The sequence below is a fragment of the Bos mutus genome, chromosome 3 (assembly GCF_027580195.1).
Source record: "Bos mutus isolate GX-2022 chromosome 3, NWIPB_WYAK_1.1, whole genome shotgun sequence".
NCBI lineage: Eukaryota > Metazoa > Chordata > Mammalia > Artiodactyla > Bovidae > Bos > Bos mutus.
In genome coordinates, this window is record NC_091619.1 from 11,736,793 (window position 1) to 11,958,575 (window position 221,783).

Below are 221,783 nucleotides of genomic sequence, written 5' to 3' on the forward strand. Positions count from 1 at the left end.
CTCTCTCCATCCAGAGGTCAAGGGTGAGCAGGGAGAATGCCCTCCTTGGTATTTTTATGTCTCTTGCCTCCTCAAGAGTTGAGGAGGAAGCCTGCAGTTATTTTCCTCTCTGCTTTATTTCCTTTGTGATTTCTTGGCCATTGTGATATAACAAGAAACATGTATTTGGTCTCTGGCCCTGATTCCATTCCCAAGTGGCACTAGTGGTAAAGAACCCACCTGCCAATAGAGGAGACATAAGAGACACAGGTTCGATCCCTGGGTCAGGAAGATCCCCTGCAGGAGGAAATGGCAACCCACTCCAATATTCTTGCCTGGAGAATCCCAAGGACAGAGGAGCCTGGTGGGCTACAGTCCATGGTGTCCCACAGAGTTGGACATAACTGAAATGACTTTTGGTATGTACAGAGTTGGACATAACCGAAGTGACTTTTAGCATATACATACCTGGTTGCTGGCATAGAGCTTCCAAAACCTTTGTAACTTACTAGGTGAAAGGAGCATCTTTTGTTATAGTATTTGATTTAATCCCTGACTCGTCTACCTTGATCTCTGGGATGGGAAAGAGGCTGGAGACTGAACTAACTAATCACCAATGACCAATGATTTAATCAATCATGCCTATAGAATGAAGTCTCCATAAAACCCTAAACAATGAAGTTGGTTTGAGGTTCCCACATTCCACAAGGACAGAAGCTCCTGTGCTCCAGACCTCGTTCTTGACCTACATACCTCCTCACCTGGGTGTTCATCTCTGTCCTCTATTATACCACTAACAATGAACTGGTAAACAGAAGTAAGTGTTCTCCTGAGTTCTGTGAGCTGCTCTAGCAAGGTATCACACTTGAGGGAGTCACGGAAACCTCCCATTTGTAGCCAAGTTGGACAGAAGTGTCGGTTACCTGGGGGTCCACTATTGCATTTGGCATCTAAAGAGGTGGGCAGTCTTATGGGACTGAGCCCCTAACCTCTGGGGTCTGAGCAAGCTCTGAGTGATTGGTGTCAGAATTGAAGGACAGAATTGAATTGTAGGATTCTCATTTGGTGCCAGCAGTTGATGTGGGAAACCCATACACACACTTTTGATGTCAGAAGTGTGGTGAGTAGAAGAAAGTTTTTCTTTAGCCACTGACAATAATTTAAGGAATTTTTTTCTGAGGATTATTTACAATAAATAAAAAGTCAGAATTATTTTTTATTGAAAGTAAAAACAAACGTGCTGAAGGAGGCTAAAGTCTTTGGCCATGTTCTCAAGGTCTGATGGGGAGGCCAAGGCAGCCTCTTCCCCTGCCAGTGCTCCTCTGGCCAGGCATCTGTGGGGAGCAGCTCCCACTAACAAGCCTGCTCTAACTCTCAGTAAATCCTCTTAGGACTTCATTGGGTAAGCATGGGTAAATATTTTTAAAAGCTGAAATGTCACAAAAAATTTAAGAGTTCAGTTTCTTGAGTTTCTGGCAGGTGCTGTGGATGACATCATCAAGTCAAAATGTCAGATTCCATCCAGGCTGAGACATGCATAAGTCACACTTCCTTAATGGCCTCCTTTTAGAGAGCTCTCTTAGCAACACCAGCTCCATTTTTATTTTCCTTTCATACTAAAAAAATCTGGTCTTCTCATGTTCATCGTACCTAAGCTTATTTACGACTCAAAATTCCACTTGTATTTCAGGAAATGTAATTTTATTTGACAGGAGGCAAATACATGACATGTGGAGGTAAATTAACCCCCTTCCGTGGGGCTGGCTCCAATGCCCAGGAGGGGCTGTGAGTTGTGGAATAACTGCTAGGAAGGCAGAGGGATGCCTGGGGACAAAGGACACATGCAGAGCTGGCGCCCAGCCACAGCCCAGGAGAAACATTCCTGACTTCCTGCAACATAACAGAACTGCAGGGACTCATTTCAATGCTTCATGTGCTGGATCTGTCTTAATAAGATGTTGATATCTCTTGAAGAAATCAACTTCAATTATGATTTTTTAAATGTTAACCAATGGCATCCTCAAAGAAAGTCACCCATAATGGAGGTCTATACTATTTTTTTTAATCTTAGCATCTCTGTCAACTTAGTGGGACTACTTTTCCCTTTAATATTTAAATTAAAATAATTCACTTGCTGGGCTGGGAAACTCAGCATTTCCTCACAGAATAACTGAGTATTCTCAGGGGATTGTATTACTCATAACAGTTTTGTGCTAAGTTTTTGATGTAGCTTGAAACTTTTTCTTCCTTTTGTCCTAAATTTACCCAAAAAACACTTTCTCTTAATCTTCCACTCCATTACAAACTCTACTTAACCCAAAGTGTAGCAGGTTTTTGTTGAAGATTTGGGGGTGAAGTTACATTGCTATGTACCACAGCTGCTGCTGCTAAGTCACTTCAGTCGTGTCTGACTCTGTGCGACCCCATAGATGGCAGCCCACCAGGCTCCCCCATCCCTGGGATTCTCCAGGCAAGAACACTGGAGTGGGTTGCCATTTCCTTCTCCAATGCATGCAAGTGAAAAGTAAAAGTGAAGTCGCTGAGTCGTGTCTGACCCTCAGCCACGCCATGGACTGCAGCCTTCCAGGCTTCTCTGTTCATGGGATTTTCCAGGCAAGAGTACTGGAGTGGGTTGCCATTGCCTTCTCCAATGTACCACAGCAGATTATATTAAATTAAATATTTGAACCTCTTTTCTAGAAAGTTTCCCAGGCTGCTTCAAGAAACTTTAATTTTTTTTCTCTTTAATATGAACAGTAATTTAGTTTGAGGTTCAGCCACCCTGCTGTGGGGCTATTTTCCCATAACCAAATTGGCTTTTTAATCATTATGTTAAATAAAATACACTATTTTTTCTAAAGAAATTCTGGGGCCCATTTTTAAACTAGTAGGTTTTTTTCCCCTTCCCTCCAAATTCATAAAACTGCAAAGGAGAACTCTCTCACACAATGTATGCGAGGCCAATAAATGTAAGCTTTTTGATTGAAGTCATCTTATTCCTTCATATCTAAAAGATAGGGAGGAACATTTAAGTGGGCCAAGGCGTATCATGTACGCTTCTGTAGTATACATTATGCTGTCCACTCACGGTCGCAGTCTGTCTGCAGTATCTCAGGGAGAACTACAGTTTCTGACCAATTTGGGGTTAGTGGGGTTATCTGACTAGTTCTGGCCAAGGGGCTCAAAGTGGAAATGATGTGTATCATTTTCATACTGGTGTAAGACTCTCTTTCCTTCTACCTAGGCAGCTGATAGCATTCCAGATTGTGGCTGCTCAATCCACCTGGACATTGTAGGGCAGATCCCTGCTATCGCACGGTCATCGTCAGTGAACACAGTGAGTATGTATTATGATTGGGAAATAACAATGAACCTTTATTGTTTGAAGCCACAGCATAACAGCCTATTTTGACTGATATATTGTTTAATTTTAATTCTTGAGAAAACCCTTTGGAGTAGGTATTATTATCTCCATTTTATTGATGTGATTTCTCAGGTCACAGAGAAAATTAGTAGAATCTGTTTTCAAACCCGTATCTATAGATCCTGTATTTATAGATCCATTTATTAAACTTTACTTTCTGATGCATATCCTTACAAACTGATTCATAGCTTTTATAAATTTCAAATTCTTCTGTACAGTGATACCAATAAAATAGCACCATATAATTTTTACTGTGTACAGTTGCATTTGATCCTTGCAACAACTCTGTAGCAGATTCTTCTTAGCCTCATTTGTAGATGATCCAAATGAAGCCCAGAGCCATTAAGGGACTTGTCTTAAGGAAGGTAGATATTACAAGACAGAGCCACGTCTTGAACCTAAATTTTCTGACTGGAGGTGCAGTGCCCTTTCTAATTCAGGGTATCTTTCAAACCAACTACTTTGCCTTCACTGTAGAATGAGGTCAGTGAAGCAAGCAATGATGATTCCATTTATTCTTTCATTCATTCCACACATGCTTATTGAGGAGCTTCTACCTAAGCACTTCTTAAATCAAATCTGATGATAAATTCTGGAAGTAAATTAGGAGAAAAAGATAACCAAAAAAAAAAAGATGACCAGTTTCCAGGAAGACATTTAAAGTTAGAAAGAGGGATGTTGGTGTTTGAGCCAGTTTGTACCAACCACTTAGAGCTGACTCTGCACATCTCTTATCTCTGAATTCAGTGACCTTGCAGCAGCTTGAAATTGGATGTGGTAGAAGTATTTACACCATGGAAATTGGCACATGCTATAAATCATGGTTTGTTTGTTTGTTTTTTTCCCCCAGAGAAAACTTATTATAAATCATCTCTCCATTAATGGGGATTTTTAATGAATAGTGGCCTTTTCCCTAGCACTTGGGAATGGGAAACAATGCAGGAGACCTGGGTTTGATCCCTGGATCAGGAAGATTCCCTGGAGAAGTAAATGGCAACCTGTTGGGGCCCAGAGTGAGGCTCTCCGCCCGTGGCAAAGGTCATGAGAAAGGAGGCTCGACGTACGCAAAGGCGGGATCGAACCTCAGGAGTCCCCCTGGAAATCCTCGAGCATCTACCCCCATAACCAGAGCCTGCCTACTTTACTACTTTGTGCTCTCACCTACACCTCTGACTTTACGGGGGGCTGTCCCCCACCACCTCTTTCGGAGAGGGAGTTAACTTAGAGCTCCAGTTAATAATAATTCCTGGGCATGACAGGAGTGTTTCAACTTACAAACTCCTCTGAAGGTTCTCTAGCCTGCCTGACAGGCTTGTCCGGCCACATGTGATTGCTCACAGCCTCCCAACTGTGAGAGGCATGAGATGCTTTAAACCTTCTAAAAACATGTTCTTTAGAAAAGTTAGAAAATTATTAGTATAAGTATAGTGGGCTGATTAGAAATTGTATTGGTGAAGGGTTTTTCATTTGTTGAGCCAATGTTTGTTGCTAAGTCTCCACATCCCCTGCCCTTACACACATTAATGAATATATAGAAGAAATAAGTATTAACCTTTGATATAAATCACATTAGACCTTAAGCCAAGTAAATTCTTTCCTTAACTAAAACCCACTACACCCTCACCCTATAGGAATGTAACTTTATTTGAGTGACGTCTGTTTTAAGAATAATCACCCTTGGAGAAAAAAGTGGTCTGGTTGACTGATCACTGTCACAAGGAGAGGGTCATAAATTGTCAGCAGGCCCCCCTGGCCAGAAGATGATGTAATACCCCTAAGACCTCTGTATACATTTGTGTGAAGCACCTGACTTTAATAAAAGTCAGGACTGCTGTCCCCGCGTGACTTTTATATAACATCTCAGTGTATAAAAACAGACTCTGGAAAAAAAGAATTGTGATCAGTTCCTTGAAAGACTGATCTCCCCATGTCACTCTCTCTCACTCTGGCTGAGTCTCCATCTGGAGCGCGGAACACACCATGCTTACTAATTATGCCTGGGCTTCTAAGATCCGACAGGGGAGGCCTCAGTGTCTCCTTTCCTTTGGGAGAACGGAAGGATGCCTGCAGCCTACGTAAATGGTGCAAGCTTCTTGTCTTGAAGTTTTATTGGTCTCCCGCGTAAACCAAGCTACTCAGCCTCTTTTCTCCACTGAATTTTCCTACTGAGCTATCCTCATTCTATTACTCTTTATATCTTTGATGAATATTTAAATAGTCGCCGAAGCCATCTCCCCTTCGAATACCCTGGATCAGCCGGGGCTGGACCCTGGCAGCAACCAGAGAATTCTTGCCTAGAGAATCCCAGGGACAGAGGAGCCTAGAAGGCTACAGTCCACGGGGGTGTCACAAGAGTCGGACATGATTTAGCAATGAAACCACAATCATACCATATGCCACGTGGAAAATAAGGCTAATGTGTTTCCTGGTCAATTGCACCCTTGGACCACAGACAAAAATGCCCATAGCTTCCATGTCCAATATAGGAAGTGTCTGCTATCTTTTAAGAAGAGGGAGGGTCATAAGGAAAGTCATCCAGGAAGAAATGAGGAATGATGAGTGGAAAATCTTCCTAGCAACTCAATCCTACTGTCATTAAATCTGCTTTCTCCAGACATGAAAACTGGAACCTAAGATGAAAGTCAGTATCAAGAAGCAACATCAGTAGCTGAGGTAGCATAAAGGAAGTACACATTTTGTTATCACAGGCAAAATCTTCAGCAGCTGTGCTACATAGGTGGAGAAGGAAATGACAACCCACTCCAGTGTTCTTGCCTGAAGAATCCCAGGGATGGGGGAGCCTGTCTGGCTGCCGTCTATGGGGTCGCACAGAGTCGGACACGACTGACGCGACTTAGCAGCAGCAGCAGTGCTACATAGGGACTGCATCACACAGACTCTTTAGGCAGCATTGGCGGGACTCCGTACCAAGATAATTCCGGAGAATAGAATCCAGAACAACCCTGCGGTGAACTGGAAGTCAAGAGAGTAAAGATGTCAAATTCTTACTCCCCAAATTAGTGATTCTGATTTTATCCCCACCCTTCCATGGAAAGGTTGACAGTTACTACCATGCTGCTAAATCTGGTAGACACATCACTTCTCAGAAGCATTCAAGACAACTGACCACTTCATTCTTCTCAAAGCAGTGTCTCCATTTGACCCCCTGTTTTTGCTCTCCTTGGCTTTTCACAATTTTTTGACACATCTTGGTCTCTTCTGCCTACTCCTCCTTTTCTGTTTAACCTTATATTTGAAGTTCCTTCAGGCTCTGTTGTAAGCTTTCTGTCCTTCTCATTCTAGACTCTGGCCCTTTGCAGTCTCATCCTCTCCTACAGCTTCATTAGGAGGGCAAAAACTCTCAACCCTGTATTTCCAGCTTCCTAATTAGTAACTGCCCTTGGATGTCTCACAGACCTCTCAACTTTAAGTCTAAAAAATAAACTCACCACCCAATCTGTCTTTGCTCCTATTTGGTAAGTCAGTAAGATGGTGCCCTGTTAGCATGTCACCCTGAGAACTCAAGTTGTCTCTGACTGCTCCTTCATCTATCGCTTTGTCATGTTGGTTCTTCCTCTCAAGTTGTCTCTCTATCCCATTCTTTGCACAAGAGTTAAGGTGGTGCCAACCATCATTTGGATGATTGCAGTTGCCACTAAATATCTCTACTCTTCCAGCCTCCATTGCCAACAATCTATTTCCTAAAAAAAAAGCAGCAATCTATATAAGTACAAGGAATTGGGGTATTTGCCTGCTTTAAAACCCTTTTGTTATTTACCATTGCCTATGGACTAATTTTTTTCTTAATTGAGGTGAAATTTGTAACATAAAATTAACCATTTAAACCGAACAATTCAGTGGCATTTAGTAAATTCACCATGTTGTCAGGCACTGCATCTATCTGATTCTTAGATGATTTAATTGCCCCCAAATAGAATCCTGTACTTGTTAAACTTTGGTTCCCCATTCCCTCTTCTCCCTGGCAACTCTCAATCTGTTTTGTTTCAGTGAATTTCCATATTCTGAATATTGTATATAAATCCAATGAGCTAGGACCTTTTGTGACTGCTTGTTTCACTTAGCAGAAGTGTTTCCAGGGTCCGTCCATATGGTAGCACACATCAGTGCTTCATTCTTTTTTAGGGCTGAATAATATTCCTCTGTGTGTCTATATGTGTGAAGTGAAGTGAAAGTCTCTCAGTCATGTCCGACTCTTTGCAACCCCATGGACTAATGGTCCATGGAGTTCTCTGGGCCAGAACACTGGAGTGGGTAGCCTTTCCCTTCTCCAGGGGATCTTCCCAACCCAGGGATCAAACCCAGGTTTCCCGCATTGCAGGTGGATTCTTTACCAGCTGAGCCACAAGGGAAGCTTGTGTATATGTGTATATGACTACAATTCATTTATCCATTCATCTGTTAATGAACATTTGAGTTGATTCCATCTTTAAACTATTGTGAATAATGCTGCTATGAAGATTCTTGTACAAGGATTTGAGTACCTGTTTTCAGTTCTTTTGGGTGTATACCTAGGAGTGGAATTTCTGGGCCATATAAAGGTGGCCCAGTGATAAACAATCTGCCTGCCAATGCAGAAGATGCAAGAGACATGGGTTCAATCCCTGGGTCAGGAAGATCCCTGAGAGTACAAAATGGCAAACCCACTCTAGTATTCTTGTCTGGAAAATTCCATGGACAGAGGAGCATGGTGGGCTAAAGCCCATGGGGTCACAAAGAGCTGGACACACTGAGCACATGAACACAGGCATGGAAATTCCATGTTTAACTTTTTGAGGCATCCCAGACAGTGTCACCATTTTATAACAGCTTCACCATTTACATTCCCCATGACGTAGGTGAGTTTCAACTTCTCTGCATCCTTACTAACACTTGTTGTTTTCCATATTTTGGATTATTGTCATCCTGATGGGTATGAAATACTATCTCACTGAAGTTTTCATCTGCATTTCTCTGATGGCTAATTATGCTGAGCAACTCTTAATGTGATTTCTGGTCTTTTGCATGTCATTTTTGGAGAAATATCTGACCAAGTCCTTTGTACATTTTTAAAAGTTGGCATGTAAGAGTTCTTTATATATTCTGGATACCTGACCCTTATCCACCTTAACGGATCACAGACTTATTATGGCAAAGGGACTTGCATAACTCAATGAAGCTATGAGCCATGCCATGTAGGGCTACCCAAGATGGAGGGGTAATGGTGAAGAGTCTGACAAAATGTGGTCCACTGGAAGAAGGAATGGTAAACCACTCCACTATTCTTGCCGCAAGTAACCCATGAGTAGTATGAAAAGGCAGAAAGATACAACACTAGAAGATAAGCCCCTCAGATCCAAAGGTGTCCAGTATGCTACTGGGGAAGAGCGGAGGGTCATTACTAATGGCTACAGAAAGAATGAAGTGGCTGGGTCAAAGCAGAAACGATGGTCTGGTGGTGAAAGTAAAGTCTAGTGCTGTAAAGAACAAGAATGCATAAGAATCTGGAATGTTAGGTCCATGAGTCAAGCTAAATTGGACATGGTTAAGCAGCAGATGGCAAGAGTGAACATTGGCATCTTAGGCATCAGTGAACTAAAATAGACAGGAGAGGGCAAATTTAATTCAGATGCCCATTATATCTATTGCTGTGGGCAAGAATCCCTTAGAAGATATGGAGTAGCCCTCGGAGTCAACAAGAGTCAAAAATGCATTACTTGGGTGCAGTCTCAAAAATGACAGAAAGGTCTCAGTTCATTTCTGAGGCAAACCACAAATCACAGTAATCCAAGTCTATGCCCTGACCACTGATGCCGAAGAAGCTGAAGTTGAACGGTTCTATGAAGACCTATAATGCCTTCTAGAACTAACACCAAAAAAAGATGCCCTTTCATCATAGGGATTGGAATGCCAAAGTAGGAATTCAAGAGATACCTGGAGTAACTGGCAAGTTTGGCCTTGGAGTACAAAATGAAGCAGGTCAAAGGCTAACAGAGTTTTGTCAAGAGAACACATGCATCATAGCAACTACTGTTTTCCAGCAACACAAGAGATGGCTCTACACGTGGACATCACCAGATGGTCAATACTGAAATCAGATTGATTATATTTTTTTAGGCAAAAGATGGAAACGCTCTATATAGTCAGCAAAAACAAGACCTGGAGCTGACTATGGCTCAGATCATAAGCTCCTTATTGCAAAATTCAGGCTTAAATTGAAGAAAGTAGGGAAAACCACTAAACCGTTCAGTTCAGTTCAGTTCAGTCACTCAGTCGTGTCCAATTCTTCACAACCCCATGAACTGCAGCACACCAGGCTTCCCTGTCCATCACCAACTCTCAGAGCTTGCTCAAACTCAAGTCCATTGAGTTGGTGATGCCATCCTACCATCTCATCCTCTGTCATCCCCTTCTCCTCCTAAACCATTCAAAGAGAAATTGAAAGCGAAGTTGCTCAGTTGTGTCCAACTCTTTGTGACCCCGTTGACTGTAGCCTACGAAGTTACTCCATCCATGGAATTTTCCCCGGCAAAAGTCCTGGAGTGGGTTGCTGTTTCCTTCTCCAGAGGATGTTCCTGACCCAGGGATTGAACCTGGGTCTCCAGCATCAAATTACAAACATCTGTCAGATCATAGATAAAGCAAGGGAATTCCAGAAAAACATCTACTTTTGCTTCATTGCCTATGCTAAAACCTTTGCCTGTGTGGATTCCCACAAACTGTGGAAGATTCTTAAAGAGATGAGATTACTAGGCCACCTTACCTATTTCCCAAGAAATCTGTATTCAGGTCAAGAAACAACAGTTACAGTTAGACATGGACCAATTGATTGGTTCAAAATTGAAAAAGGAGTATGTCAAGTCTATATATTGTCACCCTGCTTATTTAACTTATATGCAAACTACGTTATGCAAAATGCTGGGCTGGAGGAGTTACAAGCTGGAATCAAGATTGCCAGGAGAAATATCAAGAACCTCAGATATGCAGATGGTGCCACTCCAATAGCAGAAAGAACAGGAACTAAAGAGCCTTTGATGAGGGTGAAAGAGGGGAGTGAAAAAGCTGGCTTACAACTCAACATTCAAAAACAAAGATCATGGCATCTGGTCCCATCATTTCACGACAAATAGAAGGGGGGAAAGTGGAAACAGTGACAAATTTTATTTTCTTGGGCTCCAAAATCACTGCAGATGGTGACTGCAGCCAGCTTGCTCCTTGGAAGGAAAGTTACAACAAACCTAGACAGTGTATTAAAAAGCAGAGACATCACTTTGCCAACAAAGGTCTGTATAGTCAAAGCTATGGTTTTCCAGCAGTCATGTAAGATGTGAGAGTTGGGCCATAAAGAATACTGAGCCCCAAAGAACTTATGCTTTTGAACTGTGGTGCTGGAGAAGACTCTTGAGAGTCCCTTCGACGGCAAGAAGATCAAGCCTGAATATTCATTGGAAGGACTGATGCTGGAGCTGCAGCTTCAAAATTTTGGGCACCTGAGGCAAAGAGCTGACTCACTGGAAAAGACACTGATGTTGGAAAAGATTGGGGGCAAGAGAAGGAGGTGACAGAGGATGAGACGGTTGGATGGCATCACTGACTCAATGGACATGATTTTGAACAAACTTCAGAAGATATCGCAGAGCAGGGAGGCCTGCCATACTGCTGTCCATGGGGTTGCAAAGAGTTGGACATGAGATTGAGACTGAGCAACTAAGAACAAGATTCTTCACTGTGTCACAATTCTGACTCCCATTGCACCCCCTCTTCACATTTTACACTCTTGCTATATGGTTTCACTCTCTGTACAGCTTCATAGAGTTTTGCCTACACTGTTCCCTTACCTCAAACCCAGCAAAGCCTCTTTCCCAGGAATTTCTCAGAGTCTTCACACAGGGTTAACACAAGATGCAGATTTAAAGGTGAATTTCAGAGAAACTGCGAATAATTCTTTTAGCACAAGTATGTCCCATTCAATATTTGGGAGACACTTACACTAAAAAAAAAAAAGTCACTCTTTACCTGGAATTCAGTATTTCAGAATTCAACACTATATCTCTTTGCTAAATTTCTAAACCGTCCCTCCAGGGAACTGCTCACATATGCTCATAACAAATATCATCAGTTACTCTCCTAGCCCATGTTCCCTTGAAGAAAATCCGGAGGCAAACCTAACAATGCTGCAGCTTTATTGCAAGTCCCTGGGCAGGAGACAAGGGCAGGAAAGGAGTGAAAGCAAATGCAAGGTGGCCACTGATTAGCTGCCCTCGCTGCATGAGGGAAGACTGCCGGCTGCTTGATTACGCAGACTGTCACTCTGACAAGCCAGGTGGAAACACAGCGCCTCGGAACTGTGCCTCTGGGGAAGAGAGGAGAGGGACATGTCAGCCAGGTCTTTCATTCCTGCTGCCACTGTGGACGTTCACAGCTGTGCTGTGTGATGTGCTCAGTTACTCAGTCGTGTCTGATTTGTTTCAACCACATGGGTTGTAGCCCACCAGGCTCCTCTGTCCATGGGGATTCTCCAGGCAAGAGTACTGGAGTGGTTGCCATGCCCTCATCCAGGGGATCTTCCCAACCCAGGAATCAAACCGGGGTCTCCTGCATTGTAGGTGGATTCTCTACCAGCTGAACTACCAGGGAAGCCCCTGAAGTTCACTGCATGGGGCATTAATTCCCCTGCGCTTCTGGGCCGAGTTACACAGACCTTCTGGGAAGTTGCTGGGAAAGTCAGATCCTCTTCCCTCCAGTGTGATCTTCTCCTGGATGCAAAAGTGTGCAAGGATCTACAGAACTAGAGTGCATTTGGGAAGAATCAAGACTCTGTTACTACTCTGATGGATATGATGGAAGCCATGCCGAAGCCCAGCCCTCTCCTGGGGGAGGCTGAGGAAGCTGACACTGTTCGGACATGAGATGATGACGGTAGCAGCATGGAGGATGTCCACTGAGCAGGTAGCCAAGGTCCTGGGATGAGAAGGGGCTAGAATGTTGGGGTGATGGGGAGAAGCAGGTGGAACAGAGCAGATAAGCGTCAGGGCACGTGAACTAAACCTGACGTGATTACTGTACTGCATTGGCCATAGTCCACCCTGCTTCCTGCTAGAGCCCTTCATGCTAGGACTCTCCCCAAGAAACCACAGTCTTTTCAAAGAGTGACCTCTTCAGACGTGTCTGCAGCGACCATGGTGGGAGACTCCACAATTCCCAGCTGAAGACTTCTGCCATCTTCTATGCCACTGGAGCCCCTCCAAACTGTGATAGAAAAGGAGGATGGGAAACTCCCTCACGGTCCAGTGGTTAAGATTCTGGGCTTTCAGAGATAAATCCACGCACCTATGGACACCTTATCTTTGACAAAGGAAGCAAGAATATACAGTGGAGAAAAGACAATCTCTTTAACAAGTGGTGCTGGGAAAACTGGTCAACCACTTGTAAAAGAATGAAACTAGAACACTTCCTAACACCATACACAAAAATAAACTCAAGATGGATTAAAGATCTAAGTATAAGACCAGAAACTATAAAACTCCTAGAGGAAAACATAGGCAAAACACTCGCTGACATAATAGCAGGATTCTCTATGACCCAGAGTAATGGAAATAAAAGCAAAACTAAACAAATGGGACCTAATTAAACTTAAAAGCTTTTGCACAACAAAGGAAACTATAAGCAAGGTGAAAAGACAGCCTTCAGAATGGGAGAAAATAATAGCAAATGAAGCAATAGACAAAGAATTAATCTCAAAAATATACAAGCAACTCCTGCAGCTCAATTCCAGAAAAATAAAAGACCCAATCAAAAAGTGGGCCAAAGAATTAAACAGACATTTCTCCAAAGAAGACATACAAATGGCTAACAAACACATGAAAAGATGCTCAACATCACTCATTATCAGAGAAATGCAAATCAAAACCACAATGAGGTACCATTTCACGCCGGTCAGAATGGCTGCTATCCAAAAGTCTACAAGCAATAAATGCTGGAGAGGGTGTGGAGGAAAGGGAACCTTCTTACACTGTTGGTGGGAATGCAAACTAGTACAGCCACTATGGAGAATAGTGTGGAGATTCCTTAAAAAACTGGAAATAGAACTGCCATACAACCCAGCAATCCCACTGCTGGGCATACACACCAAGGAAACCAGAATTGAAAGAGACATATGTACCCCAATGTTCATCACAGCACTGTTTATAATAGCCAGGACATGGAAGCAACCTAGATGTCCATCAGCAGATGAATGGATAACAAAGCTGTGGTACATATACACAATGGAATATTACTCAGCTATTAAAAAGAAAGCATTTGAATCAGTTCTAATGAGGTGGATGAAACTGGAGCCTATATATAGAGTGAAGAAAGTCAGAAAGAAAAGCACCAATACCTTATACTAACACATATATATGGAATTTAGAAAGATGGTAACAATGACCCTATATGCGAGATAGCAAAAGAGACACAGAGATAAAGAACAGACTGTTGGACTCTGTGGGAGAAGGCGAGGGTGGGATGATTTCAGAGAATAGCATTGAAACATGTATATTATCATATGTGGAATAGATTGCCAGTCCAGATTCGATGCATGAGACAGGGTGCTCAGGGCTGGTGCACTGAGATGACCCTGAGGGATGGGATGGGGAGGGAGGTGAGTGGGGGGTTCATGGGTGAACACATGTACACCCATGGCTGATTCATGTGAATGTATGGCAAAAAACACCACAATATTATAAAGTAATTAGCCTCCAATTAAAATTTTAAAAATTATAAATTAAAAAAAAAATTTTTTTTTTAATTCTGGGCTTTCATTGTTGGGAGCCCATGTTCAATCCCTGGTTGGGGAACTAAGATCCTGCAAGTTCCAAGGCACAGCCAATAAATAAATAAATAATAAGAAAGAAAAGGAAGATGATTCACTTTCCCTCTATTTCATATTCTCTTAGATGTTACCTATGAAAACACTGTCTGGATAACTGTCAGCAAAATCACCAACTGTCTCAGTTCAGTTCAGTTGCTCAGTCGTGTCCTACTCTTTGCGATCCCATGAATTGCAGCACACCAGGCCTCCCTGTCCACCACCAACTCCCGGAGTTCACTCAAACTCACATCCATCGAGTCGGTGATGCATCCAGCTATCTCATCCTCTGTCGTCCCCTTTTCCTCCTGCCCCCAATCCCTCCCAGCATCAGAGTCTTTTCCAATGAGTCAACTCTTCTCATGAGGTGGCCAAAGTACTGGAGCTTCAGCTTTAGCATCATTCCCTCCAAAGAACACCCAGGGCTGATCTCCTTCAGAATGGACTGGTTGGATCCCCTTGCAGTCCAAGGGACTCTCAAGAGTCTTCTCCAACACCACAGTTCAAACTGTCTAGAGCACAAGAAAAGAGAATGTCCTGGTTTATATTACCGAAGATCCCAAGAGAAGTTACATATTTACTTTTACATGAATTTAGTATTTTTAAAAATTAAAGACAATTCCTCAAGTCCAGTGGGGAAAAAATTAGCAAGCCCAGCCCTATTTACATTTCAACACAAAACAAGAAGTAACTTGTAAGGATTACACTGTGATTTCTCCAGCCCCTGTAACTTCTAACATTTGTCATCTCTGACCCCCACTGCATTACTGCAATGAATAGCAGTAAACTCTACAATGATACGAAACAAAGCAAGATAAAAGTCAGGATAAACATGGTGTCCTGATAAATCAGGTAACGATTTTGAGGAGGAGATATGGAGATATAAATCTTGTTCAGAAAGAAATACCCAAAATGACACCCAAGACTACCTCTTGGTAGGATTGGGGCTGGGGGTTGCAACAGGAGGAGGCTTGAGCTTTTTACTCTTCCATGCTGCTTGGGTTTAGCACAAGCACATATTAATATTATATGTGTACAATTTTCAAAAGAGGACAGATGGAAGTAAGCAGAGATTTTGATCCATACTCTTACAGTGTATATCATGTGAATTGCTTTCTCTTTCAGATGAGGAGGAAGAATGAGTCTCTGTGTTGAGATCGGAAAGGCTCTTTTCTGAGGCTGACGACATGGCTTTGATGTTGACACTTAGGAACTGCTGCAACTGACAATGGGCTTCCCTACTAACTCAGTTGGTAAAGAATCTGTCTGCGATGCAGGAGACCCTGGTTCAATTCCTGGGTTGGGAAGATCCCCTGGGGAAAGGAAAGGCTACCCTCTCCAGTATTCTGGCCTGGAGAATTCCATAGACAAAGAGTCAGACACAACTGAGCAACTTTCACTTTCACTTTCTTTCAACTGACAGTTGAACTTTTCACCTAATGATGTCCACAAATGGCTATCAGTTCAGTTCAGTTCAGTCACTCAGTCATGTCTAACTCTTTGTGACCCCATGAATTGCAGCACACCAGGCCTCCCTGTTCATCACCAAGTCCCGGAGTTCACTCAAACTCACGTCCATCGAGTTGGTGATGCATCCAGCCATCTCATCCTCTGTCGTCCCCTTCTCCTCCTGCCCCCAATCCCTCCCAGCATTAGAGTCTTTTCCAATGAGTCAACTCTTCACATGAGGTGGCCAAAGTATTGGAGTTTCAGCTTTAGCCTCAGTCCTTCCAAAGAACACCCAGACTGATCTCCTTTAGAATGGACTGGTTGGATCTCCTTGCAGTCCAAGGGACTCTCAAGAGTCTTCTCCAACACCACAGTTCAAAAGCATCAATTCTTCGGTGCTCAGCTTTCTTCACAGTCCAACTCTCACATCCATACATGACCACAGAAAAAACATAGCCTTGACTAGACGGACCTTTGTTGGCAAAGTAATGTCTCTGCTTTTCAATATGCTATCTAGGTTGATCATAACTTTCTTTCCAAGGAGTAAGTGTCTTTTAATTTCATGGCTGCAATCACCATCTGCAGTGATTTTGGAGCCCAGAAAAATAAAGTTTGACACTGTTTCCACTGTTTCCCCATCTATTTCCCACAAAGTTTAATGAAGTTTTGCATGTTTAATAGCCATCTTTGCATGTTAATTCATATTTATGTATAATTAGTTGAATTTATCACCAGTTAACTTGCTCTAGCCAGTGTATTTTGTTCTTCTCCCTTACCTGTTAGAGATACTTTATTTTTATCCTTTATTCTGCTAAGGCTGGGAGAGGGAGATTGCCTTCATAGTAGAAGATAAGTTACTATATAGCTCCTCAAGCAAGGATACCTTACTGGACTCCAGGATTTTCTATCTTTTCTCATCTGGTCAGAGGACTCCATGCTCTGATGATCCATGCTGAAGAAACAAGGAGTCTGAGATGTTAAAGTCTCCATAATCATCCAGGAATCTTTAAAGCAGTTTCTTGTTTAGTGGGGAAATAATTCTCTTAATGGTTCTTACAGTGGCAGGTAAAGTTTCTTCTGAGGCTTAAGAATTAAAGGAGATAAATAAATACCATAGCACAAAGGAAGAGCCCAGTAAGCGTTAATTTTCCTGTCCTCTTCCTCCCAGAGACTGATCCTGCTCTCTCAGACTATTCACCAAGGAGAAAGTATGCCTCTTAGAAACAAGGGTGGTATCCAGTAATTTTGTGGCTGACAGTAGACCTGGCTTCAGACAACATTGAGAAATGAATTTCTCTTAATTTGGCCCTTTAGCTCTTCTGTTCCTTTTATTGTATATTTCTAATGGCCCTGCATATGTGAATTGCTCATAACATTAACTTTGTATTAATTTGTATTAACAAATGGCTATAGCAAAAACAATATCCATTTATTTTTCTTCCTTTTGTAATCAACCCCTAAATTTAGCTGGACATGTGGCCATGCAAAATGAAGATTACTTTTCCCAAATCCCCATCTCCTTGCAGCTAGATATGGCCATGAGGCCAAGTTCTGATCACTGAAATGTAAGCAAATGTATTGAGTATCAACCTAGAAAATTCCTAAAGGGAGGGACTACGTCCATCTTTGCCCTTCTTTCCTGCCAGCTGTCATGTAGAACCATGTGGGAGCAGCAGCAACCATCCTGGGCATGAAGTAAAGGCCACGTGTCAAAGATGAGAGCAATGTATGGAGCTCGGTCCCCAGCATTCTAGAGGATGGTGCACGTTCAGCACTGCCAACCTCTGAAACTCATTTCTGAGAGACAGAAGAAAGCTTTCAAGTTGTTTAAGACACTGTGATGTTTCCATTACACGCAGCCAAACCTTATCCTAACTTATCTAATTACTGACCTGATGTAATAACTGACCAGGGTCGGGAAAATCCCCTGGAAGAGGGCATGGCAACCCATTCCAGTATTCTTGCCTGGAGAATCCCCATGGACAGAGGAGCCTGGTGGGCTACAGTCCATGGGGTTGAAAAGACTCAGACACGACTGAGAGACTAAGCACAGTGCAGCAGAGCCATTCTAAACAGCAAGTTAGAACATTTAGTTACCGGGAAAGGAGGGCAGGGGACACAATTATGAACTAATTTGTCCTACAGATTTTACTAGGAAGTTATGGTTTTGAAATAGTTGTAAGTCAAGGTGTTTTACTAAGAGATTTTTGTCCAAGCAAGCAGTCCATAGCATCTGCTTTGAGTTGTTGTCCCCCCAACTAGAATTATCATAACGCCTCTTTAAGATGATGTCTCTGTCTCAGTTGTTTCTTGAGTTTAAAATGTAGATTCATTAGCCCAGACTAGAACAATGGAATCAAAACCTTTGGATTCTAAAGATTCTAAACAAATATCTTAGTTTAGAATTCTAAACAAGTTCTTAGTATGTGCTAGGCACACCATAATATGAGAATTATTTTTATGCTTCTCTGTTTCTTTCATAAGCTGGAATAGACCCCAAACTGTTTTAAATAGAGATTTTGGCTTCAGCTTCTAGATACTTCTTAAATTCATTCTCTGCTGAGATGGAGTGGATATCTGTCAGTCACTTGTCTGGATCTACTCCTAAATGCTCTTTAAAAGACTCGATTTTTTTCCTTTTCAGTTATTAAAATCACAATATCTTCCTTTTATCAACAACACAGGTTCTTCCTGGAGATTACAACCTGACATTCTGTTCAGTTTTACCAAAACCCCAGTCAAGAGAAATCATATCTGTGATGGATTTCCTAAAAGAACATGCAGTTCACTCTTTTTTTTTTTTTTTAGCTGTTTTAAATTTTACCCTTAAAATGTACCAGAGTAGCAGAGAATTGCCTACTTGGATTATATCATTTTACTCCCTTGTTTGGATTTCTTTGTACTGAACTGTGCTCTAGAGTTAGGCTACCAGCCTCCCGCTGAACATTGTTATGAGAAACAAAGATAGGAAACGTGTTCCTGTAGCTCTTGCAGGGCTGCTGTAGGGGTGTTTCCCACTGTAACTCGGTCCTTTCCTCATGAGGATCCATGGGAGAATTTGTCAGGCCTCAATACCGGACAACACAATACTTCCAAAGAGCAATTCGTCTGTTTTATTTAATGAATATGATGAATACAATCACTGATTATTTTTTCCTCGGTTTCTGAGAGATTCCATGATAAGATATCTTGTGACCTAATTTGAGCAAACATACAGGATTCTATCAGAGAAGGCAATGGCACCCCACTCCAGTACTCTTGCCTGGAAAATCCCATGGATGGAGGAGCCTGGTGGGCTGCAGTCCATGGGGTCGATGGGAGTCGGATATAACTGAGCAACTTCACTTTCACTTTTCACTTGCATGCATTGGAGAAGGAAATGGCAACCCACTCCAGTGTTCTTGCCTGGAGAATCCCAGGATGGGGAGCCTGGTGGGCTGCCGTCTATGGGGTCACGCAGAGTCGGACACGACTAAGCGACTTAGCAGCAGCAACAGGATTCTATGGTGTATGTTACTTTGTGCAGATCTTCCTCCTGACCTTGTATGATTACAAAAATTTTCCTTCATCGTATTCTCCAAACTATATATTGCGTATATGTTTAATAAGTGATTGCTAATCCTTTATGGAAAGAGCTGGAAGGGATGACTGGATGGAGACAAATCCAGATCTTCTAAATCTTAAAGCACTGATATAACATCAGTGCTTCCTTCTTTGTATACCTACCCTCTGGCACCCCCAACACACACTCAAAAACAGAACAGATAAAATTTTTAAATCTCATAAAAAGAGGAATAAAGGTGGTATTGTTTATAAGCAAATATAACTATTTTTAAGAACAGGTAGGGAGAGTTGAAAGGAGCAGGGGAAAGCAAATGCAGGTTAAAAACAGAAAAAAGAGAAAAGAAATGGGAGGGGTAGGGAAAACATGAAGGAAAAATGTAAACATGTCAAGAAAGATCATATTCATATTGAAACAGAAGTTCTGGATTTTCCAGGCTAATGTAGGACAATCAGATCCCCCAGCAAAGGAGTATTCCAACATCATGTCCCTTCATTCTGTCCTGCTGATCCTTGTACTTAGTAATTTACAAAGAGTTATGTAGCATGTTTCAAAGTCAAAGAAGGCAAAAATAAAAACAACAAAACCCCAAGTGTTTCATAGTTTCAGTTCAGTTCAGTTCAGTAGCTCAGTCGTGTCCGACTTTTTGGGACCCCATGAATCAGAGCAGGCCAGGCCTCCCTGTCCATCACCAACTCCCGGAGTTCACTCAAACTTAGGTCCATCGAGTCAGTGATGCCATCCAGCCATCTCATCCTCTGTCGTCCCCTTCTCCTCCTGCCCCCAATCCCTCCCAGCATCAGAGTCTTTTCCAATGAGTCAACTCTTCGCATGAGGTGGCCAAAGTACTGGAGCTTCAGCTTTAGCATCATTCCTTCCAAAGAACACCCAGGGCTGATCTCCTTCAGAATGGACTGGTTGGATCTCCTTGCAGTCCAAGGAACTCTCAAGAGTCTTCTCCAATACCACAGTTCAAAGGCATCAATTCTTCAGCACTCAGCTTTCTTCACAGTCCAACTCTCACATCCATACATGACCACTGGAAAAACCATAGCCTTGACTAGACGGACCTTTGTTGGCAAAGAAATGTCTCCGCTTTTGAATATGCTATCGCGGTTGGTTGTAACTTTCCTTCCAAGGAGTAAGCGTCTTTTAGTTTCAGTCGCCATCTGCAGTGATTTTGGAGCCCCCCAAAATAAAGTCTGACACTGTTTCCACTGTTTCCCCATCTATTTCCCATGAAGTGATGGGACCAGATGCCATGATCTTCGTTTTCTGAATGTTGAGCTTTAAGCCAACTTTTTCACTCTTTCATAGTTTGCTGCTGCTGCTAAGTCACTTCAGTCGTGTCTGACTCTGGGCGACCCCATAGACGGCAGCCCACCAGGCTCCCCTGTCCCTGGGATTCTCCAGGCAAGAACACTGGAGTGGGTTGCCATTTCCTTCTCCAATGCATGAAAGTGAAAAGTGAAAGTGAAGTCGCTCAGTCGTATCCGACTCCCAGCGACCCCATGGACTGCAGCCCACCAGGATCCTCCATCCATGGGATTTTCCAGGTAAGAGTACTGGAGTGAGTGCCTTCTGTTTAAGATTGTTCAAAATGTCTTTCTCCTGAGTGCGAATGTGTTATTCTCCTGACACAAGAGGGCGCTATTTCTTCAGTTTATAATATTCATGATATGGCCATTCCTAAGGAAGAAAACTAGGTCTGCGGAACTCATAGGGCTTCCCAGGTGGCGCTAGTGGTAAAGAACGCGCCTGCCAATGCAGGAGAGGTAAGAGGCTTGACGATCTCTGGGTCTGGAAGATCCCCTGAGAAGGGCATGGCAACCCACTGCAGTATTCTTGCCTAGAGAATCCCATGTACCAAGTGAACAATGTCAAGGGTTTCAGAGGCTGCTAGCTGGCCACAGGGCTGCTGGTTGGAATATCCTTGAAATCAGAACCCACTACATCTCATTTATCTATGCAATGGCAGGATTAGTGTCTAGAATCAAAGACGTGTGAACCAGAAAAAGTTGCCTAAACTCTTGGTAGACTAATAAGTGTGTTAGTCGCTCAGTCGTGTCCAACTCTTTGCGACCCCATGGATCATAGCCCAGCAGGCTCCCCTGTCCATGGAATTTTCCAGGCAAAAATACTGAAGTGGGTAGCCATTCCCTTCTCCAGGGGATCTTCCTGACCAAGGGCTCAAACCCATGTCTTCTGCATTGCAGGCAGATTCTTTACCATCTGAACTACTACAGGCTCCTCCTTTTAGCCTAATGATGAAAGTTTAACTCATAGAGTTGTGGGGAAGATTAAACGGGATGATCAATCTAAAGTATCTGACAACTTGCGACACATAGTAGGGATTCAATAAGCAGAAGTTATCGCTTTGTTGCTTAGCATGGCTGACATATAGTGATGCTTAATACGCGTTTGAGTGAGTGAATTAACGAACGCAATGTGCAGAATCATGAAGATTTTACTGCACTGAGGAATCCAAATATTTTCAAGGTTTTTAAATGTGGAATCAGTTGAATCACCTCAAGGCAGAGCAATCAGTCTGTCTGGATAAGATATTTCTGTCAGTCTTCTCTACTCCTCTTTTGAGAAAGCAGAGATCAGAGAGGGGAAGTGATGTGCCCTGGGCTTCAGAGCTGATGAGGGAAGCAGGATGAGACTGACTCTTGAGTCTTAACTCAAGATTTAATTAACCGTTAGGGACCTGCCTGACCAGCTGGGAGGGTGGGAGGCCCGGGGGATGGGGAGGCAGGTCTTAATAGACTGATCCTAGAAAACAAATAGGCTTTGGGCTTGGTTTTGACATGCTTATGAAGGCCACCTTTACACAAGTGACCTCACCCAGGTGAGGAAAGAACCAGAACCACAAAACAGCTTCTTGTTTGTCCTGGGGCAACCCATGCTGTGCTGTGCTTAGTGGCTCAGTCCTGCCTGGCTCTTTGCAACCCTATGCACTGTATGTAGCCTGCCAGGCTCCTCTGTCCTTGCGATTTTCCAGGCAATAATACTGGAGTGGGTTGCCGTGCGTTCCTCGAGGCAATCCATAATTGGCTTCTAATCTGAAGGGATCTGTAAGAAGAGGCTCTCACTTCTCCAAATATGCTTCTTCCTGTGTCACAAGGGGCCTTGGGTCACCTCCTTCCTTTGTGCAACGAAAGAGCAATTTCTGCCTTTGCTTTTTTTCTTTCCTGTTACAATTTTCTTTGCCTTTTCTGGGACCCAATTCTCAGGACACAGCCGGGCTGTAGCCTCAGTTGGCTCTATCAGCAGCCTCTCCGGGTTTCCTGACCTGCACAGAATAACAAATGACTCCTGAGCCCCGAGGCCCCTCCCTTTCCCTGAATAAAACAGGCTTCCCTGGGGTGGTCCAACCCCTCTGCTTTTGATCTGCCAGCAGGAAGCAATAAAAGGCACTTTCCACGTGCCTGTAATAACTGCAATTTCCATATACAAAAACAAGGCTCATTACCCAACCAGGACAAGTACCATTCTAAGGACTTTGGAACCAAAGACGTGAAACTGAACCATGCCAGAAATCCCAGGATGGCTAGTTGCCATGCACACACCTCATGGAAAATTGCTCCTCTGGGGAATGCCCGCTGGAAGTGCCATCTGCTTTTGCCACAGATTCAAGGCTGTGACTGTAACTCACATACTGGCCACAGTAGAACTTTGGTTAACTCCTGCTCAGATTCTACTAGGAAACCAGGCCTGAACAGTTGTGTACAGGAAACCTCTTTCCTTGACTTCGCTTGATTGTTTTATCTGTGTAGAGACCCTATTCCCGTGGGGGCTTTGCAAGGTTTTTTTTACCTTCAACTCAGTTATGCTTCTTTTAAATATATCAATCCAAGGAGGGGAGGAGGGAATGGGGAGTAATTACTAATGGGCACTAGGTTTCTTTCTGGGGTAATGAGAATATTCTAGATTGTGGTGGTGCTTGCACTCTGAACATATTAAAAACCATTGAATTGTACATTTTAAATGGGTAAAATGTATGTGAACTATATCTCAGGTAAACTACTAAAACTTTAAAAAATCAATCCAATGACTTAAGTATATGCAATAAACTCATGTCAGGTACTAGGTGGTGTACTGCTGAAGATCAAATGGTGAAAATGCCATTCATTCCAACTGGTTGGTTCTCTACTATGGGCATGAAATTGAAATAGGAGGAAAAGGGACAGGACAAAACCTTTGAAAGAATGACATAGCCCAAGGGCACAGCATAAACTGATTAGAACCAAACGGGTCCAAGATGGCAGACAAGTCAACTTGACTAACCCTTGACATTCAGCATAAGCTCATTGTAACATATCAGCAAGCTAAATGACACAGTTAGAGCTGCCATGACAGTTCCAAGGTCAACCATCAGAGAAAAGTGGACAGTGGCCAAACACCTGGAAATCCTGCCCTTTCCCCCAAAATAATTGGACTGATCCTGCCACTCATTAGCCTATGAAATTTCCCAGCCCATGAAAGCTAATAACACCACATTTTGAGGCTGCACTCACCCTCTGTCGTAGCCCACATTCTGTCTGTGGAGTGTGTTTTTTACTGAATAAGTCCACTTCTTACCTATCACTTTGTCTCTCACTGAATTCTTTCTACGATGTGACATCAAGAACCTGAGCTTCATTAGGTCCTGAAACCTGTGATCTCAGTTGGAAGACTGTGAGTTTTGGCTGGGTTCTAGTCCCAGGACATGGGTTCAAGTCCCAATCTGAGTTAAATGGTTTCAAAGTCATGCTTATACTCTGGGGAGGACCCAATGACTGCTGGAGTGGCTTCTACCCTTCCACATTCAACTATAATAAAAATAATCACAGTGTGGTAGAATGAGAGCCAGACTTGGCATCAGAGGTCTTGGGTCTTCAAATTCTGCCTCTTCCACTTGATAACTGTGTTATTACTAGGCAAGGTAGATTTTCAACCTCCAACAGTAAGGAAGTCATAATATCTGTGGGCAGTGGGGTTGAATGGAAAATAAATGCTGGCAAGTTGTCTATGTACCTGTAACATAATAGACGTTGAAGAAAGGTTTCCTTCCTTCTTTCCTTCGTTAAAGAGCATAAGGAAATTGTTGTTCAGTTGTTAAGCCGTCTCTGGGTCCATCTCTTGTGACCCCATGGACTGGCTCCCCTGTTCCTCACTGACTCCTGGAATTTGCTCAGATTCATGTCCATTGAGTTGTTGATGCTTTCTAGCCATCTCATCCTCTGCCACCCCTTCTTTTTGCCTTCAATCTTTCCCAGTATCAGGATCTTTTCCAATGAGTCAGCCCTTTGCATCAGGTGGCGAAAGTATTGAAGCTTCAGCTTCAGCATCAGTCCTTCCAATGAATATTCAGGGTTGATTTCCTTTAGGATGGACTGGTTTGATCTCCTTGCGGTCCAAGGGTCTCTCAAGAGTCTTCTCCAGCAGGATAATTCAGAAACATCAGTTCTTCAGCACTCAGCCTTCTTTATGGTCCAGTTCTCACATCCGTACATGACTGCTGGAAAAATCATGACTTTGAATACGGACCTTGTTGACAAAGTGATGCCTCTGCTTTTTAATACACCGTCTAGGTTTGTCATAACTTTCCTTCCAAGGAGCAAGCGTCTTTTAATTTTATGACTGCAGTCACTATCCACAGTGATTTTGGAGCCCAGGAAATAAAGTCTATCACTACTTCCACTATTTCTCCATCTATTAGACATGAAGTGATGGGACCAGATGCCATGATCTTCATTTTTTGAATGTTGAGTTTTAAGCCAGCTTTTTCACTCTCCTCTTTCACCCTCCTCAAGAGGCTCTTTAGTTCCTGTTCTTTCTGCTATTAGAGTGGCATCATCTGCATATCTGAGGTTCTTGATATTTCTCCTGGCAATCTTGATTCCAGTCTGTGACTCATCTGGCCCAGTATTTTGCTTGATATAGTCTGCAATTTAAGTTAAATAAGCAGGTAACAATATACAGCCTTGATGTACTCCTTTCCCAATTTTGAACCAGTCTGTTGTTCCATGTCCAGTTCTAACTGTTGCTTCTTGACCTGCATACAGATTTCTCAAGAGACAAGTAAGGTGGTCTGGTATTCCCATTTCTTTAAGAATCTTCCACAGTTTGTTAAAACAGTCAAAGGTTTTAGCACAGGCAGTGAAGCAGAAGTAGATGTTTTTCTGGAATTTCCTTGCTTTTTCTATGACTTGAAGGATGTTGGCAATTTAATCTTTGGTTCCTCTGCCTTTTCTAAATCTAGTTTATATATCTGGGAGTTCTTGGTTCATGTACTGCTGAGGCCTAGCTTGAAGGATTTTGAGCAAACCCTTACTAGCTTGTGAAATGAGCACAATTGTATGGTAGTTCAAACATCCCTTGACATTGCCTTTCTCTGGGATTGGAATGAAAACTGACCTTTTCCAGTCTTGTGGCCACTGCTGAGTTTTCCAAATTTGCTAACACATTAAGTGCAGCACTTTAACAGCATCATCTTTTAGGATTTTTAAACAGTGCAGCTGGAATTCTATCACCTCCACTAGCTTTGTTCATAGTTATGCTTCCCAGGGCCCACTTGACTTCATACTCCAGGATGTCAGGCTCTAGAAGAGTGACCACATCATCGTGATTATTTGGGTCATTAAGACCTTTTCTGTATAGTTCTGTGTATTCTTGCCACTTCTCAGTCTCTTCTGCTTCTGTTAAGTCATTACCATTTCTGTCCTTTATCGTCCCTATCCTTGCATAAAATGGTCCCTTGATAGTTCCAATTTCCTTGAAGAGATCTCTAGTCTTTCCCACTCTATTGTTTTCCTTTATTTCTTTGCATTGTTCATTTAAGGTCTTCTTAACTCTCCTTGCTACTCTCTGGATCTCCGCATTCGATTGGGTACATCTTTCCCTTTCCCCCTTGCCTTTGTTTCTCTTCTTTTCTCAGCTATTTGTAAGGCCTCCTCAGACAACCATCTTGCCTTTTTGCATTTCTTTTTCTCGGGGATGGTTTGATCACCACCTCCTGTACAGTATTATGAATCTCCATCCATAGTTCTTCAGGCACTCTGTCTACCAGATTTAATCCCTTGAATCTATTTGTCACCTCCACTTTTAATCATAAGGAATTTGAGTTAGGTCTACTTGAATGACTAAGTGGTTTTCCCTACTTTCTTCAGTTTAAGCCTGAATTTTGCAATAAGGAGCTTATGATATGAGCCACAGTCAACTCCAGGTCTTGTTTTTGCTGTCTTACAGAGCTTCTCCATCGTTGGATGTGAAGAACATAATCAATCTGATTTTGGTATTGACCATCGGGTGATGTCCATGTGTAGAGTTGTAGCTTCTGTTTTTGGAAGAGGGTGTTTGCTATGACCATTGTGTGCTCTTGACAGAACCCTGGAGTCTAGAGGTTAATAGGTAAGAACAGGTTCTGCTATAACTGATACACACTGTAAACTGACATACAACGTCAACTCAGAATACCGATAACGCCAAGGCTGCCTTCTGTGGCTTGTACACAGGGCAGGGAGAAACCGTTCAGACTGGCATCACTGGGGGCTGTTGGCTAGTTTCCTTCCTCCCAGTTCTGTTCCAGGGTTTCTACCCAAATCCACTTTGTGAGGAGTCAGTTTCAGGGGCCTTCATCAACCTCGTGTGATGAGAGCACAGAAAGAGCCAGTGGGGCAGGCAGGCAATGACTCTCTCCCCAGAGACGGGTGAAAGTCCAGGTGCCTGAGGAGAGGTCAAGGAGGGCCAGGCTAACCAGGGGAAGCAAATAAAACACGCCAAGTAGTCCCCTGTGAGTGGAAATACAAAACAGACATTTCAGATATGTGGTTTTTGCCCTAAACCAAGATTGGGAGCTAGCACCAAGTGTTCACAATTGAAAAAAAAAAACACAGAAAACCACATCTGGGTGTCCTAATGTAGTAGCACTTCACTTTTCACGTGACCTTGAAGCCTAAGCTCTTGAAGATGTGTTTCTTTGTACCTCGCAGCACACCAGTGAGTTCAGCCAACTATCATTTCCTAATTGTACAGAGGGGGAAACAGACTCAGAAAAGTTACACAACTAACCAAGACCACACCTAAATGGCAGAGTTGTGGCTCTAAGCTAAGTAATCTGACTCTAAATCCAAACTCCTTAAAGAAAACATAATAACCTATGAATTCATACAAGAGTTTCCTAAACTTATTGTGATGGTATCTATCTCTTCTCTCGAATATCTATTCTCTTTTCCTATAGCAATAGAAATTCTTATCGCGTGGGTGACAACTCAGCTGAAAACTACATTTCTCAGTTTCCCGTGTAGCCGTGATCATCCATGTAATTATGTTTGGGCCAACAGGAGACGTAGTAGAAGTGATACGTTCACTCTTCGGGACCAGTGCCTTAAAACGAAAGCGCATGCTCTCCTGCTTCCTGACGGCAAAGATGCAGAATAGGATGGTGAGAGTTGAGAAAACCATTTTGGAGTTTATCACCTCTAAACTATTCATCTGGAATTTTATATAAGAGAGAAATAAACCTAAATGTAAGTATTATATTTTGGGGTTCTTTGTTATGCAGCCTAATTCTTAACTAATGTGGGTATGTATATCTAATAACAGTAGACTTGAGGGGACTTCCTGGTGGCCCAGTGGTTAAGAATCCACCTTGCAATGCAGGGGATGTGGGTTCAGTCCCTACTGGGGAAACTAAGATCCCACATGCTATGGGACGATGCAGCTACAGTGTTCGTGCACTATATCAAAAGATTCCACGAGCCGCAACTAAGACCAGACACAGTAAAATAAATAAATATTTAAAATAATAATAATAGCAGTAGTCATGAAAAAGAAGTCTGTGGGTGATTTAAAAAAAAAAAAAAAAAACAGCATTGGGAGTTAAAGCAGAGCATTCTGAAGGATTTGTTACCAGTAGGTTGTACCTGATGTAAATCACTCACCCTTAGGTATACAGAAGGTGCCTCCCAATTCTTATTGTATTGAAACTGAAACAGTGATTACCCTTCTTCTAAAAATGATTTCAAGTGGCATAATTCAAAGAGCACCTAACTTAAGATCAGCATGCCTGAGACTTAATTCTACCTCTACTTCTTCTGCCTTATACAAGTTAATCTCTCTGAGTTTCCTTGTCTGTAAAATTAAGATGATGGTACCTGCCTCATGGAACACTGTAAAGGTTGGCTTAGCACAAAACTTGGCACATAACAGATATTCCGTACAGTCTCCCGCCCAGCCCCTGGGCCTTGCCCCCCACAGAACAGCCTTGTGACACATGAGCATTAGACGGGGTACCATCTCGTGTCTCACCAACCCACTGTGGGAAAGCACACAGAGAAACATCAGCCCTACCCAAGGGGCCTGAACGTTGACGATCACAGAGAAAGTCCAGAGCAACACTGGCTTAGTCCAGAAGTCGTTTTACGAGTAGAGTGGATTAGTGAAAGTTGAAGGGAAGAGAGCCTTGCGGTGTTTGGGAAGCATAACAGCCATGATGTGACTGAAGGCTGAAATCATGATGGGAGCCACTGGGCTCTCAGCACGACATCTGGGGCCAGAGGTACCTGGGCAAGAGTGGCTGCTTGCTTTGAGTTCAGGATGCCCCAATTCTGGTGGCTCCAGTTTCCACCAAGAAACCTGGGAAAACCTCTCTGTTGGATGGCGCAGGAACTGACATCAACCTGAACTACTACCAAGTATCAGGAGAAGCTTTCTTAACAAATATGGAACAATTAGACATTGCACAAGCAGCTGGATCAACAGTCTCTATCCAAATCCCAGAACAAGCATTCTTGGATATCAGCTTACAGCCTCTAAAGAGACATTCCTCTGGGTGTGTAACTCCTCAACACAACCTCCAGCTTAGTTCTCAGCCCTGACTTGTCCCCATGCAACTCTTAAGCAATGGGGCCTCAACCACAAATGTGCCTCTGGGACCTGCTGGACTCCTGTAGCCTGAGCTCCGGTCTCCACTTGCCCATTCCTTATCAACAGTCTGTCCATCTCCTTCTAATCGAATATAGTCAAGTGCAGGTTTGTAAGCACGCCAGCCCACCCTCCTCCCATCTAGACAGAGATTGTGGCTCAAGGCTGGTCAGGTACGAGTCAGACCAGCCAAGGGTTAGCTCTCTCTACTTTACTGGAATTTCCCAAAGTACGTATGCACGTTTCAGGTAGTATGGGAATAAAAAATTATTTTAGAGCCATACCTTTATTTTAGTTAGTATCGAAAAAAATAATAAACCCACTAAACTGGCAATTTCCTAGATAGGATAATGCTAAATTTAAAGAGCGGATTTAGTACAGATCTAAACAACATATTGAATAAACTGTGCTACAGGTGATGCATGACACTGAAATAAACACGGTGCTCTTCACTAGGCTGATTGTCCAGTTGAAAATGAGAAATACGATTGCTCAATTGTTAACAAGTGCAGAGTTGCCAGATGAAATTCAATTTAACTGTTAGATTAATTATTGCATGGGACATACTTATACTAAAAATTATTCATTGATGGGTCTGAAATTCAAATGTCACTGAACATCTTTCCTGTATCTTTGTTTGATAAATCTGGCAAACCTACTCTGAAAATTTGTTATTCTCAGCTCCTCCTATTTATCCTGCCTGCTAGTCCTGGCAAATCAGCCTTGTAATATTTTTCAACCCCTTTCCTCCTCCCCAGTTTAGGTCTTTGCTGTGTCTCAGCTGATGTGGTCAGGATCTCCTGACTTGCTTTGCTGTTCTGCAAACGTATTGCCGCTGATTCCTTCTGCTGCCAGAGTTACCTTCATAAAATATAATTCTGACCCCTACAAAATAGCCTGTGCTATGTCGCTCCTTTTCCTCAGTTCAGTTCAGTTGAGTCGCTCAGTCGTATCTGACTCTTTGCGACCCCATGGACTGCAGCATGCCAGGCCTCCCTGTCCATCACCAACTCCCGGAGCTTGCTCAAACTCATGTCCATAGCGTCAGTGATGCCATCCAACCATCTCATCCTCTGTCATCCCCTTCTCCTCCTGCCTTCAATCTTTCCCAGCATCAGGGTCTTTTCCAATGAGTCAGCTCTTCTCATCAGGTGGCCAAAGTATTGGAGCTTCAGCTTCAACATCAGTCCTTCCAATGAACATTCAGGACTGATTTCCTTTAGGATGGACTGGTTGGATCTCCTTGCAGTCCAAGGGACTCTCAAGAGTCTTCTCCAACACCACAGTTCAAAATCATCAATTCTTCAGCACTCAGCTTTCTTTATAGTCCAACTCTCACATCCATACAAGACTACTGGAAAAACCATAGCCTTGACTAGACAGACCTCTGTTGACAAAGTATGTCTCCTGTCTAGGTTGGTCATAACTTTTTTTCCAAGGAATAAGTGTCTTATTTCATGGTTGAAGTTCACAGTTCACATATTTTTGAAGCCTATCTTGGAGAAGTTTGAGCATTATTTCGCTAGCATGCAAGATGAGTGCAATTGTGCAGTAGTTTGAACCTTCTTTGGCATTGCCTTTCTTTGGGATTGAAATGAAAACTGACCTTTTCCAATCCTGTGGTCACTGCTGAGTTTTCCAAATTTGCTGGCATATTGAGTGCAGCACTTACACAGCATCATCTTTAGGATCTGCTCGGCTAGAATTCCATCACCTCCACTAGCTTTGTTAGCAGTGATACTTCCTAAGGCCCACTTGACTTCATACTCCAGAATGTCTGGCTCTGGGTAAGTGATCACATCATCCTGGTTACCTGGGTCATGAAGATCTTTTTTATATAGTTCGTCTGTGCCACGTCGCTCCCTTCCCTACTAAAGTCCAAAATATTTAGCATGTCTCAATCCAGCCCGTGTTTTTCTCCACCATCCCACCACACTGGACTCTGCTTTTCCTTCTGTACTGTGTACTCGTTTGTGTATCCTCTTTTTCTGCTGACCACACAGCCTGGAAAGGTCTTCTTTGGGTCTTCATCCTTAATGCCAGTGTTGACTCCTCAGGGAAGTCTCCCCAGCACCCCAGCTCTCCCTGTACCCATTGGAAGGCACTTCTCACATCCATGACTCCCCACCTCGGGACTGCAGTGAAGTATCCAAGATGGAGTGCCTGAGCAGGGTCCTGACCACAGCAGAAGGGTTCTAGAGACCCTTGAGGCACTAGGAGGTTAGGTGAAGAAGAAAAGGGATGGAAGTAGAAAGAAGCAGAAAGATATAAAGAAGAAACTTGAACATGTGGGTGCTTCCTCCTTCTCTTCTATTTTAGTCACCATTTATTGAGCAACAAGAGCTCACTAGCTGCTCTGTGCAAACGACCTCATTAATCCTCATGTCAGCCCTGCAGAATCGTGCCCAATTTCCAAATGCGGGATTGATGATAACGGAAGTTGCATGCCCTCCTCCCCTATCTCAGAATGAGTTCTTGGAAAACAAACCATTTCTTCTTTGCAAGCTATATGTTCATTTTCTGTACATGACAGCTTCATTCAGTTTAGTATATTCAATTGGCAATGATAAGGATTTTGCCATGAATGTTTTCAGAAGAAAAAAATAGGAAGAACAGATTCTTTAATTGCTACTGGGGAAAACAGCTGGCTAAACAGGGACTGATGCAATTTGCAAAAGAGAAAAGCCCTGTGTCCTCTTTATTGCATCATATCAGGAGGCACATCGTATCTTGTTCCCCACTTCGAAAAGTGCTAAGATTGGTAGCGCTGCCAACTCTTAAGCATCCCTTCCCCCTCACTCCTCCCAAGGCTTTACTGGCTTCCAGATCTGTTCCTTGCCCTTCCCTCAATGCATGAATCTGCCCTCTCCCCAGCCCACCAGACACAACTTACACCTTATAGCTAGATACCTTATAGCTATTTTATACCTTATCCACTCAAACAGAGCTTCAGTCTGTGGCTTCAGCAGTTAATCTCATGGTCTAATCAGAGAGATAGGGCCTTCTGTCTCTCCCATTGCCACTTCTCAGACCAATTTTGCGGTTTATAATCCAAAAATCTCCACACTGGAAACTAAGAAAGTCAAGCAGTTTGAACCTATCTGAACTTGAATGCCTTATAACATCCCCATGAGTGATTGCCTGAGATTGGCTCGTGATCTTTGCTACTGGAGACCACAGCTGGAAGGTTAGTTGTTATAGACGTTGATGCCTCTTTGTTAATGCTAAATCTGACTTTTAAGAAATTTTTACTCAGTCATAGGACTGCCTTTTAAGTCAACCCAAAGGAGTGGCATCGATGGAGGTAATTTATGGTTAGGACTATTCAAGCATTCATTCTTTTACTTTTTGTTTTCTCTTTTTAAGTTTTAATTCTGGTAAAGCACACACACACAATAAAATTCCTCCTGCTTAACCATTTTTGCTTTGTGTCTTTCTTTCTATTTTTTGTTATTTTTCTCTGAACTATTTTTAAGTGTATACTTCTGGGATTGCTGGATCAGATGACAATTCTTTTTTTAGTTTTCTGAGGAAACTCCACACTGTTTTGCATAGTGACTTCACCATTTTACTTTCCTACCAGTGGTGCAGAAGGGTTCCAATTTTTCCATATCCTTGCCAAGACTAGTTATTTTTTGTTTGTTTGTTTTTTTCATAGTGGCCACCCTAATAGGTATGATGTGATGTCTCACTGTGGTTTCAACTTGCATTTCTCTAATGATTAATGATGTTAAGCATCTTTTCAAATGCTTGTTGGCCATTTGTATATCTTTTTTGAGAAATGTCTATTCTTGTCCTCTGCCTATTTTTAAATTGGGTTACTTGATTTTTTGTTGTTGAGTTATAGGAGTTCTTTATATATTCTGTACGTTGCCTCTTTATCAGATATATGATTTTCTTTTCTTCCCTGCCATTCCGTAGACTGCCTTTTCACTCTGCTGATTGTTTCCTTTAATGTGCCAAAGTGTTTTAAAGTTTGATGTAGCCCCATTAGTCTATTTTTGCTTTTATTACATGTGCTTTTGGTGTCATATCCAAGAAATCATTGCCAAATTCAATGACATGACGCTTTTCTCCTGTGTTTTCTTCTAGGAGTTTTATGGATTTAAATTTAGCTGTTTATTCCATTTTGAGTTAATTTTTGTATATGGTATAAGGTAAGAGTCTAACATCAGTCTTTTGCATGTGAGTATTCAAGCACCGTTTGTTGAAGGGACTCTTCTTTCCTCATTGTATAGTCTTGGCATCCTGTTTAAGACCATTTGACCATAAATACAAAGGTTTATTTCTGAGTTTTCTGTTCTGGTCCATTGGTCTGTGTCTGTCTTTACGTCTGCGCCTCACTGTAGCTTTGTAAAATGTTTTGAATCGATGAAGTATGAGGCCTTCAACTTCATCCTTTTTTTAGATTTTTTGGCAATTCAGGGCCCCTTGAAATTCTGTATGGATTTTAGGATTCTTTTTCTGTTCCTGACAAAAATCATTGAGTTTCTGAAAGGGATTATGTTGAATCTGTAGATAGCTTTGTTAGTATAAACATTTTAACAATATTATATTGTCTTTCAATGCATGAACACACAATGTCATTCCATTTATTTGTGTCTTCTGTAGTTTATTTTAGCAATGTCTTATAGTTTTCAGGTCTTTTTCAGGACTTTTATAGGTTTAGAGGTCTTTCACCTCCTTGGCCAAGCTTACTCCCAAATTTTCATTCTTTTTATACTTTTCTAAACTGAATTCTTGTCTTAATATCCTTCTTGGATTGTTCATTGTTAGTTACAGAAATGCAACTGATTTTTGTGTGTTGATTTTGTATCTTGAAACTTTGCTGAATTTGTTTATTAGTTCTAATAGGTTCTGGGGGGATTTTTAGGGTTTTCTACATATAAGATCATATTATCTGCAAACAAAGATAGTTTTACTTCTTCCTTTCCAATTTGGATTCCTTTTATTTCTTTTTCTTGCCTAATTGTTCTGGCAAGAACTTCTAGTACTCTATGTAGAATACAAGTGGCAAAAGTGGGCAAAATGGCCTAGTTTCTGATCTTAGAAAGTTTCATGTTTTTTATTATTGAGTATCATGTTCATTGCAGGCTTCATATAGTTCATTTCTTAAAATACAGAATTCCTGGACTAATTCTGAAATATGAAATTTGGGTAGACACTAGCAAGCATTTGAAATGATAGCTCACTGTAAATAATTACCAACTAGCAAAAGAAGATCTATATATGGATTTTCTAGACACACGCTAGTAAAGTAATGCTCAAAATTCTCCAAGCCAGGCTTCAGCAATATGTGAACCATGAACTTCCAGGTGTTCAAGCTGGTTTTAGAAAAGGCAGAGGAACCAGAGATCAAATTGCCAACATCCGCTGGATCATGGAAAAAGCAAGACAGTTCCAGAAAAACATCTATTTCTGCTTTATTGACTATGCCAAAGCCTTTGACTGTGTGGATCACAGTAAACTGTGGACAATTCTGAAAGAGATGGGAATACCAGAACACCTGACCTGCCTCGTGAGAAACCTATATGCAGGTCAGGAAGCAACAGTTAGAACTGGACATGGAACAACAAACTGGTTCCAAATAGGAAAAGGAGTACGTCAAGGCTGTATATTGTCACCCTGCTTATTTAACTTCTATGCAGAGTACATCATGAGAAACGCTGGGCTGGAAGAAGCACAAGCTGGTCTCAAGATTGCTGGGAGAAATATCAATAACCTCAGATATGCAGATGACACCACCCTTATAGCAGAAAGTGAAGAGGAACTAAAAAGCCTCTTGATGACAGTGAAAGAGGAGAGTGAAAAAGTTGGCTTAAAACTCAACATTCAGAAAATGAAGATCATGGCATCTGGTCCCCTTACTTCATGGGAAATAGAGGGGGAAACAGTGGAAACAGTGTCAGACGTTATTTTTTGGGGCTCCAAAATCACTGCAGATGGTGACTAAGGAAAGTTACCACCAACCTAGATAGCATATTCAAAAGCAGAGACATTACTTTGCCAACAAAGGTCCGTCTAGTCAAGGCTATCTATGGTTTTTCCAGTGGTCATGTATGGATGTGAGAGTTGGACTGTGAAGAAAGCTGAGTGCCGAAGAATTGATGCTTTTGAACTGTGGTGTTGGAGAAGACTGTTGAGAGTCCCTTGGACTGCAAGATATCCAACCAGTCCATTCTGAAGGAGATCAGCTGAAACTCCAGTACTTTGGCCACCTCATGTGAAGAGTTGACTCATTGGAAAAGACTCTGATGCTGGGAGGGATTGGGGGCAGGAAGAGAAGGGGATGACAGAGGATGAGATGGCTGGATGGCATCACTGACTCAATGGACGTGAGTCTGAGTGAACTCCGGGAGTTGGTGATGAACAGGGAGGCCTGGTGTGCTGCAATTCATGAGGTCGCAAAGAGTCGGACACGACTGAGTGACTGAACTGAACTGAGGACTTCACTGCTGTGCACGGGCTTTCTCTGGTTGTGGTGAGTAGGGGCTACTTTTGTTGTACACAGGTTCTAGAGGCCAAGACTACAGTAGTTGTGGCAGACAGACTTAGTTGCCTGGTGGCATGTGGAATCTTCCCAGACCAGGGATCAAACCCACATAGCCTGCGTTTGCTGGAGGATTCCCAACCACTGGACCACCAGGGAACTCTGTGTCTTGGTTTTTTAAGCTAACTTGGGATAAAAGGAAGGAGAGAAGTTTCATTTGTTTATTTACCAACCGCTTCCTAAGAGAAAATAAGTGTGGGTAAGCCATCTGCTGAGTAGGCACTGTGGAATATTGAGAAGACATGCCCACACTTCACTCTGATATGAAGTAGAGATAAGCACCCTGAAGCAATGAGAAGGAATGGCTCCGGCAGTGCATATTATTCATGATTTAGGAATTCCTCCTCAGAATTTACAGCTTCCCCTCAGTAATGATTCCTGAGCAATTGGTCACCTTCCTTAGCTCATCAACAGCTAGTATTACAGTCCCTAAAGTGCTTTCTTTCACTCTCTCCCCATTTCCTTCTCACCAACCCTACTTCTCTTTCTGGTCTACCAGCCTAATGGTAACCATAATATGGTTACATGGATGTGAGAGAAAAAGCATCAGGCAAACAAACAGAACCAAGACACAGAACCAGAGAGAGAATTCTAGAAGACTTAAACACAGCTGCAGAATTAAAACAAAATTATCAAGGGAACAGAGTGTTCCAGCTGACTTAACTTCCTGTTGATAAGTCTCTGGGGAGGAGGGGTGAGGTCTGGAGTTCTAGAATTGGGGTAGAGGGAGTGCAGGGGCCTGGCCAGAACCGAGGCAGAACGCCTTTGCAGGAACCGTTATTCAGAGCTGGGTTCCCATCTGCAAGGCTGTTGACACTTACTTCCTGAGCCTGGTCGTGGTCAGAGAGGCTTTCAGCTACTGATGTGCCCAACCTACAGAAAAACAGGATGTTAGCTTTCAGATCTGATTAAGCCATGAGATGCAAATTCCTTCCCCACTCCACCCCCACCCCACTCCTCAACCACTACCACCCACGCCATTCTGCCTTTCACAGCAGACACATTCATCTCCCTGTGTGACTTCCAGCAGGGGCTGCCTGCGTCCTTTGCCTTATTGCCAACTCATCTGTGCAAGGCCAGATTGAGTGCTAAACCCACTTCATTATGGCTTAGATTTATGGTTGTTTTTGATTAGGAGTTCCTTGCTGCATCCTTGGGTAACTAATGAGAATTTTCACCAAGTTAGAAAATGAGAATGGTTAAATGACTTTGCCCTTTAGAAAGCACACAGGTGGTAGGGTTCTGGAGTCCCCAGTCCTCAGCTTGGCCCCTCTGCCTACAGAGTCTTTATAGGTAAGTGGTTGTCAAGTCTCTTCCCCTACTCACTCTAACCCCATTTCTTTTTCTTGCCGCCTAAAATCCCCACCATGTACAATAAAGGAAACAGAAACAGAAAATATAAACCAGAAGCGACTGTGCTCAGGTCAGTCATCTTCAAGATGCAAATATCACCTATTTTTGCAGAGGCAAATACCAAGCACAAAACATTCCCAGAATAAGATTCCAGGGGCAGCAGTCTCCCTGTGAGGAGGCCAGGATGGATTCTAAATTTAATACCCACTTAAAGGGATAATGTGTACCATGTCGGAGCAGACACTGCAAACCTGAGAAGAGCAGTCAAAGCAGGCCCCTGACAAACCCTCTTGTCCTTCTCCAGCCACTCCTCAGTCTCGAAGGGCCCTCTGCTCATGCGATCCTTCCAGGCACCCAGAGCTCCAGCAACTCTATCTCACCAAGCACACTTAGGTCAGTGCGCCTTCCTATACCCCAAGGCACTCCTTGAACCTTCCATCCTTGACCTCTTGGCCTTCCTCAGGACCTCACAGAATCCAGTTTTACACTGCTTCAGGACATTTGGCATTTAGTTTGCATCAAAGTGGTGCTAGTGGTAAAGAACCTGCCTACCAACACAGGAGACACAAGAGACTCTGGTTTGATCCCTGGGTCAGGAAGATCCCGTGGAGAAGGGCATGACAACCCACTCCAGTATTCTTGCCTGGAGAATCTCATGGACAGAGGAGCCTGGCCGGCTATAGTCCATATGGTCGCAAAGGGCTGCAAAGAGTCAGATACAACTGAAGTGACTTAGCAAGCACTGCTGATTCAAAGGTCTATTTGATTATTGCCTTTAAGGGTCTATTAATTATTGCCTTCTCAGATAAATGACAAGGTTATAAGATAGGATACTGTGTGGGCTTCACAGAGTGAATAATGTTGGGGACACCAAGATGAGAAAAATATGAAAAGTCTCGAATACTGTACAAAGCAGAAAAGTTGAATGTAGATGTATGAGCATAGGAAATGTAATAACGACGTACTCCAAAATGGTAAAGTCGTGAAAAAGGCTTCGGCACCAGAAGTTACGAGGTAGTACAACAGGATGAGAGCGAGTAGACTAGTCAGTAAGTGTTAAGAGTTAGGAAAAAAGATCAAATCCTTGACTACACCAGAAAAAAGACCATAGTTTCTGTACATTAAATGTATGCATTATTTACATCTGTGTAACTTGACATCTGGTCCCATCACTTCATGGGAAATAGATGGGGAAACAGTGGAAACAGTGTCAGACTTTATTTTTTGGGTCTCCAAAATCACTGCAGATGGTGACTGAAGCCATGAAATTAAAAGACGCTTACTCCTTGGAAGGAAAGTTATGACCAACCTAGATAGCATATTGAAAAGCAGAGACATTACTTTGCCAACAAAGGTCCGTCTAGTCAGGGCTATGGTTTTTCCAGTGGTCATGTATGGATGTGAGAGTTGGACTGTGAAGAAAGCTGAGTGCTGAAGAATTGATGCTTTTGAACTGTGGTGTTGGAGAAGACTGTTGAGAGTCCCTTGGACTGCAAGGAGATCCAACCAGTCCATTCTGAAGGAGATCAGCCCTGGAATTTCTTTGGAAGGAATGATGCTAAAGCCGAAACTCCAGTACTTTGGCCACCTCATGTGAAGAGTTGACTCATTGGAAAAGACTCTGATGCTGGGAGGGATTGGGGGCAAGAGGAGAAGGGGACGACAGAGGATGAGATGGCTGGATGGCATCACTGACTCAATGGACGTGAGTCTGGGTGAACTCTGGGAGTTGGTGATGGAGAGGGAGGCCTGGCGTGCTGTGATTCATGGGGTCTCAAAGAGTCGGACACAACTGAGAGACTGAACTGAACTTAAAATTTACACAGAAGTGCACCGGCTGCAACGGACCACACAGAAGCGTGGCTGAGAGGAGCTACCCCTCGCCCAAGTTCAGGGGCAGCGACCGAGAGTGCCAAGGTATGTAGGCACAGGAGTGGCCAAGAGGAGCTACCACCCGTCCGAGGTCAGGGGCGGCTGCCGGGAGGGGCTACGCTACATCCAAGGAGCAGAGGCTGCACGGGCACAGTGGGGCCAAGAGAAGCTACTCCATGTTCAAGGTCAGGAGGGGCGGCCATGAGGAGATACCCCTAGTCCAAGGTAAGGAGCATCAGTTGTGCTTTGCTTGAGCGGCCGTGAAGAGATACCCCACGTAAAGGTAAGAGAAACCCAAGTAAGACGGTAGGTATTGCGAGAGGGCGTCAGAGGGCAGACACACTGAAGCTATAATCACAGAAAACTAGTCAGTCTGATCACACGGACCACAGCCTTGTCTAACTCAATGAAACTAACCCATGCCGTGTGGGTCCACCCAAGATGGGCGGGTCATGGTGGAGAGGTCTGACAGAATGTGGTCCACTGGAGAAGGGAATGGCAAACCACTTCAGTACTCTTGCCTTGAGAACCCCATGAACAGTATGAAAAGGCAAAATGATAGGATACTGAAAGAGGAACTCTCCAGGTCAGTAGGTGCCCAATATGCTACTGGAGATCAGTGGAAAATAACTCCAGAAAGAATGAAGGGATGGAGCCAAAGCAAAAACAATACCCAGCTGTGGATGTGACTGGTGATAGAAGCAAGGTCCGATGCTGTAAAGAGCAATATTGCATAGGAACCTGGAATGTCAGGTCCATGAATCAAGGCAAATTGGAAATGGTCAAATAGGAGATGGCAAGAGTGAATGTCGACATTCTAGGAATCAGCGAACTAAAATGGACTGGAATGGGTGAATGTTACTCAGTTCAGTTCAGTCACTCAGTCGTGTCCGACTCTTTGCGACCCCATGAATCAGAGCACACTAGGCCTCCCTGTCCATCACCAACTCCCGGAGTTCACTCAGACTCACGTCCATTGAGTCAGTGATGCCATCCAGCCATCTCATCCTCTGTCGTCCCCTTCTCCTCTTGCCCCCAATCCCTCCCAGCATCAGAGTCTTTTCCAATGAGTCAACTCTTCACATGAGGTGGCCAAAGTATTGGAGTTTCAGCTTCAGCATCATTCCCTCCAAAGAAATCCCAGGGCTGATCTCCTTCAAAATGGACTGGTTGGATCTCCTTGCAGTCCAAGGGACTCTCAACAGTCTTCTCCAACACCACAGTTCAAAAGCATCAATTCTTCGGCACTCAGCCTTCTTCACAGTCCAACTCTCACATCCATACGTGACCACAGGAAAAACCATAGCCTTGACTAGACGGACCTTTGTTGGCAAAGTAATGTCTCTGCTTTTCAATATGCTATCTAGGTTGGTCATAACTTTCCTTCCAAGGAGTAAGCGTCTTTTAATTTCATGACTGCAGTCACCATCTGCAGTGATTTTGGAGACCCAAAAAATAAAGTCTGACACTGTTTCCACTGTTTCCCCATCTATTTCCCATGAAGTGATGGGACCAGATGCCATGATCTTCGTTTTCTGAATGTTGAGCTTTAAACCAACTTTTTCACTCTCCACTTTCACTTTCCTCAAGAGGCTTTTTAGTTCCTCTTCACTTTCTGCCATAAGGGTGGTGTCATCTGCATATCTGAGATTATTGATATTTCTCCCGGCAATCTTGATTCCAGCTTGTGTTTCTTCCAGTCCAGCGTTTCTCATGATGTACTCTGCATAGAAGTTAAATAAGCAGGGTGACAATATACAGCCGTGACATACTCCTTTTCCTATTTGGAACCAGTTTGTTGTTCCATGTCCAGTTCTAACTGTTGCTTCCTGACCTGCATACAGATTTCTCAAGAGGCAGGTCAGATGGTCTGGTATTCCCATCTCTTTCAGAATTGTCCACAGTTTATTGTGATCCAGACAGTCAAAGGCTTTGGCATAGTCAATAAAGCAGAAATAGATGTTTTTCTGGAACTCTCTTGCTTTTTCCATGATCCAGAGGATGTTGGCAATTTGATCTCTGGTTCCTCTGCCTTTTCTAAAACCAGCTTGAACATCAGGAAGTTCACGGTTCACATATTGCTGAAGCCTGGCTTGGAGAATTTTGAGCATTACTTTACTAGCATGTGAGATGAGTGCAATTGTGTGGTACTTTGAGCATTCTTTGGCATTGCCTTTTTTGGGGATTGGAATGAAAACTGACCTTTTCCAGTCCTGTGGCCACTGCTGAGTCTTCCAAATTTGCTGGCATACTGAGTGCAGCACTTTCACAGCATCATCTTTCAGGATTTGAAATAGCTCAACTGGAATTCCATCACCTCCACTAGCTTTGTGCATAGTGATGCTTTCTAAGGCCCACTTGACTTCACATTCCAGAATGTCTGGCTCTAGGTGAGTGATCACACCATCGTGATTATCTGGGTCATGAAGATCTTTTTTGTCTAGTCTTCTGTGTATTCTTGCCACCTCTTCTTAATATCTTCTGCTTCTGTTAGGTTCGTACAATTTCTGTCCTTTATCGAGCCCATCTTTTCATGAAATGTTTCCTTTGTATCTCTAATTTTCTTGAAGAGATCTCTAGTCTTTCCCATTCTGTTGTTTTCCTAGATTTCTTTGCATTGATCGCTGAGGAAGGCTTTCTTATCTCTCCTTGCTGTTCTATGGAACTCTGCATTCAGATGCTTATATCTTTCCTTTTCTCCTTTGCTTTTCACTTCTCTTTTTTTCACAGCTATTTGTAAGGCCTCCCTAGACAGCCATTTTGCTTTTTTGCATTTCTTTTCCATGGGGATGGTCTTGATCCCTGTCTCCTGGACAATGTCACGAAACTCAGATTACCATTATATCTACTACTATGGGCAGGAATCCCTTAGAAGAAATGGAGTAGCCATCATGGTCAGCAAAAGAGTCCGAAATACAGTACTTGGATGCAATCTCAAAAACGACAGAATGATCTCTATTCAGAAGCAGAAGATATTAAGAAGAGGTGGCAAGAATACAGAGAAGAACTGTACAGAAAAGATCTTCATGACCCAGATAATCACTATGGTGTGATCACTCACCTAGAGCCAGACATCCTGGAATGTGAAGTCAGGTGGGCCTTAGAAAGCATCACTATGAACAAAGCTAGTGGAGGTGATGGAATTCCAGTTGAGCTATTTCAAATCCTGAAAGATGATGCTGTGAAAGTGCTGCACTCAGTATGCCAGCAAATTTGGAAGACTCAGCAGTGGCCACAGGACTGGAAAAGGTCAGTTTTCATTCCAATCCCAAAAAAAGGCAATGCCAAAGAATGCTCAAAGTACCACACAATTGCACTCATTTCACACACTAGTAAAGTCATGCTCAAAATTCTCCAAGCCAGGCTTCAGCAATATGTGAACCATGAACTTCCAGGTGTTCAAGCTGGTTTTAGAAAAGGCAGAGGAACCAGAGATCAAATTGCGAACATCCTCTGGATCATGGAAAAAGCAAGAGAGTTCCAGAAAAACATCTATCTCTGCTTTATTGACTATGCCAAAGCCTTTGACTCTCTGGATCACAATAAACTGTGGACAATTCTGAAAGAGATAGGAATACCAGACCACCTGACCTGCCTCTTGAGAAATCTGTATGCAGGTCAGGAAGCAACAGTTAGAACTGGACATGGAACAATAGACTGGTTCCAAATAGGAAAAGGAGTATGTCACGGCTGTATATTGTTACCCTGCTTATTTAACTTCTATGCAGAGTACATCATGAGAAACGCTGGACTGGAAGAAACACAAGCTGGAATCAAGATTGCCGGGAGAAATATCAATAACCTCAGATATGCAGATGACACCACCCTTATGGCAGAAAGTGAAGAGGAACTAAAGAGCCTATTTAGTTGAAAGAGGAGAGTGAAAAAGTTGGTTTAAAGCTCAACATTCAGAAAACGAAGATCATGGCATCTGGTCCCATCACTTCATAGAAAATAGATGGGGAAACAGTGGAAACAGTGCCAGACTTTATTTTTCTGGGCTCCAAAATCACTGCAGATGGTGATTGCAGCCATGAATTTAAAAGACACTTACTCCTTGGAAGGAAAATTATGACCAACCTAGATAGCATATTGAAAAGCAGAGACATTACTTTGCCAACAAAGGTCCATCTAGTCAAGGCTATGGTTTTTCCAGTGGTCATGTATGGATGTGAGAGTTGGACTGTGAAGAAAGCTGAGCGCCGAAGAATTGATGCTTTTGAACTGTGGTGTTGGAGAAGACTGTTGAGAGTCCCTTGAACTGCAAGGAGATCCAACCAGTCGGTTCTAAAGGAGATCAGTCCTGGGTTTTCATTGGAAGGACTGATGCTAAAGCTGAAACTCCAATACTTTGGCCACCTCATGCAAAGAGTTGACTCATTGGAAAAGACTCTGATGCTGGGAGGGATTGGGGGCAAGAGGAGAAGGGGACGACAGAGGATGAGATGGCTGGATGGCATCACCGACTTGATTGATATGAGTTTTTGTGAACTCCGGGAGTTGGTGATGGACAGGGAGGCTTGGTATGCTGTGATTCATGGGGTCGCAATGAGTTGGACACGACTCAGTGACTGAACTGAACTGAACTTAAAACTGATTTCCAAAATGAAACACATTCAAGATAGTGAAATTTATTCAGAATTGAGATGTGAGGAATTCCCTTTCCACCATTTTTTTTCAATTTTTGGCATGTACAAGCAAAAAATGCAGAACTGAATCTAAACTTAAAATATCCTAAAACAGTCAGAAAAAGTACAGCTGAGAAGAAATAAGACAGAGATGAATCTTTCCTCCAAGTGAGGCTACATCCAGCAGACAAATTTATTAAAAGTAGGTGAAAATTGGGAATTCCCTGTGGTCCAGTGCTTAGGACTTGGCAGTTTTACTGCTGAGGGCCAAGGGGTTCAATCCTTGGCTGGGAAATGAAGATTCCACAAGTCGAGTAGTATGGCAAAAAAAAAAAAGTAGGTGAAAATCACAAGTAGATAACTTGGAGTTGAGAGATGAACATAGAATTATGTTGTGAAGGCAGCTGTGTTTGGGACTTCTCTCCGATTACAATCATTTCTTTATGATAAAAAGCTGCTGCTACTATTACTTCGTGACAATAACAACCCAGCCTTCATCACACTATTTTACTAGCATTATTTTAAGCATTTCACATGTATTGATCCAATTAATTCTTATAACTCTATTTGGTAAATTCTATCATTAGCCCCATTTTATAGATGGAGAAGCAGGAACAAAATTAAGTAACTTGATCAAGGTCACAGGTAGGCCCAGAAAGTCTGGTTTCCACACTAATCTTTAAATCTCTGTGCTATCCTTTGTGTTACAACTTTTCATGTTTATACTGTATTTTTAGGTGGACATTCAAGAACTGGATTACAAAATGGATTATCTATATTTTTTGCATGAAGCCAGTATCCATTCACTCATCCAACATGTGAACCCAACATGTGAACTCACCAAATTTGAACCCAGCACCAACCTTAGAACTTTAACCAAGACAGAATGAAATGTGTTTTCTTTAAGATTAATGTTTTCTGGGAAGATAAAGAAAGTAAGCAGGCAAGTATAAAGTAATCCTTGCAAGAACAAGAATAGTGCAGGCATGAGGTATACACAGGAAGCACCTCTATTCCAGGTGGCGGGAAACTGGGGATATGTGGTGATGGTCAGGACCATCTTCCTGGAGGAAGCCTTATCTGAGAAACAGAAGATGAATAAGAGTTAACTCTGGGCTTTGTGCAAAGCAAGGGATGTGTTCCAGACAGAGAAAAGAGCTCTCTCGGGGACCAGAAAGCACATCAGGATAGTTCAAGTGTGGGGTCCTGGGTGTTCTCTGTTGAGAAGAAGCTGGAGAGGAAAACGTGGTCATGTTAGGAGTGTGAGTTGCACCCTCCAAAGTAATCTTCAGAAAGATTACTCCCTGTAGAGTGGAAAACAGATGCAGGGAGATGATGAGTCAAGTTTGGAGGCAAGGACAATAATTAGGAACTATGGAGATGAACTATATCTAATAGTTTTCTAATCCAAATGCAAGCTGGCAATGACTGTGATTGGTGGGAGGTTGCAGGGAGTAATGTCAGGATATTACAGAGCTAAAAGTATATAGCACACTTTATTAGTGTAGAATCATCAGAGATATTCATTTTAAGGCCATGTGGGTAACCTCCAGCTTTGGACAGGCTCCCATCCAATTCAAGCTACTGATTCATTTTAGTAAATGTCCTTGTGGCAAAACTGCATCGTTACTAAAAATATCCCAAAGAAATTGTGATATGAATACTTAATGAAAACCACCTTTATTTCCATAAATATCACCCCACTTTCTTTCTAGAAAAAAAATCAGTTATTTTTCTTTTCTTTTTATTGGCTTGCCACAAGGAATGTGGAATCTTAGTTTCCTGACCAGGGATTGAACCCATCTTTCTGCAGTGGAAACTCAGAGGCATAACCACTGGATCACCAAAGATCAACAAAGAAGTCCTATTTTTCTTTTTTTTTTTTAAAGTTAAATCTCTCCTCCAGGGACTTCTCTAGCAGCCCAGTGGTTAGAGTTCCGGACTTTCACTGACTTGACCCAGGTTCAATCTCTGGTCTTGTCGGAGAACTGAGATCCTATGGGCAAGTCTCAGGGCACAGGCAAAAAAAAATCTCTCCTCCAAAACTTTAAAAGTCCATGTGTCTGCTGCAACCACTGAAACATCACAAAGAGATCTGTACAAAAAAACCTTGAATAATCTTCCACGTCATGTCTCCATCCTCTGTCTTTCCAAAAGGCTAGTCTCTCTCTGCCTGTTCTCTCTCTCTGTCACCAGTGTCAACAGTCCCCTGGCCCATCCTGTGGATCTCTGGGGGTGGGTTGGGGACGAACAGATGATGAAGGGACTGGGGAGCAAATCAGTCTGGAAAAAAGAAACAGAAGAGCTCAATTCTTACCCCCACCACCTTTTTTCTTAACTTTTTTGTTTGAAATAATCCCAAACTTTGAAAAAATTGTAAGATTAGTACCAAAAACTCCCATATATCCTTCACCCAGGACCCTTAGAGTTTTGCCAATTCTAATGATTTCCCTTTTTTTCAGCTTTATCGAGATATGACTGACAAAACTGTAAGATGCCTAAAGTATATTTGATATATGTATTAATATATATAAAGTATAATTCCTTCAAAATACTTTATAGTAAAAGGAGCCAATCTAGAAGCACATGGTCAACCCAGTTGTCATGTGGCTCTAGTCTTCTGTAGACTAGAATCCTTCCCCAGCCTGCCCTTGACCTTCTTGACCCTGGCACTTTTGGAGATCACAGACCAGTCACTTTGAGGAATGTTCTTGCTATTTGACTTGTCCAGTGTTTCTTCATGATTAGACTCAGGTTATGCACCTTGGGCCAGAGTATCACAGAAGTGATGATGTCTTATTCTTCTTTTTTTAAAAAATATTTAATTAATTAATTTAATTTAACTGTGCCAGGTCTTAGTTGCAGCATGTGGGATCTAGTTCCCTGATCAGCAATTGAACCCAGGCGCCCTGCACTGCGGGAAAGAGTCTCAGCCACTGGAGCACAGGGAAGTCCTGGTGTGCTCTTCTTATTGCATCCCATCAGGTAACAAGTGATGTCAATTTGTCCCATCACTGATGGTGTTTGCTTTGATCACTTTCTTAATATGATATCTGTTAGGCTTATCTCTGGGTGGCTCAGTGGTAAAGAATCTGCCTGTGATGCAGGAGACATGAGTTCAATCCCTGGGCCAGGACCATCCCCAGGAGGAGGGCATAGGAACCCACTCCAGTATTCTTGCCTGGAGAATCCCATTGACAGAGGAGCCTGGCAGGCTACAGTCCATAGGGTCGCAAAGAGTTGGACACAGCTGAAGCGACTGAGCACACATACAGGCTTATCTCTAAAAAGTTACATTTTCCCCTTTGTAATTAGTGAGTAATTTATAGGGAGATAATTTGAAATTATTAAAATCCTATTTCTCATCCCATTTTTACCCCATTAGATTTAGCATCAAATGATGTTTCTTTCGGATTGGAATGAAAGCTGACCTTTTCCAGTCCTGTGGCCACTGCTGAGTTTTCCAAATTTGCTGGCATACTGAGTGCAGCACTTTCACAGCATCATCTTTCAGGATTTGAAATAGCTCAACTGGAATTCCATCACCTCCACTAGCTTTGTTCATAGTGATGCTTTCTAAGGCCGACTTGACTTCACATTCCAGGACATCTGGCTGTAGGTGAGTGATGACACCATCGTGATTATCTGTGTTGTGAAGATCTTTTGTGTACAGTTCTTCTGTGTATTCTTGCCACCTCTTCTTAATATCTTCTGCTTCTGTTAGGTCCATACCATTTCTGTCCTTTATTGAGCCCATCTTTGCATGAAATGTTCCCTTTGTATCTCTAATTTTCTTGAATAGATCTCTAGTCTTTCCCATTCTGTTGTTTTCCTCGATTTCTTTGCATTGATGTGAGAGTTGGACTGTAAAGAAAGCTGAGCGCCGAAGAATTGATGCTTTTGAACTGTGGTGTTGGAGAAGACTCTTGAGAGTCCCTTGGACTGCAAAGAGATCCAACCAGTCCATTCTGAAGAAGATCAGCCCTGGGTGTTCTTTGGAAGGAATAATGCTAAAGCTGAAGCTCCAGTACTTTGGCCACCTCATGCGAAGAGTTGACTCATTGGAAAAGACTCTGATGGTGGGAGGGATTGGGGGCAGGAGGAGAAGGGGACAACAGAGGATGAGATGGCTGGATGGCACCACTGACTCAATGGACGTGAGTCTGAGTGAACTCCGGGAGTTGGTGATGGACAGGGAGGCCTGGCGTGCTGCGATTCATGGGGTCGCAAAGAGTTGGACAAGACTGAGTGACTGAACTGAACTGAACTGAACTGATGTTTCTACCTAAAATTATTATAACTATAATTGTTGTCATATGACAATTTTTTTTACCTTTGTTAGCATTGTGCTGTAAGAACCTTCCACTTATCTATCCACTTATTTGTTTATATCAGTGTGGACTTATGAACTCTTATTTTATTTAAAGGGTCTAATGCATTTCTGGAGCTTTGCAGGTGGCTCAGTGGTAAAGAACCTGTCTCCCACTGTAGGAGACATGGGTTCAATCCCTGGATCAGGAAGATCCCCTGGAGAAGGAAATGGCAACCCACTCTAGTATTCTTGCCTGGGAAACCCCATGAACAGAGAAGCCTGGCAGAAGTCGATGGGGTCGCAAAAGAGTTGGACATGATTTAGTGACTACACAACCACAACAACAATGCATTGCTATCATTGTTTATTTTGATCCTTATATCATCCCAATATTGTCCTAGCCACCCCTGCAATCTGGTTTCTGTGTATTCTTAACATCTTCTTTTCATTTATTGAGCACTTCCATATTTTCTAGCACAAAATGTTTCAGGCTTGTCTTGTTCTTTACCTGCCCCAGCCTTGTAAGCCAAGGACCCTTGGTTCCTTTAGTGAAGAATGGTATTTAGAAACCAAGATCTGGGCTCTGTTCACTTATTGCTACTGGGGTATCAGTTCTCCTTGGTCCTCTCAGTGGATCAAACTAAGAAATATGTGTGTGTATGTATGTATACACATTTATATCCACATATATGTATCTACAGATTGAAAACCATGAATTCACACCAATACCTCCCATTCCAATCCAATACCATAGGGTTCATTTCAGTTCCCACTCCCCTTGCATATTTGTATCTCCCTTCACTATCACTGAGAATCTTGTCTCCCATTGGCTTCTACACGTCAATTTCTTTGCTCAATTGCCCTATGTAATCAATTTTCCAATTCCCAGAGGGCTAGTCAAAACACTTCCTCATGAAATCACCAACCCGGGCTGGCTGTCCTCTCCACACATCAACATCCTCCCTGTGGCGCAGCTGTTACCCTGCTACCTTCCACTTCAATTTACCTTTCACATGCCACCATCTTCCTCTGGGAGACTCTCCATTACCATTCCTTGAATTCATAAAAGCACTCAAACCTTGGTGCTTTCATTTCAGTTTATTCAGTTCTGTTCCTCACTGACAGTCACAGCAGAATGAGTTGTTTTGTTTTATTTTTGCCACATTCCCGGGACTTAGTGCTGAAGTATATATATTTGGAAGTGAGTATTCACAGTTCTGAGAGGACGTTTGCTTCCCGCTCTCAGTGTTTAAAGTCAACAATCGGCAGCACCGTGCGGCCACTCACTGAGAACGGCCTGACTGCAGCTCTGTGCAGTTCTGCTTAAAAACTAGTGAGTTTACTAAATAACTTGTACCCTTCCACGATCTCTCTTGATCATTTCTCTCACCAGGTCTTTTCTCCCATTGAAGGCCATCTATGGAAAAAAGGCTCTGCCTTTGATTTAAAGGCAAAAATCCTATTAATTTGCTTCAGTCATTCATTTATCCACTCATTCATTCACCAAACAGTAACATGCATTAGGTAGTATTTATTTGATAGTAATATGGGCTTCCCTACTCAAGCTGCTCTGGTGTTTCTTGGTTTTCATTCTGCACTGGCCTCTATTTGCTGCTTGGCTGATTTAGGCTACCAGGGTGTGTGAAGCAGGGAGAGTAAAGGAAGTGAGTCCTTGTGAGATGACCAGTCCCCTTGAGACAGGGAGGAACGACCCCATCAGAGCCACTTTCCCTTCCCCTTGGGTTGTCAGCTCCTCACAGCACACGGAGCACCAAGTCAGAATCCCAGAGAACCCATCAAAAACAGGGAGTTCACCACCTGGGTTATTTCCATTCTGGCTTCTGGGGATCTTCAGGAGGGGTCACAGGGGAAGAAAAGGTGAGCACAAGCCCCTACCTACTCAGGACTGCTGAAACAGCTCTGGGCCTCAGCCCTCTCTCCCCATTTCCACTGCTCCCTCTCATAAATGCCTCTTCCTAGCCAAAGAACTATGGAGGGTAGGATTCTACCCTGCACATTCTGAGACCCGGGAGCAAGGTGGTGGCCAAGTTTATCTGCATTGTGGTCATGGGTTCTCACGTGACTGAGGCAAGGCCCAAGCAGGGCGTGGGCTGCAGCAGCAAGTCACCTTGAGTGACTGTGATGCTATCTAAGCCTAACGGTTTCCTTTGGTAGGCACTTCCGCCCTTCTGTTTGTGAACCAGAAGCCTGTGCTGGGGCAGCCCCATTCTGAGCAGAAAGGAGGACTAGATGGAGGCAGAAAGGAAAAGGCCCTATGAATCAGAGTTAGAAAATATGAGAAGAGACTCTGCTCCTATCACCAACTCAGTCCTGCACATTTGAAAAAAAAGGGAAAAAAATTATATGCACAAGTATGCACTGCAAGGTACCAAGAAACTTCCTTTCCTGCTGCCAACTCTGCTCTCGAACTCTCACTTCTGCAGCTATGTGGCTGGAATGGAAAGAGACTGACCATCAATTCCTGGGAGTAGAATCCCATTCACTGGACCTTAGAATGCCTGGGGAAAAAAGAAATATTGGGTCCCTATTTATTTGAGCTTGTACATGAGGCTAAGCATTATAAAAGTAGCTACTCAAAAAAAAAAAAAAAAAGATGGAGATACTTTTTTCAGAGTGCCTACTAAACTGTACAGGTGAGGCAAATGAGGATCAGACTGAGTAAGTGACTTGTCTCGGAAAACACAGCTAGAAATTAGCAGAGCAGGAATTCAACCTTCAATCTGCTTCTAAAATAAAGATTGCTGCTGCTGCTGTTGCTGCTGCTAAGTCGCTTCAGTCGTGTCTGACTCTGCGCGACCCCATAGACGGCAGCCCACCAGGCTCCCCCGTCCCTGGGATTCTCCAGGCAAGAACACTGGAGTGGGTTGCCATTTCCTTCTCCAATGCATGAAAGTGAAAAGTGAAAGTGAAGTCACTCAGTTGTGTCTGACCCTCAGCAACCCCATGGACTGCAGCCTTCCAGGCTTCTCCATCCATGGGATTTTCCAGGCAAGAGTACTGGAGTGGGGTGCCCATTACCTTCTCCAAAAATAAAGGTTAGGCTAAGTTAAATGAACTAGAAAACACTCTGGCATTAGGGCTATCAGTGTTTCAGAAAGGCAAGTCTTAGAAGATTCTGCAGGGAAGAGGCCATGTTTCTAAGGCTGGTACCCAAAGCAACAATTTTAAGTGCCTGAAAGTCTGCAGGGAGTGCTGGGATAAAGAGCAGAATTAGGGCAGTTCTTTGTAGTGTGAGCAAACTCTCAGCTGGATTCTTTTACCCATTTTTCCACATCTCTCTTCACAGTGCTCATGATTACCTGGCCCACTGTCTCTTTCCCAGGGTGAGTTGGGTGAGGGTTTGGGGTGAGGTGGGGTACAAGGACACTGCAGAAAGACACAGAGGCCTCCCTGGGGGCCAATCCTCTTCACACTCATAGGTCTCTGAGGGCTTCCCCCTTTTCTTCTCTGGGAGGGGTCCAGATCCAGAAGGGGCACCTAGCGCTGGTGACCAGTGTGTAAACTGGTAGCAGAGAGAGAAGCTGCTCCAGATTTCAGTTCCCCTGTCCCTTCCTTGCAGCTTTGTTATCTTCAGCGTCTGTGCTGCTCAGGGAGCTGGGATGGCCCTGGGGGAAGATTGCTATGTTGGGCCTATGGGAATCGGATGTTTGGGATCTTGCCCTTTGCTCTATTTCTTAGAGTCCACTTAGGAACACCAAAAAGGCCCTTTAGCAACAAGCAGTTTGTGGGAGATGAAATTCCACAAATCCAAATGCATCAACCCAATTGGGGAGAGACAAAGACAGATTGTTACAGGGAGCCTGTTAAACTTCGCTTGGATTCCTTTTCTCCTCCTCCTCTACCTGATATACAGGTGAGAGATGGATCGACTGATAAAGTTCTCCAGAAAACGTGCGACTGAGAGGTGGAGAGGAAGAGAGATGACAGACGGAGAGGTACTTGAGTTTGCAACACTTAAGCGTTGAAGGCACTGCCTAAACAGTCTCTGAGGGACGGGGAGGAGGGGAGTGGGAGAACCATTTATCCGTCAGGGAGGGTCCTCATTCTCCGCCCAGGAACGCCGGGAAAACCAGGTTTGCGGCGAATGCAATTTCTTTTTAAATGAGGAGAGACGGGGGTAGAGAGGTACATAAAAGAAGTAAATAGAAAAGAGGGGAGATAAAAAGAATGAGAGAACCACTGTGACCTTTAGGGCAAGCGAAAAGAAAGAAGAGATGTTAAAGGAGAGAGAGGTTGAGGACTGACACCGAGCAAAGACCCGGGTCCTGGAGGAACTTCACGAGAAAGAGGGGCCACACGACTGTCCCATCCCCATGTTTGGGCAGATTAATGGAGTCGTGGCTCCCTCGCTTGAGTCCTGCCCCGGGAGGGGACAGTATCTGTTTAGATTTGTGTCTAAATTTAAACCCTGATCGCCGGCCTCCTTCCCCAGCTCCCCACCCTCCCCGCCTCCTCTCTCTCCCCTCCCCTCCCTCCTCCTCCTCCTCCTTCCTCGTTCTCTAGCGCGGGGCTGGGGCGGCCCGCAGTCAGCCCTGCAGCGGGCGAGCCGGGCGTGCAGCCGCTCACTTGCGCTGTGCCCGCCGGAGCCGAACCCGGTCCAGGCGGGAGCAGAGCGCTGAGCGCGGATCGAGAGCCCGGGACAGAGCGAACGCGCGCTGGCGGCGCTGAGTCGGCACCTGGAGGACATGGAGGTAAAGAATCCCGCGGCGCGCAAGCAGGGTCGGAGCAGGGAGCACGAGCGAGGCTCAGCGCTGCGGCACTCCGGAGGCTAGCCCCCGGCCTTTCCTAGAGGACCCCTCCCGGCAGGCAGGGGGTCGGCCGGGAGGACCTCAGGGAGAGGGGAGGGGCCTTTCTAGAGGTTCAGCTATTTTGCTTAGGGACTCAAATGCTTCAAAAAAAAAAAAAAAAAGTTAGGTGCTGTAAACTTTGTAAATGGACAAATGTGTGAGCAAAATTTCTGATTTAGAAATCAGAAGCCGCTGGATCTGCAGAGATGAATATTGAAAGAGAAACAGAGCTGTTACCCTGAGGCACAGCGTCTATGGGCTTCCCTTTTCGATGAAAATTGAGCTTTTAAAAGTCCTGTCGCCCTCTTGCTTCTCAGGTCCCACTTTTGTCTGTCACATCTTTCAGAACTTTCCGGAAAGCTCCCCTCATGGGCAAATGGCACTATTTCTGATCAAACTTGAGACTTTCCTGTATGTCCCTGCATGCACTGGGGTGTGCTGGCTACATATCTGTGGGGGGCTCCAGGGTGAGGCCCACCACTGCTCTGCCTGGGGTTTTCCTGGGACAATTCCAGCCAGTGGGATCCAGGAACCACCCTCCACTGGAGGAGTGGCTGGTATATTCCCCTCCTCCCTGCCTTTAACATATTTTGAGGCTCCCATGGATTTTCCCCTTGAAATAGACCTGACATTTAGCCCTAAGCCTATTTTAGCTAGATTTAGGCTTGCTTTTAAAAAGAAGGAAAGCAAAGGTGATTCCCGTTTTCAAAAGCTGAACTGCTGCTCCCAGTGCTGTGGTCAGCACTCTCCAGATTCACAGTTCTGCTAACTCTTCCCTGTCACTGCTCTACACCAGAACTCAGGTTGGCTCTTCTGAGCAATCCTCACTGCCTGCAAAGCGCTGGGACTTCTCTGTGTGGGCAATAGGTCTGTCCTGGGCAGTTGCAGTCAAGTGTCCAGCTCTCTCAGTTGTCTTCAGGGATCAGCTTCAGGGAGTCTTTATAAAGTGCAGGGGCCCCTGGGATCCGCCAGAGGCTAAGATGGGCCCTCTGGAAACATCTGTAAACTGGGGACACTCCAGGCAGATTAGGGTTGGGAAAGGGTGAGAGGGAAACCCAGCAGTGGGTGTTCACCAGTCTACTCAAAGATAGCCTAGAGCAACAAGATCTTTCCAGGCTGCAGCTTCAGAACCAAGAAGGCAGATGGCTCTGGGAATGCCCATACGAACAAGAAGGTTCCCAAAGTTGCTTTAAGAGTTGGTTTCCTCTTCTGACAGTACAGGGTGCCTCAGGCCTTAGGTAGAGGTGCAGTGTAATTTAGGATCTCTTTAATCTCTTGCAGAACTGGATGGGAGATAAGAGCAAAGCTCTTAGGCTTTGAAGCAAATTGCTTACTGTTAGAGGGCCAAATTTGTTCTCAGAAGACACAAGGGAATCCTTCCAAAGGTACTTTCTTCTTCAGTTGAGGAAGGAACAGTGTGTGGCAGAGGCCCTGAAACTTGCCTGAGCAACTTCCTGTGTGGAAGTGAAAAGTGGGGTGGCGGGGGAGGGGGTGAAAAGAGAAGTGAGTGGTGGAAAGAGAAGATCCCCTAGTCTGTAAACATATGTGTAGTCATTGATAGGGGATTCTGCCAAGACAGGAGCACTGCTGGCCAGTCAGGAAGCGTGTCAGTCCACACTGAGTCTGTACAGGGCATGGATTTGCGGGTTGGCAGTGACTGCTTTTAAAGTTCTTTTGTCAAAATGCCTGAAAAAACCACTCCAACAGCTAACACTGGTAAAGGAAGTGAAGAGGAAACCAAGAGGCTGGAGAAGTGACATTTCTTTAGCCAGGAAGTAAACTTTTTCATGGTGGGACATGATACCCAGGAGTGGGATTTGGGAATTTCTGAAAAATCTCAGAGTAAAACTCTTTTGAGAGGTGAAACCCACTTTTGAGACATGCCACTATATTTGATGAGAAATGGAGCTACATTACTTCCCAGTACTAGTAATTTATACCAGGCCAGTAAGTCTATGGGGTTGCACAGAGTCGGACACAACTGAAGCGACTTAGCAGCAGCAGCAGCAGCAGTAAGATTTACTCAACATTCATTCTCTAGAACCCATTTAACTTTTGGAAGTCTTTGGGGAATCTTTTTTTTTTTAAGTTACTTTACTGTTATCAAAAATATCGATCATTACTTCAACCCTCTTTAAGCCCTCTGGAATAAACAAGAAAAGATGCCTTTTAAAAGCTCACAATCCAATAGGGAAAATAAGACTAATCTTGTCATGTGCCTAATTTTCAAATGCAAAAGTGCCTGAAGGTATGGCATTTGCAGACCCTAAATTCTATAGTATTTCAGTATTTCTTGCATTTCTGTGTAAGACTCAAAAGAAGTCTTAAAAGAAAGGTGGGTGGTGAGGAGGAGAAGTCATAAGAAATGGATGCACGGAGAACATGCCAGCTTTGTGCAGAAAAGTAAGCCAGTTGGCTGGAAAGGAAGGTGAAGAAGCAGAGAGAGAAAAAAAAGAAAGTAATAAGATAAAAACCACAGGGCCTCCAAGTATATAGTGGATCCTGCCCAAGTGGGTGAATGGGAGCTGGAATTCAAGCCATCTGGAAGAAAGGGTTACTTTGCTTTGTAAAAAGTCTCCTTGCCTAGCTGTACCCCAAAGGGATGCCTTTTTCGGATTCAGACAGAGGCTAGCTGCAGGCCTCAAAGCCAGATAGTGGATGGCCCTGGATTCTGCTCCTTGGACAGTAAGAAACTCTAAGTGGTCTTGAGTAAGATGGCATCCACCTTGTAGCAGGGATGATATGGCAAAAATGCCAGTGTATAGAGTGAACAAGGAAACCAGACTCAAGAGCTACTCTGAGAGTCCAGGCATATTGTGACTTTGAGAGAGCAAGAATGAACGAAATGGAAGAATAAAGACCATGTGTTATATAAGAAACCGGAAATGACTTCTGTGTTTGAGCTCGTCAGGGTGCACAGGTGAGTAGGGTTCTCTGAGATGCCAAGGAGAGTGGCAGTACTGCTTTTACACGTTTGTAATAAGCCTTTTGTAGGCAGCGACTCTCTTACTGGTCTTTAGGTCTCCAGAAGTTTGCACAGTGCCTAAATCATATAATTCCTTGAGACGAGCTTGCTCGATAAATGAATTAACAGAAACAGAGAACTCTTCCCCTCTCAGTCTGCAGCTCAAATATCTCCACCTCGGGAAGCCTGTACAGATGCCCTCAGACTCTACAGCACACTCAGGGCACTTTTTTCAAACTGAATTAGAGTACTAGACAGACCTGTAACTGTCTGCTTACCTGGTTCTCTCCCTGGAAAATTCCTCAAGGACAGGGGCCATATATATCTAGTGCTTGATGGCACTCAAATGCTTGTTGAATGAGTAAATAAATGGTTGAAGATGGGAAAAAATCAATTTAAAACAACAACAACAAGGTTTAGATATGTTGGTTTAGGTTGTTCTAACCAGGAATGTCCAGCCTCCCATGAGAAGTACAGGCCTTTTATGATGAAAATATGATTCTTCTCTAGAAGAGATGGTAGGTGAAGTTGCTCTGGATAGGAACTCAGAATGGAGAAGTGTATAGTAAAGAAAGAGCTGGAGACGTTGTACATCAAAATCAAACCAGTACTCTTCAGTTCAGTTCAGTTCACTTGCTCAGTCGTGTCCGACTCTTTGCGACCCCGTGAACCACAGCACTCCAGGCCTCCCTGTCCATCACCAACTCCTGGAGTCCACCCAAACCCATGTCCATTGAGTCGGTGATGCCATCCAACCATCTCATCTTCTGTCGTCCCCTTCTCCTGCCCTCAATCTTTCCCAGCATCAGGGTCTTTTCAAATGAGTCAGCTCTTTGCATCAGGTGGCCAAAGTATTGGAGTTTCAGCTTCAGCATCAGTCCTTCCAATGAACACCCAGGACTGGTTTCCTTTAGGATGGACTGGTTGGATCTCCTTGCAGTCCAAGGGACTTTCAAGAGTCTTCTCCAACACCAGTACTCTTAGTTGCTTAAATATAAGTTGTAGGTACTACCGGTTTTAATTTTGCCACTGAACATGTAATGAATTTCTAATTTAGATGGACAGAGTTAATGAGCCCTTTTCTCTGAGGTAACTCCACAGTCCTTTCTAGATAGTGTCATTCATCCATTTATTCAGTATTTATTGGGCATTTATTATGTACTGGATCTTGAGTGATGAATGTCAGTTAAGTACTCCCAGACTATCTTGTCATCCTCACAGGTTATCAGTATTACTAATGAAAGGTATGTGTGTATGTGTATATACTGATACATATAATGTATTCATTTTGTAACCTACTTTTTCCAATGATATCTTTTTACTTCATTAATATTGCGGGGCGGCGGGGGGGATGTTGTGCCAGGAAGCTTGGAGTCCTAACCATTGGACCACCAGGGAGTTCCCATACTTCATTAAATATTTTCTCCCACAGTTTCACCAACAGCCTTCGCTGGTTTTGGACCCACCCTCTCACTGAGCCATATGTTGGCTGCTGACCGATGGGCCATAATAAGGGATTGCTTGGCCTCTGGAAGCTGGATCTTGGCTCAGTGGACTTGCAGGCCTGCCCAAGTACCCCCCACATTCCTGTCTGGCTCCCACTCTGTGGGACCCTCAAAGTACCACTGGCTTCCACTTAATAGACACTTCCATTCCCAGGACCACAATGACAGGGCAAGTTCCAGCAGGCAGACTGGAAGGGCCCAGGCGCTATCACAGGAGGGGGTGAGCACACATTCCCGGAGCAGAGTCAGGTTTCAGAGCCCAATCCACAGCGTATCTGCTGACAGCCAGGGGAGCCAGAAGCTGGCGAGTGCGGTTCCGTGGGAAATCTGAACACTGGAAACTCAGCAGCCTGGCAATCTTATCAAGGCCTCAAGAGAACGTTTTGGTTCCAGAGAAATCTGAAGGCAGATCTGCCATCCTACAGTAATAGTTTTAGGTTTGCAGAATCAGCTTGACCAGCTTGACTCAATTCATTAGAATCTAAACATCTCAGAGCTCTGGGTGGAATGAAACAATCTCCAACTGCCATATAGTGAAGGAGGAAACAAGACACAGAGATTGAGGCTGCCTAGGGAATTAGGCAGCACTGAACCTTTGGAAAGCTGCAGTTTTTCTCTCACCTAGTTTTTCTCTCAGCCTAAACCTTAAGAGGTAGAATGGTTGGTTTCATCACAAAATAAATATCCACCTCATTTTGGCCTTCAGAGTCAGGTAGATGTTTTTAATCACTCTGTGCAGAAGATATAATGGAACTGCTAACACAGTACTAAGGTTTGGTCACCAGCATCAGTATTATTGCTCTAGGGACGCAGAGGAGCTCACCTACCCAGTGGATCTACCTGAGTCAGACACTGCCCTTATACCCTTGTCTTTTGTGGATTGAGCTCTCCATCTTTTTCCTTTTAGGTTTCCTGAATATCTATCTCCTGGGAATTGTGGGAAATGACTGCTGAGCTTATGAGATTCATCTTATATGAGTCAAATCTTATCTTGAGGGAATGGGCCTCTGCATTTGGGGCCCAGGACCTCCCTAGGAGAGGTGAGATGGGCTTTCAGGGTCTTTACATCTATAATGAGCCTCCTGAGATGCCATCAGAGCGAATACTCAATGGGGAGTGTTGGGGCCCCCAGGCTGGAAGCACTGAGAAGTTCTAGACATTGGAGCTGGACATTCTCTTCAGCCAAGGTGTCCCTAGCCCTTCATTTTGAACGTGCTTGCGCTGTATCAGAGCCGCCTTCCTGGCCTTGGGATAGCAGTCACAACTCTTTCCTAAGCTAGATCTTCAATAATCGATAATAATTCATAGCATACAACACACGATAGTTCTTTAATTAGGTCCAACAGACATACACTGAGGCCCTGCTGCTGCCAGGCGGTGGGGAGAGGAAGATGAATGTCTCACCTGCTGGTCTCCGAACAGCTCCCGTCCAAGAGCCGGGCCAGCACCTATAGGCATGTGCAAGGGGTTTGAATTCACGTGGACAGAGGAGAGGCATCGTACCCAGCCTAGGGTTCAGACGGGCTTCCTGCGAGAGATGGCTTCTACGTGGAGTCTGGAGGGATGGGGAGGAGTTGACCAAGTGCAGAGAATGGGGAGGTGCCTTCTAGTTAGAGGGTGGCAAGCAAAGGACTGATGCTAGAAGCGTCGTGTGAGGACAAGCAGTCCGTGTCTGGAGTCAGTCAAGGTAAAGGTATTTGAAGTTGGGGAGCTAGAGGGGGGATATAGAGAAGTAAAAGTTACACTTCCTGCCATAAAAGGACCTCTGTTCTATTTGGGGAAACAAAATATACACATAGGACACAACGTAAAAAAAGTACAAGATTGAAGATAAGTTCTCAGGTGTGTGGGCATTCAGAGTCAGCGTCTCTAATGGGAGCTAGAGAAAACTTGCTTCCTCTACTGGGGATTTCCCCTACAAGTGGGGCTCTTCCCAGGCTCCCTGGCAGCCCCAGGGGTGCACAGCTAACAGGGGATTTCAGCCCAACGATTAGCATACTCAAGCCCAGGGCCTGCGCCTAAAAGCTCTGAGGCGGAAATCCAATTTGAAATAGACCCCAGGCCCCAAGGGAATGCCTGTGGTCAACTCAACCAAAGCCACCCCACAGCCCTCCTTCAGTTCACACCTCCACCTGCAGCCCCACTCCTGCATTCCTCACACGTCCTGTGCGTGCTCCAAAAAGCCTTCCTCTTTGTCCAACGGCAGCACAGGCACAAGCCGAGGTGAGCCCAGGAGCAGCAGCCAGCCACGTGCCTCGGCTCAGGCTGGGTCCAGAAAACAGTGCAACAGAAACAAGATGCCAAGACTTGTGACTGCTATTATACAACCCAAGCACCCACACCAGAGGTCACAGAGAATTTACATCCCACAACGCGCCATAGAGGGCTTCTGGCTTCCTTGGGGCCTCACCCCTAGACCCTCACCTGTGATAATTTATTCCAAGCACATGAGTCAAATGGACAGTTCTCCTACCTTGATGGGGCCACCCCCTCCACCGCCCCCCATGTCTGAAATACATTGCCAAGCTTCACATTCGTCGCTTGTCTTACTTTCGAGATATGTTTTGATGGATAGTGTGAAATCCATTTCTCAGCATCCATACTGATAATTCAGTCCTGAATATTCATTGGAAAGACTGATGCTGAAGCTGAAACTCCAGTACTTTGGCCCCTGATGCAAAGAGCTGACTCATTGGAAAAGACCTTGATGCTGGGAAAGATTGAAGACAGGAGGAGAAGGGGGTGACAGAGGATGAGATGGTTGGATGGCATCACCGACTCGATGGACATGAGTTTTAGCAAGCTCCAGGAGTTGGTGATACACAGGAAAGCCTGATGTGCTGCAGTCCTTGGGGTCACAAAGAGTCGGATACAACTGAGTGACTGAACTGAACTGATATTGATGTCAGTGTAGGAGAAACCTGAAGCTTGCTGTCATGGTAATCCACTTGTTGAACACCTTCTATATACAGATGTTTTACATAAGTTAATCTTTTCAATCTTCATAAAGTCCTATTCCATCTGTTTTCTAGATGAGGATGCTGAGGATTCAATATGATTAAACTATATGCCCAAGGTTTGGAAGGTGATTACCAGAAGTGCCAACATTTGAACCCACCCCACTCGGTGGGATCCTATGGCCCGTTCTCTTCCTCCTGTAGTAGAGAGGCTCTGGCTGCCCACACAGTGCCCACAGCATGTGTGACAGGGAGACCACATGCCCCTTGACCTGGCCAGTTCTCCTCCAGCCCAAGGCCACTGGGGAGGCCAGCGGCTCAAGGCTCGGGGCCTCTGAGGTCTGGTACAGATTTACTCCGAGTCCTCATCTACACATCTGATAGGCTTCTGAAAGGCTCCACTTGTGTTTCTGAATGAAACTAGTGCCAACATCTATGGCACAAAGGAAGTTTAAATAAACATTCATTTTTATGGCTTAGAGTTTTGAGAGCAAGAAGGAATAATAGCAGTTTTTTCATTCCCTTCATTCTAAAGATGAAGAGGGATTTCCCTGGTGGTCCAGCGATTAGGACTCCTTGCTTTCACTGCTGAGGGGCTAGGTTCAATTCCTGGTTCTGTTTGGGGAGCTAAGATCCCACAAAATGTATGGCATGACCAAATAAATGAGGAAACTGACATAAGTGATATACTGATGGTCACACTTAAAGTCAGTTAGTGGCGAAGTCAGAACTAAGATGAAGATCTTCTGGCTCCCAGCACAGGAACCTCCCTTCTACAGGGCATGTGTGATCCATGTGTCTAAATAAGTTCATAATTACTTTATTGCCTCTGCATGTCTGTGTATAGTCTTCTTGAGGCTTTCCAAGTCCATATCGATGGTGCTTGGTTTCTAGGTTTTATCTGGCAAGCACCGTTATAGGGGGATGGTAAGGGTTGGGGGAGATGGGCAGAGAGAGGGACAGCTATTATTATCACTGTCTTAAGCAACAAGTGCCAAGAGATCTTAAACTAAGTCCGTGAGGGTGCCACCCCACTAGGGAGAGTACTCCACCTGTCCTCCAACCCTCCTTTCTATGATGCCCTCAAAGGGTCTTTCTGGAGGAGTCTTTGGCCCCTGCTGCCTAGTCATTCCTGAATCTTTTCACAAAAGCCTAAATTGATGTACTTGGGAGGACAAGAACAAGGATGATTCCAAGCCCATGTGGAATGAATGGAAGACTCAGAGGGATGCTGGTACTCTGGGTTACTGTCTAAAGCCAGTGGAGTTGGCAGATGCGTGAGTTTGCTAGGACTGCCATAATATATGACCACAAATGCGGTCTCAGAAATCTATTCTCTCACAGTTCTGGAGGCCAGATACCTGAAACCAAGGTGTCACAGGAGACCCTAGGGGAGAATCCATTCCACACCTTCTAGAACTTCTGGTGGTTGCCAGCTTTCTTGGCTATGGTCACTGTAATCTTTGCCTCATGTTCCCTTTACCTTCTACTCTGTGAGTCTCTTCTTAAGGACATGTGTCATTGGATTTAGGACCTACACTGATAAACCAGGATGATTTCCTCATCTCAGAATCCTGAACTACATCTGCAAAGATCCTTTTATGAAATAAGGTAACAATTCCAGGTTCCAGAGATTGGGAAGTGATCATATTTGGGGGGGCACCATTTAGCTCATGACAGCAGTCAGCCCGCTCTTCATTATAAGGGAAGGAGACTTCGGGCTTGGCAGATCAATCCCTGCTTATTGCTCGGCTCTCTTGTGACACTCCTCTCCCTACTGTCCTAGGGGTGAATAGTGGTGGTGGAGTCCCCAAGTCATGTCCGACTCTTATGACCCCATGCACTGTAGCCCGCCAGTCTCCTCTGTCCAGGGCATTTCGCAGGCAAGCTTACTGGACTGGGTTGCCATGAACAGCCAATTCATTGATTCTTGTCGTGAGACTAATTTCCTGCCTCTAGGGTAGCCCACACACACACATATGTATATACTGTACTGGCATGAGGGACAGCCAGAGCCTTCTCTGCTCAGAGCCACAGTCAGGAGAGGAGGTATGCAGGGCCGGGGCTCCTCTCCACGGGGCCGTGAGGGTCTGCAGGGCCGGGGCTCCTCTCCACGGGGCCGTGAGGGTCTGCAGGGCCGGGGCTCCTCTCCACGGGGCCGTGAGGGCCATCTCTCTCTGCTCTGGTCCCTTTCCCATGGGATAACTATGGTGTCAGCAGGTTGAGAAGAGCTACTTAAGACAATCTGGGATCATCTCTACCTTCAGAGAGGATTGTGGCTAGCAAGATTATAGAATTACATTTTATATGCTCTCATCTGATATTTGGTTATCAAATACCTTATTCATGCATTCTTCCATTGACTCATTTAAGCTTGCCTGGTGGCTCAGTGGTAAAAAATCTGCCTGCCAGTTTTGGAAACACAGAGAATAGACTTGTGGACACTGGGGGTGGGCAGGGGGCGGGGTAGGAGAGGATGGAATGAATGGAGAGAATAATATAGAAACATGTATATTACCTTATGTAAAATAGATAGCAAGTTTGCTGTAGGACTCAAACTGGGGCTCTGTGACAACCTAGAAAGGTGGGATGGGGTGGGAGGTGGGAGGGAGGGGACATATGTATACCTACGGCTGATTCATCTTAATATATGACAGAAACCAACACAATATTGTAAAGCAATTATCCTTCAATTAAAAATAAATAGAATTTTTAAAAAGACCCAGCATAGCCAAAAATAAATAAATAAAAGTAAAAATAAAATGAGCTAAAATTAATTAAAGTGTTAAAAAAAAAAAAAAAGAATCCACCTGCCAATGAAGGAGATGCAAGTTTGGTTGCTGGGTCAGGAAGAGCCTCTGGAGAAGGAAGCGGCAACCCACTCCAGTATTCTTGCCTGGGAAATCCCATGAACGGAGGAGCCTGGAGGGCCACAGTCCATGGAGTTACAAAAGAGCTGGACACGACAGCAACTAAACAACACAACTAAGCAGTTACCAGATGAGAGTTTATAAGACACAGTACCTGCTCTCAAGATCTGCACAGTCTGGGGTGAAAGAAAAGCAATGATTACAGAACAGTGTGATTGGCCCTGTAAAGGCTCTGTGTAAAGGCAGTCTGATGGGACTGGTGAGGACAGGTGACTGTAGCAGTCCAGGCAGCTAGTGTCGCTATAAGACAATTCCGTGGTCTTAGTGGCTGAAAAGAGTGAGTGCTGTTTCTCACTCTGTGAAGCGATGCCTGGGGGCTCTGCTTAATGTTATTGTTCTCCTCCGGGAACCCTGGTTGACAGAGCAGCTACCATAAAGCACATTGTCAGTTGTCACAGCAGATGGGGAAAGGGTTCTGGAGGACTTGTCCTTGCTGTGACTCTGGCCTGAAAGGATTGGAACTAACCACATTCAACTCAAGCCCAGGGAGGAGGAAGTGCAGTCCTTCCGCATGCCTCAGGTGATGAGAGAGCTTGACATGTTGCGTGAACATCATTCAGGTCCTGGGGAAATCTTAGAAGACTTCACAGAGCAGATGACCTTTGAGCTAGTCTGGAAGTTAGACTGTTGTGTCTTTCAGGTTGACCAAGATGTGAAGGCTGAGGAAGAAAGCATTAATCTGTGCTCACTCAGGGCTCACTTGAGACTTACACTACTCTTGTCAGAGATGTTCTTCCTGATTAAAACAAAAGCTGCTTTGCAAGCATAAAAAAATGTTTTTAGTGATTTTAGTTGTTTTTCATGCTCTGAGGTATGATTAAGAGGGGCAGGCAGAGTTGAAAGAGAAGTCAGGGGGTGAATATATGTCCTGTTTCTATGGGTAAACATATTTCTTTATAGTCCAGCTCTCACATCCATACATGACCACTGGCAAAACCATAGCTTTGATTAGACAGACCTTTGTGGGCAAAGTAATGTCTCTGCTTTTTAATATGCTGTCTAGGTTGGTCATAACTTTTCTTCCAAGGAGCAAGTGTCTTTTAATTTCATGGCTGCAGTCACTATCTGCAGTGATTGTGGAACCCCCAAAATAAAGTCTGTCACTGTTTCCACTGTTTCCCCATCTATTTGCCATGAAGTGATGGGACTGGATGCCATGATCTTCGTTTTCTAAATGTTGAGTTTCAAGCCAACTTTTTCACTCTCCTCTTTCACTTTCATCAAAAGGCTCTTTAGTTCCTCTTCACTTTCTGCCATAAGAGTGGTGAATTCTGCATATCTGAGGTTATTGATATTTCTCCCAGCAATCTTGATTTCCTGCTTGTGCTTCATCCAGCTCAGCATTTCTCATGATGTACTCTGCATAGAAGTTAAATAAGCAGGGTGACAATATGCAGCCTTGACGTACTCCTTTCCCTATTTGGAACCAGTCTGTTGTTCCATGTCCAGTTCTAACTGTTGCTTCCTGACCTGCATACAGATTTCTCAAGAGGCAGGTCAGGTGGTCCGGTATTCCCATCTCTTTAAGAATTTTACAGAGTTTGTTGTGATCCACACAGTCAAAGGCTTTCACATAGTCAACAAAGCAGAAATAGATGTTTTTTCTGGAACTCTCTTGCTTTTATGATGACCCAACGAATGTTGGCAATTTTATCTCTGGTTCCTCTGCCTTTTCTAAAACCAGCTTGAACATCTGGAAGTTCACGGTTCATGTACTGTTAAAGCCTGGCTTGGAGAATTTTGAGCATTCCTTTACTAGCTTGATGAGTACAATTGTGCAGTAGTTTGAGCATTCTTTGGCATTGCCTTTCTTTGGGATTGAAATGAAAACTGACCTTTTCCAGTCCTGTGGCCATTGCTGAGTTTTCCTAATTTGCTGGCATATTGAGTGCAGCACTTTCACAGCATCATCTTTCAGGATTTGAAATAGCTCAACTGGAATTCTGTTACCTCCACTAGCTTTGTTCATAGTGATGCTTCCTAAGGCCCGCTTGACTTAGCATTCCAGGATGTCTGGCTCTAGGTGAGTGATCACACCATTGTGGTTATCTGGGTCATGAAGATCTTTTTTGTACAGTTCTGTGTATTTTTGCCACATCTTCTTAATATCTTCTGCTTCTGTTAGATCCATACCGTTTCTGTCCTTTATTGTGTCCATCTTTGCATGAAATGTTCCCTTGGTATCTCTAATTTTCTGTAAGAGGTCTCTAGTCTTTCTTATTCTATTGTTGTCCTCTATTTCTTTGCACTGATCACTGAGGAAGACTTTCTTTTCTCTCGTTGCTATTCTTTGGATCTCTGGATTCAAATGGGTATATCTTTCCTTTTCTCCTTTGCTTTTTGCTTCTCTTATTTTCTCAGCTATATGTAGGGCCTCCTCAGACAACCATTTTGCATTTTTGCATTTCTTTTTCTTGGGGATGGTCTTGATCCCTGTCTTCCTATCCAATGTCATGAACCTCTGTCCATAGTTCTTCAGGCACTCTGTCTATCAGATCTAATCCCTTGAATCTATTTTTCACTTCCACTGTATAATCGTAAGGGATTTGATTTAGGTCATACCTGAATGGTCTAGTGGTTTTCCCTACTTTCTTCAATTTAAGCCTGAATTTGAAGCTGAAACTCCAATACTTTGGCCACCTGATGTAAAGAACTGACTCATTTGAAAAGACCTTGATGCTGGGAAAGATTGAGGGCAGGAGAAGAAGGGGATGACAGAGGATGAGATAGTTGGATGGCATCACCGACTCAATGGACATCAGTTTGAGTAATCTCCAGGAGGTTGGTGATGGACAGGGAGGCCTGGGGTGCTGCAGTCCATGGGGTCACAAAGAGTCAGACACGACTGAGCGACTGAACTGAACTGAACTGATACCTGAATGGTCTAGTGGTTTTCCCTACTTCCTTCAATTTAAGTCTGAATTTGGCAATAAGGAGTTCATCATCTGAGCTACAGTCAGCTCCCAGTCTTGTTTTTGCCGACTCTATAGAGCTTCTCCATCTTTGGCTGCAAAGAAAATAGTCAGTCTGATTTCGATGTTGACCAGCTGGTGATGTCCATGTGTAGAGTCTTCTCTTGTTGGAAGAGGGGTTTGCTGTGAAAAGTGCATTCTCTCGGCAAAACTCTAATAGCCTTTGTTCTGCTTCATTCTGTACTCCAAGGTCAAATTTGCCTGTTATTCCAGGTGTTTCTTGACTTCCTACTTTTGCATTTCAGTCCCCTATAATGAAAGGACATCTTTTTTGGGTGTTAGTTCTAGAAGGTCTTGTAAGTCTTCATAGAACCATTCAACTTCAGCTTCTTCAGCGTTACTGGTTGGGGCATAGACTTGGATTACTGTGATATTGAATGGTTTGCCTTGGAAACGAACAGAGATCATTCTGTCGCTTTTGAGATTGCATCCAAGTACTGTATTTCGGACTCTTTTGTCGACTATGATGGCTACTCCATTTCTTCTAAGGGATTCTTGCTCACGGTAGTAGATATAATGGTCATCTTAGTTAAATTCACCCATTCTAGTCCATTTTAGTTTAGATTGGATTGTTACGAGGCCTAAGTGAATTAATGACATCATACCTCAGTATACACAGGAAATTGGTTCCAGGAACCACCCCCGCCCCTCAGATTCTGTGGATGCTCAAGTCTGTATATAAAATGGCGTAGTTGTTATTATTCAGCCGTGTCAGTTGTGTCCGACTCTTTGTATCTATGCACATCCTCCTGTATACTTTAAATTATCTCTAGATTACTTATAATAGTTAATACAATGTAAAAGCTGTGTAAATAGTTGCTGACACTTGGCAAGTTCAAATTTTGCTCTTTGGAACTTTCTGAAGTTTTTTTTCTGAATATTTTTGATCCACAGTTGGTTTAATCTAAGGATGCAGAACCTGTGGAATTGAAGAGCCAGCTGTACTTGTGCAAAGCATTTAGAACAGTGCCTGGCACATGTTTTATGGGCAATGATTGTCATTTGAATAAACAGCCTTTCTATAAGAGATTGGCCTCTTTTGGTTTTGACTGTCACCCTGAATGGACAAGAGAACCCCCAAAGTCCTCCAGCCTGAGAGCGTGGGGGTAGAGGGGTGTTAGTGCACATGCACCCCACCTCTCCTGGTGGTGCACTCCAGACTCCTGTATGCAGTTGGTGTTTGGAAGCAGTGCTTTAACAGCACCCATGTAAGTCCAGACTAGACCCAAGGTAACAGCCCTGTGGGAGCCTTAGGCATGGAATAGCAAATCCAAGCTGCAGGCTCACAGGCACCCAAGGCCTGCCAGCAGAAAGCATCATTACCTCAATAAATGCATTTCAAAGAAAGGGAGACAGCAAGTGTATTCTATGGTTCACTCTGGTACAGCAGGTGAAATGAGGAGGTAGGAAAAAGACAGTCCAACTGAAGTGTGATTTCCCTTCCTCTTTCTCCTTCTTTCACTAGTCACCTCTTCCCTGACCTGTCCTCACCTTTCACACCTGCATGAGAGGCCCTGCTAGGGAGCTGAACAGGGTGGGATGCCATGATTGCAAAGACACCTGCAGGGACTGGAGACTGAGAAGGGAACCATGCAGAGCCCTTCTCAGCTAACGTCAGTCTCAGCTGACATATATCCTGAGCTTTCTGCTGGGCTGAAGGAATTGAGTGCCTTCATATACCAACAAGGGCTTCCCTGGTGGCTTGTGAAGTGAGGTGAAGTTGCTCAGTCGTGTCCGACTCTTTGCAACCCCATGGACTGTAGCCCACCAGGCTCCTTGGTCCATGGGATTTTCCAGGCATGAATACTGGAGTGGGTTGCCATTTCCTTCTCCAGGGGATCTTCCCAACCCAGGGATTGAACCCAGGTCTCCCGCATTGTAGGCAGATGCTTTACCATCTGAGCTACCAGGGAAGCGGTTCAGAATTCACCTGCCAGTGTGGGAGTCACAGTTTTGATCACTGGGTAGGGAAGATCCCCTGGAGAAAGAAATGGCAACCCATTCCAGTACTCTTGCCTGGGAAATCCTATGGACAGAGGAGCCTGGCAGGCCACAGTCCATAGGGTAGCAAAGAGTCAGACATGACTTAGCAACTAAGCAACATATACCAACAAGGGTATTCTGATTTCTCAAATAGTCAAGGTTGCTCAACCTTCTCTGAATTCATCCTGCCAAAATAATTATTTGTATTACAGAGGGTGTTTTTTTTTTTTTTTTTTTTTTGTAACATGGACTCAGAGCAGGTTGAATTACCTTACCTGTAGTGGAGCTTCAGTACACTTTGAATCCCAGGTCTTTCCCAAGGGGCATCTCCAGGGTCAGGCCACTGGGCTCTGTCATTGGCCCTGGCTTGTTAAACAATTTTGTTAATGAATGAAAAATAGAAAGAAACCAGATGACCCACAGCTGGGATAGTTAATATGATACATGACATATTCAAGTTCAAAATGATTTATATAGGATGGAATGCCAGGCCAAAACCAACATAATGAAATTAAACAGGGATGAACTTCAAGTCCTCTGCTTAGCTTTGGAATGTCAGGCACCAGGGTAGGACAGACCTGGCTTGGAAATACTCATTTGTTTAGTCAATTCCACGTATATTTATCAGGACCACTGTGTGAAAGATGCTGTCTGAACCCTCAAAGGGAGTCTGATATAAACATGATATCTCAAAATGCTAAAGGTTTGGTAGTGTTTGGGGGAAGGGATATGCATATCTATATAAACCCAAGGTACACAATATGAAGTGTCATGTAAGTGACAAGACCACGGGGCTGGGAGAGTTTCTTAGAGACAGATCATGCTCAGCTGGAGGAGGCTTCATGGGAGAGGTTCACAGTGTGCACTGAAAACCAAGAAAATTCTGTCTTTTCTTTTTCAGCAGGTAGCTATAGTGAAGGAGAAAGAAGTAACGGTGGTGGTCAGCTAATGGGACACGTTGGGGGAGTGGGGAGCTATGAGTACCCTAAGTGACAAGTGGGCATATGTGTACACTCATGTGCCTGGGTATGTGCCCATGGGAGTGGGGAGAGGATGCAACCAGGCTGTGCACAGCCCAGAAAGACAGTGTTGATAACGTGGGCTTTCTTCAGTGGTATTGAAGGTCTTTGAAAAGTGGGGGACTCCTGGGATCAAAGAAGCACTGGAGGTCTGTTCATCTGGCCCCAGGGTGTAGGATGAATGGATGGGAGACTGGAGAGGCCAGAATACCAGTTGAGAGGCTAAAACACCCGTGAGACAGGGCCTTGAGATTGGAAAAGCAAAGAAAGTGCAGAATAAACTGAAGCAAAGATTCACATATTTGGCATTTGTTGGGAGGCTGCCATAGGGGTGGGAGTTAGAAAGAAAGTGATCAGAGTGACTGCATTTTCAGAAAGAAGAATTGTTCTGGTTTGGGAAGGAGAGAGGCTGTGTTTAGGTTGATGTCTTCTAGGACATTCCAAATTGGAAATTCAGAACTGGCGCGTGGAGAGGCGGTAGGCTGAGACAGCTTCAGTGGTCTTCTGCACAGATTGGTCTCTGCAGCTGGCACAGTGAGAGGCCAAGGCAAAGCGAGGAGCAGGCCAAGGACGGCGCTGTGGGTGTCCCTCGCGCTCGAGGAGCCCAGGATGGCTAATGACAGCAAAGAGCCAGTTCATGTGCAAAGTATTGGGAGTCTTAGCTGATCACAAGCTTCCCATAACCTAGTCCTTTTTTCTTTTTTTTAAGAAAAGACTCAATCCCAGGCTTTATGTCTGTATCCCACAAATATAGGACTTGAAATTTTTTATCCTGCCCACATGTCCTCCCGGGACTCTGTGCGGTCCCATCTCCTTTCCCCGAGCTCTCTCTCAGTCCAGGAACAGAGGCCTTGAGGGAATGGGCCTCAGTGCTTTAGGCTGTAACCTGGAGGTGCAGATGTGGTGCCTGAGGTACAGAGAAAGGAGGGAAAGGGAACAGGATTATTAATCCATTAGGTAAAGGTCCTCTAAGTGCTTTCAGTGGCAATCAGGTTACAGGTCTCACATCAGAAAATTTATAGACCCATCCACAGCCTCATGCTGGAAAGGTCTGAAAGAAGCCTTTTCTTCTTATTATTTTTAAAATGATGATAAAGCCACAATCAACAACAACAACAAAAGTCTCTTTTAGAAAATCCTAGGTCTTGGTGTTCAAGGGTTTCTCTTTAGTTTTAAAATGATTATTTTTAAGCTAATATTAAACATTTTAAGGTAAAATTATTAAAACTTTCCTTCTAACACAACTATGTTTTTTTCTTGCTCCCTTCTCATCCTCAATTTTACCCCCTTTATCATTAAAAAAAAAAAAACTGGGAGAAAAAGACAATTTAACTTAATATAACTGCTTCCAATTTCATGTCTAATATTTCTAGCCATATATGTAAATCTTAAAAAATTGTAATTGGTGTCTATGCAACTCTGTACTCTATCTTTTTACCTAATGTTATTTCTTTTTCTATATAGTCATATTTTCACTTAAAACGTCTGCATGGTAGTCTGTTACACAAATGTGCTATCATCTGTTTAATCGTTTTGCTATTTTGGGACAAGGCATTTGCTTTCCTTTTCTCCGTATTGTAAATAACATGGCTATAAACAGTACATGTATCTTTTTTTTCTTCTCTTGGATTATTTCTTTGGAAGCAATTCCCAGGAGTGAAATGATTAGGCCAAAGAATATGAATGTTTTTACGGTTCTTGATAAATGCTACCATATTAGCCTGGGCTGCCTTCCTTCTGCAGACGCTCACTGTACCTAGTGTATAAATTGCAGGCTAAGCGAGCTGTGCCGGGAAGGAAGCATGAGGTGACAATGCCCCATGGAGTCTGGTTCAGTCCAGAGCCCCATCTTCCCACTGCACTCGTGCGGGTCCCGCCGCCCCTGCTAGCAGGGAGGAGGGGAGGGCAGGAAAGGGGTGTGGGAAATGAAGCAACCATTTGGACTTCCTACTGGAGCAGCTGCAGATAGGGGGAAATTACATACCAGCAAGAGGGGGGCAGGGCAGAGTGAGCCAGGGGACACTCAGAACTTCACCTACAGATCAAGGATGGAGGCAGAGTAGCCTGTTTGAGCTGGCCTCTAGGAAGCAATGATTGGACTTGCTTCTAGGAAATCCCTCGCCATCATGGGCAAGGATGGTCTGGGTTAGGAAGAAGAAGCAATCGCCACTCACTCCCTTGCTTAATAAAGATTTCAGGCGTGCCCACTGTGTCAGGTTCTATGCTGGGAATTCTGGACTCAAAGGGGAATAAAACTGGGATACTTCCCTCAGAGAGCTTGCAGTCTAGTAAGAAAGTCAGAAGAACAGATGATTACAATAGTTTGGTCAAGTATGCTGATAAATCTGTGCTCAGCAGACAGATCTGGGTGTGACTCAGGGGACGGAAAGATTTCCCAAAGGAGGTGATGCCTGAGCGTGGTCGGAAGGATGAGGAAGAGCTGGAGAGCCGAAGAGAGGAGAGAAGGATGCTGCAGCTGGAGGCCGTGTTGAAGAGGGAAGGGAGAACGTGGAGTGCAGTTAGATTTAGTGGGTGCCGCCCAAGACTCCCCAGGGCTTGATCCAGGAAGCACCAGGATTTCCATGCAGAGCCTCTGGGGGCACAGTGCCGTTGTAAAGGGAGAGCTTAAGGGGCCAGCTTTGAAGCTGTATCTGGAGGGCGGGCACACTTAAACTGGACATGTATGTGGCATGGCTGCTGAGACTGCAGGGAACGGTCAAGCTCTCAAAAGCCACACTTTGTATTGCCACATGGTTTAGTCCCCATGCAGTGGAGGACAGGGAGTTAGGTGATCAGATTTACATTTGAAAAAGTTCACTGTGGCTATGGTCCCCAGGGAATGGATTGGAGAGAGCATGACATGGAGACCTTTGGGGGCTGTTCAGTTATCTGGACTAACAACCAGGCAAGGTAGGGTTTGGAAAGGACCACGGAGGCAGAGGGGGAAAGAGGAGCTTGAGGGGTGACCCTTCCTCACAGGCTGAGAATTTTCCATCTGAGTCCTAACTGAAGACTAAGGGAAAAGGCAGTGCGGTCCCCAGGGCCTGTGCAGGTACATTGTGTGTGTGTGTGCTGGATGAGAACCAAGTGAGTCTTACAGTCTAGCTGGAAGGAGCCAGGCACGGTGGTACAGGAGTTCAGGGGTCTGGACCAAATTCTGTTGCTGTGGAAATTGCTGTGGGGTCTTGAATCATTGGCAGAAGATCTGGGGCCCTCACCAGGATGATCATTCTGGCTTATTGCGTGCCTGGCTTATTGGGAGGATTAAATGAGTTAATGTGTTCATTGTCAAGGACTTAGAAGAGGTATAAAGGATGGGACAGATGCAAGGTGTTGTCACCTCTGTGTTTTGAAAACCACAGGGAAATATCTGTTAATAACTTGGTGTCTCAAAGAGAAGCCTGCTCTCTGGAGTGTATGAGGCAGGGTAAGGATGGGAGGTCAGCGGGCGTGTGCTTGTGCTTAGGCCTCTGCTTCCTCCTTTCCTGTGGTTTTTCTTTGAAGCTCAGTGCAGCTGTTACAGAAAGGCCAGGCTGGGCCCTGCCCAGATCACTCTGCTCAGAGGCAGAGGCTGCATTTCAAGCTACAAAGAGGAAACCAGCGGGGTGGGCAGGACTTCCTGACTCTAGCGTGTGGGTCCGTCCCTGGCCTGACACCCGAGGAACCTGCTGGAGGCCCTGCGTCCTAAGGAAAGACCTGCTGTCCATGCCAGGAGGACTGCCGCCTTGGCCCACCATCTAAGAGCTCTGTTCCAGCCACAGTAAGGGCAACGTTCAGGAGCTACAGGGACTCCACCTGTCCAGTGAAGCATTTTGAATTTTAGAAGCACAGGCACCAATTAACAGAGCAGAGAGGGGAAAGGGCCAGAATCCACCCCAGCCAGTCACTCTGCTTATGTGAAGTTGAGCAGTTTTGATACAGTAGGGAAGGAGTCGAAGTGCCTTTGCCTTGCCAGCTATGAGCACGAGTATATACAGTATGATAGGCTGGGGAGGCGTGGGGGCTCAGCCCCGAGGCGGCCTCTGCAGGCCAGGCCTGTGCCTGTATTCGTTTGCTAGGGCTGCCAGAACAATGTACCACAGACTGGGGGCTTAAACCCAGAAATCTATTTTCTCACAGTTCTAGAGTACAATCTCATCCCGAGGTACTAGGGTCTAGGACATCAACATATAAATTTGAGGGACACAATCCAATATATAACAACATCCCCAGACCTAAAGCCTCACTTCCAGCTGTGGGTGAGGATGGAAAAAATTGCAGTAGAAGTCACCAAGCCACAGGGAAGGAAATGGAACTTGAAGGTCCCTGAAGACCCAGCCCATGCCCTTTTGCTCCCTGCCTGGCTACTTCCCTCACTCCTGCCCTGGGGCCATGTCCTAGGAAGAAGCACCCCGCTGTGGGCAGTGTTGCTGCCTGGCTCTCCTACTCTTGCGCTCTGCCTTGACCCCAGGCACAGCTTCCGTCACCTTCTGGGTAGATAAACGCATATCACCTCTCCTGCCAACACAGTACAACGCGATGGACTCCACACTTGAGTTTTCCGGCCATTCTGAGCTGCTTCTGGTATCCTCAGTCCTGTAGGGCTTTGCTCCTGCTGGCCCCTCTGCCCCGAACCTCCCTGCTCTTCCCTGTTCTCCTGAGAGTAGTTTTGTCATGAAGTGAAAGTGAAGTCGCTCAGTCGTGTGTCCGACTCTTTGTGACCCCATGGACTGCAGCCTCCCAGGCTCCTCCATCCATGGGATTTTCCAGGCAAGAGTACTGGAGTGGGTTGCCATTTCCTTCTCCAGGGGATCTTCCCGATTCAGGGATTGAACCCGGGTCTCCCACATTGCAGGTGGATGCTTTTACCCTCTAAGCCACCAGGGAATCCCCAGTTTTGTCATACGGGGGCTTTTACTCTCCAGTCACTAGTCCATTTAGGGGGCCAGGGCTGCACAGCCAAGACGAAGGGGTGGGGCATGGCAGGGCCCCTTGTCTGTCCTGACCCACCAACTCCCTGTCAACCCTCTATTCTGAGATCGCTGGGTCAGCAAAAAGAGGCTGAGCCTCTGACAGGCATTCTCCCAGTTATCCTGGGGCTGCCGTCAGCCCCAGATTCACCCGTGCCTGAGGCGTGAGCCTCGGGAGTTTTCCCCGCTCCCTGGAGAGTCTGCCACCAGCGCCTTTTCCCACAGCAGGCTGGTGCCCTGCTATGAGGTCCCGGGAGGAGTTTTTCCCCACCCCTGCTCCTATCTCTCTTCACTGTCCCTTCCTCGTGGAGGCAGTGATTTCCCCCCTTATCATCTGGACAGGAGAGGATATGAGCTGAAAAGGAACCATGTTCCTTTTAGTTGAAACCTCTTTAAAGTTGAAACCTCACCATGGCCAGATTCTGGAGTGTATTTTCAGCCAAGAGGACTAGGTAAAGATACAAGCAGTTGTCAGACTGGAACCAGGCCTGCCCTCCATAAAAAGAGACTGACCAGTTGCTACCCCAGCTGGGAGCACACGTTTTCTAATGACAAAAAGTGTGAACAAATTCAGAGCTGATGAACAATGTTTTTTGCCCCATCTTTCCAAATTCACTGCCAGTTTTTGTCAAAATGTATTTGTGTGACTCTCATTTTTGTACAAAACACTGTGAATTTCTCAGTTCTTTTTCTCTTTGTGTTCCATGCACATACCCATGTATTAGAAAGGTTGAGTATTTGTCATTTTTAACAGGAACATTGTTTTATTGCCTTTATAGTCTATCATTTTCTTCAACTATTCTCTGAACTGTAATATTCAGATGGTTTTTAAGTTTTCACCTCATGTGAAAAGCAATGCTATAGATGATTTTGTAGAAGCTGCATATTTCTTATTTCCTCAGCATATATTCTAAAAATAGAATAAAGAATTTTCAAGATCTTGTTACATCTGTCCATCTGTCCTAAATTACTTTAGTCATGTTCCATTGTGATGCCATGGACTGTAGCCCACCAGGCTCCTCTGTCCATGGCATTCTCCAGGCAAGAATTACGGAGTGGGGTTCCCATGCCCTCCTCCAGGGGATCTTCCCAACCCAGGGATTGAACCCGTGTCTCTTACCTCTCCTGCATTTCCAGGTGGGTTCTCTGACACTGGTGCCACTTGGGAAGTCCTCTTGTTACATAGTCCTAGATTATTGACTCAAGAGAAGGTAGGATTAATAATGTGTAGTGCTAATAGCAGTTTTTAAGGGAACGATTTCCCCCACAATCCTGGCAGCTCTGGCTTTTTGTTATTACAACATTTTGCCAGTTTAATAGTGTGCATGGTCACCCAGTCCAATACTCTTTCCTGGAAAATCCCATGGACAGGGGAGCCTGGTAGGCTGCAGTCCATGGGGTCGCTAAGAGTTGGGCATGACTGAGTGACTTCACTTTCACTTTTCACTTTCATGCATTGGAGAGGGAAATGGCAACCCACTCCAGTGTTCTTGCCTGGAGAATCCCAGGGACGGGGGAGCCTGGTGGGCTGCAGTCTATGGGGTCGCACAGAGTCGGACATGACTGAAGCGATTTAGCAGCAGTAGCAGCAGCATGGTTACCTTAAAGTTAATTTACATCTTGGAATTGACTGTCAACGTCTTGTGTCTTCCCAAATTATAACTCTGAGTCAGTATTTTCTCTCCGTGCTTTGGAAGTTTATCTTCTTTGATGTTTGCTGGTGTTTATTTTACACAGATTTCATATGTATAAGTATGTATAAGTATGTGGTGTGACTTCCCTTAGCAAGGCTCTCCACTAAGTCTTCTTTAGATCAAAGCCATGGTTCTCAACTATGGATACATGTTAGAGTCACATGGAGTGTCTAAAATACAGAACCTGGGGACTTCCTTGGTGATCCAGTGTGGTAAAGAATCCACCTTTCAATACAGTGGATGTGGCTTTGATCTCTGATCAGAAGACCAAGATGCCACATGCCACGGGGCAACTAAGTCAGAGTGCTGCAACTAGAACGAAGCCCACGCACTGCACCTACTGAACCCACATGCTACCACAAAGACCAGCATAGCCAAAAAACCAAAAATAAACTGCTTCAGGGACTTCCCTGTGGTCCAGTGGATAAAGAATCTGGGCCCCCTTTGGAAATAAAGGAGAGGAGCTGAGCAGACTGCTGGTCTCATCTAACAGATGGAGACCCCAAGGCCCAGGGACTTGATCCAGAAACCAAAACCTCAATCTTTTCCAGTGGCTGATGTCTTTAAACCAATAAATATTTATTGTACACCTACTATATGTTAGCCACTCTGCTAGGAATAGGGGGAAGTTGAGATGAAGGCTGTGGTACATCCTTCAAGGGGCTCATACTCTGGTGAGGGGGGCAGACAGCTCAGAGTAGCAAGGGAAGTGTTATGAGAGAGGTTTTCGTGGCTGGTCCATGAAAGTCCATGAAAGCTTCTGGGAGGAGGGATCAAGACTCTGGGCCTGGGATGGAGAAGAAGAGGTATCCAGATAGAGAGAATAAGGATGAAGGAATCTGAGGTGGAGTCACAGGATATGCAAAGACACAGAGACATGGAAAAGCATAGTGTGTTTAGAGGGCTGCAGACAAATTCATGCTAGGTAAGAGTGTGATGTGGAGCTGGACTGCCAGGGTTGGAATCCCGGGTCCAACACAGTTTTGTCACCTTGGGCAAGTCATTTAGCCTCTTTAAGCTCAGATTCCTCCATCCACAATGTGAAAATCATAACACTTGGCTGGTTAGTGGTAGATCCAATGAGATCATCTTTATTACGCACTAAGTATAGTAGTTGGTGCATAGTAAATGTTCACTAAGTATTGGCTTTTCTTATTGAGAAAAAGTTTTATCTTTTAGGGAGGAAAGATGGACAGGAGCCTTAGATATTTTTTTTTAATGATAGTATATTTTTATTTTATTTTTTAATTATTTATGCTCAGTTGCTCAGTTGTGTCCAGCTCTTTGCGACCTTATGGACTGTAGTCCACCAGGCTCCTCTGTCCATGAGATTTTCCAGGCAAGAATACTGGAGTGGGTTGCCATTTCCTACTCCGTTTAAATTATTCCTTTGTTTATTATTTGTGGTTGCACTGGGTCTTCATTGCTGGTTGTGGGTTTTCTTTAGTTGCGGCGAGTGGGGGCTGCTCTTGCTGTGGAGCACAGGCTCTGGGCCCTCCAGCTTCAGTCAGTGCAGCACGTGGGCTCAGCAGCTGTGGCTCAAGGGCTCATCGTGGCATGTGAGCTTAGTTGCTTTGCTTCATGTGGAATCTTCCCATACCAGGGATCGAACCCGTGTCCCCTGCCTTGGCAGGCGGATTCTTATCCACCACTCCACCAGAAAAGTCCCATACTAAGATGTTTTGATTGTGTGCTGCTGCTGCTGCTAAGTCGCTTCAGTCATGTCCAACTCTGTGCGACCCCATAGACGGCAGCCCAGCAGGCTCCCCTGTCCCTGGGATTCTCCAGGCAAGAACACTGGAGTGGGTTGCCATTTCCTTCTCCAATGCATGAAAGTGAAAAGTGAAAGTGAAGTCGCTCAGTCGTGTCCTACTCTTCGCGACCCCATGGACTGCAGCCTACCAGGCTCCTCTGTCCATGGGATTTTCCAGGCAAGAGTACTGGACTGGGGTGCCATTGCCTTCTCCCTTGATTGTGTAGTAGGTACTATATAGTAGGTTGACCAAGCAGAGACACATTTTAGACAGATTGTTTGGGCAGAAGAAGGGAGAATGGGCAAGAGAAAGAAAAGCAGAGGCAAAGAGACCACAATCAAGGGCAAGATGATAGGGGTCCTTAAGTGCAGTGACCACAGGGAAGTGAAGAGGCCAGGCTGGAAATAGAGCTAGAAGAAAGATGATGAGGCTTGGTGACTTACTGGATGTGATAAGGCAGGGGAGAGCGCAGGATCTGAGGTTTCCTACTTCTACCACCTTTCCGGTCTTTTTAAATGTGTTTTTAGTTGCGCTGGGTCTTCATTGCTGCACATGGTCTTTCTCTAGTTACAGGGAGCAGGGGCTACTCTTCGTTCGTGGTGCACAGGCTTCTGACTGCAGTGGCTTCTGAAACAGGAGGAGAGCGCTGACTCCAGGGCGCACAGGCTTCACAGTGAGGTTCACGAGCTCTAGAGCGCAGGCTCATTGGTGCAAGGGCTTAGTTGCTCTGAGGCCTGTGGAATCTTTCTGGACCAGGGAGCAAACCCATGTCCCTACACTGGCAGATGGATTTGTATCCACTGTACCACCAGGGAAATTCCTCTACCGCCCTTAAATCTGCAGGCTCAGCAATCATATCCTTTTCAAATGGGCCTGCCATCCTTGATCTTCAGGACTCTGAGGAACTGACTTGCTGGGATTGGGAAGGCTGTGGAGGAAGAGCACAAGGGCCTTTTATGTCCAAAACTAGACGGAGGCTACCCCTCTCCCAAGGAAATGAGCTCAGCTTCCTCAAATCTTCCCTCCTACAAAGGAAATCTCAAGTCTGGTAACTTGAACCCTACTGACACAATCTTAGGCATCCAGATGTCTTGGGCTATCAGAGCATGTGGTCCAGGCCTATGTCTGCCTGGGGAGGGTGGCCCGTAGGAGGGAGGCGCTTTGCAGAGCAGAAATGGCTCAAACCAGATATTACCTTGTTCGCTTTCCCTGTGAAAATAAGAGACCATTTTACTTTCCTTTTTTATTTATTTTTTAGGGATCAGTCAGATATTTTCAATTCCACAAGTTTCCTGCTGTCTACAGGTGTTTCCTGTGGTGTTGCTCTCAGAAAGGGTAGAGCCATGACATAATCAGCTTTGTTCCTGAGATTTCCAAAAAATCTGCCCACTCTGGCCTGGATGCGCCACATCCAGGTCCCCATGGGCAAGGTGGGGTGAATACAGGCCTCTTGCATAATTGGCCCTGCGTTCTCCACCGCTCACCTGTGGTGCAAGGCAGGACTCTCTCTGAAGACCAACTGATAAGCAGAACTGTTGGGAGAGAGGAGGAGAGGAAGTCTTTGGTTTTCAGTGTTAACTCTGGTTGTTGAGTGCCTAGCAACTGTGGCCTTATTGACAGAGGTGCTAGGTAACTCCAGTAGAATTTCTCTTCACTGCTCACGTGTAGGACAATTCCCCCATCTCCAAACCAATTATGACAGCCTCACAGAGCAGGTGCTTGTCTGCTTTTATCCCCCAAAAGTTATGCTAAACTAAAATTTTAGGGAAATCATCATGTGTCTCATGCACAACAAAAGCACATGATGAGAAATCCCTTTATCAAGTGAAGAAACCGTTAGTAAGGCGCATAGTTTCTCTCGGTTGACAGTATTTATGGAGCCTTACACCTGTCTTTTAGAAGGAATGAAGCAGACATTTACTGAAGAGCTTTCTTACAGATTGCCTTTTAGGATCATCCCAGTTGTTCTGTGAGCTGGCTGTTACTGATCCGTTTTGTTGACTAGGAGGTTAAGGCTCAGGATGGTTAAGGAGTCTAGTAGCAGCTGATGGGCAGGAGCGGTACGTGAACTCTTTTCATTCTATCTGGAGTTTTGTTTTCTAAGCCCCCTTAGAATTCAATGAGAAGGTAATAATACCTCTGATACTTTTTATTATTAAGAACAATGGTATAATGATGTACAAATAGTAAAAACAAATTTATATATTAAACCAGAAGTTACTTCCTTGGATTATCCAGGAAAACAGGTAGAATACGATAAAAACATACTTCCCATAAATCAGAAGTGGCAAACTGGTAGCCTTCTGGGCCAAATGAGGTTTTCGTTTCTTTTTTATCTGAACTGATGTTAAAAACAAAATACATGGTACTTAAAAATCTGGATTTTAATCTCTTGATAAACCAGATCATTTAGTGATGCTGGACCTTGAATTATCCTTTGAAAAACAGCTCCGTGTGACCCATGCAGGCAGTGGGCTCGACCTGAAGAGCATCTGGGAAGGCAGGGGTTTTCTCCCAAACCCCTACCCCTTCCTTTACATTTCCTGCCTGGTCTCTGAAGGCTCTAGGGTTTGCAAGGCCCATCCCAAATGATGTGGGAGAGGGTTGTGGAAACAGGTTGCAAAGTACACTCAGGACCTTAATGGGTCTTATACCCTTTTCCATCTACTCCGAAAGAGGTCATTACTCCCAGCTGTCAGGCTGCATTCTCACAGTGCAGCCCCTGCTCAGAATTTACATCATTGACATCTAGAGTAGAAGTAGCTTTCAAAGAAGGGAGGATGTCTGTGTTATACTAAAAGTCAGAGTGGCCAAGTTGTGAACCCAACTCCAGTATACCAGCATGTGCCTCTGGAAAAGTGACTTTATGCTTCCTTGTAAAATAGGGCTAATAATATTTACTTCTCAAGACTGTTGAGAATTCAGTGAGCTATGTCTGTGATATGCCCTGAACATAGTAAGCACTCAATTAATATTGATTACTGATCCCTTTTTCCTTTCCAAAAGTAATGAATACGTAAGCCCCCAGGGGACATTGCTTATCACCAGGGAGTAAATGAGTCCATGCTGAGCCATCCAAGACTTTTATAGAAAATCAGAGTATCTGCTAAGATGGAAAGGGACATTTTGGCTTCAGATTGATCATTTCCTTGAGCAGAGAGCAGTTTGTAATAGCAAAAAGAGAACATTTAAAAATGTTTGGGGAGCTATTACAAATGGGGCAAATTGGTCTAAATTTTAGTAAACCTAAAAACAGCTTTAGGGTCATGTTTTCAAACTAGTGGCACAATATATTTATGGAATTAGGAACTTCACTTCGTCCTTCTCCCCCCTCGGCATATGTGTCCTGTCCCTCAACGCCCAAGCCCTTGTTTTGATATTTTGAGAATACTGACAACTTGCTACAAAGTTTTTTCCAAGTATTTGTTCACACCAGACTTCCCCAAAAGATTTGGTGAGTAAGCTTGAAACTCTCATTTCAAAATTAAAAAAAAAATTTAATTTGATGGTTTTCATACTGTCTTGGCAACTTGGTTTCTTTTCCTTGATAACATAATCATGGACAGCCCTATGAATTAGTTCTAATGTACTCTTTCAAATATACATACACCATTTTACATGACTGATATCATAGCAAGCATGCTGAGTTTTTACAGGCAGTGTTTTTCTTTTGCTTTGCCTCCTCCAAATCAGCTCTCCTCCCCGTCACCTCAGCTTCCAGAAACCTCATATATACCTTTCTGTAGGATATTTCATATTCTTTAACTATACGTATTGTCGTTGTTTCTGTTTAGTTGCTAAGTCAGGTCCAGCTCTTTGCAACCCCATGGACTGTAGCCCATCAGGCTCCTCTGTCCATGGGATTTCCCAGGAAAGAATCCTGGAGTGGGTTGCCATTTCCTTCTTAAAGGGATCTTCCCAACCCAGGGATCGAACCTGCATCTCCTGCATTGGCAGGCAAATGCCTTACCTCTGAGCCACCAGGGAAGCCCGCATATAAATTATTACATATACATTATACACACATATGATGAATAGGTATATGTACACATAGACACAGATGGGGATAGATTGTTTAGTTGTTGCTTTATAAAACCAGGATCATATTATACACATTTCTCTGCATCTTACTGTTCTCACTTTACAATTTTTCATGGAAGTTTGGAATGCTCTAATTCATCCTTTTTAATGGTTTCATAATAGCTTGTTAATGTGAATGGACCACAAAACATTTCCCCTTTTATGGGTATTCAATTTGTTTCCAGAGTTTTGCTTCTATAAACAGCGTTGCAGTCAACCTCCATGTCTTTATATACTGGGGCATATATGTCTGTGGAGCATGGGGCTGAGTCAAAAGATTTGTGTAATCTAAATGTTGCCAGATAACTTTCCTAAAAGGCCATACAGCTCAATTTCCTCCAGCAATCTGCGATGGTTCCTTTTCCCATTTCCCAAAGAGCGATGGCTGTTTTTTCCTCTCTCCCCTCTCCTTGCCTATCTGATACGCATAAACAGAAATCTTAGTGCTATTAATAATTTAATTTGCATTTGCCTGAAAACTTGTAAGTTTGAGCATCTTTTTATGTTTATTGGCTTTTAAAATCTGCTTTTCTATGAATTGCTTATTTGTGCTGTGCTGTGCTTAGTCGCTCAGTCATACCCAACTCTTTGGGACCCTGTGGACTGTAGCCCACCAGGTTCCTTTGTCCATGGAATTCTCTAGCCAGGAATACTGGAGTGGGTTGCCATGCCCTCCTCCAGGGGATCTTCCCAACGCAGGGATCAAACCCAGGTCTCCTACAGTGCAGGCAGATTCTTTACCATCTGAGCCACCAGGGAAGCCCAAAAATACTGGAGTGGGTAGCCTATACCTTCTCCAGGGTTTCCCGACCCAGAAATTGAACCTAGGTCTCCTGCATTGCAGACAGATTCTTCACCAGCTGAGCTACCAGGGAATTCCTTGCTTATTTATATCCTTTCTTATATATTGTTTCCATCATTTTGTGAGAGGATTTTATATAACAGATATTATCTCCTTTTCATCTGTGTTACAAATAATTTTTTGGGTCTATTGTTTTCTTTTTACTTCATTTATAGTATTTTTGCCATTACAAAAGTTTTTCTTTTGTTTATAGTGCGTGTACACACGCATGCTCAGTCGTGTCCAACTCTTTTGTGACCCTGTGAGCCTGCCAGGATCTGTTCATGAATCTTCCCAATTCAGGGATCAAACCCCAGTCTCTTGCATCTCCTGCATTGGCAGGAAAATTCTTTACCCCTGAGGATTTGTTTTTAGCAGAGGGACTTACACACACACACACACACACACACACACACACACACACACACACACGCACACATATATCAGCCTCTGGGATTTCTTCTTAGTTAAAAAGGGAAATGTTTCATTTTAACACTCTTTACCCTATACTTTGCTGTTACACCTTATGTTTCAGCTAACTAATCTCAGTTTGCCTTCAAAATGACAATGAACCCCAGAGGCAGGTGTGGGAAATTAACAAAGCATGCTGGAAATTGTTATCACAGGCTCCCCTTAGACCACGTGTGCATTCTCTGCCCAGATTCTATAGCTGATACCAGCCTGGAATTTTTCTGTCCTCAGCTCTTAGCCTCTGTCTTCTCCTCCCTTCCCCACCAGTGCCCTCCCCCATTTGCTCCTTAAATAGAAGTTTTTCCATCCATTTCCCCAACACTCTTCTATATTTTGTCCTTCTTTCTGGTGGGATACATGTTCCTGAACTCTCCATATCCCTGCCGCAGGACCTCCTAGGATCACAGAGTTCTTTCCTGCCATCTGAGCTGGGTCCCCCACCCTCCCTTTAATGTCCAACCCTCTCTCCAAAAGATTGTCTTCATCACTGCCTGACTGTCCCTTTGCAGTTCTGGTTTGCATGGGAAGAACTCAGGACAAATGTTTTCCTTTAAACTCCTTGCTGGATTTACCCTTTCAGGATAAATTCCAAATACCTTGGCTTCAAATATAATAATAGACTGCATTTAGTGAGGACTATTATGTGCCAGACTATACTGAATACTATATACCTCACTTGATTCTTACCCGAGCTTATGATGCAAATACTGCTATCCTCACTTTACAGATGAGGCCCCTGAAATTTGCAGAGGTTGGTTACCTGCCCAAGGACCAGAGTGAGGATATGAACAAACATTCTGTCTCTGGAGCACTGTCTGTAAGCACCTTCTGATCCAGTCCCCCCGCCCCCATTCTTACTCCACCACTTCTCCTTCCTGGGTCTTCTGACACATCCACATTTACAGCATGGGCTGATCCCTGGGCCATCGATCATGCCTATATGCACACAGCTTCTGTGCCATTGTCTGCTTAACTTGCTTTTGTGTTTGATCCACTTTTGCTTCATGTTTCCCCAGCTGAACTGTCAGCTTCAACAGAACAGGGACCATGACTTAATTTCTCCGTAACTGTCCCCTCCTCCAAAATTGTTGGCTGATTGCTTTTCATTTTTCAGGAACTTCCTTCAGTTCAGTTCTGTCATTCAGTTGTATCTGACTCTTTGTGACCCCATGGACTGCAGAACGCCAGGCCTCTCTGTCCATCACCAACTCCCAAAGATTACTCAAACTCATGTCCATTGAGTTGGTGATGCCATCCAACCATTTCATCTTCTGCTGTCCTCTTCTCCTCCTGCCTTCAATCTTTCCCAGCATCAGGGTCTTTTCCAATGAATCAGTTCTTTGCAACAGGTGGCCAAACTATTGAAGTTTCAGCTTCAGCATCAGTCCTTCCAATGAATGTTCAGGACTGATTTCCTTTAGGATGGACTGGGTGGATCTCCTTGCAGTCCAAGGGACTCTCAAGAGTCTTCTCCAACACCACAGTTCAAAAGCATCAATTTTTTGGCACTCAACTTTCTTTATAGTCCAACTCTCACATCCATACAGGACTACTGGAAAAACCATAGCTTTGACTAGATGGACATTTGTTGGCAGAGTAATGTCTCTGCTTTTTAATATGCTGTGTAGGTTGGTCATAGCTTTTCGTCCAAGGAGCAAGCATCTTGGAATTATCTTGAAATTATCACGGCTGCAGTCATCATCTGCAGTGATTTTGGAGCCCCCAAAAATAAAGTCTCTCACTGTTTCCATTATTTCCCCATCTATTATTTGCCATGAAGTGATGGGACCTGATGCCATGATCTTAGTTTTCTGAATGTTGAGTTTTAAGCCAATTTTTTCACTCTCCTCTTCCACTTTCATCATGAGGCTCTTTAGTTCTTCTTCACTTTCCACCATAAGAGTGGTATCATCTGCATATCTGAGGTTATTGGTATTTCTCCCAGCAATCTTGATTCCAGCTTGTGCTTCATCCAGCCTGGCATTTCACATGATGTATTCTGCATATAGATTAAATAAGCAGAGTGACAATATACAGCCTTGATGTACTCCTTTTCCAATTTGGATCCAGTCTATTATTCCATGTCCAGTTCTGAACTTCCTTCTGCCTTCACTAAATTGTTTAACCAAGACTCTGTAGGAATATTGAATCTTCCTAAATCTCACTTGACTTTAAAATACCTACAACTATGGACCCACCAAAATCTCTGCTTAACTTAAGGTGCTGACTACCAAACAAGTTCTAATGTGAGATAGTTCTTGGCCTCATTAGGTGAAATCAATGGAAAGTATTAAATAGGAATGATCGATCAATGAATATTGGCTGATAAGATACTTCCCATGCATGTTTCACTTCATCATGATAATGACCCTATGTAGTAGATCTCATTTCCATTTTATAGAGGAGGAAATGAAGTCCAGAGGAGATGGATCTGGAACTATGAGTCCTCTGAAATTGCATCACAACAGCCTGTGCTTGGACGGCAAGATAATAGCAGACAAGCCAGAGTGGCCAGTCTGGTCTATCAGCCCCATGCTGATCCTGGGGTGGAAATGAGCGCCATCTGTGTTCCCTGCTTTCTGCAATCCCAGATCTTCTCTGTGTGATGTGGCCTGGGAGCCACTAAGAGTGGAGCCCCCTCTCCGAAAGAGCCATGGCAGCTGAAAGGTAGCTCAGAGGTATAATTTATAGGTGTGCTGGAGTGGTGGGATAAAGTACTGTTGGACTGTCCATAAGAAAACCAAACCATCTTGTGAGTTATCTGCTCAAATCTCTACATGAGAAGCACTTTGGCCATTGTCCAGAGAGAGATTTTTCATGCATATGGTGGCGGGCGGTACAATTGCTGATAAGGAGGGAGCAGGAGGAAGTTGGTTTACTTGTATCTTAGGCCTTGTACTCATGTCTCTTGAGCTGGGGGCCTGCATATTTCTGTGTTCCATACTAGGAGGATTTTTCTAGGGTCTCCTGTGAGGAACTTCTGCTCAGAGCCTGGGAGCCCCTGCCAGAAAAACAGTCCCTCCCCTCCCCCTCAGGGCCCCAGAGAGTCGCTCACCTTAGGGGGTCCGTGTCTACTCCAAATGTGTTCCTGCTGGCCTGTTGTATTCTTAGAGCCCCTAGTTCTTGCTTCAGAACTGTGAGGCTCTGAAGCTGACTAAGGAGGTGAGCCCTTGGTGTGTGGATAGCAAAAAAGCAATAGGCCAAAGGGTGTGAATGAAAGAAAACAATCCCTGTACTCATTCCTTCTTTGTATGACTTCCAGAGGAAACCAAAATGAGGGTTATGGTTTTCCCAGCTGGGCAGCAGTGAACCTGGAGAAAAACCTGAACTCTGCTAATATAGTTTCCCCTTTACAGTTTATGCTTCTTTTGGCCCTTATCCCTTGATTGTGCTTGGTATTGTTCTTTGTTACTGATTTCTCACCCACCTTCCTCTTATTTTATTTATTTTTTATTTTGGCTGCCTGGGTCTTTGTTGTAGTTGCCCTGTGGCATGTGGGATCAATCTTAGTTCCTTAACCAGGGATCGAACCCATGTTCCCTGTATTGCAAGGGGGGTTCTTAGCCACTGGACCACCAGGCAAGTCCCCACTTTGCTCTTTATTGGCTTCTAAATGCCCCCGAGGCTATTTGAGCCCTGTCATCTCTCTGTCCTAAAACTCTTCTCTTTAAGAGAATTACCAACCCTAGTTTGCTAATACGGAATGAAGGGATTATATCGGATTACCATTTGGTTCCTGGTTTGAGAGTAGGAAGTGTTCCATTCTTAGTATCTTCTTTGGAAGAGACAAGAGAAAGAGGGATGGGGTTCTTTATAGAGCTGTGTATCAAAATGGTGGGGGGAAGGGGTGTAATATCACTGTAATATCACTTGGGATTCCTGATCTTCCTTTCAGAGTTTGCTCTGATTCTGCCTAAATTTAGTCGGGTATCCACCTCCGTTCATCCACATGAGGAAGATAACCTCAGTGTTCCCAATTTCCTCTTAGTGATGTTAAAGTCAAAAAAAAAAATAGTTAGCCAGCTGCAAAGGGCCTTGGAAAGCATGCTGGGCAAGCTCTTCATCCTAGGGATGAGGAGACAGAAGGGCAGAGAGGGGTGGAGAGTTCACACAGCTCTCCGGACTGCTGGGTCAGCGGCCTCCCCTGCCCCTAGAATGCTCCTCTCTTGAAATGACTCATCTGGATCTTCTCTTCTGACTTTGCAGGACAAAACATGTCTGCCCAGACATATTTCTTCTTCCCACTTCCTGCATCCTTTGAATCCAAGCATGTTCCCTGGAGAGCTTTTCCAGCCGTTCATGCACCCACCAGCCCCTGAGGGTCCCTGATTAGGCTTGGACCTACAGGGGCAGGCACAACCCTCAAACTCTGGCCATGAGGCTGAGTCCTGCCTCCTCTTGGTGCAGGGGTCTGGGTGAAAGGCAGGACTCTCCTCACCTGCAGAAGCCAGAAGTAGGCTTCCCTTTGATGACTGGTCTTACTTCTCCTTACCCAACTCCACATACCAGAAACATCCAACTAAAATCCCACACATGAACGGCCCTGCGAGTTAGGCTACTTATGGCTGGAGCCTAGAATCTCACTTCAGTTAGCCAGCCTGCCCTTTAGTATGGTTCAGAAAATTCCTATTTGTAAATTCCTCTGACATTAAGATGCAACGCCAGTCCACTAGGTCTGCAGACTTGTTCTACAGTATGGGAATGAAAATGACTTAGCAACAGGTCCCTACTGCCCCCTTGCAGTTACTCAGGGCCAACAGGCAGCAGCCTGCTGACCCTACAAGGTATGCAAGGGGGCCCACGTCCCAACTAATACCTACTGAGTGGGTGACAATCAGTGTCTTAGGTGTAACAACAAGAGCCAAGATGGAAGGGAAAGCTCCCATGTACCAGGCACTGTGCTGGGACTTTATGCACATTTATGATCTCATTTGGGGTTTATAACAATCATATGAGATAAGTGCTGTTATAAGCCTTATTTTATGAGTGGGGAAACTGAGGCTCAGTGAAGCTAAGTCTTGCCTAAGATCACACACAGAGTAAGAGGCAGGATTTGGGTTTGGACCCACACTGCATGTGTGCTCAATCATGGCAAACTCTTTGAGACCCCATGGACTGTAGCCCACCAGACTCCTCTGTCCATGGAATTTTTCAAGTAAGAATACTGGAGTGGGCTGCCATTTCCTACTCCAGAGGATCTTTCCAAACTATCAAACACTCTCTTAGTATTGTCATGACTCTGTAGGGGGTGTTATTAGCCACATTCTACAGATGAGACTCTAAGTAGTTAAGTCAGTTACCTGCAACCCAACAACCCACAAATTATATTCATACCTGAACTTGTCAAGTGCCAGATTCTGTGCTCTCATCAGCATTCTTGCTTCCAGAGTGCTGGTGGCTGCCCCGGGACAGGAATGGCTGGATGTGGCCTGTTCCTCGCAGCTGCAAGAGGCTGCCAGCCTCCTGTGGCCTTGGTGCCTTCTTGCCAATGCTTTGAGGTCCATGGGGCTGGCACCCTGGAACTGAGCCGACTCCCCTACCCCTAGGGCAAATGAAAGAAGACCTCATGCGGTGGGAGTGTGCCTCAACCTTTTTTCTTTTATTTTTTGAGCATGTGTTTTTTATTTCAAAAGCTGTTTATCACATTTATGAGATAAAATTTACACACAATAAAATTCACCTATTTTAAAAGGACAATTTGATGAGTATTGACAGATACAGACCACAATCAAAATATAGATTGTTTCTTTCACTTCAAAAGTTCCCTCGTACCCTTTATAGTCAACCGCCTGCCCCATCTTTGGTCTCAGGCGATCAGTGAGGTGCTTTCTGTCATTATAGCTTTGCCTTTTGAAGAGTGTTATGTATATGGAGTCATCCTGTACCAGTCAACCAACCGGTACCTACTGTATAGCACGGGGAACTTCGCTCAGTGTTATGTGGCAGCCTTGCTGGCAGGGGAGTTTGGAGGAGAATGGATGCATATATCTGTATGGCTAGGTCCCTTCGCTGTCCACCTGAAACTATCACAACATTGTTAATCGTATATGTTGTTGTTATTTAGTTACTCAGTTGTGACCAGCTCTTTGTGACTCCATGGACTGTAGCCCACCAGGCTCCTCTGCCCATTTCCCAGTAGAAAATAAAAAGTTAAATAAAGCAGTATGTGTCTGTCCATCCCAAACTCTCTAACTATCTCTTCCCCCATTCTTCCCCCAACAACCATAAGTTCATTCTCTAAGTCTGTGAGTCAGTTTCTGTTCTGTAAATAAGTTCATTTGTATCATGTCTTTTTAGATTCCCCATGTAAGGGATGTCACATGCTGTTTCTGCCTCTCTGTCTGACTTACTTCTTTCAGGATGCTAATTTCTAGGTCCAACCATGTTGCTGCAAAGAACATTATTTCATTCTTTTTGATGACTCAGTTAAATTCCATTGTGTGTGTATCTTTATTCGTTCCTCTTTTGATGAACATTTAGGTTGCTTCCAGTCTTGGCTATTTGAAACAATGCTGCAGTGAGTATTAGGCTGTATGTATCCTTTTGAACCATGTTTTTCTTTGGTTATATACCCAGGAGTGGGATTTCAGGGTCATATGGTAGCTCTGTTTTTAGTTTTTCAAAGAATTTCTGTACTGTTCTCCATAGTGGTTGTACCAGTTGACATTCCCACCAACAGGTAAGGAGGTTCCCTTCTCTCTACACCCTCTCCAGCATTTGTTGTTCATGGATGTTTTGATGAGAGCCATTTTGACTGGTGTGAGGTGATGTCTCATTATAGTTTTGATTTGCATTTCTCTAATTTCCAGGCAAGAGTACTGGAGTGGGGTGCCATTGCCTTCTCCGAGTAATTAGTGAACATCTTTTCATGTTCAGCACAATAAGCTTTCAATAAGTTATCCGCTTTATTATTGTTAAGAAAATACAATACAGAAGACTACTATTACTAATTCAAAACCAAACTAATTCAAAATTCTTTAGAAATGGCTTTCTAAAGAGAGCCATTTGATTAGTGGTAGTAGGTATAAACAGAATCACTCGGTATGGGGAGGATGCTGAACAGAGCGGGCCTGAGCAGCCCAGCAGGTCCGGACTCCTGTGGGACTCTTGACCCTTGACCCTCAGTCAGTGACTGGAGGGGACACTCCCAAATATGAATCAGTCCCAGGCCCAAAGGGAGCAGGCAGAGGGAAGAGCAGGTGGAAGAGAGAGATCAGGCCATCTGCAAGCTGAATGTCAACACCCCACCCGGGCCTTTCCCAGTCAGCTGTTTTGCCCTATAAAACCCAATAGACTTTTCAAGTAAAGCAACTTAACTCAGCCTGGTGTTTTCTTTTCTTCTCTCTGCTTCAGGACCCTTTTGGCCTCATCCCAATGAGTCAGTTTCTAAGGCAGGTAGAACCTTTCTTGTGCTTTGCATGGGGCCTCTTTGATATACCAAAGATTATGGATTCCTGCCTGGACCATCCCTGGGCAGCAAGGTTGGGGAGGACAGCCTTAGTGTCTGAGGACAGCTACAGAAATGTGAAATTTCACAGCTACAGCTATGTGAAATCCAGATCAGAGCAAGATGTGGATTTCACAGCCTGGGCAGGTACCATTCTACACTGATAGGAGACCCATGCCTTCCCTGCCTCAGTGGCTCCTTGATGAAATGTGTCTGAAAGAAGACAGATATACCCAGGGATGGGAAATATGAAATTATAATGCATTCCTTGGCTCCAAGTAGAAACTGGAGGCTCAGATTTTTAAGTAGTGGATTCATCAGGGAAGGTCTCATTCTTTGCCCTCTAGTTATACTATTCCAGTGACCTTGGCTCAGTTCAGTGAACCTTAATGAAAATATTCAAGCCTGGTATGCCCAGAGCCAACCCTGGCTGACACATTGTTTCCATTTTTACCTTGAGGCCCTGTTCTATGTTTATCAAGCCCTCACAGTGTCAGCCCATTGGTGTTGGTTTACTGATGCATCATTCATTCATTCATTTGACATTATTTATTGAGCACTGAATATGGTAATAGGCTAGGGGGTGGGGACATGAATAACACACTGGTTTCTGTGCTTACGGCAGAAAGAAACAAGCTTGCAAAACTGTGGGTATTTGATAAGCCTTTTGATGCACTGTGTGGATCACAACAACTGTGGAAAATTCTTAAAGAGATGGGAATACCAGGCCACCTCACCTGCCTCCTGAGAAATCTGTATGCAGGTCAAGAAGCAACAGTTATAACAGCATGGAACAACAGACTGGTTCCAGATAGGGAAAAGAGTACGTCAAGTCTGTATATTGTCACCCTGCTTATTTAATTTATATGCAGAGTACATCATATGAAATGCCAGGCTGGATGAAGCATAAGCTGGAATCAAGATTGCTGGGAGAAATACCAATAACCTCAGATATGCAGATGACACCACACTTATGGCAGAAAGTGAAGAAGAACTAAAGAACCTCTTGATGAAAGTGAAAAAGGAGAGTGAAAAAGCTGGCTTAAAATTCAACATTCAAAAACTAAGATCATGGCATCAGGTCCCATCACTTCATGGCAAATAGATGGAAAAAGAGTGGAAACAATGAGAGACTTTAATTTTGGGGGCTCCAAAATCACTGCAGATGATTACTGCAGCCATGAAATTAAAAGATGCTTGCTCCTTGGAAGAAAAGTTATGACCAAACTAGACAGCATATTAAAAAGCAGAGACATTCTACTTTGCTGACAAAGGTCCGTTTTGTCAAAGCTATGGTTTTTCCAGTAGTCATGTATGGATGTGAGAGTTGGACTATAAAGAAAGCTGAGCACCGAAGAATTGATGCTTTTGAACTGTGGTATTGGAGAAGACTCTTGAGAGTCCCTTGGACTGCAAGGAGATCCACCCAGTCCATCCTAAAGGAAATCAGTCCTGAACATTCATTGGAAGGACTGATGCTGAAGCTGAAACTTCAATATTTTGGCCACCTGATGCAAAGAATTGACTCACTGGAAAAGACCCTGATGTTGGGAAAAATTGAAGACAAGAGGAGAAGCAGACGACAGAGGATGAAATGGTTGGATGGCATCACCAACTCGATGAATGTGAGTTTGAATAAGCTCCAGGAGTTGGTGATGGACAGGGAAGCCTGGCATGCTACATGCAGTCCATGGGGTCGCACAGAGTCGGACACGACTGAGCGACTGAACTGAACTGAGTTCTAGACATTGGCCTTCTTTTATTTCCTCAAACACATCCTGCTCTTCTCATTTCCAGGCCTTTGGGTAAACTCTCCTTGGAATGCCCTTGGCTGTACCCCTCCCTTCCTTATCACACACACACACTGCTTGGATCACTTCTTATGTTTTAGACCTCTGTTTAAACATCACATCTTTGGGTCAGATCCCCTTATCACTTGCTTTTCTAGTCCTTTCCCTCTGCAGTGTTTGCTGCTAAGTCACTTCAGTTGTGTCCGACTCTGTGCGACCCCACAGACGGCAGCCCACCAGGCTCCCCCGTCCCTGGGATTCTCCAGGCAAGAACACTGGAGTGGGTTGCCATTTCCTTCTCTAATACAGGAAAGTGAAAAGTGAAAGTGAAGTCGCTCAGTTGTGTCCGACTCTTCACAATCCCATGGACTGCAGTCTACCAGGCTCCTCCATCTATGGGATTTTCCAGGCAAGAGTACACCCTAAGAAACAATAAACTGGAGTAAAAATAATGATGGTTGCTGAACGGTTGCCCTCATTAGACTGCAATTTCCATTATGAAAAGACCTGCATCATCTTGTTCATTGGTATATCCTGGCACAGGTCCTGGAGTACAGGAAAAATGAATGAATAAATGAATCCAAGATGTGGCAAAACAAAAAGAAGCCTAGAACCCAGCACTACACCCTGCCCAGTGTGACCCAACCCACAGAGCATCCCAAGAGACATCCTGCTAAGAGTCCAGCTCCAGACTGCAAGGGGGAAGGGGAGGGAAGGAAGAGGAGCCGCTGTAATAGGAGAGGCTACAGCTAACTGGGACGCAGGCCCTTGTCCTTGAGCAACTTGTTCTAATCTTAGAAGGAATGCTTGGGCTTTCTGTTGGGACATGAAGGACAAATGTCCCAGGCCTCAGGATTCACTCACACGTCACTCCTGCTTGGGAAGCAGAAATGGTCCCCCATGAAGGATATTATTAGGAGGCCTCCAGGTGTCTGCAGCAAACCCCAGGAGTCAGAGGGACTCTCAGCGAAATCAGGCTTCTTAGGGGACTAACCAGCATGGAGACCACATGACAGGAGTCTCTGAATTCTCTCTGAAGAGCAGATGGATTGTAGATTTACTTGTTGGCCTAGGCTGTGAATCCCCTGAATCCCCTAAGCTAGCTATGTAAGCATTTCTTTCACACTCTTCCCCTTTCCCCTAAAAAGAAAAAACAAAAACAAAAGCCAACTGCTCTGAGGCTGCCAGGCTCACAAGGTTGAATTTGATTTTCCCCTCTGCACACCTACAGTTGGAAGGAGAAGACAACTTTGGTGGTGCAGGCACCCTGCCTGAACCGCGAAGTTACTGCTTCCTCCTCTTCATCCCAGGACCCTCTCCATCTCCTTTCTAGCCTCCACTCACCCAGCCTGTCTTCGAGCTCAGCCATCACTTTGTAACAGGAGCCAAGTTTCAAACCCAGGTTCATCTGACTCCAAAAATCCCAAGCTTTCAAGGATCCATCCTGGACCCTCTGCTGTGATCACTCTCCCCTTCTGGCACCTTTTCCTTCTCTAGCCACCTCTTGCCTCTTTCCTCCTAGCCCTGCTCTCACTGGGGCTCACCATCTCTGTGGATGGCACCCCTGTCCACTCAGCAGACAGAGCCAGAAGCCTGGGCAGCATCTTGACTCCTTTCTGCATCTACCTGGTCAGTCACTAGTTCCAGACAGTCCTTTTTCCTAAGTTGCTTTTAAGTTCCTATTAATGTTCTCGATCTCCATGGACCCTCCCCTAGTTCAGGGCACCATTCTGTCTGGTCTTATACTCTTGAGATCTACAGTGTTGACTCCAACCCTATGTCTAAGTCATCCTTGAGAGAGTTTTTAATTCCTAGATGAACTTATCTGATCTTGGTCCCAGTTTTCTGCCTCTACTGAATCCTTGCTCTCCATTTTCCTGTAAGCCTAGGAGACCTAAACACTCCGTGAATCCCTGGCTCATTATCTACTAGTGTTTGAATCAATAAACTCTGCCTCTTGAAGGCATTTCTTTACCAGCTGTGGGCCATAGATGCTTGATTCTCACTCTCCTGCCTTTAAAAAGCACCCAGAAATACAACAAGCTGCTGCTTTCAGTAGAACTTCTGCTGAAGATTTGCAGATTTGCAAGAAGTGATCATAATGATACAACACAGGTAGCAATTGTAAATCAGTGACCAGAGATTCCTATTCATCAAAACCTTTTTGGCTGGCCTTCTCTGGTGGTCCAGTAGTTAAGACTCTAGTCTCCCAAAGCAGGGGCCCTGGGTTCATCCTTGGTCAGGGAACTAGATCCCAGATGCTGCAATTAAGATCCTGAATGCTGCAACAAAGATCGATCCCATGTGCCACAACTAAGACCCAGTGCAGTCAAATAAATAAACGTACCTTTCATGACGATGGCAATGGCCCATCCATTTCTCACGCTGCAGCCAAAGGGACCATTGAAATAAATCCATTTGTTTTAGTGGACCCTCTGTTTTACTCTTTTTCTAAAAACCTTCCAATGACTTAGCATGGCCCTGAAAACAGGGTCCGCTCTGGCCTCTGTTTCCTCTGCAGCCTCATCTTCCCCTCAGGCCACATGCCGTGAACCAGGCTTAGGGACCTCTGGTAGTTCAGTGAGGAGCCCCAGCCTTGCATCCTTCGCATGTGGCTCCCTCAGCAGAAGAGTGACTAACTCTGCCCACCCTTCAAGCTTGTCCAGGTTGGGGCTTCCTTCTAGAAGCCCTCCTGGATACCTCTAGCCAGACTGGGTGCCCCTGTTATGCTTTTCACCCTGTCCTTCTCCAGTCACAACATCCTGAACTCAATGTCACCTCCGTCTGCTCCTCCTTGGGTAGGCCTCCTGTGACCGACCACTCAGGGCACCAACATGCACTCACTTACTGGGTCACTGCCTGTCTCCCCTGGAATGTGAACTCCAGCAAGAGTATGGACTCAGGACTCTCTTCTTCAGCACCGTGTGCCCAGACCTCAGAGCCCACAGTGGGTCAGCAAGTACTTACTGCCTGGTTTACTTTTGTATAGCTGATGCAATGAATGACCACAAACTTTGCAGCCAAAACAATATAAATTTATTATCTTATAGTTCTGGAGGTCAGAAGTTCAAAACAGATCTCACTGGGACTAGAATCAAGATGTTGGCTGGGCTGCCTTTCTTCTGGAGACTTGCCTTTCCCAGCTTCTAGAGGCTACCTGCATTCCAGCATGTGGCCTCTTCCGCCATCATCAAAGCCAGCAATAGTAGGTCAAGTCTTTCTCATATCCCATCACTCTGACGCTGACTCCTCTGCCCTCCTCTCCTACTTTTAAGAGCACTTTGGATTGCATTGGGCCCACTTAGATAACCCAGGGGAGTGCCCCACTTTAAGGTCAACTGACTAACAACTTTAATTCCACCTGCACCCTTTGCCATGTAACCTAACATCACCACAGATTCCACGATTAGGATGTAGACATCTTTGGGGGCTATTCTGCCTTCTGCACTGGCTGATCCATCATACTTTTAAAAAAAATCATTTATTTATTGATTGCACCAGGTCTTAGTCATGGTATGTGAACTCTTTGTTGCAGCATGTGGGATCTAGTTCCCTGACCAGGGATTGAACTCGGGCCCTCTGCACTGGAAGTGCAATCTTAGCCACTGGATCAGCAGGGAAGTCCCTGACCCTGATCATAGTTTAAATACTTGCTTAATCACCCCTGTCCCTTAGTAGGCCATAAACTCTGGGTGTGCACAGTATCCATCCTGTGCATCTCTGTGTATCTCTTCTCCAGTGTGCTGTCATTCACTCCATCCCGGGAGCCTCACAACTATCCCTAGAGGAGGTCAAGGCAAGTGCTCTTCCCACTGTACAGATGAGGAAGCTGAGGTTTCGCTAGCTCATGTGTCTTGAGCAAGGGCAGCTCCAAAACCATACTCAGGACTTAGTGTGTCCTTACTGGCAAGACTCTGAGAGCTCCCTGCCTAAGGTCATAGGAGAGCGTATAAAATAATAGCAATAATCATAATCAGAAGAAGCAGGAGAGAAGGAAGAGGGGACATGACCTAAAAGCCATAAAATTACAGTCAGCTTTATTTTTTCTTAATTGCTAGTTAGTATGCACATCAGTTTCTCAGGGATGGTTTGAAAACTCAGGAAAGGAATGTCTGTTAACCGTCTGTCTTGTTAAGTATCTGTTAAGTATAGACCGCCAATGACCGACTCATGACTGCCCATTTATGAACTAAGAATGGCAGAAAGCAGCAAGGAGCATATCTTAGCTGGCTGGGCTTCCCTCTGGGAGACCTGTGCCCCAGAGAGAATGAAAGGGCAAGCGTAGACTAGATGACAGCCCTGGACTTCCCTCGGTGTAGTCTCCCCATTTTACAGATGGAAACTGAGGCACAAAGAAGTTAGGTAACTTGTTCAAGGCCATATATGCAGAGCCTGGATTTGAACCCTGGCAATCTGGATCGAAGCCTGAGCTGTATGCTGTACTGCCCCACATACAGCACCATAACCTGTGATCTGTACACTCTGCCTCTTGCATACAGGGCTGATTGTGAGTCTTGCAGGGACTCTGAGGATATTGGCTACCTCCTGCTGTTAGTGGGAGGAGGGTGGTGCAGGCTCCAGACATCAGGCACATGTTGCAGTTTGCTTTGGAGAAAAGACCAACTGGGCTTCCCGGGTGGCGCTAGTGGTAAAGAACCTGCCTGCCAATTCAGGAGATGTAAGAGACGAGGGTTCGATCCCTAGGTCAGGAAGATCCCCTGGAGGAAAACATGGCAACCCACTCCAGTATTCTTGACTGGAGAATCTCCACGGACAGAGGAGCCCGGCAGGCTACAGTTCATATGGTTGCAAAGAGTCGGACACAACTGAAGCAGCTTAGCACACATGCACACACAATGGCCAACTGATGGCACTTTGGGTTGGAGGAAAGGCCAATGGATGTTAATAATCTCACTTACCAGCAAGGATCCTGAGGCTTGGAAAGGTCTACCCCCAGTATGTGTCAGAGACAAGACTTGATTTACCTCTGAATTAGCTGTTCTTTCTGTTCCTGTCATATCATCCGTGCACATCCCCAACCCCACAAGACTCAAAATGCATTTTTATCCTTATGCTTATACAACAATTGACAGGTTTCACAGAGAAATTTCACATACATTATCTCCCAGATTGCACTGCTAAGGTCCTAGACCATCATGACATTCAGGATGAATGGCTGCCTCCCATTGCTTTGTTGTCCTTGCTGTTACTTGGGAATGTGCCTGGGCTAACCCTGCCTGTGCCACCACCACCAAGCCCACTGACCCCACCGGGTGGCTGGCCAGGCCCCGGGGACTGTGAGCTACCCTGTGAGACTGTGAGCTTCTAAGACCACTGAAGCAGTCAGGCTGATGTCCACTGACTCAGGGTTGCTTAACCCTGTCCAGGCCCCTAGGCTGTAGCACCACATCCTGGGAGGCAGGGGAAAGCCCTGGAGGACCCATGGAGTGGTGCACTCCCCGGGGAATGGCCTGTGGATCCTTTGCATGAGCCGGGCATCCTACCTGGGTTTTTCCCTGGGATAGAACTTCAGAGGCTAAGGACTTGCCATTTTCAAATCCTTAAAGCTGACAAGTGGGGAGATAGGGAATATTTGGAATATTTTTGGCCTTAATGTGAAATAGCGGATCAGCATTCATATGTACCTGTTTCTCTTCTTCTGGCTTGTTTAGTTGTTCTTCTTCTTCTTCACCTGCTCTCCACCCCTCCAACCCCCACTTCCCCAGTCACTGTTATTCCAATGCAGTGTCTTCAGATGCCCAAGAAGTGCTGAATATTTGACCCAGCTGCATGAATGCAGGACACAAGACTTTCTCTTCCAATGGCATTTCAGGGTTTCTGATCCTCTCTCACCTAAGCCAGAGAAATCTGGCCTCAACCCAGCCTGTCTGCAGTCTGCACCAAAATGTCTGCAAGGCTCCTCCTGGAATAAGAAGAGCAGTCCCATCGCCTTTGTGAATGAAAGGCAGCTCAGTGCTAATAAGGAGTTCAGTCTCTGGACCTCTTCTCCAGAGACTCTTCTCTATATTTAGACCTCTTCTCTATATCTTCTGATTGTATTTAGTTCAGTGACTTCAGATACCATCACTATCTACTGACTCTCAAAAGTTTTGTTTCCAGCCTGGAAACCTCCTCTGAATTTAAGACTTGGGTGTATATGTAACTCCCACCCTGCATCTACACATGGATATCTAATAGACATTTCAAACGTTCATGACCAAGAAAGAACTACTGACCTCTACCCACATCTTACTCCAACAAACCCTCCCCAACCCAGGAAAAAATATCCCTTGCATTCTGTTGTCCAAGCCAAACACCTGGGAGTTCTCCTTGATTGCCCTTTTTCTCTTACTTCCCACACCCAGTGCATCAATAATTCCCAGCTGTCTTACCTTCAGATCCACCCCTTTTACCACCTGCTGCTACAATCCTGGTCCATACCACCATCACTGCTCAGCTCTACCGCTGCCAGAACCTTCCTCCTGGCCCCTCTGCTTCCACTGTCATCCATTCTCTACAGGCAGCCTTTTGATATGTAATACAGGTCACATCTCTCCTCAAAACCCTCCAAATGGTGTTTCATTCACTCAGAATAAAATACTGATACAAACTGCTTGCTATGATCCTCAAGGCCTCATGCAGTGGGGCCCAGACTGCCTCTCATCCTTTATGTCTCCTCATGTTTTGGATGCGATAGGTCCCTGCCACACTTCACTTCTCTGTCCCTCATCCTTTGTTCCTCTCTGTGCTTTCTGCTCAGAACAGTTTTCTTTCCACCTTTTTCCCAGCTGGAAATTCAGATGACTCCTCCTCAGAGCTGGCTGCTCACAGCCCCATAGATAAAGCATCCTATCTTCTCTTCTTCATGGCACTGAAGTTCTCTTACTTGTTTCTCTGCTCTGTGTTTGCTGTTTGCGCCCCTCGCTGGCGTAGCCGCTCCTTAAGGGCAGGAACTCGGTCTTGTTCACTGCTTGAGCGCAGAGCTCAGGACAGAGGTGTTTGCTGATGAGATAGCTCTTAAAGAGAAGGGCTAGAGTTAACAAAGCGTGTCTGTGTGGAAGGAGATCTTTGGAATCCAGATAATGCAGCACTTACTAACTTGAAGAATGAGTTAGCAATTCTGGGCCACTTTCTGTTCTAGAAGAGGTGTTGTGAGAATGAGAGAAAAACGTATCAAGTGCTATAAGAACAGTTCCTCCCACGTAGCAGCCGCTCTAAGTAAGGTAGGTGCGTCAAACTGGCCAGCCTGGTTCCTAGTCCATTGTCCTTTCCATCATTCCCGAATGGCAATGGTTAAACATGGTGGTGAATTGAAGAGTTCAGATAAGGTAAGCATACAAAAAGACGAAGGAATCACTGTGGCATTCCCAAAGAGACTGTCTGTTGATCCTTTTAAAATGATGTAAGTTGGAAGCGGGTGTGACCTTAAGATCCACTGCAGTTCTAAAAGAGCAAAGAAGCGAGCATACCTTATGTTTTGAGGCTCTGGCTTGTCTGTCCTGTTTCTGGTGAGCAAGACAACCTTCCTGTTAGCTAAGAGCAGGGGTTCCTCGGGCTCCAGGCAGACCCCCTCACTGATTCTCCCCCACGCTGTAGATGAGGCCTCCCCTGGTGCCTTGTGACCCTAAACCGTGGACCACAGACTGGTAGAAACTTAGACCCGGGCCGAGGAGGAGGGTGGGGAAATGGACACAGCCAGGGCAGAGTCTGACTTGGTCCTGTACACAAAGCTTCCACTATGCGAATGGTTGGCAGCATCCAGATTGTATTTATTCATCACGGCAAAAGTGAGAGGGAAGTTCCATGCTGTCCAGACACACGGGCTCCTCAGTTCTCTGAAGAAAGTCCCATAGAAACAGAAAGTAAACTCCAGAGGTGATTTTCTTCTGGCCTCGGCAAAGTTGAGGGAACCATAGGAGTGGTTTCCAAGCTTGCTGGCAGAGCCAGGCTGGAACAGTGGCAGTAAGGGCTTGGTCAGCAGGCTCTGGGCCCAGCAAGGTGGGTTGGGGGCTGCAATCTGTAAGCATGAGTGTCAACTAAAGCAGGTTGCATGTGGGAGTGGGTTCAGAAAATAGATTTAAGACATGGAGATTGGTCCCAGGAAGAAAGGATCCACAGAGGTCAAACCGTGACCAAGACCTGGAGGTGGGTGCAGGTGGAGTTGAGGGTGTCAGTGACTCTGAGAGCAGGGGCCCAGACCCTGACACCACAAGCTGGGTTGGATGGGAGGTGGGGAAGAAGGCACCCTTTGAGGACGACTTTCTGTGTTCCTGACTCTGTGTTCAATACTTAATGGATAACTTTGGAACAGAGAAAGAATGCTGCTTAGGGGGTGGGGTGGGGGGGGCGGTCCCAGGAAAGTTTGGGACGAGGCAGAGACACTAAAGTAATGCTCAGATCTAAGAACAATCAAGGTAGGAGCATGACCTTCCCAAACCAGCCTCAGGGCTGAGAGAGATGAGAGAGAGAGGGAAAAAATGTTGCTCACCTGCCTGGGGCCAAGGTGGCATGATGTTGAACCACTAGAAGAGGTCAGTAGTGGTAGCTGCCAGATGTGCAAGGCAGAAATCCGGGCAAAGCCTCAAACAGGCTAAACCACAGTGCCCGACCATCCCCAAAGCCATGCTTGCTCCTTCGTACCCGTGTAACCCAGTGGCTTATAGTAGATTTACTATTTATATATCACTTTACAGTTTTCAAAGCACCTTCACAAATTAGGCTATTTAACTGATGTTCACTGTTGGATTATTAGGCATTGGAGTCAAGTGTTTCTCAGATTATTCTGTCTGGCCTCTCCTGTGTGACTCGGGCTAAGTTACTTGCCCTCTCTGAACTTCTGTCCGACTGAGGGAAGGCAACAATCAATCACTGTTCCACAACACAGAATGAGAAGCAGCATCTGGAGAGGTGCTGGTGGTGAGTGGGTTTGCCAGGCTTCAACAAGCTCTGGAGTCCATAGACATTCTAAAGAAAACCCATTCACTGGGCTCCAGGAAAGCAAATTCAGACGTATCACAATCTTTCCTTCAACCTAGCTTTTAAGTCCTAAATCCTTCCAGAAGGCTTGTAGTTCTCTCACCCCTTGCCAAGCCTGGTTTCAAGAAGGGAAGTTAGGGCGGAGTTTCTGATTCCCCTTCAGCTCTATTTTTATCTGGAATGTTTCTTCCTGCACCACCGGTGATTGGCGCCTTCGCGGCTGAGGTAAAGTGCACTGTCAGCAGGACGCGAGCAATAAATAGCAACGGACAGAGAGACAGACAGACGGACCGGCCCAGCATGTTTGCCAGGAGCAGCTCAATTAATAAATTGCTCTGTCCCTGGAGCCTCTCCATTGTTCCAGGAGGACATGATGTTCACCTCTGACCAGGCCTGGCATGGCCAGTGTGGGGCACACGTCAGGGCGGGCACTGAGGCTCCCCACACCCTTCTCCAGCGCTGTGGGGAATTCTGGCATCTTGAAGAGAGGTGAATCCTTTAACATCTTTTTTTGAAATCAGTATTTGATATTTAGGCTGAAATGGGGATAAACTTGACTTACAGCAGGGACCTGCCTTTTCCTCTAGAACAGCCTGTTCACAGATCAGAAGCTCCGTGTCCAGCAGTTCTTTCCTATCTCTAAGCAAAGCCCTCTTCTCAAAGTTCTGCCCACACTTACTCAACTTCACCTGAGGTCAGTGTGGGGCAGGTGGTTGCCCCTCCTGCTCCAATGGGACAACGTCATGGTATTACCAGTGATATTTCCTTCAGAGGGAGCACTCAAATAAGAAAGCTCAGGGACACTTTCAGCACAAAAAGGAGGGTGTAGGACATGTATGTGAGAGTATGTGTGTGTGCATATGCTCATGGGTGTGTGTGTGGAGGGATGCCAGTTTGCAGCTGGAGCGTGCTTGTAGGCCATGAGCTCCATGGAAAGACAGAGATGTCTTTGTTGGGCAACTGCTACCCAGATTCTCTCAGTTTCAAGCTAGACATGAGAAGGTAGAGTGGAGAGGTTTGCAGCCTGTGTGCAAAATGCCATCATCGTGGTCACCAAAAATCAAAGCTGAATGTTTCCAAGACTGGACATTTTTAAAAAATTATGAAAGTCAGGTGATTTTGTAGGCCGCATGTAATAAAGCAGAAGTGAAGTGTCTGTTTCCAGGGCTTGCTGACTCATTGAATGAGCCTTGGTGGCAAATGGCACGTGAGAGTGAACAGTGACCGTGGTTCACTGAGGTCATCGCCAAGGGTTCTTAGAAGTAGCAGTAACAACGCTTCTGAAGCTCTTGTGTCCTGGGCCTTGTCCCCACAGTTTAGATACATAGTAAATCATTTGATCTGCAGAACCACCAAGTGAACAACATGCTACTGTTATCCCTACCGAGGTACAGAAGGAGAAAGTCATTTGCCCAAGGTCACTGAGCTAAGGAGATGGAGCAACTCAGTGGTCACATCCAGATAGTCTGGTTCTCATCTGCCATGCTACTTGACTCTCATGTTGTTTATTAGTTCAACAAATATTTTCTGAGCGTTTCTACGACCAAGCACTCAATCAAGTAGGAGAAATAAGATGCAAAAATACTTGTCAAAAGTTCAATCCAGGACTTCCCTGGTGGCCCATTGGTTAAGAATCCGCCCGCCAATGCAGGGGACATGGGTTTGGTCCCTGGTACAGGAAGATCTCACATACCTCAAGGCAACTAAGCCCTTGTACCCCAACTACTGAGTCTGCACACCCTAGAGCCCATGCTTCACAATAAGAGAAGCCACCACAGTGAGGAGCCCTGCTCTCCACAATTAAAAACAGCCTCCACTCTCTGCAACTAGAGAAATCCTTCATGGAGCAACGAAGACCCCCCACAGCCACAAATTAAAAAAAAAAAATTTTAAGTTCAATCCAGGGCATTTGCTCATCCTAGTAGATACAATCATGCACTGGACTCTCCAGTGCATTTTGCCAGCCTCCAGTTTTCGAAGCTCCCTTTGACTAAGGGGAGACAGTGTCTCTGATAGAGCCCTCTGCAGGCCAGGTCTTTGTAGAATGAGGACCCCAGCCTTGTCCTGCCTCCCAGATCCCTGGGCCCTCCACGGCCCACCCCCAGGGCAACTTAATTCCTTTCCAGATCGACAGAGCCACACCCTGGGCCGAGGACATTGTAAGTATTCATACAAAATGCAGTTGATGAATGAGTTTCTAAAGTCTCTGATGCAGAAGCCAATTGCAAAACGCTGGGAGAAGACCTCACTGTCACATAGCAGGCATCTCGCGTGGCCCCTTGTGCTGATGCTCAGAGTGCCAGGTGTGTATTTTCTGGTTAACTTTGGCTTCCCCTTGGTTTGCCAGGAAAGGCCGGCACAGACCAACGCCATTGTGGACGACTCTGCACCCCCCTCGGTGGCCCAGTTGGCTGGGCGGTTCAGGGAGCAGGCAGCCGCTGCAAAGGAGGTGAGTCAGGCGGCATCAGAGCCCCTCTCCTGGGAGGGGGCTGGAGGAAGGGGAAGTCTGGGTCAGGCCCAGAGCAGGGGGAGGGAGGAGGTTTAGTGATTACCAAATTAGGAAGCGAAGTCAGAGAGGGGTCTCTCTGAATGCAAGGAATGTTGCCATGCTGCTGGGCCTGGGCAGGGTCTTTCCTCACCAGAGTGAGGCTTATACTTTGGCCAGGAGGGAGCAGACATGCGGCTGAGCGTTGAAAGGCCTGCTGTCCGAGATGGGGCTCTGGAGCCCAGGGCTCGTCCAGCTCCATCACCCACTGATGGAGATTTAGATCTTGCACAGCTGTGCCAGGCCTGTGCTGGCGCAGAATAAAGAAGTCCCCACACCAGGCTCCTCCCCTGAGGCTAGGAATTCAGAGCAAGGGTAGATTCCAACAGAGAACTGGGAAGCAAGGACTTACAGGGAAGTGCATTCAGATAGGAAGCAGTGATCAGAAAGGGAAGGGATCTGGTTAGCAGAGGATTCTAGAATCCTGGTGGAGAGGACAATGTCAAAGGGGGCTTTGTAATGTTGAAGAAATCTGGGCCAGATTTTCTCTAGTCCTACAGTCTGAGAAGCTCCTTAGAAGTGGAATGTGGAAAGGGCACCCCAGTGTTGGGGGAGGTTTATCATGGCCCCTTGGGGAGAATGAGAATGCTTTTTTAGATGTGTTGTTTTGCGGTTTTATTTCCCATCTGAAAAACCCGTCCATAATTTCTAGACACGGTAGGCATGTTATAAAGGGTGAAGGAGAGAGTACTGATCTAGGGCTCTGGCAGTACTCAGAAGCTGGATGCGAGTGTTATTTTGAAATGTTGCTTCAGGCTGATGAATCTCAAGTGAAAGAGGATGCCAGCAGGAGATCACTGGGTAGAGCTAAAAGTCAGAATGGGTAGACAGTTCACTGGAGTGACTTGATAGTTAACTGGCAAAGACGTGCAACCCTCCCTCCATTCTCTTCTCCATCAGACATTCCTGAACATTCCTAAAGCCAGTTTCCACTCCTTTCTCTTCCTCCCTGTTGCCTGATTAGCTCTCTCTCTTTTTCTGTGTGTCTGTCTGTCGCCCTTCCCTCTAGACACCCGCCAGTAAACCAACCAGAAGGAAACCGCCCTGCTCCCTCCCTCTGTTCCCCTCCAAGGTAGAGCTGGGCCAGAATGGTGAGGAGGTAAGTGCTGCTGCCCCTGGGGCTCCAAAGATGCTGGTTATGATTTGCTTTCTCCTTCTTACGGAAAGAAGCACTCAGTTCACATTTTTAGACTTTAAAGGCTGTGCAGGGAATTTCTCCTGTCAGATTCAGGAATGAACCTTCTTTTCTTGATGTTTCCTGCTCCTTTACTGTGAAAATGAAGCCCCTTCCTATTCCCTCTTATCGAGCCTCCCTTATGATTTTTCAAGGACAGTAGCACTATTTTTTACAGCCTGAGCATTTCAGCCAAGAGAATGGGCCATAGAGTATTACCACATCACATCAGATTTAGGACTCATGAAAGTCATGTTTGATTCTCAGGTCTAACTTATATGATCCTCCATGTGCCCAAGGCTTCTGGAAAGAGTCGGCACTCACATGAGGTAGAACTGCAATGAGATAACTGAGTGTTTCTGTGGTATCTTGTACAGGATGGCTATTATTCTAGATCATTGGAAGAAAACCAGAGCCCCCAGGAGGCCTCATTGCCCTCAGCTATAAATAGCCAATGTTACCAACACAATACAGGCTCTGGTATCATAGATCATAGCCAGCAGTGGATTCCCAGCCTGCATGTTCACCTACCCTTATTTATCTAATTGTAACTGTGAGAGTAACTTGTCCACACCCTCCCAGGAGCCCATGAACCTTCACTGCAGTTGCAGTCCCCACCAGAAACAGATTTGCATGTTCTATCCTCCAGCCTGGGAGGCCAATTCCCCAAATAGAGCAAGCCACCCAAAGATAGTCCAGTCCCCATATCCACTGTGACACCTCTTTCCCCACTGTCTTTTTTGGGGGTGAGCATCTTGATGACAGATGGACACGGTAGCCACATGGACTTGGGTGAGCCTCTCCTTGTCTGCATTTTCCTCACCTATAAAGTGAAACATCTGGAGTATATCAATGATGTTCAAACCTTTTTGTCAAGCCAAGGCATATAAGCAGAAGCCCATCAGATAAATCAGAAAGAGCTGCTCCCTGTCAAGTGGAATGAAGAAGGGGGTGGTGTCTAGAGCCCTATGTGCTCTGGAAATACTACCCTCCCCCCCCCACCCCACCCCACCCCCCCCACACACACAATGAACAGAGATCTTCTGGGATGAGAATCCCCAAGAGGCACAGTTGAAAAACACTGTTTTTTTGGGTCTCCTCACATGCCCACATTATGATTCTGTGACTTTGTGGGTTCCTCAGCCAACATTCTGACCAAATACATATCAACAACTTCTCTTTGCTGAGGGTCATCTTCCCCGTGACCGCCCTCTGGGCTTGGAGCCTGTGTTAGGCAACAGGCCAAGGCTGTGGCCACTAGGAGCCTCTTGTGAGGCTGCCCCCTGACTGGACTTGGCCTTGGAGAAGGCACTGCACTGCACTGAGCTTGCTTCCTATTTTGTAAAATGGGACAAGAGCACTAACCAGTCATGGGGGCTGGAGGGGGATGTTTATTCCCTGGATAAAAGTGGAGTGAGCCAGGTTAGTTCAGTGGCTCTGGGAGAAATAAGTTTACATGTTTCATTCCATGGGCCACCACCAGCAGTTATGGTCTGTTCAGCCAAGGGCTGAATGAATGGGAGGTTGGATCTTAGAAGGAAAGTCCTGGGGGTGACAGGCTGCTTGCATATGTGAAGGACATTGCTTCCAGATATCAAAGATTCTTTGTCGCCTTGAAATTCACACAAAAATAAAACAAGCAGCCAGCTTTGTTTGGCTGGGTTAGATGGAGGCTGTTGTCCATCATCCTTCCATACTCCCGTGGTACAGCCTGCAGAAGCCCTAATGCTGGGAGCCTTGGGGACCTGCAGGGAAGGCCCCAGTCAGGCTACCTCCCGGTTTCCAGTGCACAGTGCTGAAGGGGTCTTGCTATCTCTTCTTCATTCCTGCCCCCTCCCTATGCCTACGGGAGCCTGAGATGGTGAGGCCAGCCCCTGCCCCCAGGGTGTATTGGAGTTACCCCTCTCTGGAGGACCCACCCAATACTGTGTTTTAATGCAGCCACTGCCTCACTTGCCCAGAGAAGGACTGAAAAACCTGGTCATTATTCTAGTCACTGTTAGAATGTCCTATATGGACATACGTACACGTAGAGAAATGTCAGGTTGACTTGATCCCTCCAACTGTGCGAGAGGCAGCTACTTGTCTGGAGCTGCTAGTTAAACAGTAAAGGAAATGCTGCCACTTGCTGCCGTTCCTAGGAACTGCACTGGTGGCTCCTGGGTTCTTCCTGTTTAGTAAGTCAATTCAAATCAATAAGGATTTTGTAGGGCATGAGCTGGGTTCCCAGCACTGTCCTACGAGGAAGGGGTGGTGTTTATTGAATTTCACTCTCTTCAGAAGATAATGATCAGTTATGGAAGAGAGGAGTTATTACATAAAGTGAGTTTTGTTCGCACAATTGTTGCTGCAGTTTCTAGAACGGCATCTTCAAAAACACTGGCTCATGTGAATTTTCACTGTAAAGCCCAGAAATTAAGAACAACCAAATCTGTTCTCACAGTGGCCACAAGGCTCCTTGAAAGACTGACCACTCTGGAAGTACGTCTGATGATGCAAACTCAAGGAGCCAGAGGCACCTGAGAGCTGCAGGAGGCCTTAGAATCACTTATTCCAACCCACTTGCCTGCTTGGGTCTTGGCTGGGAAGGCTGAGGCCAGGGCATCCATCTAGCTCCTGTCAAAGCCAACTGGGGACTTTTTGGGCGGTCCAGTGGTTAAGACTCCAAGCTCCCAGTGCAGGGGTCATGGGTTCAATCCCTGGTTAGGGAACTAAGGTCCTGCCTGCAGTGCAGCTCCCCTCCCAGAAAAAAGCCAGCATCAGAAAGGGCTGGGAGGGGGCCTCCTGAGTCCCAGCAAGTGACTGATCCACTCCAGCACCATGCCCCCCAGTGCTGGGCCTTAAAAAAAAAGGTCACAGAGAGTTCTGTTGAGTGAGTCTCTCTCTTTCCATCACTAAAGTCATCTCCCTCAATAAACATCTCAGGTTTATAAGAAGTCAGTATTATTCTTCTTATAATTCAAGTAAATTAGAGTATAGGTACAAGAAGCAATGTCCCCAAATGTAGGAAAATCCTGTGTGTTTTTTTCTGCTCTGGCCTCTGTCCAACAATATGGAAGTCATCAATTTCCTTTTCTTCGTCACCACCATCATCATCATCACTGTCATCATTCCTGCACGTTGAAGATCAATACACCTGTGGAACGAGAATCAAGCTGTAAGGACTTTACACAAAACAGGAGTCAATCTTTTTAGATAATGTAAAATCCAATAACAGACAAGAAACCTGACATATATTCATCACAAAAATATCTCTAACTAATAGCATGCTGCTGCTGCTAAGTCGCTTCAGTCGTGTCCAACTCTGTGTGACCCCATAGATGGCAGCCCACCAGGCTCCCCCGTCCCTGGGATTCTCAAAGCAAGAACACCAGAGTGGGTTGCCATTTCCTTCTTCAATGCATGAAAATATATTCATATGTGTATATATATATGTGTGTGTGTGTGTGTGTGTGTGTGTGTGTGCGTGTGTATGTAAGTCTCAGACATCGACCGCTTTTAGAGGGCAGGTACACTCCAACGGTAAAGAATTTTCCTGCAATGCAAGAGACCCAGGTTCAATCCCTGGGATGGGAAGATCCCCTGGAGTGGCAACCCACTCCAGTATTCTTGCCTGGAGAATCCCTTGGACAGAGAAGCCTGGTGGGCTACATACAGTACATAGAGTCACAAAAAGTTGGACATGACTGAACAACTAACACTTTCACTTTCACAGAATCATGTTCTTTTTTTATATAACCAACACAATGTCTAGAATGTAGGGGGTACTCAATAAATGTCTGCTTAATCAAAATGAAAATTCAGTGTTTTGGAAAATGATAGTTTATAAACAACACTATTGGTGAGGTTTCCCAAAATATTATTAGCTCAAGGAAACGATTTCAATAATACCTCTGTCGGGTTTCACTCCAACTCTCTGGTTTCTTGTGATATTTGTGACAAACAGAATGGATAGTCACTTGCCCTTTCTGTTTGAAAACCCTCCAATTGTTCTCCCACATTGTTAAGGTCATGGGCTGAAGATCTTATCCCCCTCAGACATAGTCTGCTCCCTCATAATGACCATGAAGGCATCCTTCCTGGAACAGGAGGCCTCCTGTGTTTGGATGTCCTGCTTGCTGCAGCGCATAGAGTCAGGTAGTCTTGTTAGTGGCAAGAAGAGGGAGAGGGGAGGGGGCCCCTGCTGTGCCTAGTACCCGAGGAGGTAAGTGAGCTCCTGCAGCTAAGCGGTGAAGTGATGAAACCAACTTTTTGTTCTCATTCCAATTGTGGCTTCTGGGCTCCAACCAGAACCCCACTTCCCTTCACCTTACTCATTTGGTTGTTTTGGTCCATTTGCTTTTATAGAAGTCACTGCCCAGTGCAAACCACCCTCCTAAAGTCAAAGTGAAGAGCTCACCTCTGATTGAGAAACTTCAGGTAAGTCCAGAATGGTTACCTATCACTACCTCTTATCCAACATTTGCATGTCTGAAGGATGGGAAGCTCTGCTGCTGCTGCTGCTAAGTCGCTTCAGTCATGTCGACTCTGCGTGTCGACTCTGTGCGACCCCATAGATGGCAGCCCACCAGGCTCCTCCATCCCTGGGATTCTCCAGGCAAGAACACTGGAGTGGGTTGCCATTTCCTTCTCCAACGCATGAAAGTGAAAGTGAAGTCGCTCAGTCATGTCCGACTCCTAGCGACCCCATGGACTGCAGCCTACCAGGCTCCTCCGTCCATGGGATTTTCCAGGCAAGAGTACTGGAGTAGGGTGCCATTGCTTTCTCCGATGGGAAGCTCTACTTAAAGGCAAACCACTAAAATGAGGACCCTATCAAATGTGAACTCATGTCAGCACCTAGCAGAGGTTGAAGAGAATGGGATATCTTATGGGAAAAGGACATGATAGTGCAAGAAACACTCCAGGAATAGCCAAGTCCTTTCCAAGGCGTAAATGCAGCCACAGACCACTTCAACCTTATCCAGGGCTGAAATTCAGTTGCTAGACATCACACCACTATGGCCAAATTCATTGTTTGGAAAGCGTCCTGTCCTTCCTTGTCGCCAGTTACCTGGCATGCCCTCACCACTGTGCCCCCTGGCTTTCCTAGGAGTGTGAATGGGGCATATAACTGCACTTGATCTCACAATCTTGTGGAGACAAGATTTTCAAGGGTTAGTGTTAGTCACTCAGTTGTGTCTGATTCTCTACAGCTCCATGGACTTTACCCTACCAGGCTTCTCTGTCCATGGGATTTCCCAAGCAAGAATACTGGAATGGGTTGCTATTTCCTTCTACAGGGAATCTTTCCCACCCAGGGATCAAACCTGGGTCTCCTGCATTGCAGGCAGATTCTTTACCATCTGAGCCAATAGGGGAGCCAAGATTTTCACATATGATACAATAAAAGACATATGGGAGAGTAAATACCAGAGATCTAAATTGTGGGTAACTATCCGACTCCTACTGCTTTAGACCAGGACTTTTTTTTTTTTTTTTTTTTTTTTTTACAGTTGGTATGATTTTTCTTTTTTAAATTTATTATTATTATTTGGCTGCACTGGGTCTTCGTTGCAGCATGGGCTTGCTCTAGTTGCAGCTCATAGACATAATTGCTCCGAGGCATGTGGGATCTTAGTTCCCTGACTAGGGATCAAACCTACATTCCCTGCTTTGGAAGGCAGATTCTTAACCCCTGGACAACCAAAGAAGTCCCTAGACCAGGACTTTTTAACCTCAGCATGATTTGGGCTGGGTAATTTTGTTTCAGGGAGCTGCCTTGTACACTGCAAGGTGTTTTAGCAGCAGTCCTTCTTCACTGGATGCCAGCAGCACTCAATAAACTGACAAAGAAAAATGCCCCCAGATATTGCCAAATGTCTCATGGGAGCAAAATCATCCCCCTGCCCCCAGCCTTAGGTGAGATCCACTGCTCTAGAATTATAGAGCAAGAAGAAAGTCAAGTGGTCAGGAATAATTGACGAATGCTTTATGAAACACCTATTCCCTGAGTTGGTCCTTAAGAAGGGTGGCTGGAAAGGAGGGAGGGAGGGTCTCCTGGTGTGGGAACAGTGTGAACTGAAATGCAGAGGAGGAGCAAGCATAATATGTCTGGGTCAGGCCTGTAGAAGATGCTCAAGCTTTCACTGCAGTCTCAGCAAGGCTCTCCTGCACTGGATTCTCCTGTCTGGGTCCAAGTAATGAAATTGGTTCATCAACCTTGTTGTGGAGCCATTCTTAGGGATGTGTCAGGACAAGTAGTCACAGCCTCTGTAGTTCCCAGCTACGGGAGAGCCCAGAGATTTGGCCCCCAGCCTGATTTGGGGTTAAGGAAAGCACCTCTGGTTTGGGGTCATGAGCCTACCTGGTGAAGGATCAGAAAGAGTCTTTCTGAAGTTTAACTCATCATGAAAAGCCCTGATTCCATCTCAGTTGCAGGGAAGGGGTGGGCTGCCCATCACTATAGAAGGCTGCAGGGCTCTCATGTACCTCACAGGGATCTCTCACAAGGTACCCCTGAACTCAGACCCCCCTCCTTGATGTCAAGGGTGTAATGCAGGACACCTACTTCCGCCTCCCTGCAGCCCACCACAGCCCTCAGTCAACTGCTAGAAATTATCACGAAGACTATGTACCTTGAAATTTTGGTCTTATTCCCCTTTTCTGGTCATTAACAAGTGTCTTAGGGAAACATGGAAACCTGAGAATGAGGTTTTGATCTCCAATGGTTTAATCTTATGAAGAATGTCAGTAACAGTATATAATTTGGCCGAATCCCTTAGGAACCTTACTTTGTTGGAACTATGTAGGAAAAGAACTAAGAAATGCATCATCAGATCAATTTTTCTTCTAAATATTCTATTGGATGAGATAGAAACTATGATGTTTCTTCATTGGAGAAGTTCGTAATTCAAAGTTCAAGGGACTTGCCTGGCGATCCAGTGACTAAGACTCTGCACTCCCAATGCAGGGGATCCCTGCTCAGAGAACTAGATCTGGCAAGCTACAACTAAAGATTCTGCATGCTGCAACTGAGAACCAGTGAAGCCAATTAAATAAAAATAAAATATTTTTTTAAAAGAACTTTTCCACTGGCTAGAAGACCCACTTTATTTGTGAACAGTATTTTTTAATATATAATTTTATTGATTTATTTTTGGCTGTGCTGGGTCTTCAAGGTGGCTTCTCTTGCTGTGGAGCACAGGCTCTAGGGCTTGAGGATCAGCTAGCTGTGCTCAGTAATTGCAATTGCCCAGCTCTAGAGCACATGCTCAATAGTTGTGATGCACGGACTTAGTTACTCCCTGGCATATGGGATCTTCCTGGATCAGGGATCGTATCTGTGTCTCCTGCATTGGCAGGTGGATTCTTTACCACTGAGCCACCAGCGAAGCCTGTGAGCAGTCTTACAGAGAGAATTTCCCAGCTTGACATTGAAAGGGGAAGAAGACCTCTTTTAATGCCCAGTTAACCTCCCCACTGCCAGGAAGCCCTCCGAGCCGTCCCAGTACATCAGCTCCCTCAGCCTGTGGGGTCCAAACCTGTCCCTTGGTACCTGCCATATGCTGCTTTTAGACATGGCATGGGCTCACAGTGTTACTATTTAACTTTTATATTTTTAATTTTACCATGACACAATCTTGTCTATATTATAAATTCTTCCTTAAAATCACAATAGAAGTACTAATGTCATCTTAAACATGTATAATGTTCTATACTTTGCAAGTCCGAAAGTACCATGTAGGAGCTCTTCAGGATGACAGAGCCTTGGCTGACAGGAGGGTAACACCGAGGAAAGTCTGGAGGGAGAGGGTGTGGGTCAGATAATGACAGGAGAGAGTAATGGGACCAGAGCATAAGAGACTCTGAAGGTCAGGCTCAGTCAATTGAGCAAATAAAGAATCCAAGATACGGAAATGCTACTGAACTCCCTGTAGGTCACACAGCTATCAGGTGAAAGAGTAGATATCTGGAGTCAGATGTGTCTGCGTGGAGAGCATCGTCTGCCCTCAAGCCTGGTCCCTTCCCAGCAGACCTCGCTGCAGGCTTTCCTGCTGTGGCCGATGCAGCTGGGCAATGATTTGGAAACGTAGAGGGTAGAGCTGGAGGAGCCGTTCCCCTAGATGATCCTAGAGGACTCAGGGCACTCACATTCAATCCCTCCTGCACTTTCTCTGAGGCAGTCGGATAGATCTAGGACCACCTGCCTCCTCCCCCAACCAACCTCATGACTCCCTTAGGCCCTGGTTACCTTTGGGTAACCCCTCCTCTTTGCTTGCCCTCAGGGTTCATCGTAGTCTGGTTTCAACTGCACTGTGATGCCCAGGTTGGGGCACACACTTGCATCTGCACTGCCAGCTCCCCCTGGAGGGGCTTGGTGGCCTGCTCTGTCCATCATTCTGGTTGTCTACTGAGGAAGACCCTGTACTTACTTGGAGGCTGAGGGACAAAGAGACCGGGCTTGAATCCCAGAGCAGATTCCTTAAACACTTTGCTAATTTGTGCCTTGGGAACAAAACTGAATGTGTAGGGTAGAGGGGGAAACTGCACATGCCCAGCAAAGAGGAGACATCCTGTAAGTGGTAACTGCTCCTGACTCTGATGAGAAGGATGGTGAAGGTGCTGACTTAGTGTGAGGTCCTGGTGCCTGCAAGTCCTGGCAGTTGCTATTTTGGCCTCTTTGTCTATAAATTGGGACTGTTCCATGCATTTTTCTTAGATCAAATCAGTACTTCCTGGGCATTCTGGAACGCAGGCTGGAGTAAGCCAGGTAGCAAAAGGTAGAGAGAGTAAGCAGGTCTTCCAGGAGCAGGACGTGCTGTGACAATGGATAATTGGTTAGGAAGTAAGAAAAGCCTCATGGTACCTAGTCTCAGTCAGTTCTAAGGCCAGGAAATCAACATGCTAGAGTAGGAACTTCCATCTTCTCTCTGTCCTTACCTGAAATTCCTCATCTTTCCCAACAGGCCAATTTAGTCTTTGATCCAGCAGCCCTGCTTCCTGGGGCCTCTCCCAAGAGTCCTGGATTCAAGGCCATGGTGTCACCATTTCACAGCCCGCCTTCCACCCCCAGCAGCCCTGGAGTGCGATCTCGGCCCAGCGAACCAGAGGAGGTGCCCGTCAGCTTTGACCAGCCTCCTGAAGGCAGTCATCTGCCCTGTTACAATAAGGTACTGTCTGGGTCCTAAGTATTGTAATGTCTTTGTTTATAATGTCTGTGGAAACGTGGGTGCTGGGCAAAACTGAATTATCTCTACCCTGCTGTTGTCCTGGAAAAAGGAGGACACACCTTAGCTGTGGTCAGAGTGCTTTTTAACAAAAGATATGTCTCCTCTTTCTGACAAGTGATCCCTGAACTAAGATCACCCTCTACCTAGCCTGTCTCTCTCATCCCCTCTCCCTGCAACTTGCTCCCCTCACCTGAAAGGCAGGCATGGGGAGGGAGCAAGTTCTCCATCCTTTGTGGAGAGAGAGGGGGGAATTCACAACTGACCCCAGCTGAGACATATGTCAAAAGCAGTGACTCAGCAAAAAGGAGGACAGGGTCACTAGGTTGACCTGTCCTGACTTGATTCGAATACTCCCAAGTGACCCGAGTAGGCTCAAATCATTTTTGCTACATCTTGCCCTAGTTAAAGGGCCTCCCAGGTGACGCTAGTGGTAAAGAACCTGCTTGCCAATGCAGGAGACGTAAGAGATGCGGAATCGATCCCTAGGTCAGGAAGATCCCCTGGAAGAGAACATGGCAACCCACCCTAGTATTGTTGCCTGGAGAATCCATAGGCAGAGGAGCCTGGAGGGCTACAGTCTATAGGGTCACAAGAGTCAGACACGACTGAAACGACTTAGCCTGCTCACACACCCCAGCACACATCCAAACTGTTTCCTTTGCAAAAAGATGTGTAACAAGGCTTGTTTCTGTGGATGCTGCCTGGTACTCAGTGTGTAATTTCATCAGATCCCTGCCCTACTGGAAGGAGGTAAGAATCAGGGAATCAGAGGTGCATACAATCCAATACACTCCAACAATACACCCAGAAAATTTGGGCCAGAGCCAGGGAGAGGCTAAGAGTTAAAGGGCTCCAATGCCAGGAAATGGTATTAATAAATGTATGTGACTTTAGAATTATGGATGGTGAGACCAGGATCTTCTGGACCCTTCCAGAGAATCCATCTAAGAAAAAGAGATCAAATATGCAGAAACAGGTAGAGCCCAAGGAAACAAAGAGGTGATGGGGTGGGCTTGAGCCTGCTGGCTGGGGGCAGAATAGGGATCCTTCAGCCCAGAACAATGGAGAGACCCCTGGGCGCAGAGAGGAACCCCAGGAGAGCCCTAATATTGGGTCTTGTGACAGCAGTAAGGGAGCAGATGGGATTATTTCTGAACCCTGCAGGCCATGAGGACTGAGGCCTTGATGGCATGCAGGCTAGCCTCTCTGTGGTCTCAGCAAAGTTTCTGGGAAGCTCTTTTAAAACCAAGCACTCATTCTAAACCCGGAGAAGGCAATGGCACCCCACTCCAGTACTCTTGCCTGGAAAATCCCATGGACGGAGGAGCCTGGTAGGCTGCAGTCCGTGGGGTTGCTAAGAGTCGGACACGACTGAGCAACTTCACTTTCACTTTTCACTTTCATGCGTTGGAGAAGGAAATGGCAACCCACTCCAGTGTTCTTGCCTGGAGAATCCCAGGGACAGGGGAGCCTGGTGGGCTGCCGTCTATGGGGTCACAGAGTCGGACACGACTGAAGTGACTTAGCATAGCACAGCATAGCATTCTAAACCACTGAGACGAAACTAGGATTGACAAATGCAAAATGTTACGTGGCGTGTGGCATCTTAGTTTCCCAGCCAGGGATCACTGGCAGGGGGCACTCTTAACTGCTGGGTTATCAGAAAAGTCCCTACTTTGCACATTAATTTTTAAAGGACAGATCATGTGAATAAAGTAGGGCATCTGATATAAACATGCCCACTGAACTTCTGATGAAGTCCAGTGGACGAAGGTGAGGCCTAGTTCTGAGTCTCACACACTTTCCACTTACCTTTGTCAAAGTAGCATCCTCAAAATGTTAAAACATGACTAATATGAATAGAGATTTTGTTCAGCTTGTTAATTTATGAGGAAATCTATAAGGTGGTAAAGCTCATTCAAAGAACTGGTTATTTATAGGCAATTAAATAGAACAAATGTGAGAATAAAATTGCTAAGTTAGACACCAAACTGATGTTTTACAGACCAATAAAATCTTAGGGTATCTTTTCTTATTGGATAGAAAGCATTTTTATCTTCATCCACACAGAAAAAATTCTGCTGCTGCTGCTGCTAAGTCACTTCAGTCGTGTCCGATCTGTGTGACCCCATAGACGGCAGCCCATCAGGCTCCACCGTCCCTGGGATTCTCCAGGCAAGAACACCGTCCCTGGGATTCTCCAGGCAAGAACACTGGAGTGGGTTGCCATTTCCTTCTCCAATGCATAAAAGTGAAAAGTGAAAGGGAAGTCGCTCAGTCGTGTCCGACTCTTAGCGACCCCATGGACTACAGCCTACCAGGCTTCTCCATCCATGGGATTTTCCAGGCAAGAGTACTGGAGTGGGGTGCCATTGCCTTCTCCGAACAATTCTGCAGGTTACTGTATAATACCATAATCCCATAGGGCTCTACCTATAATAAATAGCTATATCCTCATGGAAAATCAAATGATCCTCAGGTGGGGCTTGTGAAACTGGCATTGAAAGAACATGCGTCCTCGCCTTGGCCGTTTTCACAGATGTCCATTCCTTAACACTTTCTTCCAGGTGCGGACAAGGGGCTCCATAAAAAGGCGCCCTCCCTCCCGGAGATTCCGAAGGTCCCAGTCAGACTGTGGGGAACTGGGGGAGTTCAGGGCCGTGGAGCCTTCCCAGGAGAATGGTGCCAAGGAGGAAAGTGGGGACGAGGTGTTCCCAGCCAAGAGCAAAGCCCCAGGATCCCCTCCTCTGAGGAGGACGTCCAGCAGGACAGAGAAGCTGGAGGAGAAGAGCAGGGCCGTGGGGGAAGCCCAGGAGCCGGAGAAGATTGCGGGGGGCTCTGAGGAGGGGGCTGGCCAGCATCCAGCCCGAGCCTCCAGCTCAGAGGTGGAGGATGGGTGTGGGAGCCCCAAAGAGGAGAGACCGGCTGGAGAGCAGGCGGAAGAGCCTACAGAGGTGAAGGAGAGGGTGGCCAGTGAAGAGGAGGAGCCCAGACAAAGCAGCCAAGACACAAAGGAGCTGGAGGAGGGAGCCGTGGAGGAGGAGCCCCTCAACCCCCTCCTGGAGGAGGGGCGGGCGGCCACAGCCCAGAGCAGGGGACCAGCGAGGAAAAGCAAGATGAAGGGGCCAGCCTCAAGCCAGGCTGCAGCCCCAACTCTGGAGCCCACGCCCAGCCGGACACCAGCAGCGAGGTCCCCAGGACAGAGGTGGGCAGCTCGGCTTGTCCCTCCCACCCCACTCCCAACCCCCAGGACAGGGCAGGGCCAGCTCACCCTTTTCCCCATGCCCTACCCCTTATATCTGTCACCAGTCAGCCAGGTGTGCAGTAGCACAGGTGCTGGATTGAGACAGGCTGTCACTGATGGGGAGCAACAGAAAGGGAAGTGTGTCTTATGCTCTGCCTCTCACTGCCTCGCAGTCCTGGCATCTTTCTAGGTATGACTGAGACCCACACATCAAGGCCTCCTGATGTAGTGTCCGGGCCTGGGCTCCCTGCTGTGGTGGATTCCAAGAGCAAAGGAGGTTCTCCTTCCATAGCAAACTCACAGTCTAGCACCTGAGACCAGCAATTCCTTAGGGTGCAGTAAAGAAGGCAGGGCTTCTCCTAGGGAAGCCTGGAGCACAAGTTGGGGAAAACAATTTGTATGTGGAGAGTGCCAGTGGAGCTTCAGGGTGAGGGTAGCTTTTGATTTGGGCCTTTAAAGGAGGTTTTGTGACTACAATAAAAAAATAGAATAAAAAATTTTAATATAAGCTATACTCCAATTAAAAATAAAATGAAATAATTTTTAAAAAAGAAAGCACACAAAATGAATAGAGGGGGCTTTATGTTCCATCTATGTGACTTCCCTGATGGCTCAGACAGTAAAAGCGTCTGCCTGTAATGCAGGAGACCTGGGTTGGATCCCTGGGTCAGGAAGATGCCCTGGAGAAGGAAATGGCAACCCGCTCCAGTACTCTTGCCTGGAAAATCCCATGGACGGAGGAGCCTGGTAGGCCACAGGCCATGGGGTCGCAAAGAGTCGGACACGACTGAGCGGCTTTACTACACTTTATGTTCCACCTATTCACGCACAGGGGTTAGATTCCTACTGCACATGGGTAGGGGGAGTGCCTCAGTCCCTTCGTTCCTGCTGGGCCTGCATTTATTCACCTAGCTCCTTCCACCACTCCCAGGAAGCGTACCTTAACCTCACCTACCTATGCCTCAGGAGCAAGACCAGCCTTCCACAAGAAGAGTTCTGTGTTCCATCCCCTACCACCACCCCGACAATCTCATCAACAAAGTCACCCTCCAGTGTTTCCCCCTTCCCTTTGTATCAGTTCATTCATTCACTCAAGCCACCATCAGCCTCCGACTGCATTAGCCTCTTATCTGACTTCCTGCTTCCTTTTTTTCCGCCTACATAGTCCATTCTCTGTACAGCAACCAAAGAGGTGTGCTTGTGTGTTTACTCTAGATTTTAGTAATTTCTAAAATTACTCATGTCTTTAGGGCTGCCATAACAAATTACCACAAATTGGCAGCTTAAAAACAATACAAATGTGTTGTCCCACAGTTCTGGAGGCCAGAACTCCAAATGCAAGGTGTTGGTTGGGTTGCTTCCTTATGGAGGCTTGGAGGATGAGTCTGCTCCATGCCTTTCTCCTAACTTCTGCTGACTGCTGGCAACCCTGAGAATCCTGTCTTGCCTTTTCCAGCTTCTGATGGTTGTCAGCAATTCTTGGCATTCCCAGGTTTGAAGACTTATCACCCCAACCTCTGACTCTGTCTTCACATGGTCTGTCTCTGTGTGCCTCAAAACTCCCTCTCCTCTCTCTTATAAGGACCCCAGTCATTGGATGTCGGCCCACCCTAAGTCTAGAATGGTCTCATCTTGAGATCCTTAAGTATGTCTACAAAGATCCCCTTTCCAAATAAGGTCACATGCACACGTACTGGGGGTTAGGATTGGACATATCTTTGGAGGAAGACAACTCACTCACCTCTGCTCCCCCTTGTTGCATGGCTTCCAGGGCACTCAAAACACAGATTCCAAACCCTCTGTGAGGCCCTTCTCTGCATGGGGGCCCCTGCCAAGCTTTCCCTGACTCTCACCCTCGCTGTACCCCAACCCTGCCAGTGTTTTTGGTTTGGTTTGGTTTTTTCAGTGGTTAATATCTAGATCCTTGAAGCAAATAGGTGAAGTAATTTATAAGCACAAAATTGGTTGAACAGACTGAGAGCCTGTAGCTCTCAAATGCCATCTGAGAGCTGTCGTTTAGGACTGTGCCCAGATTACATAAGGCCTGGCGTGTGTACACCCTTCCAGCCCCGCTTCTTTGTGGTTGTGTTTTTATACTCCAAATTGTTAGTGTTCAGGTCCTAATGTAACTTTTGAATGTTCTTTCCTCAATAGCAATACTTTAAAATTTTTGATTTTTTGATTTTCAAGATTTTCATTTTTTTATTACTTAAATGCGAGGTGCTACCTCTTTACAAGAGCGTAACAGCATCTCATTTCTTACTTAATTGCATGTGTCATATCCTTACTATGTGCAGAACACTGTACTAGTTACAGTGTGTGTGTGTGTGTGTGTGTGTGTGTGTTGGCAACAAACACACATCCACTCCCAGGGAGATTTTAATTGAAGAATGATAACTTCTTGAAAAAATTCTTGAGGATTTAGTATGTTAAATTCTTTAATATACAGGGATAAATACGGGTATGTGTGTGAGGTGCCAAGTGAACAGCAAAAAGACTCAGGGGAAAATAATGTCTTTTCCAGAAACTGTTCATCCAAACTTCCCCTTTTTCCCTTGAATCAAACCAATAATAATATGCTATTCACTGGGACTTTTCAGTTTATCTACTCTTCTTTAAGAATTGGCAAAATTTGGTAAGGTAAACAAAAGGTATGGTCTACAGATTCCTAGTGTAATTGTAAAATAGAAGCTGGAAGACATAGCAAAGACTTTCTCCTACTTTGCCTATTTTATTAATGTCAATTAATAAATTAATGAACTAAATTAATAAATGTTAGAATCATTTTCCAACTGACCTGTATCTAAAATTACTGGGTAAGCTGTCTAATTTTTATTACATAGTACACAGAATAAATTCTCATTTTCAAGATTCTAGCAACATGGGAGTATGGAGAATGGATTTTTTTCATTGATTTACAATATTGTGTTAGTTTCAGATGTGCAGCAAAGTGATTTGATTATACATATATATGTATATACATCTGTGTTCTTTTTTTCATTCTTCTCTATTATAGGTTATTACAAGATAGCAAATATAGTTCCTTGTGCTATACAGTAAATTTTTGTGATCTGTGAGAATGAATTTTGAATCTCTGCCCTCATCTTTCTCTTTGTGCCTTCTCTTCTAGTAGACAAAATCACCATAAATCACTCAGTGTTCATATTTTCAGTCCTATTTGGGTTTGATGGGCTGAGTTGCAGTTATTTTGGACAAAGATATATTTTTTTAATTCCTGCATACACTTATCCCTTCCTCTTGACAGTCTTTGACATTGAGTATATTCTTATGTAGTTGATCTGATCAATATATTTCTACCAATCAAAGAAGATGGGGGTTAGATGTGGAGGTCAGGGGTGGGGGTGGTACTAGAACAGTGTTTCTTTATTGTGTGCTGCCTCTGCCTGATCCAGGAAAGACCTGGGACAGGTATGGTATCCCTGGGGAAGCCTGTGCCCAAGGGGCCTACATCATAATTGTCCTCACCGGGAAATCCTGTGGCACCACTGCCTGAGGTATTTTGGTTCCAACCTTGACCAGGCTTGAGAAGACCAAAATAAATTATCTGGATTTATACAGAGGTTCTTTTGTGAAGCAGTTTATTCTGATGAGTAGAGCTGATATCCTTTGTGTCAACTTGAGCTCTGTGACTTTGGATGATTCCTGTCCCTTGGAGACAGTCACTTATGAGCTGTCCTTCTGTATGTTTTTGTTGTCCTTCTGCACCTTAATCTTGGTTTCACCATGGACCTGCTCTGGTTTTCTGTATTAATCCCCAAAGTCCAGTCACTCTCACACCCACCTCCTGAATGTCATTGGTGGAATGCACAAAACCATGCTGCCTGGATCTGTTATAAACTCTTGCCAACCTGGCTGAACCATGTCCATCCTCTGCAGGGACACCCTTCACGGCTTCTCTGTCATCCTATTTTCATCCCCATCCCCCCAGCTCACTGCCTGCCTCTTCCTCTCCTGCTTCGCAAATGACCTCATCTCCTGTTTACCCAAAAGGAAGACCGGCCTGTTCGTCACCTGCCTCACACCCTCAAAGAGTCTCTTTTCCCTGTGAATCCGAGGAGAGGCCCTTTATCCTTGATAAGATTACCCCTCTTGTTTGCTGTATCAATCATTTTCTGGACTTTTCTACAAGATATTTGTAGAGCATACGTGTGCCTTTTAAGCAAGGGGGTTAGCCCAAGATTTTCCTGTTCGGTTACCCGTCTGTATTTCTAGCACCTCACTAGCTCGCCCCTTTCTGCCTACAAACATTTATCTCTAATCCTAAAGATAAATCTCTCAACTCTGCTTTCTGACCCTCACGCTTACCAATGACTTTGAAGCTCCTTCATGCCCTCCCATCCACCAAAGACCTGACATGTCTCTGCTCTTGTCATCCTCACCTCTCTGAAATAGCTGATGCTGGCAACCCACCCTAGAAACCACGTCCATTCTTTGACCTCTGGCTGGCTGGGCTGCCCTGGCCCCTTCTCAGCCTCTGGGCAGCATCATGACGCCTGCACCTGGTCCTCCCCATCACCTCCTGGCCTCTCCTGACTGCTTAGCACCAGCCAGGCTCTCACATGGTCCCAGCTGCGCCCCACAGGCCCAGCAGCCCCTCCTTCCACACTCCCCAAACCAGGCTGCTGCTTACTTTGTTTCTTCAGTTACTTTCAACTGAACCTGAAACTCCTTTTTACCCATATACATTCCTGCTCATGAGGAACTTTTCTTCTTTCTCTTTGATTCTTCAGCAGTGTTTCCGGATGATGAAATTAAAGGGAATGAGTGATGAGGGGAGAAGCTAGGGCAGCGAGGACATGGGAGGCCAAGCATCAAGGAAAAGGCAGTGTTCTTGTTGAGAGCCCAAGCTCTGATCCCGGGGTTTAAATCCTGACTCCCCCACTTGCTAGCTCTATGACCTAGGGGAAGTCACTTGACCTCTCTGTGCCTTAATTAACCCACCTATAAAACAGAGTAAATAGAAGTACCAAACTCATATTGCTTTTGTGAGGAATAAATGTGTTGATGAGTATGAAAAACTATGTCAGTCACATAGTATTATTATCACTATTACTATGGTTACCTGACTTAGCATCCCCAGGAAGACAAGCTGAGTGTCCAGATTTCCCTACTCTCCTCCTAATTTATTCCTTCCTCTTTTGCTCTCAGGACAACACCCCTGTCCAGGACACTAAAATGTGAAGAGCACATTGCTTCTAGTGATGAAGCTGCTGGAGCCATGTCTTTGAAAGTAGCAGCAAGGATCATAGTAGCAGCAAAGGAAGCCATTGCAGGACACGATGGGCTGAGAGTCTGAAGTCAGCCTGAAGACACAGGGTGCCATTTCCCAACCTCCACACCGTTGCAGACGGAGAGTGGATCTGAGGGCAGAAGACTTTGATCAGCTTGAGTTTGTGTCACTTGATGGACTTTTTTTTCTTTTTTTTAAGAAAACTTATTTAAAACAATTTGCTCTGTTGACAACTCCCCAGGGATACTGGTCAACCTGTGGGGCCCAGATCCACACCCATATATCCCTACAGCTGACCTCAGAACTGGACTGGCATTTAGCTAATCAGATTGAGTTTATATAAAGTGATAGCCTTTTTATTATTCCTAAGTTTTCACAGTTCTCAAATGTAAGTAAAAATTCATTTCAGGTGGCTAGAATCAAAGTAGTATCACTGGAAATATACATCCTGTAAGTTACAGAAGACCTGAAATTGTATGGAGACCCTGAAACAACCTTTCAGCTTGGTCCAAATTTGACTGGTCAACCAATTTTGAAAACACTGGACTAGAAGAGATAATTATTGAAACATTTAAAAATATGTGTCTGTTCCAGCGACAGGAGCTTTGAAAGTGAAAGCAAAGTTGCTTAGTTGTGTCAGACTCTTTGTGACCCCATGGACTGTAGCCTGTGAGGTTCCTCCATCCATGGAATTTTCCAGGATTTTCCTTCTCCAAGGAATCTTCCTGACCCAGATATTGAAACCAGGTCTCCAGCATTGCAAGCAGACGATTTTACTGTCTGAGCCACCAGGGAAGCTCCCCATCTGGAGCTATCCCATCTGGTAATTTACCAGGAGCTTTCCCATCTGGTAATTCTCTAGTTAGGAATTTTCAGCTCATCTCCTTCTGCCAGGGGACAAGGAGGCAGAGGCAGGCAGCAACTCCTTTGGGGAGGAAGAATATCAAGAGGTTTCACAGGTCTGCACTTCATTTCCTCTTCCTGAAAGCAGAGCAGTGATACCTGAGCAGTGCCTGCCCTCTGGTTTATCCTGGGAAGATAACGTTTGTGCTTCCAGAAGGGGAGCCCCGAGCATGAATTAGATATCTCCTGGGAAGTGCACTGGGCATCATGATGTGCCACCTACATAATAAGGACATCCTTCCCTGACTTGAATGGAAACCCAGGGTCTCCTCCCCGACTCCGGAGGGATGGAGTGGGTCGTTGGCCTGTTCTCCTTGAATAGCTCTTGCTTAAACGTTCTGTTGAGAGAGTACAGGAAGCTTCGCTAGGAACGGGGGGCCTGACTACCCCTTTCTTAACGTACTCTCTCCCCCCTTCACACACTCCTGCTGAAAGATACTCGTCCAAATAAATCCTAATCTTTAGAGTTGCTCCTTATTCAGATTTATTTCAGTATCTCAACATACGATTTGGTAGTTGGAGCAGTCGTTTTTCTGGAGGTCTCTTAGGCCATACTCTATCTACTCTGACTTCAAAAAGTAGTTTTCCAGACTAAAAGGCCTTATCTCACCACTGGTACCTCAGTTTTTATCACCTCATTACAGTTTTTCTAACTCCAGAATAGTATGAATATTTGATATATACATTTTTTCAAAAACTATTTTTAAATTGAATGTAGCTTCTAAATCTTGTAATCTAGTGAAGACTGATACTATAATAAGTTTTGTATTTTAGCAGAGTTTGGGAGATATGTGTGTCAGTTATTTTGAGATCTATATACTATCTGTCTATCTACCTATCTAATCTCTTCACAGAGATGTATACCCCCTAAACAATACATGGATTTATTTATATATGTCTTTGGGTTGTTTATATATGCATGCACATATCTAGGCAAGAGTTTTGAGAATGTGAGCTTGGCTGTGGGTGTGTGTGGTGAAAGGGGGAAATATGCCATTCTTCCTTACTAGAAAAAGGAATGGAATAGATGGGATGTGAATGTAGAAATAAAACTCTATCTTACATACCTTACAGTAGCAGATGAAGGAGCAATAAAAATGACAAGAATGTGACACTGAAGGAGCATGTGTGATGGTATCAAAGGTCTCACCAGTTCGCTGTTAATCACATATTTGATCTGTTTTGTGAGAACATAGAGACCCTATTCCCAGGCATTGTTATTGGTGACTCCTGGTGGGGAATCCATGAAGCGAACCCAGGACCCTGTTCCTTGTTGGTGCTACAGCCTGGGTGTTCAATGCTCTGTCTTCTCGAAACACTGTGACTCAGCGATGCATCGCTATCGTTGAGACTAGGACTTCACACTGGGGATTAAAGAAATCCGTTTGTGTTTCAGGTGGAACAGTCATCACCAGGCCAGGAAGACTTTCTTTCATTCAGGCTCCGTTAACAGGTTGAAGGAAAACACTGTTTCTTCACAGCTGCAAGGTTGAAGAAAAGAGTCAGAATCATTCTTCCAATTCCTTTGTAGTCCAGCTTGAATTTTACACTGTGTTCCTCCTTTCTCCAGAGAGGGAGCATGAAGAAAACCTGACTGTTTTGAAGGAATATGCCAGTATTGAAAAGAGGCTGTGATGCTGTTTCAGCTGCATGTAGCATTAGGTAACCAACCAGCTACCCACAAAAACCCCGGAGACTCAGGACTCCACTCTCTTCACCAAGGTCACCCTGAAAAGGATCCAGTTTGCCAGACCAGTTTTAGCTTGTGACCAATTGACTAATCTTTAACATATGTTAGATAATGGAATAAAGGAATGGATGAACAAATAGTTCATCATCTTTTGATTAAGTACTCTTGGAGGTGTAAAAGTTTAATGCAGTTGAATGAATAAGGACCTTCAGCTGCTAATGAAAGGAACTCAAACTGGTTGATACAAAACAGCTATGTCTATGAATCTCTGTCTCTCTCCCCCTCCTCCTTTCTCTATTTGCCTATACACTGAATAATATACATTGACAATCCATGGACAGACCTGAATACAATCAATTAAGCAATGTCAGAAATCTCTGTCTGTTACTGGTCTCTGCTTTCTTCTGTTGACCATAGTCTCAAGTAGGCTCTTCCCAGCCTGCAAACCCAATAGAAAGAGCTTATTGTTTCCTAATAACTGTAGGGGAAAGTCCTACAAAGGTTTTCTGTAGGCTCCATGGGGATCACATACCCATGTCTGAACCGATCGTTATGAACAAGGAGATGCAGAGATCAGATGGGCCAGCCCTCGGTCACATGCTGTCTCCTGCAGTTAGGGCCTAGTTGAGTTAGTTCTATCATCTTCAAGGACCGTGAATGGGAGTAACAGGGTGCCTCAAGGTTAAAGCAGAGTGCTGTTACTAAAAGAAATGATGCTGGGTAGGCAACAACGAAAAACAAAACAGAGTCTGAGCAAAATTTAAGTGCTACCCAAATAAAACAGAATTTGTTTTCAGAAGCCACCAAAGAAAATAGTCTCATTTTTCGTGTGATGTTTGCTATGTCCAGAGCCAGTCTGGAGCTCCAGTGGGTTAAGCCAGTGTCTGTGTTGTCCATTGCGCCAGTGCCTCATGTGTTATAGGCGCTCAATAAATATTAAGTAAGGAATGACTGAGCTGATTTCAGACGGGAGTAGGATTATCTTCAACATTTATCACTGCCCTACAACTCCCTCACTGATACCAGATGCCTGAAATGTTTTAATTACCAACTGATTCCATTGCCTCTAGTCTTCCCAGTCAAAATGCATATCCTGAGAAAGAGAATATTTTAAACCTTTGTCATCACATCTTGAATTGAGTTTGTTCTAGAAAACCTTCTAGAAGGGATTGAAAAAGAACAGCAGAGTACATGAAAGTCTAGGGGCAGTTTAACACATTTTCCTGAGTTCCCAGTCTTGCTTAGAGTAAGCCAGGCCCAGTGATGTCATGATCAGAGTGCCTATGGAGGCTGAGAAAACCATTACTCCAGTTCTGCTCTCCGAGTCAAGAAGAGCCATGGGAATTCTGGAGAAACCACAATTGCAGTCAAATGGGGCAGGAAACTGTGGTTCTTTGATCCTCCTCAGAGAAAGAAGAGATGATGAATGTGTTAAATGCCTCGCAGTGTAAAGGGAGCCACCCACTTCAAAAACAGGAACAAAGAGAATTACTGACTTCTCTTCCTGGAAAGTTCTGGGCTCTCCATGGGACCTGCAACACCCTGGCACAGTCAAGGAGATGCCATGAGGGAAACAGGATGTAGAAGGAAGAGGTTGAAATGGGCTAGGATTCCTCACTGGGCACTCTTGTCAGTAATGACTCTGGCCCTTGATGGTGTAGTTATATATGAAGTTTTGAAAAAATTACTTGTATTTAGACAAACCAATAATGTCAGTTTCTTCCCAGGTGGCTCAGATGGTAAAGAATCTGCCTGCAAAGCAGGAGACGTGGATTCAATCATTGGGTTGGGAAGATCTCCTGAAGAAGGACATGGCAACCCACTCCAGCATTCTTGGCTGCAGAATTCCATGGCAAGAGGAGCCTCGCAGTCTACAGTCCACGGTGTCTCCGAGTGGGACATGACTGAGCAACTAACACTTTCACTTTCATAATGTCAGTTGGGTTTCCTTGGTGGCTCAGTCAGTTCAGTCACTCAGTCGTGTCCCACTCTTTGCAACCCCATGGACTGCAGCATGCCAGGCTTCCCTGTCCATCACCAACTCCTGGAGCTTGCTCAAACTCACATCCATCGAGTCAATGATGCCATTCAATCATTTCTTCCTCTGTTGTCCCCTTCTCTTCCTGTCTTCAATCTTTTTCAGCATCAGGGTCTTTTCCAATGTGTCAATTCTTCAAATCAGGTGACCAAAGTATTGGAATTTCAGCTTCAATGTCGGTCCTTCCAATGAACACCCAGGACTGATTTCCTTTAGGATTGACAGGTTGGATCTCCTTGCAGTCCAAGGGACTCTTAAGAGTCTTCTCCAACACCACAGTTCAAAAGCATCAATTCTTTGGCGCTCAATTTTCTTTATGGTCCAACTTTCACATCCATACGTGACTACTGGAAAAACCTAGATGGACCTTTGTTGGCAAAGTAATGTCTCTGTTTTTAATACCCTGTCTAGGTTTTTCTTTTTGCTTTTCATTGCTTTTCTTCCAAGGAGCAAGAGTCTTTTAATTTCATGGCTGCAGTCACCATCTGCAGTGATTTTGGAGCCCAAGAAAATAGTCTGTCATTGTTTCCCCATCTATTTGCCATGAAGTGATGGGACCGGATGACATGATCTTTGTTTTCCGAATGCTGAGTTTTAAGCCAATTTTTTCACTCTCCTCTTTCACTTTCATCAAGAGGCTCTTTAGTTCTTCTTCCCTTTCTGCCATAAGGATAGTATCATCTGCATATCTGAGGCTTTTGATATTTCTCCCTGCAAACTTGATTCCAGCTTGTGCTTCATCCAGCCCAGCATTTCACATGATGTACTCTGCATATAAGTTAAATAAGCAGGGTGACAATATACAGCCTTGACATACTCCTTTCCCAATTTGGAACCAGTCTGTTGTTCTAACTGTTGCTAGAGTCTGTCCGGTTCTAACTGTTGCTTCTTGACCTGCATACAGGTTTCACAGGAGGCAGGTAAGGTGGTCTGGTATTCCCATCTCTTTAAGAATTTTCCAGTTTGTTGTGATCTACACAATCAAAGGCTTTAGTGTAGTCAATGAAGAAGTAGATGATTTTTTGAATTACATACTGTTGAAGTCTAGCTTGAAGGATTTTGAGCCTTACCTTGCTGGTATGTGAAATGATTGCAATTGTGCAGTAATTTGAACATATTTTGGCATTGCCCTTCTTTGGGATTGGAAGGAAAACTGACCTTTTCCAGTCCTGTGGTCACTGCTGAGTTTTCCAAATTTGCTGGCATATTGAGTGCAGCACTTTCACAGCATCATCTTTCAGGATTTGAAATAGCTCACTTGGAATTCCATCACCTCCACCAGCTCAGTTTGTAGTCATGCTTCCTAAGGTCCACTTGACTTTAGACTCCAGGATGTCTGGCTCTAAGTGAGTGATCACACCATTGTGGTTATCTGGGTCATGAAGATCTTTTTTGTATAGTTCTTCTGTGTATTCTTGCTTACTCTTATTATCTGCTTCCATTAGGTACACACTGTTTCTGTCCTTTATTGTGCCCATCTTTGCATGAAATGTTCCCTTGGTATCTCTAATTTTCTTGAAGAGATTTCTAGTCTTTTCCATTCTATTGTTTTCTTCTATTTTTTTTGTACTCATCACTGAGGAAGGCTTTCTTATCTCTCTTTGCTATTCTTTGGGACTCTGCATTCAATGGATATATCTTTCCTTTTTCTCCTTTGCCTTTTGCTTCTCTTTTCTCAGCTATTTGTAAGGCCTCCTCAGGCAACCATTTTGCCTTTTTGCATTTCTGTTTTCTTGGGGATGGTTTTGATCACTGCATCCTGTACAATGTTACAGACTTCTGTCCATAGTTCTTCAGGCACTCTATCAGATCTAATCCCTTGAATCTGTCACTTCCACTGCATAATCATAAGAGATTTGATTTAGGTCATACCTGAATGGCTTAGTGGTTTCCCCTATGTTCTTCAAGTCTGAATTTTGCAATAAGGAGTTCATGTTCTGAACCAGAGTCAGCTCCCAGTCTTATTTTTGCTGACTGTATAGAGCTTCTCCATCTTCATCTGGAAAGAATATAATCAATCTGATTTCAGTATTGACCATCTGCTGATGTCCATGTGTAGAGTCTTCACTTGTGTTGTTGGAAGAGTGTGTTTGCTATGACCAGCACGTTCTCTTGGCCAAACTGTTAGTCTTTATCCTGCTTCATCTTGTACTCCAAGGCCAAACTTGCCTGTTACTCCAAGTATCGCTTGACTTCCGACTTTTGCATTCCAGTCCCGTATGACGAAAAGGACATCTTTTTTTGGTGTTAGTTCTTTAGGTCTTCCTAGAACCGTTCAACTTCAGATTCTTCAGCATTAGTGGTTGGGGCATAGACATGGATTACTGTGATATTGAATGGTTTGCCCTGGAAACCAAGATCATTCTGTCATTTTTGAGACTGCACCCAAGTAGTGTATTTCAGACTCTTTTGTTGGCTATGATGGCTACTTCATTTTTTCTAAGGGATTCCTGCCCACAGTAGTAGATAAAATGACCATCTAAATTAAATTTGCCCATTCCTGCCCAGTTTAATTCACTGATGCCTAAAATGTTGATGTTCACTCTTGCCATCTCCTGTTGACCACTTTCAATTTACCTCCACTCATGGACCTAACATTCCAGGTTCCTATGCAATATTGTCCTTTATAGCACCAGACTTTACTTCCACCACTAGACACATCCACAGCCTGACGTTATTTTAGCTTTTGTTCAGCCTCTTCATTCCTTCTGGAGCTATTCCTTCGCTCTTCTCTGGTAGCATATTGGGCACCTACCCAACTGGGACGTTCATCTCTCAGTGTCATATCTTTTTGCCTTTTCCTTCTGTTCATGGGGCTCTCCAGGCAAGAATGCTTAAGTGGTAATTACCTTGTAGCAAAAGCAATAGAATACACTGCTGCTGCTGCTGCTACTGCTGCTAAGTCACTTCAGTCGTGTCCCACTCTGTGCGACCCCATAGATGGCAGCCCACCAGGCTCCCCCGTCCTTGGGATTCTCCAGGCAAGGACACTGGAGTGGGTTGCCATTTCCTTCTCCAATGCATGAAAGTGAAAAGTGAAAGCGAAGTCTCTCAGTCGTGTCCGACCCTCAGCGACCCCATGGACTGCAGCCTTCCAGGCTCCTCCGTCCATGGGATTTTCCAGGCAAGAGTACTGGAAGTGCCATTGCCTTCTCCGAATAGAATACACAGATTAAAGTAAAAAACAAACAAAAACAGATACAATATGGAATCAGATTTGTTCTTCCCTATGAAGAACAAATGAAGGGAAGGTGGTCCTAGGTCTAAGTTTCTGCCCACTGACACTGCCTTCTCCACTCCTCCAAGCTAACAAGGCACCTAACTCTGTCTCCTTCCCTGCCCCTTTCATGGTCCTCCCCATCCACCACACCTTCTAAGACTTGGGTAGTTGCTGTGCCTACCATACCACTTCCTCGCCATGTCGCCTGAAATACCTAACTGCGAAATGAGGTTAGTACGTGAGAGACAGATTGTTACAGATACGCAGTGTGTTCAGTACATGCAAGGCTCTAAAAAGAGTGCGTGATCTCAAAATGAACGTTGGAAAAAAAGTTATCTGTCAATACTCTCCCCTTTGAGAATTCTTTGTCCCAACACTTCCTTGCAGGGATAAGGTGCATCCTTTCCCATTTCTTGCCAGCTCCTCGAGGTTTTTCCCGCTCCACCCACCCATGAGCGTCGTCGGCAGCCGAGCGTCTTCCGGCGGCCAAGCAGAGGCTAGGAATGCGGATGAGGCACGCTGCACACAGCCAAGTGCTCTGAGGCTGGTCTGAGCTGAGAGCGGCGGGACCTCCCCGCAAGTAGCGAAACTGGTGGCATGGGGACCCTGGGCTGCGAGCACCTGGCGGAGTCCGAGACGTCCGAGGGGCCCTGCCTGCGCCCTCCTAGCCCCGGCTTCCACCGCCCTGCCGCCCCCGCCTTCCAGGGGCTATCCTGGCTCATGGAAGGCTGCTTCCGGGATCTTGTGCGGATGGCCGCAGGCGGCGGCGCAGAGCCCAGGCGCCGGGAGATAAGACCGACCCCGCTGGGAAAAAATGCACGTCCCTTCCTGGCGTCTCTCTGGGTGGCGAAAACGTTTTGACCCGAGACCTGGGAAATGAGAGGAGATTGTCCAGCCGAGGTTGGTCGGGTGGTGCAGCTGGCGGTCGGATAAGGCTGAAGGGAGGCTCTGGGAGCGTTTTTGCCGAGAGCGGCTCGTTGGTCTAGGGGTATGATTCTCGCTTCGGGTGCGAGAGGTCCCGGGTTCAAATCCCGGACGAGCCCAGGTTTTTTTCTTGCATAAGCGGTACAATTTAAGACTTTTTTTCCCCCCATATGGCTCATTTAAGGGCCGAAATGAAACTATTCTAGTTCCTTGAGCTCAAACCTTGACCAAGACGACCAAAAAGTACTTTTCACGAAGTAAATGATCAAATGAGATCAATTCGTACAATACGTGGTCTTTTTCGTCTGAGGGCAAGATATGAATATGCTTTACCACTTTGAAACACACGTGCTCTGAAAAGAGACACGCCTCGTGCGGACCCCGGGGCAGCCCCGGAACACTCCGAGCGTGAGCGGGGCACGGAGGGTCGGCGGGCCCGGGTGAGCGGGCGCGCAGTCCGCCTCCCAGGGTCGCGGTGCAGGCGGACGGGCGCGGGCGTGAGCAGATTTAGGTCGCACTTGTAGGCACCGGAGATGCCCAGCGAACGTGCTCGACTCTGGAACTGGCAGGAATGGGATGAGTCTTTTCAGAGCATCACATTGCTCTAACTTTCTACGTTTTCAGGTTATGTCTTTTAATGGTATTTGAACTTAAAGTGTGCTATAAGTTCAAAAGTTCTCAATTTTGTATTTTTCACCAATATGTATTTATTATATTTATAGATCTAAAGTTAATTTCTTTAGAAATGGATTTAATTCAAAGAAGGAAAAAAAAAAAAAGGGCTCGTCCGGGATTTGAACCCGGGACCTCTCGCACCCTAAGCGAGAATCATACCCCTAGACCAACGAGCCGTCCTTCTCGCAATCTTCCTGCCATCGTAAAAGCAGGAAGAACTACTGACTTCTGCGTTTCCAAGTGGTTATTCACTGTCATGTATTTATATTCCTCAGCTGTTTTGCGTTCTAGTGTAAACGGATTTTTTTCTTCTCTTGATTTTTGAAAATCAGTAACAGAAGAAAACAATGGTGTCACTATCAGTGGAGTATTTATAATTTTATTTATATTTATGGCTGATAAACTGCAGTGAGTGTGTGGCAATTTCCCTGTGGCAGGTAGGTTCCAGATTCTCTCCCCTACTGAGTTCTGGATGTTGCACTTTCCAATAGTAGTAAAATCGTCAGTTTCTTGCTTACACCTTTTATCCTAGTGTTCAAAGCACCATCTTTCCAGCCTTGAGTATTGCCATCTATGTGTTTTTACTCTGTTTTCTTCAGCTGGAAAATCTGTTTCTCATTCTCTCTTTTGACCTTCTTAGAAAGAAATCCTTTAACAAATTAAAAACCAATTGTATGTGGTATATAACTGGGTTGCAGTCTTACCTCTTCTAATCATTACTTGTTAGAGGACATCAACATTAGCAGCAGCACTGAATTCTACTACATAATTGGCAAACAATTGTTATAATTGGTGTCCAGTTGTCCCAGTATCTCTAAGGCATGGTTTCTTAACTATATTTTATTTATTTCTAATTTTTTTCCCTAAACAATGTTTCACATGTTTATTACTGAGCCCCAGGGACCTCTAGTGAACAAACACCAAGAAGTCAAACATTTCGTTTCTCCCATGAGCTGTTCAGACAGCAGTGAGTTCACACTTCTGTGATTCAGTTACAGTGCAAGTGACCTTGCCATGGCATAAATGAGTGCCAACGGGTAAATGAGGCTCCTTAGAGGCCCAGCTTGGGTCTTCTCCAGTGTCTTTTCTCGGAGTTATACCTGATTTTATTACCAGTTTTCATTCAAATCCATTGGGGAATGGAACGATTCTGCTTTTGTTTTTGGTCAGAAATTGCTTGATCTTCAAATTCTTGTGAAAAGACATGGGGAGGAGTAAATTTAACCGCATAGAGGAAAATGGAGAAGAGAAAAGAGCTTTTTCCTATATTTTAAATACTTAGTCTTGAGGCTTATGCTGGCAAAGCTGGTGCTCAATGACTAATTGCTGAATGACTGCAATATGTTCCAAATCCCTTAAAACTACAAACTTTGGTACTTGGACAATCAGTATTTGTGAATTGTAACTCTAACAAATAACCAGATAGGAAACTACAAGTAGACAGAGAGACTATCCTAAATAGGCCTATTTATTTTATTTCATGTACCATTCATTCAGTTTATTCATTCGATTGCTCATTCACTCAGACATTTAGAGGCACTATGTGCTGTTATGGAGAAGGCAATGGCACCCCACTCCAGTACTCTTGCCTGGAAAATCCCATGGATGGAGGAGCCTGGTGGGCTGCAGTCCATGGGGTCGCTAAAAGTCGGACACGACTGAGCGACTTCACTTTCACTTTTCACTTTCATGCATTGGAGAAGGAAATGGCAACCCACTCCAGTGTTCTTGCCTGGAGAATCCCAGGGACGGGGGAGCCTGGTGGGCTGCCATCTATGGAGTCGCACAGAGTCGGACACGACTGAAGCGACTTAGCAGCAGCAGCAGCATGTGCTGTTAACAACACTCTAAGTTGTTAACTTTCTACTTATGGTTCCATGTGAGTAAATTATAGTTCTGGGGTTCTAACATTCAGACCCCACCCTTTTGTTTTATTTGAAAACATCCTAACTTGAGTCTTCAGTTCTTCTTAGGTCCCAAAGCAAGGAGGATAAGAATACCCTTTAAAAATATTCATTAGTTCTAGATGTCAGCAGAGTTTATTCATCAGAACCTAACTGGAAAAAAATGTGTCCTGGACACTTAAGAAGTTTCTATTTCTCCTGGAAATGAGGAAACTCCAAAATATAACTCGTTAGGTAAAATAATGTAATCACTTCTGTTTTCTGGGAACCTCCATCTCCACAGTTACCAAGAGGTCTGTTTTTATACTCACCTTTCCCGCTTGAATTTATTATTAAGTTATTATCATTTTGGGCTTTTATTTTTCCTATTTATTCTTCTCTAGTGATTGCAAGGGTTTGTCTTTTGTTCTGCAAGTGCCACTAGACTATCACATTTCCCTCCCAACGATGATATAGGAAGACTGACAGTAACAAAACTCAGGATATCAGTTGCCCAGCTCACAGTGACAAATGTCACTCCCAGCAGGAGGAATGCCTGTGATATCTCTCCAGAGCACATCTTTCCCTCATAGGTGAAGCAGAAGTAGTACATAGGTGCTATTGGGGTACAGGGAGACAAAGAACCTTGAGGAACATTTTATCCCAGCCGCAGTGAATGAAGAAGCTGGAGATACATTCTTCTATACAGTAAACCCTAAAGACTGCATTACCAAGTTCTCCCAATTTGTGCCTCTCTGCCCGGGGATACCAGGGGCACCGGAGGCACTAGAACTTGGATTTTCAGATTTTCAAAACTTTCCTAGGAAAATGCAATCCCTATCCTGGATTGAGACAGTCTCTGTAGAAATGTTAATGAAACTGATTTGCTGCTGCTGCTAAGTCGCTTCAGTCGTGTCCGACTCTGTGCGACCCCATAGATGGCAGCCCACCAGGCTCCTCTGTCCCTGGGATTCTCCAGGCAAGAACACTGGAGTGGGTTGCCATTTCCTTCTCCAATGCATGAAAGTGAAAAGTGAAAGTGAAGTCACTCAGTCGTGCCCGACTCTCAGCGACCCCATGGACTGGAGCCTACGAGGCTCCTTCGTCCGTCTGATTTAGCTCCAGATAAATCTTTCTCAGTGTGGCCTGGATTTATCTTTGACTCTATCTGATAGCCATCAAATCTCAGTGCTCCTGGAATGGCTTGCTATCACCACCCACAGATGACAGCATTCCATTCTTCCTCTGGCAACAGATTTTAAACTACAAGGCAGGAGAGAATACCACTGAGAGTACAGGAAGTGGAAGAGAATTTTACTACAATCACAAAAATGTTGGAAATTTTGGTGCCTGTCACTGTCTTTTCTACTTTTTCCATTAATTCCAGCTCTAGAAAATTATGCCCATATGTATTTGCTAGCACTAGCTGCTCCTGGGTGCCTCTTATCTGATCTCTATTAAGAGAAGACTTAAAGCCCTGAGACGATCCCAAGGCCAAGCCTCCTTACTGTACTTACTGTATACTACATGAAGCAGGAAGTCTGAGAGGCCAGTGGATCTGTACACAGATCTATTATCAGACAAGACTGCTCATGGTTTTCCTTACTGACTCTGTAGGGAAAATTCTCTCCAAGAAGTCCATTCCTTTCAGAGGTAACACAGTCCATTAAAAAGACTTTTCTCATCTGATGGAAAGTCTTCAATTGATTCTGATTTGTATGCCTGGACTGACTGAGCTGAGAAGAAGGGTTTCCAGGAGGTAGAAGCAGGTTCCCTAAGGAGGAGGAGGTTTGTTAAGTGAGACTCTCAAGTTCACAATAGTGATTGAAAATCCAAAGGTTGGTTTGTTTTCCATTTACTATCTCTATAGAAGGATCCAAAACTAGAATGCAAGGACTATGGCCGAAACAACCTCACATGACTTTTTCTTTGTAACTGTTCTCGATTAATTTAATAAACATTCATTCATCTATTCATTCAGCAAATATTTATAATCTACTTATGATCTGATAGTGGTTTTTTGTGGAAACACTTTGCCGCCCTCGCAAGTTCTGGTTTCATGGTAACCTCTCTCGTTGCTTCCTTGGGATCCAGACCTACATATCTAACTGCCTTCTAATTGACCATCTGGGTTTTCTCAGAAGTTTCAGCTGTGTTCAAGGCCCAGTTCATTAGCTTTCCTCACAGACCAGGTTCTCTTTCTGGGTTTTTTTGGTGGGATTTTTTTTTTTTCTTTATATACATATATATGTATATGTACATATATAAAGGTCCGTCTAGTCAAGGCTATGGTTTTTCCAGTGGTCATGTACGGATGTGAGAGTTGGACTATGAAGAAAGCTGAGCGCCGAAAAATTGATGCTTTTGAACTGTGGTGTTGGAGAAGACTCTTGAGAGTCCCTTGGACGGCAAGGAGATCCAACCAGTCCATTCTAAAGGAGATCAGTCCTGGGTGTTCATTGGAAGGACTGATGCTAAAGCTGAAACTCCAATACTTTGGCTACCTCATGTGAAGAGTTGACTCATTGGAAAAGACCCTGATGCTGGGAGGGATTGGGGGCAGGAGGAGAAGGGGACAACAGAGGATGAGATGGCTGGGTGGCATCACTGACTCGATGGATGTGAGTTTGAGTAAACTCCAGGAGTTGGTGATGGACAGGGAGGCCTGGCGTGCTGCGATTCATGGGGTCGCAAAGAGTCGGACACAACTGAGTGACTGAACTGAACTGAACTGAACTGATATATGTACATGTGTATATGTACATATACGTATATATATATCCTTACACTTGGTACTGCTTTCTTATTTGTGAGTTCGCTTTTCCTGTTTCTCTCTGGTGAAAATTTATCCAGCCTATAAAATCCGCTTCAAATGCTATTTCCTTGATGCATCTTTTCTGGACACCTCGTGGGCCAGTGGTTCTCAGAAGAGGATGTTATTTGTATTGAAGTGTGTCATGGGCAGCAGAGAAGCTTTTAACATGACACATATCTTTGAGGATCACTGCCTGTTGGCCTTATATTTCTCCTTGATTCGACCTTCTCTTCAAGCACTGAAGAAAAACTTTAGTTCAGTACTTGCTTGCTACACTGACTGGTAGACTCTGTAGACTCTGTGCTTCTTGAGAGTAAAGCCTGGATATTCTAATTCTACAGCACACAATAGGTTCTCATTTAATGCATTTGTAGTCTTTCCAACATATGGCATTCCAAAAACACTTCACGAGGATCTTGCTGACAGAGAAATGAGGTGAAATGGTGTTTTCTTGTTTGTTTAGTTTTCTCTCACTGGGACTAAGGTAATTGCTATCAGTCTGCCATACTACAAGGCTAGCAGGCTAAAACAGCAAAAATATCGGGAAGGCTGTTCATAAGATTGACTTGAGACAAAACCCTGAAATGAGGGGCTGCAGGGGAGTGCTCCCACCCTGCTCTTCTCCCCCTCTCATCCTAATTGTCTAATACTTGTTTCCTTCTCTCACACTACAGGCCTCCCACCTGGACTCTTCCTTTTCTTCCTACACCCTCATTTTCTTGTGCTCCTGCCTTTCCATTTCTCCCTTTCCTAGGGTGTTCTCATAAGGACCCTTCCAAACACTTTCCAGAATTTTGGGGCAACCAGTTAAGTGGCAGACACTGCTAACCAACTGGAGCCGGCTCAGGCATGGCACTTCAGAGTCAGGAGGGGAACTTGCCGATTTTAGATAAATCGAGGGACATTTACAAAAGCAAAACCCCATCCACACGTGCTCCAGGTAGCAGGAGAGAATTCCCAGTTCCCAACCCTTCTTAGCCATAAGTGGGAGGGGAAGGGTTCCTTAGAGGAAAGTCAGACAAGATGGAGACTTCTTTTTAAGCTATGAGATTTCTCAATTTGCACATAAATTATCTGAATCCAGGCAAAATAGACTTGGGATACACGGCAAGAGGGGAAATGTGTTCTATCTGGACGACTGAATCAAAAGTCTCTACCCATCTCATTCTTTTTTTTTTTTTTTAATTGTGTAAACGAACTGCTGGTTTTTCTCTAGGTGAGGCTCAGAGAAACCAAGAAGAGCAGAAACGGAGGCAAAGACAATGAAGAGATCCGGGGGGCTGGACGCTCAGAAACGCAGAGGAGACGCGCGCAGGCCAGAGAAGACGGGCGAACAGCCACGCAGGCAAGCAGGCAGGCACAGGGCTCGGCGGCGGTCGCCTCCGACAGCCAGGGACCTCCACCGCTGGCAGGAGTCCTGGGTGGGACCGAGATGGCGCGGCCCCGCCTGGAGAGAGGGAATGACGGACAGTCGGTGCCTTCCAATCGCGTCCTTCAAAGTGTGCGGGGCAGGCCAATGAGCTGACTGCTGTGGCCAGCGCGGGGCGCAGGCCCCGGCACAGTGCTGGCAGGCTGTGGCTGGGGCCGCGAGCGGGGAGCGCGGCGTGGCGCTGCTCGCCGATACCGGCGACGACGAGTCCAGAGCCCTCGGCCAGGAGCCTAGCTAACCGGGGGACCGGGGCCCAGGGCCGCGGCGGCTGCGGCTGAAGGACGATGGCAGCGCCCGCCGGGGCCGGAGCACTGATTGCATCCCCAGACCGCCGGCGCTGTCTGTGGTCGGTGCTGGCGGCGGCGCTCGGGCTCTGTGAGTGATGCCGGGGCCAGAGCGGGGGCGGCGGGACCTGGTGGCCGGCCTGGCGATTGCGGGGCGCAGGGGTGGGGAGGGGGCGCGGCCTGCTTGCCCTGGGGCCTGGGGAACTGAGCTGACGGGCGGGGAGTGCGGGCCCGCAACCGGCTGGAGAGGCGCGGAGCCTCTTTCTTCTTCCTGGATCCCTGCGTGTAGAGGAGGCAGGGAGAATTTACCACTTTGGTCATTTTGGGGGGCTTTCTGGGGAGCGGGCCTGGCGGGCGGCTGCACTGTGCCTTCGCTGAGTCGCCCACCTTCTCCGCTTGGTGACTCTGGGTCGCCCAGGCCCGATTCCGGTTCAGGAACCCAGGCTTCTGGCATTCTCCACCTTTGGGAGTCGGCGGAAGGTTGCACTGTTTTCTTCTGTGGGGCCTTTGTTGGTTTGTTTTCCTGTTGAACGACTTTTGTTTTACCTTGTTGGTTCCATTTCCAGTGCTCTCCAATCCGTTTTTTAAGTCTTGGAGATGGAAGGGCCCCAGAGTTTCATATCTTACCTCTGTAACCTGCAGAGCACCAAGAAGAAATTAGCATTACTTCTGGGTTAGGGTGCAAAGAGCTGAAATACCACTGGAATGAGCTGGCTTAACAGAGTTTCATGAAATCCATAATAATTCCAGACATAGTCACCATAGTTTGACAAGACATAGGATATTAAAAGGCACATCTGTCTTTGTAAAAAAAAAAAAACCACATTTTTTCCTTTGCCAGATATCATAAGTGAGATATAAGGTTAAACACTTCAGGGTGGATTTACTGAATTGGATGAATTGTTTTACGGACATCTGCAGTGGTGTCTGCCACAGAACGTTTTTGTGTATTGTTGCTCTAAGCAGTGAACTTGTTGCTGTCTCAGAATGTGGTTAAGTTATGGTCATAAAGAGAGCCAGCTCCTAAGAAACCATGGAGATTTGTTCATTTCTTTGTTTTGCAAAAATATCAGTTGCATCACTATGTCTGAACATGAAAAACTCAATAATAACTTTCACAGAAAAGCCCTGTATGTAATTTTTGGAGCCAGGAAAAATATTTAATGAATGACTTCAGGAGCTATAAAGTATAAATGTAAAAGTCCCTTCACTCTCTGGTGGTTGATAGGTGAAGATATGCTTTGTATATATAAGACAATCCATTCTGTATAAATGTCTCTTCTGAAGGGGGGGAAATGGTTAGGAGCATGTGTTTTTTGTTGTTGGTGGTGGTGATGGTAATATTCCTGTTTTAGTGAACAAGTAGAAAATAGCTTAAAACTAATGTGTATCAGAAATCTTGTTTATTCAGACAGAATTATTATGCATGAGAAGCTGACCTCTGTCTTTACTGAGGACAAAAGCAGTGAGAGAAATCTTAAACTCAGAGTACTAAAAAGTAGCTGAACTGAAGAAATAAATATTAATAGATATGAATACAAAAAGATCATCAGAATTACATCAATACATACCTTGGACATAGCTAGCTCTTCAGTAATGGAAGATGAATGCTGATGTCTGAAAGTCAGCAGCTGTTGTTATTGGTCAATTTTAGAAAACGATTGAATGTCTCTTCTTTCAGGTTACCTTTTCTTGTCATGAATACTATACACAGCAGTTCATGTTTTACAGAAAGCCTTCTTAAGTTTGATCTAGATGCAGTTATTCCACAAACATTTACTAATCGTTTTTTAAGTACTAAGCACCGAAAATATTCTAGGAAAGATAGTCGCTGGCCTCACATAATTTGCAGTTCAGTGGGAGAAACAAAATGTGATAAGCAATAGAAGTCTTTCATTAATGGTTTACTGTAAAAGCACAGAGGAGAGTCATCATCTCAGACTGAATTTCAGACTGCTAAAAGAAAGGGATGCTTGAATTAAGTAGGAATTGGGAGAAAACAGTATATGCAGATTCATGAATGAACCCGTTGGTCAGTCAGCATGGTGAGAGGTTGGAGTGTATAAGAGAGATGGTGGGAGTTGAGGCAGGAGACCCAGCCAGAGGCTGTAAATCCCAATGGACCTTGTTTGCCATTAATAAGGCTGAATTTTATCCTAAGGGTATAGAGAGCCTGTGAAGGATTTCTCTGACTATTGAGATGTGAAAGGTGTGTTTGAATGATGTGAGGCTGAAGAAACCAGAGTGTTATGTAAGAAACAAGAGCAGAGGATCGAAGACCTGAATTAAAATGGTGAGTTATGAAGAGAGGACATATCCACAAGCTTGTTAGAGGACATATCCACGAACTTGTTACAAAGTAAATTTGATGGAGCTTGGAAATTGATTTGATGTGGACTTAAAAGATGATCCTAAGTTTCATGCTTAGGAAGCTGGGCATAGTTCTGCAAAGTTATGCTTTTCACAGATGAAGAATATGGGATGAGGGAAAAGGAGTGTTGGAGGAAGAGGATGATGAAGTTACTTTTGGATATGTTGAGTTTAAGATGCTGCTGAAATATCTCAATAGAAATGGGACAGTTGGGTAGATGTTTCAGTTGGGTGGGTGAGAAGAAAGTTCTGGAAGGAGATATGGACCTGGGAGGCTTTATGTGGGTAGTAGTTAAAGCTATGGGTTGCTTGGATGAGGTCAGCAAGGGAGAGAGTCCTTGAAGGAAATACTAGAAGGCCAAGAACAGAGTTCTGGGGTGTATGGAACCTGAGAAGGAGACTCGAGTAAGAGAGGAACCAGAAGAGTGCTGTCTTGGAAACAGAGTGTGAAGTTTTAAGGGAGTTTTAACTGTGTTAGATGAAGAGTGTGAACACTTCAAGGATTCACTGAATTTGGCAATTGGAATGTCTTTGGTAAGCTTTAGGTAGGCTTGAATACACAGAACATGAAGAAGAAATCTCAGTAATTTGCACCACCCACTCCAATAAATGGCACCATCATCCATCTAATTGCTCAACCCAGAAACCTAGGATCCACCGTAATTAACTTCCTATCCTTCAGTCCCCACATCCATTCAGTTCTTCCATTTCCAAAATACCTCTAGGACTCACCCACTTTTTTTTTCCCTCACCTACTTTTTTCCGATTGGTCTACTCCTAGATTTTTGATCGAAATCACTGTCATTTCTTGGCTGTTACTGTGGTTAACAGTAGTCTCCCAGCTGGTCTTCCCATTTCCCCCTTGCGTCTTTTTAGTTCCTTCTTTACACAACCGCAAGAATGATTTTTATAAAAATGCAAATCAGTTCATGTAGCTTTCTTGTTTGAAATTCTTAATGGCTTCTCATTGCATCCTGAATGACATTCCAACTTCTTCCTGTGGCCTACAGATCTCTACATGATCTGGCTTCTGCCTGTCACTCTGACTTCAAATTTTGCCCCTTGCTCACTATATCCAAGCCATGCTGCCATCTTTCTTGGAGAAGGAAATGGTAACCCACTCCAGTGTTCTTGCCTAGAGATTCCTGTGGACAGAGGAGCCTGGTTGGCTGCTGTCCATGGGATCACACAGAGTCAGACACGACTGAGGCAACTTAGCATGCATGCATAATCTGGAGAAGGAAATGACAACCCACTCCAGTGTTCTTGCCTGAAGAATCCCAGGGATGGGGTAGCCTGGTGGGCTGCCGTCTGTGGGGTCGTACAGAGTCAGATATGACTGAAGTGACTTAGCGGCGGCAGCAGCCATCTTTCTGCTCTTCGACACTCATTCCCGTCTCAGGTCCTTTGCACTTGATCCCTGATGTGCTCTGTCCCCAGAACTGCCCAGAGCTGTCTCATTTTCATCAGTGAGGCCTTAGCCTAACTGTCATTTCCTTAGAGAGGCCTTCTCCAATCACCCTATCCAGTGGGGTTCCCTGTTATTATTTCTTCAGTTCAGTTCAATTCAGTCGCTCAGTTGCGTCCGACTCTTTGCGACCCTGTGAATTGCAGCACGCCAGGCAATGGCACCCCACTTCAGTACTCTTGCCTGGAAAATCCCATGGACGGAGGAGCCTGGTGGACTACAGTCCATGGGATCGCTAAGAGTTGGACACGACTGAGTGACTTCACTTTCACTTTTCACTTTCATGCATTGGAGAAGGAAATGGCAACCCACTCCAGTGTTCTTGCCTGGAGGATCCCAGAGACGGGGGAGCCTGGTGGGTTCCCGTGTATGGGGTCGCACAGAGTTGGTCACAACTGAAGCGACTTAGCAGCAGCAGCAGCAGCAGGCCTCCCTGTCCATCACCAACTCCCAGAGTTCACCCAAACTCATGTCCATCGAGTCGGTGATACCATCCAGCCATCTCATCCTCTGTTGTCCCCTTCTCCTCCTGCCTCCAATCCCTCCCAGCATCAGAGTCTTTTCTAATAAGTCAACACTTCGCATGAGGTGGCCAAAGTATTGGGAGTTTCAGCTTTAGCATCATTCCTTCCAATGAACACCCAGGACTGATCTCCTTTAGAATGGACTGGTTGGATCTCCTTGCAGTCCAAGGGACTCTCAAGAGTCTTCTCCAACACCACAGTTCAAAAGCATCAATTCTTCAGCACTCAGCTTTCTTCATATTCCAACTTTCACATCCGTACATGACCACTGGAAAAACCATAGCCTTGACTAGACGGACCTTTGTTGGCAAAGTAATGTCTCTGCTTTTCAATATGCTGTCTAGGTTGGTCATAACTTTTCCTTCCCAGGAGTAAGCGTCTTTTAATTTCATGGCTGCAATCACCATCTGCAGTGATTTTGGAGCCCCCCAAAATAGTCTGACACTGTTTCCACTGTTTCCCCATCTGTTTCCCATGAAGTAATGGGACCAGATGCCATGATCTTAGTTTTCTGAATGTTGAGCTTTAAGCCAACTTTTTCACTCTCCTCTTTCACTTTCATCAAGAGGCTTTTTAGTTCCTCTTCACTGCCATAAGGGTGGTGTCATCTACATATCTGAGGTTATTGATATTTCTCTCAGCAATCTTGATTCCAGCTTGTGCTTCATCCACCCTAGCATTTCTCATGATGTACTCTGCATATAAGTTAAATAAGCAGGGTGACAATATACAGCCTTGATGTACTCCTTTCCCTATTTGAAACCAGTCTGTTGTTCCATGTCCAGTTCTATCTGTTGCTTCCTGACCTGCATACAGATTTCTCAAGAGGCAGGTCAGGTGGTCTGGTATTCCCATCTCTTTAAGAATTTTCCAGTGTTTGTTGTGGTCCACACAGTGAAAGCTTTTGGCATAGTCAATAAAGCAGAAGTAGATGTTTTTCTGGAACTCTCTTGCTTTTACGATGATCCAGTGGATGTTGACAGTTTGATCTCTGGTTCCTCTGCCTTTGTGACTATTTGTAGTGCCTAAATTGAGAAATTGTCATCTTTTCCTGGGACCTTTATATCTTTGCTGTTAAGCTTCTATTTATAAAATCTTTTTGAATGCATGTGGGCTGCCATATATAAAGGGCTTCCCTGGTGGCTCAGACAATAAAGCGTCTGTCTGCAATGCAGGAGACCCGGGTTCAATCCCTGGGTTGGGAAGATCCCCTGGAGAAGGAAATGGCACCCTTCCAGTACTCTTACCTGGAAACTCCCTGGATGGAGGAGCCTGGTAGGCTACTGTCCATGGGGTCACAAAGAGTTGGACATGACTGAGTGACTTCACTTGACTTGGGCTGCTATAATTTTTTATTCATTTATAACTTTACCTTGGTTCCATTAGGCCTTTATCCAAGAAGAGAAAGATGGTTTCACTGATAAATTCTCTTTCAGTGAATTCTATTTTTTTTTCTTCCCGTCCAAACTCAGAGTCTCCTAAGAAATTAGGATCTTTTGTAATACCTTTGATCTGCTGTCAGAGCCTGTGGCTTGAATAGATTTCCAACAGCTGTGATACATTGTACCTAGTTCTTCAGTTCAGTTCAGCCGCTCAGTTGTGTCTGACTTTTTGCGACCCATGAATTGCAGCACACCAGGCCTCCCTGTCCATCACCAACTCCGGGAGTTCACTCAGACTCACGTCCATCGAGTCAGTGATGCCATCCAGCCATCTCATCCTCTGTCGTCCCCTTCTCCTCCTGCCCCCAATCCCTCCCAGCATCAGAGTCTTTTCCAATGAGTCAACTCTTCGCATGAGGTGGCCAAAGTACTGGAGTTTCAGCTTTAGCATCATTCCTTCCAAAGAAATCCCAGGGCTGATCTCCTTCAGAACGGACTGGTTGGATCTCCTTGCAGTCCAAGGGACTCTCAACAGTCTTCTCCAACACCACAGTTCAAAAGCATCAATTCTTCGGCGCTCAGCCTTCTTCACAGTCCAACTCTCACATCCATACATGACCACTGGAAAAACCATAGCCTTGACTAGACGGACCTTTGTTGGCAAAGTAATGTCTCTGCTTTTCAATATGCTATCTAGGTTGGTCATAACTTTCCTTCCAAGGAGTAAGCGTCTTTTAATTTCATGGCTGCAGTCACCATCTGCAGGGATTTTGGAGCCCAGAAAAATAAAGTCTGCCACTGTTTCCACTGTTTCCCCATCTAGTTCCCATGAAGTGATGGGACCAGATGCCATGATCTTTGTTTTCTGAATGTTGAACTTTAAGCCAACTTTTTGACTCTCCACTTTCACTTTCATCAAGAGGCTTTTGAGTTCCTCTTCACTTTCTGCCATAAGGGTGGTGTCATCTGCATATCTGAGGTTATTGAGATTTCTCCCAGCAATCTTGATTCCAGCTTGTGCTTCTTCCAGCCCAGGGTTTCTCATGATGTACTCTGCATATAATTTAAATAAGCAGGGTGACAGTATACAGCCTTGACGTACTCCTTTTCCTATTTGGAACCAGTCGGTTGTTCCATGTCCAGTTCTAACTGTTGCTTCCTGACCTGCATACAGATTTCTCAAGAGGCAGATCAGGTGGTTTGGTATTCCCATCTCTTTCAGAATTTTCCACAGTTTATTGTGATCCACACAGTCAAAGGCTTTGGCATAGTCAAGAAAGCAGAAATAGATGTTTTTCTGGAACTCTCTTGCTTTTTCCATGATCCAGAGGATGTTGGAAATTTGATCTCTGGTTCCTCTGCCTTTTCTAAAACCAGCTTGAACATCAGGAAGTTCACGGTTCACATATTGCTGAAGCCTGGCTTGGAGAATTTTGAGCATTACTTTACTTGCATGTGAGATGAGTGCAATTGTGCGGTAGTTTGAGCATTCTTTGGCATTGCCTTTCTTTGGGATTGGAATGAAAACTGACCTTTTCCAGTCCTGTGGGTTTAACTAATTGGGGTTAGAGATACAATATGTCTTTGCTGAGCCTGGGTTATTTATTGTTGTAGATGAGATTGACCCATAGAATGAAATCCATGACTTAAGCTTGTTAGTACTGTGCTGTAATCAACTAAACAAATGTTGATGAATTTGCAGTGAACATGGTCTGTACTGAGACTGTGATAGTCTATAATACTTTGGGATCTGGTGAGTTTGTTATGTGCAATTTAAAGTCATTTTTTAAATGCTTTTTATCAAAGTTAAGAAATGTATTCTTTTCTCTCCAAACATTGAACGTCAGCATGCAGTTATGTAAACTTAACCCTGTGCTTCTTCCAGATAACACTTGAAAAGATAAAGGTGCTTTATTGTAGGCTAAGCTTCAGTGAGAACTTGGATGACCCTATACCAGCCTGTTTCCTACAGTTATTCACATCCAGGTCATAATTGCTATATACCCTCCTCTGAAGGATATTGCTAGGAATCATAAGTAAAGGACTCAGCTTCCTAAGAGAAAAGTATGTTAAAATGCAAATATTTGAGATCTCCTAAATGGTTAAGAAGGGTAGAGAGAAAGTGAGTAGTTAGGAGGAAATTTTGAATTAATTAACCCATTATCTTTCTAGATATAGATACAGGTATATATATCTTTCTCTTTTCAACCAAGTGTAACTTAGAAGTTTGGATATAAAACTAAGTTCATGTTATTTCTTTTGTTCTGCTCTCATTAATTGAGTCTGTACCATGTGCCTTGCCTTTGCTAACCAATTTATATGCATTATTTCATCTCCTTACAATTCTGTGTGGTAATTACTATTTTTATTAATTTTACAGATGGAGAAACTAAGAATCAGACAGGTTGTGTAATGTGCAAAATCATTTCGCTAATGTGTAGTAGAGTTGGGACTCAAAACTGCAAAGCATATATTTGCAACCACTCTGCATTATTATGGGCTTCCCTGGTGGCTCAGATGGTAAAGAATCTGCCTGCAATGCAGGAGACCCAGGTTCAGTTCCTGCGTCAGGACAATCCCCTGGAGAAGGGAATGGCAACCTACTCTAGTATTCTTGCCTGGAGAATTTCATGCACAGAGGAGCCTGGTGGGCTGTAGTCCATGGGGTCACAAGGAGTCTGACATGACTGAGTGTCCTAATGACTAATACTTTCACTTGCTGCATTATTATAGAATTTCTGCTTCAAAGTCTCTAACCACTTTTTCAGAGGTTTCCAGGATGTCTTAAATGTTTGCAAAGAATCCTTTAACTGTCCCAGGGCATCCACCAGTGTCCTGTGTCTGTGGTCACATTTGTGCCAAGAGCCCTGTGCCTTGATGCTGCCGACTCCAACCTAGAGGACGAAGCTGCCATGTTGAAGCCTTCCTCACTGCTGATGCAGAATTGTGCCCTACTCCTCCCTAGGGCTTGTGAATGGTGTGATTCTTGTAGTTTCTCACTCTGGTATTGCTCCCTCTGGCTAGGACACAGCATGAATCCATTTATCCAAGTGTCTGACACCGTATAAGGCTCACAAATGTTCCTTGCCCCTCATGTGGACCAAGCCACTAAGCCTTCCCTCCTCACTTGGGCTGAGTTTCTCCCTGGAAGCTGTACAGATCCTTCTGCAGTTAGACTCCTGGCAGGCTTGCCTTACAGGATGTCCAAACAGGCTCAAAATGTTCAAACCAAAGCTCCTCACTGGCATCTTTCCTGGCCCTTCCACCCCACTGGCAGAGGTTCTGTAGCCCCGCTGCCTTTCTGCCTGCCTCGAGCAGGAGTTCCAGCTCTTGTCTCTTAACTCGTAGGGACTTTTGGTCTGGATCACTTTCATCTGTTTGGAATTTATTCCAAACCCCCACCCCCAGTGAATGCAAATATAGAAGAACCCTGGTAAGGCTTGATGAACTTTATATACTAGAGAAATTAGAGAATATTTTAATAATAAGCAAAGATGATGCTGATTTGTATATGGATTTCAGAACAGAAAATGCTGAGGGGCAATTTCTCATTTCAAATTATAGGTCCACAGTTTTATCAGCAATTCTGAAATCCCAAAAGCTCTGAAAACAGAAAGTTTTTTCCTAAGTTTGATACATACTCTTTTGGCTGCAGAATTTGACCTGAACTAGTAATAGATTATTTCAATTGTGATCCACTTGGAAAAATAATCGTATGTTTCACCAAAGAAACATGTTATATGTTTGATTGTGGGGTGCTGTCTTACATCCGACTGGGGCTGTTGTATAATATATAGTATATGCGTTGTGTTAATTTTGTGAAATCTGAAAAATTCTACCTCCTGAAACACATCTAATACATAAAGCTAATGGCTTGCTACTTAAAACACCTTCATTCAAACTCATTTCTTAACTTATGCTAGTTTGGACCCTGCGGCCTTGTCTTTATTCAACTGATTTAAGTATGGGAATTGATGGAGGAGATGTGACTTTCTATTTTTATGATTCAAGTTAGACTTTTATTCATGTGACCTAGAACTTTTCTGCTTACACAGATCAAATAAGAATTTGGTGGGCTGCCCACGTATATCATTTCCAGGAACACTATGATCAACTAGCCAATGCTGCCTGTCTCTGAGTCAGACTATTCTGGCTACTGCTTTCCCTCTGCTGTTGCCATGGAAATGCACTTGCCTTTGGCAGCTGAGTCCTGCCACTTGGATCCAGTTCCTTCCATTGCCGTTAGGGAACATCACATCAGTGTTAGCAGTTCGCTCTGTAAGTTCTGGCCTACTGAGAGTGGTCCCAGGACTCTTCAAGGATGCTGGGGCTCTCCTCACAAATTTTTTTCTCATAGTTATTCAGAAAGGCATGTCTTTTGGACCTGGGGATGGGTGATTTGTCTTAAATGACAATCCAAATTGGGAGATTGGAATCGATGTATATGCACTATTGATACTATGTATAAAATAGGTAACTAATGAGAACCTACCATACAGCACAGGGAACTCTACTCATTGCTCTGTGGTGACCTAAATGGGAAGGAAATCCAGAAAAGTGGGGGTATATGTAAACATGTAGCTGATTCACTTTGTGCTATAGCAGAAACTAACACAACATTGTAGAGCAACTACAGTAAAATTAATTAAAAAGAAGACAAATTCCCTCTAACTTTCCAATTTCCCTGAGCCTTTGAATCCCTTCCTCTTCATTAAACCAAGGCAGATCCGGCATTTCAAGCTCATTTTCTGTGGGCCACTTTTGGCCCATGTTTTAGCCAAGGGACCAATACAGACTGTTAGCGCTGTTTCTAATGCTCTTGAATTGCAACATTAAATGCAGAATATCTGTTTAATGGGCTCTTATCAACCAATTTGGCCTGATTCAGCTTTGTGTTCCTACCACCATTGTTCTGCATACTTAGTATCCATTCTACACATGTTCCTTGGATTTCTGTCTGTTGTTATTCAGTCACTCAGTTGTGTCCAAACTCTTCGGGACCCCATGGACTGCAGCATGCCAGGCCTTCCTGTCCATCACCATCTTTTGGAGCTTGCTCCAACTCGTGTCCATTGCGTCGGTGATGCCATCCAGCTGTCTCATCCTCTGTTATCACCTTCTCCTCCTGCCTTCAGTCTTTCCCAGCATCATGGTCTTTTCCAGTGAGTCGGCTCTTTGCATCAGGTGACCACAGTATTGGAGCTTCAGCTTCAGCATCAGTCCTTCCAGTGAATATTCAGGACTGATTTTCTTTAGGATTGACTGGTTTGATCTTCTTGCGGTCCAAGGGACTCTCAAGAGTCTTTTCTAACATATCCCTGAAAGGGTTACTTATCTCCTACAGCCACAGAGCTGAGACTGCGAAAACCAAACCCAAAACTCTCATCCTGAGACTGGCTGGATTACAGAGCAATTTGAGTTGCTCTGTAATCGATGCTCCAGTTTGAAAGCATCGATTCTTCTATCTGTGTGAATTAGAAAAATCAAGTAGTTCTTTTGGAGCGTAGTGCATCTCTTCATGGGTCATACTCTGTACCTGTAGGAAGCTTCTGTGCCTTGAGGCTAGTGATCAGTCCAGAACCAAAGAGGAGTGGTTGGGCTGGGTGCTGAGGACACTCTTCAGTGTCTTTCACGGCAGCTGCCTCAGGCGAGTCCATTGATGTTTCCGGGCAAAGCAGGGTTAATCCCAGGCTGGGGTATGCTTATCCTGGCAGAGGAAACTCAGTCGTAGGGGCTCGCATGCCCAGCTCTCTCAGGCTTCCTGCATGGCCCTCATTACGCTCAGCGCCCCACCTTTGATAGTAGGCACCTGTGAAGTTGCAGATTCAAATTGCTGTGTAATCCAGCCAGTCTCAGGATGAGAGGTTTGGGTTTGGTTTTCGCAGTCTCAGCTCTATGGCTATAGGAGATAAGTACCCCTTTCAGGGAAGAAGTTTTCTGGTCATTTATGAGCTCTTGAGTTGGGAATTTGAATCCCTGAGCTCATCCCATTCTTTCTGACTTTGTCTAGTGACTATAGGAGCAAATTAACCTACATCATTTTCCTCATTAGTTTGACAAAAAATGTTCAAAAGTGTTATATACATGGTCATCCCAAACTCCTCCTTTTGTAACTGTTTGATTAGGGATATTCATTGGTGATGGTTTGTATATCTCTGTTGCCACATTTTGCCAGGGACTATCAGTGCTCTCTTTACTAAATGGTCATTAGTGCTTTAAATCTAATCAGAGTGGAGAGCCAATTCCCCAAATTCCAGAACCAATTCAGAAAATTCATCCTTAAGATTCTGTTCTAGAAAGAAGCACCCTTGGTACCAAAATCTGTTTTAGTCAGAATTGTCCAGAGACACAGGACCAGCAGGATAAATGGATGGGCGCATGGATATTTTAAGTAAATGAATCACACAGTGGTCTCCACCACTTTGGGGTTGTTGTTCAGTCATTAAGTCACGTCCATCTCTTTGCAACGCCATGGACTGCAGCACGCCAGGCTTCCCTGTCCCTCACTATCTTCCAGAGTTTGCTTAAATCCATGTCCATTGAGTTGGTGATGCTATGTAACAATCTCATCCTCTGATGCCCCCTTCTCCTGTTGCCTTCAGTCTTTCCCAACATGAGGGTCTTTTCTAGTGAGTTGACTCTTTGCATCAGGTGGCCAAAGTATTGGAGCTTAAGCTTCAGCATCAGTCCTTCCAATGAGTATTCAGTGTTGATTTCCATTACAATTGACTGGTTTGATCTCCTTGCAGTCCAAGGGAAGACTCTCAAGAGTCTTCTCCAGCACCAGTTTGAAACCATCATTTCTTTGGTGCTCAACCTTCCTTATGGTCCAACTCTCACATCTGTACATGGACTAATGGAAAAAACACAGCTTTCACTCTATGGACCTTTGTCCTCAAAGTGATGTCTTTGCCTTTTAATACTCTGTCTAGGTTTGTACAAAAAAGGTCTTAATGACCTGGATAACCATGATGGTGTGGTCACTCACCTTGAGCCAGACATCTTGAAGTGTCAAGTGGGCCTTAGGAAGCATTACTAAGAACAAAGCTAATGCAGATGACAGAATTCCAGCTGAACTATTTCAAATCCTAAAAGATGATGCTATTAAAGTACTGCACTCAATATACCAACAAATTTGGAAAACTCAGCAATGGCCACATGACTGGAAAATGTCAGTTTTCATTCCAATCCCAAAGAAGGGCAATGCCAAAGAATGTTCAAACTACTGTACAATTGCACTCATTTCACATCCTAGTAAGGTAATGCTCAAAATCCTTCAAGCTAGGCTTCAACAGTACATGAACCAAGAACTTCCAAATATACAAACTGGATTTAGAAAAGGCAGAGGAACCAGAGATTAAATTGCCAATATCTGTTGGATCATAGAAAAAGCAAGAGAATTCCAGAAAAACTCTGCTTTTGCTTCACTGACTACACTAAAGCCTTTGACTGTATGGATCACAACAAACTGTGGAAAATTTTTAAAGAGATGGGAATACCAGACCACCTTACCTGCCTCCTGTGAAACCTGTATGGAGATCAAGAAGCAACAGTTAGAACAGGACATGGAACAACAGATTGGTTCAAAATTGGGAAAGGAGTATGTCAAGGCTGTATATTGTCACCCTGCTCATTTAACTTACATGCAGAGTGTGTGCATGTGTCATATTCAGAGTGTGTCATGTTCAGAGTGTGTCAGTCATGTTCAACTCTTGGCGAGCCTGTGGACTGTAGCCCACCAGGCTTCTCGGTGGGATTCTCCAGGGAAGAATATTGGAGTGGGTTGGCATACCCTCCTCCGGGGGAACTTCCTGATCCAGGGATCTAACCATCATCTCGTATGCATTGGCAGGCAGGTTCTTTACCGCTAGCACTACCTGTGAATCCCATCTGTAGAGTACATCATGCGAAGTGTAGATGATACTACCCTGATGGTAGAAAGCAAAGAGGAACTAAAGAGCCTCTTGATGAAGGTTAAAGAGGAGAGTGAAAAGCAGGATTAAAACTCAACTTTCAGAAAACGAAGATCATGGCATCTGGTCCCATCACTTCGTGGCAAATAGATGGGGAAAAAATGAAAACAATGACAGACTTTATTTTCTTGGGCTCCAAAATCACTGTGTACAGTGACCACAGCCAAGAAATTAAAAGATGCTTGCTCCTTGGAAGAAAAGCTATGACAAACCTAGGCAGCGTATTAAAAAACAAAGACATCACTTTGCCGACAAAGATCTGTATAGTCAAAGCTATGTTTTTTCCAGTAGTCATGTATGGATGTGAGAGTTGGTCCATAAAGAAAACAATGCTGTGGAATTGATGCTTCTGAACTGTGGTGCTGAAGATGACTCTTGAGAGTCCCTTAGACTGCAAGGAGATCAAATCAGTCAATCCTAAAGAAAATCAACTCTGAATATTCATTGGAAGTACTGATACTAAAACTGAAGCTCCAGTACTTTGGCTGCCTGATGCAAAGAGCTGACTCATTGGAAAAGACCCTGATGCTGGGAAAGATTGAAGGCAGGAGCAGAGGGAGGGGTGACAGAGGATGAGATGGTTGGGTGGCATCACCGACTCAATGGACATGAGTTTGAGCAATCTCCCAGAGTTAGTGACAGATGGGGAAGCCTGGCATGCTACAGTCCATGGGGTCGCAGAGTCTGACATAACTTAGTGACTGAACCTAACATTTAGGGAAGATAATCTGCTTTACTCAGACTCTGCCAGTTTCATTGGCAATCTCATCAAAAAACACACCTTCATAAAAACATTCACAATAGTCTTTCAACAAAGATTATTGACCCAGTTGGTGGCTCAGCCAAGTTGACACATAAAATTAACCACCATATCAGTAATGAATTATGAAAGATAAGCTGTAGGAGGAGATCTCAAATAGTTGATTTCCCTTCACTGTAAACAGTTCTCTTCCTTGCTCTATTTTAGCACTTCTCACGTCTTAAGTCAATGTGATCTGACTTCTGCCTCCTGTCATCTATTTGACACTTTAATAAATGCTCAGACAATAAAGAAACCGCCTACAATGCTGGAGACTTGGGTTTGATCCCTGGGTTGGGAAGATCCCCTGGAGAAGGGCGTGGCAACCCACTCCACTATTGCCTGGAGCATCCCACGGAGAGCGAAGCCTGGTGGGCTACACAGTCCATGGGGTCGCAAAGAGTTGGACACGACCGAGCAACTTTCACACACACACACACCTGAGGTTGCCAAATCAACTGACCTATTTCATGTCTTTCTCTCTGGACTTCTTTGCTTCCTTTACATTGTTGACCGCTCTAATCTTATTTCCTTTTTCTTTGTGACATTACTTCTGATTCTCATCTCTCTTCACTGTCTGTTCTAAGCATTCCCCCAGCACCAGCCTGTGCCCTAATATTGATTTTTCCTTCGGTTCTGCTCTCAGCCATCTGCTGGTCTCATCATGCTCATCTTTAGTGATCGCATCTAGTTTTTTTTTTTTATTGCAATTCATATCTGGCAGATAAAGCAGTTGATAAAGATTTATTAAATAAATGGTGACTCCCAAATATATCTCCAGTTCTTTGAACTGCAGACTGTTACCCACTGAATGTCCAGAAGCAAGTTAGACTTCCTGTTCTTAAAATTCAGCTCCATGTGTCTCTCCTTTCCAAACTGTGCCTCTGCTTCAGTCCACTGGCCATGTTCTCAGAGTTTCCCACTGTCCCGTTTGCCTTTCTCTCAGACACCTACGACTAAAACTTGAACATCATCTTAGAATCCTTCCTTTTCCTCACCCCACCTCCATGGATTTAACTGGAGTCCTCCCAGTGTTCACCTTCTTTTTCTGAATCCATCTCTTCTTTCCGTTGTATTAGCTGCCAATCTTTTTAAGTCCAGATGACTGCAGGAGCCTCCTAGTTGGTCTCCCTAATGCTAGTCATGTTCCCCTCTGGACTACCCTCCCAGGTGTTGCCAGAGGGATCTCTTGTGGACAGACTTAATTGTGCTGCCCTTCAGCTAAGACCCTCCATCCCTCTCCATTATCTCCAGGATAAGCTTAGGTCCTTAGCTTCTGCCATTAGCTTCCTTGCACTTTGTTTACAGCGTTTCTGCATGATTCACTATTTTGTCTCCTTGGTTTTCTGTATGGTATGTTCACTCTGCCCGTTGATTACCCTTCTCCCTATTTATTTACCTGGCTACCTCTATGTAGCCTTCCCATCTCAAGTGCAAACTCATCTGGCAGATATTCTGCAGTAAGGCCAAGTGCCCTGCCTCTAAGCTTCTACTCTGTCATTTTATCTAACATTATCTTTTTATAGGATCGTTTGACTAAATGCAGAGCTGTGCCTTATCCGTCTTTAGGTTTTCATTGCTTAACACACTACCTAGAATGTAGTGGTAAGTATTTAGTGGCTAGCAGGTGAACTGTTGAACAGAATCCCATGTGGGAACTATAAACATTAGAGCAGAGAGTGAGTGCAAACAGGAAGGTAGGTCCTCCCAGAACTTGGAACTTCAAGATCTAGGGAGCAGTCATTTGACAGTGATATGGCTCCGAAGAGAAACTAACCAAACTCTCAAGAGCATTGTATCCAATAAGGATATCATGTCAGCTTATTGAGTTTCGGTGAGTATATAAATGCTGGGGTGTTAGAATGTTTAAGTGGATTGAGTTGTTAATGTATTTTTCTGCCTGTGCAGAGACAGACTATCCCCACAAGAGTGCCCAGGGATTATAGGATCAACTCAATGGATGTGTTGACCATGATGGCTTTAGTCATTGAGCTGAAACACGCCTCCCTCCACGATTAGGCATATAAGTGACAGACACATTGGATTGGTTGAGTCACTCCCTTCACTGGAGAGTGCTGTCACATGCTAACAGTGATACTTTAGACATGAGGGGACAACCTCAAAACCTTAATTGGAAACCTTGAGCATTTCCTGCATCTTGAAAGTTTTCCTGGACGGAGAGCCTGTGATACAGAGTGTATAACTCTACAGATGACCAACATTATTCATTGAATGTGGATACTTATTCTTTTTTAAAAAAATATATTAGTTTATTTTTATTTTTGACTGCATCGGGTCTTAGTTGAGGCACACATTGAGACTCGGGGCTTCTCTCTAATTGTGGCGCAGGAACTCCAGAGCGCATGGGCTCTGTAGCTGTGGCCTGCAGGCTTAGTGCCCGACCAGGGATGGAAGCCTCATCCCCTGCATTGGAGGGCAGATTCTTAGCCACTGGACTACCAGGGGAGTCCCGATACTTTTTCTTTCAAATTCATTGACCTTCCTTTTTGTTTTTTAAATAATCAATTCTGGGGCTTCCCTGGTGACTCAGTGGTAAAGAATCCGCCTGCCAATGCAGGAAACACGCTTTCAGTACCTGATCTGGGAAGATCCCACATGCCTTAGAACAGCTAAACCCATGTACCGCAACTACTTAGCTTGTGCTTTAAAGCCATGTTCTGCAACAAGAGAAGCCATGGCAGTGAGAAGCCGGCACACTGCAACTAGAGAGAAGCCCGAGCAGCAGTGAAGACCCAGCACAGCCGAAAATGAAATAATCAGTTCTATACAAGATTTCAAGGTACTTGTGTTTTGTTTTTATTTTTTGGCTGCACTGTGTGGTATGTGGGATCTAAGTTCCCGAACCAGGGATCGAACCCACACCCCCTGCCTTGGAAGCATGGAGTCTTCACCACTGAACTGCCAGGGAACTAAATACCCCTCAAGGTATTTAGTGTACTAATGTTGAATGGAAAGATTGCTGGTCTTAGAAGTCAGAGTACACAAAAATGAACACAAACACAGTGAACGCCCATGTCAGCTAACTTTGCAGTGGCGCATGCAACCACTAACCCCATTATTTGCTGATCTCCATTGCTCTAGTTTGTATTCTCCCTACTGTTGATAGCTGAAAAGATATTATTTCTTCCTTGTATGTTTATTCTTTCCTGGTTTTCCCACTAAAGTATAAATCTTCCCTAAGATCTAAAAAGCGCCTGGGACATAGTGGGAACCCAGTAAGTATTGGTTGAATATATTCGTTGAGGGTTGGTAGAATGTTGCTACACTTTGTTAAAGTTCATTAGTTAAACGTTTTGAAACAAGGGGGATTTTAAAATTTTTACAGTAAAAATGAAAGCTTTCTGAAGCTCTAAGGTATAATTTACCTAATACAAACGTGGAAATTGAGCTGTGAAATTCTCAGTAGGTGCTGCCTTCCCATAAGCATTGCTGTGACACCCTACGAAGCTCCAGGGAGCCCATTAAGTAGCTGTGTCCCTGGGGAATGCAGCCAGAGAACTTGTTTGTCCCTTACTCTTGAAGAGTATCTGGATTTACCCTTTCATTCTTCATATCCCTGTTGACCACAGTCACCTTTAGGAGGTCCCCAGGTGCATGCCATCTCTTGAGGAGCTGTTTCTTACTACTCTGAGCATCTCCTACTCTGGCCATCTCTCTTACCCTTTTGTCTTCTCTGAGCCTTATCATCACCAGAAAGTGCACCAACTCCAAACCTCATCCTGTTCGTCAAGATGACCTCTTTCTGACAGTCTCCCTGCGATGCTGTCTGGAACTCATTAAGACTTCTGACTCTTTCTCACTCTCTCATTTACATTAGTCACTTCCTGGCTGTTCCTCTCCGTTTCCAGCTTGGACTCTGCGGTCCATTGTTACAATCATTCCCTTTTAAATACTCCTGCCTCTCTTGTCCTTCTGTCCCTTTGTTGTAATCAACTGACTGACCCCCAACCCTATCATTTCCTTTCATGTCTTCAAGGATCTGTTGCTTTAGTCATTGCCTCTCTTTGGATCCTTTTTATTACAATATAAACAAGCTCTAGAATTTCTAATCTTTAAAAATCCTTTCCTGGTCCCACAGTCTCCCTAGCTACGCTTCCAGACACCAGCTCTCAACAAAATTTCTGAAAAGTTGTCTGTACTCCCTCCTGTCTTTGTACAGATCTCTGCCCTTCCCACCTGCTCTCCCAGCTGCCTCCCCCACACCACTGGTGCATTGCAAGTTGCCAGGCTCTCTTGAGCCTTTTCTGTAGTCATTATCTAAGACCCCCTCTCACTCCTTCGCTTTCCTGACACCCCATCCTCTAGTTTTCTTCCATTCTCACAATCTGCTCCCTTTCACCCACTTTTGACAGGATCTTCCCTCTCTGCGCAGCTGATCTTATGTGGTGGTGTTCCTCAAGACTTAGGCCTGACCCTCATCTTTTACTACATTATTTCATGAGATGATGGCATTTTCTTCTGTGGTTTTAAATACCAGTTGTATGCTCATAACGTCAGAAATTTATACTCAACCTAGACCTCTGAGTTTCAGATCTGCATTTTCCGTTCCCTACTTGACTCCATTTGGAGGTCTCATAGCCTTCACAAACTTAACATTTCCAAAAATGGGGGTTGATTTCTGTTCCTTCTCCCCAGTTAAATCTCTAGCTTTATAGCACCTTGGTTTATCCGGGTGTTCAGACCAGAAACTCAGGCATTACTCTTAGTTTATTCTTTTTCTTTATTCTCATATTCAGTTGTTAGCAAGAAGTTCTATTGATTGTCCATTTCTCTTTCCATCTTCTCTTTGCCAGTCGAGGTTACCATTGCTCTATCCCAGAACTATTGCAGTAACTTCTTAATTAATTTACCTGTTTCTGCTTGTATTCCTCTCAATTCTGTTTTCTACAGAGGCAAGAACTATTTTATTTTATTATTATTATTATTATTTTTGGCCTTGCCATGCGCCTTTTGGGATCTTAGTTCCCTCACCAGGGATTGAACTCAGGCTCTCGGCAATGAAAGCAGGGAGTCCTACCACTGGCCCACCAGGGAATTCCCAGGATCTATTATAAATTGCATATCATTTTCCTGAAAAGTTTTAAAACCTCGTAGTCTGGGGCTTTCCTAAAAAATAGATTTTAGGTGGTAAAGAATCTGCCTGCCAATGCAGGAAACATGGGTTCAATTACTGGTCCAGGAAAATCCCACACACCACGGAGCAACTAAGCCTGTGTACTACAACTATTGAGCCTGTGCCCTAGAGCCCAGGAGCTGCAACTGCTGAAACCCAAGTGCATTAGGGCCCGTGCTCTGCAACAGGAAAAGCCACTGCAGTGAGAAGCCCACGTACAGCAACTAGAGAATAGCCCTCAATCGCTGCAACTAGAGAAAAGCCCGAGCAGCGATGAAGATCCAGCACAGCCGAAACTAAATAAAATTTTTAAAAAGCTTATTAGTCTGATCAAATTATTCTTGTTTTCCATAATGTCAAAAGCCTGGAATATAAACGTAAGAGTATATTAATTGTTATATTAATATAACAATTAATTGGGCTGATATATTAATAGTAGCTTTCAAATGAAAAGTGTACTTTCCAACTTTTAAAATAAATATACATGGATTGCTTAAAGGAATTTTGGTAAGGAGTCCCTAATCAGTTATCAGTCTACCACAGTCAGAATAGGAATAATAAGTTTGATTTTGTAATTAGTGCAAAAACTCTAGATATGTCATTTTTTTAGGTAGTGGTGGTGGTAACTTTAAACCAGTGTGTCCTATGTTTGATATGGTAGAGAATTGTAAATGTGACCAAGGAATGTCTTTTTTAACTCATTCAGTTGATAGTTTGTTGATCAGGCTTATCATTCAAAATCAGATGCTTTGTAAGAACATTTTGCAGATCTTTTTATGCCTGTTGGAGGCAGCTTCATAGGCAGGGACTTATCATAATCACACAGGGCCTTGAACTCAGAAAGACCCTATATGAACTTGGGGTTTAATGCTCCAAGGTCACTGTCTTGAACGTCTTAATAATTTTTATCTTTGAATATATATTTTGTAAGTGAAGTCTGATGAGACAGTGGGTGTGCATGGGCCTCAGAGCCTCAGCTCACATGGAAGCTTGCCTCCTGCTTGCCTCCCAGGGATGGGTTTTTGCCCCACTACTCTCCAGCCCCACGTGCCCTAGGGTGTCTTTGGGTGGCACAGCATGGTGATCATTCCATTGCCCACTAGGTTGGCAGCACCCTAGAGGGTTAGGGAGGCCTGGCGTGCTGTGATTCATGGGGCTGCAAAGAGTCAGACACGAGTGAGCGACTGAACTGAACTGAACTGAGAGGGTTAGGTGGGCGACTCAGCAGGGCCATCTTACCCTCCTGATCCAAGTACCACGCCCTCTCCACCCCAGTCTTGGGCCCTGCAAATTGTGTAGCTGCTGGCCAGGTAGGGTGACTGTTAGCAAGTCCCATGGAAAGTTCCTGGCCTAAAATTATATTGCCTGTGCTTTATGGTCTAGAATTGGCAGTGTGATCAATCACTTGTACTTTAGACTGGACCTCTCCCAAAGTCATTCTCTAAGAGAAGTGCTGCTATTGCTTGCCAGGGGCATCCCATGGCTCATCTCCCACCCCTGTGTGAGATGGCCATGCATGGTGAGATCTTTGATTTGGCACCTCGGTTTTTATAATCAGCCTGCTTTGTTCTTTGATCTGTCAAGAATATGGATCTACCTTTGATAATCAACACAGACCACACTGGCTAAGAATACAGCCAGAAATGTTTCGCCAAACAACTTCTTTCAAGAGCCGGTTAAGGGAAGTGATGCTTGTAAAGGATTGTTCGAGTGATATGCAGTCGGTCTGTTTCCGTAGCTGTTCCATGTCCTATCCTTGGTTTAGTTTGTACTTGGGACAGTCATGCTTTGGCTCCTTACACAGTTGTTTTCTTTGAATCCTGTTGTGGTGTGATGTCATCGGCATTTTTTAAATGGAGTTTCATGAGAGCCTTCTTTTAAAACTCACTGTTGGACTGCTCCAAGTTGTTCTTAAAGACACACCCCCTATAGATGGTGGCCGGGAAAAGCATTGTTTTAGCCGGTATATAGACCATATCTGCTGTGTGGAAGTGTTCCATTACCCTACTCCTAATGTTGATCTTTTAATGCATATTTTTCTAGTTTTGTGTTTTATTTAATAGTTATATCTCTATGTATTTATAGGAAGCCACCTGAGCTCCTTTATATTACTAGGCAGAATGTAAATAAATGAAGGTAATAATGCCTCTGATTTCTGATTGAAAGTAGTTAAGTCGGAGTGTTTTATTTTCCATTGCTCTGATCCTAGTTAGGTTGGCCTCTGTCTGTGGACTCTGCATGAATGATTGTTGAACATTCTTTACTTAGAGACTACTTTAGAAAACTTTTCTTTTCAAAAAAAGTATGTCTCATGGAGGCACTGCTGAGGACACCTAGGCGATGTGGCATGGAAAGTGCGTGGCAGGCACAGTGGGGCGCTGTGGGGGTGACCTCTGCCTCAAGGTGCTTAGAGCCCATTTGGAGAGATTACTAATCACACGAAGTACATGGGACCAACATATTTAGACTCCATCAGTTGAGTTCGGTCGAGAGTTGTGTCTGACTCTTTGCAACCCCATGGACTGCAGCACGCCAGGTCTCCCTGTCCATCACTAACTCCCAGAGCTTACTCAAACTCATGTCCATCGAGTCAGTGGTGCCATCCAACCACCTCATCCTCTGTCGTCCCCTTCTCCTCCCACCTTCAATCTTTCCCAGCATCAGGGTCTTTTCCAATGAGTCAGTTCTTCACATCAGGTGGCCAAAGTATTGGAGTTTCAGCTTCAACATCAGTCCCTCCAATGAACATCCAGGACTGATTTCCTTTAGGATTGACTGGTTGGATCTCCTTGCAGTCCAAGGGACTCTCAAGAGCCTTCTCCAACACCAAAGTTCAGAAGCATCAATTCTTTGGTGCCCAGCTTTCTTTATAATCCAACTCTCACATCCATACATGACCACTGGAAAAACCATAGCTTTGACTAGACTGACCTTTGTTGGCAAAGTAATATGTCTGCTTTTGAATATGCTATCTAGGTTGGTCATAACTTTTCTTCCAAGGAGTAAGTGTCTTTTAATTTCATGGCTGCAGTCACCATCTGCAGTGATTTTGGAGCCCCCCAAAATAAGGTCTGCCACTGTTTCCCCGTCTATTTGCCATGAAGTGATGGGGACCAGATGCTATGATCTTAGTTTTCTGAATGCTGAGCTTTAAGCCAACTTTTGCACTCTCGTCTTTCACTTTCATCAAGAGGCTCTTTAGTTCTTCGCTTTCTGCTTTAAGGGTAGTGTCATCTGCATATCTGAGGTTATTGATATTTCTCCCAGCAATCTTGATTCCAGCTTGTGCTTCTTCCAGCCCAGCATTTCTCATGATGTACTCTGCATATAAGTTAAATAAGCAGGGTGACAATATACAGCCTTGACGTACTCCTTTTCCTATTTGGAACCAGTCTGTTGTTCCACGTCCAGTTCTAACTGTTGCTTCCTGACCTGCATACAGATTTCTCAAGAGGCAGGTCAGGTGGTCTGGTATTCCCATCTCTTTCAGAATTTTCCACAGTTTGTCATGATCCACACAGTCAAAGGCTTTGGCATTGTCAATAAAACAGAAATAGATGTTTTTCTGAACTCTGTTGCTTTTTCAGTGATCCAGCAGATGTTGGCAGTTTGATCTCTGGTTCCTCTGCCTTTTCTAAAACCAGCTTGAACATCTGGAAGTTCACAATTCATGTACTGTTGAAGCCCAGCTTGTAGAATTTTGAGCATTCCTTTACTAGCGTGTGAGATGAGTGCAATTTTGTGATAGTCTGAGCATTCTTTGGCATTGCTTTTCTTTGAGATTGGAATGAAAACTGACCTTTTCCAGTCCTGTGGCCACTGCTGAATTTTCCAATTTGCTGGCATATTGAGTGCAGTACTTTCACAGCATCAACTTTTAGGATTTGAAATAGCTCAACTGGAATTCCATCACCTCCACTAGCTTTGTTCATAGTTATGCTTTCTAAGGCCCATTTGACTTTGAATTCCAGGATGTCTGGCTCTAGGTGAGTGATCACATCATTGTGGTTATCTGGGTCATGAAGATCTTTTTGTGTAGTTCTTCTGTGTATTCTTGCCAACTCTTCTTAATATCTTCTGCTTCGGTTGGGTCCATACCATTTCTGTCCTTTATTGTGCCCATCGTTGCATGAAATAACCCTTTGGTATATCTAATTTTCTTGAAGAGATCTCTAGGCTTTCCCATTCTATTGCTTTCCTGTATTTCTTTGCACTGATTACAGAGGAAGGCTTTCTTATCTCTCCTTGCTATTCTTTGGATCTCTGCATTCAAATGGGTATATCTTTCCTTTTCTCCTTTGCTTTTCACTTCTCTTCTTTTCACAGCTGTTTGTAAGGCCTCCTCAGACAGCTATTTTGCTTTTTTTGCATTTCTTTCTTGGGGATGGTCTTGATCCCTGTCTCCTGTACAATGTCACGAACCTCATTCCATAGTTCATCAGGAACTCTGTCTATCAGATCTAGTCCCTTAAATCTATTTCTCACTTCCACTGTATAATTGTAAGGGATTTGATTTAGGTCATACCTGAATGGTCTAGTGGTTTTCCCTACTTTCTTCAATTTAAGTCTGAATTTGGCAATAAGGAGACTCCATACTAATGCAGTAATTTTTCAGAGAAAGGAGAGGCTATTGTCTATTTTAATAGATAGTCCAGAAGCATCACATTGAACCAATATACCTAAATGTTCTTGCAGCTGCTTATCAAATGGATATATGGAGATTATCATAGGCTAGGCACTCTTCTAAGCCATTTCTAAATATTAACTCATATCATTTTTGTAATAATTCTATGAAGTAGATAGTATTATTAGAGTATATTCTTGTCTTGAGAACCCCATGAACAGTATGAAAAGGCAAAATGATAGGATACTGAAAAAGGAATTCTCTAGGTCAGTAGCTGCCCAATATGCTACTGGAGATCAGTGGAGAAATAACTCCAGAAAGAATGAAGGGATGAGCCAAAGCAAAAACAATACCCAGCTGTGGATGTGACTGGTGATAGAAGCAAGGTCCGATGCTGTAAAGAGCAATATTGCATAGGAACCTGGAATGTCAGGTCCATGAATCAAGGCAAATTGGAAGTGGTCAAACAAGAGATGGCAAGAGTGAATGTCGACATTCTAGGAATCAGCGAACTCAAATGGACTGGAATGGGTGAATTTAACTCAGATGACCATTATATCTACTACTGCGGGCAGAAATCCCTCAGAAGAAATGGAGTAGCCATCATGGTCAACAAAAGAGTCCGAAATGCAGTACGTGGATGCAATCTCAAAAACGACAGAATGATCTCTGTTTGTTTCCAAGGCAAACCATTCAATATCACAGTAATCCAAGCCTATGCCCCAACCAGTAATGCTGAAGAAGCTGAACGGTTGTATGAAGACCTACAAGACCTTTTAGAACTAACACCCAAAAAAGATGTCCTTTTCATTATAGGGGACTGGAATGCAAAAGTAGGAAGTCAAGAAACACCTGGAGTAACAGGCAAATTTGGCCTTGTAATACGGAATGAAGCAGGGCAAAGATTAATAGAGTTTTGCCAAGAAAGTGCACCGGTCATAGTAAACACCCTCTCCAACAACACATGAGAAAACTCTACACATGGACATCACCAGGTGGTCAACACCGAAATCAGATTGATTATATTCTTTTCAGTCAAAGATGGAGAAGCTCAACAAAACAAGTCCAGGAGCTGACTGTGGCTCAGATCATGAACTCCTTATTGCCAAATTCAGACTTAAATTGAAGAAAGTAGGGAAAACCACTAGACCATTCAGGTATGACCTAAATCAAATCCCTTATGATTATACAGTAGAAGTGAGAAATAGATTTAAGGGCCTAGATCTGATAGATAGAGTGCCTGATGAACTATGGAATGAGGTTCGTGACATTGTACAGAAGACAGGGATCAAGACCATCCCCTTGGAAAAGAAATGCAAAAAAGCAAAATGGCTGTCTGGGGAGGCCTTACAAATAGCTGTGAGAAGAAGAGAAGCAAAAAGGAAAGATATAAGCATCTGAATGCAGAGTTCCAAAGAATAGCAAGAAGCGATAAGAAAGCTGTCCTCAGCTATCAATGCAAAGAAACAGAGGAAAACAACAGAATAGGAAAGACTAGAGATCTCTTCAAGAAAATTTGAGATACCAAGGGAACATTTCACGCAAAGATGGGCTCGATAAAGGACAGAAATGGTACGGACCTAACAGAAGTAGAAGATATTAAGAAGAGGTGGCAAGAATACACAGAAGAACTGTACAAAAAAGATCTTCACAACCCAGATAATCACGATGGTGTGATCACTGACCTAGAGCCAGACATCCTGGAATGTGAAGTCAAGTGGACTTAGAAAGCATCACTACGAACAAAGCTAGTGGAGGTGATGGAATTCCAGTTGAGCTCTTTCAAATCCTAAAAGATGATACTGTGAAAGTGCTGCACTCAATATGCCAGCAAATTTGGAAAACTCAGCAGTGGCCACAGGACTGGAAAAGGTCAGTTTTCATTCAAGGTCAGTTTTCATTCCAATCCCAAAGAAAGGCAATGCCAAAGAATGCTCAAACTACCACAAAATTGCACTCATCTCACGTGCTAGTAAAGTAACGCTCAAAATTCTCCAAGCCAGGCTTCAGCAATATGTGAACCATCAACTTCCTGATGTTCAAGCTGGTTTTAGAAAAGGCAGAGGAACCAGAGATCAAATTTCCAACATCCTCTGGATCATGGAAAAAACAAGAGAGTTTCAGAAAAGCATCTGTTTCTGCTTTATTGACTATGCCAAAGCCTTTGACTGTGTGGATCACGACAAACTGTGGAAAATTCTGAAAGAGATGGGAATACCAGACCACCTGACCTGCCTCTTGAGAAATCTGTATACAGGTCAGGAAGCAACAGTTAGAACTGGACATGGAACAACCGACTGGTTCCAAATAGGAAAAGGAGTATGTGAAGGCTGTATATTGTCACCCTGCTTATTTAACTTCTATGCAGAGTACATCATGAGAAATGCTGGACTGGAAGAAGCACAAGCTGGAATCAAGATTGCTGGGAGAAATCTCAATAACCTCAGATATGCAGATGACACCACCCTTATGGCAGAAAGTGAAAGTGGAGAGTGCAAAAGTTGGCTTAAAGCCCAACATTCAGAAAATGAAGATCATGGCATCTGGTCCCATCACTTCATGGGAACTAGATGGGGAAACAGTGGAAACAGTGTCAGACTTTATTTTTCTGGGCTCCAAAATCACTGCAGATGGTGACTGCAGCCATGAAATTAAAAGACGCTTACTCCTTGGAAGGAAAGTTATGACCAACCTAGATAGCATATTGAAAAGCAGAGACATTACTTTGCCAACAAAGGTCTGTCTAGTCAAATCTATGGTTTTTCCTGTGGTCATGTATGGATGTGAGAGTTGGACTGTGAAGAAAGCTGAGCGCTGAAGAATTGATGCTTTTGAACTGTGGTGTTGGAGAAGACTCTTGATAGTCCCTTGAACTGCAAAGAGATCCAACCAGTCCATTCTGAAGGAGATCAGCCCTGGGATTTCTTTGGAAGGAATGATGCTAAAGCTGAAACTCCAATACTTTGGCCACCTCATGCAAAGACTTGACTCATTGGAAAAGACTCTGATGCTCAGAGGGATTGGGGGCAAGAGGAGAAGGGGACGACAGAGGATGAGATGGATGGATGGCATCACTGACTTAATGGACGTGAATCTGAGTGAACTCCAGGAGTTGGTGATGGACAGGGAGGCCCGGGGTGCTGCGATTCATGGGGTGGCAAAGAGTCGGACACGACTGAGCAACTGAACTGAACTGAACAGTAGAAGAAGAGATTCCCAGGTTTTTCAGCAGTAGAGAATCTACCTGCCAATGCAGGAGACCCAGGAGACACGGATTCAATCCCTGAGTTGGGAAGATCCCCTAGAGTAGGAAATGACAACCCGCTCCAGTATTCTTGCCTGGGCAATCCCATGGACAGAGGAGCCTAGTGTGCTATAGTTCATGTTGTCGCAAAGATTTGGACATGTTGCGCAACCCTGCACATATAGTAGAAGAAGCTGAGGCACCAAGCGGTTTTTGCCCAAGGTTACACATTAGTCCTTGTCATTTCAGGTAGTGCTCTGGTTGCCAGAGTTGCAGAGCACGTAGCCACTTGGTGGTTTCCCAGGAAAGATTGTAGATAGCTCCTTTAAAAAATTACCTTACTTGGGGGAGAATTTTTGAAGTAGATCCATTGGAAAGTATGTCTAAATGAATCCCAAGAGTTCTTTGTTTTTCTGGCTGCACCACGTGGCTTACAGAATCTTGGCCCTGATCAGAGATTGAACCTAGGCCCACGGTAGTGAAAGTGCCAAATCCTAACCACCGGACTGCCGGGGAATTCCCCCCAAGAATTCTGTAAGAACTTACACATCTACAGATGGTTTTCCCACTTCCTCCCTCCGAAATAAGTTTACATATTAGGCCTTATTAAAGTCCTTATTATGAATCCTTTACAACAGTGAATAAACATTTTAATCCACTTGTATCATTAAATTTATTTACTTTAAATTGAGAGTGAAATCATAACAATCTGCTGCCATCAATTCAAGAATAAATATTGCTGCGATCAGTCCCCAGAGGTGAGATGGACACCCCACCTGAACCCCCCAAGTTTGGTTTAGATATAGAAAGTGACGATGCTAAATGAGAAGGTATGAAAAGATTTGTTAGTCATGCACTGAGGCTTTCTGGGAAGAGCAGGGCAGGCTTGTTAAGCTAGTCCAAAAGTGGCTTAAATAACAGGGAAAGAAGGCTGGCTGTGCTTTTATTGTGATTAGATGGTGGGGCTGACATCAGAGCTCCCAGCTGTGCTGCGTGTCAATGCTGGGTTTTAGCTTCCCATCTGCTCCAAAACTCCAGGCAAGAATACCGGAGTGGATAGCCAGTGTCTTCTCCAGGAGATCTTCCCAACCCAGAGATCGAATCCGGGTCTCAGGTCTCCCCCATTGCAGGCAGATTCTTTACCATCTGAGCCACAATGGAAGCCCTTTTTTTCATTATTCCAAAGGAGGTTTCACCTATGTTCTCAGCTTGCTCTTAGGAATAGTTTGAAAGTTGTCAGCAAACATCAGATTCTCTCTCTATTACAAATATATTTTTAAGCTCTTTTTATTGTTTATATTATGGAGCAAAAATGTTGTTTCTGTACTAAGGTATTAGTTGTTCAGTTGTGTCCTACACTTTGCAACCCCGTGGACTGTAGCCCATCAGGCTTCTCTGTCCATGGAATTCTCCAGACAAGAAAACCAGACTGGGTAGCCATTCACTTCTCCAAGGGATCTTACCAACCCAGGAACTGAACCTAGGTCCCTGCATTGCTTCCCTGGTGGCTCAGTTGGTGAAGAGTCTGTCTGCAGTGTGGGAGACCTGTGTACTTTTAAAAACACTGAAACATTTAACATCTCCAGTGTGTGTGGGTTAACACTGATGTTGAAATATTGGGTATTGCCTGGGTCACTGTAGGGCAAATAAACTTTTTTTAAGCTTTATATTTATGATTAAGGATTTCTAAGTTTTATGACATTCTTTTTGTACTTTATTAGAGAGATGCTTAATAAATAGGAACTGGTTCTTTTTAGTGATTTTTTTGAAAAAAATTTTATCTTTACACAATTTTAATTTTTTAAATTTAATTTTATTTTTAACTTTACAATATTGTATTGGTTTTGCCATATATCAAAATGAATCCACCACAGGTATACATGTGTTCCCCATCCTGAACCCTCCTCCCTCCTCTCTCCCTGTACCATCCCTCTGGGTCGTCCCATTGCACCAGCCCCAAGCATCCAGTATCATGCATCGAACCTGGACTGGTGACTTGTTTCATATATGATATTATACATATTTCAATGCCATTCTCCCAAATCATTCCCCCCTCTCCCTCTCCCCCTGAGTCCAAAAGACTGTTCTATACATCAGTGTCTCTTTTGCTGTCTCGTATACAGGGTTATTGTTACCTTCTTTCTAAATTCCATATATATGTGTTAGTATACTGTATTGGTGTTTTTCTTTCTGGCTTACTTCACTCTGTATAATAGGTTCCAGTTTCATCCACCTCATTAGAACTGATTCAAATGTATTCTTTTTAATGGCTGAGTAATACTCCATTGTGCATATGTACCACACCTTTCTTATCCATTCATCTGCTGATGGACATCTAGGTTGCTTCCATGTCCTGGCTATTGTAAACAGTGCTGCGATGAACATTGGGGTACACGTGTCTCTTTCAATTCTTGTTTCCTCAGTGTTTGCACCATTTTTAAAGGCTACTTTGCATTTACAGTGATTACAAGGTGTAGGCTCCCTCGCCCTGTGCAGTATGTCCGTGAGTTTGTCTTACGCCTGGTAGTTTGTGTTCCCCCTCCTGTACCCGACGCTGCCGTTCCTGCCTCCCCAGTGCTAACCACTGCGTCCGAGTCTGCTTCTTGCTACATTCACTAGCTTGTTATGCTTTTTAGATCTCACATATAAATGATATCATACAGTGTTGGTCTTTCTCTCTCTGACTTACTGCACTTAGCAGAGTGCCTTCCAGGTCCATCCATGTTGATGCAAATGGCAAACTTTCGTTCTTTGTTATGGCTGAGGAGTATTTTATTTTGTATGTGTGTGTCTCACATGGTTTTCATCCATTCATCTGTTGCTGGATACTTAGTTTGTCTCCATGTCTTGGCAGTGTAAATACGCGCCTAGGAACTTTGGGGTGCACACATCTCTTTGAATTAGTATTTCTTTTGTTGTTGTTGTTTTGGGATATATACCCAGGAGTGAAATTACTGGGTCATATGATAGTTCTCTTTTTCGTTTTTTCAGAAACCTGCATACTTTTCCCCACAATGGCTGCAACAATTTACATTCCCACCAACAGTGTTAGAAAGCTTCCCTTTTCTCCACATACTTGCCAATATTTTTTGTTTGTAGACTTTTTGATATTAGCCATTCTAACAGGTGTGAGGTGATGTCTCTTTGTGGTTTTGATTTGGATTTCCCTGATGGTTAGTGATGTTGAACATCTTTTCATCTGCCTGTTGCATTTCTTCTTTGGAAAAATGTCAGGGACTCTTATTTTTAAATTTAAGTAAGTTGGACTCTTATTTTACACTGAGAATCTTGGGTTTTAGGTTCTGAACTGATTATTGGGAAGAATCAAATGTGAGTAAAATCCAAAATCTTAGATGCCAATGGGCACTGGCAGCCTGAAAGTCCCCTTGGTGTGAGCCCTCTTGGAGTTTGCCATTAACCCTACCATAGAGCCCACGGACCCCAGGGCTTGGTCGCCTCAGGCCAAACTACTAACTGGGAAGGAGCACAACCCCACCTATCAGCAGATAATTGGATTTAAAGCTTTACTGAGCAGGGCCCTGTCCATCAGAGCAAGACGCAATTTTTCCCACTGCCAGTCCCTCTCATCCGGAGGCTTACACAAACCTCTTAACCTCGTCCATCAGAGGGCAGACAAAGGAAGCAAGAAGAACAACAATCCCACAGCAGGTAGAACAAAAACCCATTACAGAAAGTTAATCACAATGAAAAAGCAGAAAGTTGTGTCCCAGATGAAGGGACAAGATAAAACCCCAGAAAAATAACTAAATGAAGTGGAAGTAGACAACCTTCCAGAAAACGAATTCAAAATAATGACAGTGATGATGATCCAGGACCTTGGGAAAACAATGGAGAAGATGCACAAATATTTACCAAAGACCTATAAGAACTAAGTCAGCGGGCTTCCCAGGTGATGCTAGTGGTAAAGAACCCACCTGCCAATGCAAGGGATGTTAGAGACTCGGGTTCGATCCCTGGGTCGGGAAGATCCCCTGGAGTAGGAAAAGGCAATGCACTCCAGTATTCTTGCCTGGAGAATTCCATGGACAGAGGCGCCTCGTAGGCTGCAGTCCATGGGTCACAAGAGTCAGACACGGCTGACGACTTTCACTTCACAAGAACTAAAGAACAAACAAACGGATGAATAATACACTAGAAGGAATCAATAGCAGAATAATTGAGGCAGAAGAACAGATGAATGACCTGGAGGACAGGATGGCGGAAATCACTGCCACAAAAAGAATGAAAAGAAATTGAAGACAACCTAAGAGACCTGTGGTACATTAAACACACCAACATTTGCATTATAGGGATCCCAGAAGAAGAGAGAGAGAAAGGACCTGAGAAAATATTTGAAGAGATAATTGCTGAAAACTTCCCTCACACGGGAAAGGAGATAGTCAACCAAGTCCAGGAAACACAGAATCCCAGGCAGGATAAACCCAAGGAGAAACATACCGAGATATATAGTTATTAAACTGATGAAAACTAAAGACAAAGATGAAATACTAAAAGCAACAAGGGAAAAATGACAAATAACATACAAGGGAACTCCCATCAGGCTACCAGCTGATTTCTCAACAGAAACTCACCAGGCCAGAAGGGAATGGCATGATATATTTAAAGTGATGAAAGGGAAGAATCTGCAACCAAGAATACACTACCCAGAAAGACTCTAATTCAGATTTGATGGGGAAATCAAAAGTTTTCCAGACAACCAAAAGTTAAGAGAATTCAGCACAACCAAACCAGCTTTCCAACAAATGTTAAAGGAACTTCTCTAGGCAGGAAACATAAGGAAAAGTCCTACAGAAAATAAACCCAAAACAATTCAGAAAATGGTAATCAGTTCAGTTCAGTTCAGTCACTCAGTCATGTCCAACTCTTTGCAACCTCCTTGTCCATCACCAACTCCCGGAGCTTACTCAAACTCATGTCCATTGAGTTGGTGATGCCATCCAACCATCTCATCCTCTGTCATCCCCTTCTCCTCTCACCTTCAATCTTTCCCAGCATCAGGGGCTTTTCCAATGAGTCAGTTCTTTGCTTCAGGTGGCCAAAATATTGGAGTTTTAGCTTCAGCATCAGTCCTTCCAATGAATATTCAGGACTGATTTCCATTAGCATTGACTGGTTGTATCTCCTTGCAGTCCAAGGGACTCTCAAGAGTCTTCTCCAACACCATAAAAGCATCAATTCTTTGGCGTTCACCTTTCTTTATAGTCCAACATGACCACTGGAAAAACCATAGCCTTGACTAGATGGACCTTTGTTGGCAAAGGAACATCTCTGCTTTTTAATAATATGTTGTCTATGTTGGTCATAACTTGTCTTCCAAGGAGCAAGCGTCTTTTAATTTCATGGCTGCAGTCGCCATCCGCAGTGATTTTGGAGCCCCCCCAAAATACAGTCTCTTCCTATTTCCATTTTTTCCCATCTATTTGCCATGAAGTGATGGGACCAGATGCCATGATCTTAGTTTTCTGAATGTTGAGTTTAAAGCCAATTTTTTCACTCTCCTCTTTCACTTTCATCAAGAGGCTCTTTAGTTCTTCTTTGCTTTCTGCCATAAGGGTGGTGTCATCTGCATATCTGAGATTATTGATATTTCTCCCAAAACTCTTGATTCCTCCTTATGCTTCATCTGGATTCCCATCTCTTTAAGAATTTTCCACAGTTTGTTGTGATCCACACAGTCAAAGGCTTTGGCATAGTTAATAAAGCAGAAGTAGATGTTTTTCTGGAACTTTCTTGCTTTTTTGATGATCCAGCAGATGTTGCCAATTTGATCTCAGGTTCCTCTGCCTTTTCTAAATCCAGAGGCATGGGTCGGCAGTGGCCTGCTGCAGGGTTGGGGGCACTGAGTGCAGCAGTTTGTGTGTGGGACTTTTTGAAGGAGGTCACCATTATCTTGAGAGTCCCTTAGACTGCAAGGAGATCCAACCAGTCCATCCTGAAGGAAATCAGTACTGAATATTCATTGGAAAGACTGATGCTGAAGCTGAAACTCCAATATTTTGGCTACCTGATACAAAAAACTGACTCAATGGAAAAGCCCCTGATGCTGGGAAAGATTGAAGGTGAGAGGAGAAGAGGACGATAGAGGATGAGATGGTTGAATGGCATCACCGACTCAATGGACATGAGTTTGAGTAAACTCTGGGACTTGGTGATGGACAGAGAGGCCTGGCATGCTGCCGTCCATGGGGTTGCAAAGAGTTGGACGTGACTAAGCAACTGAACTGAACTGAACCATTATCTTCATTACCTCCACCATATTTTGGCCTTAGGTCAAATAACAGGGAGGGAACACAGCCCTGCCCATCAACATAAAATTGCATTAAAGATTTAGCGCATCAGAACAAGACCCAGTTTCCTTCTCAGTCAGTCTCTCCCATCAGGAAGCTTCCATAAGCCTCTTATCCTTCTCCATCAGAGGGCAGACAGACTGGAAACCACAATCACAGAAAACTAGCCAATCTGATCACATGGACCACAGCCTTGTCTAACTTGATGAAACTTTGAGCCATGCCATCTAGGGCCACCCAAGACGGACGAGTCATGGTGGAGAGTTCTGACAAAATGTGGTCCACTAGAGAAGGGAATGGCAAACCACTTCAGTATTCTTGCCTTTAGAACCCCATGAACAGTATGAAAGGGCAAAAAGATAGGACACTGAAAGAACTCCCCAGGTTGGTAGGTACCCAATATGTATTGGAGATCAGTGGAGAAATAACTCCAGAAAGAATGAAGAGACAGAGCCAAAGCAAAAAGTGGATGTGACTGGTGATGAAAGTAAAGTCCAATACTGTAAAGAGCAATATTGCATAGGAACCTGGAATGTTAAGTCCATGATTCAAGGCAAATTGGAAGTGGTCAAATAGGAGATGGCAAGAGTGAACATCGACATTTTAGGAATCAGTGAACTAAAATGGACTGGAATGGGTGAATTTAACTCAGATGACCATTATATCTACTACTGTAGGCAAGAATACCTTAGAAAAAATGGAGTAGCCATCATAGTCAACAAAAGAGTCTGAAATACAGTACTTGGATGCAATCTCAAAAACGACAGAATGATCTCTGTTCATTTCCAAGACAAACCATTCAGTATCACAGTAATCCAAGTCTATGCCCTGACCAGTAATGCTGAAGAAGCTGAAGTTGAACGATTCTATGATGACCTACAAGACCTTCTAGACCCCAAAAAAGAGAATAACTACCTTAATTGTAAACAGATTAAATGCACCAACCAAAAAACATAGACTGGTTGGGCAAATGAAAACATGTGTGCATGCATTTCCACTTAATCACATCGCTCTCCTTGACCCCTCAAACTGTATGTAATTATTTTATATTGTTAGGTTAATCATGTTTCATTTTGGCTTACATTTGTAATTATCTTTTTTTTTTGTCTGGCTATTGATTGTGAAAACTAGTAAACATCTTTTACCATTGTGATTATGTGATTATGAGGAACTGTTACTCAATACCGTTGAATCATGATTGGTTAACAGGTAAATAATAGAAATCTGTATCATAAAAACTACCATGTAATAGAGAAATCTCTAATCACTTTTTAAAATCCAGACGCGTATCAGAATTATCTTGGAATTTTTGAAAAACACAAATGCCCAGATACTACTTTTTTTCTCCAATGCTCCACATATGTTGCTAATGAGCAGCTGTATTGAAAAACAACTGGACTATGTGATCTTTTATCTAGTTTGTTTTACTTTTTCTATTTCATATTCAATGTTCCCATTTCACTTCGTTTATGTTTTCCAATTTCTCCATCTCTTTTTTTTTTTGACGTTCTTCTCAAGCCTTTATCAAGTGTAGTAGAAAAGCTTTTCTATACATATATATAAATAGTATGTGTAATATATGTATATAATCAGAAAACTTATGATTTGTTGCCTAGCTAAAAAATTTATGACATTTTGACTCTACTTGTTTGACTTAGTATGAATAGAATACTAGATTTCTAATTTAAAAAAATAGATATGCAACAGACAACAAAGATTTACTGTATAGCACAGAGAACTAGAGCTAATATCTTATAATAACTTATAATGGAAAATAATATATGTGTGTATGTGTAACTAAATTACCTTGCTGTGCACCTGAAACATTGTGAGTCAACTATACTTCGATAAAATATGTATATTTAAAAAAATACGTTATCTTGCTGTTTTTTTTTTTTTTTTTTAACAAGTTCGGGAATTTGATCTGAAGTTGAAGAAATTTAAGTTTGGGTTTCTTTTCAATTAAGAGAGGTACAGAAAATTACTTCATCAAAGAGCCGCTGAGATACAAAGCAGTAGAATACCAAAAGGGAAATTAATGGACCCAGAATTAAACAGGATAGAAAAGGAAACTGTACTGATTTTCTGTTACTTAAGGCTCATTTTAGTAACTTATTACCATCTACAGCATTTGAGTATATTGTTTTGCATACAGCTTTATATTGTCAAGCCAGTGGAAAGAGCCAGTCTATTAAAAACATTTTCCAATTCCATTTTATTTCTAATAAAAAATTTTGAATAGCACTATATTGACATAGTTCAGAAGTTTAAAAAGAATACATAATGGAAAATATGCCTATATCATCTTCCTATGTCTCCAGGTCCCTCGCTGAGGAGGCCAATGTTAGCTTTCTAACATTGTATCTTTCCAGCGATGTATTATGGAAATGTGAGTAAATCTGTAAGCAGTAGCATTCCATACACATTGTTCAGCAACTTCTTTTTTTTTTTAAACAACTTCACTGAGATACTGTTTGCATACTGTGAAATTCACACTTTAAGAGCGTAGAATTCAGTGTTTTGTTTTGTTTGTTTAATGATTCACAGAATAGGACAGCCATCACTACTATCCAGTTTTAGAATACTCATTCCCCATAATAAAACCCTGTATTCATTAGTGGTCACTCCCCATTCCCCTCTGTTTCCCAGTCCCCACCAGTCTACTTCCTGTCTCTGTGAGTTTGCGTATTCTGGAAATTTTGTGTAAATGGAATCACATACTATGGGGCCTTTTGTATTCAGCTTTCACTTGGCTGTTTTCGAGGTGCATCCATGATACAGCATGTATCAATATTTTGTTTCTTTTTATGGCTGAAAAATATTCCATTGTATGGATGTACCACACCTTATCCATTCATCAGGTGATGGGCGTGGTACCCCCATGTTTAACCATTTGAGGAACTGCCAGACTTATTTTCCAAAGGGCTGCACTACTTTGCATTCCCACTCTCTACATTCCCAGCAATGTAGAGTTCTAGTTTCTCCACATCCCTATCAATACTTGTTATACTGTTTTTGAATAGCGACAGTAATCAACAGTATGTGAACCGAGAACTTCCAGATATCCAGGCTGGATTTAGAAAAGGCAGAGGAACCACAGATCAAATTGCCAACATCCATTGGATCATAGAAAAAGCAAGGGAATTCCAGAAAAACATTGACTTCTACTTCATTGACTACACTAAAGCCTTTGACTGTGTGGATCACAACAAAGTGGAAAATTCTTGAAGAGATGGGAATACCATCTCTCAGCTTACCTGCCTCCTGAGAAGCAGGTCAAAAAGCAACAGTTAGAACCTGACATGGAAGAACGAACTAGTTCCGAATTGGGAAAGGAGTTCGTCAAGGCTGTATATTGTCACCCTGCTTATTTAACTTATATGCAGAGTACATCATGCGAAATGCCAGACTGGATGAAGCTCAAGCTGGAGGAGTCAAGATTGCCGGGATAAATATCAATAATCTGAGATATGCAGATAACGCCACCCTAATGGCAGAAAGCGAAGAAGAACCAAAGAGCCTCTTGACGAAGGTGAAGGAGGAAGTGAAAAAGCTGGCTTAAAGCTCAACGTTCAGAAACCGAAGATCGTCGCCTCGTGTATCACACTGTGGTTTTGTGTGCCTTTCCCTAACTATTAGTAATGTTTGAGAATCTTTTCATTTGCTTAATGGTCACGTGTATTGAGTATGTCTTCTTTTGGAGAAATATCTATTCAAGTTCTTTGCTCATCTTTTAATTAGTCTGTCTTTTTATTATTGAATTGTAAGGATTACTTGTATATTTTAGATATAAGTCCCTCAACAGATAGTTGATTTGAAAATATTTTCTCCCATTCTGTGGGTTGACTTTCTTGATACTTTTGAGGCACAAAGATTTTTAATTTAAGTCCAATTTACCTATTTTTCTTTTGTCACTCATACTTTTACCATACCTAAAAACTATGTTGTCTTATAGTTTTAGTTCTTACATTCAAGTCAGTGATAAGTTTGAGTTAATTTTTATATATGGTGTGTCTACCTTTTGCTTTTTTCTCTTAATATGTCTTGGAGATTATTTCATATCAGCTCTAAAGAACTTCCTCATTCTTATGATACCAGGGTAGTTTCCTATATAGATTTATTAAATTGGACGTTTATATAAACATTTGGGTTTGGAAATTATTCCAAAATGTCTTGTGGCTTGAAACGTTTCATACTAGCTTCCTCGTAATGGCAGTTTCAACCACTTGACAGACTTTGTTGTTCTAAGCAGTTCTTATCATTCAGAAACCTTTGAGTAAATGCCAGTCCTCTGAGGGGAGTGATCCCAAGGAATTATTTCAAGAGCGTTCACTCCATTAGATGTTTACAGTAAGTCAGGAGGCGGAAGATTCTTTCAGCTATCAGAAAATATCTGTAAAAATACTTTTGGAGGAACAGAGTGTTCTAAAATCTTGTTATACATTTTATACTACATTTGTTTACAGATGACTTAGCATATGTCCTCCTTTTGCTCTTCTGTGGCATTGTTGTCTCTTGTGTATATGAATATAGGTGGATAATAATCTAAGCTTTGGGCAATTTAGCCAGCTATTCAGTAAGCAATAAAATATCTGGAGATTTTGAAACATGTGGGTTTCTTTTTTAAATAAACAATAAGTTTGGAGGAAATCTTGAAATGTACTCAACACTTTGATAATCTGCAAAGGCTTGTCTGGCCATTTGAAGGTAAGCAAAAAGGCCAAGGGACAGCTAATATGATAAAGCCCACACCTTATAGTTCCTGAGCCTTACTTGTAACACAGTTCCTTTTAATTAAAAAAAAATTTTTTATTGAAGAAAAGTTGATTTACAATGTTGTGCCAATCTCTGCTGTACAACAGTGACTCAGTTGTACACACATATACATTCTTTTTTTATCCCATCAGATTCTATATAGTTTCCTATGCTTTACGGTAGGACCTTGTTTATCCATTCTAAATGTAATAATTTGCATCTACCAACCCCAAATTCCCTATCCATCCCTCTTCTTTCCCCCTTCCCCCTTGGCAACCACAAGTCTGACCTCAGTATAACACAGTTCTTTATTAAGAGACAATTTCCTCTTATTTTATGCACCAGTCAAATTAGCATGATGTCACAAAAAGTATTTTGGAATTGTTCAAATCCTTTTTCTGTTCTTGATGATAATGAATACCTTCAGTAAGTTCCTTACCCTTTCTGGACTAGAGTCTTTTCATCTGTAAAATAAATATGAACTAGATGAATTTCCGAGCCTGTAATAGATTAGAGCAGTTAATCAGGAGGTGGAATAGGGTATGCTGAAGGCAAACTGCAGTCAGCAATACTGACAATTGATTGGAATGATAATTGTAAGAAAATTTTTAAATTTTAACGTACAAAAGTTGAAAAATAATCATGACTGGAGGCAACTGGATAGAGGCAAGTAGTCCTACATATCTGAGTGGCCCCAGAGGGTAAAACTAAATTAATAGTGTTCTTGCTGTCCACACAAGTCCTGAGTTACCAAAGAGTAAGCCAAAATTTCAACAAAGTAATGTATTTATTTTTCATCTTTCAGTTCTGTTCAGTTCAGTCGCTCAGTCATGTCCGACTCTTTGTGACCCTATGAATCGCAGCACTCCAGGCCTCCCTGTCCATCACCAGCTCCCAGAGTTCACTCAGACTCACGTCCATCGAGTCAGTGATGTCATCCAGCCATCTCATCCTCTGTCGTCCCCTTCTCCTCCTGCCCCCAATCCCTCCCAGCATCAGAGTCTTTTCCAATGAGTCAACTCTTCGCATGAGGTGGCCAAAGTACTGGAGTTTCAGCTTTAGCATCATTCCTTCCAAAGAAATCCCAGGGCTGATCTCCTTCAGAATGGACTGGTTGGATCTCCTTGCAGTCCAAGGGACTCTCAAGAGTCTTCTCCAACACCACAGTTCAAAAGCATCAATTCTTTGGCGCTCAGCCTTCTTCACAGTCCAACTCTCACATCCATACATGACCACAGGAAAAACCATAGTCTTGACTAGATGAACCTCTGTTGGCAAAGTAATGTCTCTGCATTTGAATATGCCATCTAGGTTGGTCATAACTTTCCTTCCAAGGAGTAAGCGTCTTTTAATTTCATGGCTTCAGTCACCATCTGCAGTGATTTTGGAGCCCAAAAAAAAAAATCTGACACTGTTTCCCCATCTATTTCCCATGAAGTGATGGGACCGGATGCCATGATCTTCGTTTTCTGAATGTTGAGCTTTAAGCCAACTTTTTCACTCTCCACTTTCACTTTCCTCAAGAGGCTTTTTAGTTCCTCTTCACTTTCTGCCATAAGGGTGGTGTCATCTGCATATTTGAGGTTATTGATATTTCTCCTGGCAATCTTTATTCCAGCTTGTGTTTCTTCAAGTCCAGCGTTTCTCATGATGTACTCTGCATATAAGTTAAATAAGCAGAGTGACAATATACAGCCTTAACGTATTCCTTTTCCTATTTGGAACCAGTCTGTTGTTCCATGTCCAGTTCTATCTGTTGCTTCCTGACCTGCATAGAGATTTCTCAAGAGGCAGGTCAGGTGGTCTGGTATTCCCATCTCTTTCAGACTTTTCCACAGTTTATTGTGATCCACACAGTCAAAGGCTTTGGCATAGTCAATAAAGCAGAAATAGATGTTTTTCTGGAACTCTCTTGCTTTTTCCATGATCCAGCAGATGTTGGCAATTTGGTCTCTGGTTCCTCTGCTTTTTCTAAAACCAGCTTGAACATCAGGAAGTTCACGGTTCACATATTGCTGAAGCCTGGCTTGGAGAATTTTGAACATTACTTTACTAGCATGTGAGATGAGTGCAATTGTGCGGTAGTTTGAGCATTCTTTGGCATTGCCTTTCTTTGGGATTGGAATGAAAACTGACCTTTTCCAGTCCTGTGGCCACTGCTGAGTTTTCCCAATTTGCTGGCATATTGAGTGCAGCACTTTCACAGCATCATCTTTCAGCATTTGAAATAGCTCAACTGGAATTCCATCACCTCCACTAGTTTTGTTCGTAGTGATGCTTTCTAAGGCCCACTTGACTTCACACTTTTCATCTTTATTTTGATATAATTTTAGACTTACAGAAAAGTAGTGAAAGAATGCAAAGAATACCGTCTACTGTTCAACCAGATATCTCAAATGTTCATATTTTATTACATTTTCTTAATCCTTGTATGTATATCTTTCAACTATGTAAAAACAGGAGAAATGTTGGTACTTTATCCTTTAATACTGTGGAGGGTGGGCGGCGCCACCTTTATCCTTAAATACTTTAATGTGTATTTCCTAAAGTCTACCAACCCTGAGGAAGGCATGGCAACCCACTCCAGTATTCCTGCCTGGAGAAGCCCATGGACAGAGGAGCCTGGTGGGCTACCGTCCTTAGGGTCACGGCACAACTGAAGTGCCTTAGCAGGCATGCATGAAGGCCAGTGGTTAGGACCAGGCACTTTCACTGCATTTTCACAGTGCCTGCCCTATTTCTCCACTGTAAAGGAACTACTTTTCCCCTCTGATTAATACCTATCTTGTGGAGGAATGCTTCACAACTATGTAAATATTGTTTCTCTGCAAATCTTCACTCACTGTGTTATCTTTTTATGAAGATAGAAGAAAAATAATGCATTTTAGCAAGATTTTCATCAAAATGGTTATGCTGTCAAAAATAACCTCAAGAAACTGAAACTGGCAACCATATGACAAATATGATTATGTAGCTGCTGCTGCTAAGTTGCTTCAGTCGTGTCTGACTCTGTGAGACCCCATAGACGGCAGCCCACCAGGCTCCTCCATCCCTGGGATTCTCCAGGCAAGAACACTGGAGTGGGTTGCCATTTCCTTCTCCAATGCATGAAAGTGAAAAGTGAAAGTGAAGTCACTCAGTCGTGTCCGACTCTTCGAGACCCCATGGACTGTAGCCCACCAGGCTCCTCCGTCCATGGGATTTTCCAGGCAAAAGTACTGGAGTGGGGTGCCAGTGCCTTCTCCAATTATTATGTAGAATTCCTTACTATTAATTATTTCAAAGAAATTATATATGTACAATTCTTAGTTTTTAAAAATATCCTTTATGTATCTAAAGTCAATTTGTAGGTTAAAAAATGTAAAAATAATTTGGTTTTTTAGTAGTATTGTTGCTTTTGAAAGATTTAGAGGAGTTTTTCTACTTTTTGTCCAGTGTTGGGGGCAGAATGAACGAAACAAAAATTGTTTGAGAAAATATTCAAAATGCCTCTCCTTTTCTTCATTTTTCTGTGTTTCTTCACATCTCTGCCAAGAAGCCCACTTTTACCTTATTGCCCAACTTAAAAATATGAAGTGTTGCCCATTTGCTCACAGGATGAGGTGCCAGCTTCTCAGCTTACCCTTTCAACTTTATTATTATTTTGCAGTACTTTTACTTATTTCTGGTTGCACCAGATCTCCGTTGTTGTGCAAGGGCTTTCTCAGTTGTGGTGAGCCGGGGCTCCTCTGCAGCTGTGGCGCTCAGGCCTCTCACTGCTGCGGCTTGTTGCAGCGCTCAGGCTCTGGAGTTGGGCTCAGTACTTGTGGAACCCCGTCTTAGTTGCTCCAAGGCATGTGGAATCTTCCCGGACCAGTAATCGAACCTGTGTCCCCTGTGTTGGCGAGCAGGTTCTTTTCCACTGTGCTTCCAGGGAAGTCTCCCCTTTCAGCTATAACATTGTCTTCTACTCTGGCCAAACTAATCTACACAATCCGTTTTGAAACGGTGTCTCATGCTTTTCTGTCTCTGCAAAGTGCTTTTCCTATCTGTCTTGATTCTTCTCAACATTCTAGATAAAATTCTAGTATATTTTCCCTAAAATACTCCCTGACCTCTTCATTTCTCAAACTTCAACTTTAATTAACTACATGTAGTCTATTTGCTACTTTAGGGAGATGCTTTATAGGAACTTTTCTAGGGACGATAAGGTGGTATAAACAGGAAATAAAATACAGATCAGGCAGCCTGTAAGCCTTGTTTGGAGGGCTCTTCTGTGTCCTCCCTTATGCTCTGACTCTGCATGCTGTATGCGTCTAATATTTGCTGTATACATTCTTGTGTGTTTGTATATGTGCATAGTATTTAATGAGACTGCATCCCCGCAGAACCTAGCACTTATTTGCTATAATAAGTCAGTTCTTTAATTGATGTTACTGTCTTTGTTTTATTTTAACAAAGCCTGAATCTCAACAGGAAAGAGGGCACATATTTTCATTCTTGTCTTGTATTTTACTTTTTTCCAAGGGTAAGCATTTACACTTGAACTCTTTGGGGAGTTGTAAATTTGTACTAATTAATCTGAACTGTTTTGCCAGATTTTTCTAAGAGCCAGAGAGTTTGAGTGGAATTAGATTTCCATTTTAGGGCAACTTGGTTTCTTTCTTCTCTTTTTCAAGGGTACTTATACGTTTCATTAACCAAAGCTTCACATTATAGGAATCCTAAAAATGCAACCTGTCTGCTTACTCCTTAAATGTTCCTGAGAACTTTGTGACCACCAGGAACTGTCTCCGGTGTTGGGTACACACAGGGCAAAGAAGATGAGGTTCTTTCTTTCAGAGTCTTGAGTCATAGTGAAGTTCAGGACAATTGCAGGACTAAGTATCAAAAAGCTTTGGCTTCTCACTTGAAAGTGCAGCTTCAGTAGACTGCAGTTGTAGAGGGGCATGCAAGAAATATTGAGTAGTGGGGGGCAAGAGGTGGTCAGATCAGGGAGATTTTTCCTGAAGTCCTGTTTAGGTGGAGTCAGGATTCTGTAGGATTTCAGAGGTGGCCTCATTCCCAATGGTGCCCAGAAATGTGCCAGCTGCATGGCATGTTGAAGGAAGCAAGAGCAAGCTAATACCAGCCCACCAGCAATCACCCTCACCAAATATAAAGCAGGAGAAGGAGGATGTCGCTTTGAAAAGCTTGGAAGCAAATAAGGGAGCTTTTAAACTGGGTTTTAAATTAAAAACTAGCATGGACAAATTTGCATTTAATTCAGAACCTGCCCAAAGAATCACCAGGTAAGATCAGCTCTTTCAATACATACCTGTGGCCCTATAAAGGTTGAATATTTCCTCTCTCATTTAATTCATTTCCCCCTGTGTGGTTAAAATGTGGTTGGTCTGCTTAGATAATGAACTTATGGTTGCCAGGGAAGGGATAGTTAGGGACTTTGGGAAGGTCATGTACACACTGCTGTGTTTAAAATGGATTGCCAGCAAGGACGTATTGTATAGCGCGTGGAACTCTGCTCAGTGTTAGGTGCCAGCCTGGATAGGAGGGGAGTTTGGGGAGAATGGATACATGTATATGTGTGGCTGAGTCCCTTCACTATCCACCTGAAACTACCACAACATTGTTAATTGGGTGTGCCCCAACATTTAAAAAATCGGGCACACCCAACATTTTAAAAAAATGTTTAAAGTTTACAAAAACAAACAAACAAAAATGTGGTTAGTCTGTTTGTCCAGCTTCAGGTTGCTATGGTAGTAGACCCTGGTTTTATACACTTAAACCTGAATTTCTCAAAAACCAAGCAGATAAGCGTTGTTTCAAGCTCTCATCAGTAGACTTCTAGGGGATTTCAGGAACAGTACTTTAGAATTTCCAAATGTTTGATGTACATTTTGTTTGATTCTGAAGTGTGTATGTACGTGTGTGTATATATATATATATATGTGTGTGTGTGTGTGTGTGTGGGCTTCCCTGGTGGTGCTAGGGCTTCCTAGGTGGACTTAGTGATAAAGAACCTGCCTGCCAGTACAGGAAACATAAGAGACCTGGGTTCAATCCCTGGTTCAGGAAGATCCCCTGGAGGAGGGTGTGGCAACCCACTCCAGTATTCTGCCCTATTCTCCATGGGGAGAACCCCATGGACAGAGGAGCCTGACTGGCTACCAGCCATAGGGTCGCAAAGAGTCAGATATGACTGAAGCAACTTAGCACACACGTATATACACACACACACACACACATATATGTGTGTATATATAAAGATTATAAAGTAATTATTTTATTTATTTATTTGGCTGTTCTGAGTCTTAGTTGCAGCATGTGGGATCTAGTCCCCTGACCAGGGATCAACCCCAGCCCCCTGCATTGGGAGCGCAAAATCTTAGCCATTGGACCACCAGGGAAGCCCTCTAAAGTATATTTTTAACAATTAAAATAATAATAAGGAATAGCATGCCGGACATTAAATTATATACATAATTTGGGGACTTTGGATACTGCCACCATGTTAACTCCTGCAGCGAGTGCATTCTTCAGAATAAAGCAGGATTTTGTAATTTCTATGTGTACATTTAAACTTGTGAGTGTGCATTTAACAGTGCAGTAGAGCACTGCCACATCTTTTGAAAGCTTCAGATCCACGCATGTACACTAATATGTATTTTACAGGTCAACTTGCTTCGGCCTACATTCAATTAAATGCCAGGCAAGGCTTGGCTCATCTGCTTCAGCATAGTCTTTTTTATTATAGTATCGTAAGTAGAGTCCAACATCTCATTGGTGTGTTGGATGGTGGTTACAAGTTTAGAATCACCCGTGTGTGTGTTAGTTGCTCAGTCATATCTGACTCTTTGTGACCCTATGGACTGTAGCCCACCAGGCTCCTCTATCCATGGAATTCTCCAGGCAAGTGTACTGAAGTGGTTTGTCATTTTCTTCTCCAGGGGATCTTCCCAACCCATGGGTTGAACCTGGGTCTCCTGCATTGCAGGCAGCTTCTTTACCATCTGAGCCACAGCCACCAGGGAAGCCCCTGAGGGCATTTAAAAAATCGTGATGCCTAGGCCACAAGTATACTAATTAAATCAAAACCCCTGGGAGTAGGGGCAGGACATAGGCACCAGTATTTTTTAAATAGACTGTATTTTTCACAGAAAAATGGGGAGGTTGTATAACCATATACCGGGCTTCCCAGGGGGTGCAATGGTAAATAATCTGCCTGTCAGGGCAGGAGGTGTGGGTTTGATCCCTGAGTTGGCAAGATCCCTGAAGTAGGAAATGACAGCCCACTCCAGTATTTTTACCTGGAAAATTCCATAGACAGAAGAGCCTGGCAGGCAACAGCACATGGGGTTGCAAAGAGTCAGACACAACTGAGCACGTAGCCATGTATCCATATTCCTTCTGCTTTCCACACGTGCATAGCCTTCCTCGTTATCAACATCCCCACCAGGGTGGCACACTTATTACAATGGGTGAACCTGCATCGACACATCATAATCAGTCAAAGTCCATCGTTTACGTTCTTGGTATTGTACATTCTGTGGGTTTGGATAAATGTATAATGACATATATCCATTGGTACAATATCAGACAGCGTTGTTTCAATAGACATCACTATTTTTCAAAGCTCTCTAGGTGATTCCAAAATATAAACAAGGTTTGGAACCATTGTGTTGTGTTCTACTTCTGGAACTTATTTATTATAGTAAGTTTTGAGTACTTCTTGTCTGACTTGTATATGAAAACTACCCCTATCTTCATTGTGTATGGGGTTCCCTGTAAAATTTTTGTTTGAATAATATTAGGACTTTGTTAAAGGTTGATAAATAGCGTAGTGAACAGAGCTAGGCTTTGGATCGGAGGGTTCTGCAACTGCTGAATAAGTCACTTGGGCAAGTTTTTTGCCTCTCTGAGCTTCCATCCAACAGATAATAGTCAACAGTGATGTTGGAAAATAATAAATGTACCAGAGTTTGATAATGTTTAACCCATAGTGAGCACTGAAGTGGTGGTTTGCTGTTGCTCTTTTTCTTTTTGTCTTATTTTGGAGACAAGGAATATCCTCCTTGCAATCAACTATAGGCACATACTTTTGTTTTGCTGTTCTTAAAATATTTTGTATTAGCCTTTTTTGGCTTAGATGACATTTTGGATCAAATATCTTCTAATATATTGTAGGCCTTCTAATAATATAAATTTGAGAGTTTGGAAATATAGATTTACAGTACAGTGGCCTTTTGCTTGGTCTTTTGCCATTTCAGCACTTGGGAAATACAGAGCATGTGAGAGTGTTATTCTGTTATCCATGGATATGCCTCCGGAGCTTACAACATGTTTTTTATGCTGAACATTTAGTCCACTATACTCCGTCAGAAGTAAAATTATCTGATTTCTTCCCCAAAGTGTCTTATTTTCACTTGCTTGCTAAAAACTGAGAAATGTTTTGACAATTTTGGACAAATATTTGGACACAGAAGATACAGTTCAGGTTGTGGCGTTTGTGTTGACTGCTTGATTGGAGACTTTGGATTTTGGTGGAAACTGCTCTGTCTCTAAGCCATTCTGGGTACATCCCCGCAGCCGGGCCAGGTGCCTCTGCCACTGTACTATAGATGTTTGTTCATTTGTCTCCACGTGACTGTCAGTCCACTCAGGGCAGAAGCCGAGTCCCAGCATGGTTTGAAAGAATAATGGTTGATTGAAAGAAGGAAAGCCGTAGCAAGGAAAGAAAGATGAACAGTGCATACATAGAGGAGGGCAAGCAAGAAATGCCAGTGCTTTAAGGAATCAAGTGATCAGTGCAATGACTGGTCTGATTGAGGACCTTTTGAATCTCTCATTTGAGAAACAGAAAGGTCTTTGTTGGTGCAAAAAGGTTAAGGGTAGAGATGTGGCCAGTTCACCATCAATCGTGAGTGGAAGGAATCAACTCTGAGGGGAATCTGGTGATCCTGTGTGTTAGTGATAGTACATAACTTTTTTTTTTTTTTTTAATTGAACATTTCAGAAGATGAATTGCCTTTGGGATTTTCTCGTCTAAATAGGAAGGTGACTTTTGGAGGCTTCCTCTAAGATGATGTCAGCCTCCAAACTTAACCCTGAGTAATCTCTGCAGTTTTGTCTTGGGCATTATGCTGAAGCCATTGTTTGTGAAGCAAGTATAATTTTTTATGGCTGAGCTCAAATGAGTCGAGTTTGGTCTCTGATTCATTTCTTTAATCTATTCATTTCCCCCTCACCATTCAGACAGTCAGCACACTGATGGGCAGGCGTGGCTTGGTAAACAGAGGAGGACCAGCCCCTGGCGGGCAGCTGGCCCCTGTGGAGGATGAGGGTGCCTTGAGGGGAAAGGCAGGATGTGAAGCGGCACAGGTGAAGCCTGTGGGGCAGGCATGGGGAGGAAGTCACTTTTGTTTAGATTGTGGCCTGAAGTATAACTGCATGTTCCTGACGAATAGCTTAATTTATTAATACTTATGGCTCCTTGAATAGAGTATATTTTTGTAGCCTCTCTTACCTTGTGCCACCAAGCTGAGGCAGAGCCAGAACAGCCGTGATGCATGGCAGAAGGCCGCCCTCGTTGGCCGCAGACTGGCCTCTGACTTGGCACCGGCCTTGTTTCTGCCGACACACACGGCCCGTTGACTTCCCTTCGTCCGCCCAGGGAGTCACAGCCACGCTGGGAGAGCCCCGTGAGCTGGATGCTTTCACTGGAGCATTTGGGAATTAAATAAGTAATCTCTAAATACCTACTGATACCTTCCTTTCTCTCTTTAAAGGTAAACAGTTTTTATTATGAGAAATAAAATATATACAAAAGAAAGAGTGTGTGCGTGTGTGTGTGTGTGTGTGCGCGCACGCACATGAGCGCATGCATGTGGATACACTTTTCGGAGTGCACATTAAAAACGAGCTCCCACGGGGACTTCCCTGGTGGTCCGGTGGTTAAGAGCGTCCCCTACAGGGGGTATGGGTTCAATCCCTGGGAAAGGAAATAATATCCCACATGCCTTGCACAGACCGTGTGGCCCAAACAAACAAACCCCAGCTCCCATGCCCTCACTACCTAGCCTAAGAAATTAAACACAACCAGTAGTGTGGGCTGCACACATCGTGCCCTGGCCACCCTGTTACAGTCAGGACCGCTAGTCTTAATTTTGTGTTCAGTGTTCTCTCTCGTCCCTCTCTTTTACTGTGTTTTAATAAGTCATGTTTATGCTTGTGCTAGGATATATTACAATATCAGACTGTCACCGTGGACCAACAGCAGACAAGAAATAAGCCAGAAAGCTGTTAGATTGCTTGATTGTACTCTTTTAAAGAGGAAAATATACTGGTAACATCTAAGCGCTTAAAAAAAATGTCGAAACAAAAGCCTTTCAATTTCAAGGAAAACTTGAACAGCGTTTGTTAAAAGGGTAAGGTTTTTACAAACCAGGGTACGACCCATGGACCCAGCATTAACAAGACAAGGAATTGCTTCAACAATAACAGTGAAAACGTTGTTATTTTAAACCAGGCAATTAGTTCGTAGTAATGCTACTCCAGTGCATTTAAAATGATTTTGTGGTATCAGAGTTTACTGGTGTTAAAGGGCATATTGACATGTTAGTTGGGAGACATGATTGACATTGTATTACTTCAATCATTTGAAATAGATCATATCAGGAGTAGCTCTTTGGGCAAACATTCTTGAATTTGCTTTTTTCTTTGTGGTTGTGATGGATGTTGTTTGTATTCTGTATTTGTACCCCCTTTCCCCCTAAACTGCTCAGGTTTCCGTCCAAAATGGAAGAATATCAAGTTTGGGGTATTGTATTTGACTACTGTAGAAATGACCCTTAGCAAGTTGATTTCACAACTTTGTGATTATTTGTCAAATGATTTTGCAGGTGTTTTCAATTTGAAAATATATTTTGAAGATCATTATCACCCCACTGCTGAGTGGAGTGATAATGATCTTCAAAATATATTTTCAAATTGAAAATTTGAGTGGCAACATAGTTCATTTACAGGGCTTCCCTGGTGGCTCAGTGGTAAAGAATCTGCCTGCAATGCAGGAGACCCCGGTTCAATCCCTGTGTTGGGAAGATCCCCTGGAGGGGGGAATGGCAACCAGCTCCAGTATTCTTGCCTGGAGAATTTCATGGACAGAGGAGCCATGACTGAAGTGACTAAGCAGCAGCAGCAGTTTATTTAGAAATTTATTTCCTAGAGCACATCAGAACAGCTCTGGTTTCCATTCTGAAGTTTATCTGTAAGTTAATATGTAACTCAGAATACAAAGTTGGCCAGTTGTAAAAACATGTGCATATTACTTAATCTTTTTATTTCATTTCTATGTTTTTATTCCTGAGGCAAGGTTTTTCCAGGAATCAGCAGGAGACCTTTCCCCCTAGCAATGAGTTTTTAAACCACAATTTTAATACTTTTCACAATGATTTTTGTCACTATTCCATAATCGTAAATCTGAGGCCTAAAAAATACCTATGTAATGTCTTATTCAGACTGGGAGTCCAGTCTACAGTGACATGGGATGACGTGGATTAGAACAATAGTTTCTCTACATCTCAGTGTTCTTTATATTTGCATTCTTTAGCCATTTTAACTAGCCCCTTAAAACTCTCTTCTATGAATAATTTTACTATGTACTTCCATAATACTCCTAGTCACTTTAAAAAAAAAAAAAAGGCTGAACAAAGCAAACCATTTCCAATTGTTTAAGAATCCAGTGAATTCATCCCTGGCTTGGGCTACATGGAATGTAGTCTGAGAAGGAGATCTATGTTTTCCTTTCTCTTCCCCCACACAGGAGAAACTTTCTAAGGGGTTCCTCACAGCTGATCAGAAACTGCTGTAAGCACTTCGGGATTCTTTGATGTGCATGTTACCACACGCAGTGTAAATCTCTGCTGAAACTTCTCCCTGAGATCAGCTGTGCAGAGTACCTTACTCCTAGCAGTTCTCTCGGCTGATGGCCCTTCTTCGTTCTCATGCATGACGACTTCCCATCTCCTCATCCGCGCTGTTCTCTGTCCTGGGGCTCACCACGGGCAGAGGCAGAGGCACGGCCAGGCGGTGGGGTGACTACTCAGCATGTTTGGGGGAAAGTGCAGGAGATGAGATGAAGTCTGAGAGGTGGTCGGGGCTCGCTTACCCTGGGCTCTATGAGCCACTGTGAGTGCTCAGACCTGATCCTGGTTGATGTGGGGAATCCTTGGAGCGTTTTGTGTAGAGTGATAAGATCAGAGAGGCCAAGATCTCTCTGACCTGTGTATTGGCTGCAGTTAAGTGGCTGAGGGTGGAAGAGAGAACCAGCTTAGGAAGTCACAGAAATAACCCAAGTGCAAGATGATGGTGGAATGGACCAAGATGGTAGCATTGGAAGAGCGTGCAGAGCTCCATTTCTAGATATATTTTTAGTGGAGACACATGTTTTGTGATGGCTTAGAGGTAAATTGTGAGAAAGAAAGGTGTCCAGAGTTTTGACCTCAGCCACTGGAAGGCTGGAGTTGTCGCTTATTAAAGTGGAGGGCAGATTTGGAAGTGGGAATCATCTTTACATTGTTAAATTTAAGATGCCAGTTAGATTCAAGTGACATTGTTGGGTAAACACTTGCATATGTATGTTTGTGTGTGTGTGTGTGTGTACACGGGAGTCATCGGCATTTAGGAGATATTTAAAGCCCTGAAACTAGATGAGGTCACCAAGAGAATGACTAGATAAGAGGTCAGAGGGGTGAGGGGCTTCGTTGGTGGTCCAGTGGTTAAGAATCCACCTTTTAGCGCAGGGGACACGGGGTCGACCCCTGGACGGAACTACGAATCCACATGTCGCAGGGCAACTAAGCCCATGTCCTGCAGCTCCTGAGCTCATGTGCTCTCTAGCCTGAGCTCCACAATAACAGAAGCCCCCTTGCGCTGCAACAGAGACTCAGTGCAGCCAAAATTAAAAAAGATTTTTAAGAGTTCAGAGGGATGATCTGGGGCCATCTAGCATATAGAGGTCAGGGGACTAGAAAAGGAGGAGCTGATGAGAGAATCAAAAGGGATGAGATACTAATACCAAATTGGGGGGAAAAAATTGTTCCAAGGAGGGAGTGATCAATTGTATCTAATGTAGTTCAGTCAATAAGATGAGATTGAGAATTAACTGTCAGTTTAGCCGCATGGAAGTCATTGGATTTCTTAACAAGAACCGTTTTAGTGGAGTGCTGGGGATGAAAGTCTGAACAGGGTTTATTCAAGAGAAAATGGGAGGAGGGAGATGGGTACAGTGACTGTGGACAGTTATTTTAAGATTTGTAGATTAGAAGAGGGCAAAGAGATCTTACCTGGGGGGCAATGCAGGGTCAAGATTTTTTTCCGCTAAAGTATATAGTATATATAGAATAATAAATACTATATAAATGTATGTAGTTCTATGGCTGATGACAGTAACTCAGTAGAGAATGAAAAACTCAGGAGAAAAAGCGAGAGTTGCTACATCAGTGTCTCTAGGTGACTGAGAGATGAGACGCAGCGCACAGTGGAGAGGGGCACACACATTTCCTGCAGAGGAAGGACAGGCCACAGATGCAGGCGGAGGGAGGGTAGGATATGGTTGGGGACACGGAGAGCTTCTCTTCCGATTCTGTTTTCTCACGGAAACAGGCAGCACGGTCATTAGCTGAGCAGAAGCAGCGGGGGCGGTCCCCAGTTGAGGTTAAAGAGAAGGCATAAAGTAGTCATTTAGGAAAGTGGATCCTTGACGGAGAGAGGATGTGGGAGGATTGCTCGGCACCATTAAGAGTCCTGTTTGACGTTAATGGTCATGGGTTTAAGGGGAAGCCCAGTCAGTGGGATTGTGTGCTTTTCTCCATCTGTGATCAGCTGCCCTGGTAGAGATGCAGAATGCATGAGACTGTAAAAGGGTTGCAGGACTGATGGATTCTGGGTTTTAATGTGGCTGAAGGATTCAATAAAATCAGGGTTTTGGAGGAAATGTTCTGGAAAGATCAGAGGTAGAGAGCCTGAAATAAGATTGTGGAGGGGGCACAGGTATTGATGATAGGATCTGGGGCAGCAGTTCTCAACCAGGAGCAACTTACCCCTGAATAGGGAAATCTGTGGTTGTCTGAAGACATTGTTGGTTGTCACAACTGGAAGGGGAGAAGATACTTCAGACACCTGGTGGAGGTCAGGGATGCTGCTAAACATCCATGCACAGGAGAGCCTCCACAACAAAGACTAATCTGGCCTGACCGTCAGTAGTGCCGTGGCGGAGAAGCCCCATCTAGGCTAGCTTATGGGAATTAGTAGCTGGGATAAGCCTGAGGACAAGATTATTGGAAAAAAGAAGATAAGGAGACCAGGGTTTGGGAGTTTCTTCCTATGACTAACGGAATCTCTAAGAATTACAAAAGGAGTAAGAGAAAGAGAGTCAGGGATAAGAGGAGGTTAACTAGCTATGTATGAAGTTATTTTATTTTTCTGCAACTAGCTGACTGGCTGGAGTTGGAATTGATTTTCCTGACTCTAAAAACTACATGTCCAAATTAGCCAGAGTGATGATATGTTGTTGTTTTTGCATATATGTCACTGTGCATTTTTGTAAATCCATAAAATGTACAACATGCAGAGTGAACTCTAAAATAAACTGTAGATTCTGGATAATAAAAAAAAAAAAAAAAAAAAAAAAAAAAAAAAACAATAGTAAATGAAATAAACCAGGCTGCCAAAGGCTGCATGCTGGAAAAAAAAAAAAGCCATTTGTTTTTTAACCAGTTTTGACATAATTGTCTGTCTTGAACAGATTGTCTAAAAACTCATTTAGGGATTTGGTTGGTCTTTTGGTCAAAATTACATGACTGTAAACTTGGGCCCTTGGCCTAGTTCCATCTTTAAATAACTTCTCAGGGTAACAGTTCTTGCAGCTAGACCTTGTAGCAGGGATCTTGTTTGAGAAAATCGTTGAGAAACTTAATTTATTGATTTTACAGACTGTGACTTGCCTTGCAGTGCTCCTCACAGTGGAGAAAACTAGTCAAAATCACAGAGTAAATAAGGGTCACAAACCAGTGCTGCTTCCTGGAGTAAGTCAGATTGTCGTCTTGTGCTTTGTCCTTCATTCTGAGCTCAAGTGCCCTGGGGCTGCTTTTCTGCCTACCCACAATAGCACGGGGTGTCTTTTGTTTGCTTCTTGCTTAAAAGAAGGTCTTGTTTTGAGGTTTGGACCACGAATAATAATCTGTTGTTCTCTATAATAATAATCCACCCTCTTTAGCAGAAAAAAATCTACTTGATTCAGTGTGGCTATCAGTTTATTTAGAAGAATGGCCAAAAGTGTCCATTGTGTCCTGAGAATAAACATTTGGAAGATAGTTGGGGAGAATGGGGGAGTACTGCTGCTCTCCTTGGCCTGGAGTCATAAAGACCTCAGGAAGAAAAAATTCTGAAAATGACCATCAGTCCCGCGTGACAATACCCTTCCTTATTCTACTCATCTATTACATTCTAAGAATAATTGGAACACTGTAGATAGGGATTCTCTCCCAAATATTTCTTTAAAAAATATCTTATTTTGAAAATGGGTGTTTTTCATCTTTTCTGTATTAACTCTGTTTCCACTTTTAGGCCAAATTAGTTTCTTTCTAATCTTCATTTAGTCCATGAAAGAGTTTCTTTTGAGGTGAAGATTATTTTATCTTAGCAACAGTCCTTAATAATTCCTGCAGTTGCCTCTGATTGTAGATCTTGAAATGATAAGACATTTTAATTACTACTTTCCGGGCTTAGGCTAACTGAAAAATGCAATGAGGAGAGGAATATGTGACTCAATGTGGTTAGTTATTTCTTGAGTACACATGTTATCTGACACACTGAAATTCAATGGTAGGGAAGATTTCATTAATGAACACAAGATATGTAACGCTTTTTTTCCCCTTAAATACAGGAAAAGAGTGTGTTACATAATGAACATGGCTTTAAAATAAAGTGATCTCTTACCTAGAACAGTTTAAATTGGTTTAAATATGGAAGATGAGAAAAGATCAACCTGATATAAATTGAAATGTAGGAGGTGAATATAAGAACCATTTAAAGAGTTAAAAATATGGCCTCCACATCATTAAAAATAGCATCAGAGAAGCATGATGAGATGTCCTTCAGTAGATGAACTGAGAAACTTAAGTACAAAGGATATTGTTCAGCAATAAAATGAAGTGGTCTGTCATGCCATGAAATGATATGAAGGAAGCTTAAATGAGAAAAGTCAATCTGAAAAGGCTACATTAACTATATGATTCTAGCTATAGAATATTCTGGATGTTGGTGATACACTAATGCAAAGTGTTAACAATAGAGAAAACTGGAACTTGGGGGAAGCAAGAGGGAATATATGGAACTCCCTTTTTTTTTTTTGTTTGCCTGAAGCTCAGAGTCTTAACGTCTGGACCACCAGGGAAGTCCCAGGAACTACCTGCTTTCTGTAAACCTCAAACTGCTCTGAAAATTAAGGTCTGTTAATTCAAAAGAAAACTTAAATATTAGGTGGAACTGAACTAGTAAAAATGTCTTCTTACTAAAAAACAAAAATCCCAGACTCTAATATACAGTGGTGGTGGATTACTGTATATAGTTTGTAATGTTCTTTTATCTTTTCTTTGTCCTCAGATAAATATGCACAGTGGTATTCATGATAAATCCTACTCCTAAACTGTCCTTGTTCCTCTCTCCCCAGTGACATACGGTGTATCGGCCTTGGAGGTGTATACACCAAAAGAAATCTTCGTGGCAAATGGGACACAAGGGAAGCTGACGTGCAAGTTCAAGTCTACTAACACAACCGGCACGTTGACCTCAGTCTCCTGGAGTTTCCAGCCAGAGGGGACTGACACCACAGTGTCGGTAGGAATGCTTGTTTGATCTCTACGGGTCCTATCTCACGATGTTCTTTTAATTTTTTTAATTAGAGGATAATTAAAGGATATTACGGATATATAAAGGATATATATTATCCTCTCATTAAAGGACAATTAGAGGATATTATGATGATTTTTTCCATACATCAACATGAATCCGAATTAGGTATACATATGGCCCCTCCCTCTTGAAACCCCCACCTCCCTCCCCTTCCCACCCCATTAGGTTGTCATGGAGCATGGTTTTGGGTTCCCTGCATCATACATCAAATTCCCAGGGGCTATCTACTTTACTTATGGTAATTATATGATTCAGTGCTATTCTCTCAAATCATCCTGCTCTCTCCTTCCCCCACTGTCTAAAAGTCTGTTCTTTATGTTCATGTCTACTTTGCTGCTCTGCATATAGGATCATCAGTACTATCTTTTTAGATTCCATATATATGTGTTAATATACAATATTTGTCTTTCTCTTTCTGACTTACTTCACTCTGTATGATAGGCTCTAGGTTCATGCAACTCATTAGAACTGACTTAAATGCATTCTTTCTTATAGCTGAGTAATATTCCATTATATATATGTACCACGATTTCCTTATCCACTCATCTTTCAATGGACATCTAGGTTGCTTCCATGTCCTAGCTATTGTAAATGGTGCTGCAGTGAACACTGCAGTGCATGTATCTTTTTCAATTCTGGTTTCCTCAGGGCATACGCCCAGTAGTGGGATTGCTGTGTTATATGGTGGTTTTATTCCTAGTTTTTAAGGAATCTCCATACTGTTTTCCATAGTGGCTATATCAATTTGCATTCCCACCAACAGTGCAAGAGGATTCCCTTTTATCCGTATCCTCTCCTGCATTTATTGTTTGTAGACTTTTTGATGATGGCCATACTGACTCATGTCACAATGACCATACTGACTCATGTCACGATGACCTCATGAGATCTTTACTTCTCCAGTGTGATTAATGATGCATTCTTCTGATTCAGTTCAGTCGCTCAGTCGTGTCCAACTCTTTGCGATCCCATGAATCACAGCACACCAGGCCTCCCTGTCCATCACCAAATCCCAGAGTTCACTCAAACTCACGTCCATTGAGTCAGTGATGCCATCCAGCCATTTCATCCTCTGTCGTCCCCTTTTCCTCCTGCCCCCAATCCCTCCCAGCATCAGAGTCTTTTCCAATGAGTCAACTCTTTGCATGAGGCGGCCAAAGTACTGGAGTTTCAGCTTTAGCATCATTCCTTCCAAAGAACACCTAGGGCTTCTGAATTAGGCACTTGCAAAATAAGTCAGTGACACTTTAAGGCCCTTTTCTTGCCTCAGACGCTCCAGGAAAAAAAATAATTCAGCATCTCTTAAATGCAACTTTTTATCGATATTGTTACCAATATTAATATCTCTATCATCTATCATGTATCTACTGGGTTGGGGTATATACCTGATTTCCAAATCTTTGAGTGGACTTGTGTCCCTCAGGATTTATAAAAAGAGAGACCCTTGGGTGCTGTGCCTTAGAAGGAAGGAAAGATGCGGTAAAGTCAGAGATTACAGATTTAGTTAACTTCCTCATAGGGTCCAGTTAGGTATGATTCTTGGTAAAACAGAGTCCCAGAGTGAGTGAGAGCAGGAACCCATACAAATATAACATGGGAAAACAGAGTCAGAGGCATTCTGTTGCTTCCCGTAAACATGTTATTAATGTGAAACATGTATCCTATAGATGCAAAATTAAACACACAGATTTACCCAGCAGAGTTCAAAGAATTATTTAAATTTGTAATGATTTCCCACTGATATCTTTTGCCAGACTAGAAGTGAGGGACATAATCTATAGAAAGTAAAGCATCATCAGAAAGACACCTAGATGCTCTTTCTTTTGAAGAGCAGTTCTGCTACTGCTGCTGCTAAGTCGCTTCAGTCATGTCCGACTCTGTGCGACCCCATAGACGGCAGCCCACCAGGCTCCCCCATCCCTGGGATTCTCCAGGCAAGAACACTGGAGTGGGTTGCCATTTCCTTCTCCAATGCATGAAAGTGAAAAGTGAAAGTGAAGTTGCTCAGTCGTGTCCGACTCTTCGAGACCCCAGGGACTGCAGCCCACCAGGCTCCTCCGTACAAGGGATTCTCCAGGCAAGAGTACTGGAGTGGGGTGCCATCGCCTTCTCATCCTTGTCATGTGGGCCATGCATGTTTACATACCCTAAGCCTTAATATTAAGAGCATGCTGGGAACTTTCCCAGTGGTCCAGTGGTTAAGAATCTGTCTTCCAGTGCAGGGGATGAGGGTTGGGTCCCTGGTTGAGGAGCTAAGATCCTACATGCCTGGGGACAACTAAACCTGCGTGCTGCAGCCTCATGCCATATGTAGTTGGCACTACAAAGAGTCCATGTGCCACAACAAAGACCCAGTGCAGCCAAAAAATAAAAGAAGATGCTGTGTTTCTGGTTAATGCTATAGTTTAGCTAATCAATTTATACTTACATACCAATCTGATGATAGTTAATTCCAGAATGTTCAGTTACTGATACAGGATGCTTTAACCCCCAGATATTGGTGCACAGTTAATAAGATGAGTAGGATGCTCTTCATTTTTATAGATTTTCAAGAGAAGTAAAATCAAGCCCAAAATACCAAAGATGGCTTTTCTGGTCCATGGAATTAGGGTCCCCGTGTCTAAAACTGAGCTCATCTTTTCTACCCAATGTTCCCTTCTCTGCTAGTTGTTTTTGGGTATTTATTTTCTTCTAGGGACCTGATTTTTTGTTTTTTTTAATCTTGTGTTTTGTTAGTGGGGTTTTTGTCCTTCCCTTCCCGATCCATAGCTTCTTCCCTTCCACTGCTCACACTCAACCAAGAAATAAGAACATTTGCTGGATCTTCCTACTTTGTATCTGGCATCTAGATTTTTGTTAACCTTCCTGCTTCTCTGCTGTCCATTACATGATAAAAACTCTGCCAGGGCTAGTGCAGTAACACCCCTAGTTATTCCTCCACTTTATACCATCCATCTTTCAAGCCACCCCTGCAGTCCACCAGGTGCCTCATCTTAAAACAGTTCTTTCGCCTCATCACTGCCCTCTTCAGAATCCTCATGGTTCCCATTGCGAACAGTTCTTGTCTGGAATTCTAAAACTCCTCACAACTGGGTTCCAGCCCCACTAATGTTCTCCTATGTGATCTCCTTCAGTCTAGCAAAAAGAACTTGATGCTTTGTTTTTCCACTTCTGAGCTCTTACCATTTAAGTTCTGTCCCATCTTCACATTCTGATCCCTCTAAATACCTCCTTTGACCTTTTAGCTATTTTTTTTTTTTGGCCATGCCACAAGGCATTTGGGATCTTAGTTCCCTGACCAGGGATTAAAACAGTGCCCTCTGCACTGGAAGCGTTGAGTCTTAACCACTGGGCCACCAGGGAAGCCCTCCCTGTTTACCTGCCCATGTTATCTTGTCCACTCCTGTGAAAGAGTGTGCCTTACTAGAACAGTTTTACTCTTCATTATCTTGAATGGAAGCATTTTAAGGGTAGAGACCTATCTTACACTTTTGATGTCCCTCACGATGTTATCACTGGCTTTTGCTTGATAAATGTTGGTTGATAAGGAGATCTGATTTCCCTGGTGGCTCAGTTGATAAAGAGTCTGCCTGCAATGCAGGAGACCTGGGTTCAATCCCTGGGTTGGGAAGATCTCCTGGAGAATGAAATGGCAACCACTCCAGTATTCTTTTTTTTTTTTTTTTTTTCCAACTCCAGTATTCTTGTCTGGAGAATTACATGGACAGAGGAGCCTGGTGGGCTACAGTCCATGGAATCACAGAGTCAGATATGGCTGAGTGACTAACTTTCACTTTCAAGGAGATCTAGTCTCTTTTTTGTATGAGTTTCTTTTTTTTTACCATTTTGTTACTCTTTCTTACTGGTTTGACCAAATCATTATCAATCGCACAGTTCAGCAAACATATACAGTTCCAGTGATGTGCCAAGTGCAGAGAAGCACAGAGACAAAAACAGTTTCAGAGGCATCAGGTCTAATGAGGGAGGGGCTGCAGAGACCCAGCAGTGGGAAAGGGTGTAGTGTACGTTTTCATTACTGTTTCAGAAGTACAGGGCAGGGAATGTCTGTAGATGAGGTAGAAAGGAAAGCAGAGCCCAGATGACAGGAGGACTTGCTTGCTAAGCTGAGAGCTTATGGTTTATTTCCTGGTAAAGAAGACAGGGTGAAGGGCTTGGGCCAGGCAAGATATGATCAGACATGAGAGGCATTAAAATAACAGAAATAGCTTAAGCTTTGATTCAGAGCTGGGTTTGAATTCTGTCTCTTAAGACCTGTGACCTTGAGTAAGTCACTAAGGTTCTGAGCCTCACTTTCCTCACTTGCAAAATATCTGGCAGGTGAATCTTACCTTGTAGAGTGGTTATGAGTGTCAGAATGTTATTTTTCATGGTATTTCACATTTCTGTCCATCTTGCAAGCATAGGCCTTGGCTGCCTTTCTTTTACAGTGACTAGTCTTAGCAGGCAGAGAGGGTGTCTCCTTCTGGAGCAGAAGACAGGCTTGCTTACTGTCCACGATAGTAATATGTCTCCCTTTGGGGCAAAGGTCAGATGGGCTTACTGCCCATTATAAAAAATTGGGGTTTTCCAAGCTTGAGGCTCCTCAGCTGTGATGCAGAGCCTCTGTGTGCACAGCATCCACCCTAGTCCCTCCACGCTGTCCTTGTGGACTCTGAGGGGCAGGGGCCACAGATAAAAACATGCTGCTGGCTGTTTGTAAGTAATAGGGTTCTTTGTGTCCAGGTCTTCTAACAGGAGAACAAAGACTTCCCGTGAGTCTCGTGTTTCTGCCAGCATCTGTGAACCTATGGCTGAGTTGCAGAGAGTGTAAAATCTCAGCCCCTTCATAGTTCCTGATCAGCATTAGTTTATTTTAAACACAGGGTATATATTTGATAATTTTTTTTTTCTAGTAATCATTTAAGCATTATGGAGGATGGATTAGAGGAACTTGAGACCAGTTAAAAGGTCATACAGTCCAAGATAATGAGGACATAAAATCAGGTAATATTGGTGGGACTCAAATAGAAGAGAGAAACTTAGGAAATAGAATTGACAGAATTGGGAGACCAACTGAATGGGAAGAAAGACGAATCAATGATAATTCCAAAATATATGGTTTGGGAAACTGGCATGTGCCATCAGTCAAGATGTCACAGGTAGAAGATGGAGTTTGTAGGATAAGGTGGCAAACGGGAAGGTGGGGACAGCTAAGCTAAAGTAAGTAGGTGGTTGGATTAGGAGTCTAGAGCTCCAGAGAGTACTATGGATGAGAGAGATTAAGAAGTTAACAAAATATAGATGGCCATTAAATCATAGGAATGGATGAGATTGCACAATGGATGAGATTTCAGCTTCTATAAAAGATTCTGAAAATGTTGTGTTTGGATTGCTAGTACAGCTCAGTGGTTGACTAATGCTGATTGCTGTCCCCAACCCTACAATTTCCCCATAGGTGAATAAGAACAAAGACATCAGGCCTCCAGCAGAGCTGTGTAGATTGGAGCCACATATGAAAATAGATCCCCACCCTCCAGGCCTGACCTTATTTTCAGGGGACTGGGTTTGAGAAAGTTACTTTGAGAAATGAGTTCCTTTGCTAAAAGCAGGTCTGCAGAGAGAATGAGACTGCAAAGAGAAAGGGCTAAAGGCTGAACCTGCAAAGGCAGACGAGACTTTTGGGTTGTCTGGGCTGTGTTCCTTTCACATATCCATGACTTTTCTGTAGGAAACACATAAGTAAAATGGGGTAGCCCACCAGATTAACTGATCTGTGATATTTCGGCTTCTTTTTCTTGATGCCTTCGTGTATCTTAATGGTAAGCTTTGTGAATTAAGGCTGAAACTTTTGGATTCACTGGGCTCAATCGTGGTGTCCATCAGAGCACTGGCTTTGAAGAATCAGGTGGTCCTGACTTTGAATCTACCACCTGTTATCATTGTGACCTCGGGCAAATGGGTTCTTTGAGTCTCAATCTCCTTATTTATAAAAATATGGCTGGTAATTGCTACATCACAGGAGTATTGAGAGGATTAGAGACAGTGTACAAGTTTATTTCTTCAACTGAAAGAGGGTTGGGCTCCATGATTTCTAAACCCCTGTCTGGCTTGGGTTCCGTTGCTTGAGATTTGGCATTTCTTTTATCATCACATCTTGATGATGTGGCATTTCTTTCTGGATGTGGTCTTTTTTCCATGTACTTGCTCCACAATCTTGATTGGAGCTCCTCAAATGAAGTCTTTTTTAAAAAGAACCCTTCACAGTATGCCTGTACTAGAGTTTAGAACTTCTGCCTTTGAGAATAGCTCATGTGTTCTTTTTTCTAATTGCAGTTTTTCCACTACTCCCAAGGGCAAGTGTATGCTGGGAATTATCCACCATTTAAGGACAGAATCAGCTGGGCTGGAGACCTTGACAAGAAAGATGCATCAATCAACATAGAAAATATGCAGTTTATTCACAATGGCACCTACATCTGTGATGTCAAAAACCCTCCTGACATTGTTGTCCAGCCAGGACACATTAGGCTCTATGTTGTAGAGAAAGGTACTTCCTTGAATATTTTTGCAGTATTGATACAGTCCCCTTAAGAGTTATGTTTCAGGATGTGTTTGAAAGGGGTATTTCTGCCATACAGTTATGATCCCTGTTTCCATGGACTGTGGCTCTACGAAACATCTGTGGGGGTCAGGGAACTCATTCCAACTGAAGTGTTCAATTTCTCCATTTATATACCTGCTGTCTGGAGCATGTGGATCAGATTCCAGGAGTATGAATTTTTCATTGTTAGTTAGAAGTAAGACCAGATTCATTATAGTTACATGTGGTGGGTAGTGGGAAAGGAAATTAGTATTATTTTAATATTCTGACTTCCCTGGTGGCTCAGACAGTAAAGCATCTGCCTACAATGCAGGACACCCGGGTTCGATCCCTGGGTAGGGAAGATCCTCCGGAGAAGGCAGTGGTAACCCACTCCAGTACTCTTGCCTGGAAAATCCCATGGACGGAGGAGCCTGGTAGGCTACAGTCCATGGGGTCACAAAGAGTTGGACACGACTCAGCGACTTCACACACAATATTCTTCGGGAGAAAGCTTTAACACTGGCAGAAACAGTATAGCTATTTCTTCACCTTTTTTTGGAGAATAAGCCAGGAAATGCAGGTTCTGGATCTCACTTTGAGACAAAGTCTGCTTTGTTGGAGGATAGATTGAGGTAAAGTCACATACCCCTCTTTTCTTTGAGTTAGAGCATTGAGAGGGATTATGTATATATAAATGTGTTGAGTTCTGAAGCTCATTCTTTATCAGTTAATGTTCATATGTCACCAGTTAGGTATTAGAATATCATAACTTGGATAATAAGAGAGTGTGTGGTAATTGCTAAAGGAAGACACTTGTTTATTAACTTAATACAATTTCATTTCTTCTCTCTATAGCAATGTACCTTAAACATATTTTGTTGTTCTTTCTCTCTAGAGATTTTGCCTGCATTTCCAGTTTGGGTAGTGGTGGGTATAGTTACTGCCGTGGTCCTAGGTCTCACTCTGCTTATCACCATGATTCTGGCTGTCGTCTATAGAAGGAGAAACTCTAAACGGGATTATGCTGGGTAAGAAGCTCTGCTTTCGAGGGGAAAGTTGGAGGGAAGGAGTCAAAATTTGTGAAAACTTGTATATGTTGTATGGAAAAAGAATGGTGAAGAATTAGTTGCTGTTAACTTTCATGTCAGAACTGAGCTGTCTCCTTAGAAAGTGTTTTGTGTGGGCAAGCAGAGATCAATGGACTGCTATTAAACGTGGAATGTGATGCTAATACCTGTTTCAGTTTCTTTCTTAGGTTTGGTGAAGTGGACTGCTCTGTAGTCTGTGCTCTCTGAGTACCTTCCACTCTGAGATTAGTATTATTAAGCCACAGATCTCTTGCTCCAGTATGAGTTTAATTCGATCTCTTGGTAATAATCTTACAAGGTTCTTCTTTTCAATTAGGTAAATGTAATAATCATAACAATGCCTGGGGAGAGTGTGCTGGTAAATGACTCCTACCTGATGTGATGATGCAGGACTTTTCCTGTTTGTAGTTTTAAAAGTAGTTTATGACTTGTTCTTGAATGCATGGTTAGACTCATCCAAGGGGGATAATAAGAGTTGAACACCAAAATACACCAGCATTAAAGAAAAGTAGACTTTCTTTATGTTTGTGGCTTCTCAAAGATAACACATTTGAGCGGAGGATGTGTGTCTAATTGAAGGACCCTCTCTTTTTGCCACTCCAGCTGGACAGCTAGCCCATATAAGCTCTGTAGAAATTGTGTGGTAAGACTGAGAGTGAGGCTGGGTTTCAGCTGATGAGCACGGGCTGTGTCCCAAGTGCATGAAGGGACTGTGAGCTGAGAGGGTTGCATGCCCTGAACTCCTTGGCTGGTAGATGGTAGGACCTCTGTCTTTGGGCTCTGCTGCTTTACTTTTTAGGAGTGCTGTGTTTTGAGGAGTTTGAGTGTTCAAATTCAGATATCACTTGCTTGGAATGTTTCTGTTTTGCTGACTGTACTCGCTCCCTTGCATGGTGAGTAATTTTTGATGAAACATAACCGGAACATTGGTTTTCAACATGAAACTAATCCAGGTGGTGACATGCCAATCTTAGTTCATGCTTTTGGGTTAATGAAAGCACAGGAAAGTGTGCCTTAGAATCTTGCATGGCATCATGAATGCTGCTATTCTTCTTACTTGTTTTTTTTCCTCCTCTCCTGCCTTTTCTACCTTGGTGTGCCAAGATCAGATCCTGCTTATCTTCCACTTCTTAAGAAAAGCTGACATAGACGACACTTTGGGACTATAACAGGGCTGGGTCTCCTCTTCACTCCCACTAGACACATGGTAACCAATCACACTGGCTGTTGCTGTTAATATTCCTGTGTGTGTATTCAGCCCATCTCCCTTGTTGACAACTAACCATCTATCTCTGAGCTAACCCAACAGCTATCATGGTTTGTCTACAAATATGTCCTGTGTCTGTATTAGAAACATGTGGAGTGTACCATCCCAATGAAATTGGGTTGTCAGGTTTTATGGTCATCTGAACATATATGTTCTTCATGTAAGATGCCTCTGTGTGTGTGTGTGTGTGTGTGTGTGTGCTTTTTAATACTTAGACTGTATTATTACTGAGTTAGACCCTCTTTGTGTTAGAATACTCAAACCATTTTGGTTTGGGGTGTATAGCCTCCTGGTTCAGAGAAAGCACAGTTTGCAGAATGCTTTTATGATTTGATCTTAATAACGACACTTTAAGTGATTCTCTCCACACTTCTAAGATTTTTTAAAAGTACATTATAAAGGATTTAAGCTCTGCTGAAAACACATCCCATCAAGGAATCTGTAATGAGATACCTCTTGGCATCAATTCTCCCTGGTTTATTTATGAGATAGGCCTTGCTGTTGAAAACCCCCTGTGCCCCTGAAAAAGTTCAGCCCATGTGACATGGCATTCCACAGTTTCTTATCATCCATGACTTCCTGGATTTTCTTTGGTTTGGTTGTGGAATTGGTGGGGAAACAAACAATGGGGACCCAGGGAATCGAAGGTATGAGATGAGCCAAGACTACAAGCCTGGATCTGTTTTGGAAGCACATTCAGAAGAGGTTTGCCTTTGATGATCACAAAAGTGAATAGCTATCAAGAAGGTAGTATAGCTTGCTTCTTTAAACCTGTATGCCAAAGGAGGAATGATAACAGGGGAAAAAGCCAAAGCAGCCAAAGGATAAATGTATAGTATAGCCAGAATCCCATTCAGCAGGTATCATTGTTGTAAACTGGGGCAAAGTGGTCATCCCACATTGGTTTCTTTTCCTCCCCTGGAGCTGCATCACTGACTTGGAAGAATTAGTGTCAGGGATAAAAATTAGTTTCAAGAAATGTGATTGTTTTGATACTCATTGTTTTGTTGAGTTTTGTTTTTATATATCTGCTATTTCATCTGTCATCACTTGCATTTCTATATTTTATGTTTCCATTTTAATTTTTTTTTTTTTTTTTACATTTGTTCTCCAAATTGCCAACTTATCAGCTGCAATACATCAGAGAATGTGTCACCAGTTAAGCAGGTTTCACGGAAGTCTCCCTCCGACACAGAGGGTCTAGTAAAGAGCCTGCCTTCTGGATCTCACCAGGTAACAGCTGATTGCGGTCTGCCCACTGTACCATGCGCTGCAGTTTGGTGCTGTGTCGTGTTCTGGGATGCGGAAAAGAATAATACTAAGCTGTGAGAGAGTGAAACAGAAAGACAGAGCAAGAGAAGCAGAGAAGAATGTAGGGGTTGGTTTAGGAGGAACACAAGAAAGTATGTGGAAAAGAATCTGGCTTGAGTAAAGGTTTCCACCAAACCACCACTAACAGATTGGCTCAAGCAAAATTAGGAGATGAATGTCAGATGTAAACACGTCTTCCCTAATTGCTCAAAGAATTAAAGCTAGTGAACTAGATTCTATATTGAGGTGTACCTTAAGCCATGAAATTCACAGGAGTAAGTTAATTTTGGTATTGATAATAAAACAGAAAAGTTATTTTGTATGAATTATTTAGGATTCGGAGAAGGCACTGGCACCCCACTCCAGTACTCTTGCCTGGAAAAATCCCATGGACGGAGGAGCCTGGTGGGCTGCAGTCCATGGGGTCGCTAAGGGTAGGAAAGGACTGAGTGACTTCGCTTTCACTTTTCACTTTCATGCATTGGAGAAGGAAATGGCAACCCACTCCAGTGTTCTTGCCTAGAGAATCCCAGGGATGGGGGAGCCTGGTGGGCTGCCATCTATGGGGTCGCACAGAGTCGGACACGACTGAAGCGACTTAGCAGCAGCACCAGCAGCAGCAGCAGCAAGCAGTTACTTGAATAATTAGTAGGCTTGATGAACAGGAAAGTCTGGTTTCTGCTTTTTGTAGAAAGTACAGAGAAGAAATAACTTGTATTTGGAACTTAGCATGGAATCTAGCATTGTGGTTAATATTGTGTATTGTCCACGCTGATGTAACTATAATTGTGGCTATGGCAGAAATTCCAGAGCTTAGTACTGATTCTGTTCTTCTGGGATAGAAAGTGTTAGAAGGAATGTGGCCAGTTATAACTTTGCTCTGAGGAGGAGGCATTAGGGGGTGGATTTAAGAGGAAGTAAAGAAAAGAATAACAGTGTCTTGTGGAAGAATTACCCCATAGTCTTAGTCCGCAGTTGTCATATGTGGTGAGGACACGGAGGCGTTGTGATGTTAAACTATTAAAAGCACAGAGCAGTTAGCAGCAGAATTGGGGCTCAAACCTTAGATTTCTAGGCAGCATATATTCTTTCACAGCATCAGGACCTTACTGATTCCTAGTCTGTCTGTTCGTCTCTCTCATTCTTTTTGTCTGTGTGTCTTTCTGTCTCTCTCTCTCAGTTTACATAGTATGCCTCAGATACCTAATTTACTAATTTGGATTGTGAATAGAAATAAGGTTGTGAATAAAGGCATTAAAGTTACGGGTAGACATTATACCTAAAGAAGCCCTGGAAACTTTTTCTTCTGCCCTTGAAATGCTGTAGAAGTTGTTCTATTGAAAACAAACTGGGGGTAGGGGAAGAAAGAAAGAATTCTCTACACTGGGAGACAGGCTGTGCAGTACCATGATTCCTGAGAGACGGGAATAAAGGCAGCCCCGTGATCGTCCCGGCTGCCTCCAGGCATCTCCCAGACTACAGTACTGAGGGGAAACAGAAACGGCTCAGCTGTCCCCTGAGCTGGGGAAGCCAGGGTGGCTAGGATTTACGAGACACCGTGCCAGAGAAGAAGAAACAGTATAGAGAGAAGACGCGATGGGTCCCCTTGAGTCTTTGCTAAATACAGATTTGTGGATGTGTGGGCGACAGGTCCTGGTGGCCAGAGAAGAGCTGCCTGGAAAGCTGTAGGTTGTACAGTGCCCTGAAACTTACCCAGGACTGGAAATAGTTTGTGTTCTCAAACGCAGAATGGAGAGAACTCATTATGTACAGGGTATTGGTTGGAGTTCTCAGAATGGTCACACCTTAGTGGCATAAGTTGCATCCAACTCTGTGATGCCATGGACTATAGCCCTCTAGGCTCCTCTGTCCATGGGATTTCCAAGGCAAGAATACTGGAGTAGGGAAAAAAAAAAAATACTGCAGTGGGGTGTCACTTCCTTCTCCGGGGAATCTTCCCGACCCAGGGGTTGAACCCATGTCTCTTGCATTGGCAGCAGATTCTTTACCGCTGAGCCACTGGGGTAATGGGACTAAATTAGCACCTTGGTAGTAAGGGCTAAATCAGCACCAAATTATGGATGCTATGGACCCACCATAAAAAGGAAGCGTTTAAAGAATCAAACTAATGTAAAAGTAATTTAGGTTCATGCCAGCACAAAATTCAGTCTTTACAATATAACAAAATCCAAGAATCTAAAGAAGTATGTGTATATATATACACACACACACACATATATGTACAAAAAAGTATATTTGTATATATGTGTGTATGTGTGTGTGTGTGTGTAGCTGAATCACTTTGCCGTACACTTGAAACTAACACGGTATTGTAAATTAATTATGCTTCAAGTATTTAAAAAGAAAAACACCAAAAAACAAAATCCAACACCTGCCGTCGAAAAATTCCCAGTGTCTGACTGGCTGTGTGTATGTGCTGCATCCGTTCAGTCATGTCTGACTCTTTGCAGCCCTACAGACTGTAGCCCCTCAGGTGCTTCTGTCCATGGGATTCTCTAGGCAGGAACGTTGGAGTAGGTTTACATGACCTCCTCCAGGGGATCTGCCCAATCCAGGGATCAAACCTGCATCTCTTATGTCTCCTGCACTGGCAGGTGGGTTCTTTGCCACTAGCACCACCTGGGAAGCCTACCCCAAGACAAAGGTTTTTGGTGTTAAAAAAAAAAAATTTCACAATGTCTGACATCAGTCAAAAATTACCAAGCATACAAAGAAGGGGGAATATAAAACATATAGTCAAGAGAAAAGTCAACCAATAGAAGCAGACCCAGAAGTGACATAGGCGATAGAATTCATAGACAAGGACCTTAAAATAAATATTATAAATCTTAAAAATAAACTTAAGGTTGTAAGGAAAACCTTAACATAATATGGAGAGAAATAGAAATATAAAAAAAGACCAAAATGGAAGAAACTTCTAGAAATGAAAAAAACATTGGATGGCATAAATGACAGATAAGACACTATGGAAGAAAAATTCAGTAAACTTGAAGAAGCAATTGAAACTAACCAAAGCAAAGCACGAAAGAAAAACTGGGATCCATGAACAGAACTACAGTAGCAAGCCAGCAAACAACACTAAGCAACCTGACTGGAGGCTGAGAAGGAAAGGGAAGTAAAAAAAAATTTAAGAAACAGCAGCCGAACACTTTCCATTCTTGTAGCTATTTTAAAATTTTTATTTACTTACTTATTTTTGGTTGTGCTGGATGTTTGATGCAGCACGTGGGCTTTCTCTAGCTGTGGCTGTTTAAAAAGGGGCGGCTACCCTACTGGCTCAGACGGTAAAGCGTCTGCCCGCAATGCGGGAGACCGGGGTTCGATTCCTGGGTCGGGAAGATCCCCTGGAAGGAAATGGCAATCCACTCCAGCACTCTTGCCTGGAAAATCCCCTGGACGGAGGAGCCTGATAGGTTACAGTCCAGTGGGTTGCAAAGGGTCGGACACAACCGACTTCACTTTTCACTTTGACTCTTTGTTGTGGTGCCTGGGCTGCTTCTTGGCGGCTTCTCTTGTTGCCGAGCACAGCCTGTAGCGCGCTTGGGCTTCAGTATTTGCAGCACGTAGGCTCAGTAATTGGGCTCGGTTGCTCTGTGGCATGTGGAATCTACCCTGACCAGGGCTCGAACTTGTGTTCTCTATATTAGCAGGGGGATTTTTATCCACTATATCACCAGGGAAGTTTCTCTTTTTGCCATTTTTCCCCTGATATTTATCTTCATATTTCTGAGCAACTTTATTACTGAATTTAGCACCTCCCTTCAAGCCCTTCTTCCCAGCATACACTTTCAAGTATATACACGGCCACACGCTTCTTCCCAGTATGGATATGTGGTCAGGTGTTATTTTTCACTGTTACATATACCTGTTCTTCTCACTGTTGTACTGCATACATTTGGGTTTTTGTACAATTATTTTTTTGTTTGTCATAGAGCTCATCTTTATTTTGGTTTTTATTTGCTTAGTTTTCTAAGTGCTTATCTGTGAATGCACTCCATCTCAAAACTCTCCAGGCAAAAAACTCTGAGCACATTCAGACACATCAGATATTCTGTTGGTTTCATTTTATTCATGGAGACATGCCTGTTGAAATCTCCTGGCTTTGTTGTGCTTTAGGCTGCTGCGTAGGAATCATCCTGGGCCTCCCCTCCCAAGAAATTTTCTTTCTCTCGCTTCTGTCAGACCTCAGATCCTCACCTTTTTACTTTATCCCCATAGTGTGGTAGAACATATCCTCCATAACTTCTTGAGAAAGGATGCACAGCAGATACGAATGTTGAGGCTTTGTATGGTAAACAGAATAATGACCTCTAAAAGATGTCCACATCCTAAGCCCTGGAACCTGTGGGATATGTTACGTTACATGTCAAGATCGTTACCTTACGGATCTTGAGATGGGGAGATTTTCCTGGATTATCCACGTGGGCCAAATGTAATCAGAAGGGTCCTTATCAGAGGGAAGCAGGAGGGTCCGAGCCAGAGATTTGAAGACTATTCTGCTGGCTTTGAAGATGAAGGAAGGGGTCACAAGCCATGGAATGCAAGCAGCTCTCATAAGGTGGGGAAAGCAAGGAAGCAGATTCTCCCTGGAGCCCCCAGGAGGAACGCAGCTCTACTGATGCCTTGATTCACCCCAGTGAAACCCATCTCAAACTTTTGACCTCCAAAACTGTAAAATAATATGTTTGTCTTCAGCAGGTCTGAAATTGTTTTTATTCTCCTCCCTCAAGCTTGACTGAGAATCTGGTTGGGTGGGATTCCAGATTGGAAATCATTTTCCTTCAGCATTTTGAGGCATTGCTGATTTTTCTAGCTTCCAACGCCAAGAAGTTGATACTGTCCTGATGCCTCCTCCTTTGTGTAGGGCCAGTTTTATTCTCCTTCTCTTAGCGTCTTTTTTTATCCCTTGTGTTCTGAAATTTTATAAAATTGTGGGATTATTTCATACATTATACTGGCTACTCAGTGGACTCTTTCAATCTGGAAGCTATGTCCTTCACTTAGGATATTGTCTTGCATTATTCTCTGGAAAATTTCCTCCTCCATTTTCTTACTCTCTGTTTTGGAAATTCCTGTTAAGAGTTGGATCATTTCCTAGAACAGTTCTTTCTTATTTTTTCTGTTTTGCAATTTTCTTCTGGAAAATCTCTACAACTTTATCCTCCAACTTTTATTAAATATTTAAATTCTTCCTTAAGAGGAAGATAGTAATAGTTCAAGTAATTTTCAAGAACTATTACTTATTCTCAGATTCTAGTAGCCCATACTTGTTTTCATGAATACATTGTCTTATCTCTCTGTATAATTTTTTCTTGTTTTATATGATTTTTTAAAAAATGTTTTCTTCTGTTACTGTTTCTTTTGAATTCCCTTTTTTCTCTTACAGTTTTTGTCTTCATGTTAGAAGCTTTCCTCAAATGCCCAGTGATCCTTGGTTGTCTGTTCATAGTGAAGGCACTCAAAAATGAAAGTGCTGGTCGCTCGGTTGTGTCCGACTCTTTGCGAGACGATAGACTGTAGCCCACCGGGCTCCTCTGTCCATGGGACTCTCCAGGCAGGAAGACTGGAGTGGCTGCCGTCTCTCGCCTGCCCTGTTTTCAGCATCCAGACCCCAGCCTGCTGTGCCTGCTGTCCCTGAGTCAGAGCCAGGCTCAGCTCTCTTGTGAATACACTCCCAGGGTTCTGCCCAGTCCTGACTCTGGCATTTTCTGGAGGTTAGTGGGAAGCAGTTCACGCACTGGGTCAGTCTATACTATCGTTTTTCAGTGTTTGCAGCCGGACCTCAGGTCAGTTTTGAGAGGAGAGCCTCAGTGTTCCCCACAGTTTGATTCCTGGGTTATTTTCTTTGTGTTCAGTGCAGGTCCCCGAAAGCCTCTTCTCTCTAGTTGTTGTTCAGTCGCCCAGTCGTATCTAACTCTTTGCGACCCCATGGACTGCAGCACGTCAGGCCTCCCTGTCCATCACCAGATCCCAGAGTTTGCCCAAATTCATGTTCATTGTACTGGTGATGCCATCCAGCCATCTCATCCTCTGATGCCCTCTTCTCCTTCTGCCCTCAGTCTTTCCCAGCATCAGGGACTTTTCCAGTGAGTCATCTGTGTGCATCAGATGACCAAAATACTGGAGCGTCAGCTTCAGCATTAGTCCTTCCAGTGAACATTCAGGGTTGATCTCCCTTAGGATTGACCGGTTTGATCTCCTTGATGTCCAAGGGACTTTCAGGAGTCTTCTCCAGCACCACAGTTTGAAGGCATCAGTTCTTTGCTGTTCTGCCTTTTTTATGGTCCAGCTCTCACACCATACATGACCACTGGGAAGACCATAGCCTTGACTATACAGACCTGTGTCCACAGAGTAATGTCTCTGCTTTTCAACCCACTGTCTAGGTTTGTTATCACTTTCCAGCCAAGAAGCAATCATTTTCTGATTTCATGGCTGCAGTCAGCATCTGCAGTGATTTTGGAGCCCGAGAAGAAGAAATCTGTCACTCCTTCCACCTTTTCCCCTTCTATTTGCCATGCAGTAATGGGGCCGGATGCAATGATCTTAGTGTTTTTAATATTTAGTCCTCAGCCAGCTCTTTCACTCTCCTCTTTCACCCTCATCAAGAGGCTCTCTAGTTCCTCTTCCCTTTCTGCCATTAGAGTGGTATCATCCGCATATCTGAGATTGTTGATGTTTCTCCTGCCTATCTTGATTCTGGCTTGTAACTCACCCAGCCTGGCATTTCTCATGATGTGCTCAGTGTTTTGATTAAACAGACAGGGTGACAGCAGACAGCCCTGTCAGACCCCGTTCTCGATCTTGAACCAGTCAGTTGTTCCATACAGGGTTCTGACTGTTGCTTCTTGCCCTGCATGCAGGTTTCTCAGGAGACATGTAAGATGGTCTGGTACTCCCATCTCTCTGAGAGCTTTCCACAGTTTGTCATGATCCACACAGTCAAAGGCTTTAGCATAGTTGATGAAACAGAGATAGATGTTTTCTGAAATTCCCTTGCTTTCTCTGTAATCCAGTGAATGTTGGCAATTTGATCTCTAGTTTTGCTTCCTTTTCTAAACCCAGCCTGGACATCTGGAAGTTCTTGGTTCACATAATGCTGAACATGTTGCAAATCAGGGTTTCTGTTAAGTGACATTACCTGGAGTAGCCTTTGTCTTACTTGGTTATTTGTAATCAAGTAATAATGTATCTTTTATTTTATAGTTGTACAACTTGTTAAAGATATTTTCTGCCTTAACCTGATTCTGGAGTTTATAAAGCCTTTGCCAGTCAACATGAGACTTGGAACTGTGATTTCCTTGCAGCTTTATCTTCCAGTTTTTGTTTTATTTAGGTTTTCATTCAGTGGTCACCTTAAAACAAGGGCTGCTATCCTGGGGTTAAAACATTTGCTTCAAATACTCCACAGAATTCCTGAGCACCAGAGGGCCTCAGGTGACACTGGTGTGTGCTCTTACTCACCATCACGTGGCACCCTCAGTGTGTGTGACAGAAATACCTCTCTGAGCACCAGAGGAGTTTATGGAAGTTGTTCTCACCAGAATCCTTTTGATATTCTATCTTCCAGTTATTCAGACTGAAGCAGATTCTGTTTGGAGAAAACTGGCTTGACCTAATATGTTCATCTTATTAGGGAATTTATGAGATTAAATACTTTTTATAAATTGAGCATAACCAAACGTAGCAGTTGTTTTGACAACCTGATCTTTGCATTGTATGTATCACTTCCACACACATCTAAGCGCTCAGCATATATGTAATGTTAGCTGAACATGGGAAACACAGAGATGATTATCACCTGGTCCCTGCCCTACAGAACCTCAGAGGCTCCTGGTTTGTTGGGATCATCTTCAAGCTTTTCCATGATATGGAGAACTTTTTTATATGTACATCCTAACAAACAACCTTGAGGAAATCTTCATATTTATTAGATAGACATCTTAGTGTATTAAGGGTTAGTCATGTGTTACAAACTAGTATTGACTCTTGGGTCCAGCTAATGGTGTGAACTTGCAGGGAATTATTTAACTTCAGCATTTGTTCCCTTAATCTTTGAAATAATGGCTCAGGGCAAGTTGATGTCTGAACACCTTCTTATTAAATAATGGGTTAGGGCAAGTTGGTGTCTAACGACCTTCTCATTTTTCCTTTGCTAATTATAAGGGTTCATGGTACACTGTGGCCTTCCCTGGTGGCTCAGACAGTAGAGAATCCACCTGCAATACAGGACATCTGGGTTCAATCCCTGGGTCGGGAAGATCCCCTGAGAAGGGACTGGCTACCCACTCCAGTGTTCTTGCCTGGAGAATTCATGGACAGAGGAGCCTGGGAGGCTTCAGTCCATGGGGTTGCAAAGAGTCAGACACGACTGAGCGACTAACACACACACACACACACACACACACAAACACACAAGCAAACACGGTCTACTGTGCCTTATAAGGACGGGTTTAGGCAGTCACTATCCACGTACGCAGTCAGATGTGTGAAGGGGACACGTGGCAGGAATATTTGCAAACTATCCCTTAGTACTTTCTTCCAGTGGGTCTATCAAGACATGTTCCTTGATCAGCAAAGCCTTCCATTTTCTACCTGCAGGCATCATCTGAGAGTCTAATAGCATTAGTCATTACTATTTGAGTGGATAAATAACTCCATGTTATTTTATCAAAAGAGAGACAATACTAGTGCGCCAGGAAGGAAATTTACAAAAGGTGAAAACATAATAGCCAGGCAGCGCATGAATTGTGCTGTATTACTCATCTGTCTTTGGCCACTATTTTTGTTATAATTGGGAGATTAGTGACAGAAGACCTGACTAAAAATACCTTTAACAGTAAGAGATTTGTGAACTCACAAGAGACCCCAAAGCAGGGTACCTCTGTGTTCATTAAAACTAATGAACAGTGGTCCAGTAGTGTCCTTAAGACTCAAGTTCTTTCCATCTTATTCTTTCATCCTCTGGGCACATTGTTCTCAGGCTCCTTCCCTCAACCTCAAAATGACTGCCATGCCTTGAGGCAGCTCATGAAAAAAGGCACCTGTAGGAAGAGCTGAATCTCCTCCCAGGTGGTTTTTATTATGAAGGAAAATTACCAGAAGCCCCTCAGCAAACTTCTCCTAGTTCCCTTGGCCAGAGTGGGTCACATGCTGATGCCTCTTGCCATCTTGTGCAAGGGGGGCAGGAGAGGTGAAAGTGAAAGTCACTCAGTCCTGTTTGATTTTCGCGACCCAGTGGACTATACAGTCCATGGAATTCTCCAGGCAAGAATACTGGAGTGGGTAGCCTTTCCCTTTTCCAGGGGATCTTCCCAAACCCAGGGATTGAACCCAGAGATTGAACCTAGGGCTCCTGCGTTGCAGGCAGATTCTTCACCAGCTGAGGCACAAGGGAAGCCCCGGGGGCAGGAGAGGGTGGAGTCAAATTACCTGAGTGAAGTGAGTGAACACCAGAACCAATTTAGGGCTCTTGGACCTCCCTGGTGGTCCAGTGGTTAAACAACCGCTTTCCAATACAAGGGACACAGGTTCAATCCCTGGTCCGAGAAGATCCCACATACCACAGAGTAACCAAGCCCTTGTGCCACGACTACTGAGCCTGTGCTCTAGTGCCCACCAGTCGCGACCACTGGAACCCACGCACCTAGAGAAGGCACTGCAGAGAGAATCCCGCTCCCCGCAACTGTCAAACAGCCCCTGCTCCCTGCAGCTAGAAGAAGCCTGCTCGTGGCAATGAAGACTCAGCACAGCCACAAATAAAGTTGGTTTCCAAATTAATTAAAAAAAAAAAAGGCAGGGGGGACTCCTCCCACAAACAAAGTGGGCAGTTGTGTTGGGAAGGGTGTCAGGTAGGCACTACTTAGGAGTTTGGAGTATCTTTCTCTGTAAAGCTTAGTTTTGAATGACATTGATTTCAAATCATCTTTGTGTGTCTATCTTTGGGACAATTGGTTTTCTAGATCCTTTTCTGGAAACAATGCTTGGTATACAAAAGGCAAGTGGGAACTCCCTAGCAGTCCAGTGGTTAGGATTTCAAGCTTCTACTGCAGAGGTACAGGTGTGATCCCTGGTTGGGGAACTAAGATCCCGCATACCACATGGCACAGCCAAGAAAAACAGGGGGCAAGTATTTTTGGAGGACAGTGAGTGGGAAAGTTATGTTTTTGTCACTTTAGTCTCTAGATATGTAAGGTCTCCAGAAGTACAACACCTGTATTGTCTCATTTAGTTCTCACGGCGGTCCTGGGAGGTAAGTTCCTCCACTGTCGTTTAGTCACTTGCCCAAGGTCAGTAGTTACTGCCAGAGCTGGTGTTAGACCCAGATCCGTGTGGCTCTTAAGATGTATACTTATTCTGTCCTGCCTATATCCAGTTCTTTTCAACTTTGTTTTGATAATTTCATTTATGTCAAAAAATGTCACAACACACACTGTTTCGCATCTGTATTTGGTGATGTGAAATAAATACTGAAAATGCGTTTTGTGAACAGTCAGTGAGCATGTGGTTAAAGCAGATCTTGATATCTGTGTTAGGGTGTCAAGGGTGATCCCACTAATGCCTGGAGGACCAGGTTCAGATTCTGAAGGGCTACAGAGGCTATGGAGAGTGTAATTCAGGACATAATAGCTTCTAAGACATTAATATGTGTTCAGAGACAGGTCTCCTTGCTCTTCCATAACCCTTTCTTCCTGGAGTTTCTCCCTACTCGGTCACCACTGTGTTTTTATATTAGAGTAAATTTCATGCAGGTAGTGTCCAGGGATAATTTCATTTCTAACTGGAACTAAAAGAATAAACCTAGGTCAAGCAATTAATTTTTTGAAACATTTTTAATAGTAAGGATTATTTGTATAATAAATAGTTGAGGAAAATATATACGTATGGAGTGATTTTTCACTTGGTTGTTGTAATTCTTTGTGGCAGCACCAAAAAAAAAAAGAGGACGAGGAAAGGTGTCAGGATGTACAGTACAGCTAGGTTAGCATAGCTGTTATTACTGATATTGTTTTAACTCTCAAACACCCCAAAGTGAATGTTTTAGCGATACAGCAGGTGCATTTCCAAGTTCTTGGTTCACTGGCCTCTCCTGAAGTCCTCAGTGGTCTTAGCCAAAGAAGACGGTTGACTTCTTGTCAAAGTCCTGAGGCATGTTCCACAGAGACTCGAGGTACCATCAGCTTCCAAATCTCCCTCGGACCAGACTTTAGAGAGCTAGTCAAAACTGAGCTACATTCACCGGCAGGTTCCCAATCCCCAATGCTGGTGAGAATTCCTCTAGATTCATTATTTCATCCACCTTTCATCCAGCATCCGCAGTCTGCCAGGGGCTGTTCTAGGCATTTAACAAAGCCACTGGCCTAAAGAGCTTCTAAGGGGTAAAGAGTGAGAACGCTAGGAAGCGATTTGGAGAAACTAACCCATCAGTAAGTAGGGGCTCCTTTTATCCTTCAGTGTTTTCCCAGTTCCTTTCGACAAACTGTTGTGTTCTCGTGCCATGAAAGACAATAATACTGTTTCACATGAAAGACCTTCCTAGTTTCTTAATATTTACTGACTGACTCAGAGGTTATTCTGTTATTTTCCTCTGTTGCTTTCTCTGTTCTCTTTCCCACTCATACAGTGTCTCGGTTACCTATTGCTATGTAATAAACCACCTTAAATAATGACTTGAACAACATTTGTTTGTTTACCTTTTTATTTTTTAGAATCACATTTAACTGGCAGCTTTCTGAGATGAATATAGAGGGTTTCAGTTTGATTCAGCATTAACAGCATGATCTGTTGCATTACCCATGACAGCCATGAAAAGTATCACACACTGACCAAAAACAAAGTGACTTTGCTTGATTTGTTTGATTGGTAACGTTGGTGTGCTTTTAATTATATTTGTGTAACAGTATGTTCATGGTAAAAATGATTGATGTATTTCGAATGCTGTCAGACATTGCTCAAGTTTTACTTGTAGATATCATCTGATTCTTACAGCAGTCTTAAGAGGTGTAATACTGTTGCTAGTGCCGTGTTAGAGATGAAGACAGCAATGCTTGGGGGGTCAAAAATATGCCTGGGCTGAGGCCACACGGCTAGTGCTCACCAGTGCTACTGCCATGCTCGGAAGTTCAGGCTGCAGGCCTGCCGGTGTGTGGGCGGGTCCGGCCCCGCCGGCGTGCGGATGGGTCCAGCCCTGCTGGCGTGCGGATGGGCCCAGCGGTGTTACTGTGTAACTCATCTTTCAGGTGCACCATAGCAGAGCTCGGTTTATCCCTTTTCTGGAAGTTGGAGTGCCTGAACTCCACAGGACCCCACGCTACGCATTAAAGGACGCTGGGTATAGGACTCCTAGATGGGAGTGAGGATGTTTATTTTAGTTTATTCAGTTATTTCTTATAAAGTAGACTTTATGTCTTAGAGCAGTGTTAAGTCTACAGAAGAATCTAGCAGAAAGTAAAGAGGTCCTATGTACTCCTTCCTCTCCAAAGTTTCCCTGATTGTTAACAACTTGCTGTGGTACCTTTGTGACAGTTGATGAATTAATACAGAGAACTTTATAATTAACTAAAGTCCATGGTTTGTATTAAGGCTCACTCTTTGTGTTGTGCATTTCTGTGGTTCTCGCCAAATGCATATGTCATGTATCTACCATTCTAGATTCATATAGAAGTTTCAAGAGTGTTTATTTTAAACCACATGCTTGTGGCTACTGATCTTATGACTTCAAAATTGAAAACTTAAGCACAGTAGTAGACTATTCAAGGAGAGATTCCCTGGATTGGGGCAATTGCTTTGGGTTATATTAAACTTCTTTTTACCCCTAAAGAAGGCTATTTTGTGGTAGTTGCTGTTGTTTACAGTTTTAGAATCTCTGGGTTGGAAGGGACTCTAAGGGTTGTGAAAGTACTTATTTATATAAAATGTTCAAATTGATTGTATTTTCGAGTGGCACTGCATATGTTGATTTCTTGTATCATTCTTAAAGTCATGATTTCAGTGGGTCTTGGGTTGGCAGAAGGGCCCATCTTTGTCCTTGAGACTCTGATCCCATTTATAAGAGTTGAGGAATTCTGTGACAGGTATTTAAGGGTAACTCTTGAGAAGGAATATTATATTGTTATAGATATTTTAAAACAGATACAAAAGTAGACAGAATAGTATGACAAATCTCTATGTACCATCTTGAACAGTTACCAAGTATACCCAATCTTGTTTTAAAGTCAGTCCTGGACATACTGTTCCTAAGAAGGAACATATATTCCTGAAGACATTCAAAAGGGGGGACTCTTCGCTCTGAAACCCTAACAATATCACTTTAATCATCGCTTCTGTCCCTGCACCTCACAAGGCCACCAGTGTTTCCATACCTCTAATTCTGCTTCTCTTCCCCAGGGCCCAGTCATATATGCGCAGCTAGACCACTCTGGCGGACACCACAGCGACAGGATTAACAAGTCAGAGTCTGTGGTGTACGCAGACATTCGGAAAAATTGAGAAGACCGCGATCATATCCTAAGCAATAAACAAATCCAAACTGGACTCTTGTGCAGAAAATGTAGCCCATAAGTATGTGTGGCCTTGGAAACCAGAACGTGGAGAAGCACATGTTTAGTCATAGAGGGAGAAAAAGATGTGTATAAAGGATGTGTATAAATGTTCTATTTAATCTTCCTGGTGCAAGGAGCCAGTTGCATGATGAAGAGACGGTATGATTCTATGTGTATATAAATTGCCTTGCTGTTTTTGTACTGCCCTTCAGGATCATTTACAGTTGAGAAAATTCAGACACATTCCTATCACCATCGTTTAGATGTGGTTTGCCTTAATGAGGAAAGTGGCAGATCTTTTAGTATTCTAGTAGACATGGCCTTTTACTATAAGGGCTTACCCCGCCTTTGTGTGTATCATAGTTGGAGAGTGGAGATGCTGTGATGGAAGCATGTTCAGGATGGCCTTTAGCCCAGGGTATATCGCCTGTTTGGCAGTTGTTTTTAGAAAGCATCCATTTGCTATGCCACTTGAAGACCATGTGATTTCTGTTGCTATTTTTCTCTCTAAAATACAGGGCAGTTTTCTGCTTTCAGTGTTACGTAGACTATAAAATTACACCCTGTAGCATATCATCTCGATTTGTGGATTCATCATAGCAAGATTAGCAAAGGATCAATGCCAGAAGTCATTTCTTTCCAGGTACTTTTGGATCTGTACCATAATCGATACATAATTGAAATAGAGAACCCAGACTGGCTTGAAGAGTACTGTACTATTTGGAGAGCAAAAGGTATGGTATATTCTTTGCTGAAGTCCTTCGTGCTTGTAACAAGTCCCCATATAGCTGAAGGAGCAGAATTTCATTTCCTTCTAAGTAGGCAGAAATGGAATAATTAGATTGCCAGTCTCTAGTATGGCAGAGCTCTCTCTAGAGAATCTTTATAAAGCTTCAGTCATGCTTCCAGCAGCCTGGCTCCTATAATAATATCTTCAAGGACTTTGAGGTTAAAAACAGTTAGATTTGTAAAGAATTTTTTTCATTTAAAATTGAAAATACTGATGATATAGTCCCAGAACACACTGGGGGGTAAATGGGTGTGACAGGTAATGTTAGTTTTCATCTCATTTAGTTTGAGGTCCCCTAAGAGCTGCTTCCTTTTTTTCTTCCGGTCTTGTTCTCTTTGTGAGAGACTTTGAAGGCCAAGTTCTAAGGAAATAAAGAGTAATTTAGATTTAAAGATGTTTAGGAGGCGGTTACACAAAGAAAAAGTATATGAGCTACAAACAAACTCTGCCCCATATGTGCGGTCTTTTATTTTCTGAGAGACTGCTGTGAATCCCATGGTACTCCAGCTCACATTCTGTTGACATGTATGTCAGCAGGACTGGGTTTTGTCGCCACGCGTGCCTGCCGTCTCTGAGCCTGGCGTGTCTGGTCTGTGTTGCACGCGGGAGGAAGGCCTTTGGGCTGCGCTGCCTGTCCCTCCTTTGTGCCCACAGGCCCCATGCGGAAGAGGGATGAAGAACACTCACCCTGAGCAGCTCTGCAAAGTGCCCAGCTTTGCCTTGTACCCTGGGCCTTCTCTGCTTCCATGGTGAAAACTCCGGAACCTTTAGGAGACCTTTTTGTGTAGGGGGAGCGGGGGCAGTGAGGGGAGGGATGCACGTCAGCATTCTTCAGGCTGCCAGGATGAGGACACTCTTGGGTCCTCCCACTGTGAGAATTGTACAGCCATCCAAGATTTCAAGGAAGAAGAAAATACGTTGTGGGGAGACCAAGTGTATGCGTTGATGTGTGTATTTTCTTAGTCTTTTTTTTTTTTTAACAGAGAAAAGGATTCTCCTTTTCCTCCTTTCTCAGCACGTCCAATGAATCTACTATGTATAGAACATTCCTAACACCTCCTGAGAGCAAGAGCCCTATTTTTCTGCATGTTTGTGAAGCTCCCACCCAGAGCACCAGCTATCGCTTCTGCTAACACGGCTGTGAGCCTCCTCTCCCCGCCTCCAGTGGGCAAGGGCCCCAGCCTCCCACTCTGGGTCTGTGACTGACTGGTCTGCGGGGAGCTGCTCACACTGGGGTGGAGCACTTCAGGGTTGGGGCCTTTTCTGAAACTCCTCATAACCACCTCCTATGAATCTTTTGGCCCTTTCTCCTGGGTCCCAACATCCTCATCTCTAGACGACAACAGTGGGGCTGCTTCCAGATGGCAGGACTGTCCTTTTCATGTCTGATTCTTGGCAGAATGAGGCCTCTTAAGACTGCACATGGTTTTTCTAAGGGGGTACCTACAAGGGATTACTTAACATTTAAATTTCAAGCTCTCTGTAGTTTTTCAATGGAACTGTATTCAGCCAGGTAAAAAACCCATCATGTTCATTAATTTTTCTTTTTCAATTGTTGTACTTTTGTGAATACTTTAATACATCTTTTTCAATTACTGGATTGTGTTGTGTGCTCAGTTTAGATCAAGTGAAGAAGAGATCGAAGGCCTTTCCTTAATTTAATCGCTCTCCAGCCATACAGGCTTCTTCTTCAGAAATGCCACCCATGTGCCTACCTCAGGCCCTTTGCACCTTCAGCCTAGAAAGCACGTTCTGCACATTTGTGTGGTTTGCTCCTTCACTTCCTTTAAGTGTCTGCTCACATATCACCTTCTCAGAGAGACCTTCTGTGATATGTAAAAACGCAACCTCTCCCACCCCTGGCTCTCTCTAAGCCCCTTAACCCTGCTGTTTTTCTCCCTGTCAAACCATACATGTGCTGATCTGTTTTCCCTACCAGAACGTAAGCATTGAGAGGCCAGAATTTAGCTGTTTTTTTCACTGTTCCATCTTTAGTGTGTAGTACATTGTCTGGCAATTAGCAATTGCTCAATAAATGTTGACTTGGTAGATGATGGATAGATGGATTTATCTATTCAACAAATCTATATCCTGTCATATGCCAGGCACTGTGCTAAGCATAAGGAACACACAGCTTCTCAAGGATCTTGCCACAGTGGAGGTGAGAGAAGGTGACGTGGTAGTAATAATAGCTATTAGATAGTAATACTTTCTGTATGCCAAAAATGTCTTGCTCTGTTTAGCACTATGAGTCAATGCTAGTTGTACTAATCTCAAACTCACTTTTAGAAAGATAAAGTCAGTATATTACAGCAGTATTTTTTTGGATACGTCTCCAAGAGTAATACAATCAAAAGCAAAAATAAACTAATTGGACCTAATCAAACTTACAAGCTTTTGCACAACAAAGGTAACTGTAAACAAAACAAAAAGACAACCTATGGAATAGGAGGAAACGTCTGCAAAGATGTGACTGACAGGGCTGAATTTCTAATATATATAAACATCTCACATAGGTCAATAAATTAAAAAAAAAATAACCAATCCAAAAATGGGCACAACTTAAGTAGACACATCTCCAAATAAGACATACTGATAGCCAACAAGCACATGAAAAGATGTTCACATTGCTAATTATTAGAGAAATGAAAATCAAAACTGCAATGAGGTATCACCTCACGCCAGTCAGAATGGCCATCATCAAAAAGTCTACAAATAATAAATGCTGGAACAGGTATGGAGAAAAGGGAGCCTTCCTACACTGTTGTTGGGAACATAAATTGGTGAACAGTACGGGAGTCCCTTAAAATCTAAAGTCAGGTCCATGACCCAGCAACTCGACTCCTGGACGTATGTCTGCAAAAGGTGAAAACTAATTAAAAAGGGTACAGGCACCCTAATGTTCATTGCAGTGTTAGTCACAAGAGCCAGTTCACAGAAGTGGCCTAAATGTCTACTGACGGATGAATGGATAAAGAAGATGTGGTACAAATATACAGTGGAATACTAGCCAGCCATAAAAATGAAGATAAAATGCCATTTGTAGTAACATGGATGGACATAGAGATTATCATTACTAAGTGAAGGGGAAAATATAATACCACTTATATATGGAATCTTAAAAAATGATACAAATGAACTTATTTATAAAGCAGAAATGGACTCAGACATAGAAAGCAAACTTAGGTTACCAAAGAAAGGTGGGAGAAGGGTAAATTCATTTTGAATAACAGTACTTCCCTGGTGGTCCAGTAGATAAGACTTCATGCTTCAACTGCAGGGTTGGGAGTTGCTCCCCACCCTACTAAGATCCTACATGCTGTGCAGCAAGGCCACACGTGAAAT

The 221,783-nt window shown here is 43.8% G+C and overlaps 2 protein-coding genes, 1 long non-coding RNA gene and 2 other non-coding genes across 6 annotated transcripts; 4 read left to right on the forward strand and 1 right to left on the reverse strand.

The window, feature by feature from the left end:
* The first annotated feature begins 35,485 nt into the window (after positions 1 to 35,485).
* Positions 35,486 to 44,505, forward strand: LOC138985646 (uncharacterized). Of its 2 annotated transcripts, none has more exons than XR_011462694.1 (3): positions 35,486 to 35,647; positions 38,896 to 39,166; positions 44,307 to 44,505. It is a non-coding gene; the product is annotated as an uncharacterized lncRNA (long non-coding RNA). The 2 variants fall into 2 exon arrangements; XR_011462693.1 differs by having other exon boundaries at positions 38,896 to 38,986.
* A 39,016-nt stretch (positions 44,506 to 83,521) lies between these two features.
* Positions 83,522 to 124,463, forward strand: RCSD1 (RCSD domain containing 1). Its single transcript, XM_070366860.1, is given in 8 exon segments — positions 83,522 to 83,626; positions 103,370 to 103,471; positions 104,577 to 104,666; positions 109,089 to 109,160; positions 113,690 to 113,893; positions 116,521 to 116,995; positions 116,998 to 117,158; positions 122,367 to 124,463. Coding segments are annotated over 8 exon segments (1,227 nt in total). The 5' UTR covers positions 83,522 to 83,536; the 3' UTR covers positions 122,400 to 124,463.
* A 6,807-nt stretch (positions 124,464 to 131,270) lies between these two features.
* Positions 131,271 to 131,342, forward strand: TRNAP-CGG (transfer RNA proline (anticodon CGG)). The gene has a single exon. It is a non-coding gene; the product is annotated as a tRNA-Pro (tRNA).
* Positions 131,343 to 132,002: 660 nt separating this feature from the next.
* On the reverse strand, positions 132,003 to 132,074 carry TRNAP-AGG (transfer RNA proline (anticodon AGG)). Its single transcript has one exon. It is a non-coding gene; the product is annotated as a tRNA-Pro (tRNA).
* A 6,056-nt stretch (positions 132,075 to 138,130) lies between these two features.
* Positions 138,131 to 220,033, forward strand: MPZL1 (myelin protein zero like 1). Its single transcript, XM_070366863.1, has 6 exons — positions 138,131 to 138,400; positions 193,596 to 193,762; positions 200,171 to 200,384; positions 201,316 to 201,448; positions 203,906 to 204,008; positions 217,494 to 220,033. The coding sequence occupies exons 1-6, from the start codon at positions 138,310 to 138,312 to the stop codon at positions 217,593 to 217,595; spliced, it is 810 nt and encodes a 269-aa protein (XP_070222964.1). The 5' UTR covers positions 138,131 to 138,309; the 3' UTR covers positions 217,596 to 220,033.
* Positions 220,034 to 221,783: the final 1,750 nt, after the last annotated feature.

Bases quoted from the DNA above. Each gene is read 5' to 3' on its own strand.
- MPZL1 (XM_070366863.1), top strand. From the start codon at position 138,310: ATGGCAGCGCCCGCCGGGGCCGGAGCACTGATTGCATCCCCAGACCGC. The intron at 138,401-193,595 runs GTGAGTGATGCC...CTCTCTCCCCAG, and splicing joins GGCGGCGGCGCTCGGGCTCT to TGACATACGGTGTATCGGCC. The intron at 204,009-217,493 runs GTAACAGCTGAT...TCTCTTCCCCAG, and splicing joins TGCCTTCTGGATCTCACCAG to GGCCCAGTCATATATGCGCA.